Source organism: Protomyctophum parallelum (assembly GCF_964188405.1).
Source record: "Protomyctophum parallelum genome assembly, chromosome: 5".
Lineage (NCBI taxonomy): Eukaryota > Metazoa > Chordata > Actinopteri > Myctophiformes > Myctophidae > Protomyctophum > Protomyctophum parallelum.
Genome location: NC_139702.1, coordinates 20934765 through 21223122, shown reverse-complemented (window position 1 = coordinate 21223122; position 288358 = coordinate 20934765). Strand labels below are relative to the sequence as shown.

The 288358-nt window shown below is 43.1% G+C and overlaps 3 protein-coding genes across 7 annotated transcripts; 2 read left to right on the top strand and 1 right to left on the bottom strand.

Moving 5' to 3' along the window:
• Positions 1-14071: 14071 nt before the first annotated feature.
• Positions 14072-92275, top strand: LOC310859269 (endonuclease V-like). 3 transcript variants are annotated; one of them, XM_083765686.1, is made up of 9 exons: positions 14072-14230; positions 16669-16840; positions 18996-19130; positions 19966-20005; positions 20451-20563; positions 26745-26813; positions 26911-27039; positions 36690-36773; positions 92143-92275. In XM_083765686.1, exons 1-8 carry the CDS (start codon positions 14184-14186, stop codon positions 36744-36746), a joined length of 762 nt encoding a protein of 253 aa, XP_083621812.1. In that variant the 5' UTR covers positions 14072-14183; the 3' UTR covers positions 36747-36773; positions 92143-92275. The 3 variants fall into 3 exon arrangements, with proteins under 3 accessions (XP_083621812.1, XP_083621813.1, XP_083621811.1); XM_083765687.1 differs by lacking the exon at positions 92143-92275 and adding an exon at positions 75831-75920; XM_083765685.1 differs by lacking the exon at positions 92143-92275 and adding an exon at positions 73862-73988.
• Positions 92276-92452: 177 nt separating this feature from the next.
• Positions 92453-96285, bottom strand: LOC310859268 (neuronal pentraxin-1-like; the record flags this gene model as incomplete). Its single annotated transcript, XM_083765684.1, has 5 exons — positions 92453-92854; positions 93692-93871; positions 94065-94309; positions 95263-95470; positions 95857-96285. The coding sequence occupies 5 exons, from the start codon at positions 96283-96285 to the stop codon at positions 92633-92635; spliced, it is 1284 nt and encodes a 427-aa protein (XP_083621810.1). The 3' UTR covers positions 92453-92632.
• A 23421-nt stretch (positions 96286-119706) lies between these two features.
• rptor (regulatory associated protein of MTOR, complex 1) lies at positions 119707-286892 on the top strand. Of its 3 annotated transcripts, XM_083765715.1 has the most exons (36): positions 119707-120151; positions 125228-125402; positions 150497-150599; positions 152588-152670; positions 187487-187645; positions 189156-189302; positions 195277-195452; positions 205248-205307; positions 210731-210831; positions 211997-212141; positions 216658-216733; positions 220097-220198; positions 227078-227161; positions 228059-228169; positions 228822-228896; positions 229314-229379; positions 232346-232542; positions 234863-234998; positions 235469-235589; positions 236101-236247; positions 239086-239241; positions 248445-248563; positions 254544-254647; positions 256185-256362; positions 257157-257267; positions 262728-262833; positions 264968-265082; positions 265359-265483; positions 265907-266032; positions 269651-269698; positions 277054-277160; positions 279149-279276; positions 281303-281389; positions 281808-281924; positions 282297-282426; positions 283670-286892. In XM_083765715.1, exons 2-36 carry the CDS (start codon positions 125235-125237, stop codon positions 283736-283738), a joined length of 4083 nt encoding a protein of 1360 aa, XP_083621841.1. In that variant the 5' UTR covers positions 119707-120151; positions 125228-125234; the 3' UTR covers positions 283739-286892. The 3 variants fall into 3 exon arrangements, with proteins under 3 accessions (XP_083621841.1, XP_083621843.1, XP_083621842.1); XM_083765717.1 differs by lacking the exon at positions 269651-269698 and having other exon boundaries at positions 265907-266008; XM_083765716.1 differs by lacking the exon at positions 269651-269698.
• Positions 286893-288358: the final 1466 nt, after the last annotated feature.

The following is a 288358-nucleotide window of genomic DNA, read 5'->3' as shown; positions in this document are numbered from 1 at the left end:
TTGTGGATAATGGGTCTTTGCCAGGTTTAGGGATTGCAACCACTTTGGCCTTTTCCTGAACAGAAGGGATGGTTTTCTGTGCTATGCATGTGTTCAGCATCCCCACAAGCCAGGTCTTTGCGTTGGGTCCCAGGTGCTGTAACATTTCTGCCAGTAGGTCATCAATCCCTGCTGCTTTTCCGGGTTTCAACTTTCCCATTGCAGTTTCAAGTTCTTCTAGGTCGAAGGGTTTGGTTTGAGGGCTGGCTGATTGTGGTTGGTCTGATACCACTGTGCGATGGTATTCTCCTGTGGGTCGGTGGCGGTGTTGGTCACAACTGGTGGCCAACAGTTGTAACCAACACTGCCACCGACCCACATAGAATACCATCGCACAGTGGTATCAGACCAACCACAATCAGCCAGCCCTCAAACCAAACCCTTCGACTTAGAAGAACGTGAAACTGCAATGGGAAAGTTGAAACCCGGAAAAGCAGCAGGGATTGATGGCATACTGGCAGAAATGATACAGCACCTGGGACCTATCGCAAGGACCTGGCTTGTGGGGATGCTGAACACATGCATAGCACAGAAAACCATCCCTTCTGTTTGGAAAAAGGCTGGAGTAGTTGCAATCCCTAAACCTGGCAAAGACCCATTATCCCCGAAGAGCTACCGACCCATTTCCCTCCTCTGCATCACCTACAAGCTCTATGAGAGGCACTACAATTTCTGAACAGACTATATTTACATCAATATGTCTGGGTCCCCACCTACTCACTCAGGGTTGACGTGTCACACCTGCAGTGATGGGAGGGGCACCAAAATGTGGTATTTTGATTGTTTAATGGGGGCACTCCCTTAGTATAAAAGTGTATGTTTTGTGTACACATGACCTGATGAAGATCAAATGGATCGAAACGCTGTCAGTATTTCAACAAAGAACGTCTTTCTTATACCTGTGGTGTGCGGGCTCCATCCAATACCTACACCAGTTGTGATGCAACAGAGTTTGCTGTGACCGTTGTGAATTATGGGTGGTGTGGTTTTTGCCAAGACGGTGGATTGTGGCCCATGCCTTCCTGCTGTTATTTGACATGTTGGTGTTCTCTATATCTTTTCGTCCTGGGCATGACGTTAAACTGTTCCGTTCGAGAGGACCAGCGACCCTCGAATGTAAACGGCCACGAAAGGAAATTATGTGTGTGTGAGGTGTTCTCTATAGGTTGGGTTTCAGGTGGTTGTATTGTAGTAGCTTGACATTTCTTGGAGGGCACTTTCAAGGACAGACTCAATCTTCTGGAAGTCTGCTTGTTGGGTCGTAATGCAGAGGTTGTCGGCGTAGATGAAACGCTGGCATTAGGCATTGGGTAGTGGCTGGTCGTTTGTGTAGATATTGAAAAGGAGGGGGGCGAGCACGCTACCTTGTTGGAGGCCGTTCTTTTGGGCTTTCCATTTACTCCTCTGGTCATTTAACTGGACATAGAAGCGCCTGTTGTTGAGGAGGCTTTTCCTGACCATTGTGCGGTGTTGGACAGTGTCGTAGGCAGCAGAGAGATCTCTGAATGCTGCTCCAGTTATTTGTTTCCCCTCAAACCCATCCTCAATGTGTTGGGTGAGGTTGAGCTCTGTCCAGCACAGGAGCGGCTGGGACGGAAACCAGCTTGGTCTTTAGTCAGCTTGGTATCTATGAGTGGCAACAAGGCGTTGGTGTAGCAGCTTCTCATATAGCCTTGTAGGTGATGCAGAGGGAAATGGGTCGGTAGCTCTTTGTGGATAATGGGTCTTTGCCAGGTTTAGGGATTGCAACCACTTTGGCCTTTTCCCAGACAGAAGGGATGGTTTTCTGTGCTATGCATGTGTTCAGCATCCCCACAAGCCAGGTCTTTGCGTTGGGTCCCAGGTGCTGTAACATTTCTGCCAGTAGGTCATCAATCCCTGCTGCTTTTCCGGGTTTCAACTTTCCCATTGCAGTTTCAAGTTCTTCTAGGTCGAAGGGTTTGGTTTGAGGGCTGGCTGATTGTGGTTGGTCTGATACCACTGTGCGATGGTATTCTCCTGTGGGTCGGTGGCGGTCTTGGTCACAACTAGTTGTAACCAACACCGCCACCGACCCACATAGAATAGCCGATGCCCCTAGAGATCCATCCCAAAGCTTCCCTCAGGGAGCACAGCAAGCCAGCTAGCCAGCAAGCCTGCCCAGTCAGCCAACGCAGCCAGTCAGCTCCGCCAGTCAGCCAGTGTAGAAAGTCAGGCTGCCAAGCCAGAGCATATCAGCCCTTGCAGTCAGCCATTGCAGCCATACCAGCCTTGTTCAGTCAGCTCAGCCAGGCCTCTCTTGAGGCCTGGCTCTCTGTCTGCCTGGCCCGGTCTGCCCTGCCCTGCCTTGCAGCAACAGAACCAGCCTTTCTGGAAAGCCAGCCAGCTCAGAATGCGAGCTGAGCAAGCCAGTGCAGCAGCAAGCCCAGACTAGGTTACCGCAGCCTTACTGTGCAGCCACAGCCACTCAGTCTAGACCAGCAGGAGCTGGCCAGGCTCCAACCCTTGCAGGCCGGACAGTCCCCCTGCCTGCACTTTGTTGCCTTCCTGGCCTGTCTGCCTGCCTAGGCGCCTCGGTCTTCCTGTCTGTCTGCCTTGGCCTGCCAGTCTGAAACTGGTTTAGACTAACTGCGTGCTTGCCAGCTGCGCTGGCTTGCTGAGCTCGTATTCTGAGCTCGTATTCTGAGCTGGCTGGCTTGCCAGCAAGGCTGGTTCTGTTGCTGCAAGGCAGGGCGGGGCAGACCGGGCCAGGCAGACAGAGAGCCAGGCCTCGAGAGAGGCCTGGCTGAGCTGACTGAGCAAGGCTGGTATGGCTACAATGGTTGACTGCAAGGGCTGATGTGCGCTGGCTTGGCAGCCTGACTTTCTACACTGGCTGACTGGCGGAGCTGGCTGGCTGCGTTGGCTGACTGGGCGGGCTTGCTGGCTAGCTGGCTTGCTGGACTCCCTGAGGGAAGCTTTGGGATGGATCTCTAGGGGCATCGGCTTGTGTTGAGCCTTCCAACGGCGTCTACCTTGATCTTCGTCCTAAGAAAGAAAGACAGAAAAAGAAACACACACACAAACTCAACTATGCAGCTTCCACATGAGGAAGGCAGGCAGGCACGCAGGCAGGCACAAGCTGCCTGCGTGCTTGCTTCGCCCTCCAGTTGCTGCTCCAGTTATTTGTTTTCCCTCAAACCCATCCTCAATGTGTTGGGTGAGGTTGAGCTCTGTCCAGCACAGGACGGGACGGAAACCAGCTTGGTCTTTAGTCAGCTTGGTGTCTATGAGTGGTATGAGGCGTTGGAGTAGCAGCCTCTCTTGTATGTGATGCAGAGGAGGGAAATGGGTCAGTAGCTCTTTGAGGATGATGGGTCTTTGCCAGGTTTGGGGATTGCAACCACTTTGGCTTTTCTCCAGACAGAAGGGATGGTTTTCTGTGCCATGCATGTGTTCAGCATCCCCACGAGCCAGGTCTTTGCGTTAGGTTCCAGGTGCTGTATAATTTCTGCCAGTATGTCATCAATCCCTGCTGCTTTTCCGGGTTTCAACTTTCCCATTGCAGTTTTGAGTTCTTCTAGGTCGAAGGGTTTGGTTTGAGGGCTGGCTGATTGTGGTTGGTCTGATACCACTGTGCGATGGTATTCTCCTGTGGGTCGTGGCGGTGTTGGTTACGACTGTTGGCCACCAGTTGTGATGCAACAGAGTTCGCTGTGACCGTTGTGAATTATGGGTGGCTCCCTGAGGTCCTTGATCGCCATTGGGTCCAACAGTGGTCATTGAAGCGTGCACACACATGCACACATGCACCTACACACACAGGGGCACATGCGTATGCACACCTGGACCTTTAAATGAACAACAACACAAAAACTAAGGCACTGGTGTCGGACTTCTGGTTTACCGGAACGGGGTTCAACTCCCTGCAGTGCCCTGCTCAATGTGTTGTATTTCATTCATTGGTCCATGGTCTCAGGTCATTGAGCGGCGCGCTATAGTGTGCGATTCTTCATCATTGTTGAGGATTTTTTAAAGGTGAAAATCAAGGAAAAGCAAAAGGCTATAGTCCATGGTCACGGACCGCATACTGGTCAAGGTCATTTATACTGGTGAAGATCATTTACTAGTCTTCTAAAGGTCATTTATACTGGTGAAGATCATTTACTAGTCTTCTAAAGGTCATTTATACTGGTCAAGGTCAATTACTAGTCTCATGAAGGTAATTTATACTGGTCACAGTCATATACTGGTCACGGTCATTTCTACTGGTGAAGGTCATTTATACTGGTCAAGGTCATTTGTACTTGTCAAGGTCATTTATACTGGTCAAGGTCATTTACTAGTCTTATTGAAGGTAATTTATACTGCTCAAGGTCATTGATATTGGTCAAGGTCATTAAGTGGCACGCTATAGTGCGCGATTCTTCATCATTGTTGAGGATTTGAAAAAAGGTTAAATTGCAGAAAAGCGAAAGGCTAAAGTCCATGGTCACGGAGGGCATACTATAGTATGTTGTTTTTCTTTTTTTTGGTGGTGTGCGGGCTCCATCCAATAACTACACCAGTTGTGATGCAATAGAGTTTGCTGTGACCGTTGTGAATTATGGGTGGTGTGGTCTTTGCCAAGACGGTGGATTGTGGCCCATGCCTTCCTGCTGTTATTTGTCATGTTGGTGTTCTCTATATCTTTTCGTCCTGGGCATGACGTTAAACTGTTCCGTTCGAGAGGACCGGCGACCCTCGAATGTAAACAGGTGTTGGGACAGGGTCAGGTGTTGTCTTGATGCATCCTATGATGATGCCACAGGTGTCATTTAGGGCTGTGTCGACCAATTTGGTGTGACGGGATAGGCTTGTAGGTGATGCAGAGGAGGGAAATGGGTCGGTAGCTCTTTGGGGATAATGGGTCTTTGCCAGGTTTAGGGATTGCAACCACTTTGGCCTTTTTCCAGACAGAAGGGATGGTTTTCTGTGCTATGCATGTGTTCAGCATCCCCACAAGCCAGGTCTTTCCGTTAGGTCCCAGGTGCTGTATCATTTCTGCTAGTAGGTCATCAATCCCTGCTGCTTTTCCGGGTTTCAACTTTCCCATTGCAGTTTCACGTTCTTCTAGGTCGAAGGGTTTGGTTTGAAGGCTGGCTGATTGTGGTTGGTCTGATACCACTGTGCGATGGTATTCTCCTGTGGGTTGGTGGCGGTCTTGGTCACAACTGGTGGCCAACAGTTGTAACCAACACCGCCACCGACCCACATAGAATACCATCGCACAGTGGTATCAGACCAACCATAATCAGCCATCACTCAAACCAAACCCTTCGACCTAGAAGAACTTGAAACTGCAATGGGAAAGTTGAAACCCGGAAAAGCAGCAGGGATTGATGACCTACTGGCAGAAATGATACAGCACCTGGGACCTAACTCAAGGCCCTGGCTTGTGGGGATGCTGAACACATGCACAGCACAGAAAACCACCCCTTCTGTCTGGAAAAAGGCCAAAGTGGTTGCAATCCCTAAACCTGGCAAAGACCCATTATCCCCGAAGAGCTACCGACCCATTTCCCTCCTCTGCATCACGTCTTTCTTATACCTGTGGTGTGCGGGCTCCATCCAATACCTACACTAGTTGTGATGCAACAGAATTTGCTGTGGCCGTTGTGAATTATGGGTGGTGTGGTCTTTGCCAAGACGGTGGATTGTGGCCCATGCCTTCCTGCTGTTATTTGTCATTTGTCATTATGGTGTTCTCTATATCTTTTCGTCCTGGGCATGACGTTAAACTGTTCCGTTTGAGAGGACCGGTGACCCTCGAATGTAAACAGCCACGAAAGGAAACTGTGTGTGTGAGGTGTTCTCTATCATTTCATTCCAGACTTCACTGTCTATCTCCTGTGTTTTCCATTCATCTTGAGCGTTACACAGTCATCTGATGTGCGGGGGGAGGTGCCGGCTAGCGCATAAAGGCACGGACGGGACAGGTGTTTTCTTGACCCATCCCGTGATGATGCGACAGGTGTCATTTAGGGCTGTGTCGACCAATTTGGTGTGACGTGATCGGCTCCAGCTTGAGCAGGAATACTCTGCTGTAGAGAAAGACAGGGCCATGGCAGTTGCACGGATTGTTTGTGGGTCTGTGCCCCACTTGGGAGTTCACTAGTTTTCACAGGATGTTATTGTGGGTGTTGACCGTGGCTTTTGTGTTCTCCAGGTGTTTTTTTGAAGAAGAGTGTCCTGTCCAGTGTAACTCCAAGATACATGGGGTGGGTATGGTTGGAGAGTTTGTGACCATCCCAAGTGACGCTCAGTTCTTTTCTCGCGTCTCGGTTCCTCAGGTGGAAGCTGCATAGTTGGGTTTGTGTGTCTTTCTTTTTCTGTCTTTCTTTCTTAGGACGGAGATCAAGGTAGACGCCATAGGAAGGCTCAACACTAGCCGATGCCCCTAGAGATCCATCCCAAAGCTTCCCTCAGGGAGCACAGCAAGCCAGCTAGCCAGCAAGCCTGCCCAGTCAGCCAACGCAGCCAGTCAGCTCCGCCAGTCAGCCAGTGTAGAAAGTCAGGCTGCCAAGCCAGAGCATATCAGCCCTTGCAGTCAGCCATTGCAGCCATACCAGCCTTGCTCAGTCAGCTCAGCCAGGCCTCTCTTGAGGCCTGGCTCTCTGTCTGCCTGGCCCGGTCTGCCCTGCCCTGCCTTGCAGCAACAGAACCAGCCTTTCTGGAAAGCCAGCCAGCTCAGAATGCGAGCTGAGCAAGCCAGTGCAGCAGCAAGCCCAGACTAGGTTACCGCAGCCTTACTGTGCAGCCACAGCCACTCAGTCTAGACCAGCAGGAGCTGGCCAGGCTCCAACCCTTGCAGCGCAGCCTTAGGCCGGACAGTCCCCCTGCCTGCACTTTGTTGCCTTCCTGGCCTGTCTGCCTGCCTAGGCGCCTCGGTCTTCCTGTCTGTCTGCCTTGGCCTGCCAGTCTGAAACTGGTTTAGACTAACTGCGTGCTTGCCAGCTGCGCTGGCTTGCTGAGCTCGTATTCTGAGCTGGCTGGCTTGCCAGCAAGGCTGGTTCTGTTGCTGCAAGGCAGGGCGGGGCAGACCGGGCCAGGCAGACAGAGAGCCAGGCCTCGAGAGAGGCCTGGCTGAGCTGACTGAGCAAGGCTGGTATGGCTACAATGGTTGACTGCAAGGGCTGATGTGCGCTGGCTTGGCAGCCTGACTTTCTACACTGGCTGACTGGCGGAGCTGGCTGGCTGCGTTGGCTGACTGGGCGGGCTTGCTGGCTAGCTGGCTTGCTGGACTCCCTGAGGGAAGCTTTGGGATGGATCTCTAGGGGCATCGGCTTGTGTTGAGCCTTCCAACGGCTTCTACCTTGATCTTCGTCCTAAGAAAGAAAGACAGAAAAAGAAACACACACACAAACTCAACTATGCAGCTTCCACATGAGGAAGGCAGGCAGGCACGCAGGCAGGCACAAGCTGCCTGCGTGCTTGCTTCGCCCTCCAGTTGCTGCTCCAGTTATTTGTTTTCCCTCAAACCCATCCTCAATGTGTTGGGTGAGGTTGAGCTCTGTCCAGCACAGGACGGGACGGAAACCAGCTTGGTCTTTAGTCAGCTTGGTGTCTATGAGTGGTATGAGGCGTTGGAGTAGCAGCCTCTCTTGTAGGTGATGCAGAGGAGGGAAATGGGTCGGTAGCTCTTTGAGGATGATGGGTCTTTGCCAGGTTTGGGGATTGCAACCACTTTGGCTTTTCTCCAGACAGAAGGGATGGTTTTCTGTGCCATGCATGTGTTCAGCATCCCCACGAGCCAGGTCTTTGCGTTAGGTTCCAGGTGCTGTATAATTTCTGCCAGTATGTCATCAATCCCTGCTGCTTTTCCGGGTTTCAACTTTCCCATTGCAGTTTTGAGTTCTTCTAGGTCGAAGGGTTTGGTTTGAGGGCTGGCTGATTGTGGTTGGTCTGATACCACTGTGCGATGGTATTCTCCTGTGGGTCGTGGCGGTGTTGGTTACGACTGTTGGCCACCAGTTGTGATGCAACAGAGTTCGCTGTGACCGTTGTGAATTATGGGTGGCTCCCTGAGGTCCTTGATCGCCATTGGGTCCAACAGTGGTCATTGAAGCGTGCACACACATGCACACATGCACCTACACACACAGGGGCACATGCGTATGCACACCTGGACCTTTAAATGAACAACAACACAAAAACTAAGGCACTGGTGTCGGACTTCTGGTTTACCGGAACGGGGTTCAACTCCCTGCAGTGCCCTGCTCAATGTGTTGTATTTCATTCATTGGTCCATGGTCTCAGGTCATTGAGCGGCACGCTATAGTGTGCGATTCTTCATCATTGTTGAGGATCTTTTAAAGGTGAAAATCAAGGAAAAGCAAAAGGCTATAGTCCATGGTCACGGACCGCATACTGGTCAAGGTCATTTATACTGGTGAAGATCATTTACTAGTCTTCTAAAGGTCATTTATACTGGTGAAGATCATTTACTAGTCTTCTAAAGGTCATTTATACTGGTCAAGGTCATTTACTAGTCTCATGAAGGTAATTTATACTGGTCAGTCATATACTGGTCACGGTCATTTATACTGGTCAAGGTCATTTGTACTTGTCAAGGTCATTTATACTGGTCAAGGTCATTTACTAGTCTTATTGAAGGTAATTTATACTGCTCAAGGTTATTGATCAATATCAATGACCTTGATGACCCCAAGGTCATTAAGTGGCATGCTATAGTGCGCGATTCTTCATCATTGTTCACGATTTGAAAAAAGGTTAAATCGCGGAAAAGCGAAAGGCTATAGTCCATAGTCTCGGAGGGCATACAAAAATGTGTGGTGCTATACAGGCCGTTCTGGAAAATTTGGGACAGAGGTTCATCGTTGGCATCCAGGGAGTGTGTGTGCAAAATTTGGCATCGACCGGGTTAATGGTGCTGGAGATTAGCTGTTAACAAACTGACGGACACACACACACACACACACACACTCACTCAGAGTGCAAAACATACTCTATCCCCATGGCTTTGGCCTGGTGCCATACCGTTATTAATTATTGCCTACAATGTCAATTGTGAAATTACTTTACCGTTGCAATGCAAAATTTACATTTCAACGAATGGACCTCGTAAAACAAAACAAAAACCAAGGCACTGGTTGTGGTACTTCTGGTTTACCGGAATGGGGTTCAACTCCCTGCAGTGCTCTGCTCAATTTGTTGTATTTACATGGTTCATTTTTATTTTCTGCTCATTGTGTTGCCTTTTCATAGATGATAACCCCCAGGTTCTTTAATGTGTTTGCACTCCCTACAGTTAGGTTACCAAGTCTATTTATTTATTATTTCTGTTCACTAGAACTAGAACCAATTACCAAAGTAGGCTTTCTAATGACACAACTCGCCTTTGTTTTTATGTGTAGCAAAAACGTTCTTTTTATTTACGCCAAAGAGTAGAGGCTGGTCTGCATTCATGCGAGCGGGGAAGTTTAGAGTAACATAGCTCTAAATGAAACGCATTAGAGCTATGGACCAGAGCTAGTAGTCATAGCACTTCATGGTATATGCATAGTTTATATAGTTTCATTATAGATATATTAAACAGAGAGGACTGGAGTCAATTGGGTTATATTATGTTTAACACTAATTTGAAGCTGTCAAAATCTGACAGACTTCTGGCGGCCATGGCCACGCCCACCTTTTGGTAACGCCCACTTTCGGCCAAGCCCACAAAAAGGACCCCCCATGTCATTTGCCAGGCAGGCTCCACTCTCAGACAGATATTTGGCTCCGTCTTATGAGCTAATTTAGAACTTCCTGTCTGAGAGCTAGCTAATTTAAGACATCCGGTTGCCTTCAGAATAAAATAAGGTTATTTAATTCGTTAATTAAATAATTGTCAATGCCCCAAGGCACAGCACTTTTTTGAGCGTTGACCTCAGTAGAAGGTCTGCTGCCGTGAATTTTACACCTCTCCCACTTAGCGGAGAGTGGGGTGTGGTACAGGACATCTCCCCGAACGCGTGGGTATACTGCATCTACAAGTAGTACAAGATAAATTGAAACCATTGACACCTACTTCGATGGTTCAGTTGTCATCTATGCCGGGGAATTTAGCAGCTCTCATTCAAGCGTTTTTTCAAAATCCAGGTCACACATTTGATTGCAAAACAATCTGTGGTCTCACTCAACAACTAGTGAATAGCATCTTACTTGGCCTTAGGAATGCACAATGACCCATTAGATTTTATACACAAACTAGTAGTTTGGTTGAGTATGTGTGGTGTCCACACAGTTGTTCAAGCAAAACATACAGACATCTGTACATTCTGTGCCTGGACAGTTGAAAGCAATTAACAGAACAATAACAGAGGACAATTTGGAAGAAGATGATGATGATGTGGTTTTATGCAATGAAAGTCTAAATGACAATATGTGTGAAGCTATTCCATTACCAATTCTAACATTTCTACAACAGACATCTGCTATCAAAAAATGTCACACACGGCTTGAAGAAGCAGCAGCGCAGGACTCAACATTTAGACGGAAACTTGAGAAATTCAATCTAGCCAACACATCAGTGTCATTAGTGTCTCAGAAATGTTCTAGGACAGAAGTATGCACCATATTAAATAGATTTGTAGAATACACACTTCGGTCTCCTTTCCTTGGAGATGACCTGCTTTGCCTGAAAAGTCTTAGTCTGTATAGTTGTACTCAATGTGGTGACAAGGCCTTACCATCTACAAAGAACATGTCACAATTCATAGTGCAGCCACTTGACGTGTCACAAAAAGGCATCTTAGACACTATTGCACAAATATTACCTGCTCAATCTGAACAATGTGAAACATGTCAGCAGGAAAAGAGCTTATCAACATATGAAGTAATTAACAGCCCACAGACCTTACTTCTCCTGTTAAGAGCTGGCACAAAAATTCCAAAAACGTTCAATTTATCCTGTCTGTACCACCAAAATGAGTATGCTTTGACCAGTATGTGTGTATTTTTCGACAGGCCACCATATGCGTCATTGTACATCCTTAAAGATCATAAATGGCATATCTGGACAAATGAATCGAATGACACAGCAGGCTATACCTTTGAGCTGATGCAAAGAACATCCGCTCGACAGCACACAAAGACAGTAGTCACAAGTAGTTTCTATGTCGTGTCATACGAGAAAATAAACAGTCGAGAAATAATCAAGTTTCGTCAGGACAAACAAATGCATAAATGCACAGACAGATGCAATCAACGCACACAAGTGACACCCATTCCAAAGCTAGAGGTAACTCCTTGACCTGACTTAGCTTGCGTAGAGAAAGTGATTTCATGTCAATGCCCCAAGGCACAGCACTTTTTTGAGCGTTGACCCCAGTAGAAGGTCTGCTGCTGTGAATTTTACACCTCTCTCTCTTAGCGGAGAGTGGGGTGTGGTAGAGGACATCTCCCCGAACACGTGGGTATGTCCAGATAGTTGCCTCGCGGAGGCCTCTTTGTCCAGTGTCCATTCTGGGTCCGGAAACGGTACTTTTTGTCAGCATTGACCCCAGTAGAAGGTCTGCTGCTGTGAATTTTACACCTCTCCCGCTTAGCGGAGAGAGTGGTGTGGTAGAGGACATCTCCCCGAACGCGTGGGTATGTCCAGATAGTTGCCTCGCGGAGGCCTCTTTGTCCAGTGTCCATTCTGGGTCCGGAAACGGTACTTTTTTCAGCGTTGACCACAGTAGAAGGTCTGCTGCTGTGAATTTTACACCTCTCCCGCTTAGCGGAGAGTGGGGTGTGGTACAGGACATCTCCCCGAACGCGTGGGTATGTCCAGATAGTTGCCTCGCGGAGCCGTCTTTTGTCCAGTGTCCATTCTGGGTCCGGAAACGGTACTTTTTGTCAGCCTTGACCCCAGTAGAAGGTCTGCTGCTGTGAATTTTACACCTCTCCCGCTTAGCGGAGAGTGTGGTGTGGTAGAGGACATCTCCCCGAACGTGTGGGTATGTCCAGATAGTTGCCTCGCGGAGGCCTCTTTGTCCAGTGTCCATTCTGGGTCCGGAAACGGTACTTTTTGTCAGCATTGACCCCAGTAGAAGGTCTGCTGCTGTGAATTTTACACCTCTCCCGCTTAGCGGAGAGTGGGGTGTGGTACAGGACATCTCCCCGAACGCGTGGGTATGTCCAGATAGTTGCCTCGCGGAGCCGTCTTTTGTCCAGTGTCCATTCTGGGTCCGGAAACGGTACTTTTTGTCAGCCTTGACCCCAGTAGAAGGTCTGCTGCTGTGAATTTTACACCTCTCCCGCTTAGCGGAGAGTGTGGTGTGGTAGAGGACATCTCCCCGAACGTGTGGGTATGTCCAGATAGTTGCCTCGCGGAGGCCTCTTTGTCCAGTGTCCATTCTGGGTCCGGAAACGGTACTTTTTGTCAGCATTGACCCCAGTAGAAGGTCTGCTGCTGTGAATTTTACACCTCTCCCGCTTAGCGGAGAGAGTGGTGTGGTAGAGGACATCTCCCCGAACGCGTGGGTATGTCCAGATAGTTGCCTCGCGGAGGCCTCTTTGTCCAGTGTCCATTCTGGGTCCGGAAACGGTACTTTTTTCAGCGTTGACCACAGTAGAAGGTCTGCTGCTGTGAATTTTACACCTCTCCCGCTTAGCGGAGAGTGGGGTGTGGTACAGGACATCTCCCCGAACGCGTGGGTATGTCCAGATAGTTGCCTCGCGGAGCCGTCTTTTGTCCAGTGTCCATTCTGGGTCCGGAAACGGTACTTTTTGTCAGCCTTGACCCCAGTAGAAGGTCTGCTGCTGTGAATTTTACACCTCTCCCGCTTAGCGGAGAGTGTGGTGTGGTAGAGGACATCTCCCCGAACGTGTGGGTATGTCCAGATAGTTGCCTCGCGGAGGCCTCTTTGTCCAGTGTCCATTCTGGGTCCGGAAACGGTACTTTTTGTCAGCATTGACCCCAGTAGAAGGTCTGCTGCTGTGAATTTTACACCTCTCCCGCTTAGCGGAGAGTGGGGTGTGGTACAGGACATCTCCCCGAACGCGTGGGTATGTCCAGATAGTTGCCTCGCGGAGCCGTCTTTTGTCCAGTGTCCATTCTGGGTCCGGAAACGGTACTTTTTGTCAGCCTTGACCCCAGTAGAAGGTCTGCTGCTGTGAATTTTACACCTCTCCCGCTTAGCGGAGAGTGTGGTGTGGTAGAGGACATCTCCCCGAACGTGTGGGTATGTCCAGATAGTTGCCTCGCGGAGGCCTCTTTGTCCAGTGTCCATTCTGGGTCCGGAAACGGTACTTTTTGTCAGCATTGACCCCAGTAGAAGGTCTGCTGCTGTGAATTTTACACCTCTCCCGCTTAGCGGAGAGTGTGGTGTGGTAGAGGACATCTCCCCGAACGTGTGGGTATGTCCAGATAGTTGCCTCGCGGAGGCCTCTTTGTCCAGTGTCCATTCTGGGTCCGGAAACGGTACTTTTTTCAGCGTTGACCACAGTAGAAGGTCTGCTGCTGTGGATTTTACACCTCTCCCGCTTAGCGGAGAGTGGGGTGTGGTACAGGACATCTCCCCGAACGCGTGGGTATGTCCAGATAGTTGCCTCGCGGAGCCGTCTTTTGTCCAGTGTCCATTCTGGGTCCGGAAACGGTACTTTTTGTCAGCCTTGACCCCAGTAGAAGGTCTGCTACTGTGAATTTTACACCTCTCCCGCTTAGCGGAGAGTGGGGTGTGGTATAGGACATCTCCCCGAACGCGTGGGTATGTCCAGATAGTTGCCTTGCGGAGCCGTCTTTTGTCCAGTGTCCACTTTATAAAGTCCATGCACTCCAGTGAATAGCATTTATCCATTTAGATAACTTTATTATTATTATTATAAGGATTTAATTACTTATTCTTACACAGAAACATAATGTGTGTCTTATAGCATCATATAGCATCATTTAAATGCTTAATTTGTAGTTTTAATGTGCAAATTAAACTTTTTTTCAATACTCTAGAGGGTACTCTTATTTTGAAGAGATCGTCCACCGGAAGTCTTAAATTAGCTCACTAGATTAGCTCACTAGACGCTGCGCAGGAAGGCTACATTAGTAAACACGGAAGCTGGTGAGACGTGAGATTTAGTATTTCGTTCCCTTAACTGGCTGTATTCATCATTTCATCTTCAAATCAGCAGTATCTTCTCTACTGCGCTGACACATTTATCACATGTCTGTTCTTTCAGCCGACGAAGAGTTGGTCAAGCAATGGGAAAGGTCAGAAGACAGTTGTTTTTGTGTAGGCATTATGTCTACTTGTACACAACTACACATACACCACGACCACGTCCACCCCACCGCACATTGCAACTTCTTCCTGCCTGCTTCCAAGACACCTTGCGCCTGCGGTCTGGTCTGATTTAATGAGGTCACGGTGTTTCTTAGCCGCAATTTTCAACTCCAGATTTTTATACTGCCTGGGATGAATCTTCCATTGACTCGATCCCCACTCATCCAATTTGCTTTTACGATCTGCTCGACGTTAAACTCACCAACATTTCAACTCTAGGCCAAGCTAGCCCCGCTTGGAACCCTAAGTAAAGTTTCTGAGCGGGGCTATAGGTCAAGCTGTCAAGCTTTTGTTTCATAAAAATCCACCGTAGACATGTTATGAGCTACTTTCTGTCAAGAAATGCTGTGCAGTAGCCATGATTCATGTGACGCAACTTCACCCTGGTTTTTGCGAACGCTACATTTACAAAGAATTAAAATATATAAACATTCGCATTTCAAATATAAAGTACTCACAAAGTGTCCCACGGGTGTTAGTTAGTAGCAGCGCCAGCGATTATAATTTCTGCATCCCGCGTTGTTTAATAAAAAGCATTTTTATCCGAGGTGTTATTTTGCCATTGGCTTTCAACTACGCGCCCCTAACGGTCGGGAGGAGGGTGGCACTCGGTGTGTTCGATATAGGTAGGCTGACCGCCCTGCCAATACAGACTAATAGGCGAGTGCGCTCCCGGTGTGCAACTGTGGATTTCCCAAAAGAACCCCGTTTGAAAAAAGTAGCCGGGGAGCTCGGACAAAAATGCTTTTTATTAAACAACGCGGGACGCAGCAATTCTAATCGCTGGCGCTGCTACTAACTAACACCCGTGGGACACTTTGTGAGTACTTTATATTTGAAATCTGAATGTTTATATATACGGAAATCTTGTAAATGCAGCGAGCGCAAAAAACAGGGCAAAGTTACTGCATGACTGTCATGATAATCATCATGGCAGTCATGTTCCAGGGCTAGCTGTGCAGGTGATTATTTTTCTAAGTGTTGGAGTTTGGAAGCACTCGTCGAAGTCACTGAACGGCTCTATTTCGAAATTTCCAAACTCACTTGGAAAAAGAATCACCTGCACTGAAAGTTTAAACAAAAGCTTGGCATATTGAAAGAGGATAATTCAAGCTTGGCCTAGATCGCAAAAGCAAATTGGATGAGTGGGGAGGAGGGTATTGCAACTTGCGGCTGTAGTGAAAGTTGTCGCCTCTTTTCAGACTCCATCATGGCCCATAGCACTTACCCTAACCCCTTAGATAGCATTTCTGTTGGCTTAGATAGCATTTGACACAGACTTATAGCATGTTATGTAGACAGCACTATAATTGTATTGTATATAGTCATAGCACGCCATAGTACATATGTATAGCATAGTAGTAAATATGTATAGTTTATATGTATAGTGTATGTATAGTTTCATTATATAGATATTCCACTGTTACTTTCTTAGCGTACGCATGTTTCATGATAAATGCTTTTATGTGATGTATTCCCATGCTTTTGTTCTTGCTTAAATGTAAGTCGCTCTGGATTAAGAGCGTCTGCTAAATGCCTAAATTGTAAATTGTAGCACTTTGAATAGACAACTGTCAAAGGCAGTGATGTCCTGAATAAGCAGAGTTAAGTGCCAGCAGGCTCACCCTGACAGATATGATTCCATAGTTATTTAATGTAAACATTCACCGTGCCAACTTTCAGACTGTACTTCAGAAGCAGAAGAAACAGAAATCAATTAAATAAATTATAGTTATATGAGTAACCGGAACAGTGGAACCCTGAGAATTAACCACTGTTTAAGATAAATATTAATTTTATATTTGATTTTATTATTTATTTATTTTACAAATGAGGACATCATATAATATATTATGATGATAATATTTTGTAATTACATTTAACGCCCAATATTTCTACAAATAGGTACAAAACCTGCTATTGTGTTTTGTGCCCATTTCCCTAGTGCCTCACTCTGTTTTGGTGCCCACGTAGTGCCCACTCTTCCAAGGTGCCTAGTTTTCCCCAGAATGTTTGGCCAGAATGTTTTGGTACCCACCCTTCCTGTTACTGTGATGAATAGACCGATAGACATTTTGGGCATAAACGAGAACAAATTGATAGGTACATTTACGTCTAGTAATGATGCACAGTGCTAAAATCATGTATACTTTATACTTTACATTATTTCAGACCATTTTCCGAAGCATACATACATATTCTTTACGTTTTTTACGTTTAGGATAAAACAGCCCACTGGACCAGTATGCGTACCAAGTCGATTAAGACCGATTCTACATGTCTAACATTCACAGTTTTCTGAAAAACGTATGTTGCTATATTAGTGGTGCTCAAACTTATGTCGACACTCCTGTTGTATGTGCAGTGAGCAGGCCACGTTGAGGAAGCAGCTAGTGGAAGAGGACACCGAAGATTGGCAGAGGAGTCCAGAGTTCTCTGGTCTACAAAGAATTGGTGGGGTGGACCTGTCCTTCATCAAAGGGGACGATGTCAATGCCTGTGCCCAGCTTGTGGTGCTGAGCTACCCTGACCTGGAGGTGAGTGAGACTCATTCACTACTAAAGCCTCACTGCTAATTAATATCATGTCAACCAATTGTGTGTCGAGTTCAAACCTGTGACACGCTGTCAGGCTGCATTGCAGCCTACAGTGTAGGTACCCGCCTGCCCGGACCACTACGCTAGCCGCCCCCGGGCCTACCTACCTTTATTGACCCTGTGTGAGAAATTCAGGTGTGTGAGAGAGGGAGATACTTGATTGAATATCATAATATGAATATAATTATCGTTTGTTCTATCAGAACTGTTCTAGCTGTTATTTTACTTTACCCAGTCATTAGTTATATATACATACTGTATATATAATAGGCATCACTGATGATTATGTATGCCAATACATGTGTGCCAATATTTTGTGAAATCACCAATAGGCATATTGTCACAATAAAAATAGCAATATTTAGATATTTGGTAAGAACTATATTTGATCCATAATCCATATAACACCAACCCTAATCTCAGTTCTAGCCTAAGTATCTAAATAAACATACGTAACGTGAAGCCCTAAAGCTCTAAATTAGCTCTAAGTAAATTCCTGTTCAATCTTGAGTAAAAGTAATCCTGAGTGTCAATTTGTGAGGGGCACTAGCCCCGCCAATGCATGGCTTTCCGAAATTACACCATAGGCCATCCAAGTCTGTTTGTCGAGAGCCTAATTATAGATTTCCTGTAAATGTTATGGTTAAGCCTTAACCATAGACTTGGCTGGCATAAATTACATTTTATTTTCCCCTTAACCGTTAAGGGGAAAATAAAATGAAATTTATGCCAGCCAAGTCTATGGTCTTTAATGTTTGTTTAGGATAAATTATGATGTAATTTGTGTCCGCCAAGTCTATGGACTTTAATGTTTGTTTAGGGTAATGATTGACAATGCAAGACGTCATCTCGTAAATACATTGTGTAATACATTTATTTAATTTTTCACGGACATGAGAACAAACCAAAAGTCTGGGCGCCACTCACTTCACACGAGTGTGATTTTTATTAAACGTTCTTGTAATGCAGGCAGCCTTACAGATCCATTTCCCCTGCCTTCCCTCTACGTGTACCTTATCATGGGTTGCTGCTGGGCTCTGCAGTCCTTCATAATTAATGAGTTTTGTCAGCATATTTTGTTGGTACGTGATTCATTTCCATGGTAATATACTGTACAACAAAGTTTAATGAAATGTACTTTGGAATAGGATTTCCAAATATGTGATTTGTTCTTAGGTCCTACTCTACCTCTGACAGTGAGGTCCATTTGCATCACATTTACTAATGGTACAGTAAAGGATAGTCTATTATTTAGCAATGCTGTTGAATTCAAAACCTAGATATCAGCACAATGTTCGGTCCATATTTAGTTTTCCACATTATTCTATTGGCTTGCTCTCCAGTTTTTCATGAAAAGTAAGATTTTAATAGGGCATTATTCTTTAAAACTTATACACGTGCAGTGATCCGGGGTTAAATGCGGTTAAACGTATTTAAACAAATTAACAGTGTCAGCGCATGTCAGGAGCCTTGGACACACCAACGGTATCAATCACACTGTACTGTATGTAGCCTATTTGAACGAAGCGATGCCAGAAGTCTCATTAGACAGAGATGACAAGGTGAACAGTGACCAAATAAAGTCATCTTGTCTTTCTGGAAATGTTTTCTACTGCTGTGTGTTATACTAGAAGTCTCTTAATCAGCGACTGTTTCGGAGCAACAACCAAAGCATTCCCTTACCTTAGTTTTAAGTTGACCCTTTTAGTTTAGCCAAGCTGGGTCCCACAAAATTGATTGTTGCATACCGGTATGCTGTTTTTACTTTTTATTCTTATTTCTTGCCATGCTTTTAACCCTGGCTGTAAGCACTCAGAGATTCGTGAGAAGTCCTTTATAAATAAAATGCATTATTATTAATATTATTATTATTATTATTATTATTATTATTATTATTATATTATTATGTAGTCTACTGTAGAATAAAAGGCCATCGTTACCCAGCTAATAGCAGCGTATGTTGGTCCATCAAATCTACTCCACTTTGTGTCTTGTGGCCACAGAGCGCTTCCAATTTTCATGGTCAATATCTAAACTGTGCATATAAAAAATTACCCACTGTTTCTAATCTGCGCCCCCACCCCCCGCTTCCCAGGTGCTGTATGAGGACACTAAGATGGTTACACTCACTGCGCCGTACATCGCTGGCTTCTTGGCTTTCAGAGAGACCCCATACCTCCTAGAGGCCCTGCAACGTCTAGAGAAGAGCCAGCCCGCTCTTCTGCCTCAGGTCTGCTAACTACGTGAATACCAGGGCCCTTCAGTACAGCTCAATTGGATTTAAAGTCATTTTAACATGTAGACTAGAATTATTTATTTTTTGCATAATCGTAAAAAAAAAAAAAAAAAAAGCACAGATAGCAGATCAACAAGCTTACACTTTGTGATGCGTTGTAACTTGTAAGCTTAGATCAGCTACTGTATTTCCAGTATACAGTATTAATGTATAAAATTATTATTAGTCGGACTGTAATGTCTTTGTAATATCTGCCCTGTGCAATTTATTATTACGAAGCCTTAAAGGCAATCAGAAATGTAATTTGTATTCATATTGTCCAATGTTCAACGTCAAAAACACAATTAAATTGTTAATTGCAATTATTTGTGTGACAATTAATCGTCAACTTCAATTGGAATCGTGACAGCGCTAGTAGAGTGGACAGCTTCTGTCTTGCATTTTTGTCATTCTTCTATGCTAGTTTTAGACAGGGTATCTCTTTTGTCAACACATTGTAAAATGGGCATAAAAATAGGCAGCGCTAGAGCGCTATAGTTCAGCATCCAGATCCAGACCATGGATACCTCCCTTGCTCCCTTACTTCATCCCATAGAATGAAAATAAATGTATAGAATGAATATGTCCATTCATAGCAACACTGTGCTTCCATGTCAGACACAGAGTCTGAAGTAATCTATCTGTGTTGGCTTTACATTTTCCACAGCAATACAGTAAGTGTCATCAGGGTTCCTAGCAAAGTCAGTGGCTGTGACAAAAGAAGTACAGAAATTGCGCTAATGACCTATTTATACTATTTGTTCTACATCTACACACTTAATTTCCACAGGTGGTCTTAGTAGATGGAAATGGTCTCTTCCACTACAGAGGTGAGTGTGGCTGTTAATATTTTTTTCACTGAGTGTACAGTAGGTTTACATTCCTGATATGATATCCTCCTTTTGATTTAAGCCTGGCTTTCATATAATGTGTGCTGTAATATGATGTTATATATCATATGACTGTTGGTGGGCACCCTTGTTTGTAGTACCCTGCTGTCTTTCAGTGACGTTTCCTTTGCTCTGTATGTTGGTCAGGTCAGGTTTTTATCCATGTTTCATCAGCCCTAGCGCTGATACAGATGATATACCTATGATTCCCCTCTGCCATGGAAAATATAGGCTCAAATAAAGGCTTAATTGCAAATTATTTCAGTTCTTCTGTCTTGGAAAAGGTTTTGACTTACTTTGATGTTGGGGCCTTGATGAGGGCTGGACTGAAGTGGTCTTAACTACATGTTTTGGAACTAAACAATGCTGTTGTATAACCTTCCAGAGTTTGGCCTTGCTTGTCATCTTGGAGTCCTGACAGAACTGCCCTGTGTAGGCGTGGCCAAGAACCTACTGCAGGTGCATGGTGTGACCAAGAGTGAGGAGCACCAGTCACAGGTGAGAGCATCAGTACTCCAGTAGACCATTTTTTGTACCGCTTTGGGCATGTAGCTGAAGATTGAAGATGGTTAGGGCCGGTGCCAATAAGCTGTAATCCTGGGTGCTACTCTCAACCTGGGGAGAGCCCTGGACTGAACTCATGCTTCCTTCAATGCATAAGGAGTTAGCAGGCCGCTTCTTATCACCTGACACGGGGGAGTTTCCCCAGTAGGACAGCGTGTGGAAAGGAACTGGTTGTTCCTTTCCCTCGGATCAGGCGCCCCTGCTGACCAGGGGGAGGCAGTATAGAGAGTAGAGACTAGGATTACTGCATGAAGTTTGTGAGGGTACCTACCTTAGGGGACGCAGGGAGAACATGCAAACTCCACACAGAAAGGCCCTTTTGCCAACCCCACCTAGGGTATGGGCGCTGATGACGTGGAGGAGAGAACACCCCCAGCTCCCACAGCGTCACTAGCGGGATTCTAGCTGTGAGGTGACAGATCCCCCATAGGGTCGCCACAAATGTGAAAAGTTGAACCGTATGTCGTCAACACTATTTCATCCCCACAGCTTCCTATGGCCCATGGGACAGCTGCAATCCACAACATACACTACACAGCCCTGGGTACTTGGGTAGGCAATCACCCATCCTGTCATACACAAACAAAGGACTGAAGTGGGTGAGGGTCTTATACTGTACGTTAATAACACATGGTGTAACCCGGGCCATGTGACTGTTAAAGAGATCATATGCTCCCCTGATATAGAGCTGTTAGCTGTTAGCTTAAAGGAGAATTCCATACTAAAAGGCTTTCTTACCTTTCTTTGTAGTTGTTATTGTTACGTCCCCACCAAAGAGGTCCAGGTGTTATTTTGTGCAAAAGCTCCTTATTGGCTATTTCCCCTACCATAAGCCCTAAATGAATTGCATTGAATTGAATGGGGCTATGGGGTGTTGTGCTAATTCGCTTATTTCCATCGCTCAAAATTATAATTTCTTTGTATATATCCTCTCTTCATAATGTAAATAATATCCCAAAGAGCACACTTTACTACTTCTTTCGATGGAAATAAGCGAACTAGCATAACACCCCATAGCCCCATTCAATTCCCATTCAATGCAATGCAATTCATTAGGGAGGGAAAATAGCCAATAAGGAGTTTCTTTACAAAAAACACCTGGACCTCTTTGGTGGGGACGTAACGACTACAAAGAAAGGTAAGAAAGATAAAAAGCATTCTAGCATGGAATTCTCCTTTAACAGTTTGACTGCGGAAAACGATTTATCGGACTTTTAATCAACCCCCCTTCACTGCCGAGATTGTTGTATTACCTTTAGAGCATACGCTGAATTATTTGGGCTTTTAATCCGCGAAAATCCAGCGAAAAAAGGTCCCTCGGTTTGTTGTGATCCAATCGTACCATCCACCATCTTGGTGCACCCGGAAGACGCACACAAGACTCGTCTCCATGAGGCGTTGTACCCCATTCATTTGCATTGGCCTCAATTTCCCAGAAGCCCTAGCAGCCCACAGCATGTGACGATTTCCGTTTTTTTTTATCACAACAGATGCGCCTACTCTCTTTCTCCGCGGCGAAGAAGAATTTTCTTTTTTTTGTTTACATTACGGCGGATTAAACACATAAAACAAAACTCGCGTATGTCCGATATGGCAGCGACATTAACCTGGAGTAATCCATTCAAAGCACGGAAACTGTTAAGACCCTACTACGGTATGTCCCAAGAGAAATATCACACGTCATTGCGTTATTATGTTATGTAGACAGCACTATAATTGTATTGTATTTAGTCATAGCACGCCATAGTACATATGTATAGCATAGTAGTAAATATGCATAGTTTATATGTATATATAGTATTATATGTATAGTGTATGTATAGTTTCATTATATAGATATTCCACTGTTACTTTCTTAGCTTACGCATGTTTCATGATAAATGCTTTTATGTGATGTATTCCCATGCTTTTGTTCTTGCTTAAATGTAAGTCGCTCTGGATTAAGAGCGTCTGCTAAATGCCTAAATTGTAAATTGTAATTGCTATCTGTGTTTACATTCACCCGAGAGCTGACGCAGGGGCGGCGTGTGAGACGCTACACTCAACCGTAGCTAGGCTACAGACACAGCACCCAGATTCTTTTATAGCCATATCGGGAGATTTTAACCACGTCCATGTCCATTTTGGGGAGGGGAAAGCGGCTGGCCCCCGACAAGACGTGTCCAAGGTTACTGAAGGTCTGCAACCTCACCCTTTAGGGCGTCTTACTGGTATACTGTAGAGTATGTAGAAAATCTTCACCGCCAACTTGGCGCCAAGTAAAAACACCAAACACAGTTGGCTAGTTTGCAAATTGCTGCTTTCACATGGTTTTCCTTGTGGCAGAGAGAGAGAGAGGTCACATTGACAGGAAAAAGGAAAGAAAGTTCAGAGCTCAGAGGAGAATTTGTAATATCTGTGAGTAAAAACTCTGAGTGTTAAGTTGAACTCTTGAGTGTCTTAACAACTAACATTCATACTGCGAGTGTGTGTGTGTGTGTGTGTGTGTGTGTGTGTGTGTGTGTGTGTGTGTGTGTGTGTGTGTGTGTGTGTGTGTGTGTGTGTGTGTGTGTGTGACTGTGTGTGACTGTGTGTGTGTGTGTGTTCATTCATGTGTTACTGTTTGATGGTGTTAGTTTTGTTACAAGCCAAGTTTTGAATACAAATCAACTTGGAACAAATGCCTGTTAGTCAAAGCATACCTGTGGGAAAGCAAATTTGGGTTTCATTAATATGCAAATGTTCATTTCGTTGCAGTCTGGAGCCTCAATGACCTGTCAGGGAAAGGAAGAAAAACAAGTAGAAGTTAATTGTGTGTTATGAACAGATGTCTGGCTGCTGTACATACGACAGCAGGCTCAGCAAATTAACTTCGGCCCATTCTTGTTTCGCACATAGTGTCCAGCAGAGTAGCGCATACTGGACACTCTCTGTGATGTTCTGACTCTGAGGTTGCAGGATAGGGGAGGAGCACACACCAGTGATAGAGAGGTGCTGCTGACCATTATGATGAAAGTACAAGTGTGAACTGTGAAGGAAGGCAGTCGCACACTTGTAGCCTTGATGCAAGAATAATTCAATGTAAGGCTACCAACGTTTTGACATAAGTCGTCTTCGGGGTATTGAGAGACACAACATCTCAACAGCCATTAATAGCAACATTCAGTGATGCTTAGGGCACAACTTAGCCTTGTTGAAACCTAGGGGAAAAAATATGTTGACTAGTGGGAATCGATGTGCGTGCAAAGATTCCCAGCAATCGGCGGATTTGGCGCTGCACCCCCACACATTTTGGAAGCCAATCATAAAATGTGACAGATACGTCTTGATCACATGACTACAAAGATAATATATACCGATTTGCGTGAGATTTGGACAAAATCGGTAGGTGAAGTAGCAGAAACTGTGTTTTTAAAGAAAATAGCAGGGAACTAGAAAAAGTGCCCTTCTGGGCACAGGTCTCCACCAGGATAGGAATGTAGGACATTGCAGCTTGCCTTCATCTGGTGGTTGGATAAAAGGGCAACAAAAGTAAATTATCCACAGATCCGTGCAGTTAGAGGAAAAACACTTTTCGGCCAGTTATAGCGCCACCTTGAGGCTGAGTTGAAATTGTTCATGTGGCATTTCGTCCTCGGCCTAGTGGGAATGTGCGTGCACAATTTCACGGAAATCACGCGATGTGTTCATGATTTGCAGCATTTTGTTTGAAACTGAGCACTCCTGTGAACTTTGGAAGCCAATCTTAACCAATCAGGATGGAGTCTGAGAAATATGAAAGACCGGTTTCGTTGAATGGCTCTAGAGAGACTGTGTACCAATTTGCGCGATGTTTGGACAAAATCTGTAGGTGTACTGTGCAAAAACTTGTTTTGCACAAAGCGGCCTCCTGGTGGCGCTATAACAGGCCGTTCTGGAAAGTTTGGGGCAGAGGTTCATCGTTGGCATCCAGGGAGTGTGTGTGCAAAATTTGGCATCGACCGGGTTAACGGTGGCCGAGATTAGCTGCTCACGGACACACACACGGACACACGGACGGACACACTGACGGACGGACGGAGTGCAAAACATACTCTCCTCCCATGCCTTCGGCCTGGTGGAGACAATAATATTAGCTAGTTCTTAATAGCTTTATACACACACAATGTAGCTAGTAACAATCTGTGAAGCTTCTACAACACCCTATTGAAATGTGGACTGTGGAATAGAAAACCCTCTAATCCTTCTGGGACCACTCCAAGCAGCATCACCATGGTATCCTCTGAAATATTTTGACCAAAAACAAGTAGAAAGTCTCTTATACAGTAGCTGCAGATATCTGAAAAAGTTAAAGTGTCTTTGAGGAAGACCCTGAAGTCCCAACTGCACATCACAGAAATTGAAAGGTGTTGCAATTAAGTCCCAAGAACAGTTGCCATATGGAGACACCTGTGCTCTCTCATATTGTGCCCTCCGATTTAATTGTTGCCATGATATTACTCATGGCTTAAAGTTCTCAGTCCTGGGGATTGATTTCAGTCCTGAGGATTTAATAGGGGTCATTTTATGAGATGCAAAAAAACATTTTCAGTCATGGGATTTTCTTTGCTTTAAGCCCTGTATTACTGCTGTCTTTCCTCTTGCATACATGGTTCTAAGACCCACACATCCTCTTCTTACTGAGTAGAAGAGTGTTCCTCCAGCCTCTCTGACCATTTCAACACTCTCTCTGTCTCTCTCTGTCTCTTCTCTCTGGCTGTCTCTCTATCGCTTTCTCTCAGCACCTGTGTCTCTGTTTTTCATCTCTTCCCTGTGTTAATGCACAGGCTAACAAGGCTGCAGCCCAGGAGTCAAAAGCTCCAGGAGGCCTGGCGCATGCACATTTCTTTATATTTGTTTGCACTGCAAACTGAAAAGGTATTTGCGACGTGTTCTTATTTTTGGGTGTGTGGACAATGGACATAGAAGGTTTCTGCCCGACAGTGATAATGTGCACATCAGCCATGGCCCCAGGTCCTCTGTGGCTGCTTCTGGCACTGCCTGCTGTCTCCCTAGTGACTCGTCCTGTGTTGTAATCAGTCATAGAAGTGCAGACATCGCATCCATCATGGAGGCTAAGCTGCCTTCATCTTTTTGGCCCATAATGCACAGCACACCTGTGAATACCAGTCTGGTGTGGTGCAATTGGCATTGCAATGTGCCTTTGACTGTGGAAAAGACAAGCTTTAGTTTCTACTGAAAAAAAAAGACTCTTCTCATGTCATGTCCAAAACAAACATTAAAGTCCCTAGACTTGGCTGGCAAACGATTTACATCATAAGTGCTCTAAACAAACTCTCATAGACTTGGCCCATACCCATAGATGTAATCTTCAAAAGCCATGTATTGGAGTGTCTAGCTTAATTAAAAAGAAGTTCATGATATCTCGGAGTTAGACGACTGAGGTCAATGAAACGCATAAGTAGTCCTCTACATTATATAGCCTTTTTATTTATGTTTTTAAATATTTGCCCTCTGGCAAGTGCAAGTGATTTTAAGACTTTAAGGACAGATGTACAGTATGTGGCATGTTTAATCCTATGACTACGAGTACGAACCCAGGGTATTGGCCTTACTGCTAAGTACCATTTTCCGAAATAATACTGAGGGTTGATTGATTTCCAAGGAAGCCGCTTGGTTCCATTCATTTCAGAACAATATGATGATCTTACAGAGATTGGAAACTTGCTTGAGATACTGTAGTTAATCTAACATAGTAATATCATTGTGAAGGTAACCCAGTGGCCTTTCCTCTAGTTCCCCTTTAGGACAAAATGTCCACTTGCACACATGATATCTCAAAAACTAATGGAGAGATTAGCATGAAGATTGTCATTTATGTACAACATATGGCCCGAAGCTATGAATATAATAATGACATGCTGGTATGGTCCTTTAAACTGCAATTTAGAACTTGTTTTTCATGGAATAAATGTATATTTTATTAGTCTACATGGTATTGTATGGTATTTTAGTACAATATAACTCCCCTCTTTTTTGAGCAGTAGATGTTTGGTTTCCCATGCGGGAGACCTGGGTTCGACTGCCGAGTGTTTATAGTGGATGTCCGGTTTGTTATGCCAGCGCACCATTACGCTTGTTTTCTTCTCCTCCACAGATAGCTGCACTGCAGAAAGGAGGAGACTGCTTCCCACTCACAGCAGCCTCAGGAAAAATACTGGGCAAGGTGTGTAAGCTGACAGACACAAACAATAATAAAATGAAATTAAAACTCTAATGGAGTTGTTGCTGACCCCCCCCCCCCCCCCCCCCTCTCTCTCTAGGCCCTGCGTAGCTCAGACAGCAGTACTAAACCCGTCTATGTGTCTGTCGGCCACAAGATCAGTCTGGACACAGCAGTACGCCTCACATACTCGTGCTGTCGCTATCGAGTTCCTGAGCCCATCAGACAGGTACGCACACACACACACACACACACACACACACACACACACACACACACACACACACACACACATTTTCTTTGTGCGTGTTCAGTCTTCTATCACTCACTGTGAGACACTGAGATAGTCACATTATATTTTCCTGTGACATTAGCAAATCTGACAGGTAAAAGGAGCTCTGCAGACTACATGCTTCCTTGCATTGGTGCATGTGTTCTTATGTGAAGTCCACTTTATGAAGAGTTGTTTGTTGCTTGACGAGTTTCACAACAATACGTCTTGAGTGTATTCAGCTTTTAACTTTCTGTACAGCACTTTGTAAACCTTGCGTTGTGAAATGTGCCATATAAATAAAGTTGATTGGATTGGATTGGATTGGAGACACTACTCTTTCCAACATTCACACAGCTGTTCTGGATCACACAGCTGTCCTGACATCTGTTGCCTTCTGTTACTTTGTATTCATCATCTAAGATGTTGTACTTCATGAAAAAATAAATAAAGTAAGTGTAAGTTATAGGTAGATATCTCTTCCTTCCGTCTCTGATGGGTGATTGTCCTCCAGCCACTAGGCGGTGCTGTTCTCCCACAGTTTAAACCATTTTGTGCGGGAACCCCTTTTGGTTTTAGCATTATGTTATGCTTTAGCTATTGAAAAATAGCTTGGTGGCGCGCTATGAGCTTGTAGATCTGCTATTTTTGAAAAATCGAAGAACCACTGACATAGAAACATAGCTTTTTCAGAAAACTGTCAGGATGTAGAAGACATTTTTAGAATCTGATCTCAGGTCAAAATGGGTTAAGGGCTCGTTTTCTCTAGTCTGCTTTTCCAAACAAGCTGCACTGAGGACATTCATAGCCATGCAATCCATCACTTTGATCTCACACGCAGACACACAATTGCAAAAAAAAAGAAAAAAGACTAAACAAGCTAAAACACAAATCGATGCATGCATGCTTGTGCCTGACTGAACGCACACGCGTGCACACACACACACACACACACACACACACACACACACACACACACACACACACACACACACACCACTGACGGTTTTAGCCAGGGGTAGTGTCCACTGTGTGTTCATTTCATCAAGCCGATGTGTTTAGATGGCGAGAGGTTATACCAGCAGTAGGAACACCATGGAGGAGCACACAGTACAAATCCCACTCGCAGTATGAATGTTAGTTGTTAAGACACTCAAGAGTTCAACTTAACACTTTTTACTCAAAGATATTACATATTCCCCCCTTACATATGCAACCTCGCCTAAAGGGTGAGGTTGCATGCCTGGTTGCGCAGGCCTTCAGTAACCTTGGACACGTCTTGTCGGGGCCAGCCGCTTTCCCCTCCCCATAATGGACATGGACGTGGTTAAAATCTCCCAATATGGCTATAAAATAATCTGGGTTCTGTGTCTGTAGCCTAGCTACGGTTGAGTGTAGCGTCTCACACGCCGCCCCTGCGTCAGCTCTCGGGTGAATGTAAACACAGATAGCAATGACGTGTGATATTTCTCTTGGGACATAGTAGGGTCTTAAGCTAACAGCTAACCGCTCTATATCAGGGGAGCAGATGATCTCTTTAACAGTCACATGGCCCGGGTTACACCATCTGTTATTAACATACAGTATAAGACCCCCAGCTTTCGTCTACCGACACACTTTGTTGTCTCTTTTCGCCCTCATGAGACCGAATCCTTGTAGCTCCACTGCGGTGTCCGGCTTGTGGCTAGTTAGCCACAGTATAATATACTAATTATACTGTATACTATACATAGTACAGTAACTATACAGTAAGTAAGCCATGAGGCCCATAGGGCAGGAGTCTATCTCCTGTTTCTGTAGAGTGAGGCAGCTTGATGTGCAAGTACACCCCTGAACATCATGTACAAGTACACCACCTGGAAATGACGTTTGTACTGTATGTCGCAGGGACTTACTCCCAATATGGCTTTGGGTTGACAACAGAGTACAGCTTCTTGCAATGGCCCATGTACCTGTCTAAATACTAACTTAATGTCAACGAAGTCCACAGTCCACACCCACAACACCAGAGGGAGTTCAACAAACCATGTGCAACCCAGATTCGGCACAAACAAGGGACTAAATTATTCTGTTCTAAATTAAACAGTTATTTCGTTGGTTGATGATGTCTACTTTTTGTGGCCGATAAAGTATAGTTTTTGACCGCAACGGGCGCGTGGCATCTCAAGCGTACTTGAGCCACAAGAGGCACCACTGAGCAAGTTGCCGTGCCGAACGTTGTGAAGTTTGCTTCAGCCGACTCAATTTTGCATTTCTACAACATACATGCATTTGTGGCATCCCCATGAACCCCTATATTCTTCGAGGTGTGCTCTATAGATGTACATGTTATTCTAATTTGCGGTTGACTAGTATATATAGCTTTTTTGTAAGAAATAGGTCCCACAGTCCCACACACACATTTTTGAAGGCAGCAGGTATCAAAATACTTGTTTGACGGTAATTGTCACTCCATTTGAGTGAAATCACGTGAAATCACGTTTGGCTATATGTTATTTATAAGCACCTTAATCTGTGATTCAAATTTGGGGTCGATCGGACAGTTATTTTAAATACAATATTTTGGAAGGAAATTGTAAGTTGAATGATACATTTGTGATACATTTGTCACATGACACCAGAGATAATGTGTACTGTTTTGCATGCAAACATCACATAACAACAACCAGGAACCATATGCAGAAGGAAGGCAGGAAGAAGCATGCAGTCTAGTGAGTGTAAATACCCTGCCCAATTGGTGAGCTGACTGCCACATCAGCGAATGACATGTGGGCCTTGCACACACTGAATACACCCACATAGTAATGCGGTATATGTATGCGCCCTTGAGCACAGCATGAAGCCGCTCAGGTATATCTGACTGAACTAACTCCCCAAGCTACGTATCATTAGTAGGCCTGTTATAGCGCAGCCATGGTGTGGCGGTTCTACCTCTGCCAGGGACAAAAACATCTCCAACTGTCCAAATTTGACATGCTTTTCATTATCCGTGCTAGTGTACTCGACTCTCGACAGGCCACTCGGATGCCAACTAGCGTTTAATCATGCACATAGGCACACACTCACACCCACTAACTTGTGAACAAGCACACATATTTGTAGTGTGCATACACACAAGGTGCATGCACAAATAAACTGAGAAGCACGCATGCATACACATTATGGAATACGCACGCACACACCTGTCAGCATGAATGGTTACCCTGTTCTTGGCAGCCGAACAGTATGTTGCGGTTTGCCTGTGTCTAATTGAGGTTCACCACTGGGAACAGTGGCTGTAACTTGCCAGGGCAGAATGCCGTTAATGTTTATGCATTCAGTAGACTGAACACACTGTGTTTATGATAGTGCCATCTACAGCACTAGGGCACTGGAGTAGGGGGCCAGTGTTACATAATGTCTCCCAATGCTGCCTGAAATACAAACTGTTACTTGCAATCAAAGCTGTAGCATTAAGCATTTTCCAATGTCAAGAGAATTGTGTAAAAATGTCAGAAATCAAGTCGAATTCATGGTTTTTCATACATTTAAGGGTGTTGGAAAGGAAAAGCATTATTGTGTTGAAAAACAAATGTGCTGAATTAATGAGTCTGTATTGGGTAAACTGGACCGTTGAGAAAGTAATGCTGCATCCGTAGATGGAGGTGCATGCATTATGTTGTCATGAGGTTGTGATCGTGTGTAGCTCAAAGGATAGAGCACAGAATTAACGACTTCATTTTTTTATATTCAGCTATTGGTGTCGATTTTGAAATGAAATCTGGTTGTCTTCTCTTGCCTCTCATCACTGTGGAAAAACACCCCTTCACAGCCTGAGAGAAGGAGGGAGAGCGAGATGAAAGGGAAAGATGACATCATTGGTGAATTCTGCAGGGAAGGGTTGATGGTGTGAATGCACTGCAGCAGAATATCTCGCACCCACCACAGTGGAAGAGCTGCCTACAACACATGTGAAGACACGCGCAGAGTAGCTAGCTGTGATCTCCGTCTCTCTCGCTCTCTCTCGCTCTCTCGCTCTCTGTCTCTCTCCCACTCCCACTCTCTCCCTCCCCCTTCTCTCTCTCTCTCTCTCTCTCTCTCCCTCTCCCTCTCCCTCTCCCTCTCCCTCTCCCTCTCTCTCTCTCTCTCTCTCCCCCTCTCTCTCTCTCTCTCTCTCTCTCTCTCTCTCTCTCTCTCTCTCGCTTGCTCCATTAAATTCTCACACTCCACTGATAGCCCACACTTCAGTTTGTGTGTGTGTGTGTGTGTATATATGTATATATATATATATATATATATATTGTACTGTATTCCCCTTACATTTAGTAGGCAATACGTGTTTACCCCTATTTGCTCCCAGTTTAGGAGTTATGCCAATTAGTCTTTCCAACACTTTTCTGTATTTTGCCACTTGCTGTCATACCGTGCTAATTAACGCACCTGCATGTGAGGTGCCCCCAAGCAGGAGAACGTAGCTACCATCTCCATCCTATGCTCCTGCCGTTTCAACACCGCCTGCCCCAGCCGTTGGAGTCGCTGGCGGGGGAGCAAACAAAGATTGCCCTCCCTGTTTAGCAAATTGTGTTGGCGTAGACATGCTCGGCAAGCCAGATGCACCACGGTCCACGGTGGATTCCAACGCATTGATTCTTCTGTGCTGGTGTATAGGCACGTTACCCCTGTGCCAGTGTAATTCCCTATTTACATCTCATTTCTGATATTGAGCCATGCAGTGCTGTCGCTTCATATACTCGCAATACGCACTGCGTATAGGGCAACACGCCGAGGGGGGCAACAAAAAGTGCCAAGCTGAACCCCATAGTAACAATTGAATCTGCGGCTTCGCCGCGTAATAACGAGTGGCTGTGTATGCATCCTCCTCTGCATGAGGAAACACAGTGCTCTCGTCGGGAGGGGGGGGCAGTACAAATATCCTATGAGTAGGGCAACCAAATGGTCAGCGACGTCCCTGGAACCATGAAATTCGGCCTCCACACTCCAGTGTGTTACAGAACGATGAAGAGAGAGGAGAATGGCAAGGTTTACTTTATCATACTGTATACTGTATGCAGGTATCCTGTTGAGACTGAGTTTGTGTTTTCAGAAAGACAGTTCAGATGCAACAAAGCGTAGCCTGCCACACGGGGAACCCAACACAGTTGTTGTTGTTTGTGTGCATGGGCAGGTGCCCTCTATGCCGCCCTCTCTCTGTCTTATCCATCCATCTATGTTTCTGTTCTTTCTACATGCCTTTCTGTCTTACTCATCCATCTATCACTAACCCCCTACCGGCTCTCCTTTCTACTCTTTGAATAATTCAGAGTTACTGTACGACACCTCTGCATTAACGCAATACTCACATGCTGTATAGCAACACGCACATACGTACATGCACTTACAAGCATAATGCAGTATGGGAACAAATGTGGCTGCAGGTGTTCTAGTGACATGGTTTTCATGTTATCATTCTGCACTACAGATGCAACAATTCTTCATTTTCCTTTTGACCTTTTTGTGACTTTAGTTATTTACGCACAGCTAATCGGCTATTATTTTGGAAGTCAAAACTTTGGCAAGACATATAAGATATAGGCTAGCTAGACAGACAGGTCAGGTATATTTGTATAACAGATTTCACACTAAATTAGGCATAACAAGAAATGTAATTATCTAAACATGAAAGGCATCCAAGCGTATAAAAGCATAAAATGGATTGAATTAGTGTGGTAAGTACTGTAGCTCTTCTTTATTTAACTTTCATTTATCCACTTCTTGAGCTCAAGAGCATTTTCTCTTCAAGACGCTTGCACCTCGTTTACTTCAGAGACAGAACAATACTGAAAGTGGTTCGTAGCCAGTAATCTGAGAGGAAATCTGAGAGGAAAAGGAGAGAGATGAGGATGAGGTGTCAGAAATCACGAAATGTCTGGAAAGACTAACGATCTGAATGTAACACCCTAGCTGTCGTATACTTGTAAATGTTAAATGGCCTGCATTTCTATAGTGGTAATCATGCAAGGCGACATCATGACTTGCTTAAGAACACTTTGGCACAAAGCCAGGGGGAGCAGCTGGTGTACCGCCTGAGCCAATACTGCCTATGTGAATGTTTTCAGCGTGTGACAGAAAGGCCATTGTTTTAACAACATGAACCCTAGCATCCCTATTCTGGCCATATACAAATAAGATGACTGTAAGACATTTGGTGGTAAATGGTGCATTTATATAGCGCCTTTATCCAAGGCGCTTTACAGAGATTGTGCATTACATTCACCCATTCACACACACATTCATACACCGATGGTAGAGGAAACCATGCAAGGCACCAACTAGCACATCGGGAGCAATTAGGGGTTCAGTGTCTTGCTCAAGGACACTTCGACAGTAACTCTGGGGGAGCCCGGGTTCGAACTGGCAACCTTACGGTTACCATCCAGGCACTCTACCCCTGAGCCACCGCCGCCCCTGAATGTCGGTAAACATTTGGCAAAAATAGGCGAACATTCAGCAAATATTTGGTGAAACTAGCAGATCTACAAGCTTGTATATGTAATGTAGATTGATTGCGAGCGTGTAGATTGGCATTTTTCACTCTTTGACATGCAAGAAAGTACTATATATTCGTTCAGAGTGTTTCGAGCTGTAGTGGTCCACTTGCCCCTCGAGGCTCTTTAAATGTTAATATATTACTGCCTGACATTCTGCTGTTGTACTACTCTCCCAGGACCTCTACAGTCAGACTGGGAAATACTGAGAGACTGGACAGAGATGGAGGTTTGGGGAGATACGTGAGCTGTGGGAGCAAATACTGAGGTGAAGTGGTAATGTAGAGAGAGAGAGAGAGAGGTTGAGACTTGACATGAGCAGTTGAAATCGGGGAGGGAGGGAGGAAACAACATGTCGAACAAAGGTAAAAGTTTAATGGCCAGAATGAAATAGAAGTAGGCAGAAAAAGAAAATGATGGAGCATTGCAAAGAGACAGCTCGGGGAAAAAAATAGAACTTTAATAAAGGTTAGGACAGGAGCAGACAGATTTTGCTGCAGGGGTTCGGGGCTCAGGGGGGAAAGAGGCAAAGTCCTGCCCCAGGCTATAGGAATCAAGCCTAAGACAAGTGTGCGTGTGTGTGCGTGCGTGTGTGGCTGCGTGCGTGCGTGCACACACACTGCTGCACACACGTATATCCGCATGCATGTGCCAAAGGTGCCTAATGCACACCGGTGGCTTGCACCTGTCCTCTTGAGGATTTACAAGTTGCCAGGGAATGCACTCAGGAAGAAGAGAAAGGAAATCCTGTTTGGAACCGATGGGCAGAATTTCAATCAGGTCCTTTAGCCAAATGAACCCCCAGTGCAGATGTCTTACTTTTTCCAAGTTTCTTTTCTTCTTTTTTTCTAATTTATTATTTTACTTCCCTGTCCCTTTCATTCTCTTTCATTCTCTATTCTTATTTCACACTCTCAAGAGTTAAATTATTGTTAATCAATAATCATCTGCATTACTTAAATTACAAGATATCTACACAATTAGAGAATGTAGAAGAATTGTTATTTTGAACATCAATAGCTGCCAATCTACATCATGATATCACTACAGCCCAATTTGTTCTTCGGCATTCAGTCAGATATACACGAGGGGTTTCATGCTGTGCTCAAGGGCGCATACATATACAATACTCAAGGGGTTCATATACCGCATTACTATGTGGGTGTATTCAGTGTGTGCAAGGCCCACATGTCATTCGCTGATGTGGCAGTCAGCTGACCAATTGGGCAGGGTATTTACGCTCACTAGACTGCATGCTTCTTCCTGCCTTCCATCTGCATATATGGTTCCTGGTTGTTATGTGATGTTTGCTCCCACCACCACCCCAGCACCACCGGTGGGCTCTGTTACTTCTGTTCCCCATCGGGGGGTTGTTATTGTATATCTATTTCCCTGCTCTTAATGTTTAATGATGGTGTTTAATTGTGCCGAGCAGGGAGAAAAATGTAGCAAAATATTATATGCACACATTCTCATTCTATAATAAATATTGGTTAAATCTATTCGTGAGTTATCTGACTGAACGAGTGAGTATTAATGAGGCTTTAATTTATGAGAACTGTAGGTGCAATTCAGAAACATGAATGTGCGTGGTGCACATTCAAGGCAAGCACAAGTGGAATGCAACACTTGTGTGTGTGTTTGTGTGTGTGTGTGTGTGTGTGTGCGTGTGTGTGCGTGCACACACGCACACGAGAGTACACAGTATATGAGCATCTGTCACACATTGTGTGTGTGCATCAAGGGACATTTGGGGTGATATGCAAATGAATGTTCTCACACCTGCTGTTCGGCTCTGTTCTGTTTTGGGCAAGACACAGATATTTTTTACTCACTGGCTGAAGCAGGAAGGAACTGTGTGACTGTACGGAACTGTGAGCATCACCAAGGTGTTGGTGTCAGAGGACAATGCAATAAAGTACATACTGGATTTAAAGGTTGAACTTCAGCGTATGCCTTATGTTGTACATTTAACCATAAGTGGCATTACTTTACTGTTTAGTAGCCATAAACGTCAAGACGTCTAATTGCCAATTAAGTACTGGATGCCACGGGCGTCAAGACGTCTTCCCTTGGGAATTCAAAATATTCCATATTTTGAAAATTCCTCTAATCTGGTGTACAGGTGATGACTTGCACATTACATGCATAATAGAATTACAAATTCTTTCTTTCTTTATAATGGGAGAATCAAAGCCTAAACTGGTGACCACCAGGTGGCGCTGAAAGAGTTAATGATGTATTTGAGAAAGTCCAGGGGGTTTGGGGGCGCAGTTGCCCCCCATGGCGCTCTTCCCCCCCGTGGGGAAGGAGGGAAGGGGGGAGGCCCTCTGGTCCATGTCCAGGGCGTTGGTTCCAGAGGACAACTTTCCCCCAAGAATAGCAGCCAGGATTCCCCCAGCGCCGAATATCCGCCCGCGGTGGGCGCGGGAAATGTGGCGTATAGGAGACGGCCGTCGCCCGGGTGTCAATCGGGGGCCTGAGTCCTTCTGATAGAGGCTCAGCCTGTGGACGGCATGAGGCCGGTAGTGGCCCCCGGGGCACGTCTCCTCGGAGTGTTTGAGCACGCATTTGTGTGCGCGTTCACGTGTGTGCATGCTGTGTGCATGTGGGTGTGCACCTGTGTGGCGTGGGGGGTTAACTTCGTACACTATAGAGCGTCGTAATCCCTGGGCTTCAGTGGCTCACATAGAGTTGATCGATTCGTGTGTAGAGAAACCCCTGTAAAATGGCATCAGAATATCTGACGCGGTGGCTTTGCTTAAACACACATTCAAAAGGACTTCCTCTAAAGCAACTTGATGGGTGGATGGTGGCCACTGTTGAGGATCTTTCCTGGGGATCTTTTTTTTGTGTGCTTTTGTGCTTGTATTCATTTTCATGCATCACAGCTCAGGGTTTCAGTTTGCATTGTGGAACTCCTATTATGTGGTCATGAGGGTGCAGATCCTTGAGGAAAAAGCAGTCACGACAAATTGTCAAACAAAGCTTTTGTGACAACTTATTAAATACACCTCCCTCTCTCTTGCTCTCTACACTCTTTGTCTCGTTGTCTCTTTCCCTTTCCTCTATTGTGCTGTGCAGGCTGACATTCGCTCCCGAGAATACCTTCGAGTACACTTTCCATCTGAAGATGTGTGAGAGGACGGAAGACGTCTGTGCTTTACAGTAAGTACAGATGTACAAAAACACTATAGGAAACAGTGGTGGGAAATGTACTCACATTTTTCACAAGTAAAAGTCCAGTAATCAAAATGTACTTGAGTAAAAGGTATTGGCATCTAAATCTATTTAAAGTACCAAAAGTAAAAGTGCTCATTATGCAGAAGGTCCCATTTCACAAGTTTTCAAATGTATAAAAAATCTTTTGAAAATAGCAGAGCTATAAGCACACAAAATGTGTCGCATTGTGAGCTTGTAGATCGGCTATTTTCAAATTACCAAAATGTGTACCGTAGACTGTGGTTAATATATGTTTTGTAATTATAATCAAAATGTACAAAGTAACTAGTAACTAAAGTGTTCAAATGAAATAATTGTTGTGGAGTAAAAGTACAATATTTGCCTATGTAGTGGAGTAGAAGTTTTACTTATGTACAGTACTTAGTTACTTTCCACCACGGAGTATACTGTAGGAAACTGCACCAGATGCTGTACCTGTTACAGTGAGGCAATTCTCAGAAAGTCTGTCTGTGAGATCAGTATTCCCCAGTCCATCTGCTTTTGAAATGCAGTGAAACTGCTAGTGTCTTTGGAGAACAAAATGATAGACCAACCAAAAGTTTTTCTAAAATATCAGATCTACAAGCTCACAACACGTCACGGTGCAACACACTGTGAGCTTGTACTATTTTCAGTGCATGACACGTGGCCAGTATCAGTCAGGCATTAGGTGAGGCAGAGGCACCTGAGGTTGAAGGCAGAGAGACGGAAGAAGGGATGAAACAAAGCAAGTGGCAAAGGGCAGAAAAAAGAACAGGTTTGATCTTGCCACCTTCCTCTGAAATAACAGGCAGCACCGCCCAACTCGGCACCCAGCCACCTTCCTCATTATTCATCAAAGCAGCTGCAGAGCATAAAGTATGCACGTAGAAACACGCACACACACACACACACACACATTCTGCAAATCTCATTTTCACAAATACACTTCAGTATATAACCAATCTGACTGCACACAAACTTCTGAGTTTTTTGCAGACACATGCAAACTGATTTGATCATTCTTCAAATTATGATTCTCTCTCTCACACACACACGCAAGCGCACACGCACATGCACATGCAAACGTGCACACACGTTATTACTTTTTCATCCCCATATCCTATTGTGAAGCATAATGGCATGTCTGTATATCCCTTCAGAGTCTCTAACGTGCAGAATCCTGTGAACGGTCTCCTCTGCTTTGATCAACCTCTCTACAGAGACTTGCACAGAGTAGAGAGGCTTTATGCTGAGTAGGCAGGGCTGCACCACATTTCTCTAGGCCGTAACCGAACTTTACCCTTTCCGTTTCACCCCTGGGCTTCTGCGAAAGGCTTGTCCACTTTAGAATCTCCATATATGGATTTTTGTATAATGTGGCCTGTTGATTGAAGTTATAGCAGAAATGTAACTTGTGTCTCCGCATCAGTGTCAACTAAATAAGCTTGTGGTACAGGAATTTACACTCTGTAGTCAGATCGTGTGCTGCTAACATCAGCTTTAAGCAAGATTATTTATTTGAGGTGAGGAGGTCTTTGGAGACAGTCACGACTCAGTACCAGCACAAGAAACAAAAATTAGTTTGTTGTCGTCAAGCAATGTAATGCAATGTCGTCGTGTTCAGTCTTTCACAAAAAGCCAAGACCACACAGTAAAATAGTGAGTACTCTGACTGAGGGTGGTTTAATGTGAGCCTTCTCTGGAGCATCGCTCACTGCCACTGTCACTGTCACAGCAAAACCTCTTGGGGGCAGCAGTCAGGTCTTTGCTTGCAGCTGGAGGGAGGATCACACATCATCACAGTGTCCTTTTCCCTTTCCCAGCCAGTAAATAATGAATCACATACAAATTATTAGTGTTAGCGCTTAGTGTCAGTTTTAAAGATGGAGTGCCACAATTTTTGTATTTTTCCATTTTTTCATGCGTCTATGAGGTACTTCATTAGACACCCTGGATTCGTTTTTTGTGCAATGATGTATTCCCTTTGCATTTAGGGTTTCTTCCTGGAGGCTGAACCCTTGACAGTCAAACGTGCCAATGAAAAAAACAGTAATATAGTGACATCCATCTTTAAAGAACTATGGCTGAGTCATAGTGGTCGTTACGTGGCCATCAGACCTACGTTGCATTATACCAATATGTATGACTCTGAGTCAGTGTCGGGAGCTTTGTCAGAGTACCCTTTGTACTCGTATGTCTGTGTCACTTTACTGCCCATATAGATCTCTGTATCTGTCTGTCTATCTGTCAGTCCTTGTCCCTTTTATGCCCATAAGGAGATCCCTTATGTCATCAGTATATGCCCATATTAGAATGTCCATATTGGCAGTTCTGGACAACTGAATATCCAAAATACTCGACAGCGAGCTTTGAAGTCGGTCAGTCCCATTCCCAATATATGTACATTGCACATGACAATATGTTGGCATAGCGGTCGGATCTGTGGCTCTGGACAACCGGATTTCTATTTGCCAGTTAAATTGTTTATAGGGTCAATATAAGTAAATTAATATGATAACCCTTCCACAGGAGTAGCTTTTTCATATTTATTACACATTTTGCCACATTAAGTGAAGGTGGGAGCCGCATGTGGCCTCCGGGCCGCCAGTTGCTCCTGTATGGGTAGAGCATGGGTTCCCAAACCTTTCAGCCCCCAACCCCAAAATAATGCTGCCATTGGTCGGGACCCCAACCTATCCTCGGAAGTCCTTTTTTGCACATAAACGTTCACATTTGGTGCGCATTTGTATGCACATGTAATGTATCAAGCCTAGGGCTATAGGGGTTTTGTAACAAGCATGGTTAAAATGTATTTGGAATCATTTTTACATTGTATTTCACTCATTCTGTTGAATTCTATTCAGGTGTGTAAAATATTTTTGATGACCCAAAATAAGTCTGCGACAGTGTCCTGCAACCCCACATGTGGGGTCCTGACCCCAACTTTGGGAACCCCTGGGCACTCTGTTGTGACATTACAGATCACAACAGAGTGGCTTTTACAATAAATACCAGCATTCACACAACGTGGAGTTGCTGAGTCACGGAAAGTCATTCTCATAAATATATTCTCACATAGCAAACGGCCTTCCCGTCGGCAGTCCCTCCAACCTCATCTTGTGCGGAAGGTGGAGTTGTCAACAAATCGTGGCAAATGATGACACACCCCGCCTTACCGCAGCTCTCCTCCCGCACCAGCACACGGCGAGTCCCCAAAAGACCACGCACGTGTGAGCGCACAACACGTGACCTAGCAAGAGCTGTAAGCGAGATTGTCGATGCATGTCCGGCTCATGCTATGTCGTGGGCCTTCACTTCTGAGTTTCTGTGTCATGTGCCGCATGTGCCTCCCAGTAGCATGTGTTTGTGTGAGCATGTCTGTTCTTGGATGATTGTAGTCCCTATCTATCAATGTCAGGATGTCAGTGTGTCACTGGGTTTTTAAAGATAGGCCATAACAGATGGAAACTATAACTAAACAACTTAGTATTCTACTCCCCTACTGTTTTAGTGAATATGCCATGCATGAGTGGCCAATCCGTATATGCCTGTGCCCTTAGGTAACAAATCCCCCATTTCATTTTGTGAAAAGTGAAGACGGGATAGGTTGATTGATCTCAGCTCCAGAATCCCCGCAGGCTCCATCTCATCTGCCTCACTTACTCTCTTCACACCTGTTCTCTTTTCATTATCTTTCATTCATCGTCCCTTCTGAACTCTCCTTATTTCTACTCCCGCTTGCTGCTGTCAATGCGTCTTACAGTAAAGTATGATAAACTTGCTTTCTGCTTTGTGAGCTTCTTCATCTCAGTACAGAATGTCTGACATGTGGTTAAAGGCAAAATATTACCCTTACTTCAAAATATTACCCTCATTAAAAAAAAAAAGTGTGTACAGTATGTATGTTACAAGGACTGTGGTCCGTAACAATGTATATATATATGAAAGTGCGCATATTGACCAAAAAACTCAGTAGAGAGATAGAGAGACAAAGAATAACTAACTACATTTGCTGACGCTGATGGCTGAAGAAAAACTGTGTGTGACTGTGTCTGTCTGTTATGTCTGTCTGTCTGACTATCAAAAAGCGACTGGCCACTCCCAGCCCAGACGCAAACCAATCAGTAACTACTTTGAATGAGGGACGTTAAGGTTGGTGCAGAGTATAGACAGAGTTGCGACATTGAGGGGGCAGAAAACAGCCCGGTCACGTGGTTCATGTACTCGCACGAGCCCATAGACTCAAACCTCTGTCCGGTGTCCCTATTAGCCAATAGAAGTCTATGTAGAAGAGCCGTCATTGGACTGTCTCTCTGTCTTACTCTATGGCTCTGGGTTGGTGATGCTGTTTTTTTAACGAGCGAGTTCCTCCATATTGTCCCAGTGCCAGTGGTGAGAACAGTACACTCGTGCAATTCCAACTATTAGTTGTCTACAGTTTGAGAAGAAGGCATTTGGTTAAAAGCGAAATCCTTATTTTGTGGTGACAAAGTCATCAATATTTTCGGAACTACACTACGTATACGGATTGCTGGCAATCTCATTCACTTGTATTAAGGTTTTCTAAGAAATAAAAGAAGCCATCTGTGATGTGGTCCCTCCATTCCTCTCCACTCATCTCCACCCCACCCCACCTGCCAGAGCCACAGTTGGGGAAGAGTAGCACACAGTGTGCCTCGGGCAGCTCAGAGCATCTGGGTCTGTTCAGGGAACGAGAAGAGGCCTGGCACAGAACCCAGTGCCTGTCTTCCCCATTCCCTCTGACTGCACACACTGGGAATATAGAAGTGTGTGTGTGTGTGTGTGTGTGTGTGTGTGTGTGTGTGTGTGTGTGTGTGTGTGTGTGTGTGTGTGTGTGTGTGTGTGTGTGTGTGTGTGTGTGTGTGTGTGTGTGTGTGTGTGTGTGTGTGTGTGTGTGTGTGTGTGTGTGTGTGTGTGTGTGTGTGTGTGTGTGTGTGTGTGTGTGTGTGTGTGGGGGGGGGGCTTTTCGGGGTTGGGTGAAGAAGCGCATAGGGAAAAGTGAAGAATAAAAAGCTGGTGGGTAATGTTGGTTACGGATGACAGAGAGAGAGATGACATACAGGCAGCCAACAGAGTTCTGAAGGAGTTCCTCTCCACCACCCTCTATTGTCATTCTGTCTTCTGTCACCAGTGCCACCCCAACAGATCTAGAAGAGCAGGCGAGGGTGGGGGGCTGCGTGTTTGCAGAGCAGCCCCTTAAATGGGGTGATCTGGGATGTTAGGATAGAGGGAGGGGAGGGTTGATAGGGAGGGAAGCACTCAGGGGAGAAAGGCGCTCCGTGATGCGAAGCAAAAGCGCGCAGAGGAAAGACCCTCTGACTCCGCCTCCTCCCCATATACCCTCTCTCTTGCTCTCGTCCGCTTCATCTCTATCTCTGGCTTTATCCATCTTCTGTCGTGCTGCAGAGAAAAGCCACAGCCGTTTCATCACGCCTGGCTACCGCCGCAGAAAACCCCCCGACGTTCAGTGCGCGCCTCGCCTCGTCTCCCTCTGCAAGAATGCCGCCAAGTGTCGTTGAAGTGTTGATAAATTGCTGCCACCTGCCCCATTTTTCACGATCGCCGCCTCATATTCACACGCACACGCACACGCGCACACGCACACGCACAGAGACAACACTTTTGCTCCTGTGCACTCCTCAGCAATAACAAGAGCCCTCACCCTCACTGAACCCCAAGAATTGAGAGATGAGAAGACAGACAAGGAAGGGTGGTGGTGGTGGTGTTGAAACAAAGGGATGAACCTTTGCTAATGGAAGCTGTGTCCAGGGCTGTGACACTTAATTGGAGACAGAAACAACACTGCTCACTCCATGCCAACTGACCTGAAGTCACTGCCATCGAGCGCAGAACATCCCTGCAGCACTTTAAGGGGGGATGTGCAAATTGCACTTGCACAGGGGGAATGAAACAGGCTAAAACTCTTGAAATCTCTGCATTACAAATATTCTCTGCAAGTACAAATATTAGCAGTTTACTATAAGTCGTCCTCGGCTACTCATTTTCAGGATGATTCCTGTGAGAAGTGGTACAGAAACAGATTTGTTAAGATCATGATGGATGGTAGACCAATAAATTAATTATCAATGTTTGAATCAAACCATATTGTGTGCTACTACAGTTTCAGAAACAGCTATACAGCTTACAGCACTTGTCTCAGGGCTTTAACAAGCTCCATACAGCGGGTAATCAATATGATCTGTAGGAGTCTCTTTCTCCAGGTTCCCATCATGCTTTGACCTTTTCATCTGCCTCTTTCTCTCTCTCCTTTTCTTTGCTGGGGTGCTGAAAGAGATGTACCCAGTCCCATGGGCTGTGTGCTGTGAACGTGCTTGTGTGCATGTTTCTGTGTTCAAGAAGGCTTGGGGTGTTGTTGTCTGTGGGTTGAACTGTTGTGAATTAAGTTATCTTTTGTTGAAGTCCTAAGAGTTTTCCCTTTATTAATTGCGGTGAGTGATGATGCAGTATTACTTCTCTGTGAGCAAGCAGCGAGCTCGGAGAACAAGATCACAACAGGCAGTAAAACATGGCAAGTTCTTCTGATGTTTATTAAACACTTGGAGAATATTTAGTACAGGTCACATTATGTGATCAGAAGATATGCGAGTCATAATAGATAAAGGAGTATGATATGAATCTATATTAACAAGTGAGAACTTGTACCCAACACATGGCAAGAAACCCAAAGCCACAACAGCTACGTCACTATTGCAACACCCACAACACCATCTTACACACTACACACACACTCACACGGCAGTGACGTCACACACTTACCTTCGCAGTGTTCGGGACCTATCTCCTCCTATCGCGCCGAACGCCAAAACTCAAAACCACCCACCAAACACTGGCACTGGCACTGCCACCAAAAATGCCTCCCTTCCACACTCACGCCGCCAATGCATTTGTTTACTACAAACATTATCGCCCGAAGCACCCACACCCCCGGAACACTGTTGCCCTTTCACCACGCTAAATTCGCCAGGTCTATGCAAGTGAGCACAAATTACATGTGAGAAAATTCATTCACAAGCCCACAAATGCCATTCAAATGCCATTCAACACACACTACGACTCGCTTACAATTCGCAAACCTGGCAACACTGCCCTGTCTTCTAATAGGCCCACACTAGCTCTCAGAATCTCATTCTGATCTCCCGCAGGAGAAGAGAAACGAGGAAGGAGAGGAATTTTCGCCTCATGATTTTGCTTATTCCTTCTAAATCTCTGTATATAAAATATCGCTCTCTCAGCAAATCTCTTAGTTACATCAACATTGTACTTTGTCAGTTTTTGGTTTGTGCCAAACTATTACAATTACACCGTTCGAATTCGCCATTACGCCTGCCAGCCATACTGCCGAGTAGGGCTGCACAATATATCGTTATCGTATCGGTATCGAGGTATGAACATGCACAATATCAGTATCGAAAAAAGGCAACGGTATCGAGATATAGATATATCGTCGACATATCGATATATCGATATATCGTCCACTTCTAAAGCCAGCCCTCTGTTTTAGCCTGTGCCGCTCGGAAAATAAACCATCACTCCGTTTGTCCCTCTGTCCTGTTGTAGCCTGGCTCCAGCCCTGAATCACTAGCCACGCCCATTAAGAAAATATGTTGCTGCACGATATATCGTATCGTATCGATATCGAGATATCTGCCATATATATCGTGATATATATTATATCGTATCGTATCGATATCGAGATATCTGCCATATATATCGTGATATGAATTTTTGTCCATATCGTGCAGCCCTACTGCCGAGTACATTTGATTGCGCACACACACACGCACACGCACGCCTGGAAGCCACGATCTCTCTCTCTCTCGCCACGCACGCACACACACACACACAGGAATAGCCGTGCAGCCTATACACGGCGGCAGCGAGACAGGACGTTATAATCTTGAGTTTCATTAAATAACTGTCTTTCTCCGCACACGCACGTGCGCACACAACATTATTCAAGTGAAATGCGTAACGCCAATATTGGGCTAATATAGGCTACCAATATGTGGGTAGCCTACAGGGATTTACCCACGGAATGAATATATATATATATTCATCTATACCAGGGCTGCCCACACCTTTTTTGAGTGGTGCAAACCACTCCTACAACCAGCTTGCAATGTCCTTGTACTTGTTTGTTTGTTTGTTTGTGTGTCTGTCTGTCTGTCTGTGTGAGCATGAGTATGTGACTTAATAATAGCAGTAGGGGGCGCCAGAAACAGTGAGAGGGGTAGTGACTCTAATGAGAGAGAGTGAGAGAGAGAGAGAGAGAGAGAGAGAGAGAGAGAGGGGGGGGGGGGGGGGGAATTGCACCACTCAGTTCACACGTGTGTGATTTTTGAGTGGTGCAAACCACTCCTACAACCAGCTTGCAATGTCCTCGTACCTGTTTGTTTGTGTGTGTGTCTGTGTGTTTGTTTGTTTGTGTGTGTGTCTGTCTGTCTGTGTGAGCATGAGTATGTGACTTAATAATAGCAGTAGGGGGCGCCAGAAACAGTGAGAGGGGTAGTGACTCTAATGAGAGAGAGTGAGAGAGAGAGAGAGAGAGAGAGAGAGAGAGAGAGAGAGAGAGAGAGAGAGAGAGAGAGGGGGGGGGGGGGAATTGCACCACTCAGTTCACACGTGTGTGATTTTTTACTTCAGAGCTACTTTCAAAACGACCAGTCATATATACCCACCAAATAAAACTATCATCCCATTGCAGAAAATAGTTACAAAATGTAATTGAGGCTACATACAGTTGTGTCCCCTCCGTCTGTAGCAGGCTGACTTCTATAGGTTTTGAAAGGTACCTTTCTTTTTTTCTTTTCTTTTTTTTCTTTTTTATTTACCCAGGGAAGTAGCTGAGCACAGGTGCTCATTTTCAGCAACGCCCTGCACATCGAAACACACACACACACACACACACACACACACACACACACACACACACACACACACACACACACAAAATGTCATGTCAAAGGTACCTCTGGAAGCCACACCTCTGATGGGTCGGGTTTAGTCTTAAGGGGTGTGTTTTTTTCACCCACTGTGTAATACAATGAATGGACGGTAGGTGGCAGTAGTACAGAGGCCAGAGAAAATATAAGACAAACGCACATGGAATGGGAAATAGAGGGGGGGAAATGGAAATGGTAGGGTTTTTATTTTTGGTATTTGACTTTGCTACTGATGATTGTACGCAACAACAACTATTGCATTGTGTGTTTGAGCTGACAGGCCCTTTTTTATGTCAATCAATCAAGTCATCTCAGGTCATCTCAAGCGGCAGATGCAAAAATATTTTTTTATATTAAAATTATATATATTTTTAGGGCCATGTCATGTGCTCTACCTGCAAAGCCTTTGTGATCTATACCTTTTGGGCACCGCTTAACGTCAGATCAGGGGTTTTCTCGGCCAGCGCCAAAAATGCTCCCCCACAGCATAATCGGAGCAAATACCGGGCAGTGTGTATGAGCCATAATGTGTTGACTACACTACACTAATAAGGACACATAATAATAACTAATAACCCATCCGTTACTACATGTGGAGTCAACTCCCACAATTTCCTTCTTCCCATAGTGCGCGGCAACGTAACTCTGGGATGAGCGGCCTCGAAGCGGCCGCGAAATTCTAGTAAGTAAACAATACAACATGATGTTCCACAATGTAGACGAGCTTCAACAGTTGCATCCTGTATACTGTAATTGCCCCGATAAAGCAGTGACCATATGGCGTCCCAAACTGTCTGTATTCTCACACATGAGAATGCATCAGTACTGATACGAAGTTAATCAAACACAGGCCCAACCTATAATAAGAACTAAAGGAGATCTACGGCCCTATCTTCCGCCAGCACTGAACAGATTTCAGCGCCAGCGCTATTGTAACTTCCCCATGCGTTGCTACTTTGCGGCCCACATTGATTTTGTGCGTGGGATTATGTTGGTCTTAAAATGAGGAGGTTGGAACTGACGTTTTATTCATTATTAGACCTTCATCAAGGCTAACAAAGTTCCAGACAGTGTGCCGGACCTCTTTCTTAGAGTTTATTATCAGAGGTCCCCATGATCCGTCTTTATTATGACAATGACAATTAATTGATGTTGATGAGCTGAGATCCAACTGGTACTACGTTATTTTTGTTATAGGAACTCATACTCACAGACCCTGGTGCATTCTGTCACTCTAAAACTGACCAAGTAGTTTTCCCAATTTCTGCCACTGGCAGAAGCCTCTCATTGGGTCGTGTAGCCACCACAACGTTTGACTGATAAATGACTGGGGCCAACACGGGCTGACACTTGAATTATAGTGCCATGACAGGTGAGCTGCCACAAAGGCCAGACAAATAGCCCTGTATATCTCACTCTGATCACACACACACACACACACACACACACACACACACACACACACACACACACACACACAGCATGCATTCCGTACAGATTCACACACAGCATTTTCCCTGGTCCTGCCTCCACTCTGAGCTCAAACCCCTCGCATACACTCACTGTAAACTGGAAAATCAATGCCCCCCCCCCCAAGCTTCTAAAGGCAAATCAATGGAGGCCGATCTATCGTAATGAGAACGTGTCGGCCTTGGACAAGGCAGAAGAGATGCCGCAAAGATTGGTTATTAGATTTGTTTTTAGTTTTTTTCAGTCAGACCACGGCTTTTGTTTCCATTGAGTGGCTGTTGTGTAAGGTCCTCTGGTAAGTCCACCAGGGCACTGTGTCTCAGCTAATATGCTGCTGTCCTGTGCTTTCAGGACACTTCAGTCAGAACAGCAGCAATGCCAAGCTTATAGATAAGAGTGCTTGCATACAGCTTGATTTCTTTCTACGTCCGAGCATAGACATGGTAACGCCCGCCTGCCTCTGATTAGCCTACCGACACTTTAATTTTTGTAGAAGAGGCAAAGCAATATTATTTGTACCATTTGCTTTGATTGAATAATTGAGTTAACAACTGATTTGGCTGTGTTCTAAGTTTTAGTGTTGATTATCGTGTATTAATCTAATTATAGTAAACGGGGAAAGGAAAAGAGACCTTTTTACAGTACAATAATGTTTAAAGTTTACACATGTATAGAAATGAACAGGCCAGGCCCAGGCCGTAGCGTAACGGTCTGGGCACCGGACTGGTAATCCAGTCGCAGTGTGCCGCGGGTTCGACTCCCGGACCCGACACGGCCTTTACTGCATGTCATCCCCCCATCTCTCTCCCGTTTCCTGTCAGCCTACTGTCTGTCCCTTCAAAAATCAATAAAAGGCGTAAGCCGCAAAAAATATCTTAAAAAAAAAAAAAAAAAATGAACAGGCCAACGGCATAAACAATATTAGTTTGCCTCTTCTACAAAAATAAAAGTTACTGTTGCGCGTGCCAAGCTGTCATTCTCTTGTATTATATCTTTATCTTATATTTATTTCCCACCACGCACTACTTATCTGTAAAAAGAAAACCTTGCGTGTGTCGCGGCAGACTATCCAGCATGTAACCTCGCCTCACCAGGCTTTTCACCACCTCGGAGGAAAGCCTGGTCTCCGTTTCAAAAGTCTGTATGATCCGGTTGGGAGCTCTTCTACAAAGATTTGTGTCGGTAGGCCAATCAGAGGCAGGCGGGGCGTTACCATGTCTATGCTCGGACGTAGAAAGAAATCACGCTTTAGTACAGCTCAATAACTTCTTTCCCCCCACGACTAACAGTTACATGGATAGATGAATAAGATCCCTATCTTCTTCCTTTTGAAAGTCATTTTTGTGTGGCATTGTTTTAGTTTTTTTTTTAGATTTGTTTTCTGGCTTTTCTGCTGTTATTGATAGTGAAGTGGAGATTGACAGGAAAGACCGGGAGAGACATGCAGCAAAGGTCGTCATGAACAAGACTCGAACACGCGACGTGCTGTCAGGCCAAAGCCTATATCTGGCATGCGCCTGGACCACTTGGCCAGCGGGCGCCCCTGTGTGGCATTGTTATGCTTTATTTCAGATGTAACTGGCTGAACCACCAGGCTCAGGCTGATTTTTGCATTTGGCAGTAAATCTTTTGCCAATCATCTATCATTCTGTGATCATAAATGATTAACTAATTGCAGTACAAGTAATTTACTAATACTTAATAATTCCATATGTAGAGGTTTCTGCTTTCAGTCTTGTGAACTACATTTTGTAATAATGATGGATTAAGTCACTGTGGATTTTACAAATTAGCTGTGTGCGTGCACGTGGGTGTGCATACACACAGACACGCACGCACACACACACACACACACACACACACACACACACACTACACACACTTCTTATTCCCCCATACCATTTTTTTCTATCATCCTATTGTGGTCTGAACCAGGCTTTTTAAAGATATTGTAATGTACAGTATGTATGTTTTTTTTTTTTTTTATAAGATATTTTTTTTGCGGCTTACGCCTTTTATTGATTTTTGAAGGGACAGACAGTAGGCTGACAGGAAACGGGAGAGAGATGGGGGGATGACATGCAGTAAAGGCCGTGTCGGGTCCGGGAGTCGAACCCGCGGCACACTGCGACTGGATTACCAGTCCGGTGCCCAGACCGTTACGCTACGGCCTGGGCTACAGTATGTATGTTGTCTGGAATGTATTCAGTTCTTTGCCTAAACTAAACTTCAGGGTTTAGTCCCGTTAATGTCAACGGTGCACAACAACAATTTGAAAGATTTAATGTGCATATTTTGTGTAAATCAAGGGAGAGCGTCAGATAGTCATCTGCCTGTGGCACTTTGTGGTCTCATTACAATGAACTTGCGGAGGCATCACTCACTCAGGTAGATGCTCTGTCTGCTTCTCCGTCCGTCCGTCAGATTAAATATTAAACATAGCAATGAAGTAATTTATGCACAATATCTCTTTTTCTCAACTTAACTCTCTCTCACTCACTCACTCAAACGCACACGCGGTCGCACGTGCATACAAATTAACTTGTGCCAGCAAACACTCATCCTATTCCCCGTGGAAATATCGAATGCAGTGCACACACACACACACACTCAAGTCTTGGAGTAATCACATGCTGATCTGCAACATCAGCCTCTTGTCTCAGCCTCGGTGTAGTGTCATGTATTCCTGGTTCAGTTACACCATGTTGTTCCCTAATCCCTATAGACAGTATAGACCTATATAGACATAGACAATGTAGCATGGCATGCAGCTTTGTGGGAGATGCATACTGTATATGTATAGGTGTGTGTGTGTGTGTGTGTGTGTGTGTGTTTCATATGATTTGTTTTACCGTCACGGTTTCTCAAGATTCTTAAGAGCACCCAACCCACACACCCTCACCCACACTCTGTCCTACTCTCATGCTCGCACAAACACATACGCACACACTCACTCATTACTCACCATAGGCAAGCAGTGGCTATGGTGCAATTCCATCGCAGCCCACCATAATGCCTTCTCCCAAGCCATTCATGAGCTGTAGTGGGTGTGGTGGAGTAGATCCGTGTGAGTTGTGACTGCACTGCTCGCATCACCATTGAGTTTCTGAAAATGGCAAATCCAATTCCATGCATCATCCCTGCTACAGTGTAGCTGATTTGCATTGATGTATAAGATTGTCTTCTTACCCTGGGTGATCTGAAACCATGATTTGTTGGGTCCCTAAATTGGTCCAGACAGAAGTGGAAATCCCTGTTGATCATATGTAATTTCAAATTGATGGATGTCCCTTCATGTGTTTTCCCTTCAGATAGTGCTACTGTACATAAAATATGTACATGCATATTGCATACATACGGTATGTAAAGTGCGCATGATATTCACCACATATTGTGTACAGTGTATATTCGCTGTGAATATTGACTCTTGACATATCCCCATGTGCCATTTGATATGCGTGTCTGTCGAGATTGGACCAGACTGTACATCTCCTGATGTGACAGATCAAAGGGAATCAAGGGATACTTCATATTCTCTCTTTCCATACTGGCTCCCCTTCCCCACCTCCTGGTCTCTGATGGCCCGAATGTCAAAGGCTGCTTTTCCAAGCCCAGTTGTTTGATGTCAGACAGGCTTCCTCTAACATCCTGCATTCTGCATTGCCCTCTTCTCACTTTTCCTGTCCCCTCTTGTGCAATGTCTCTCTCACTTCCTTTTTTCACTCTCTCTCCTTCCTTTCTCACTCTCACTCTCATTATTTTCTCTCTTTCTCATTCCTTTCTCACTCTCTCATTCATTTCTCTTTCTCTTCCCCTCCCTTCCTTTCCCCTCTCTCCATTTTGTATCTCACTAGTTCACTTCCTTTCTCTATCTCTATTGTACATTTTTTAGCCCCATTTATTTTTCTCCTTATGGAACTCAATCCTCTGTTATTCATTACCTTCCACTCCTGTTCCTCCATCTATTTCTAGCTAGCCTCCCTTTCCCCCCGCACATCAAGTTCTGCTGATGAGTCTCTACACCTTTTGTTTATGCATTTCTATCCTCTTTCTTTCTGTAGTCTCCCTCTCTATCTCTCTGTCCCTCTCCTCTCCATCACTGCCATTTTATTCCGGTGCATGACTGTCAGACTCGGCAACTATTCAGATTGCTTCCCTAACCCAATCGGAATTCAATATGAGGCAGGCATCTTCAAAGCATCAGTCGTGCTGTGCTAACGGGCTAGCAGTAAGCTGCTGATTCAGAACAGAACCATGGGAGCCAGAGCCAAGTGAGGCAACAGGGGATCAACTTATCATTGTTCAGGGTTAACGTTAACCTCTCCACAGAATCCCTGATTGCCCACGCAGGGTATTAGAGGAACAATCATTTATATGGAGCCTGTAGTAATATCTAAAGGCAGCCATTTATTTATTTTTTTGTTATTTTTTTCTATTTTACTCCCAATTCCCACTCAAACAATGAACTAAACTTGATCCTTGGTACATCTAACCCCCATGGTATGGGAGGCTTTAGACAACCACAACTCTTCACATAGTGTATACATGGACTCGCCAACCATTTCCCCCTGACAGAGTTTCATAGCGAGTGCATAGCCACATCCTTTTTTCCCTGTACCTCCTCCCTCTGGGTTTGATTTTTAAAAAGCATGGCATTACCTACGACTTCTATGCAACTTACAATATGTATTCAAAAATTACAAGAATGTTTTGCTGCTATATACTGTACATAGCAACAATAACCCAAAAACCTGTTCCCGTCTTAAAGGGTAAAACCTCCAAAAAGGGTTGCTGTCCTAAATGGGTTAAGCTTGACAAACAGATTTACTCTGTTGTTAAATCCAACTTTTATCAGCTGAGGCCTTTAACCAAAATCAAGTCTGCTGTAACCTTTCCTGATTTTGAACGTCTTATCCATGCCTTTATCATCTCAACCCGACTTGACTACTGTAATGCACTTTATGTATGCATTACCCAAGCCTGCCTATCACGACTACAGTTAGTCCAAAACGTGGCCACTAGTCTCTTAACATGGGCACGGAATTAAGTATGATCACTCGTATCTCCCTGATGCTCGGCTCCCTTCACTGGCTCCCTGTGCGTTACAGGATCCAGTTTAAGATTTTAGTTAGTTTAGTTTGTTGTTAAGTCTTCAAATGGTACATTGTACATATCGGAGCTTCTACCTCTCAAAGAATCTACAACGGTCCTGAGGTCTACTGACCAGTCAATTCTTACGATACCAAACACAAAGCTGTGGGGAGTTAGATAATTGTCCGTTGTTGTACCCACGCTGTGGAACGATCTTCCACCTCATGTTTCAAACCTTTGTTTGAAATCTCACTTGTGCTCCTTGGCTTTCGAACATTCAGACTAAGAGTTGCTGTTTCCACTAGGAATTATGTCTTTATGTCGCCCTGTTTATTATGTATTGTTGTTTTGCTCTTGGTATTTTTGTATTTTTTGTGTGTACAGCACTTTGGTTCAACAGTGTTGTTGTTGTTTTAAATGTGCTCTATAAATAAAGTGGATTGGATTGGACCAAGCCCTTAAGGATATCCAATGTTGAAGCTGCCACTACCTACTGGCCAAATGTGGAATTGCAGCACTTTCATGGAGGTGGACGGACATTTGAGGTCCGGGGCTAGGCTAGGCTAAACTTCCGCTCGCTCGAGCCATTGAGTTATAATTATACTTCCGGCAGTCTTCCGGGTGCTTCAAAACGCCACTGAGCAACTTCTATTGAACTGAATATTGGGGGGGCAGGGCTAACGCTCCGGTTCGGTCTCTATCCTTTTATTACTCTATGGATTGGACAGCAAGTGTAGAGGAACATGCTAGTCACAAGTTCCTGCGTGTGTGCCTTGCCTTTGCTGGTAAGAAGGACTTATGTGAGCCATCAAGTCACTGTTTTCCCCTCCGTGTTTTGGTTCCTCTGTGCACAGATAAACTTGAGCGTTTCCTCAGCCGTGAATTCTACCAAACAACCCACAGCAACTTTGTCATGATGAGTTGCTTAAATTAATCTTGCGGATTGAAGCTCTAGGTTAAGCAGAGGTTACTTGAGATGTCAGTTCTGCCTGCCTTTGTCACGATCAGAGTCAGAGGTGTGTAGGACCCAAGCGCAGGACAATGGCAGAGGATGAGGCAGACACAAGGCAGGTCGAGTGCACGGTGGTTTATTAACCAAAAACCAGGTACAGGAACAAAACACAGGAAACACGAGGAAACTAGGGATAACTAGGAGCAAGGAAAAACACTGGGACTAGGAAATATACAAGGAACCACGAGGAGCTAGAATACACTGACAACAATTTACGAACCAACAAAGAACTGAAAACACAAGGGTATACTTATAGACATGGGATAACTAGACACAGGTGAACAAAACTCAAAATCAAGACAGGGATTGGCTGGGGGACTAAGAGGACACAGGTGGAAAACAAAGACTGATCACAGCACAGGTTAGACAAGGCAGGTACAGAACTACAGGTGAAGACAGGGTGGCACAAAACAATACTACAAAATAAAAGGTACACAAGAAAACATAACATGTCACGGACCGTGACAGCCTTGACACTTAAGCAGTGCTGATTGGTTGTTCTGCTATCTAACCCCTCTGGATTATACTGTATATGGCATGCTCACCAGTCAGCACAAGAGTATTACCCTCTTGGTCCCCTTATAACATTTTATTTCAAAAACAGATTTGTGAAAACATTTATCTTTGTAATTCCGGTATATATTTTTCTTGGCCTGGGCCGGCTTAGCGGTCCAGGCACCTATGCCAGCCTGACAGCGCCACAGGTTCGAGAACCGATCCCAACGACCTACTATCTATAAACTATCTATGAATCTATAAATAAAGGCAAAAAGCCCCCAAAATATATAAAATATATAAAAAAAAAATCTTACTTACAGTAAGGGACATACAGAAGACAATTAAGTTACAGTATGACTTGCACCTCACTTGCGTTACAGACTTACAGTACAACTTACAGTAAGCTCAATTTGTTCGAACAATGTCAGTTTCCTCCAGTCTTTATGCTTTCAATTCTATCAATAGCTATTTCTCTCAGTCGTGACCAGTTTGAATTGCTACCCCTCCCCTATCCTTCCTCTTTCTCTCCCACACAAATACATTTCCACCAATAGTGGCAGAAATGAGAGAATATTATAATTATAGAGGACGTCTAACCAGAATATGTATTAATGAACATAATATAAATGCAAAAACAGTTTGGGTTTCTCAGAAGCATGCGTTGAAAACACATTTCATTTTCGGTTTGAAAGTGAAAATAATTCTCCTCAGTCGGTTGACAAAGGATTAAATGAAACAGAAAGAGTTTGAGCAAGTCAACAGGGTATGGATTTGTATTTTAAATTAAAGGACTTTGGGGCCATGACTGAGTATATGCATACATATTTAAAATTCTTCATTGAAAGACCAATGAGATCTCTGTGATCTCATTTACATATTGTACTGAATACACCAACACTGAAACACAAAGAGAAATGCTCTCTCTCACACACTCGCACACACATGCACACGCGCGCGCGCGCACACATGCACACGCGCACACACACACACACACACACACACACACACACACACACACACACACACACACACACACACACACACACACACACACACACACACACACACACACACACACACAGTAGTCTCCAGTGTCCTTCTACTTAGATCTTTTTCACAATAGGAACCAATCTAAGCCTAATAAAGAAAACAATAGTCAATAGTGCGATCAGACTTTTGAATTTCTCTTTGAGGAATACATTGAAAGCCATTTCGATGGAAGTGCGTGTTCAGAATAAGCTTAATAACAGGTTGAGGAGGCCTACATTATCAACAAGGGAACTAGGTTAATATCACAGCAGTATAATAGGCTTGAAAAACCTTGAAATAAAACGGCATACAAGCAAGTGCACCACATTTCAGCAACCTTCTAAGCAGTGCTGTGTGGTTGAATAATCTTTGTTAGTAAGTCTACATTTTTCATTTCACAACCACTAGTCATATCAGTTTACCTTGCATTGAAAGCTATATTATAAAATTCAATTCAATTACATTATAGTCCCAAATTACAAGTTGTCTTAAGACAATGCACGGCCACCCGCCAACCCCCCAAGGAAGTATTTGGTGACTGGGGCAATGGAAGACCTTCCCTTTAACAGGTAGAAACCTCAAGCAAAACCAAGCTTTAAGGCCAACCTCTATACCTCAACTGTGTTGAGATGAGAGGGAGAGGTGGACAGCAACAGCTATAATAAATAACAATACATTTTCAACTACAATGAATGAAAAATGGTTTATTTGTTACTTGCTCTTACAGGTGCATTAACAAAAAACTGGTACACGCCTACATGGTATATCAGTACACTTGTACATTTGTTTAAAGTAACCATGTGAGGTCAAAACACTGTTGACACACACAGAGATTAATGCCATTTACAGTTTAAAAACTATTATTATCTTTTATTTTGTCTTGTAGTGTGTGTGAAGTGTGTTCAGTAATAATAATAATATAACAGCCTGCAGCCTTGCCTATATGTCAAGGATAGGCTCCATGCAGCAGTCATTTTGTAGACATCTGTCTGTATAGTTCATTTGTCGACTATGATGTTGGCTCATGAACTGGGCTTCACACTGATTAACATTTCTCATAGGCTTTTGTAATTTCCTCCCAAGATAATTTCACATCATCTCCCCTTCGGCAGTCTGTGGATGTAGTGGTGTGGATTAGCTTTTTGATGACTCTGCACCTCCCGCACAAGGACATCACTTTTCCATGGCTTTTCTTTCATTGCACCATGGAAGGATCAACACTTGTTGTTTACACTTTATATTGTAAAAAACAGCAAAGGTTTTAAGGTCAATTAAATATAGTACCAAGATTTATTTTGCTACAAACGTCCTTTTGGCTAGAAGACTAGAAGAAAGGCCATGGGGTCACCAAAAGCAGTAGGGTTTTTTTTCCTCTGGGGCGCATGAGTTTGCTTCAAACACGTTTCATGGCAATCCTCCCAGTAGATTTGGGGATCTCTTTTAGTTTTGCCTTATGGTGGCGTTACAGTAGATGAAGGGCCATGCTGTCACCAATATCAGTAGGGGGGCATCCTCAGGGGAGCAGGGAGGTGCAGAGAAAATGTTACACTCGAGACAGAGACACATACGCAGGTTGTTGACCCTGTGCTTCACGTCGGGCCCAACAACGACGTTGTAGCTGTGAGTATAATCACAATATATCACGGCCTGTCGTGAGTTATTGATTTAGTATTATAAGTCCACAGGTTTTTATCAGCAGTCCTGCAGCCATAATCAGCTGACATTACACTCCGTGAACAGGAACTGTGTCCTTTTCTCCCCATGATTCTAAACACACACACACACACACACACTCTCTCTCTCACACGGGTCATAAAAACCCAGGCCTCATAAGGTGCATTAGAGGCGCTATCATATATGCACAGCAAGGCCGTCCACCATGATTCATCTCCATGGCAGTGTGAAGTGTGAAGGAGATTATTATCAGTGAAGGGCCCGGCACCAAGAAGACATACTGCTCTCCAGCTTGGTCTGCAGAGAAAATGGGAAAATTGTCCTATAATGTTTACAGCCCTGTGTACTCTGTGTGTGTGTGTGTGTGTGTGTGTGTGTGTGTGTGTGTGTGTGTGTGTGTGTGTGTGTGTGTGTGTGTGTGTGTGTGTGTGTGTGTGTGTGTGTGTGTGTGTGTGTGTGTGTGTGTGTGTGTGTGTGTGTGTGTGTGTGTGTGTGTGTGTGTGTGTGTGTGTGTGTGTGTGTGTGTGTGTGTGTGTGTGTTATGAAGCCTGGCCAGCATGGTTAAGCAGCTCGGCAGCTGGTTTTCTATCAGGAAATGTGCTGAGATCAGGGGTTTTGACTGTGTGTGTATGTGGGACTGTATGGGCATCACATGTGATTTTATTTGAGGACATCAACAACTCGGCTCAATGCACTTTTATTACGTTGGATATTAAAACAGCTCATTACTGAGATATGGCCAACCTATTCTTTCTTTTTTCCCCCCAGATGACTTTCACCATGAGCATTTGACAGTGTTGTCAGAAAAAAAGCATGTGGACGCTTCATATTATGCTAAATTGAATTCACACATTGTTGCCCTATAAAATGCTTCACCTGAAATTGCTAATGCTAATTTGACCTGCCTTGCAGATGGTTTCTATATGTATGAAGCTGTCTCCTTTGACTTGTGCTCTATTCTGCTCTGTCTTTCACAATACAGCAACAAACCTTATCTGTTTATTACCTCCACAACACAGTGGCATAGGAACACATGTTAGTTACAGTAGCAGTGTACAACTGTTTGCATATGCATACTTGCATTAAGTAGCATGCTTTAGGCCCAATTCTTCCTGCAAGCGGGACAAGCCGTGGATTCAGCCCGTTTTGAGTTTTTGTTTCATTTATCATCAACAATTTAATTAAAACTCATGTGTTCAAAGACAGTACATTTGACAAAGTAGTTGTTATAATCTTCCTCTCAGCAGCAAACTGACACTGGTTGACAATATGTTGTTTCTGACAGCTGGCGGCTGTTGCTGTACTGTAGGTATAAGCTATCTACAGTACGGGTGTCTGTCTGTCTGTCTGTCTGTCTGTGTCCCTACAATGCCCATATGACTCCCAGACTCTCCCAAGTTGATGCTTCATACATGTCTGAATGACGCAATACTGACAACATGTACTGCACTAGCTGGGTAAATACTTTAATAGAGCTCTTAAATTCTTTGATAGTGGTATGAGTGCTATTACCAGGATATATTGGCAGTCGTTAAAATTCTCCTCAGTCATTCAAAATGTGCTGCTTCGGTGTGTTGTGGGTTATAGAGACTTAAAAAGATATTTCACTTTCAAATGTGTTTGGCGTCATTTTAACACCTACTCAGGCTTTTTTGAGCACTCATGGAAAACACCAGTCCTTGGTTATTATAAAAACATGGCCCCCTCACATACTGTATTATGAGGGCAGGATGAGTCACCAGAACCAATGATGGGTGTTTTCAATTAATCTATCATGGTTCAAATGGAGTTTGAAGTTACACTGGGTTTATATTGGATGGAAGCGGTAGTATGATCAAATCAATATCAAATATCAAAATACTGAATCAAGCTACTTAAAAACTGCTCACAAAAGCCTGAGTAGATGTCGAAATGACCCCAAACAACTTCTGAAAAAGAAATACCCTTTGAGTGAAAATCTATACTACCTTTATAGAGCGTCGCAGTCCCGCCCCCTTTCATGACGACGCCAGGCCCAGGAAATAGTTCCCAATGCATTTTTCCCATAGACATTTCAAAACGTATTTATTTAAAGACCTTATAAGCGTCGTACAAAGCCAATTCTCGTCGTGACAAATCATGAAAAAAAACACAATATTTTGGACCAAACAAATAATTACAAAAATGTGTTGTAACCTGCCGTTTTCTTCTTTCTAATTATTTGTTCAGCCCAAAAAATTGTGTTTGTTGTCATGATTTGTCACGACAAGAGTTGGCTTTGTCCGCGGCGTAAACGTCTTTAAATAAATACTTTCTGAAAAGTCTATGAGGAAAATGAACGGGGATTTCTTTTCCGGGTCTCTCGAGGGGGCGGGACTGCGACGCTCTATATACCCATCTACATAATGTCCGACCTACAGTATACTGTACTGTATATGTCCAAGGACCCACAGTAGCACTGCACTCTCAGATCTGACACTGCTTTAGCATGAGGGATGATGAGTCCTCACCCTTCTGTTTCAAGAGTTCACAATGTGCAGAATGTTTTTTAATTCATGTATTCATTATTTTTTGATTTACAACATACAAAACATTAGGGTTGCTGGGCTCACCATGACCTGTATGGGTGTGTGCGTGCTACAGTACTGTAAGCTCATGTCACAATGACCTGTGTACTGTATGCAGCACTGTATTGAGCCCAGTGGACCTAATTACGATGGCCATCCTTGTGTTTGTTCCCAGATAACAGGTGGGTGGGATAGGTGTGTGTGCATGTGTGTGAGCGAGCGCACGTTTGTGCGTGCGTGCTTGCGTGCGTGCGAGCGAGAGGAATTATCCCATCTATTGCACAGTTTAGATTTCAGACTCGGTGTCTTTTTGACTTTAGCATTGAAGTATTTCATCACAAAAACCCTGTATCCCTTCGGGGGTTGGATCCATAAATATTTGAGTACTCTTGATGTTTTGACTCCACACTTAAATTTCTTTGGAAAGATACAGAGACGACAGTCAGGGCTTTTATGGCATGTTCATATAAAGCTATATGCCATGGCATCTGTTGTTTACTGTGGCTATTTATTTATAGGCAGGGGATTTAGTCCAACACAATACATGATGTATGTTTTGTCAAAGGGACTAATTAAATGGAGAGTTTTACTTTCACATCAGCAAGTATTTCCCATGTTTCTACTTTAGTGCCCACGTGATTTAAATAATGTGATGGTTGTTTGTTGAACTTGTGGGCTGAGAGAGGAGGAATGGTGTGCAGCACAGGTCTCCAGACAGACTCAAACTTGGAATGTGGCGATTATGGTCATTCACAATAATATTGTATATATATATATATATTATATATATATATATATATATATATATATATGGTATACTAAAACACCTCAATCACATATTATGTGATTGAGGTGTTTTAGTATACCTCATTGTGTCATTGGTGATATATCCATTAGTAAAACTTGATTGCGATCTGCTAGCTAGACAGCATATGAAGTGGTATGAAGTTGAGGGGTGTGTGTGTGTGTGTGTGTGTGTGTGTGTGTGTGTGTGTGTGTGTGTGTGTGTGGGTGTGTGGGTGTGTGTGTGTGTGTGTGTGTAATATGAACGTACATCCATATTTTTTGTTGTTTTATATACTGTATGCAGCTGCGTTTCAGGTCGTTGATTTCCAGTATTACAAAGAGACTCATTGAAAGCGTATGAAGAATTGTCTTTGGACAATATTAGTGTCATTTAGACTAAAACCTGGTTATAACTGGTCTAAAAGTGAAAGTTGTTTTTGAAGCGTCTAGATAATGAAATGACATTTGAAAAAGGCCAGTTATTACCTGGTTTTAGGCTAGCCATTTAGACGTAGCCTATTGTAGACGTCTAATAGCTCAGTGGGAAGTACAGCTGTTTCAGGCAGCTGGCAGAGCCATCATCAGTTCAACAGGAAACATATCAAAGTGAATCATCTCTTCCGTGGCTCAGGTAGTTGGTGCCATTATGCTCTTTGTAGGCACAAGGATCCAAGTTTGAATCTGACTTGCTTGCATCTTGTCTCGCGTGTCTTATCTGTTTTCCTGTTACTGTCCTATCTGAAATAAAGTATAAATGCTAAAATGATGAAAACAACAACAAAAACCCATTAATCTCTTTAGTGTGGCAACCTACTGATCATTCCCACCAAGTTTCATGAGAATGTATTTTGTCCACAGACAGGAGGCGATGTATTTATTTTAGGTGCCCTTTTTACTTTACTTTGTAAAGTAAACATCTAAAATCTAAAATGTCCTTACTTTAAAATACCAAAAATCTCTAATGTGGTTTGACGGAGGTCTTTGATTGGAATAGTCTTCCGCTATCTCTTAGATCTACTTAATCCTTTGGTTGCCTTAGGATCTACATTCACATCTTGACTCACCTTGTTGCATCTCAAGGGGCTATCTCTTTAATTAAATCTGATATCTGATTACTGTATAATACTGCCAGTCTGCCACACATTCGTTCAAGCAGGGTAATTTTGAGTTTCTGGCATTTGTACCTGCATAGGCAGGTTCTAAGTGTCTCCATGATGTCATGAGATGCCACGACTCGAGGCACGATACCATAGGGATATGGAGACATCCGTTAGTACTAACGGATGGGAGATGCAGGTTTTCATAGTAAACGCGGCCTTCGGTCGCAACAAAGAAACATGTCCAATTACAAATTTCAAAATGATACCATTTACAGTCAAACTTCTAAGACACAAGTATCATCCACAGCACTGTAAATCGGGATCAGAAACACTTTATTTGTAATGCTCATCATGTCACATCCCATAGTCACGAGTTCATGTGGTTTTTCAATGTCAGATTGACATTGAGAAAAATCAAGCGGAATAAAACACATTTTCTGTGTCATTCTCATTTCTGCTATTCTTATCTCACCTTCCCAATTCTATCGGGACAGAATGACATCTGCTTTTGTCAAGTGATGTAGGCTAATGGGTGAGATCACACTGCCATAACAACTGTCAGTCCTGTCTCTACTCTAAAACTCAATTTTACCAATTGCATTATACCGTACAAAGAAATACGTTAGGAAATAAGATATAAGGTAAGCTAATTTCCTATATCATTCTTTAGATTGGAGCAGAAAGATCTGCACACACCATTAAAGCCCCTTAAACTCTATATACTTTTGTTGTACACAAAATATAGCAAATATAGCTCATCTATAAGCTTGTGAGTTTGTAGATCTGCTATTACTGCAGAATGTTTGCCTGTTTTTGCTGAATGATCATCACTGAATTCATGTGCTTACGGGGATTCAATGCAATGACATGACGCTTCAAGTAACAAAGTCTTACTCATACCTCCAGGCCAGGGTATGGGTCCTGGTTTTCACCTTCCTCCTCATCTACCCCTCTGCAACCAGCTTGTTCAGTTTGTAGAACACATACTGTAGACCACAAAAGAAAAGCTCTAACAGAATAATAAAACACAATGCTTAATTGCCAACATAGGTGCAGTACCATTTAACTGTAAGTATGATATAATACAAAGGGAGAAAAGTGCTATAAAATAAACGAAACATAACATTTAACATAACATACTATATCTTCACACTTTAGCCAGAACTAGAAAAAGTGCCCTTCTGGGCACAGGTCTCCACCAGGATTTCTTCCTCAGCCTAGTGGGAATATGCGTGCACAGTTTCATCGCAATCGGACGCTGCGTTGAGGAGTTGTGGCGATTTGTACAAAGCGGGCTACTCCTGAAAACTGTAGGAGCCAATCGTGGCCAATCAGGATGGAATATGAGAAATCAAACAAACCTGTCTTGATCACATGACTATGGAGATCATGTGTACCGATTTGCGTGAAATTTGGATAAAATCTGAAGGAGTAATAATAGAAAATGTGTTTTACATATGTCGGCCTCCTGGTGGCGCTATAAAGAGCAGATGTGAAAAATTCCAGGCAAAGGTTTTTCCTTGGCCTCTAGGGAGTTGGCATACAAAGTTATCCACAGATCCGTGCAGTTAGAGGTAAAAACACTTTTCGGCCAGTTATAGCGCCACCTTGAGGCTGAGTTGAAATTGTTCATGTGGCATTTCGTCCTCGGCCTAGTGGGAATGTGGGTGCACAATTTCACGGAAATCCCGCGATGTGTTCATGATTTGCAGCATTTTGTTTGAAACTGAGCACTCCTGTGAACTTTGGAAGCCAATCTTAACCAATCAGGATGGAGTCTGAGAAATCTGAAAGACCGGTTTCGTTGAATGGCTCTATAGAGACTGTGTACCAATTTGCGTGATGTTAGGAAAAATCTGTAGGTGTACTGTGCAAAAACTTGTTTTGCACAAAGCGGCCTCCTGGTGGCGCTATAACAGGCCGTTCTGGAAAGTTTGGGGCAGAGGTTCATCGTTGGCATCCAGGGAGTGTGTGTGCAAAATTTGGCATCGACCAGGTTAACGTGGCCGAGATTAGCTGCTCACGGACACACACACGGACGGACACACACACGGACGGACACACGGACGGACGGAGTGCAAAACATACTCTACCCCCATGCCTTCGGCCTGGTGGAGACAATAAAGATGTATAGTGCTGAAGACTCACACTGGTGACTCCATTACAATAGGTCATAACCTCACGTGCTAATGTCCTGCGAGGGGAAACTCTAGGGAACTGTTCATTTTATAATGGACACTCACTAGCAGCCAGAAATGAGAGCATTTCTGATGGGTTAGCTATAAAAGGGTAATCTGTGGTTTTAGAGGTAAATAGACACACACACACACGCACGCACGCACGCACGCACACACACACACACACACACACACACACACACACACACACACACACACACACACACACACACACACACACACACACACACACACACACACACACAGAAGGTCACACTGTAGCAGAGCTAAGCCAATGACACTTCCCCCTAATAACAGGTATGGTATATAATGATGATATGATGTGTCCACATCGAGCAGCTAATCTACCGTGCAGTACATTAACCCCTTAAGACCTGAGGCCGATTCTACAAATGTCTTCTAAATCCTACCCGTTTTCTGGGAAACCTATGTTGCTATATCGGTGGTTCTCAAACTTGTTAATGTCAAGGACCCTCAAAATTATATGTTTGGCCGCGCACCCCCATCTCAAAAAAAATAAATATATATATATATATTCCAAATTTGTAGGAACCCTGAGAGTTACAAATGATCACTTATAAATATTATATTCAAAGATTTTCTCAAACTTTTCAAGATAAGTGGTACGCTATATGAGCTACTATATCTGTTGTTTTTTAAGTGGTTACACAGATTCATTCCCGGTTTGAATGGGTTATAGTATACCATCAAATCCATCGATATATGAGACGTGGAGGCGATCTCCTCATCATTGGTCTTGGGCCTGATCCCAGGTCAGCCCTGTGTGATTTCTAGCTCTCTGGCCATTCCAAGACTATTATGTTGCCCTTTATTGCCTCCTCGGCACCTCCATCGGCGCGGTGGTTTCCTATAATGAGATAACACTTCTCTCATCTCATTTTCTCTCTGTCTGGCAGTCTTCCTGACCCCAGTCTACTGTCTCACCATCACACTCATTGTCGCTCTCTCCCACCCAGTGTACTTGTATTGTCGCTCTCTCCCACCCAGTGTACTTGTATTCCCGCTCTCTCCCACCCAGTGTACTTGTACTTGCCAGTGTTGATTTTGTGGACTAAAACTATGACTGTCACGTTCCGTGACATGTTTTGTACTTTCTTGTGTTTCTTGGTTTTTAGTGTTTTACTTTATTGTTTTCCTGTGATTTTGTAGTCTTGTGTACCATGTTTCTTATTTCCAGTTAGAGTTGATCTTGCACTGTGTACCTTTTATTTTGTAGTATGGTTTTGTGCTTTCTTGTCTGCCCCTGTATTCTGTACCTTCCTTGTCTCAGCAGTACTGTGATTAGCCTATGTTTTGCACTTGTGTCCTTTTAGTCTTAGCCTATCCCTGTGTTGATTGTCAGTTAGTTTCACCTCTGTCCTGTTACTCCCTGTGTCTATTTATACTCACCTGTTTGTGCAGTTCCTGGTCGGATTATTAGTTATTGTCACAGTTTTCTTGTTGCTCCTGTCTTCCTAGTGTTCCTTGCTCCTAGTGTTTGTTATTTTCCCTATGCTCCTCATGTTCCTTGTTTTTTGGTGTTAATAAACTCTTTGAACGTTTCCTGACTGTCGTCCTGCATTTGGGTCCTACCCTCTCTGGTCTCGAACCGTGACAATGACGACAAATGTTCGTCGACTACCTTCTTTCACTGACCAAAACTAAATAAAAACGTAATCAATACTATAGCTATGACGACTAAAACTACGACTAAATATACTGACAATTTTGTCAACAAATAAAAACTAGACAAAAAATGTTAAGGAGGGACTAGTGGAGAAGAGAGATCCAGTAGAACTAAAAGACAAGTCATTTCATGTTTGGTTGTGCTCAGGTGATGCACTCTGAAAATAGCCGATCTACTGGCTCACAACACGTCGCTGCGTGAAGTTCTGCTATTTTCAGAGTGCAACCAAGTGTAAAATTAGGCATTACGACATTATCAAGCCCTGCCAAAACACATTTTAGTCGACAAAATCAACTGTAGTTCTAATATACACTTTTGGTGCAACTTAGGCCTCTTTTACACGGCGACCATCTCCAGATAAAACGTCAAAGTCCCGTTGCGTTCTCGTTTTTTATTGAGTCTTTACACGAGAACGCACACTTTATGAAAACGCTATAACATCGCTAGGTGGCGGTAACGGGCTGCCAAATAGACCAGTCACCCACGTACAAGAAGAAGAACCCCTTCACGCAACCGAGAGCATTGCAGCCAGAGCGTGCCACGGGATGGTTATATATTTTATAATACATTAGGCTACATAAACGCTGCTGCCGCGGCTGCCGCCTATCACAAGGCTTTTTATTTACATCATGGTTTTACATTCACCATCGCTGATGAGCAGCGCTTTGTAGGCGAGGAGGGAGGCTTATTCAGGAACTCCATTATATCATATATATATCTATGTATGGTTCTGCATTAATGTAATAAACATATGCGCTGTGAGCCAACGTGAGCCATGATGTCATAAGTTTTGCGGATTCACCGTTTTGCCTGTTTACACAGAGAAGGGAGGTGGTTTCACTTCGTTGCGTTTTCACCTCCTGAAAACACCGTTCTCGTCTAAATGGACCACAGCAAACGATTTTCTATGAACACCATTCTCGTGTAAAGACCACCTTAGACACATCATCAGTGATGTATCCTGTGGTCTTTGGGTCTTTCATCAGACCAACATCAGACACCCTCGCCTAGGCGACCCAGCCGCGACTGATCAGGTCCCGGCTTGTAAGTAGCTTGTGTTGTACACAGATCTCCTTGCTTGATCCACAGCCATTGCGCCTTTTCTGACGCGTCTGTGATGTTTTTGATGGCTCTTCTACTGTGCAGTCCTTTCAACATCTTGATTAGTAGATTTTGTCTCTAAAATCTTATGATATTTAGTTGACTAAAACTAGACTGACTGTAAAACATTTCAGTTGACTAAAACTAAATACAATTTAACTCAAAAGACTATATCATAAAACTACATCAAAATATGTTGTCAAAATCAAGTATTTTGTCCAAATATAGATATAGATATATCTTGTGTGGCTAAACAAAGCACATAGCTTAGTTAGTTGGTGTGAGCTCAGTTAAGTCAAGACAGAGGCCTCTGGAACTTGATGTCAGATACTTCTCAGAACAGGCTCAGTCATTATATTATTATTAGCTCCAGGCTGTTATACTTGTGTAATTGGGTTGATGTTTTGGAGTCGTACTACTGTAAACTCACTCTTTCTGAAGTCTAAATATTTCTACCTGTAAAATGTGTGTTTTGAAGCAGATCCCTTTCAAGTTTTTGTCGGTGGGGAGATGAGGCTTCGTAGTACTACCTCAGGCATACTGGTGTAAAGCACTTTTCGAAATGAATCAATCCTGCAAGCTTTGCAAGGCAATCTTATCCAATCGGGATGGAATATGGGAAATATGACAGATCCGTGTTGATAGTGTATAGATAGTGTATAAAATCGGCCTCATGGAGGCGCTATAACAGATCGTTCTGCAGATCTGTTATCGGCCAGGCCAATGGTGCCAGAGATTAACTGTACGGACGGACGGAGGCCGTCGGCCTGGTGGAGACTAATGATTTGCTGGCCCAAGATATCTGTTCCTCTCTATAAAAAGGGCAGCAAGTTGGACCCTGGGAACTACCGCCCTGTGTCCATCCTTTGTTCCATCTCAAAGGTCATAGAGAGACTAGTGTATGAACAGATAAATTCATATCTGCTTCCAGTCAGGCTTCAGAAGATCTCACTCCACTGACACATGTCTGTTATACTTGACAGATAACATCAGACGTGAGGTGGACTCAGGCAAGTACTGCGGCATGGTCATGCTGGACCTTCAAAAGGCATTTGACACTGTGAACCACTCCATACTGCTAAACAAGCTGAAGGCAATCGGTTTTGATGGCCCATCGTTAAACTGGGTGAGATCTTACCTTGAGGGAAGATTGTGGGGTCCCCCAAGGGAGCATCCTAGGGCCTCTACTGTTTCTAATTTATGTAAACGACATGAACTCGGCATGTAAATGCAATCTGTTCTTGTTCGCAGACGACTCAGCTCTCCTGGTCTCGGACAAAGATAAGTCGCAGGTCGAGAGAGTACTCAGCACAGAGCTCGGTAGCATCTGTCTTTGGCTCTCCGACAACAAATTGTCACTGCACCTTGGGAAAACTGAGTCTATTCTGTTTGGCTTCACAGTTAGAGTGGGTGACAGTGTGGTCACAAATAGGGAAGAGGTCACTTACTTGGGTTTTATACTAGATAACAAACTCACAGGTGAAAAAATGGCAATGAAAGTGATCTCAAAGGTCAACCAGAGAACTATGAGGACCTTGGCCGGTGCCCTCATCCAGTGCCACTTTGACTATGCGTGTACTTCATGGTACAGAGGTATCTCCAAGCTTTTGAAAACAAAGCTGCAGACCTCCCAAAACAAGTTTGTGAGGTTACTACTAAAATTGAACCCCAGGTCTCATCTTACCTCTGCCCACTTTAGTAGCCTGGGATGGCTAAGGGTGGAGGAGAGAGTATCTCAGCTCTCATTGTGTCTGGTCTTCAAGATCCTAGGTGCCTCTGTTCCAGAGTACCTGCTGGGCTACCTGCCCAGAGTGAGGGATGCTCACAGGTACTCAACCAGAGGAAGTCCTTATGATCTAGTTCCCCCCAGTTTCAGGATACTCATGGGAAAAAATGCTTTTTTCTACGCAGCCACTACTCTGTGGAATACACTCCCTCCAGCCCTGAAATCCCTAAATTCTATTGCAATATTTAGGAAAGACCTGAAATCATGGCTCCATCTATACACTCACTGGTCATAGTTAGCTTCCGACCCTGGATAGCCCATCTCCCATGCTCAGGACTATTCTCTCAGGGTACCTCTTGTCCTATGTATATAGCTCCCATTCTTATATACAGTATAAGGATTATTTATTATATGTTCCAGGGTTGTTTTGTCTGTACAGTATGTATGTGTATAGTTTCATGTTACAAAGTGGACCACAATGGAAACAAGCGAAGGCTTTTTTTGTGTCTAAGTCCATTTGGCGTTTTTTTTAAATGATGTAATTTTCTGTAATTTTCTTAAACTGCCAAAAAAGTATTCTATCTATCTGTACTAGATCTCTGCATGAGTGAACATAATGTACTGTCTATCAATACATAAATGTTTAATGTACTGTGAATATCAATCTATTGTATTGTATCTAATCTATTATTAATATATAGTCATCTCTTGCTGTCTTTATGGGTCAGGCTGGCTCGTTGTATAAAACACTGATATGCCAAATACAGCTCACCGCACACCGCTACAGTAAGCTCACATTATAACATTATAACAATGGTTCTTTGTTCACAAGCTGCACACCCAGTAACTTTCTATCCATAGCATGGGAAAGCTACACCTTTATTAATAATAATAATAATAAAACTTTATTTGTATAGCACCTTTCATGACATGAAATGCAGCTCAAAGTGCTTTACAGAATAATGGAGAATAAAAGAAAAGCAAGGCAATGACATTAAAAAACAAGCAGTAATGCAGTACAGTGAGGACATGAAAAATAAAAAATATAAGATCAATTAAAGGCAATGTTGTAGAAGTGGGTCTTGAGCTGAGCTTTAAAAATGTCTACAGAGGCTGCCTGACGAAGGTACAGTGGGATTAGATTCAACTGCTTCTAGTGACATTCTCAGCTGTGCCTTTCACAGAGGATGTCTTCCCCGCCAGCCACTTTGGTTTGAAATAAACCACAATTCATGAGCACTATTCATTCTCTCAGGGTTAAATAGATTAACAGAGAGGATTTTACAGTGTACAGTGTCGTGAAAGTGTTTTTTCTTTATGTACTGACCAAGGGGGCAGAGGACACATTGGGTCTACCATACGGTGTGTGTTATTTTCTATCCATGATTGTTGTGAAATGAGTAAGACTTGGCATTGGGCAACCATCGTGCCACGCTGGTCCCACAGAGCTCAGTGTTCAGGAAGGACAGGCCGGAAGGGGACTGACTCTGCAGGAATGGTGGCCAGGAATAGAAGCAGTCGTGTTTGCCAATATTGATCAGCAGGAGAGGGAGGTCAAGGGAGTAGCCTATATGGATGGACATTTATAGGGACGTGGGTCAGAGAGATACTGACGGCATGGGACAAGACATCCAGGTAGAGTTCAGTGGAAAGTCTGTTTTGTTTCTGGAAAGTGACAGGGATTTCTTTGAGGATAAGGATAAGACCATCTGCCATGGCCATGCAAATCGACCAGGATCCCTGCCCGCTTGAAATGTCTATGAAACCTTGAAAAAGATGAATCCGCACAAGGCACTTGGGCCAGACAGCATCCCTAGCTGAGTCCTTAAGGCATGTCCGGATCAATTGGCAGACATTTTTACAGTAATTTTCAAACTTTACCAGTTCCAGTGCGTATTCCCTGCATGTTTCAAAAGGAAACTTCTACTGTCTGACAAACGACACTGGGGGATCAGGTCGTGATCTTGCAGGCTCAGGACAGTGACACTGTTTATCGAAGAACTGTTGTATACAGTATATCAGGAGTTCTCGGGTGCAAACGATTAGCTGTTCACAGATAGACACACAGACCGAAAGGGGTGAAATGTAATCTCAGGCCTTCGGCCAGCCAGCCTGGCGGAGATATATATTACAGGTGATGTCTTCTTTGTCAGCCACTTTGGTTTGAAATGAACCACAATTGCTGAGCTCTATTATCATTCTCTCACTCAGAGTTAAATTAATTAACACTGAGGATTTTTTTAATTATTATTATGTTGGATTTGAATTGACATTTTTGAGGGGCGTTTTGTTTACCGTCCAGCGTCCGCAAACTTTGTCTTAAACAAATGAAATACGATAAGAGCGCCCCTCATTCACACAGGTGATTATTATATAATTCTTATATTGGCTTAAATTAAATTATTCCCGTGTCGTTCTTGTCTGTCTTTCCAACATTTGCTGAGTGTTCCCACAATTTGTGAGGATGTTTTTCCCGTCTCTTTATTATCTCTAGCAGGCTGGAACGGCCAGGGGAAAGAGTTTCGCCCCTATCCACCCATCAGCCCATAATGACATACTGTATGTACATGCATACGTACGTGCAGGCATAACTCAGCACCGTCTGACCGATAGACTTCAAGCTTGGGCGTCACCGATGGTTTGTGCCAAGTAGAATTTTGGTCCAAGTTTTGGTGGTTGTCCAGAACCCGTCATCCACGGATGTCTGTTGGCCTATATGTCTGTCTGTGGAGGACCCACAGATAGACATTGAGTATACAATTCTGCAAATCATAACACTACAGCAAATATTAACATTCATTTGGAGAGGGGAAAATCCAAGGATAGTAGCAGCTATCTGTTCCGTGTGCTCTGCCATTCTTCTAACTGATCTCCCCTCATCAGCAGGATTTGTGGTCGACACTCCTCCTCTCTCTCCAGTCTCCAGTCAGAGTTTGAAGCCTCTGAAACATTGCATTGATCGTTAGGTCCTTCACTGCCTGTTTGGACTCCATTTTCTTCCTTTTCTTTATAGCTTCCTCTGAACTGTCTCGCCGTTTCTTTCTTGTTAGCAGCAGCTCTGCTGGTTTCTTCCCAGAAGCACTCACTTGCCTGACAGTCTTGACAGAGCAGCGATCTAATTAATTTTGGCCACAAAGACAGCTCCCGCCCACCCCCACTTTGTTCTGTATTTTTAGTCCAGCTAAGGATTGCAAAGGCTAGTCCATTGGTCCGCCCAACACTTCAGTTCCAAACAAGATATTGAAAACTACTAACTACTGGCTTGCCATATAATTTGCTGTGCAACTTCATTCTTGCCAGGAGGATGAACCCCACTTAACCCACACGAGATTCAACGAGACCAAAAAGGTTTGGGGACCGTTGGTCTAGAACAAAATTTCTGGGTTTAAGGCGCAGATCTCTAGGGGCTGATAGCAGGGCCTTTAGACTCTGATCTCTTTTCTCATGTTCTTTTCATGACTTTAAATAGAAGGAAAGAAATCTCGCTTTACTTTCGCCGGCAACTCTGATCTGCATCACATCTTGCCTTCTCTCCCATGTTCCGTGACCCGTATTGCTGTATTGAGAAGCGGTCTTCACTTTGTTTTGTATTGTCAGGTCTGCATCAGGGCAAATAGTTAAACAGTATTGTAAGATAGAAGCCAAAGGCACATGTTCTGGATCAATAGGGGACTGAGCAGCAATCAGTCCAGGGCGCCGGGTCAGAACACTGTTGATGCTCAGGTGAGTTTGTGAAGCAGGGTAATGCAGTCCAGTAATTCGGTCTAGACTGTTGCTATTATCCGTAGCACAGCTGTGTGAGGAGGTCAGGGGCCGCTGTGAGGCTTATCTTCAGCAGCGAGGGTAAGCCTATAAGACTGTGGTATTCGGGTAACTAGACAAGGTTTTGATATTGACGAGTTATGAGTGATGAATGATGCATACTGTACTTTAAAAGCTCTGAGGGAGGTTCTGTGCTGAAATGCATAAGCATCTTTTATGTGAGCCAAATAAATGAATGATGCAACGATCAATGTCATTGTGCTTTGATACGATGCTGTAGTGATTGGGCAAGGAGGAGGAAACAAACATAAGGAACAAAGGACAAGTGTTTTGATCATTCACACACTTCATTCTAATTATGCATTGATTCTGGCATTCACTCTGCCAGAGATTAATGAATTTGCATTTTTCAAGCTACTAAGTAATAAAGTAGCAGTGTCGTTATCAGATAGCACAATGATCAGTATGTCACTGAGTATGTCACAACCAGATATTAAACGACAGCAATTCAATTGAACATGTATTATATATAATTTATATAACATCATCGTCAGTACTTCAACAAAAAAAAAAAACAATCAACCAATCAATCACTGAACACAACTTTGTGCAGTACAGTGCTAAAGAAGGCTGTCTGCAAACCACAGGGTTAGTTAGAGTATAGACTAGAGACAGGAGCAGATTGTGGACTGAGTGGCCATGAGGAGAAGCAACTAGTACAGTACTGTTTTAAGACTAGTAACTGTTTGTGGGAAGAGATGAAGTGTCACTCTCAAATGATCATCGCTGACAGGAAACGTGTGATGGGACATGGACATTAGTGAAACTGCCGTATGCTCTTCCGATAGCAAGAGGAAATGAATAAAAATGGGTAGCATCTGTGGCGAGAGAGTCTGACACATGTAATGGTATGCAGGATAACACAAAGCGAGAGAGTCTGACACATGTAATGGTATGCAGAATAACGCAAGGCAGATGCTTTGGACAGAGATCCTATATGGTGCTAGCATCAGCTGCCTCGGTACAGTGTACAGTAGGCTATACTCTCTTTGTTTTTGGTTGTTTGTCCCTGTTATAATTAGTGTACCTGTTGGCCAATAAAACCGGACAGATTTTCATGGAGAAGGATGGACCTTCTCAGCAGAAATTACCTGCAGTGTAAGACGATGTTTCAACTAAGCGATACACAGTAAAATCCTCAGTGTTAATGGAACTCTAAGATAGTACGTAATATAATGTAGTTAGTACATAATACTAAGTAATGTAACCAAATGGAGGCGTATTGTTACATTTACACTCGGAGTTACAAATGGACAAATGACCATTTCACTCTGCATAATTCAGGCTGAGTGGCAACATTGAGAACCATGTTGTCATAAGGCGATGAGGCAAAAGCTTAATTTTACTTCATCACGCGATGGTGGGTGCTTGCTAAAACTCAGTTCTTGTCGCCAAGCTTAACCACATGATCCCCCTACCTGGCCTAACATCCCTATTCTGAGGTGAACATTCAGCGAAATTGGCCGATCTACAAGCTATTGGCTCCACGATTTTTGGTGTAGAGGGAAAAAGATCTGACCTTGTATACAGCCCTGGAGGACCCTATGGTCAACTATGTATATGGTTTAAGTATAGATAAAGTGCAAAAACGCGACCATGTAGTTTCTATTTGATTTTAGTTTTAGTTTTTTTGCAGATAAAAGGCTAAAATTGCAGTGCAGTGCCTGAGGATAAAGCTAGCTGATTTAGTGTCATTCTCTGAAAACCAACTTTTATTACAATGCCTTTTCGTACCTTTCATTATCTCTTATCTATGCTTATTTCCTTGTACAGTATACCTTTTCATGTTTGTCTTCATTTGTTTCAACAGGTGTTAATTGATGCTATTTGTTTTATTATTATTATTTTCATTTTCAGCTTTCTTTAGATTTTAGCTATTTTTGACAGGGCAGTCGAACAAGTGGTTGTTTTTTTTTACTCAGATTTCTTTATTCTACTAGACCCCAGGAAATTACATCTGGCCACAGTAGTTGCTTTCCGTTTGTCTGACTACTGGGGGGCTGCCATACTGTGTGTCGTAGGCTCAATATGTCAGTTTGTCACCTCCCCCTTCACATTCAATAGTTTCTGTGATCTTTGTGGCCAGATGTAATTTCGTGGGGTCTAGTAGGACTATAGTAAATAAATAAATCGCCGTAAAATGTTGTAAAAAAAAGAAAAGAAGCTAAAATCGTTAAAACAAAAGGAAGCAGAAAATGAAAACAATTTAACAATCATTTTTTACTTTCTCTAATAACAACCTAAAACCTTGGTCGAAAAAAACCAACGTTGTCCTTTAATTATTATCATTACTAATAGTTGTTTTCCCCCTCTCTTTCAAATTGTCAGAACAAGAGAGGAGTGCCTCTACTTCAATGGAAATAAGCTCTCAAGCTTTATTGTGTTTTATCCCTTTGACAGATAATTTATGTACAAAATGTTCATTATTATGCATTTTTATCAATAAAAACATCAATAAATCCATCAATGAACTTGTTCAGCTATTTCTGTAAGCAAACAACAAACAAAGTCGTTACATTCATCGATGTGTTGTTTGCGCTTCATCTCACTTGCCTGAAAGCTCTCCATAATGTTTCACAAAATATTTCCTGCTCTAAATGCACTCGAGCAGACCCCACGGTTGTTTCCAATCAATATTTCAAAACCAACCTTGACTGTTTTCTTTGGAGAAATAGGAAGGCGGAGAAAAAAATCTTACAGTGAAATTAAATTACCTGAGGAAACATGTCAGATGCTGCACATGCCACTGGGTGAGCCATGGATCCTTAAACTGGTTCACTGAACTGTGATTGTGTGTGTGTGTGTGTGTGTGTGTGTGTGTGTGTGTGTGTGTGTGTGTGTGTGTGTGTGTCAACATTAATTTGTACTGTTGTACCACCACAGTGTATTTTCTGTTCTGCCATCCTCTTAACTATAGGAATGTCCCGATCACGTTTTTTGGCTCCCGATCCGATTCTGATCATTTGATTTTAAGCATCTGCCGATACCGATTTTTCCCGATCCGATATTTTATTATTTTTTATAGAGGGACAGACAGTAGGCTGAATGAGGGAGAGACATGCAGTGATGGCCGTCGGGATCGGGAGTCGAACCCGCGGCACACTGCCAGACTCGGGCTACCGGCCAAGGTGCCTGGACCGCTGAGCCACGGCCCAGGCCAATATAGAACACGTTTATGCCATATCACAATCGTACAATATCTTTTTTTTTTCAATAATATTTTTATTGATTTTTAAATAAATGATATGCATATACATACATACATACATATACATAACAATAATATCCATAACTTTATCAATCAAGGTTAGTGGCATCGCTTCTGTCCAGGAACCCTATGGTCAAGGTGGTAGCTAACTGAGGCCCAACAAATCTCAAATATGGGTCCCATATTTTATAGTATCACAGACAATATCCAGATATGGATATAATGTATATACTAGGGATGTCCCGATCACATCTTTTGACTACCGATCCGATTCCGGTCATGTGAAAATGACATGATCGGCCCCGATTTTCAATCACCCGATCCAATCGGGACAATCCTACTCTTAAACATCACCACCTTATATTTTTGTGTCAATGGAATTTCCTGTCTTGCAAATAGATCAAGTTTAAGTCTAGAAATTGTGCAGCGATCTGGAACTTCTAAGTCTAAGACATTCTTTGATCTGTCTCACTGAGGCTGATGTACCAGAAATTGCTCTGGAACGGAACTCTTGTTCGTGAGTTTGAAGGTCAGTTATAGGCCTAGTTAGCTGGAGGAGCGAGGCAGAACTCAGGAGACCCCCAAGGGAAGACATCAGAGCTTGAAGGCAAGGAGAACCCCCCGACAGGCCTGACACCCACACACTCACACACCCACACACACATGCATGCACACATGCACACGCACAGCCGCACACACACACACACACACACCTAAGCCCAAAGGAAGGATATTTAATGAATCTGTGAGCTATACCTGGGTAGAGAGAGGCATGGGATTTGTGGACTCTGCAAGGGGCTTAAGATTTCTTTCCTGGGGGCCACTGTGGAGTAATTGGTAAGGGTGTTTAGGAGACAACGGCTCAAAGGATCACATTGCCCTCGACCCATGTGGAGTCATCGACTGGCCATTAGGTCATATGTCCTGGGTGTGCAGTCTGACACCTGTCCTCTCATTAGACAGCCATTGTGTCTTTCTATGTTACACCTGCACGCACATCTTAGAATTGACACCTGAGGTCGGACGCAATATGTAGAGGGGAAGACAAGAATGTCTTATGTCTTTTCTCCCCGTCTTCCTTCCTTTTAGATATCCGGAGTGTGCCTTGGCCCGTTGGATTTGGTCCGCCCTCGTCTTGGTTGTATAAGCTCTGAGGTCCTGCAGTTTCTGTCTGGCTTCAGGTGCATAATCATGCTATTGACTCACTCACTCACTCCAAAAGTAACTTGTTACTATTTTCACATGCCTTGGTGGTACTGTGTGCTTGAGTGTTTAGAGTGCGTTGGGATCGAGTTGCTTTGCAGGTAGCCTCGGAAACCCAGACGTTTTTATTTCCAGGGAGAAAAACAAAAGTCTGGGAACGAGTCCACTTCGGCATATGAGTAGCGCAAACGTCGATCACTCTCTGCTGATTTCTGATCGTCTGCACCTTTGTTAAATTGACGCACACACATTGAAACATACACACACACTCTCTCTCTCTCTGTCGCTCTAATTAATTAGTCTCATGTCGCGCAGCTGCGTCTAGATTCTCCCGGCGGATCCTGCCGGGAGCTGCCTATGCCATAGAACGCATAGGTGGACCCCAGGCTACTTTGCAGCAAGGTTATAATAGTTTTTTTACCAGCTGCAAGCTGGTCAATATTAGCTTGTGAAAGTCCCGACTGGAGATCATTTTCTGCTGAGCCTGCTCTGTCACCGGTTGGCAACACTGTGCATATTTCCAGCCTAACGTGGATTCATTCACAGTTGCTTGCCTGGTTTTAGAGCGGGTTTGCTAGTTTTTATTTTGGTGAAAATGCTTAATTTTAGTTTAGTTTAGTTATAGTTTTTTTTCGTACTTTGGATTATTTGTCAGGTATAGGATAAAAAAATATCAGAGTAAGTATTGTGTAATAAAACCTCCAAATAGGCCCAGGCCGTAGCGTAACGGTCTGGGCACCGGACTGGTAATCCAGTCGCAGTGTGCCGCGGGTTCGACTCCCGGACCCGACACGGCCTTTACTGCATGTCATCCCCCCATCTCTCTCCCGTTTCCTGTCAGCCTACTGTCTGTCCCTTCAAAAATCAATAAAAGGCGTAAGCCGCAAAAAAAATATCTTAAAAAAAAAAAAAAAAAAAACCTCCAAATATATACAATTTAAAAATATAAACTCGGCAACAAAAACTTTTGCCATTTTTCCAAGTAACATGCAGTTGAAAACTGCCGTAAAACTTGCTGGAGAAATGAGGAAATGAATCGAATGAATTTAAAAGGTTTATATTATAACAAGTAAGACGCGCAAACGTGGGAAGCGAACGCAGTTCGTAAATTGCAATAACAACAATTAGTTTAGTTTTCTACTGTGTGTGTGTGTGTGTGTGTGTGTGTGTGTGCTACAGCTGCGCCCTCTGGTGGCGGGCGGGTGGTGTCACAGCGGGACACACAGACACACAGACACACAGACATGATCTGCAGGGTCTCATAGTTAGTGCTCATTGCGTTCGCAAATATCCGAAAGGCATATAAATATTGATAAAAACTAAGGGTATTTTGTCTATAATTTCAGTTAGTTTTGTGAACACACAATTCAGTTTCAGTTTAATTATCTTTTTTTTTTTTTTTGTTTCAGTTAACTGAAATGTTTTTTTTAATTCTAGTTTTCGTTTTTTACTTAGTTTTAGTTAACTATTAACCTTGCTTTGCAGGCTGCTCGGCAGGGAGTAATATGCAAAGTAATTACTTCTCTTTTTAAAGTAACTATAGTAATAGGTAATATCGTATGTTTTTTTGTAACTTTTCCAACACTGCTGACCTGTTTTTGTACCTGTTGAAGCATGCATGGCAATCACTCCCACAGCCAGTGCTGTGCCAGTATCCCATACCCTGTTCTTGTTACCTGACAAACTCAAAGTCAACATTGAAACCTATGCATCTCCATTATTGCGTAGCCAGCCTTGTGCACACATCCCTGGGGTGCTGCAGTGTTGAGGTCAGGGTCAGTGAGATGTGATGCTGCCCATTCTCGCCACCTGATGTCAGTTTGACAGGAAATCTAGTATCCAATCTCACATGTGTGGTTGTAGCTCTAGGTCTCACAGCTTTGTGTCAAACTTTGCTGGGATAATGGTGTTGAAGCATGAGTTAAAAAAAGAGAGAAAAACAAAAACAGTAGGTGTCAATCTCTGATCATGTGGCTACGCGAGATTGGGTGGACCTTGGAAACAAATGACCAAACATATCTGTCTACACCCTACAGGCCAACAGTGCTGGCAGGAACAGCTCTGAATAAATTGGGGGAAATTTAGAAAGAGAAAATTGTAAATAACTGGACAGAAAGTTGCCAAACTTTTATAACAGACAAAACAAAGACATGGCTCTGGAATGTACTCATTTTGTCCAATTTTGTGATTTGTTTTCCCAGTGGTGCCAGTAAAATGTGTAATTAGTCTTCTTTTTGTACCCTGGTCCCTCTATAAATCTATTATTCAACTAACGGCTCACTCTCCCTCTCTCTCTCGCTCTGCATTTTACAACAAGCGTAAATTCAGCTGTCAAGCCAAGTCACGCAGGAAAGTCTTTCATTAGTTCATAGTTGGCAATGGCAAGATGAACGCTTACAACTCAAAATTTAATTGATTCATTTCCGAACTAATGTCTCAACTTCTGGTGTCAGGCCACAGGAAGAACAGAGACTAGACCACAAATATGAACTAATGTCTCAACTTCTGGTGTCAGGCCACAGGAAGAACAGAGACTAGACCACAAATATGAACTAATGTCTCAACTTCTGGTGTCAGGCCACAGGAAGAACAGAGACTATAGACCACAATACGAGGGAAGTGGGCCGCTTGTGTCTCAGTCCCCAGCCACTGATATAAGAAATAGCTAACTGAATCAATATTATGCTACTTTCCTTTTTTTGTGTGTTGCAGCATTGAAAACAATATCCCTGCCAATACGTTACAATAGAAATGAATCACATTGAACAGTTGTCATACTTAATGAGTGCCAACGCGTTTGTCAGCATCTTGAGTGTATTTGTTAAAAACTCATTGGTATGCTATGTATTTCTTCAGGCTTTCACTATGTTGATTTAGATTTATAGCATGTGGGCACTCAATTTCAGCAACGCTCATTTAGCCACTAATCATGCTGAAAGTGAGTTTGCCTGTCAGTTCTACCTGACTGTTGCAATAGAACAGATGTGTATCTTAATGTTACATGCACCAGCAAATAATATTGGCTAATATTACCAAAGCACACTATCATATTATATGATTGTGTGCCATCATCACCTTCGGTTTTGTCTGTGTGCCTTCCTTAACTGATTTTACATTCGATTAGTGCTAGTGCTAGTTCTGGGCTTGTACACGCGTGTGCACACACACACACACACACACACACACACACACACACACACACACACACACACACACGCACGCACGCATGCACACACACATGCAGGCGCACACAAACATGACTATCTGTATGTAAGCTCTCACATAAATGATTAAAAGTACTGTAGGTAGGTACATTAAGTGATGGTCAGCTTTTAATTTAGTTCACATGTGCATTATATGATCAAAATGTGTCACCATGACCTGTATGGGTGTGTGCGTGCCACTGCTACAGTACTGTAAGCTCATGTCACAATGACCTGTGTAGGCAGCACTGTAGTGAGCCCAGTGGACCTAATTACGGTGGCCATCCTAATGTTTGTTCCCAGATGGCACATACAGTACAGGTGGGTGGGATAGGTGTGCTTGCGTGCGTGCGTGCGTGCGTGTGAAAGAAGCACTGGTTTAATATGTCCCATGTCTCCTCCCACCAGAGAGGGCCCAGCCACACTGAATGGCAGATTTGGGTCAATTAAGCCAGAACTAGAACATGTATAAATACTGTACACACACACACACACACACACACACACACACACACACACACACACACACACACACACACACACACACACACACACACACACACACACACACACACACACACACACACACACACACACACACACACACACACACACACACACACTCACGATCGAGCCATTTAGCACAGCTCTTATCCAGAGTAATTTCCAAGTGTGAAATCAGACCAAGCTGGCATGGACCGTAGTCAACAGATGACAGTCACGTACGAAGAGTACAAACTGCAAAGAAAGCAATTTAGTGCATGGAGAATTTATTAATAAGTATTTATTAACAGATTGGAGAATTACAGTACATTTCAAGCACAGTCTGATTCTATGAATTCTACGAATTGTACTGTAGATTGGCTATTGCCGTCTTTATCTCTCCCTTTATTCATCCATCTGTCTGTCTATCTTTCTGTCTCACACAGACACATTGCAGTACATTTCTAACTTTATTTCTTCCACATTATGATTGTGTCTGCCGCGAGTTGTTTTGTGTGGGTTTATTTTAGTTTTAGTTTTTTCCAAAGTCTTCTCCACTGGGATATTCTAATAATAAGCAGGCATACTCCAGTGGAATGCATCTGCAAGTACTTTCCCTCTCTCTCTCTTTCTCTCTCCACAGAGATATCAAGATATACGTTGAATCCCAAATGGCATCTACAGTATATGGCCCTATATATGCACTATACTGTATGTATGTACATAGATTAGTCCAAAACAGTGTATTAACACTAAACAGATTGTAATATTTGACCAGCCTGTTAGAATAGAATTGCAAGATCGTGTGTGTGTGTGTGTGTGTGTGTGTGTGTGTGTGTTTGTGTGTGTGTGTGTGTGTGTGTGTGTGTGTGTGTGTGTGTGTGTGTGTGTGTGTGTGTGTGTGTGTGTGTGTGTGTGTGTGTGTGTGTGTGTGTGTGTGTGTGTGTGTGTGTGTGTGTGTGTGTGTGTGTGTGTGTGTGTGTGTGTGTCTTTGCATGCCCTTGTTTTTCAGTCATGGGTGGGGAAAAAAGCAGTTGCTGACGCACTGGCAGACCCCCGCAACAAGAAATTCTCAATCCTGACTTGGGCTTGTTCAATTATTCATACTGCTATTGCGGCGCTCTGTTAGAGAGAGAGAGGGGGAGAGAGAAGTGGGAAGTTAAAGAGAGGGAGGGAGTATAGGGACTAGGGAGTACTGTAGGCCGGGAGTTGGAGAGCAAATGATAGGAAAGATAGAGCAAAGAAGAAAGCGAGCAAGAGGGATGGAGAGTGGTATATAGGCAGAGATGTAGAGAGGGAGAGAGAGAGTGGTATAGAGGCAGAGAGACAGAGGGAGGGAGAGAGAGAGTGGTATAGAGGTAGAGAGGGAGAGAGAGAGAGTGGTATAGAGGCAGAGAGAGGGAGAGAGAGAGTGGTATAGAGGCAGAGAGACAGAGGGAGGGAGAGAGAGAGTGGTATAGAGGCAGAGAGAGAGTGGTATAGAGGCAGAGAGGGAGAGAGAGAGTGGTATAGAGGGAGAGAGAGAGTGGTATAGAGGCAGAGAGACAGAGGGAGGGAGAGAGAGAGGTATAGAGGCAGAGAGAGAGTGGTATAGAGGAAGAGAGATGTAGGGATGGAGAGAGAGAGTGGTATAGAGGCAGAGAGATGTAGGGATGGAGAGAGAGAGTGGTATAGAGGCAGAGAGATGTAGAGAGGGAGAGAGAGAGGTATAGAGGCAGAGAGAGAGTGGTATAGAGGAAGAGAGATGTAGGGATGGAGAGAGAGAGTGGTATAGAGGCAGAGATATGTAGAGAGGGAGAGAGAGTGGTATAGAGGAAGAGAGATGTAGGGATGGAGAGAGAGAGTGGTATAGAGGCAGAGAGATGTAGAGAGGGAGAGAGAGAGTGGTATAGAGGAAGAGAGATGTAGGGATGGAGAGAGAGAGTGGTATAGAGGCAGAGAGATGTAGAGAGGGAGAGAGAGAGTGGTATAGAGGCAGAGAGATGTAGGGATGGAGAGAGAGAGTGGTATAGAGGCACAGAGATGTAGAGAGGGAGAGAGAGAGTGGTATAGAGGCAGAGAGGTGTAGAGAGGGAGAGAGAGGGAGGTATAGAGGCAGAGAGATGTAGAGAGGGAGAGAGAGTGGTATAGAGACAGAGGGAGGGAGGGTGCAGAAACATCGGTATTCCCTGAGAAAGGCAGCTTTGTGAGTTGGAGATGGAATATGTATGTGTACCCACCGGCTGCATTTTCTTCATTCTGCTCCACTGTGATGTGCTTATCCCGCTGGGCTTAGCTGTGCACACCTTTTTAGTCTTCTCTCTCTCTCTCTCTCTCTCTCACGCACACACGCGCACACACGCACACACACTCTCACACTTTACTTCACTCACTGGTATCACCCTGCATCTCATCCTCCCTCCATCCCTTCTTCTCTGTATCTCCTTTTCTTGGTTCTTTTCCACCCTTGCTGTCTTCTGGGACACACCCTGCCATTAGAACTATATGTCTGTCTTCTGGGACACTCCCTGCCATTAGAACTATTATGTCTGTCTTCTGGGACACTCCCTGCCATTAGAACTATATGTCTGTCTTCTGGGACACTCCCTGCCATTAGAACTATATGTCTGTCTTCTGGGACACTCCCTGCCATTAGAACTATATGTCTGTCTTCTGGGACACTCCCTTCCATTAGAACTATTATGTTTGTCTTCTGGGACACTCCCTGTCATTAGAACTATATGTCTGTCTTCTGGGACACTCCCTGCCATTAGAACTATATGACAACTCAGAGGGAAGTGTTACTGTGCACTCACCTATTGTTCGGTTTTCGGTGAGATTTGCCGGGATCCGAATTCCCCCAGAATACAACAGATTTAGCAAGGTTTAATACGCACATTGGTTTGTTTAATGCTTCAATAATTTCCTTATTTTACTAATCGAACATGCTTTTTATAGGGTTTTTATTAGTTCATTATTAAACATAAACATAAAACACATATATTGACATTCGTTCAAACTTCCCCACACAGACTGATAATAGTACCTTGGATTTGTGCTTTAGCACGCCCTTAAAGTCTATTACCTAACCCTGCTCTCATTTGGAGAAGTGTAGTTATATTGGAACATAATCATGGTATTCCACTTTGTGTGGTTCCATTAAGTAAGTGTGCATAATTATGGTATTCCACTTGTTTGTGGTTCCACTATGCTCACTTTGTAATGTGTGTGTGGTTCCACGTTTGTGTGGTGTTCCACCCACTAACCAGGTATGTGTGTGCCACTTGTAACTATGTGTGGTTTTAAATCTACCATTCAAGATTATTGATTTGGAGAAAAGAAACACAATAGCACTTGGTTACAATCTAATTATCATATTACACATTAATACATAGTTATGAAATAATGCACATATCATATCATTATAATTACCGCTGGCCTTTCTGCTGCTTCTGTCATCATGATGGTATAGGATGAATCTGAATTCAACACTTTGCCAACAGTACACTTAAAGCAAGGGATTGCCTTTGCAACCAATCAGATCGACAGGGACAGTATTTCTGCCCCTGTATTTAGCCAACGAGAAGCCACTTGGCCATCATCAGTCTTACTAGTGCAGGAGTGTTATGCCTGCCCTGTTGGTTAACTTAATTGCTAACTTTCTAGATCACTGTTGGATCATTACATATTCATTATCTAGGCTTTACTAACCCAGTATAATATTGGTTACTTTAGAACACATTTATCAATGAAAGGAATTAAAGAAGTACTTTCCTCCTACCTACATGGACATGTCCTGTAATCAGTAACTTGAGTTTCTGCCTGCTGTGGAAGTCGTAAACCTCCTTCTCACATCAAGATCAGATAAGCAACCCCCTACCTAGAGTGGCTGCATCCTTGGAATGTGCCAAAGAGACCCTCAGAGTTCTCCTTCGGTCTTGAACATAGATGATCATCATTTGACCTCATATATTTTACATCAATTCTGAATACCTTCTTGCACATCCATATATAGTTCGACACCTATAAGGTCTGGGACCAGTGACCTTGACTTTGTGATCATTCATTTCCCTCCTACAGACCCCTCAGGTTAAGTTATGACATGTAGATGGCCTACACATTACAAAACAGCTCCCTTAGTGGTCACTGTGAAATGACCTGTACACTGTGCAATCTGAGAACCCATGCATGCTGTAAAATATCCTTTATACTGTACATATCAGTATATCCTTTTCTTTTTGAGGGGCGCTTCCCTCCAATGCATGGCTTTTGAAGATCACAGTATGTCATGGCAGCCAAGTCTATGGAATTTGTTTAGAGCACTTATGACGTAAATACTTTGCCAGCCAAGTCTATGGACTTTAATGTTAGTTTAGCGCACTAAATACTGACATAAGACATCATGTGGCCAATATAAATACAGTGGGCGCCCCTCACTTCACACAAGTGTGATTTATTTTTGAGGGGCGCTAGCCCTTCCTATAGACAGCTTTTGTCCCCACAAAATGTCCACAACACAAACATTAAATGCCATTGACAATGAATGGAAAATTGGCATAATATTGTCTCCACACTCTCTTTTAATATATTTTTTTTATCCCACGATTTTGTAACCCATTTTTCACCCCTGTGTCAATCATCTAATGTGATCCTGGGCTCTACACACCCTCCGCCAACCTGGGGAGAGCAACGGACTTAACTCATGCTTCCTTCATGATTGAGTGTCCAAGTTGCTCCTTTCCACCTGACAGGGGGGAGTTTCCCTGGTTGGACGTAGCGCGTGGAAGGAACACGTTATTCCAACCAGTTCCTTTCCCCTCCATCAGGCGCCCCAGCTGGCCAGGGGGAGGCAGTTTAGAGACCAGGATTACTGCATGTTTTTGTGAGGGTACCTACCCTAGGGGACACGGGGAGAACATGCAAACTCCACACAGAAAGGCCCTTTCGCCAACCCCGCCTTCGGGCATGGGCACTGATGACGCGGAGGAGGAAACACGCCGCCAGCACCCAAGGCGCCCCAAGCGGGAATCGAACCCAGGACCTTCTAGCTGTGAGGCGACAGCACTACCAACTGTGCCACCGTGCCCCTCACACCTCCCCACACTCTCATATTTGCTATCGACAATGGAAGGACAAATTAGGTCAAATGTCCGCCAAATATGACAAGCATTCTGCTTGGCCAGTATGAGATGATGCATGATGATGTACGATGATAAGAGCGCCCCTCACTTCACACAGGTGTGATATCTTTTTAATATAATCTGTCTTGTAGATCACTTTTCTTGTCCTGTTTTAACTTATATGCATACATCCTATTTCCTCTCCCCTTCTCTCCTCTCCTTGTCTACTTTCCTCCTCCTTGTCTCCTCTCATCTCTTCTTGTCCCTGCACTCCTCTCCTGTGTAGTTTAATACAGCAGACCAGTGTCATCCTTTTTTAATTTTGATTTCCATATGGAAATCCTCGACTGCTTCTGGTGAGAGAAAGTAGAAGAGAAAGCGGAGAGAGAAAGAAAGCCTGAGCCATGGAAAACAGTATGAAGACAATTCTTGCGTAGTTTGGCCAAGTGTGCATGGTGAAAACCATCATGAGCCTAAAAAGAGAGTACAAGAGGGGAAGAAGATGAATCCATAGCCGTATGTTAGTATGGATTCAGGGAAGCATATTTTCTTTTATTTTTTTCTCAAAAGATTTTATCCCACGATTTTCAGGATTTTGTAACCCATTTTTCACCCGGTGCCAAATGCCTAAACTGCATCTTTGGCGCTCTCCCTCTGCCAGCCCCCCAGGTTGGCAGAGGAAGTGTAGCGCCCAGGATTACATTAGATAATTGGCACTGGGTGAAAAGAAAACTGGGTTACAAAATCGTGGGATAAATTAAAAAAAGAATAAAAATAAATAAAGGCTCTTTCACCAACCCCACCTAGGGTATGGGCACTGATGACGCGGAGAAAACACGCCCCGCAGTTCCTGCAGCGTCCCAGGCGGGAATCGAACCGGTACCTTCTAGCTGTGAGAAGATGGCACTACCGACTGCGCCTGCACCCTGGGAAGCATTATCTTTTGAGCATGCATGCTTGTTATTCAACATTCAACTTTATGAAACTTTCACTTCCACTGTCAATCATAAACACACACCTGGGAGGGGAGTTTGCTCTTTCTCTCTCTCTGAGGGCCTCTGCACCACTCCACCGGAGTTCTGATGGTTTTGCATAAAGCCACTTTGATTGTTTTTGAGGTAGAGAATGGTGTTTTTCATTCACAGCAACCGCCGCACTCGCCTTTAGGCTACAGCTGCACAATCTAGTCTACACTCTGGGGCTGCTGAGTCGGATCACAATCCATAGCGATGTCTGGCACAGACACCCTTATCAACTGGGTCACGACCCATGAGGATGCAGCCTCTCTCAACTTCACTTTCTCCAGTGCGTCCTTCTTCCTATACCTGAACCTGACATCCTGTTATCATGCGACAGTCATGCATATTTTATGGATGATTGAGTTTGATCACCCAAGGTGGTGGCAGGTTAAGGCTATAAGGCTCATTAATAAATCAAACCGGATAAGAAGTGGCATCATGGGATTTCATATGGCATTGGACCGGAGAATCTGCAGCTTCCCAGCCTCATTTTATTTTAACATACGTGTTATTTTGTGTTTGTACCTTTGTTTAAAATTAATTGATTATCTACATTTAGTATATAAACTGTGCTGCAGACTCTTGACCTTCTACATTGTATACATTCAACAGAAAGATATCAGCATCATATTCTGCATTCATAAAGGTTATTTTTTCAAAGATAGTGTTTGGATGACATCACCTATTGACACTTCAGGTGCAGTCATCAGGCACACAGCATGATCTGACGTGCCTATTCAGTGTTGAGTGGAGACAGCTGGCAGGAGCTGATCAGAACCACCCAAGTGGACCAGGACAGAAATGAGAGCTCTTTATATACGAAAGAAACCACATCTAGACTGTGGCTTCAAAACTCGGCAGGGATTCAGATCAAACACACACACTTCAAAGGCTTACAGTAGAAGGGTTTGAATTGTCAAAATTGCCAACGCAAATTGCGGTGCTACAACATGTTTAGAAGCACATGAATATTAAAGAAGGGGTTCTATTGTGGGGAAAACTACCCCACAGAATTGGGTCAATGCAACTGGTGTCGACCAACACCTGAGCTGATTTTAGGGGAGAGGTCATGCCTTTTACACGAGGACCTTGGCAGGCTCTTGTTTAGTTCTGTCTGAAGACACCAGCATTGCGGTCAGTGTCTTACTGTGCCATGCAGTAGGGCTGGACTGTCAGAGGAGCCTCCTGCTGTGGGCCTCCTCCTCCACCTGGCTCTCACACTTTGCAAGCAGCCTCATTATCCAACCCCTCCATCCTGGAAGGCTCTGCTGCTTGTTAAATACCACAGGGTTCACATCAATGCCCCTGGGAACACACACCCAGGGAGAATGGGGAGGGGGAAGAGGCCAGGAGGAAGAGTGAGCGTGTGTGAAGTCTGAGGTGATGTTTGCACACACGGCAAACTCCTGAGTGTTAATTTAACTGATAGTGTAAGAATGGGGTACATTTTTACACAATCATAGTTGTCCAAGTTTTTTACTCAGTAGTACGACGACAGTACTTGCTGAAAATAACTGCTGTTGAATCAGTTATTTTCGGCAAGCAACACCATCGTGCAATGCTGTAAAAATTAAGCATAACACTCAGGGTTTTTCTGTGCAACACTGTCATACATCAACTGTGCACCAACCATCTAGGTGCTTGGCGTCTTTACGAAAATACGCTGTTGTAGAGGCAGGAATTACATGAAAAGACCTTGCATTGTCTATGAGGTTGAGGGGTGGAAACAAATCTTTCAGAGGGGAGTTTCCTCACATTTTATGGGTTTGACAGAGTACCCCCCCAAGCTCTCTCATTATGTTGCATACTGCATAGTGTAACCATAGCATTGTGTACCCCAGTGTCAACAAGAGGCATGGCTGCTCCTCTGAAATCACCCGAATTATTCCTCTCTAAAAAGTGCCACCGGGGACAGTTTATGAATTAATGAGACGGAAGAGATGTCATCTCTTTATCCACTCAATCTCTCTCTCTCTCACACGCACACACACACACACACACACACACACACACACACACACACACACACACACACACACACACACACGACACATGACACACACACGCGCGCACACACACACACACACACACACACACACACACACACACACACACACACACACACACACACATTTCAAGTGGCCTCCCTCTGGGGGTGTCATTTTACAGCGATGTTGCATGTTCAAATCTTTGGTAATAACCAGAGTTCAATTTGCTGGGGTGGGGGGGGAAGAATATTATTATCTTGAAAGTCGCCAAATCCACCCTCTCACTCAATCTGGCTCAACGATGTGATCTTAAGCTTAGAAAAAATCAAATTCTCTCTCAGAGGAACCTCCGAAGGCTTCACTAAGGCATGGAGACCCTTTATAGAATACTTCAATATTCGTACCTCCCTGGATTAGACTGCTTGGTGTGACCCAAATATAGCGGACTGTGGATTTCAGAATTTACAGACAGTGCCTCTGCCTCAGTGACCTTTACTTTTACTTTTTTTAATTTATTTTGCACATATGTTTTTGTCAGATGTGCTGCTTAACTGTCCCCATTAAAAAACTATATAAATAAATAAAAATAGCCAATCTACATGATGATCAGTGATCACAATGCACTGCAGCGTGGCCCATTGTGATCTTGTAGCCTTTTTTAAATTTTTTACTAATCGAATCATTGATGATAATTGCTTCATCCTTTGGTATCTCGCAGAACAATTATTGAGTAAATTAATGCCACCTGATTCTTGGCATCAAGGCATTTTCTTTTCTTAAATCGATTTGAATAATAGAGACATACAATTGCTGTACTGTCTATGAAGCGATGGTTGTTGAGCGTTTGTATATATTTATAAGTTCATTATGTTTAAAATCACGGGTGTACAGTATGTGCTTATGCATAGAAGAACAACCAATCAATCAAACAAACAATCAATGACTCAATGTGCCCAGAAAGAAGCTCTTGTGTCCCAAGGTCAGTGCATAATGTTTCTAAGACTGAAGTATCTCTTAACCAATACTAAAGCTTGCATTCAATATATTTAAATAAATCACCAGAATCTTATATAATCAAACTTTAAATACTAAATGCACAAAGCTGTCAAATAATGACATGAATATTGGTCCTTGGCTTTGACAGATACTGGCAGGATTCTTGAATAATTATGAAAACTGTTTGAAAAGCACTTTCTTATGTACAGTAAAAGGTTTGTCTTTTTAAAGTGAAGTAGGGCACCTTCTCATTATCTTGCCAGGTGAGATGTCCTAGAAAATGCTGCTTTGCCAGCAAAATATTATGCAATCATCTGTACCTTAGAATATAATTACAAAATATGTTACCAACTGTGCTGTTTAGAACTTAGAGTAAATCATTATGACTATTCTTCAGTGATGATGGGGTGGGGGTGACTATAAAGTAAAAGGCTTAAGTAATGTAATGGATTTTAATGATACAAATTGGATCCATAAGAGATGGGTTAACCACCTTATTAAGAATTTACTCTATGCTGTAGTGTTCGGTTTGGACTAAGTGAGGAATTACATGACCACTCTCGGTCTACGGTTCACTCCCCAGTGCACAGGTGTCTGCCATCACCACACCACCAACGACACCAATGACAGTCCTGGTGTGTCTCTATATAATCAGTCCCTCAGTCCACAGACAGCCTGGGCACACTTGAACTTCCATGCGCGGACAAAGGAAGCTGTCTTTTGCGTCATTTCCGTTTTTTTAGACAGCTGGTGGATGGAAATGAAGCTCCACCCACGCGGCAGAATGCCGCTGGAGCAAGTTTTCGGGAATCTGGCCGACGTGGCAATCTGCCGCATGGGTGGAGCTTCTTTTCCATCCACCAGCTGTCTAAAAACCCGGAAATTACGCAAAAGACAGCTTCTTCTGTACGCGCATGGAATCTTAGGTGTGCCCAGACCCAGACAGCTCCAACCAGGCAGCCATACATATTTGACTAATGTATGCATTGTGTTCTGTATTGACCTGACTGGATTGTAATTGTGCTTGTTTGCTACAGTATACTGTATGCTGATTACTCTGCAATAGTATAATTGATATGAATGTTCTAGTTATCATCTAAATGCCATATATTGAGTTGTTCCATTTCCGTGTTGTTTATCAGAAACCATGGTGAATGGGAAATAAATGCTCAAACCTGTGAAATATACTTTGGTGTCACAAACCTCTTTTTGATCTGAGAAACTTTGGTGGTCAGCTCATATCCAAATAAACACAACAATGATATTTAATACACTTCATATCGTTGCTGTTGGGTGGAAACCTTTTATGTCCTAACTTATCACCCAAACAAGGAAACAATGTTATTCACAAGCTCTTGTTAATAACTTTCAACCTGATGTTCCTATGTTGTGCATGTCATTACTCATTATAGGCTAAAATGTTCAAAAGTAGCAAAAATAGACTTATAGAACTGCTGCATATTGATAAGATAATGCAACTGTCTAAGACAAAAAAAAATATTTGTTTTATTATTATTATATTATTTTTAATATTATATAATTATTCTCTTACTCAATATATTTCATTTAGAATGTTGCACAGTTTGGGGTGTAACAATTCCAAAAAACATTTAGCTGCTTGTACTTATTATACAATTATATATATATTTAAAAGAATGGAGATACAACATATACAATACATTACGAAAGCCCTAGGATCGTCCCTTGCATGGGTGAGATCTCTTGGAAGACTGCACAAAACAATGTCTGGAACATTAATGCATCTGCTCAAATCCCAGCAACACTTTCTAAATGTATATGACGCCTACGGCGGCATTATGCCTGGCTTGCTGGCAAGGTATCAGCATTGTAGTAAGGCCATGATTGCTCCCCATTCATGGCTGTTGTGTGTGGTGATGAGAGGCTGTTTTAATCTGACAATGGATCATCTGCCAGCTGTAGTCTGAGGCAATATTTGTCAAGTACCTGCAGAACACTTCTCTTGTTGTTGTTGTAGTCACTTTTTGATATAATCATGATTGTTAAACAATCATGTTGTTATCAGGTTTTATTTCAAGACAACTATGCTTTTGACTGTGTTTGTTCGGATGACATGGTTGAATGCTGCCTATGGTGTGGAAGAATCACAATTAGCTGTTTTCAGCTGGTAAAGAGACATACCTTATATGTGGAGTCAAGTAGGTTATGTGCCACCGTTAACCTAAAGGTCCGTACATCTTTCTGTCGCTAAGTAAGAAGTACTGTGTATATTGTAATTTGCTAGCATGGGGTCTGGGTCAGTGGTAATGCATGCAGGTCCCCATCACCTAGCCTGGGGTCTGGGTCAGTGGTAATGCATGCATCACCCATCACCTAAGAAAGTGTGTTTCAAAGTGTGCTTCAAAGTCAACAACGACCATCAGTGCCAGATTTATAGGAGTTGAGGTCCCTTGGCTAGAGTAATTCTTTAGACATGTGAAAAGGTTGTTGATTTACAGTAACTCTCAAAGTCAAATTAACATTCAGTATTTTACTAATGTCACTGTAGCCAATATCATGTGAACCATCGGTACATGCAAATATGTACGCTATTGACCATAGTCACATGGTGGCCATTTTGGTCCACGTTGCAGAAATCCCCACTCTTATTGGGATGATTAAAACTCAAATGATTAGGAAAGAGGTGTTAGCTGAGTTGAGGGTGCCTTTCCTTGAACATAATGACTCAAATGGGAGACATGACTAGGCCTTTTCCTTAAACATCCACCCTTCCATGAACACAGGCAGTGCATTTCACACCAGCACCTACAGTATGACACATCACCAAGTGAGTTATGCAGTCAGCAAGAAAGATCTTCATTCTCTCCTCTTGCTTTATCACAGCCTTTGACACATCACCAAAGTCAGGAATGCTCAACTATAACATTTAGTATCACAATTTTATTACAAAAATTAAACTTTTCAACTTTCCTTTTTGCCATGCTTGTAGCATATAACAATACAGTAAAAAACCCAGACCCAAAGAAGATCATAAAGCAGACTTCAACAATGCTTTCACAGCACTCTGTCATTCATGCTGTTACTATACAGATACTGTAACATTCCTAATACATAGTACAAACGCCTGCCAAAACACATCATGTCAGATAACAAACCAAACAAATTAGTAACATTTACCAGAAGAACGGGAAACTCAGTTCCACCCGCCCAGAAAACATGAACCAATACATTTAAATTTGCAACTTAAGAACGTGAATGAATGTGCAGAATATTTGTACCAGCCCAAGGCACCCAGGCTTTGTAGCATGTTGGCAAGTAACGACATTCTTACAGAAACACTTGAAGCAAACAATTACAAACTGACTTGTACCACAGTCTGACTTTGCAGTGTCCTTCAACATAGCCTCCTCTTCTGGCTTTCTCTTTGTCAGTCACAGTGCAAGATCCGGAAGGGTGGGGGAGAGAGGGAAAGGTCTGGAAGCTGTACCGCGTCAAACATCACTTTACGGCGCCAAACACTGACAAGAATTGGATGGACAGCCTAATCTCTCACTCTCAAAAGGGGAAGAGAGAGTGGTCATGTAATTCCTCACTTAGGTTGTGAATTGTCCAACACAAGGAACACATTTCCCAGCTGCCAGTCCAAGACAAAATAAGCTATAAGAAAAGCTCAGGTGTGCTTTCAACGAAACCTCCAAGAAAGAAAGAAAGAGAAATAGATAACACTTTGCCACTGAGGTTTCCAAGACGAATGTGATTTTTTTTCCTCAAAATGAAAACATTTATGCTGCCCACAAATATCTAAGTAGGTGTGAATAGAAATCCCGGATTTAAGCTTATCAACAAACAAAGATCAAATTGTCTCTAACAAATGTCAAATGAAGATAGGAATGACAAAAGCTCGGAAATAGGTTGAGGCCTTCAGTTGAGGGGACGACAAGGCTCAAATGTCCATTTGGTTGCTCCTCCAAATACTTCGACGTTGGCCTCTGTCCAAGAGAACACGTTGCCAGCTTGCGCCTTGCTGTTGCAGGTTGCCAAGTTGTAGATCTCCCCTATTGAAAGCTTCCTATCCCATATATTCAAGTTTGCCAACTCACCGACAAATGCTTGTGTGGCATCAAAACCCCCTCCAATCGTGTCCTGTAAAATAAGACAGATGCAATTCTTCAGTTATTTTAATTTGGTCTAGGCACAGTATACAACAAAGGCTTGGGGTGGGGATGGGGGGGGGGGCTGATGAGCTGCTGACCGTCTATAAATAAAATCAGTAAGGTTTTACTTTCTATAATGTAACGGGACCATTATTCCATCACTTGAATGGTTTAACGCTTATTCCTGTAACCCCATGAGTGTTGTTTTTTTAAATGCCTTTCTCTTTGAAATATCTGGGAAAGTGTCTCTACCAAAATATTAGTTATTTTTATTTAATTGTATTTATTTACTTATTTTTGTATAAGATTCCGGTGGGATTTCTATTGGAGGTCCGATATACTGTAACTGGCACTAATTATATATTAACTATCAATGTTAGTGAATAGTCCCATTGCATGAATATTCCTGCCTTGATCTTTCCAGCAATGACACTAAAAATCACTAAATTGTTCAGCCCTGTTTCTCAGTTTGTGTGAAATTAAACTCAGTGACACACAGAGGAGGATTACAATAAAAAAATAAATGTTTCAACTGCTTCCTTCATATACCTGCCAATACCCCTGAATTTATCAGGGGACTCCTTCGCTTCTGAATTGTAATATCTCCTGAAAATATCCATAATTTTGGACTCAGACTCTTTAAAAGTGAGCATGCCCATGGGTGTTACATGTTAATGATATGCAGGACCAGTAAAGTCAGTTTACTGAGACAGTGAATACTGAGTGAATACTAAGACAGTAAATACAAAGTAAATACAAAGTAAATATTAAGTCAGCCCCCCCCCCCCCCACCAGAAAATGTTAAAAGTATGGCTTCCTTCCCTACCTGCTCTTGTCCTAAAACCAGCACTCCCTGTGGTTTAATTGGGTGGTACGGTGCCAAGTTCTCGCCGTTGCCCCGCATTACTCCATCCTGGAAGGCCTCCCACATCCCGTCACGTGTGGTCCAGGTGATACAAATATGATGCCATTTGCCATCATTGATAAGGAATGGCAATTTTGCAACCTGCAACATTGGCAAATTACAGTTAATCTGAAACCCATTGACATTAATGTATTCATCAATAAAATAAATTATGGGCAATGTATCTTGGCAATTATGCATGAACTCGATGAAACTCGTTACTAAAATGATCAAACTGCAGCATCATTAAATGTAATAAAAATTACAATATTCAGTATAGCAAGACTGCCATTACTTTGTCGTTGATGAGAATTTCCATGGGATTGTTCCCCCATTCGATCAGCACGAGTTCGTTGGACTGGCCTGGGACAGCGTAGGAGAAGGGCGTCCCCACCCCGGGTGAGGCGTTGGACTTGATCCACAGACACACGGTGAAGGAGTACATCTCCGGCAGGGTCCTCTTGGCCTTGGCATACATATAGTTGGTTCTCAGGGGGAAGGTCAGCTGGAACTTGTCCATTGGTCTGTTGGTGTCTTTGCCTGCAGATAAAGATCATGTTCGAGTCGATCTCCAGTAAAACAGCTCTGAAGGTTTTCTTTTTTTTTACCCGGGTTATGGGAAATAGTATTTATTATGTCTACTTGTCGCATGTGTATGTGTGCACTTAAATGCGCATGCACACACGCACACACACACACACACACACACACACACACACACACACACACACACACACACACACACACACACACACACACACACACACACACACATTCATGTGCATGCATGCACATGAATGGGTCCTCATTTCCCACGATGCTGGAGTGAAGCATATATGTCACAGTCATGTTGCACACACACACACACACACACACACACACACACACACACACACACACACACACACACACACACACACACACACACACACACACACACTCACTCACTCCATTGTTTCTTCGTAGATCTTCAGGGAGCTGAACAAGCCTGCAACCTTGATCAATGTTCTAAAACGCACCTCTCTCTGTGTCAATTAGTGGACACGGCGCGCAATGTTACAACAAGCACCTAAAGTTTCACAGCCCTGCACGTAAATTATGCTTCCCATTTTATGGCGGGACATAATTTAGCCTAATTTTGCTACAGCCAAATTAAAATGTCACCCGCACAAGTGATAATCGGGATTTCGTTGAGTTATGCAAAGCACTGCAGCTCTCTCTCGCGCTCTCTCTCTCTCTCTCTCTCTCTCTCTCTCGTCTCTCTCTCTCTCAATAGTGTGCGCAGCGCGAAGGCTGCGGCATTGTGAACATGTGCAGCTATAAGTACTAAATAATGCCAGGCGAGAGTCAAGACATCTCGCCTAAAGAAGCCCCCGTTTCTTTATGCGGCCACTTAAAAGCCTATAGGCATATGGTTCCTGTTATGTTGTGGAGTTTAAAGTCCATTCTTTCTCATGTCTTCATTTTTATATAATGAATAATTCTGAACGCACCTTTCTCGAGGTCCGTTATGCGATGATGCAGAGAAGTCAGCGTGGATTCCACTCTGTTCCGCTGGTCCGTGTCGTTCCTCTGGACCGGTTTAGTGTCCTCTATAGTGTTGACTCGGGACAAGACCTGCTTCTCCATATCGTCTATTTTGTTTTGTAGGAGATCTTTTAGACTAGTTGCTTGCACAGTATTGTTACCTCGGCTGTATTGCTGAAGGGACAGAGGGAATTCGGTTAAAGGAGGGCGGAAAATGGGTTGTATTCGATTGTATGGTTTTAATTCAACTGTTTTCTTGTGTTTGTTATAGGGTTTTTTTCTTTTCTTTTTTTCCTTCAGTTGGTCTGCCTATAATGTTGAGTTGTGTTCGGCGTCACATATAGTTTATTTAGCTTTCTAAACCTAAAGACAATGCATTTGACCTCAGTGGCATGCCATGCACATGAGATGACAAAGTATATACTGCACATGGGCAGACTATTTGTGTAGAATATAAATGCTATAATAAGGACCTAATTCGTCCAACTTTATACAAAAAGTAGCCTATATATGAAACGCACTTGCGTTCGCCCTGATGATCAAACCCCTTGCTCTCCTACCTCGAGATTCTCCAGCCTCTGCTTGAGGGTTTTTAAAGTCTGCCCCAGTTGGGCCAGAGTGTCCGACGGACCGCGAGAAACATCCCCCATAGTGTTCTTGGAACCCGGCCGCCTGCCGCCCGGTCCCGCCTCGGGCAGGCTCTGGCTCTCACAACGGCTCAACTTGGACGTTAGTTCCCTGATTGTTTCCTTTTGGTTCATAATGGTCTCCTTTTGCTGTAGCACGGTTTCCCTCAGCTGCATGACTGTGGTTTTCAGGTCCTCCGCCGGACCGCTGTTCTGCATCGTCGCGGAGCACAGGTCCATATCCTTGGGTACCGACGTGCAAATAAACTGGGTCTGTCCGAAATCTTGAGCGGACCCTTCCACGACCAGGCAGGAAAGTAGAAAAAGTTTCCACGACATTCTTCTGTCCATGGCTCCGGTCATGTTTTGACGACGTGAGTGGAGTTTTGTGGCTTGCTGTGAGCGCGCGCGGGCGAATTCGGCACCACTGAAACTGTGAATTCAGCGCGACGGAGCTGTCCACTGACGCGTCGTGACTTCAGCACCCACGGAGCTGTCCACTGATGCTGTGAAGAGTCAGCACCACGGAACTAGCTGCGCCATGCACGGAGCTGTCCACTGATAGGGTACTGACTGTGAGACTTTCCCGTCGCTCATAGTTTTTATAGCAGAGACAGCCCAGCGCGCGTTCACTGCATCACAGTGGGGGAGGCAGTGGGTTTTGGTGTTTTGCTCAAGTGTCCAGCCCCTATTTAAGGTGGGCCATGAATTGTCAGATGGCTAACATGTACACGCCTCGTGACACCACACCACCATAGTGACGCTCCATTTATGGCCATCTCCATATATGGTCGACGCTCCATGGCTGTCTCCATATGGCTGTCTCCATATATGAAGATCACAACACTGACCTCATCAAACCCTGGATAGCCATACATGGAGAAGACTGCATGGATCTTCACCTTCATATGGAGCCGGCCAGCAACAATATCTCCATATGGAGCTGACCTGTTCTGACATTCCATATGTTTATCCTTCCCCATCCTCCCCCATCCCCCCCTCCGACTGATACTTGTCCATTCAAACTCTAGACGGGCCCGCCACAAAGTTATTATAGTGCAGCTGCGCCGGCAGCCGGTGAAAACTAGAGTTCTCAACAGGCCCAAAAATAAGGCCCGGCCCTACCTGCAGGCCCTCGTCAAACCCTGTACACTCGACAGGGCTGCCACCCTTAGATCTCCATATGGAGCTGACCTGTTCTAAAATGTTGATCTGACCTCATCACGCTCCATATGGCCAGACCTCATCAAACCCCATGTACACTCAAGACACTGCCCCCGCTACCACCCTTAGATCTCCATATATGGAGCTGACCTGTTCTGACATTCCATACAGTATGTTGATCTGACCTCATCAAACCCTGTTCACGCTCCATATGGCCAGTACAGAATTCATTCCATATGTTGATCTGACCCACCATGCCAAAGCGCCAGCGCTCGCCCAGCAGTCTGCCATCACCCAGGCAGATGCCCTCTGCCTATCTAAACCTATCTTAGATAGTATATGACTCCAATAGTATAACTCCAACCATGCCTCTTTATATGAAAATGTCAATGTTCTTTCATATATAAACATGGAAAATATTAAGTTTCACCTTTTGTACACTTTAAAATGCTTTTACATTGTAAATATGCAAGTGTAAGTATAAGTTAAGTATAAGCCATAATATACAATTATAGGCTGAAGTGAACTTACAAGGCATACCTTAAAAGGAAGCCACTCCTCATAATGCTGGGGCTGGTGGTATGTCCCACAGTCTCTCTCTCTCTCTCTCTCTCTCTCTCTCTCTCTCTCTCTCTGTCTGTCTGTCTGTCTGTCTGTCTGTCTGTCTGTCTGTCTGTCTGTCTGTCTGTCTGTCTGTCTGTCTGTCTGTCTGTCTGTCTGTCTGTCTGTCTGTCTGACTGACTGACTGACTGACTGACTGACTGACTGACTGACTGACTGACTGACTGACTGACTGACTGACTGACTGACTCACTGACTCACTCACTGACTCACTGACTCACTGTGAGTCAGTGAGTGAAATGTGAATTGGCAATGTTGGACTTTCGGCTACTACTACTACTGTCCATGTGATGGACTGTCCATGTAATAACAAGTTTTCACATTTCTTTATTAGCCTACACCATTATGCATGCATGTCCCATATGGATAGAATTTAAAATGTATTTTGTTTTCTTACATTTCTAACGTTTTGTCTTTAAAAGTTTAATGATTTAACTCCTCTGCATGTACAGTATTTCAATGTAGGCCTACAGTTTTCTTTTTGTGGAATACATTTGAAACTGACTTAATGAGAGCGACCACATATTAAACCCTCTGGGTTTAGCTTTTGTCTCGTCTGATGCATCTCCGCAGCTTGGGGAACAAAAATGGTTGTGTAGACTGTCATTATGCTGAACCCCACCATATGCTAAAGGAATGTGTAATGTTTTGAAATAATTGAACAGGCTGTTATGTAACTATTCCCCAGGCTGTTACATTAATATTTACAAGATATACAGCCAGAGAAGCACGGCAGCAACAGTTAGTATATGGATGATGTTGGAAATATTATATCACCTTATTCGTATAGCAGTATGTCAGTAGCCTATAGGCTATATTACTGTAGGCTAATGTAATTTCAGCAACGATAAATTACAGTTGCTGTTTCTGTTTAGCCTGCTCTCAGCTCTGCTGTAAAGTTCCATAGTAGGCCTATACAGCATTGTGTGTAAATCTGCATTACAGCACGTGATATTGGAAACAAGTCTGCAATCTAAGCGCTTTCGCCAACCCCGTATTTTTCCCCCTCTCGCATTTCAAGACGTTTATTAGACTCGTGCAGGAATTGGTGGAGGCCGCTGGCTAAAATAAGAAAAGAATTGACCCATCAGTCTATTTTAATTTGTTTAATTATCGATTGCACTCGTTGTAAATTTTGTAATCAGCTAGATGCCAAGCTGAAGCTGAGGAACACATGAGGTAACAAATAGTTAATGGCAAAGTCTAATTGCTGGCCTGAGACAGACATGTAACAAATTATGCCTCTATGTCAGCATGCACAGATCATCAAGTAATGGTTCATTATCTTCCCCCCATTTAATACATATATGATGTTTGTTTAACATAGGAAAGCAAACAATCTCTGTTTCAGTTATAGCCTACTGTATAGCTACAGTATTTAAATGGTCAATACCCATAGCCCACCACGTCTCTAGCTACAATTTCAGCAGTAGACAGCTTGCCATAATATCTTAGCTTGCCATATTATATATCTTATCAATATTCATCTCCTAGCTACTGCATAAAAATGCCAGCAGCACCATATGTTCAGCCATGCTTTCTTATCTTTTACACCAAGTGTTTCTCATTATACTTCAGTTGAGAGAAACTGCACTAAATGCCAGTCGATATAGTTGCCATTATTAGTAAGCATGCTGCATAATGTTTCCAGGTAACATGGATCTGTTCTCAGGTCTGTTTTAAAGACATGTCACAGATGCAGACAGACCTGCCTTTAAAAAGCCTGAACTGATTCATTCTGAACATTCTTTTTTTTTTTTTATCCCCCGATTTTGTAACCCAGTTTTCTTTTCACCCAGTGCCAATTATCTAATGTAATCCTGGGTGCTACACTTCCTCTGCCAACCTGGGGGGGCAGCGGACTGACCTCATGCCTCCTTCTATGCATGAGGAGTCCAAGCTGCTTCTTTTCACCTGACAGAGGGGAATTTCCCCGGCCGGACGTAGCGCGTGGAAGGGACACGTTATTCCGACCAGTTCATTCTGAACATTCTTGAACAGCACAGTTTTCAAAGTCAGAAAAATCTGAAACCTAGAGTCATGTTAAATGTGCCCTTAGACCATTCTAGACCAATCATAGGCCCCTTTTCCACCAAAATAACTTTGGTTCTATAGAACTGGTTCCGTTCTAGATTCTTGGAACCTTGGTGCTTTCATGGAACCAGCAGATTTGTTTTTGGTCCAGTTCTGAACCAACTTTTAGGGTTGTGATGTGAACCAATTAATTTTCAGTGGAAACACTCTGAACTGGTTCAATATTATAGGCTTGAAAAAATAACTGAACCGGTTCAACCTCGGTGGCCTGTAGTGAACTACACAACTCAGCTATTAGCATAACATTTAATGTTCCCAGCAAGGAGAAAAGGGTGAAAAAACAATTACAGACAAAAGTGTCTATAGGGCAGGACATCCGTATATACTTTATTTTCCCCACGACCAATCACAAAACAGTTGATTTGCATGGGAATGTAAACCGATCTGCTCAGCATTAAGTTCTATCTTCCTTGTTTTAGCACGGTACTCCCAACTCAACTGCAGTGACTTGCTATAGCTACAGATTGCACTGGGAAGCCTGCTGTTACTTGTTATTAGACACTGTCTTATTTTATTTACACTAACACATACACAGCACCTTGGATGATGCTGTGCACACCACTGCTCATAGCACAAGGTCGGGGCAGTATCACTGCAACGTGCTTCAGCCAACATTCATTCTAGCCGAGCTGGACTCCCGGGGGTCTGTGTGGGAAAAGGGCTGCGATCCATAATGATCAGTCTCTCAGGCTCACTGAATAATGCAAGGCTTTATAATAGAACCCTGCACTCTCTGATGGCAGAGATAGATAAAGACCATTTCACACACTGGCAGAGCTCTATACTTGCTTATTTATCCAGCATCCGCAGTAGCAGGATGGGGAGGAGGGCGGGGGCTATGAAACTCAGACTACAAGCGCAAACACAGCAAGAAAACAACAGGGATGATATTGAGGGCAGCAGCTGAATGTAGATTATATTTGGGGTGAGCTAAATAAAATACTGTAGAGCTACTACAATAGGCCTATACACTAATATCAGTATCACAGAAAGTCAAGAACAGACTACAGAGTGTTATTTATGATTTGTCCTTGGGGTTTCAGTCTCCTATGTGGGTTCACTATAGGATGGTACCCTTAGGATCCTTGTAGGATGGTACCCTTTCTGTCTATAGTTGCTCAAGATATCCATCTTGAGCAAGTATAGACAGACTGTCAGACATACCTCATGGTGATAGAAATGGTAGGCTTCCTGTAGTGGCCATTAGCACTGGTATATGGAGATATAATTATGGTCGAAAAAAGTGCCCCTTTAAAATGTTTTATTTAGTAACCATTGGGCATGTTAAGTATTTATATTGTATTTATATATTTTTGTAAGCACACCTACAATATTAACATAGCATTGATTGCACCACGATACGTTGTGAAATTGTTGTAGACCTGCTATAGTTTAATTAATTTAGATTAAGTGGTTAATATGCACACATTGTTTGGCCTGCTCTAATATACAGTACACACTGTATCTGTGCACTTCTCATTGCATTGCATTAGTCTGCCTGGCAGTTAAGTGAAGCTGTCTATCAGAACATTGTGATGATTTCAGGTTGTACCTTCCCCTGTCCCTCCTGCATTGTTATCTTCCTTCCCATCATGCCACAGGGTGGGATATAAAGAGCCAGGCAAGAACTGTCCCACAGGGTATCAGTGTCTTATCTGACGGAGTGGTAGCCTATACTTTGTGTGTGTAAACCCATGGGAGATGGCTTGGAACAATGGACTTCAGTGTCAATACAGGACATGTCATTGTCTGTTCATAGCCTCAGCCATATCGGATATTATAGACCTTTTCCCCGTTAATGGCTCTATTTTCGCATTTGTTCACTTTGTCCAAAGTTATTGGAATTCTAATGAACTTTAATTTAACAATTAATTAAACATTGGCCAAATGTAATTAGACTGACAATAATATTGGATGATTAGATTTAGTATGTAAATCAATATTTCCTCCAGGGACTATTTCCACCTAGACTTTAAGTCATTCTCTAAATTAAAATAAAATGCAAAGATGACATGACGTTTAAATTGTTTCTCCATTATGGGAAAGTATGACCTTGTAAATGAATCTTTCCTTCTGGAAGTACATGCACAGTATATAGATGGGAATATGTGGGTGATTGATTCAAACTTCAACTCTATAATCAATTGCTCACAATATATCACACACACAACAGGCCTTTGTTTTACTGATGTGACAGACAACACAAGAGATTCACTCTGTAACTTATTCCCTGGTCATTAAAATACCAAATAACACTAACAAATACTAGTGGCATTGTGTGGTATATAAGCACGAAGCTAACCTCATCATAATTCTCCTGAGTTTGCATATTAGCGTTTTTGTTATGACAGTGCAGTTCATCAGCTTGCTTGTGCTAGTCTTGTTGGACTCCATCCAAAAACCGCTTCTGGTAGCACTTTACAATAATGACCCGTTATAAAGCATTTATAAACGTTTATAAGCAGTTTGTAGACTATTAACAAATCATTATTAACCTGTTTGTTGACATTCGTAAATGATTATTAAAACCGTTATAACTATGTTTACAAATCATTTATAAGGTATTAGTAAGTAGTAAACTATTCATTAATAAGCCATTTATATACATCTGTAAATGATTATTAAATCATTTGTAATGACCCCATGATAAAGCATTTATAAACGTTTATAAGCAGTTTGTAGACTATTAACAAATCATTAACAACCTGCTTGTTTACATTTGTAAATGATTACTAAAACCTTTATAACAAATTTACAAATAATTTATAAAGTATTAGTAAGTAGTAAAACTATTCATGAATAAGCCATGTATAATACATCTGTAAATGATTATTAAATCATTTGTAACTGATGTTATATAATATATACAAGCTATTTGTATATTTGGGAAATGTGTTTGTTCATGTTTAACATATACTTTGTAAAACATTCCTAAAATATCTATAAATCCTTAGTACATGTTATTAAGTGTAGGAGGACAGTCATACTCGGATACGAGTGACCGCCGATGATGATGAAAGTGACGACAGTTCATCATTTACAACTGTCTGTTAATGTCTGTTCATGTTTAACATATGCTTTGTAAAACATTCCTAAAACATATATAAATCCTTAGTACATGTTATTAAGGTCCCTATAGTAAAGTGACGACAGTTCATAATTTACAACTGTCTGTTAATGTTTGTTCATGTTTAACATATGCTTTGTAAAACATTCCTAAAACATATATAAATCCTTAGTACATGTTATTAAGGTCCCTATAGTAAAGTGACGACAGTTCATAATTTACAACTGTCTGTTAATGTTTGTTCATGTTTAACATATGCTTTGTAAAACATTCCTAAAATATCTATAAATCCTTAGTACATGTTATTAAGGTCCCTATAGTAAAGTGACGACAGTTCATAATTTACAACTGTCTGTTAATGTGTTTGTTCATGTTTAACCCTACATCATTTTATGTTGAAGATGTTGTGTTGCATTGTGGGTAATCCTCAGTACAGAGGAACTCCATACTGAGGGTAAGATGGTCTCCTGTTTGCTCAGGCACAAACAAATTAATTACAAACATCTAAGCTTCATATAAGTGGCCAGATATGCACTCATGTTTACATAGTGTTATTCAGTAACATTCGTTTTTGTATGACATGGTATCATATGACATTGTTTATTTAATTGTTTGGAAAACGGTTAGCATGTTAGCTAGCTGTTAGCTGTGCTGTGTAGCCTGTGTTACATGATAATTCACTGACACTCCATGTAAGTGAATTCTCAAAAACGAATGTTACTGAATAACACTATGTAAACATGAGTGCATATCTGGCCACTTATATGAAGCATAGATGTTTGTAATTAATTTGTTTGTGCCTGAGCAAACAGGAGACCATCTTACCCTCAGTATGGAGTTCCTCTGTACTGAGGATTACCCACAATGCAACACAACATCTTCAACATAAAATTATGTAGGGTTAAACATGAACAAACATTAACAGACAGTTGTAAATTATGAACCCTACATAATTTTATGTTGAAGATGTTGTGTTGCATTGTGGGTAATCCTCAGTACAGAGGAACTCCATACTGAGGGTAAGATGGTCTCCTGTTTGCTCAGGCACAAACAAATTAATTACAAACATCTATGCTTCATATAAGTGGCCAGATATGCACTCATGTTTACATAGTGTTATTCAGTAACATTCGTTTTTGAAAATTCACTTACATGGAGTGTCAGTGAATTATCATGTAACACAGGCTACACAGCACAGCTAACAGCTGTGCTAACAGCTAGCTAACATGCTAACCGTTTTTCAAACAATTGAATAAACAATGTCATATGATACCATGTCATACAAAAACAAATGTTACTGAATAACACTATGTAAACATGAGTGCATATCTGGCCACTTATATGAAGCTTAGATGTTTGTAATTAATTTGTTTGTGCCTGAGCAAACAGGAGACCATCTTACCCTCAGTATGGAGTTCCTCTGTACTGAGGATTACCCACAAAGCAACACAACATCTTCAACATAAAATGATGTAGGGTTAAACATGAACAAACATTAACAGACAGTTGTAAATGATGAACTGTCATCACTTTACTATAGGGACCTTAATAACATGTACTAAGGATTTATATACGTTTTAGGAATGTTTTACAAAGCATATGTTAAACATGAACAAACATTAACAGACAGTTGTAAATTATGAACTGTCGTCACTTTACTATAGGGACCTTAATAACATGTACTAAGGATTTATAGATATTTTAGGAATGTTTTACAAAGCATATGTTAAACATGAACAAACATTAACAGACAGTTGTAAATTATGAACTGTCGTCACTTTACTATAGGGACCTTAATAACATGTACTAAGGATTTATATATGTTTTAGGAATGTTTTACAAAGCATATGTTAAACATGAACAAACATTAACAGACAGTTGTAAATTATGAACTGTCGTCACTTTACTATAGGGACCTTAATAACATGTACTAAGGATTTATATATGTTTTAGGAATGTTTTACAAAGCATATGTTAAACATGAACAAACATTAACAGACAGTTGTAAATTATGAACTGTCGTCACTTTACTATAGGGACCTTAATAACATGTACTAAGGATTTATATATGTTTTAGGAATGTTTTACAAAGCATATGTTAAACATGAACAAACATTAACAGACAGTTGTAAATTATGAACTGTCGTCACTTTACTATAGGGACCTTAATAACATGTACTAAGGATTTATATATGTTTTAGGAATGTTTTACAAAGCATATGTTAAACATGAACAAACATTAACAGACAGTTGTAAATGATGAACTGTCGTCACTTTCATCATCATCGGCGGTCACTCGTATCCGAGTATGACTGTCCTCCTCCACTTAATAACATGTACTAAGGATTTATAGATATTTTAGGAATGTTTTACAAAGTATATGTTAAACATGAACAAACACATTTCCCAAATATACAAATAGCTTGTATATATTATATAACATCAGTTACAAATGATTTAATAATCATTTACAGATGTATTATACATGGCTTATTCATGAATAGTTTTACTACTTACTAATACTTTATAAATTATTTGTAAATTTGTTATAAAGGTTTTAGTAATCATTTACAAATGTAAACAAGCAGGTTGTTAATGATTTGTTAATAGTCTACAAACTGCTTATAAACGTTTATAAATGCTTTATCATGGGGTCATTACAAATGATTTAATAATCATTTACAGATGTATATAAATGGCTTATTAATGAATAGTTTACTACTTACTAATACCTTATAAATGATTTGTAACCATAGTTATAACGGTTTTAATAATCATTTACGAATGTCAACAAACAGGTTAATAATGATTTGTTAATAGTCTACAAACTGCTTATAAACGTTTATAAATGCTTTATAACGGGTCATTATTGTAAAGTGCTACCCAGCTTCTCCATTAGGCCTCACCTAAACAACAAGTGTACTGCCAATATGTGTCCAAAGTGGAAGCAGGTATTTCAGGCTAAAGTTCTCCTCAGAATAGGGATGTTATGGATTCAAAATGGTTAATGTAAAAGATTTGGCATAAAGATTTGAAGTCACCTGTCATAGGCTGTTTACCTTGAGATAACTGAAGAATCTTGGACGTAACAGATGATGGTTTTATGGAGGTGTTCACTGAGAAGATATACAAAACGAATCCCTTTACAATTTTGTAGTATTTCTTTATGAATGTCTGTGTGGTTGTTTCTTTGCGGGTAGAACTAAAAGTCGTCTTACAGATAGATTGGGAGAGAATAAAACTGCCATCCGAACAAATAACCCAAAATATGTCCGTTTGTTTAATGAAAAAGGAACTTGGGAGCCCCTCCTCTCTTAAAGCTGAAGTCATCCCTGCAGCCTGTAGGTGTTAAGCGGAGGCAGAATGATGAACCCAAAATGCAGAGTCACAGGAAACAGTGTCGAATTCAAAGTATTTAATAAATCAAAAATCTTACAAATGAAGATGAAACTCAGGAATCCAGGCATAAATCTCACAACAGTATTGCAGATTGCAGGAAACAGGACAAAAACTCACACTAGAGCAGCACGTAGAAATCAAATCAGAAAATGTCCAAACAGTCAAAAACCATTTCGTGTGAATGGTGTGTTGTAACTGGTCGTTCGTAAATAAGGCACATTGAACGCACTCTGTGACGTCACCGCCCACCACACTCAACAAACTGACCACATTCCCGGTGCGCATAGCCGAACGCGCCCATGGTCTGTGGAGTGACAGATCATGACAGTAGGGAGGCCTTCTGGATTGTCACTCTAAGCTACTATACATTTCCAACAGTGTTGATTTTCACAGCAAATTTTGATTTATTTTTACTCATAGTCTTTTGAATAGAATTCCATTTAATTTGTTATATTTTAGTAATCTCAAAAGTTGTAGTTTTAGTCGACTAAATATACACCAAAGCACAACCAAATATAAATACAATTGTCATAGTTTTAGTCGACGAAATCATCACTGATTTCCAAGCAGAAATGATTAATTTGACTTTTTGCCATTCTTAGATTCTCTGATATTATGATGATTGGCCATTTTTGTCTCCCCAGAGTTAATATTGGTTGGTTGGTTTGATCACTTATTGTATTATGTATTTATTGATTAGCATACGATGATGTCTGATGTGTGATGTAGGCTATTCATTGGTCGAAATCAATTGAATGCCACCACAGCCTTACTATAAGTCAATAAGTGTGACTAATCACCCTGATTGTCAGACCCTGTTGAAGACCCAAGTGTCGAAACGTGTTGCCTTGGTAAATCTATATATTATTTTCCTCAGTACCTGTTCCCCTACAGGCAGCCTCATCCCCAAGCAGAGTGATATTGGTCACTTCGATGATATTATTTGGACAGAGCATATGAAAATACTGTGGTGTGTAATCTTACAATTTGCTTAAGGACAGAGAGTACATGTCTTGCATGGCTTTTATGATCACAAAATCTACAGCAACAAATAAATATATGAATATGTAATCAACTACGTTTCTTAATATATATAAAAAAATCCATAGCCTACAAGAGACTGCGCATACAGGCTGCTTCTAGCAGCTTTACATTTTTATTAAGTATTAAGTAAAGATATTTTAAGAAAGTTCCTATTATATTCCTATTATAATAATAATAATAATAATAATAATAATAATGAATTTTATTTATATTGCACTTTTCATTCACAAGGAATCTCAGAGTGCTACAAGGTTAAAAACATATGGTCTATCATAAAGGTTATACTCACAGTTAACCTTCTTACAGCTCATTGTATTATGCATTTGAATGTACCAAATGATATTTCAAAAACGTCACTACCGTGATTTGGCTATGGAACTGTTCACATATTCACACCCTGCTACAGACCACAGTATCGCCCATGTAGAAAATTGGGCTATGCGCTCCAGATGTTTAGTATAACGGTGTGCAACAGTTCCCATAGAGGTGCTCTTACAGACAAACTGTGGCACTTATATTTAGGAGCGGCACAAGGCATGTGGAAGCAGATGTGTTTAATTGGTGGTAATGATATGGAGATAATGTAGAATCTGTAAACCAGAGTGGCCAGAATGTCAGTAACGCAGAGAGAGAAAGCAGACTGGACTTTCTCTATACATATTGACCAAAGATTTGGGCAAGAGTCGTGTCTCCTTTACCTGGGGAATGATTCATGAACATACCGTACGTGTTCCATTTCATTGCTGGAGAAAACGCCTCAGTAACTTCAGCAGCACATTGTTTGGCACCTGTTTGGATATGAATTGCATTACCAAAGGCGTGCTCTATTCCAGGTAGCCTCCTGGCCAGGAAGACAGACCCCATGATGCAGCTCACCAGATGGCTGGGCCTGTGGCAGGTGTTGAGGTGACCCTGTTTCTTCTTTTGTGACTTTTTGAGACGTGAGTTGGATTCTGTCTCTCAGAGAATTGGCTCACTTTAAGGTGTCTTCCAAAGGGGAACCAGTATGCTTTGCTTATGTAATGTGAGAAGACAAATTTGCCAAGCAGAAAACATGCTGTCATCTTACTTTTTTGCCACAGTGACCAACTCGTATACAGTATTTCCTACTATAGTGATGCTTAACAGTTTGACTGTTTTTTACGATTAACCCGCATTTTAATCAACCCCCCTTCACTGCCGAGATTGTTGTATTACCTTTAGAGCATACGCTGAATTATTTGGGCTTTTAATCCGCGAAAATCCATCAAAAAAAGCTCCCGTGGTTTGTTATGATCTGTGTGTAGCATCCACCATCTTGGTGCACGCGGAAGACGCACACAAGATTGGTTTCAATGAGGCGTTGCACCCAATGCATTTCCATTGGCCTCAATTTCCCAGAAGCCCTAGCAGCCCACAGCATGTGACGATTTCCGGTTTCGACATCACAGCGAAGGCATCCAGTCTCATACTCCGCGACGAAGACGGATTTTCTTTTGATTCATTACATTACGGCGGATTAAACACATAAAACAAAAGGCGGGTATGTCCGATACGGCAGCGACATTAACCTGGAGTAATCCATTCAAGGCACGGAAACTGTTAAAAGGTTAGTACGTAACACGTATAAAGGTTTTCCTTTTCTGTATCAAAGTTAAACTGCTATTATAGTAGCCTACATTTGTACAGTTTACAACATCTGAAAGATATTAACAAATATGTTTTGCATAATATATATAATATGTCCAGACAGCAAAGAGACCAATGTTCAGCACAATGTACACAGCAAGAAACAACACAGACTTATATACAAAACAAATAATATTGTATATATTATCATGTTTGCTCCCTGAATCCCATAAATATATCTTTAGACGCTGCAGCGACACGTATAATTCACCTTTAGCTAAGCCCCGCCCTCTCCCACTTAGACACTTTTCAGCCAGGCTCATTCATTCCAATGTATAAATATCATGGACTTTACACATTAAATACTGGTTCATTTTTGGAACCAGACCTTCCAAATCCGTCAACAAGGCCTGCCGTATGCACTGGGAAAATATGTGCGTGACATTTCTTTTTTTAAACAATGTTTTATCATATAGGAAAACTATTGGTTTGTCAACTCACGTTATGCTTAGCTGTGATTGGACCATAGCAGTTTGGGGAGGGGCTTAGCTATAGGTCAATTAAGAATAATCACCCATATTTATATATATTGGTTACATGTATAATGCACACTGTAATACATATGCCGATACAGCTGTTACCCTTTGTCAGATCTCTGTTGTCTGTATAGTGTCATTTGATAGATTCAATGTCTCATTTGATACAAAGCAACAAGGTGCTTCTCTTGATGTGCACATGTTTTACTGCACTGTATGTGCAAGCATTAAAGACCCTGAATGATAAGAGGGTTAGTGTTTGAATATCAAAAGCTCTTTTATATCTGTTTGACTCTCTGACTTTATTATGTCCCTTTGATGTGATATGAAAGGCCACTTGACATTCTCCCATCTTCTACAAGGAACCCTGTCACAAACTCACCATGAAGAGCTTCCTCGTAACACTCCACTGCTCTCATTATTCTTGATTGATATCATACAAAGCACTCACTTCATCACACTCCTAATTCTGTCAACCAACACACTTTCCCGTAGAAATACATATATAATGGTTTTACCTGGTGCCTTTATCCTGCCTTTAATGTTAACCATGTTATCGAACATTCCTAATTCCTAGAAGCAATGTGTCTATTAAAAGTGTAAGAAGCATATTGGTCAAAGAATAGATCAGTTATTTTAATCAAATGGATCTTTGCGTTTGAAATTTCTATTTATTCAGAGGCAAAGTCAGCTGTAATGTGCAGGCTTAAGAGTGAGCTATGAATTTTTAGCTTAAAAGGAAAAATAAATCTCAAGCTCTCAAAACCAGGCACTCTACATCCCCTACATCTGTGTTGTGTTCTAATTGTGAATACATCAGCATAATCAAACTGTAACATGGTTTAAAGTGATAAACTGTGACATGGTTTCATACTTCACCATTGTCACCCAAGTTCAACAGCTATGTAAGTGACTTTATCCATTTCTCCTTTTGTGACGGTCACATTTAAGCCCATTGAATATCCTTTCATCGGGGGCACGGTGGCACAGTTGGTAGTGCTTTCCCCTCACAGCTAGAAGGTCCTGGGTTCGATTCCCGCTCGGGGCGCTGTGGGTGCTGGCGGCGTGTTTCCTCCTCCGCGTCATCAGTGCCCATACCCAAGGTGGGTTTGGCGAAAGGGCCTTTCTGTGTGGAGTTTGCATGTTCTCCCCGTGTCCCCTAGGGTAGGTTCCCTCACAAAAACATGCAGTAATCCTGGTTTCTAAACTGCCTCCCCCTGGCCAGCCAGGGCACCTGATGGAGGGGAAAGGAACTGGTTGGAATAACGTGTTCATTCCATGCGCTATGTCCAACCAGGGAAACTCCCCCCCTGTCAGGTGTAAAGGAGCAACTTGGACACTCAGGCATGAAGGAAGCATGAGTTCAAGTCCGTTGCTCTCGGAGGGTGTGTAGAGCCCTGCAGGATCACATTAGATAATTGACACAGGGGTGAAAAAATGGGTTACAAAATCGTGGGATCAAAAAAATAGGATATAAAAAAATCCTTTCATTAGCTGTCATTTATCTGCTTTCTCTTTGTCCTCTTCTCCTCATTTCTTGTTCTACTTTATCTTGTCTGTCCTCTTTTGAACAGCAAATCAACTTTATTGGAATTAATAATAATAATAATAATAATAATAATAATTTAACTTAACATAATAAATAAATAAAAACAAATAGATGGCAAGTAACAAATTAAAATAAATAATCTGCCTGAATATTATTTGTTATTTTTTATTATTATGCCCAGGGAGCCTTGGATCCTCAGGCACAGTGTTCCAAAACTTTACTCCCCAGGCCGCAAAAGTCTGACTTTTAGTTTAGAAACAACCCTGGCTATCTCCCAGAACTCAGACTAGTACGGGACCAGCATATCTAAAATGTGACTAGGAATCTTCTGAAACCTGGTCACCAGACCTTCAGTAAACCAGTAAAGAGAAGCCAGGTTTGGTGTAATACAATATACACTGTACTGTATGATTCTTAAACTTGTTAGATTTGATATCAAGGACTATCCTACTTCATTCTAGTTTGTGATCTATCTATTATTACATTTTTTTACATTGTTGGGGTTGGTTGGGGATGGGTTTGGGGTTGGTTAATATTTCTACATACACTTAGCATAGCATAAGGTGCGAAAGTGGTAGATCCACATAGCAATAAGTAGGCCTACTGTATGTGCATGATGTAAACGTGAGGTGCAAAAAGCCTGGTGATATAGGCGGTGATCAAGCTTTGTTCAGCAGTCAGACGGTAGACGGGTGGAAGCTGTTCAGAAGTCTGATGATCTTGTCCTTGACGGTATAGGCCCCCTTGCCTGGCCGTGGTCATAGTGTGTGAATAGTTTGTGTCTGGGGAGGTACATAGTCTATCCTTGATGATATGGTGGGCTTGACACACCGCTTCTCGTACAGCTCCTGGAGGAAGTGTTGATCAAGTGTAAATGGATACATGGACATGTGACGCATGATGCCTGTAGCCTACCTTATGGCCCTGAAAGACATGTCTAAATGGCTATTGATTATCTTGTCTGTTGAGGCCACTAGTGATTATAGAGAAATTACACAAACACAAGGGCTATCTACGTGTATCTCTCAAAGCTAATTAGTGGAAGGGCTATTTGTTTTAATAGATGCAAAATGCATTTATGTTTAGAACCTAAGACCTGGGGGTGTGGTCAATGCTCTTTGGCCACTCAGAATAGCCAAATGGCATTGATCAGGCTTCCAGGTCTTAAGTTAAGTAATAAGACCTGGTACTTAAGACACGCAAAATACAGCGCACAGACGAGTAGAAAACAATGGTGGTGTTTTATCATGAACATTAGTGAGGACCAATTATATGAAGAGATGTTGAAAAGTGGTGAAGTGGTCCTTTAAGTAAATGATGCTGCAATCACCTATTCAAACATTTGGAGGCGCAGACATAATTTATGACCAAATCAACCTAGGATGAGAGTTATGAGGACAGAAGCATTCACTGAAGATGTTGTTGGGAAAATACTGATCATATACTGCGGAAGAATCCCAACCATTAATCACTGCACCAATGTTTTTATTGATAGACCGTAAACTTGGCTTGAAAACAGCAATGACATGCATAATTAAAACAGGACGATGGGGAGCCTGCATGGCCTTATGACGAAGACAGGAGAAAATATAACATTTTATCATTCTCCAGACTTCTCCAGACTTCCTCAAAGCAGTTTGAAATGCTCAGAGCTAAACATTCTAAATCATGTAATGTATAAGTAATGCTTAGCCAGAAAGCTATTGTATGTCTGATCTGTGTATGTATATCTTTATGTGACTGGCCTAGAGCAGAGAAGAGGCGTAATGCTCCATTACAATTCATGCGTCTCCAGTTTCCTTCTCGAGAGGAGTCACATGACTGACACAACCATGTCATTCTCTCTCTTCCATCTTGGTGCCCTTGTTGTAAATAATTAGTCTTCTGAGAGTTTCTTGCTCTCTCTTGCTCTTGTTTGATTTGGCTTTGGGAACGGGTCCAACTTCCGGGGTCCAGCCCAGTTGATCATGTCACCCTGCTCCCAATCTGAAGGAGGGGGAGATGGGAAAAAAGTAGACTAATCTCCTCTTCCACCTCCCCCCTGCCAGATATCCCAGGGTCCCAACCTCTATCACACTATGAGATTAGATTGTTTTCCCCACTGCAGCGGAAACTGGGGGACTGGGGTGGGGGCAGCAGATCTGACACGACATATCTATGGGTTTCACCAGATTGCGACTGTGCTGTTACTAGCACGGCAAACCAAAAGGCCACAGCAATGAATACTGTGCTGGTGAATGCAATGAGGGACATCCGTTTGGTGTAGCATTTTCATGTTTTCTGATGAGATGACTGCAGGGAGAAAAAACATATTTGAGATTTCAGTGCTGCATTGTTCTAACCAAGAAAGACTGTTGAGGGCTGATTGAAGCCACGACACCGTAGAAGACGTTTTGTGAACAAATTTGTGTTCTATTTTATTTACATCATGGCTTACGGTATAATATAGCAACTTTTTAATTTGTACTGTACGTTTCTTTTCCCCCTGGATCAGCGCAAGCTGAGCTTTTGCTGTATTTCTCTCAGTGTACACATAGTTATGCTCTCACTGTTTGAGAAATGAGGGTGAAGTGTGACAAAGGATTCAAGGGGAAAGGTGTAGTGGAGGAGCATAGAGATATTTCGCGCTAATGCGTCTAAAAGCGCCACATTTTGCACAGATATAGCCCAGGGCATGTACTAATGATTTAGCTAGGGCGCCTGAGCCGGCGACCTTCAGGGTCACCACAGCGGCGAAATACATGGCCACCATTAACATCCTATATAAGATAAAAATGTATCATTTGACGTGTCAAACTCAAACTAGGGAGTTTTCATGTTTCTGAATCCAATGCAAGCATTATTTGCACGAAAAACACTCCTTGGGCTGAAAACGGCCATAGTCATCACAAATGTGATGAGGCCATCACATTTGGCCAATGGTGGCCAATGTGAGCAGGTCATCACATTTCATGGGCACAATTAGGCAAGTTGCTATGGCTGTTTTTAGCCCAATGACTGTTTTTTGTGCACAATTGGAATGGATTCAGAATCATGAAAACCCCCTTTCACACGTCACATGCTACTTAAAGCATAATGAAATTTAGACATTTTTGCCTATGGGATGTTAATGGTGGCCATATGGATTTGGCCACTGTGGCGAGTGGCGACCCCGAAGGTTGCTGGCTCGGGCACGGGCAACCTAACTAAATCATTAGAGCTTGCCCTGCTATATCTGTGCAATATTTTGGGCTTTTAGACAAATTAGCTAAATTACCCTTATCTGTCCCTAAGCTCCTCCACTATCTGTTCATTAACAACATGGTGAAAACATCATATTCCTAAAAAACTAAAGGCAAGGATGTCATGAATATCACATTGTCTCTAACCTCATAGTGAAACTGTTATCCACCACCATGTGTATTTTCTAATGCTTTTTATTTTTTATTTTAGTATCCTTAGTTTTATTAAAAGTATGACAACATAATTATGAATTATTGAATTATTTATTTCCATTTTGGTATTCATGAAGTAAGAAATATGTGGATTAAAGGACCCAATGCCAGAGTGTAATTGGTTTTCGATGGTGACGTAATGACGATATTTTTTAGTGTTGGGAGGATTAAAGGTACTGCTCCTGTGTATACATGTATGTAATCTGGCACCACTGCCGTATCAGGCACAATTTGCTGGGACGGTGCATACGCATCAAAAGTGGCGGGTTGGCTGGGACGTGCGTACGGCGCAAAGTAACCACAGTATACCGCTAATCAACTTACAAATTACATACATATATACATAGTATATATGTATAGCTCTCAATGATGACGTAAGAAATATGTGGATTAAAGTACCCAATGCCAGAGTGTAATTGGTTTTCGATGGTGACGTAATGACGATATGTTTTAGTCTTGGGAGGCACTGATTGACATATACGTCACCATCCAAAGTCGTCACTTACGTATTCATTACAACATTATGTTTCTGAAGTGTATAAAAACAATTACCATTGTTTCATTCTGGCACCACTGCCATATCAGGCACAAGTAGTCATTACTGAGATTTGACAGTTTGTAGCGGTCGAAAGTACTTGCGCACTCTGCTTGCACACTAGTAGGCCATTTATGGCAACAAGCAAGTATGCACTCGACAGAGTGCAGTTCTAGTTTGTTTTGTTGTTATAATCTTCCCTACTATGGAGTGTGCTGACCATATAAGGAGTTCCTCCCTGTCCCCATGCAGTTAACCCCTGGGGGTCAAACAACCATAGGTTAAGTTTTTGGCTTGGTGGCCAAGCCTTCATCCAATCAGGATAGAGAGGGGACTTCAGCCAATCATGATCGAGTGGGGGCGGGCCTTGGTGTGCGTGTTGTTGGCCTGTTCCGTGTCCCCCCCACTGTAGAGCGTGCATGTGCACATCTTGTTACCGGGGCGGACCGGGGGTTTTCTACATCACCCAAATCACTGAATGCTCCTTTAAATCGTCATTTATTTTCAAGTTGATTCATTGCTCTATATGGTTTCATTCTACCAATGAAAAAAAAGATCCCCTGAATTTTGTGCGATTGAAAAATATGAAAACTGCTTTTCATTCATGAGTTATAAATATCAGAGTGTGTAGCCTTTAGGTTACCTTTAAATTGCAAGCAATCTATTGTCCCAGGGTGTGCCATTGGGCAAGGAAGGACTCCCATCATCATCATCATCATCATCATCATCATTTATTTAACTCACGACCATGATCACATGGTTTGGAGCACAGATTCATAAAAGTATACAATCAAAAGTATACAATACATTACACGATATACATAGACATATCGGAAGGCTTTCCCTATTTGTACAGTGGAAGAATTTTTTTCAGAAATGCACCCAATTTATAGATTACTTTTTGTTTTTCAGATTTTAGTAATGCAACTAATTTAAACATAGAAGGGTGGATAAAAAAATTCTTACATTCCAACAAAACATGGTAGGCCTACTCATCTCCAATTCTGGCTTCATTACATATAGGTTACAAATCCTCTGACGTCTTTCCAGTCCTTTATATCTACCGATGACCTTTGGAATTCTTGTGTTGTTTAGCTTGCCTTAAAGTTTCAAATAGCCTGTCTGTACTTACGGTTTTCACATAGAAGGTATGTTTCTAATTTGAACTCTTGTTTGTATTCAACATAGATGTCACATTTCTTCACTTTTTCACTTTTGCAAAAACTGGTCTTTCAACCTTTGTTCGACAGTTCGCTTCAACCAGTCAATGTTATTACATTTCTGGGCCAACCGAATGTAAGACATACCACAGTCATCCAGGGATTTCCTGAGGCAGTGTGTGTGTGTGTGTGTGTGTGTGTGTGTGTGTGTGTGTGTGTGTGTGTGTGTGTGTGTGTGTGTGTGTGTGTGTGTGTGCGTGCGTGCGTGTGTGTGTGTGTGTGTGTGTGTGCGTGTGTGTGCGCGTATACGTATGTGTACACGTGTGTATATATATATGTGTATATGTATGTATATGTGTGTATGTATGTATGTGTGTGTGTGTGTGTGTGTGTGTGTGTGTGTGTGTGTGTGTGTGTGTGTGTGTGCAGTGTGTACGTACACACTGTAAATTCGGATGATGTATGAGACACTGGTCAAGGCAAAAAAAGTTAAAGGTAAGATTTATTTTTCTGTATGGCTCACACAGTAGGCCTAGAGGAGACCATTATGTGGGCCACTTCATATAGCTTAAGACAAATCTGGGCCACTCAAACTTAACCACAAGGGGCCCATGTGGTGTGTTGTCCCATAAACAGCAGTGCCATCATTGCTAGACCACCTGGCCCACATAGTGCACTTGCTGATGCCATAATAGTGCCAGACCAGCCGGCATGAGGCCAGATCTGGGCCACACAGGTCTGCTATGTGGGGGAGTATAGTGTCTACAAGCTGACAGGTGAAAGCATGGCAACAAAGGTGATGAAAAAAGAAAATCAAAGAAAAAGATTCATGGGCAGAATTTCCTCTTTTGTCAACAAAAGTGCTCTCAAGACTCTTGTGGGTGCTCTAATTCAGCCCTCCTTTGACTATGCTTCCACCTCTTGGTTCTCCAGCATCCCAATGTCACTTAAGACTTAAGCTTCAGACCTCCCAAAACAAACTAATTCGACTACTTCTCGCCGGCCTTGGGCCCATGATCCACCTCTTTCCAACCCATGATGCTAGTCTAAACTGGCTCTGGGTAGAAGACAGAGTTAAGCAATTGAAAATGGGATTGACATTCAAAATGTAAATGCAGCCTTGCCCTCAATGACGTCAGTGCCCGCATACCTGACTAACTACCTAAAAAAAGTAAGCGACACCCACAGCCACAACACTAGACGGAGCCCATATTTGTTTTAAAACAAATATGGGCAAATTCTCCTAATATAGCACTGCCACGCAAGCGTGGAATGCCCTGACCCCGTGGAATGCCCTGACCCCAAGTGTGGATGTATTCCACCCAAGCGTGGAATGCATCTTTTAAAACAGGCCTGAAATTTTATTGCAAAGGGCCTACATGGAAACCGACCGCAAGGTCCCTTTTGGACTAAGTTTGACTGTACTCTGTTGCTATTTTTACATTTCTGTCTAATAAACTATTCACAAAATCAATCAATACTTTGAATGGGGTTGAGGACTTTGTCCACGACTGGATATAATATAAAAATATAAAAGTAACCTGCACATTTACCCTTCCAGGGATGTACATGATGTAAATAGGTTTTCAATGTAATGGGTCTGGGGACCCAGGGGTGGTCTTTTATAATTTAGATGGATCACAGGACCATTTTATGAGTATACTCAGTACAGTACTGAGTACAGTTTGCCTATATAATCGAGAACTCGAGATATGAAAATATATTTAAATTACAAGTCTCTCTCACTTTAGGGACCACTTCACCACTTTTCAACCTTTATATAATTGGTCCTCAGTCCTCACTATAGTAAAAGTATTCATGTTCATGATAAAATACAATATTTAGTTTCTAGCCTACTCAGTTTGCAGGCAGTTCAGAAACCCGTCTTCCAGTGACTCAACATTGATTATGGGAAATCCAAGCTAATAGAAACTGCAAGCTTTCGATTCATGAAAAGTTGCAATGCGATAATGGAAGCCATTGTTCTCACTTCTCATGACAATACAAATCTAAATATATTTTTATCTGCCTAACAATGTCACTGGAAGTCAGTGGAAGACGGGTTTCTGAATTGCCCACAGCCCTCCTGACACAGACTGAGTAAAAACTAGAAAAAGTGCCCTTCTGGGCACAGGTCTCCACCAGGATTTCTTCCTCAGCCTAGTGGGAATATGCGTGCAGTTTCATCGCAATCGGACGCTGCGTTGAGGAGTTGTGGCGATTTGTACAAAACGGGCTACTCCTGAGAACTGTAGGAGCCAATCGTGGCCAATCAGGATGGAATATGAGAAATCAAACAAACCTGTCTTGATCACATGACTATGGAGATCATGTGTACCGATTTGCGTGAAATTTGGATAAAATCTGAAGGAGTAATAATAGAAAATGTGTTTTACATAATATGTCGGCCTCCTGGTGGCGCTATAAAGAGCAGATGTGAAAAATTCCAGGCAAAGGTTTTTCCTTGGCCTCTAGGGAGTTGGCATACAAAGTTATCCACAGATCCGTGCAGTTAGAGGTAAAAACACTTTTGGGCCAGTTATAGCGCCACCTTGAGGCTGAGTTGAAATTGTTCATGTGGCATTTCGTCCTCGGCCTAGTGGGAATGTGGGTGCACAATTTCACGGAAATCACGCGATGTGTTTGCAGCATTTTGTTTGAAACTGAGCACTCCTGTGAACTTTGGAAGCCAATCTTAGCCAATCAGGATGGAGTCTGAGAAATCTGAAAGACCGGTTTCGTTGAATGGCTCTAGAGAGACTGTGTACCAATTTGCGTGATGTTTGGACAAAATCTCTAGGTGTACTGTGCAAAAACTTGTTTTGCACAAAGCGGCCTCCTGGTGGCGCTATAACGGGCCGTTCTGGAAAGTTTGGGGCAGAGGTTGATCGTTGGCATCCAGGGAGTGTGTGTGCAAAATTTGGCATCGACCGGGTTAACGGTGGCCGAGATTAGCTCCTCACGGACGGACACACACACGGACGGACGGACACACGGACGGACGGAGTGCAAAACATACTCTCCCCCCATGCCTTCGGCCTGGTGGAGACAATAATTGGTGGTATTTTATCATGATAAAGGGTAGTGGGTCGCGTACACACCATGAAAGACTGCAGGTTCGAATATAGTATTTAGAACTGCAGTCTTGGTGTGTGCGACAGTGCGACCCACTACCCTTTCATTTGATGTTTTGAACGGGTGGCGCATCTATAGTCAGAGCGCGGTGGTCATATGAAGATTGGTATTTTATCATGAACATTAGTGCACCAATTTAAGATGAAAGATGAAAAGTGGTGAAGAAATGGTCCTTTAGATGTCTTAATTATAAATCAAGTATGATGTAGATCTATGTCAAGTCAAGTGAGCTTCAGTAAATTTACAACATCTTCATTCGTCTATTTAAAATTTCACTACAACGAATGTTGACATTTTGTGTATTGCTTGCTCAGCTACATGTGTTTGTATTTTGATCAGTCGGGAGGAGTCAGGACAACCCATGGATGTGTGACGTTTCATGACACAATCTCCACCCACAGAGGGGTACGGTGGTGCATTCTGGGTCTATCCCAAGATGGCTGCGCCCTTGCCGAAGTGCTGAAGAAGTGCCTCTCCTCAGAAATTGTTGGAATTTTCAGTGATTCGGACTTTAAAACACAAAGCACGGAATCCGCTGCAACGACGCACCGCTGTGCACGAGGACCCCGCTGTGAACGGAGTAAAGGACGGCTCGAGTCGGTGGTGTGTTTTGAGTGGCTGTTGTGGCAGAGTGTCCGTGTGAAGATGGGCCTCGTCTCCAGCCCCTTCCCATAGCGAAGAGCCGTGGGGAGAGAAGCCGCAAATTCCCCTGCAAGCACATACCCGTGGAACTTGGACTTGACGGGTTTGACATTCTAAGCAGGTTGTGGGCGCTACCGTACAATTTCCTCACACGAATTGTCTGCGCGACCGTGTCTGTCATAGTCCGGAGACGGAGAGGAACCCAAGCCCGGATTGAGGAAAACCATACAGCGCCAACCAGGTCTGCAGCCTTCCCTCTGCACGCTTCACTTCCACGAGCAGCGCCATTTCTGCACATCTAATCTTATCTGTGTGTGTGTGTGTGTGTGTAACTGTCCGGTATATCTAGTATATTGGAGTGTTTTCACAAGCTGCAGTGCTAACTGGAAATGTTTTCAATAGTAAAAGACAGTCGACACTCGACAGGAAACTGAATAGGCAGCTTCCAGGCTGCAGACAGAACTGTAAAATTAGCCGCCGGCTGGCAACAACTCGCCACCGGCAGGACTGCTAGCTTAGCTAACAGGTTAGCTAATGTCAACGTTGGCTTATTTATCTGCTACCTGTACCTGTCGTGTCTGGCCAGCTGTTCATGTAGTGCCCATTACATACAGCTCACAAAGGAGGCTGTCGTGGGCGCGTAGACTGGTAGACCTAACAGCACACATGGCCGAACGCAACACATCAGTACCAGTAGTAGCAGTAGGTATACTCTTTTAGTGTCTGGAGCTGTGTTCACGTGGCCAGCCAGCTAGTACAGTAGGAGCATTGAACTCTGCTCTGCTGATTCTGCTCAGTGGAACATGATCAGTATGCTGGATGGCGTTTAGATATGTGTAAAATAAAATAGTGGAAACGTTTAAACGAATACAGTGTGTAGTCAGACAGGTGAGTCTCTAGTTGGTTTGCAAAAAAAGACTGCACTGCAAGTTTTCTTTTTGTCATTCATACTTGCTTGATGTCCTAGACAGAGTGAAACTGGCTGTGGCTGGCAATAGACCCAGCTAATATGTCCAGCTCTTAACACCAGACCAGAGCAATATGGATAAATATCTACACACAATTAGATCATTAGTTTAAACTAAAAGATCAATCAAGCCAGGAAAAGTTAAAAAAGTTCAGGAAATGCTAATAACCCCGTCCCGACTGCCAGTCTGAGGCAGCATGTGGGTTAAAAATGGGCAATGCCCATTGGGAATGCATGCCCCCCCGGTTATGCAATACCCGTGCACCATTGGCAAACAAAAGTAAGTTTTTGTCTGACAAATTCAGTGAACTAGCTCGACACGCCTGTGGCGGGTCTGTGTCTCAGTGCGATCCAAGTGCGTGCGTGCGTGCGTGCGTGCGTGCACACACACACACACACACACACACACACACACACACACACACACACACACAGAGAGAACATAGTCTCACATTGCTGTGGGACCGTATGCAGAAGTACAGAGAGCTGAGTGATTTGTTTCTGCTTGATGCCATCATAAGACATTGAGGTTAACACTCTCCATAGGCTGAGTCATGTGACCTGACTCATTCCAGTATGTTCTGCCCAAGAGAGAGAAATATTGCTGACTTGACTTTTTTTTTTTTGGCTTTTTGCCTTTATTGATAGATTTTTACAGTATTATGGCAGGAAAGGGAGAGCGAGATGGGAGGAAGAGCAAAGAGCAAAGGTCCTCGGGATCGGGACTCGAGTCGAACCCGTGATACGCTTGTCAGGCTAGGTGCCTGGACCACTCCACCGCCTTGACCTTTTTTCTGCCTTTAATTATTATGGGCAGGGGAAAAATGCCCTTATGTCATCACACATGGAGGGAGGTAGCAAAGGGAGAGGGGACCATAGATATTTAAAAAAAATAAATCTGTGTGGGTGTGCCCGGAACATAAGCTAAATTCCAATACCGCAACTTTCACACTCGCTCACTCTCCTCGCGTCCTCCACTCGCTCCTCGGCTCCGCCCCCAGCGAGGAGGAGAGGAGGAGGAGAGGATTCGATGCGAGGACAGAGTGGTGGTCGAATTTTCCTCTAGAATCGGAATGTACTACGCTGTCATTTCAAAGCGACGGCACATTCCGCGATCACTAATGACGTGTATCAATTCAATTCAATTCAAAGGGCTTTATTGGCATGGGAAAACATACGTTAACATTGCCAAAGCAAAAGTGGTGGAACAATACAGTGTCACACAGCTGGATCACTGGAACTCCGAACAGAGCCATACAGTCTACAGAATAGACAATTCATCATTTTGTACATGTAACCGAGGGTCCGAGGCCAATGTGTATGTATTGGTAACATGTGCAAGGCAAGGATATTTATTCCTGAAATAGTGAATAAGCGCCAGGATGCGCACACGTATAAATCACCCCCCCCCCCTCCTCCTCCGACAGTCAGTCCTCCTCCGCGGTCTTTGCAAATAACGGACATTATAACAGGAAGTAGGTATAGTCTCTCTGACTTACATATTCAGTTCAGTCCACATATAAATAAATACATTTTTGTCACCGTCATTCATAGCAGTCTGTGCATTCAGGCATGCACAGAGATAAATTAACTATAGCTTTTGAGGTAAGCACAATATAGCCGGCCTAATTTATATATCCTACTTTTATTATGCTTATATCACACAACGCAATAAAGCCAGTGGCTTGTTGTGGTCCTTTCACTTTCACATATGTAGGCTAGATAGGCTACTTTATCATTCTGAAGCTCTATTCATTCAGCGAAAATGTGTCTCTTCAACAAACAGTTGATCAGTGCGTGCATGTGTGTGTTGGCCGTTGGGTCAGCGACTTCAGCCAGTCAGCCGGCAGGCAGCTAGTGGATGGGGGGGGGGTGCATAGTATCGGGTTTCAAGCAGTGTTTTTGTGCCACATGTGGAGGAGGCGGACTTATGTCACTGGAGAAGGAAAAAAACAAATACACGTGATGCGGAAATCCTCTGCGAGGAGACAAAATACCCCACAGAGCCTGCACCTGATGTACACTCGCTCTATGCGGTCTCGGAGAGCCCACTCGGCTCCTCCACTCGACTCCAAATGGAACGTTAACCATTTCCGGGTCACGCTGGAATGACCCCGAGTGACCGAGTGGGAGTGAGCGAGTGGCCGAGATTTTGGGTATTGGAATTTAGCTATAGAGAACCCCAGGAACGCACCCAGGGGACTGGGCCGGTTCCGGCGAGCCGCCCCGTGTCCGAAATGGCTAAGAAATGACAATTACCGTGTGGGGGTCTCCAGTACAGTCTCTCTACTGTCACTGTACTGTACTGTAACACCCCAAATCATCATATATATATATATATATACAGTTAATGTGTGTGTGTGTGTGTGTGTGTTAACCTGCGCAACAGTGACACGTTGTTGTGAAAAAATCAACCAAACGCTATTTTCGTGCTCGGACAGACCCAGCCACTAGCCAGCCAGCCAGCCAGCCAGCCACCCACCCAGCCACGGACAAACAAAGCTACTTAATGAAGTGGTTGCACACTTAAAAATAGATGCCTGATTGGCCGCTGCGGTTCGTTAAAGCGATGTGTGTGTGTAAGAGGGGCGGAAGTGCGCAGGAATTGCTGAAGGCACGCTGCCCAAAGCCAAATTCCAATACCCCAAATCTTTGCCACTCGCTCACTCACACTCGGTCACTCCAGCATGGCAAATTATGGTGAAATATGTGACCATCTTGTGGACTTCACACAACTTGCATGGAAGTCTTTAAATACGTGGCCTAAATACCACTAGGTTGAACTCTGCTAATGAACAAACTGCAATGATTTATGTTCGGACACTGACATTATGTGATGTGAACACGATTGTGACATATTTCAGCAGGTCACCAATTTCACCATAACACCACCATGCTGGAGTGACCGAGTGTGAGTGAGCGAGTGGCAGATATTTGGGGTATTGGAATTTGGCTCTTCATACAACTCCTCCATGTCTCTGGCTGCCACTCAAGTGACTACTGGCCAATTACATTGTGTATTTTCCGGGACTTCTGTTACGCACGTGGAAGCTTGGCAAGCTTCCACGCATTCTTCCACTATGCTTCGCAAGGAAGCTCAGGAGAATTTTGCCCCCTCTAGAGAACACACGCCACAGAGACGGCAGACTACCTCCTATGTTTGACTATGGGGGATTTCGTATCTCGCTGGAAAAAACAAATGGCAATTCAACCTTTAAGACATGATATGTACGCCCGATTTAAGGATGTTATGCTTATGATTACACAAATAGTTCCTATGTAGTTATGGATAATGTATTGGGGACTTTGAAATTTGAGCTTCTACTAGAAGTAGATGGCACAACGCAGGTAGGCTAATCATTATGCAAATGTATTAATCTGCATGCACGCTATGCCTAGTGAAAATGTCAACTACAACTACTTTTTACACTATCCAGCAGTTTCTGGGTAGTGTAATGTTGCAGATGGCTGCATCCCAGAGTGTGTGTGTGTGTGTGTGTGTGCTTGCTTGCATGCATGTGCGACTGCGCGTGCACTGCACAGTGCACGCTATGCCTCGTGAAAAGGTCGGGATTATATTAGCTGAAATGGACCCGAGGATAGCCTGTTGCTGAAATAAGGCGACGTTAAATAAAATCATGTGCTGTAATTCACAAATTACTGTGACTTTGCACACATGCACGGACACAGGCGCACACGCAACACATCAAGGTGAAGGTGAGGAAATAAGGCGCAGAACAGCAACAGAAATAGTTGCTGTTGCTGGTGCCGCTGCAGTGGCTTGAGCGTGAAGACTGTTTTTTGTTTTTGTGTGGTCCCATCGCTGCTGTGACCACGGTGAGGCCTGAAGTATGTCCGTGATGTTATGCATTACAGCATACACTGCGTTTGATTTTTGTCTGTTTGGTTGCTGTGATCTGTCTCCACGCATGCGCTATGTAAGGTAAATCACGTCGTGGAAAAGGACTGGGAATCTTGTAGATGGGAATGATGACGTATATCTGACGTCTCATCATTTGTGAAAGTAACTAGAGAAAGTATTGAGGAATTAGGCAGTGTCATGCGAACTGTACATGGTGGAAATATAGTAAGGGTGCAGAAAGCACCTATTATTATAATGGCCATAACCACACTTATACTGAGGGATATTTGTGGATAATGAGGAATTATTTGGAGCATGTGTGCTCAAAGAGCTCCTCCGAACTCCATAGTGGCTTGTGTCAATTAGTAGGCATTTTGGATGGTGTTTATTTTCAAATCCTGCATGGATGGATGGACCACTGTACTGTATAACCAGTAACCACTCATCAGACTTAACTCATGATCTGTGTTGTGGCTATCGCTTTGTAGGGCCCAAATGAAAATGGACTCGGACATGCTGCTTTCACCGGCTGTAGGCCTTGCTGAGGAAGAGGAACCGGACATGAGTGACTGGAAGCTTCCACTGGCCTTCATGAAGAAACGTCACTCGGAGAAGATTGAGGGCTCCAAAGCCCTGGCACAGAGCTGGAGAATGAAAGACAGAGTAAGTGTTGTTAAAAATTGTTGTCATTCAACAGGTTAATCCATCAATATTGCTCTGCTTTTCCTCATACATTATGATTCAGATTTATTTTGATCTGTTAATGGCGCATTGTCTCCTTTGTTGCTGTATTGTTGTTCTATACTGGTGGTGATCCAGGAAGATTTTTTAAATGCATAAAAAATAGATTGTCAGCTAAATTAAATCAGGGGTTGACGCTAAGCTCTCAGGGGCACTTCTCATTGGGCAAGAACTTTCCCAAAGGTCATCCCCACTTACCCGAAAAGTGAATCGTCCATTGTAAAAGTTGAATTACTGTTCAATTTAACACATTTTGTTTTTTTACTTTCTTAGGCTGTGCAATAGAACATGTCATACCTAAGTTTTTATGCCAAATAACTACATAGCTATGAATATTACTATGGGTATTATATATTTTCATGTGTAGCAACAGTGAAAACCGCACATTATAGGTAAACAGTGCTCTTATTTTACAGTCCACAGTCGTGTTCTGTTGTTTATAGATGGTTGTGTCCCCTCTCACACTCCACCTGCCTGAAAGGTTTATTCACCAGCCAGGGGCAGGTGGGCAACCTTTAGCGTGTAAAGGCCTAAAATGCAAATCATATCCTGATTCTGAGGTGGCAGTTTGGGGCTAGAGGAATGTCTTGTCAAAGACAGAGAGACGTTGCTGCAGATTATGTTAATGTGGCTGTGTTTGCTACATTTGTTTATTTAGACAGCATTGCATTGCATATTAATGGACATTATATATGAATGCAGCATAAATACAATACATCGGTTTTAGCAAAGATGCTAGTTTACATCCGCAGTACCCACTCCCCACACACAACCTAAAAACAAAAGCAGACAGACAGTGTAATACGTTACATTCGGAAACAAAGCATATAAACATGCATACAAAAACAATGTACAAAGATATAATGTGCAATTGTGCATCTACAGCTTTTTTATAGGGCACATGGTTGTCTCAGCATGCATCATTTGTGGAATAATATTGTCTGTCTAGTAAAATAATTATGTTGTTTGGTGGCACATTTCCTGATCAGTGAGTAATGAGATGTTAGTAGGCCCCCACGCAGGCTGGTCACCGCAGGACCACGACTGCACCCCCACCCCCCACGCACGTAGCTGTCGGTGAAATCAGCCCAAATTGTGTTTTGGTTTATAAACAGCGGGGCACTGTACAGTAGTTGTGAACGTACCAGCTGCGATTGTGAACAGCTGCAGCTCAGTGCAGTCGGGGGAGCCCACGGGTCACCCTCGCCTCTTCTAACTTCCTTCACGTTATTAGCCTACACTCCACCAGAGCTGTGTGTTAGCAGCAGCCACCGGGTTATCTGACAAACTTTGGTCAATCAACTGTCATTGCATCTCCGTATGTATTTATAATTTCATTTTACTGACAGCACTGGTGGGCGCCCGGCCGTGGGCCCCCAAATGCCTCTGGGCCCCTACACAATTGCGTTGTCTGCATCACTGTAGTTACGTGCCTGTTCCTGTCTGTATTATAAAATCATATGCAAAATTATACATAATGCATAATAATGCGTGTATAAGTCATTATTACACTTGTTATAAATGTTTGTAAGAGATGCCACGATCCGATCTTCTGATCGGATATCGGGACGATATCGGCAACAGCAGCAAAATTCCTCCTCCATGCACGTGTAGAGAACGAGAGGCTGTTTAGCGTCGATCAGCGTCAACAGGGCTGTGCAGAGAGCACTGAGAAAAGGGCACCCGTGTGCACATGCACAGCTCGTGACGATTTTTTGTGGGGTCCGTCCCTTGTGCCATTTCATGTCATTGGACGGTAAAATAAGCAATACATTCTCATTAGTCTGTTCATAAGAAGTGTGAGGAAAAGGGCACTTGGAAGCAAAAGGCGCTCAAGCCCCCCCCCCCCCCTTCCCCTGCATGTGGGATCAGGGGTTCTTCAGGGAGTTCCAAGGTGTCCCCAGCTAAATGATAGTTAGGAACCAAATGGACCTGTAACTCAGTGTACAAAGGGAGCCAAATCGACCCTAACCGGTCCATTTGGTTCCATTTGTACACTCTCAGAGTTAAATTGACATTGATTTTACAATGTAAATAAAAAATCATACCTGTGTGAAGTGAGGGGCACTCTTATCATACATCATCTCATTCCGGTTCACAATTTGCGCCCTCACCTTCGTCTTCAATGTTTGTGTTTCTGTTTACACAAACATAGGACATAGGAGGGGCTAGCGCCCCTCAATAAAAATAATAACTTGATTGTCCCAGAGATAGAAATGGCTTAAAATGGGGGTCAGTAGCCTAATGCATGTCAAACTTGAAATTAAAATGATGAGAATCACTCCTAGAGAGCTATTGGGGCAAATTAGTTCAAAACTAAATATTCAGAATCAATGTGTATAGCCTACCTATGCTATTGAGACAAAATACCTGATCCATGTGCATTATCCACATTTGAAATGAGTATAGGCTCAAGTTGGTAAAAATACCATCTTTTGGCCATGCCAACAAAAAAGAGGATTTCTAGATTGAAAGTGTATAATGTTTTCCAATATAAAGTTTTGATCTGACAAAATATATCTGACTTCAAGCTGCTTTGTGCAGGACAGGGCACTGTCCTGCACAAAGCAGCTTGAAGTCAAATATATTTTGTCTCAAGAGAAGCGTTGAACACATCTCATCCTCACATAGAGGACATCACTCCTCACAGAGCCATGTTCTAGCAGTAAACTAATGGTTTCGCCTTGCCTGTATTATTATTACTCAATTTTGTGTCAATTAATCTAATTCTGCTTTAAGCGATATACGCTTGGCTGTGACGGGGGAATCTCAAAGCTTTACTGTTGGTACCGGGGTTCTTGGGTGTTCGCCTCCCATAAAGCCAGAGTTTGATCCACTGCAGTCCTGCCGACCTGATTATTTCCACGTCTCCCGGGCATGGAGAGCTATAGTTTCAATAATGCCAAATGACACATAGTCATACATAACCTAGGCATGCTCCGCACACCCTTTGTAGATGTTCCCTCAAATGAAAATGTAACACCCCTCTGCTGTTAAGAAATCTGCTAGAATTACACTGAGGTGCTTGGCGAACCATGATACTTCAGGGGAAAGTTGAACAAGAATGTGTCCGAAAATTACAAGTCTGATATTGATTTCGAGGTGATAGGGGCTGCCTGAAATCTTCCAATTTGTCATCACACACTCCTAATAGACACTTACAAAATTGACTGTGTTAAATGTATGATCTTCACACATGCCTGTGCTGAGAGTTTTCAGAGTACATTGCTGCCCTTATGCACTTGAAAAAACACTTTACTCATGTCTTCAAAGAGAAACGGAACCATAGAGAGATACCGCTTGACTGTAAATGGGTAGAATCTGACTTGATTCAGACTATGGTTCAGAGTTAGCTGTCTAGGTCGCTACTTCTGGATGTGGAAAGCTTCAAATCTCTTCTTTGTCTGTTAACACTACAAAGATTAGACTTGAAGTCTCTTAAAGGACAGAATTCTCATATATGACAAAGAAGGATAATGTCTTCCCTGACCACAGTGACATGAATTGTACAGCAGAACAGCTGCAAAGAAAATTGTTTCCTTTTTGGTGAGTGTCATTCTGATTTGCAAACTTCTGTCCCCCCCATTTCATACACTCACTGTTGAACAGTTAATGCTCCCCGGTGATTGAAGCTGATTGATAATAATGACAGAAGCGAGATTGTCTCTCTCGTGGTATATGAACAGTTAAGACTGTTGGGAGCTAGTGTCCAGTATCAGCACTATTGAGTGGGCTGTAAATGATGTGCTGCATGGTGCACCGTGGGAAATCACACAAGCAGGCGCACACACACACACACACACACACACACACACACACACACACACACACACACACACACACACACACACACACACACACACGTTATAAGTAACGGGAGAACAGAATGGCAGATGGTTGCTCAATTACGAGGCCCATTGGTCAAGATGGTGGTTTACTCTGTGGGGATGTTTTCTGTGATTGAGTTCTAACCATACACATGTGTATATGCACACGTGCAGGTGATAACAGTGTTCACGTACAAGAATGCGGTTATCAGTAATCTTCAAGCACATGGCAGCTTTAGATTGCGTCAATTGATTATTTGATTAGGAAGCTATCAAGATTACAGAGTTGCATACATCGTCAACTCACCATGTAGAACTTACTGGTTAGTGTGCTCACCCTGAGAGTGGTAGGTTGGGGTTCAATCATACCAAATACTATAAAAATATCACTAAATGCTTGGCACTCAGCATCAAGGTTTAGATTGGGGGGGAAGTCCCTGTGACTGGCATCATGTCCAGGGGTTGTACAACTGTTGAAAAATTAGAAGCCATCTGCCTTAATGTTTTAATTTTCATAGATGATAATAGCGTCTGTTGTCGGTTTATGATTCTGCCTAAGATACTTTTGCTAAAAGCGGTGTGGGCGCTTACACTTAATTATATATTTTCTTTAATCTGAATTCCGAACAATGCTCGCCCACAACCTACCTGACCTACCTTTGTTTATTTTATACTATGTTGTACGATGGTGTTATTGTCAAGTAGCAACACCATCCTGTGGTCGAGTATAAATTAAGCTTAAGGCTGTATGATATATCAAGACCACAGCAAAAACATACAATGCAGTTTTTGTTTTGAATACTGTGGTTGGGATATTAATTGATCACATAATAATAATACGCACGCGCACACACTCACGCGCACACACAGGTTACAGCACACACACACACACACACACACACACACACACACACACACACACACACACACACACACACACACACACACACAGGTTACGGTCTCCCCTTATGGTCTCGTTTTTCATTACTTACAAGAGGTGTTTATTTGGTTAGATTCAAAACATGTGCACAGCTTGTATATTAGGCCAGGGATTCTGCATAGTATCAGAAATTCAGAATGTTAATTAGAGCATTATTCGAAATATCTCCCCTCAGAAAATATGACAGCCTCTTGAGACACAGATATTGCCACAGCCAAATTTATGTATGTATTTATGTATGTGGATGCTTATTTTTAAACATCGCTTTTGGAGTTGGCAGACTGCTGAATAGACCTGCATGTGTTCTCTGGTGGGGATAAAGATTGTCTTGTAGAGACTAATTTGAGACTACTGTTGTGATCTTTTCTATAGAGCTTTAATTTGTATTTAGCCAAGTAATGCCACTGATATTATGTTTAGGCCCATGGTGGATTGTCTGTTGGTCCGTTGTTCAAACAGAAATACTCTCAAAGTAAATCAAATAAATTACAGGCTGGAGAGTCATGGCATTTTTTTGTTCACCTTCATTCTCCCAGTCCTTTCCTCTAACCCCACACGTTGCCGTTTTCATTATTGTGGTATTTTATTGATTTATTTATTGCAATTTATTGAAAGATTTCTGGCACAGGATAGGGTGACCACCTCCAAACAGGCCCATTGCAGGACAGGTGAACTTGTTTTGCGGGACACATGGGGTTGTCTATACTAATAATTTATTTTGTGGATTACTAGACTGTTTCTCAAATACTAATAAATGTTTAAGAAATCTCACTAGTATAAAGCCCCTTTTTTCAGAGGACATAAACGCTAATAACAAATATAATATAAATTCTACTTTAATCATTGCATATTCTTGTCATCGACATCTGGACTGTACTAACCAACTGTAGTGTAGTTATTAATAACAACTTGAACAAAATGTCTATAAGCCAGGGAGGGTCGCTGTCACTCCCAGCCCTCCTCAACAGGTCTTCAAATTAGCTTTAATAGTTATCTACATTCCAGACGGAGCTCCATCACAAGGTTGTGATATGCACCCAAGCAACCTCCTTTCTGCCTAAAACATAGTCAAAGCGAGTGAAGTTCCACTACTCTTGTTAGACGTGACCAAGGCAATATAGGAAAATGTTCAAAATGCAAGGACGATTGCCGATCTGGTGGTTTCTAAATTATGTGAGCAATATTATTACAGAAACGAGATGCTCACTGCATGATCCCTTTTGTTATTATTTTTTCAGCAGATAAAGCACTCTATGCAGCGTTTTTTCTTCATAACAGGCGGACACTGAAGCCCGATAGGGATAGATTACTGGTATAATTTCACAGATGCCATTCTGTCACCATTGTTATAATCCTCAGCAAAGCTAAGTCACTGGTTTTATTTTCCCCAGTACATACAACTCTTAACGTGAAAATCGTGGACGGCATATTGCCACTTGCCAGTGAGACTCTTTGTTTAACTTAGAAATCAAGATTCATCATTGGTAATACAGCTCTTTCCCTCGCAGTGGGTCTGCATATTCTGTTGACTTGCAAGAGTTTCCATAGATTTATAAGATGCAATAATTTCCAGAGACAGGGGGAGTTAATACATTTAAATGGAGAGAGAGTTGTTAGGGCTTGATTTGTTTTTGGTGTAAAGTGAAAGCCCTTTTCCTGTTGTCAGGATTGTTATGTGTATCAGATGTCCAGTCAGCCAGCCATGAATTTCCAGACAGCTGTTCGTACATAGACCTCACACTTCTGAGGGCTCAGCATATCGGCATTCAAATTTCAGCATGTCATCATGACTCTCCAGTGTCAGATTAACACACACAAACACGCTAGAGGCACTCTGCAGAATGATTTGATCGGATGGCCTGATACTGGCATTATTTGACTGATTAAATCTTTTTTATCGGTATAAACAATTATGCAGCTGATATGTAGTAAAAACTAAATTGGAATCTTTCAAAGTCACTTCACATCACAGCGCTGTGAGCTGAATTTCAGAACGTTCTTGAATGGGGCTTAAGTGGTTAAATAAAATTACGTTGAGTTCATGTGTATTTGACACATTTTCTTTTATTATATCAGTTATATACCAGTAAGACGCCTGAGGGCGAGAAGTGACCTTGCCCTTCAGCAAGCAGGTGGCAGCGGGGGCAGTGTCTTGAGTGTACAGGGTTTGATGAGGGCCCAGGTAGGGCCGGGACTTAATTTTTGGGCCTATTGAGAAACTTGAGAAGTTTTCGCCGGCTGCCGGGCGCGGCTGCACAAATAACTTTGGGGCAGGCCCGTCTAGAGATTAAATGGACAGGTATCAGTCAAAAGGGAGACATTGAAGAGGAAGGATGGATGGGGAAGGATTAACATGTGGAATGTCAGAACAGGTTCTGACATCAGGGATCTCCATATATGGGCTTAATTGTGACAGCAGATTGCATTTACTATGATCCCTGATTTACTATCATCCCTGATGATGTCATACCTGGGCAGTGGGCACAATATATGGGGGCTTCCCCATGTATGGGGATCTTGAGTGACTGATGGACAAAATACGCCCATAGTTAACTGTGACCTTCGGTCGTAATTAAAAAACACTCTGTTAAAAGGTTATACAATTTGTATGTATTTGGTTGATTATAAGTTAAATCATCTCAAATATAATTAATTCATTTCATTTCATTTCATTTTTATTTCGCACATGGAGTATCACAATACAGTACAAATCATAATAGATAACAATTCATTTGTCTTACATACTTCATTTGTTTTTCATACTTATCTGATACACCCATGACGAAAAGGAGCAGGAAGAAGAATAAATTCTTATAAATGCCTGCCCCCTTTTCACTCAAGTTAGTTTTTACTTTAATGATTGGCTCATACACATCCAAACAAAACAAACAAACAAAATAAAACAACAAAAAACAAAAGAGTAAGACAAAACAATCAATTAATTTAATCAAATCTAAGTTTTTCCAAATTGATTATGTTGCACTCAGACTTTTTTGTTATTCAGCGTGTAGGACTCTGAACCTGGGGCCCATAATCTTGCATTGGTTGGGCCATTTGACCATCCCTAAAGCAGTGCAATAAGTAAGTAATTAATTAATCTACACATTATCAATAGCCAAACCACTTGTAATGATGAGGAAACGAGTGTGCAGCTATTCTGTGGTACTTTACACTGTGCATCATTAGTTGAATTGAATCAATGTACACAGCCCATTAGCTAGAATAGATTTAAAGTCAAGGATGGATAAAACTATAATGGATTTGCATAGCACATATAAATACGTGGAGTCTAGTGTTTCTTATACGAGAATCACTCATTTGTCATGAAGTCATATTTCTCATCGTATGCGCTGGGCAGATGCTCTTTTCATTTTCATACACCCGCGGGCATTGGGGATTTGGAAGACTATAGAAGGCAGGGAGCTTTATCAAGTCCACTAATTGCTTATATCTGGGTTTCAGCCTGCTGCTTTCATCTAAACAATCACTCCATCTTAGTTCAAATTTACCATTCCATGTTTTATTGTCATAGCAACCAAAGAAAGGTTAATGGTGAAGGCTTCAGATAGACTGAGGAGGACTGCTTGTTGGTATGAAAAATAGGTTATTGTAGTCTTTAGAAGAGATAGCTCTTTGTTGAGGGGAGTGGTATAAACTGCAAAGATCTGACCAGCTAGGCTATAGGCATTCCATACACATTTAAAAGGTCAGGATGAAACGGCCTCCCTGTGGTCAACAGTAATCGGGAGCTGTACTGTAGAGTTTTAGAGTTTTATTAGTACACGGCCGACAGGTTCCCAAGTGTGAATGTGTTTACTACTGGGCGAGTATGGAGCAAATTGGTGCTTGGTCAAAAGTATAATCAGACATCCTCCTTGGATAAATATAAAAACTATGATGTCTTCCCTTTGTATTTAGGGTTTCTTCCTGGAGGCTGAAACCTCAAACGTACCAATGAAAAAAACAATGATATGACATTACACTATCATCCCTCCCCTAACCCCTCTCCCTTTACCATCATACAACAACAGCTGTGCGGCTTCAGTTCAGGTGGATCACCACCAATCACCACCCACCAGCCGGCTAGCCAGGCATACTTAATGAACTGGTGGGCATGTCCACATAAAACATTTGAATACTGTACACTTAAAAAAAAAAAAAATCTTCCTTCTATAATAATATCTGATGATCATGTTTTAGGGTGGAAAAAAATCATGGCACTCATGAGGTATGAGATTTATACCTCTTTGCATGACCGTGCCACTTGCTGAAAATAAGATTGTCACGCTAACGATGCGACCTGTCGCGATGCGTCCCATTGTTACTGTAGCTTGATAAATTAAGTTTGACTGTCTTCCAGATTTGCAGCAAAGTTCTCCAATGGCTGACCTGTTGCCGCAAGCTTGCTATACTGTAGCACGCCTGAAGGAGATCAATGCTCTGCATTGTTTTAATAGCCTTCATTTATTGCAGGCCTAACAAATGGAATAATCAGGGGCCATTGATCCACAATATGGTGAGTCTGGTGAGAGGTGCTTGGGGCTGCATTGCAGTGTAAAGGACTCCCCTGGAGTACCATGCGTGATTATTAATGAGAGCAGCACAGCCACCAATTACACACATGAGCTTACACTGGAAGTCAACACATGCACGCAATGCACATGTATGTTCTGTTCTGTCTTTCACGTGCTCTCTGCATCTCTCTCTCTCAGCCAGAGAGCAGAGCATGCTTAAAGCCTGTGGTCATTCTCGGATCAGATGTTCCGTCATATCCCCCCACCCCCCCTCTCGCACTCACTCACTCACTCACTCACACTCTATCTCTCTCACTCAAACTCTCCTTTCTTCTCACACACAGGCAGGATTTATGGGATTATCGGAAATCCATGAGGTTCAGTAGGCCTGTATTAAAATGTAATTTTGTTTAGGCTTTCCCCTCAGATTAATGATAACAATCAAATTAACAGTCCTGCTCCACCCACTTGATAAAGAGCCACTTGTTATAGAGGAACAGAGCCCTATCCCAGTTTTTCCCTGCTCAGCTTTTCTTCTTATTCCTTGTCCATTTTCCTCTTTTTGAGGGCTTTAATGTTTGTTTTTAGTTCAATGTTTGTTTTAAAAATGCCATTGACAATGAAGGGAAAATGTACGTCATCTTGTCCCTAACACAAACATTAAATACCATAACAATAAGATAATTTGTTTTACATCATTACATCACCTAATCATAGCATGTTAGCATGAGGTGGCGGCGGTGGCTCGGGAGTAGATTTGCTGGATGGTAACCGCAAGGTTGCTAGTTCGAACCCGGGCTCCCCCAGAGTTGGTGTCGAAGTGTCCTTGAGCAAGACACTGAACCCCTTATTGCTCCTGATGTGCTAGTTGGTGCCTTGCTAGGGTTGGGTGACGATACGAATACATCGTCAATCGCGAATATACGAATCCAATCGCCGAATATTTTTATTAGGCGATTTCTCGGGACGATTTAGCCCAATTAACCTGTAAAGTGTGAGCAACATGTGAATCAATTTGGAAATCACCTCCTCCGTTATAATGTATGCTCCCACATTCCCCGCACTCAGCAGCATCGGGCACCGGGGCACGGCACTTACGGCAGCCGCCAGCCAAAGTAAAGGCTGGGAGCCTGGGAGCTGAGGAAGGCTGTAGCCTACATGTTGTTTAAGCTCCGGAGTCCAGACCCATGCAGTTTAATAATATACAGTCACAACAGAATGCACACTGCTGTCTCGTGTCTCATCACAATCCCAATGCCTCACCCGTGAAGTCGGGGGGGAAAATAAAAAACAGTCTACTAGTGTTAGTGTATAGGCTCGGGGATCATAATAGCGCTTAGCTTAGCATTAGCTTAGCGTGTAGCCCCTACTGGTGCTGCAACCCACTGATTGAACTTCATATCCGCCTGTAATCTAAGTTATTTTTATTGACAACGTGAACGAACACCGACACCAGCACTGCAAAAATAGACAGATCTACAAGCTCTCAACGCGTAGCGAACGGCACTGCAAAAACAGGCAGGACGCGATGCCTTGAGAGCTTGTAGATCAGCAGCAGCCAGGCCGCAGCAGCTTGTGGGCTCCGCTCCGAGCCTCCGACTGACCGGTGCGGGGAGGCAAGGGAGCAAGTTACCCTGGCTGCGCAGCTGTGCTGCAGAAACAGACTGATCTACAAGCTCTCAACGCCTAGCGAACGGAGCTGCAAAAACAGGCAGGACGCGGCGCCTTGAGAGCTTGTAGATCTGGCTTTTTTGCGACCTGCAGTGAGCTGTTCTCACTTTACTTTTATGACACGAATACATCGTTAATCGGCGAATATTTGTCAGACGATGGGCTGTTGAGAAAAATTGGCATATCGCCCAACCTTATGCCTTGCATGGTTTCCGCCGCCCTCATTGTATGAATGTTTGTGTGAATGGGTGAATGTAATGCACAACCAATGGCGCTATATAAATGCACCATTTACCATTTATAAGAGCAGCCCTCACTTCACACGGGTGTGATTTTTTTGATCTTATCACACTCCTGCTAGTTTGCCTTTGGTGTGTATTTTTCATAAAGGTTTTTATAAGCAGTGGCACATTAAGTTATTTAGAAATATTCCACTTTTTTGAGGGGCGCTAGCCCCTCCTATATACAGGTTTAATGTTTTAAAAACGCCATTGACAATGAAGGGAAAATTTACGTCATATTGTCTCTTCCTTGTTAATGGCATTTAATGTTTGTGTTGGCACCGTTTGTTTTACATCACCATTACATCACCTAATCAACATGAGTTAGACTTTAATATATTGGCGCCCCTCACTTCACACGGGTGTGATTTATTAACATTTAGGACAACCAATGGAACGTGTGCATTGCAAGTAATATGTTAGTACGATGTTCATTAGTATAGTATATTTTCAATACACGTTTATAGTATGCTAACTATTACCCCCCCACAATTAATAATTATATCATATATTTAAGTGCTGTCAGGCGATTAAAAATTGCGATTAATCGCATGATTTGTGTAGTTAATCGCGCGATTAATCGCAATTAAACGCAAAGACCTTTTTGCTTTAAATTCAATGTTGAACTGAAAGAAAACGGTGTATTGTAGAGATGCTCCGATCTGGTTTTTTGGGACCGATCACTGGAAGCAGTAACTGCCGATACCGATCACAGCGTCGTGAAATCACACACCTTGCAAACTGTGAGTTTGGTGTCCTTTTCTGACACAGTAAACCAGGGATACTCAAATAGCTGAACATGTGGGCCACATTATGAAAATGGCAAAATGACGTAAGTGCAATGTGCATTATTTTATGGCTTGCCCATTTTCTCTCTTTTGAATAATTCTGTGCAATTGGCAAATTCAACACAAACAACTGTTTCCATAAATCAAACTAACATGGGCATCTTCTCTATAAGCAGAATCATGAATAGGCCTATTTAATTTATACAAAAGGAGAAGAGAGAGAGCAATGTGTTTGTGGCTCAAACTTTGTCTAATTTGTCTGTTTTAGAGCAGTGGTTCTCAAACATTTTCATGCCAAGGACCCCCAATATTTTTTCAATCTACAAAAATAATCCCAAAATCAGAAACGACCAGTGTTGCTTCTTTTTGGCTTATTTTGTATAGACCTAGGTTGCTTGTTTCTGCCATAGAGTTATACTGGCAACACCTCTAGCTTCTAGCAGCTACTGCTAGCTGGTCTGTGCTGCTCTCGACTCGTCTCTCTGTGTGTCAGTCCCAGCTCCGTGACTGGGAGATGGGACTGTCCGACTGTGGATACTTGTCTGGATAAAACTTTCTGTTACAGTTAAATCCATTTAAAAGTACCACACAACTGAAAAGTATCACGACTGTGACCGCAAGTTAGAAACGTGTGTGGCACAGCTGTTTACAATGCGATGCAACATTAACAGCGGGGTTTTTGCTTTTGCTCTGGAATGGATGAATTGCACAGGTTTCTTTTTGGACTGGAGCGTACGACACGAGCAAAACCTTTGTGAAATGTAAATGGAAGGCTGCCTGTTACTCCACTTAAAAACATCCTAACAGGCTAACAAGGAAGGGAGTGCATTGCAGTAACCAATATTCCTCAACATCCCGCCTGCCAATCGCTGTGATTTGTTTTTTTGCGTTAATGCGATAAAAAATTAGTGCCGTTAATAAGGTGTTGCGTTAATGCATTAATAACGCGTTAACTTTGACAGCATTAATATTTATACAATAATAATTAAGTAGAGAGCTAACCCTGTTCAACTTAATATTAGTTTGCTAAGTGTAAAGGATTTAAAGTGATATTTCACTTTCGTTTTTCTGTAAATAAAAAACCACGGCCCCTTCACGTATTAGGACAATATCAGTCACCAGAAAAAAGGACTGATATTTTCGATGAATCTATCATGATTCATGGTTAAAATGAAGTTGTCTTAAGTGCCTCTCTCGAAGAGAGTCATATGGGTCCGAGACACTTGGTGGCGCTGGAGCACAGAACAAAACATAAACTCACGAGCTAATTTATTGGTTCGTGGAGCTGTCACTCAGGGCGGTGCCCCTGGTCCCAACCCTCAGGTATAAAACCGGAGAGTCCGAGAACGCAGAGTCATTCCTAAATGTTTCTGCGCTTGGATGCACACAGCACAGAGAGTACACCAAAGTCTCACAACCGGCTGTTGAAGTTATTTTCCCAAAAGACGGACGAGTCTAGAACTGACTTGCACCGCGGGGATTCGCAGCCGCAAGACGGTGTTCTTTCTACGAGCTACTCTTCTGAAGAGAAGTTAATAAGACTAATAACACGAGTGAGCCCGCCCGGCGGCTCGTTGTTCTGTCTTCCCTCTACTTTCCCGCACCTCACGTTACCCTCTAGCTAGCTTTGTTAGCTCGTAGCTAGCGTTGTTAGCTTGTCAGCGTTGCTGCCGCTTTTCTTCTCCACTGCTAGCCTCTCGTTAGTCACTGACTAACCTCCTCCTAGCCGTAGCCCGCAGCCTTGCTTCTACACCCCTCGGTAACAGCGGGCCGACGTCACCGATCTCCCGTCGCCTCGTTATCTACATCTACCGCAGGCTAGACGGGCCGCATTCTCAACCCTTCCCCACTCTCTCTCAACCCTTCCCCGCATTGTGGACAAGAAACAGGCCTCCCTCCATTACACGGTAGGCCAACACAACACGTGGGGCAGCCTTTAGCCGTCGACTGTAAGCTGACCGTGTGTTCCACTTCACATTTACCCTCTATAGTAGGGGAGTTAAGTGGATTTTTCTTTTTTTGTAAAATAAATAAATAATATTTTGTATATCTTAAAATAAGATAAAAAATATATAAAAAGGGGTTTGAGAATAAGACAAGGAACAAGCCATCTCCACCATGTCTACAAGAGATGACCACGATGATGGACCCCTTCCAAGGCTCTGTTTCAACAGGGTTTGTAACAACCTCTTGACTCCAGATGATGGCCACTCCATGTGTATGTACTGTCTGGGTTTAACACATTCGAGGAATGCTTTTGAGGTTGTGGGCCTCTGCCCATGTTGCCTTGGGCTAACAGACAGAGAGAAGGGGCGCAGGCTGTCTAGAGTCAGGGCCCGTCTGGAGGGGACTTCTGCACCCTCACAGGCCCGCCCCCCCCCCCCCCCCCCCACCCAGTCTGGAAGACAGCTCCTAGGTCCCTGTGATGCATCTACAGGCACCAGGCCTCATGCACCAGCGGCTACACAGCGGCACATGGACGATCCTGCATACCCCTCCCCTGTCAGAAAGGCCCCCAGGACCAACGCAAGCTACACCGCGACCTCTTACGAAGCAGCAGCACTAGACGGCCCACGCCGCCAACCCGCTGCTTCCTTCTCTTTCTCGTCCTTTAGGACAGAGAGTAGCTTCGGCTCCCACCTTCGCTCCAGAGACGACCTGGAACGATACCGTGACGACTTTGACGACACTCAAACCTACCGGCCTCCCAGGCCAGACTACGAACCCCTCCCTCACCCCTACCTGCTGCCAGCTGGTGAGAGATGGGGAGATTTCATGGAACGGCAGTATCCTCTGGACGAACCGTGCTCCACCCAGGAACCTCCTGGAGAGTACAGGGTCATAGACCAGGTGGGTTATGAGGACGACAGACCTGGATGCCGACGCACCAGCTCCCGATGATGACGATGACGACGACTCATCTCACCGTGGCCATGTCCTGAGAGGAGGCCCCTCCCCAGGACAATGGGGGCCCCAGCGGCTCCACGCCCACCCGTCGAGGAATGGGACCTCACTGAACTCCTACACCAGGCCGCCATCAGATGCGACCGCGATTGGCCGGAATTGGCTCCACCCCCAAACCCAGAGGACCACTGGCCTGGAACGGAGACCAAGGCCCCCGCGCGGAGGACTATCCTCCCGTTGGCCCAAGGTTTCCACTCCACCTTCACGTCCAATTGGAAGGAACCCAGCCAGACCCCCCCCCCCCCACACTTCGCCACACCAGGGTGCCACTGGACACGATTGATATGCCGTCGGTAGGTCTTGGGGCGATGCCAACCGTCGGCTCGACAGTAGGAGCCTACCTGCTGGACCCCACCGCCCCAAGCATCAGACCTTTGGCCAAGGAACCCACCCTGCCCACCAAGAGGGACAAGGACGCCAGCAGTGCTAGCGGTAAGCTCTTCTCCCTCATCGCCGCATCCGGCAAGCACCACAATACTATTGCGCTGCTGCAGGGCTCCCTCTCGGTCATACTCAACGGTCTGGATGAGATCCCCACCCCCGACGAGCTTGCCAAAATTAAGAGACTCCATCAGGAGATGATAAAGTTCGTCTGCAGCTCCACAGCACTGGTCGGCAGGATGGGAACTGCAGTAATCATGTCCGAACGGATCAGATGGCTCGACGTCAGCCCCAAGCTCGACGCCGCGGCCCCATCGAACCGGGCGGCCTTTTCAAGGGGGCCCTAGAAAGAATGGCGCTTGCAATAGAGCAACAGAGGCCTGGCTGCGAGGCACTCACTGCTCTCGCTCCTCGCCCAGTCCTCCTGCAACAGCGTGGGCAGCCCCCACGCACGGACCACCGCCAACGACAGTGGCCCCAGTGACGACTAGACTACCGCGATGCAGGTCGCCAGGCCCTGCAACGCGCTCGCCAACCCAGGGCAGATCCACCGGCACTTCCACCGGGTGACCAGCCAACTGAAGGTACGGGCAGACGACAGCAGGGCAACCGTGACCAACGTCGCCGACCCCCCGCCGACTCGACCAGGCCCAAGAGAGGAGTCCCCAGGGCCGGCGGATCCCAGCAGCGGAAGTGACCCCTCGACCCCGTCTCCAGGGGAAACGAGCATGGACGCTTCCCCACCCCCCCACAGCCTTGGGCCTCGGCCAGAGTGTAGCAGCCCCGGGCTGCACACCGGGACCGCCCCCAAAAAGGCTGAAGCTCGTGGCACAGATCCCCACCACGGGTGGGTCTGTCGCCGAGCCGCACAATGTTTGCACAAATGCACAGTGTCGTGTTTTTTCTGTATTAAAGGCTTTGCCCAAAAGAACAAAAAAACAACAAAAATCACACTGTCGGGGGACCATGAACCCTCTGTTAGGGACAGCCGAAGTGCTGCCCCAAGCAGAGCGGTGGGATATGAGGCCTGTGGCGGGCTTAAACGCCACCAGGGAGACGGTCATGGCGAATTTTTCTCTGGTCATCCAGTGGACACCACCTCCAGACAAGGTCTGGAGGGGATAAGTCCCTTGACCGAGCACGTAGCCCAATGGGAACGCTACAATGCGTCCCCTGGGTCCTACGCACCTTAGCAAAGGGCTCAAGAAGTTTGCGTTCAAAATGCTGACGGCCAAGTCTCTAGTACGTACCATACGCCCAGGCGACTGGTTCACGTCCATAGACTTAAAAGACGCATACTTCCACATCCCCATCTACCCACCACACAGGAAGTTCCTGAGGTTCGGGTTCCAGGAGAAAGTGTACGAGTACACGGTCCTCCCCTTCGGGATGTCCCTAAGCCCCAGGGTGTTTGTGCGCTGCACAGAAACCACCCTCGCTCCCCTGCGTCAACAGGGCATTCGGGTGGCGAGCTATATCGACGACTGGCTCCTGATGGCCAGCTCGGGGGAAGAGGTTACGAGGGCGACAACCAGAGTGTTGACCCACGTGGCCTCCCTAGGGTTCGTTGTGAACTACACCAAGAGCATGCTGATGCCCACGCAGTCAACAGACTTCATAGGCATCAGACTGGATTCAGTTGCGTATATGGCGAGGCTGTCGGCAGACAGGCTCAACGACCTACTGAAGTGTGTGTCACTGTTCACACCGGGACGCACTCTCCAGTTACGCACATGCCTACGGATGGCAGGCATTATGGCGTCGGCCATCTCATTGGTACGTCTGAGGAGACTGCACATGAGACCCTTCCAGCGATGGCTCGGGTCCCTGCACATTCCCACCAAGTGTGTGAACCGCCGTGTGACAGTATCTCCGGCTTGCACACTAGCGCTGAGGTGATGGTCAGACAGACACAGACTGATGGAAGGGGTGCCCTTGGGCCTTCCCCTATCCAGGAAGGTCGTCACCACGGACGCCAGCCTCTCGGGATGGGGTGCCACACACGAGGGCAGGTCAGTCAGGGGTCTGTGGGACACATACCTGAGAAGGACCGCCCGCATCAATTACTTGGAATTAATGGCGGTCTTCCTCGCTCTGAGGGAGTTCGAACCATTTCTTCAGGGACACTACGTCCTGGTCCGTACGGACAACACGACGACGATGTCCTACATCAACAGACAGGGAGGTCTCACCTCCAGACGTCTGTGCACACTGGCACACAGGCTGCTGGTGTGGTGCGACAGTCGTCTCCTCTCCCTCACAGCATGTCACGTACCGGGCCTGCTGAACTCAGCGGCGGACCTCCTCTCGAGGGGTCCCCTCCGCTACGGCGACTGGTCTCTCCACCCTCAGGTGGAGAGACCTCAGTTGGACCTGAAGTTCCTCTCTCTAAAGACCGTTTTGCTGGTCGCGTTGACGACAGCTAAGAGGTCGAGTGACATTCACGCGCTCTCGGTTAACGTGAGCTGCATGAGATTCAGTGGCGATGACACTAGAGTTACGGTCAGGCCGAACCTGTCGTTCCTTCCGAAGAATTTTCCTTCTGGCTGTGAGCCAGTGGAATTGGTGGCTTTCCATCCACCACCCTTTGCCTCGGAGGAGGATGGGCGGTTACATCGCCTGTGTCCAGTCAGGGCACTGAAACTGTACAAGGCCAGGACAGCCCCCTTCAGGAAGGGGGATCAGCTTTTCGTTGCGTGGGCCCCTCAGGCACAGCGGAAGGGGAAACCCGTCACGAAAGTACGGCTCTCACAATGGATTGTGGAGGCCATACAACTGGCTTACGCTACCAGTGGAGTGGATCTCCCCGAGGGACTGCGTGCTCACTCCACAAGGGGCATGTCAGCATCCTGGGCCTTAGCGAAGGGCGTTCCTATACAGGATGTGTGTGTGGCGGCGAGTTGGTTGACTGTCGACTTTCGCCACATATTACAATCTCGATGTGGCTCCCGTGAACCTGGCCCATGCAGTCCTGGGAGCTGCCGCACGTTAGTCTGGTAAGACATGAGCCCTGCAGACGGCTGGGAGCACCAAGCTCCTCTTGGGCAGAGCCTGGTGGGGGTTCCTGGGATCCCGCCCTCTTGGAGGGGTTGCGTCTGTGGGCTGGGGAAACTTCCTGGATAGCAGGGGACAGTGGTACTGTTGGCTTCCCAGGGTGTTTTCCCTCACCTCTCTATCAGTGTTTTTTTTTAAACATTTTACCTGTTAGAGGGACTCTGGGCCACCGGGTATATGACCCGGCGGCCGAGAAGGGGCCTTCTCTTGGTGCCAGGTCTGTGACCTGGCTAACCTTCTCAGTCTCCCTTGCGGGAGGGACGCACATTGACGTGATGGTGACGTCTCTCTGGAAAAAAGGGGGACTGTGGAGCGGTCCTGTCAGCCGGGGTGATCATACGGGAGTTTTATGATGACCTATATGACTCTCTTCGAGAGAGGCACTTAAGACAACTTCGGGTTACGTCCGTAACCTCAGTTGTATAAGTGACTCGAAGAAGAGAGTCATTGAACTGCCCGTCTGCTTTGGCAGGCGGCAGAAAAATGGTTGATAGGAATGACTAGGCGTTCACGCCCACCGGTTTTATACCTGAGGGTTGGGACCGGGGGCACCGCCCTGGGTGACAGCTCCACGAACCAATAAATTAGCTTGTGAGTTTATGTTTTGTAACCCAAAGTTACAATGGGCTGGTATATGGGCGGGGCAGCTAAAATGAATATCAGATATCTAGTCAATACTGAATCGAGCAACTTAAAGGCGCAGTGAAACGGAAATGGTGAACAACATGAAAATGGTGTTTCAACATGAAACACCGGTCTGAAGTTTCTGAACCAATCAGAGCGTCGCATCCCTTCAGGCGATGGGATGGTAGCTAGGGACGTTAGCTATGCTATACGCAACAGCGTGGTGTGTGTTTGTTAATAAATCAGATGGTCGGCCAGCTACACCAGTTTACTGTTATGTGGCTTATTTCTACCCTATAATGTTTTCGGATACATATTTTAGCGTGATGATTAAGTTGAAACCGAGTAATACACTGTCTGGATGTTATCTGGAATGGAGTATTCTGTAATCAGTAGCAGCTGTGATGGACGGACGCGCAAATATGGGGAATTAAACGGGTGAGCTTCATTTTTATTGGCTTTTATCGATGTGTATCTCTACACGTCATCACGCAGCATGTTTTCGTTTTAATAAATAAATAATGCAATCGTTTTTATGGACCTTTGATATAAAAACACACAGAAATGAGAATTTTCAAAAAAAATTGGCATCCATTGTTAGGTATGCCTATATGATGACCACGGATATGGTCTAAAAGTGTGAAAAACGTCTTTTTCATTTCACTGAGCCTTTAAAAACTGTCTGCTCGGGGCGCTGTGGGTGCTGGCGGCGTGTTTCCTCCTCCGCGTCATCTGTTCCCATATCCGAGGCGGGGTTGGCGAAAGGGTCCTTCTGTGTGGAGTTTGCATGTTCTCCCCGTGTCCCCTAGGGTAGGTAGTAGGTACCCTCACAAAAAACATGCAGTAATCCTGGTCTCTAAACTGCCTCCCCCTGGTATAAATGAAGTTTAAGGCTGCACGATATATCAAGACCACAGCAAAAACATACAATGCAGTTTTTGTTTTGAATAGTGTGGTAGGGATATTAATTGTGATCACATAACACACACACTCACACTCACACAGGTTACAGTCTCCCCTTATGGTCTCATTTTTCATTACTTACAAGAGGTGCTTTTTTTGGTTAGACTCAAAACATGTGCACAGCTTGTATATTAAGCCAGGGATTCTGCATAGTATCAGAAATTCAGAATGTTATTTAGAGCATTATTCAAAATATCTCCCCTCAGAAAATATGACAGCCTCTTGAGACACAGATATTGCCACAGCCAAACTTCTGTATGTATGTATTTAATGTGGATGCTTATTTTTAAACATCACTTTTGGAGTTGGCAGACTGCTGAATAGACCTGCATGTGTTCTCTGGTGGGGATAAAGATTGTCTTGTAGAGACTAATTTGAGACTACCGGTACTGTTGTGATCTTTTCTATAGAGCTTTAATTTGCAATTTGCAATTTGCATGTTCTCCCCGTGTCCCCTAGGGTAGGTACCCTCACAAAAAACATGCAGTAATCCTGGTCTCTAAACTGCCTCCCCCTGGCCAGCCGGGGCGCCTGATGGAGGGGAAAGGAACTGGTTGGAATAACGTGTTCCTTCCACACGCTACATCCAACCAGTGAAACTCCCCCCTGTCGGGTGTAAAGGAGCAACTTGGACACTCGGGCATGAAGGAAGCATGAGTTCAAGTCCGTTGCTCTCCACATGTCCCCCATATATGGGGACTAGGTTGGCGGAGGGTGTGTAGAGCCCAGGATCACATTAGATAATTGACACAGGTGTGAATTTTTTTTTTTACATCCATGAGGTTAAAACTGGCTAACCAATGCAATTATAGAATTATAGAACTTGTGTTAATTTGCCACCGTGGTGACTCCATTGAAATAAATGGTGGTTGTGTGTATGGGAAAGTGAATGAATAGGGAATAAATGAGCTGACAAATTAAAAAAATGTGATGGGAATCGCATCTGGCCACCGTCACACCTAAATGCCATCCTGCAATGTAATGATGAGACGAAACTGAAAAACACGATCTCCCATTCATCTCTATTATTGTTATGTAAATGAGTATCAAACGTAATATTAATTGCATGTATTCGAAGCTGGCTGGGGTGGGAAACAAACAATTTCATTAAGGCTGTTTATATTATGATGTTAATCATCTGGGCATCGAGTTCAAATCTGCTGTATGTTTATAAAGATTGTCGGAAGGATTAACTCCCGGAACGAAACTAGAAATTAGTATATCCACTAAACTCTCCTATTCAAATATTCTGTTGCAAATGGGTCTATGCTGTCCACTGTGCAAACATTGACTAAATTCACCTTGGATCATAATGTAGACTAGTTCATTATTAAAGTGATTAAAATCTACTTGCAGACAGTTCGATACTTGCTCAGCTGTTTCTGTCTAGCTGAAAATAGTCTGGAAGACAAAGGGGTGCCTTTATTGATATTCCCATTGTGTTATCGGTGAGATAGAAAAAACACAAAAGGCTGTTTTACTACTTGTTCTTCAACATATTTCCCTGACATTTCGCCAAACATGGACCGTTGCCTTAATATCTCCTAGAGGCCAGTTGTCAATTCAGTTGTGTTATTTGAAAGGTCAAACCCCAGCCTGCCTGCCTATCCTCAATGGGGTCAATGTGTTTGGCTTGTGTTCTAGCCATAACGTTTTTATTGTCCGGAATCGGTAGACAATAACAGAACAATACTGATAATCATTTTCATGGGTGGATAATTGAATCGCCAGATAGATCTAATGAATGTAGAATTATGTACAGGATGTAATTTGCATACACAGATGTGAGGGGATTTAATTTAATTTACACTTTTGGACACCATTTAAAAACAAATCCTCATTCCCCTGTTATGTCCGTGTGCCAGTGATCGTGTGCCAATTTTGGCACACGTGCCTAAGGTTGCCTACCCCTGTACTAGTGGGTAGGCAAAGAATGTGGTTGAGCATGAGCTGTTGTAATCACTATACTTAATTATTCCTGTGAGACGTCATCTTACAATAGATTTTCAGCCGTTGTCAGAGATTTGTGGTTGACCAACTTGACCTTATGGCTAATTGGAGCCAAGAGGCCACAAAGGTTCATCTTTCTAAAGGTTGAGGTTTTCTGTTAAGCATATTGTCTAGGTCTGTCCCACCATGGCTACTACTGACATCGCTCACAGGCTCTTAAAACACTAGCATGACTGGAGAAAAAAAGTAGCAAGTGCTTAAATTCATATTTAGAAAATGTTTCAGATGTCAAAAATGTCTGAGATGATAGACTGGTACTTCCATGACCATGATGATGGTCATGGAAGGGGAACCTTCTGAAAGCTTCATTGGCAAAGATAATCAACTTCAAAATCTCAAACGGTCAAATTGACACCTCCACATGCTAGTGTTAATTAATTAACAAGGAAGACAAACACTGATGAACCTGTGACTCTGCACAGCCCCACCTGAGCACGTCCATCAACAATTACCTTTCCCTATCGATCCCTGCCATTGACGCAGTAGACAAGCAGTCAGAGAACACCAGTGATTCAACACTTTTAATGCTGCAGCCTGCAGCCTACATAACCCCAAGACAATTTTGTGATAAAACATAATGGCAGATATAACTATCCTATCCCAAATGGAGGAAACATACTGTCTGTCTGCATCATTGGCTGATTTGTCAATTGCCCCTAATTTAAGCTGTTAGCATTAATTTATTATTATTTATTCATAATTATGCAGTGATATTAGCAGATTGTATAATGCATGATAGACATGGGATGCATAGTGTTAATGGAATGGTAACATTGCAATGCATGGTACTAAAATACATTATTTTGTCATTTGTGTTCATTTGCTGCTTTAAACGATTATAGCGACTATAATAATATTATTACTATATATTATATAGTATATACTGCTTCAGAATCTGTTTGATTATTGTTATAAAGCATTGTGAGCATTAATGTGTTCTTATAACAAAAAATTTACAGCGTTATAAGCAGATTGTAATACATTAAGTAATGTTCATAATGCATCATAGACATGGGTTAGTTAATAGACATAGTTAATTTAAACTTGGCTGTTGGCTTTGTCCGAGGCTTAACGGTCTTTATGAATACTTTTTGGAACATCTATGGGAAAATGTTATGGGAAATTCTCTTCTCGTGCCCTCGTCGTTCTGAAAGGGGCGGGACTGCGACGCTCTATATGCTGTTTATATCCAAACAGTTAGCCCGTGTTGTTCTAGGTTTAGGCAAATGTATCTATATTCAGATCATGCTGCTGGTTTTGAAGGAGAACTGTTGTTTTTTAACTTGTGACCAATTTTTCGATCATTTGAGCAACATATGGAGGGTGGGTGTGTAAATTGTTTGAATTTGTCCATTTAGCTTCTGAGCATTTAATCATTGGTAATTCCAACTATGCCTAATACCTTTTTATTTTCCAAATATAAGTTTATATGCTTTTATTAGTCTGAAAACATTATATTCCACTTGTATCTGTGTTGAAGCTGAAGAGTTCTTAGTACTAATTCCAGATTCAAGTCAGAATATTCACCTGATCTTGAGCATATTTAAAATAATTCCAAACTTCATTATGTTCACATGCTCAGAAACCAGGATACAGAGTGTTGTAAACTCTAAGTACTGGACCCTCGTCTGGTTTGACAGACGGGTAGTGTGTGCCGGCTGGGCGGTGTGTGACAATCACTCAGCTGGCACATACTACCTGTCTGTCAAACCAGACGAGGCATGAAAGGCATGAAATTAGGAAACTAGTTAACATGACCAGTAGTCGGAAGTCCCGTACCTTCTCTAAATACCCCCGACCTTTTTGACTACTGTCAAAATGCAAACATATTAGTTATGGAGTCTAAGGAAATATTAAATAAACCTTTCTAACACTTACTGTCAATTCTCCAATTGTTATATAATTATGTATTAAATTAAACTAGTAATAATTGGGACAATGGAATTTGGCCTTACTGGTCCATAAATGTGTCTAAGATGGTGTGCTACTTCATTATAATATTTAGTCTTTCAAAACATGTATTTACTTACTTCAAAGTCACTTTTTCCCACTTTAGAAGGCATTTTTATAATCTGTCCCAGTCCTAAATGGGTTCAAATTGATTTAGAAGTTACATCTATGTTTAGAATATTAAGATATGCTTCTAAATATTCAATCAAGCAACTTGGCGACTTAACTGTCTGTGGTGTTTAAAAGTGAAATACCCCTAAAAGTTGTTTAAGAAAACAGCCTTGTCAGTATCAGTGTACAATCCCTATAGAATAGACCATCACGCCAGAAATCCTTAACGGTCTCAGAAATCCCATATCGGCCAGGCTCCATCGTCATCACCATGTCATCGTCAATCAGCACAACCCTACTGTGCACAACAGCACAACGCTAGACCTGTCAGACCTCGTCAGAGGAAGGAGCATGATTCTCTTTTGCTTCATATTCCAGCCGTCACAAACATTCATATCTAGGAGCTGTTCAGTACATCTTTCTCACGGTTGCTCCACAGTGAAGCAGTCGGAGTTGAACAGTTTAACAGTTTGTCGTCAGCACAATTCCTGGGCCATGGTTTGACAGCATTGTCATGCTGCAGCAAGTAGGCAGACACTTGATTTACACCGTTCATTAAAGTCATTTTTATAATGGGCAATTTACTTTTTGGGCAAGTGGGCATTACCTTTGGGCAAGTGGAACATGACCTGTACTTGCCCCCGATGGGCAAGTGCCTCTGAGACCTTAGTGTCAAGTTCAACCCCTGCACTGGGGTTGCACCAAAGGGCAAGGTCTATGTATGTTTTAGTGCATGCACACCAGACACTTTTATAGTTGTATTTGTTTCATGTGTGCCTTTAACCAATGCAATATTTCTGTAGTAGTCCTTCACAATAGTGTTAATTCTGTGTGTTCTGACAGCACTCAGCCTTTCGGTAATACAATACCAGTTGAAGACGGAAGTACGGTGCTTATACTTTTAGATCTGTTGACTGTTATTCCCCCTGTTTTCTCAGATGAAGACGGTGAGCGTAGCCCTGGTCTTGTGTCTCAACGTGGGAGTAGACCCTCCTGATGTGGTCAAGACATCCCCCTGTGCCCGGCTGGAGTGCTGGATAGGTGAGTGAATATGTTACATGCATATGCCGCTATCCGTGGCACCGAAATGGTTCAGTGTCGACAGTTATCAGCATGTAGAGTGAGACTTCTATTGATGCTGACTGATCACTATGCAAACTTCCAACAGAGGATCTAAAATATAACCATCAACTGGAGCATTGGACTAGTTTAAAGCTTCTGGGGAAGTTGTCATCTTTGACATCTGCTGATCATTCCTTTTCCCACTTTACGATATGTTCAGCAGTGCTGCAATCGGAGGTGACATTTTACGATATGTTCAGCAGTGCTGCAATCGGAGGTGACATTTTGTCCATTTCACTGTCTGAAAGCACGCTTGCAGGTCCTTCTGATTAATGCTGCGTAACAATTTGGTAACCAGCCGGTCATGAGCTGCCCTGTTTAACCCATTTTGACCTGAGATCAGATTCTAAACATGTCTTCTACATCCTGACAGTTTTCTGAAAAAGCTATGTTTCTATGTCAGTCGTTCTTTGATTTTTCAAAAATAGCAGACCTACCAGCTCGTAGTGCGCCACTCGGTGGCGCGCTATGAGCTTGTAGATCTGCTATTTTTCAATAGCTAAACCATAACATAATAACAAAAAACATCGCATGGATGCACCTGGGACGTATCCTCAGTGATGTATCCTGAGGTCAACGGGGTTTCGGGTCTCGCAACATCATACCCCTCACTCAGGCGACCCAGCCGGGAGTGATCAAGTCCCGACTTACGTCCCAGTAGCTACCCTCAATCAGTCCCACTAGGGAAAAACCAGGGGCACACAATCCGTTGGAACTACTCCAGAACTACTCTGCCAGGGCTGGGAGGTACACTTCTGGCAAATGGAGGGACTACGCTCTGTGGGTTGTCTCCTGTCCGGGCTCCTCCTACGTCTCACCAGGTCCACTCCTGCTCTCACCAGGAGTAGAGCGAGGACCTGTGCGTTGCACCAGAGTCCCAGCACCAGACAGTTCATTCAGGAGTGGTGGGCAATGGTTCCGCAGGGTCATAGTGCTGCGGTTCCGCTTGCTGCTTGCATGGCCCTCCCAAAGGCCTCACCGAGGGTTGTTGGGCTTCCTCCTCACGGAGGACACAGGCTGGGGCGCTAACCCATACTGCTCACCCGGGTGCCGTCTACATTCCGGCTGTCACCCGTCTCTCCGGTGGTCACCAGACTATACCAGACCCAGACCGTGTGAAACAGAAGTAGAGACAATGACCAGTTAGAAACTATTCATGTGACCACAGTTGTTGTCCTGTTTAACACATCCGTCTCTAGTTTTTCCCTCTTTACTTGCAGGCTCATAGTTCAGATAATTCAGATAGCTTTGTAGCCACAGATTGTTTTAAATTAGAATGACATAACCACACTAATATGTTAACTGGCTTAATTCCAAAATGCTACTAATTCATATGCACATTGAGTATCGTATTGAAGCCTTGCAAATGGACTCATCATGCTGATTTACACTTTCTTGTTGAAGCTTCATTCATCATCACTATAATAACAATGCTTTAATTGTCCCTGCAAAAAGTATATCAATATCTCCTGCAATTTTGTCAATATGTTATTCTCTGCCTGCCTGCTGGGCATAATTTGATATCCCCTCAATCTATATCCTGCAGCTTTTTATGCCATATTGACAAACTCATCATTATTTCAACCTGTGGTGCAGTTTTCACTTCCGTTCCAAACACCTTGTCTGATTTGATGAGAAAATGGCAGATTCATAAAGAAATGCCTGGTCATGCTGACAGCTGTTTTTATTCACACTGCTATCAAGTTGGTTCTGTATTTATGGGGCTTGATTAGTTTTTCTTTCATGTTGAGTCATCATGAGGTATAAATGATATTGTTTGAGGAATTCGTATTTGCCTTATTTTTATTTTTAGGTTACTGTGTTGAATAAAGTGTTTGTGGCATGGTGTGACACCTGGATATACTGTAAGTGTGCTCACACACTGCCTCTGTGTGTTTGCTTGCCAGACCCTCTGTCAATGAGCCCGCAGAAAGCCCTGGAGACCATTGGGGCCAATCTGCAGAAGCAATATGAGAACTGGCAACCCAGGGTGAGTGAGTTCCCATGTAACAGTCTCTTTCTGCCCCTTACACACACATGCACGCACGCACGCACGCAAGACACACACACACAAATGCTTTGTATACCAGATGCGCAGAGTTTTTGTTGCAGGAGATATTTTCAGATAAGCTGTCATACCTGTGATTGTCACCTTCACCTACCTAACCACACACCATTCAAGTGTGTTCTGAAAATAAATGCAAATGTGTTCCGCTGTGTGATTGCACAAAGTGTCAGAGTGCATTGCATCACATAAAAGTAAAATCACCCAGCCCCTCAACTGGCGTTTGCGTTCCGCTCTGTTCCAGAAGCTCAGATCCCAGAGCAGCGGGAGATGTTGCTTCTAATCAGACTTTCTAGTCTGAGAAGAGTTACCAGTTTGACTGTGACTGTGTTTAAGTGTATATTTGAGGGTTTGTTTCATATGTTTATGTGCACAATGGTGGAATACTTGTGCAACCCACAAGAATATATGAATCAAGCATATGATCTAGGATGTGTAATGTGTATGTGTGTTGTGAACTGATTGATTGATTGAAAATGTATTAACAGTATGCAGAATGGGTACATTTCAAACGAAAGCAGTAGCACAGGGCAATACAAAACTTACTGTGGACGACACCATCATGAAGCATTACGCTGCTGGGGGGGGGAGGTCATATTTTGACAGTATGTACATGTATTAGGATGTTGATATTCATTCATTCATCAGCCAACACTCTCCACTGACAGGTAGTACCCCCCCCCCCCTCTGGGTTGTATATCGTTTGTTGAACTCCCTCTAGTGTTATGGGTGTGGACTTTGTTGACATTAAGGAAGTATTTTGACAGGTACATGATGGGTATCTTAGTGGAGTAGCGAATCTTCTGGACCATTCATTGCAAGATGGTGCACTCTGTCGTCAACCCTAAGCCATTCCATCCTGTCAAAATGGGCAGGGTTGAGGTGGGGTCGGGGAGTGAGGCTAAGCAAATGAGGAGAAATGGTCAAAGGAGAAAAAGATGTTTCTTCATTGAGGAGAGGATTTGTGTACTGATGGATTTGCTGCATGGAGATGCAGTTGTGAAGAAAACACTTGTCACGCCCAAGCTCACATACACACACAGAGATGGCAGAGCATGAGAGGGTTTGACAGAGTTAACCCAATGATCATACTCGCATAATAATGTTGCTTTAAGTCGCACAATAACTTACTGCAAGGAAACATTTTGAACACAGACTGTACTTTGTCACCTGTGTCTGAAGGCCACCTCCTCCCACCTTCCAAAAAACAACTTTTGCCATCAGCTGTAAAATACTAAACTAGGAGTGGGAAATGTATTTCGTGGAGATGGAGCACATCTCCAGAGAAAGTGAGTTGGGGGTGCGGGGGAGGGGGAGAGAGAGAGAGAGAGCGTGAGTGTGGGCTTACTGTAGGATCACACGTGGGGTTGATTGTGTTGGTGGTGTGTGGGAGGGTGAGAACGCTGCTCTTGCGTCTAGCCCTAGGACTCTGTGCACTACAGGACCCGTGCACTAACAGAGCAGTGCTTCAAGTTCTCACTATACTACACCTCCTAGACAGTAGACACAACTCAAATGTTCTTAATGTGATTACATGAAGCCTACTTAATGCTCGGTTTCTTTCACAAAATTTAGTACCAGTATAACTTGAGTCAGCAGAGGCTAGTCACTTTAAAATGTGTTCATTTTATAGAAATTGTCATTTTGTACACTCAAGGATTTAACTTAACTCGGGATTATACACAGTAGACCAAAAGTAGCACTCCCTGTTCATGTCATATACTCGGCGAGTGACTCAATCCCTCTGTTTGCCTTGTCGACTCACATTGACCCTTGTAGTCGGTCAGTAACACAGAGTAAACACTGTCATGTCTGCTGCCCGCAACACTCAGGTTCTTTCTTTACCCTACCTCCTCTTTTAATACCACTTACTTAAACATTCATCTGCGTTGGTTTTACCGCCTTTTGTGTTGTCTATCCTCAATTTGCTCTTTTTCACAGTTAGTCTCGTTTGCTATAAATGCTTTTTTACTTTTGCTAGATTCATGAATGATGATGTAATGGCCTCTATCACCGCTTTTTCCTGGCTTTGAGTCGACTGCTTTCACTGTGAATGCAAATTACCCCACGTACTGTCCAACTGTGCGTTTCCTATTTTGGGCCTTGGAAGTGCCCCTGGGGTGCAGCTTGTAATAGCTTGCTTCCTGTGCCAGATTTAGCTCGCTAGTGGTGTCCAACCAGGTGCAATGAAAACATACTTTTCATTGCTGAGTGGTTGACCTTTTGGGTGAAACAATATCACTGCATCATGGCATGGCCATGATGTGTCACATACGGTCTGAAACAGCATTTTAATAGATTGTGTCCTAGGGTTAACATTATATCATAAGTATGCAATATGGCTTTTACAAGTTCTGCATTCTTTTTCTTTGGGCTGGGATTGTGTGCGGTCTCTCTGAGGTAGTGCTATGAAAGCTTTCTAGCAGCCAGTCACTCATTTGCTGTTTCAGTCAATGAGGAGCATATTTTGAATTATACATTTCTAATCACTGGGGCAATTATTTTTGATTTCTTTTCCACATTTGGAGTTACATCATGGCAAGGTAACTACACAACCGAAACCTCTAAAAAAGTGGTCTTACCCTTTAAATCAATACTTAAATAAACTAGCAACGACTGAAGTTAAAATGAGTACCTAATATGTTCTCTTCTCTTTGTTTTAGTTCCGTAGCAGTGCACTCTACAAACAATGTTCTATTAAAGTTTAAACAATCCTGTTTCATGGCTTAATTCTGATACCATCGCAGACATTCAATTAGAAGTTAGAACCTAACCTCAAGGTGCCATGCCCATCTCTATTCAGTAGAGCTTTGTAATTGTTACGTGAAGAGACTCTTCCGTTTGTTGTTTGTCCATGGCTGTTTGGCCTCATCGTCTCCAGAGGCATAAACATATAATAAAAGCATGCGGGCAGATTGTTTTACATTTTTGTTTCAGAACCCTGGGATCATAGAAATACATGAAATGACTTATATTAGAATGTCTCGCTACTTAACCTTCAGACTGTCTTCATTTCTTGGTCTGCGTGCCCTGCTTTTTAATTCTCTTCCATGCTCATTTTTCTTTCGATCAGTCTCTCTCTCTTGTTCATGCCTGTTGAGTGTTCTGTCACTATCTGAAGCTTCCATGCCAGGAATTCTCTCCATTGCAAGATATCATTTGATTATTCTTAGCTTACTTATGATCCTTGATGACCATTTCTACCTTGTGTTCTTGCTTACTGTAAACCGCTCTGGATTAAGAGTGTCTGTTAAATGCCTAAATTGTAATTACTAGGTCCCGTTCTAATATATGAACACCAAATTAGGTACAGTGTGGGTAATGCGATGTATATATCAGGGGTTCCCAAACTTTTTTGGCCCAGGTACCCCAATTGGGGGGAAGAACTTTTTCCAGGTATCCCCTCATCCTCGCAACACCGATAAGCATGTTTGCAACCTTACATTTAGATGCTATTGGAACTATTTGTATTAAAACTTTTCAATCAACACACATTTTCATAAAATGTATTTAAGATGCTATCTTAGAATACATGTAGACCTATTTGACAGTGCAGAAACATAATTGCCTTCCTTGATGTATCAATTGAGCGTCAGCGACCATCAGTTGGTCATACAGGTCACAGACACTCAGCCTCTGCAGCACTCCACTGCATGGAGACTGTTTCATTTCTATCCAAAGGCCCTTGAATGATGGAATATTACTGTGATTATGGTAAGCTCACATATCACACAGAATTCACTGAAAATTGTGCAGAGAATTCCATGGTGGGCGTCTGTGTATTCCTGGGACTCACAAAACAGTAAATACGTCTGTGTGGCTGAGGCACGCACGCACGGCACATTCGGCACGGCGAATTGGATTTGACATGGCAGCAGCGCCCTGGACGGCGTGTGCACAGTACAGACAACACTGGCAGGCGTGTGCGGGTATTTACACAGGCCTATAGGGATTTGGAATGATGCGACAGTTAATCGAGGCGATGTTTGTGTTTTGTATGAATTGTGTTTTATGACTTGCGGTGCAGTAGGCGAGCCGCTATTGTAACATTGTCCTTGGCTTTGACGCGCGAGGGACTACAGGAGTCACAGGACATGGCTATCATATCAAGTTGTCGCTATGATATCGGGAGGAAGCGAGAGTGAATGTGACGCTGTGGTGGAGTATATTCTCGATATATGATGATCCAACAGATCTAAAAAAAAGTACCGGTACACAGTAATTTGACGTTGGGAGTGTAACCAACATGAGCAACATATGGGGAGTCCGCGCCTCCGCAGAGAACAGCAGATTAACTAGAAAAAGTGCCCTTCTGGGCACAGGTCTCCACCAGGATAGGAATGTAGGACATTGCAGCTTGCCTTCATCTGGTGGTTGGATAAAAGGGCAACAAAAGTAAATCAGGATGGAGTCTGAGAAATCTGAAAGACCGGTTTCGTTGAATGGCTCTAGAGAGACTGTGTACCAATTTGCGTGATGTTTGGACAAAATCTGTAGGTGTACTGTGCAAAAACTTGTTTTGCACAAAGCGGCCTCCTGGTGGCGCTATAACAGGCCGTTCTGGAAAGTTTGGGGCAGAGGTTCATCGTTGGCATCCAGGGAGTGTGTGTGCAAAATTTGGCATCGACCGGTCCGGCAGTCTCTGTGGTGGGGCAGGTGCGGAATTGTATAGGCCACTGTTTGTTGTGTTGCGGCGGTAGCAGAGGAAGCATGACAGTGGGGTAACACCGAGAACAGTGGCCTGTGATGCAGGTGGCGGAGGTGTGAGGTTGCACAGTTTCCCATGTAAGTAGATGGGGAATTTTGTATTCACTAATGAAGTAATTATTAATTTATAAGTTGTTAAATGGGAAAAAGGGCTTCGTTAAGACCTCCATAATATTATGTTCAATGCCTGTGTGAAAAGTGAGGGCAATTGGTGCAGGCAGTGAGGAGCAGCGGCAGTGTTTCATTCATTCAGAGTTTCAGACATAGGCATTGAGTGAATTATAGTATGATGATGATATAGTGAAAGTTGCCACTTAGTAAAGTTCCTGCTGAATGAATAACATCAAAGAATTACCACAGACATGTCTCGGATAGTGTTTCTGTGTGCAAAACACAGCAATACCTCTCACCCCACCCTGTCCCACCACCACCACCACCTCTCTCTCTCTGCTGTTTGCCCCTTCAGCCTTGATGTAGCCATTGAATCCCTGCTGTCCACTGTATACTAACTGCATTATTTATCAGTGCACTGCAGCTCAAATACTTAACCTCTGATTGGCTACAAGGCTCTGCTCTTATCACTGCAGCAGTTCCCAAAATGTAAATGCAAGAGACAGAAAGGCAAGGCAGAAATGAAAGACTAATGTACCTGTTCAGTTGGGGCTTTTCTGTTTCTCTAACAAACAGAATAAGGCCTTGTCACAGTAAAGGCAGTATAACATTTTGGACGTCAATCATTTGCCATCAATGACTGGAGCAGGCGGTGATCGTGCTGTCAGTCAATTCTATAAATGTCCAGTGTACAGTACAACACATAACGTGATTTATACAAAGACATCATGAGCACTTTCTCCTCAGTTTTTGAAGAAAATCAATTTCCTGGATTCATTCAAAAGAATTGTCCCAAAATGTGGTAAATATAATGTGGAAACGTTCTCTGTGATCTAGTTCTGTGTTTGGTCCACAGGGAGCTCTAGGGAGGAAAAAAAAACATTAGCACACCGGAAGACTTATGGACAACCCACTGTGAAATCCATAAACAATGTGCTTAGCCGGAAAGATACAGGTCAAGGCGATGGGATCCCTATGGGAAGGAGAGAGCGAGAGAAGAGAGAGAGTGAGAAAAGAGTGAGAGAGAGAGATAGAAGAGAGTGAAAGCAAAGGAGCAAAGGAGCAGCAGAAAAATAGAGGAAACCCAGAGAGAGAGACATGGTAGAGCGGCTATTGATCCGTTTTTGCAGCGCCTGCTGATTACCTCATAAATATCCCACTAGAAGACACTTTGGAGACAGCAGGCCATCCAGCGTTAATCTGTCTGGTTAGGGAGGATTACCACTAGATTATAGTGATGTACAGGTTACTGCAGTGCGGTCATGGTTTATACCCAGCCCTGTTTATTACCAGTTAGAAGAATATATTGCTTCTGCTGCTGTTGGGATGTTTTTCCTTTCAGCCTAGGTGTTGGGTGATAATAGTAGTGCTGTGTCTCTGTAATCATTCCAGGCCCTAAACCTAGCAGGCAATTTTCTGTTCTTTATACATTTGAAGTTGTTGTTTTTTGTGTCAAAGAGAAAGATCACTTTATGCTTGCTTGTTGAGAGACTTTGCAGGAACCTGTCTGTGTGCGCGCATGCATGAGAGAGAGAGGTTGAAACGAAGAGGTGAGATATTTGGTATGTGGCTGTCTGTCTCAGCAGGCTGTGCAGTAGAAGTGTTTTATGACAGTCCATCGCCACACTGCACATATATTTGTAAGCATTTGATCAGAAGCATGATCGGCACAACAAAAATGGGAAAGAGAGCAGGAGAACCGGATTAATTTCTAAAACGAGAGAGAGAAAAATTACATCTGTGTGTGTGTGATGGGTGGGCTCTGAAATTGCTCATTAAATGTCATAAAAGTGATGAAGCGAGTGTGCAGTGCGACAGAATGCATTGCAATTATCACAGTTAGGAAACGGTACAGAAGTATTGAAGATTGATATGGTCTTTGTTCTATTGCTGAACAAGCCTTTTACTCATCTGGGGTATGTTACCAATTATTTTAATCATCTTCTATTTTATTTTCTAGTTATCTAGTTATTTTTTGTGCTGTGGTTATTGTATCATTGTCTACGAGACCATAACATTTATTTGTTTTAGATAAATATACTGACCGGTGACAAATTTATGTAAAACTCTGAATTACTGAGAGACATAGTAAATGGGTGTATGAACTGTGGCATGTTTAAAAACACTACTCACTTGCAGCTCACTCACTCGCTGAGTGTTTCAATAAGAACAGTGCCTACAGTCATATCTACATTTTGAGCTATGGGAAAGGCAGTAAATAAGTTTGGAAGGTGCAGTTGAAAATGCTCATTCAATTACTGGAATGCTCATATTATTGCAATATCTGTCTATCTGTCTATCAAGTGTCTGTCTGTGTGTAATCCACGTAACTCGAGAACCCTTCGCCCCACGGACTTCAAATTCGACACACGCGTTACACACCACCACAGGGGGTGCAGTGGCCGGTGTCGAGTCAGTCGGACCCACGGTTGTCCAGAACCGCCCCAAAAAGGTCTCTGCCAGAGTGCCCGGGCTCTGGACAGGGCCCCTGCCCAGGTTCCATATATCAAATCAATATTATTTGTATAGCACATTTAATAACGACTCTATATATGGAGCTGGCCTGTTCTGACATCATTCTGACGTCTGCATATACTCAATATTTGGGCATGCCTGACAAAGAACTCCATATATGGGCATAAAAGGGACACAGACATAATATCTGGGTGGGACATGCATTTTCAACTTGCATCGTTCCAAGTAGGCCAGTTCCCAACGGGCACCTCTCTAGTAAAGACAAACTGACAAAATTCTGAGAATGTCAATGCAGCACACGAACAGAGACCAGTACACCAAACTACATAGAGAGGGATATTACAGTATAGGGTCGCACTGCAAAACCCCATATTACAGTGACCAATGCACATTCGAGAATTTACTGGTGCAAAAACCATGAGATGTGAAAAAAAAATTATATGGTTAGAATGACTCATCTTTGACCATAGTCCATAGAGACCATAGAGAATAGGGCCAGAGCGTAGGGAGGAGTTTCGCTCAGAACGGGTTATTCTGGTTGCCAATGTCCTGCCTACCAGTAGGCTAGTAGGCTGCTAGGCTACATTTTCCAGCCTCACTGTGGAGAGTAGATGTATACCATTGTAGATATAAAATAATTAAATAAACACTGTATGGTTTGGGTGTCAGATGACAAAATAACAAACTTGATACCCTAACTTGTCCGTTCCACCAGCCTCGCAGTGCGTTGACTGTCGGAGATATCAAATAATTAAATACACACTGTATGGTTTCTTTGATTTGGGTGTCAGCTGACAAAATAACAACAACAAATAGCAACATTCCCAAACACATGTATGCTCTGCTCTCTACCTGTCCTCAAACGAGCATGACGGTGTAATCAAAATAATAATGGTCAGATCAGACAGATTATTTATTTACTTTGACTGATCACTCGTCACTCTCGTGGTGTTTTTCCCCCTCTCCCTGGTTCCATAAGGATATGTCCACATGTCTTCTCGCCAAGTAAGATGTAAACATTGAGAACTGTTTTGACGTGAGGGGAGGGGAGGCGGCTATCAGATCAGTACTTAGTTTAGACAGTATTTGGTTTAGACTACCGGTAGTCATTGGTTAGACCAGTCATTATTCCTACAACTACAATCTATCTCAAAACCTCACCCTAACCCTAACCTCACACAGGGCAGCACAACTAAACCTAACCTTAACCCATGTCTAACCAATGACTAGTCTAAACTAAGTATGCACCCCCATTTTCTAAGGGTGAATAATAATAATACCACCGTCGATCCAGAGCCATAGAGTAGAAGAGTTGTGACAAGTCTAAGATAGGAGAGATGGAAGATGGTGTACTGCAGTGACGGTGTACACACCAGCGTCACTGACAAGCACATTTACGAACTACAGACTGGCAGCCAAGTAGCCTAGCATCCTACTAGCCTACATGTAGGCAGGAAGATGGCTCCCAAATAAGCCAAAATCATCCCGAACGCGTCGCTACGCCATCCCCCTATAGTACATTTTATCCCACGATTTTTGTAACCCATTTTTCTTTACCCAATTATCTAATGCAAATCTGGCCGCTACACTCCCTCTGCCAACCTGGGGAGAGCAATGGAATGCTTTCTTCAATGCATGAGGAGTCCAAGCCGCTTTCTCCTGCCGAGGGGAGTTTTTCCGGTTGGATGTAGTGCGTGCAAGGAACATGTTATTCCAACCAGTTCCTTTTCCCCTCCATCAGGTGCCCCGGCTGGCCAGGTGGAGGCAGTTTTGAGACCAGGATTAAGAACAGTACAGGTCTGACTCTGAATGCTTGACCAATACTGTGATGCTGTCTGGTCTGGTAGTTCTGTTACGCTGTGGTAGGCATTTTCCTGGCATAGTTTTCGTCTACTTTTCTCCTTAGAGGGAAGCACCAAGAATGGCTCTTTTTAGAACAAAAGGAACCTTTAGGGAAAACAGTTAATGCTCCTTTAAGGTCCGTTGAACTCTGTATTCAGCAGGGTTGTAATGATTTCCTCCTGTGTCCTGGACTCCTGGCTCCTCTCCACTAAATGAGTCACCTCTCAGCTGCTGGGCCACTTTGTGTGTCAATGTCCGCAGTGCTTGGGGACAAATCACTAGTTGTGTGACTATTATTACTACACCCTAGCTGCGTGTGCGTGTGTGTGTGTGTGTGTGCGCACTCGTGCTGCCAGCAAGGTTTCCTGGGGGCAGACTGTGTAGAGGATGTAAAGCAGAAGGGGACAGGGTATGACTCAATATGGTACCAGATAATAAATCTATACTTCCTGCACAACATTGGAGTTTTCTATTCTATGATCATCATGCTGATTTACACTTGCATTACAATACAATCCAACAACTTTCCTTCTTTTGAATAAAGATATTGGTAAAAACTTTTTGCAGTGTGAAAACTGCTGTGAACCCATCAGCCCAATGGGGGCCCTGGCTGAATCTAGGTTTACAACCTAGGTGTAAATCAGACAGCCTGCAATTTTTCTCTTTTTTTATTGCTTAATTTATGCTTCATCATATGGCGGTGTCATACACGGAAAATGACAGATCTACAAGCTTATAAATTCCCTATTTTTGGGTCATAACATTGGACATTGGATTCTGAGGGTCTGGGGGTCCTCCCCCATAATGGTTTTGTTCTCCGTTTGCAGAAAGTGGAAATTATTTCAGTCAAACAATGATGTACAGTTTGTACACCAGCCACATGTCATGCATTATACAGTGTTGAGACTTTTGCTATGCTGTGGGTTGTAACCCACAGCATAGCAAAAGTCTCAAGACTGTATATTTGAGGAATGTATTCCTCATATCTTGTTTCAGCGCAATCGCTTAAAACGGCTTCATACAAAGATAGTAGAAAATATTTTAGTGGCTAAAATATATCTATAATGTATATAGTGGATGATGAATTAGTCAGTCAGCATACAGGCTTGTCTGGCAGTATCTGTACAAGCAAATGACACTTTGCAAATGCAAAAGTATTGCCATTGAACATAGACATTTTATACACTTACCTTTACCCACCGTGTTTGGAGTTGGCTGTCAAGTCTTATCCTTGTTCCCCAGACAAGTACACTTAAGTCGGCACATATGCACGCACGCACGCACGCACGCACACACACAATTTTGCTGAATCTTGGGAAATCAGTGGAGCTCCCTCTGGTGTTGTGTCCATGGGTGTGACTCACTTTTTTGAAGTAGTTTGACACGTACATGGGCACTGGTCCGTTTAGTACCTTGAAAACCAGGCCCATTGCAAGTTGCTGAACCTTGTCCTCTGATCCATTCCAGCCTACTGGAATGGATCAGCATAATGAGCAGCAGTTAGGTGAGTCGTAGCCTGGGCAGCATTCCTTTTTGGGTTTATGATCCGGTCGGGAGTGGATGATATCACTACGTCATGTTGTATTGTATTATTTTGTAGTCTACAATCATCCGGAACTAACTTTTCCCTCAAACAGATTTTTCTCAATAAAAGCTGCAGGCTACGAGAGCTTTTATTTTTATTCTTTCGGTTTGAGGGAAAAGGACGTTCCGGATGATTCTTCCTGCCTGATGACTACAAAACAATACTACAACATGACATAGCAATATCATCCGCTCCAGACCGGTTCACACGGCACTTTTGTAACACAGACCAGGCTTACCTCCGAGGTGGAAAGCCTGGCGACGTGAGGTTAGGTGAGACCTATGTGTCTCTCTAGGTCGTCCTCAGACGAGCCCTCCATCGTCGTTTCCAGTCATCCCGGTTCTCCATACATCTGGCCAGTTCATTGGTACTTTGCGCTCCTGCATCGCTCTCGAGTACATCCACGTATGTTAGCGTGGGACATCCTCGTGATCGATGCCCGTGTGTTCCCAGAGCACCAGTTTGCTGGCTGGCAGTTCTTGGTGCCTTTGGCAGTGTCCCGCTATTTTCATTCTCCTGGCTGCTATTTTATGTGTGAGGTCAAGTAGTCTGACTAGTTTGTTTTGAGAGGTCTGTCGTAACCATAATTCACCCACACACTTTACTTATGTTTAGTTTTTAGTATGGTCAGACATCAGAGTGTGAAGTGAACGTAAACGAGGCTCTAGGAAGACAATTTTCATGACAGTTCGGCATTAATATCTTGTAAAGATTTTCTTTTCAGCCCAGGTAAGCACGTGGGGCTTGGATGGTGTTGTTGGCCGTTCAGTCAGGTCAAACAACAATATGCAGACTCTTGTTGCCTACAGGTTTAGCCCCATTAGTGAGACCATTATGACTCGTATAGCATGGCAATGGCTTCACTGCCACTTATATTCGGTAGGATGCAAGTGGCCACACAGCCGATAGCAGGCCTTTTTAGATTCTTAATTTTGTTATTCTTCTGTATAGTACACTTGATATATTATTTATATTGGTATGGCACTGTCAATATTGATCTAACTGTACAGATAGGAAATGACTACACGCTTACACAGTCTATGCTACTCCTTAATGTTTCCAGTTGAACAGTAAGTTATTAAAGTAATATAATCGTGCCATTGCTCTGATTTGTCTAACCAAAGTGCAGATCGGTTTTATATGCCAGGACACCATACAGCTCAATTAGTCAGTCACTCAGTCACGCCACAACCGCTCCCACTGTCACTCTGACCACTTTGTTCCCCATTTTAGATCTGATTGCTGTAGAAAGCAGGGACCTCCACCCATGAGTCATGACTCCCTGCCAATTAGCAGGACTGCTGTTCTTATAAATCATTAGTGATGTTCTCCACCCCCCTCCTCGCCTCTCTTCCTCCAATTCCCTGCATCCTCCATCTATCCCGGGCTCTAATGGTCTGCTGATCCCTGGTGTTTTCTCCTCATGACTGAAGGCACCGCCTGATCTCTGTATCAGCCACTTGTAGGGTTGCCACAATTATTACAGAATTGTCTAATCACAATTATTTGAGACAATCGCAATTGCAATTGTGATTATCGTCATAATCGCCATAATCGTTTCCATGTTGAAAGATGTGCATACATAAGTAAAAGCAGAAATAGCTGATCTACAAGCTTGTAAACTTGTAGATCAGATATTTTTAAGTTTGTAGATCAGATATTTCGTGTGTGTGTGTTTGTGTGTGTATGTCATTTATTTTACCTTTTTTAAAGTATAACATTTATAAAAATGGCAGTAATTTCTTGCTATATATCAGTTATATTGTCATATCTGCCCTGTGCACCTTTTCATTACGAAGCCTGAAAAAAAATGTCATTTCTATTCATGTTACAATTTCAAATGCCAAAAACACGAAATGAAATTGTTAATCGCAATTATTTGTGTGACAATTAATCCTCAACATAAATGTGTAATCGTAACTAGCTACTTGTTCACACTGCTTCACCCTCCTCGGGTGTTGAAATGTAAATTATTTTGATTTGTACTTTGTAATTTCTCCATTGTACTATTGGATGACACCAAACTGTATCTGTCTGAAGTTAAGGATTTGGCATCTATCACCGTGATTCACAACCTGTTGTCTGTAAAACATGTCTCACAAAATTGTAATTTGAGATGATGATATACCGTACTTTATTAATCCCCAAAGGGAAATTGAGGTGTTATAGCTGCATAATGTGATAAAATAAATGATCTACCAGACAAATAACATCACACAAGACCAGGGCAGACACAGAACCATAACCATAACTCACCTTTCAGACAATTTCTGAAGAAAGTTACAAAGTGTTACTGTTACCTAAATCAATTTGCAAAGATGCCTGACAGGGTGTTCCATACTGCAAGTTCCCGACAGATTCACGTACATTAGATACTGCCTTTTTATGTGCCTATTTTGTTAAATACCTGGGCTGCTTCTATTTTTAAAGTGACTCTCCCTCCGCAGTTGCCTCCATAGGAGAGCTCAAGACCATGTTCTTCCCAAGAAGATGCTGTTTTATGGTGACTAACCGTGGTATGAATTGCACCGAATTAAATAGAAACACCCACGGGCAAAACAATGATCGTAGGACTTATGTTCAAGATACCAAGCATTTGGGTTTCATAACCATCCTAAAGTGATAGAATCTCCTCTGAATCCTTAGAGCACATTCAAGCGTAGTGTGACATTTGTTCTCTCCCGCTCTGTCCCATCATCATTAAGAGGAGGGGAAAGCCTTTTCACGATCGGAGGGCTTGCAGACCGCCGCAGGCTGAGTACACGTGATCCATGCATCTCTCCTCACTGCTCTCTTCTCTATTATTTTTCTCCTTGCTGCCTTGCTCTTTCTCTTTCCACAGCTTGCTGCATCAGGCTTTAATTAAATTAGCGTGACAAGAAACCTGCACTACTTAAACATCACAGTGGGTTATTGGTGTGTGATGTCGAAAGAGGAGGAGGAAATTAATGTGGTTTGGTTGGCTGTTAATGTCCTTCCCAGGACTGATAAGTGGTAACTCTGACTGGTTCATAAGAGTATAATGACTGCATATCGAATAATAATCACAGCTGTGCAAATGCTGGACATCAAACAGTGCAAGCAAACTTATTTGTTTTAAATTGCACGGACCACATGGACTTAGGACCTTACATTAGAGATGAAGCTTTCAATTTCTAACTCAGCCAGGTGGGAGCAATGTTGAATATGGCTAGAAAACCATGGTGATATTTTTATTGTGGTGTCACTGATAGCATTGTAGCATTATAGCATATCGTGCTGTTTTAGTTTGAATAGGTAATTTATGGTTGTGGATATATCCCTGTCAGATACATTATTTTTACTATTTAGAATAACTTTAAGAAGCCCCCCATGTGTAGTCCTTGTCAACCCCTACAGCTGGTCATGTGGGAGGGGTTAGACATGGACAGCCACTTGTCCAGCCTATTCTTTTCACCAGATAGCAAGGAATTTCACATATAGAGGATCACGCTATATACTCTCAGCTGAACAGGCTCACTGACCAATCTTTGGGATATCGCTAATGCAGCGACGGAGATTGCCAGCGAGTTGTGTTCTTTGGAGCGTCTGGTAAAGCCGGATGTACGGCAGAGGATTTGAAGTTGAACCTGTATTCTCCGTGGTGGGCAGGAACTTCACCTGGACGCCCTGGTACTTTACAGTCACTTTAAGATTAATTCTGTCTGCATGCTTCATGTCCCAACATGGAGCTGTTGAAGGCAGCGTTACCATAGCAGGCTAGAGGCCCCAGGTCCCTGTCACACTAAGCTTCGCTGGACAGCCAAAACACAACTGTACTGGATGGGTTTAGTTTTTAACTTGTGTGTGTGTGTGTGTGTGGCCTGTCAAAGCTCCTGTGTGGTCGCTGCCCCCTGACAGGGTCATGGGCCATGGAAGAGCTGGCCCTGGCTGGTACGTACTGTACGTGTCGCTAAACAGGCAGACAGGGGTGAAGAGTGTTGAGACTGGCAAGCCAAGGAGAGACCAAGATGGTGCAGGGCATATATATATATATATATTATACACGCACACAGTATATAATTATATAGTATATATTTACTGTATATAAAGTATATATACACAGTACACACACATTTTTTTTTTTGCTTGATTGATTTTGACCAGTTTCTTTTCATTTCTTTCATTGTAAATGAAGCAAAACTAATTGGGAATACAGCACAATTTCCCATGGTGTTCACACACAATTTGTGGGATTTTTGGACAGAATCTGGACACACACACACACACACACACACACACACACACAGACAGACAGACAGACAGACAGACAGACAGACAGACAGACAGACAGACAGACACACATCCCTGGCGCCCTCTCCATGAAGCCTGAATTAGTCAAAAGGTCCCCACTCATCGTCTCTTTAAGTAGATAAAGCGCAAATACAGGCTCCCCTTAGAGGCCGATAGACATCAAGGTAATGGGATGGAGTGCACAGGAGGGAATGAGGGAATAGCGAGACAGCACAAGATACCGTGAGATGAACCGAGGAGGATTAGATGTGAAAGAAGGAGGAGGAGGAAGGGGGGGAAAGAATAAGAGCCGACCGAGTACAGAGGAAGCCATTCATCAAAGCCACTCCACGATTGTAGACAGCTTTAATGAAGATGGATGGGGAGCCCTGGCTGGTGACACGGAGGGCTTATCTCTATATTAAGCAGTCCCACACTGTTAGGAACATGCCAACCACATGCTTTGGCCTTGTTCTGGAGCTTTTTAGTAACTGGGTTGAATACTCCAATTAGATAGTAGTTTGACATTTTTGCCTTCCTTTCTGTTTGATTGTCCACAACATGACCTCAGTTTCTAGCAGCTATATTATCGTCTCTTCTCAGAGCAGCACTGATGTAACATGGCAGTTCAACATCTAATAAGATGTTTGAATTAGGGGGAACCAGGCTTGTGTTTGAGAGACCATCCTTCAGCTCTAATGCTCTAGGTTCAGTCCCCATGGCTTAAAGTATTCATCATCTTCAAGGATCCTTTCAGTTCTTAAGAGCACTGATGTTCTCTGATCCTGTACTTTGACCTCTCTTTAGAGAGTGGTAGACAAAGTTCCTGATGAGTTAAATTATGTTGTGAGGGGGGAAAAAATGTGTTTTTGGGCGAATCAATTTACTGACATAAAAATTAAGTGACATAACATATCATTGCATATTACTGATACATCATTGCCTCCCTCATCTCCCAGTCTCCCCTGTCTCCCTCCCCTTGCTGCCTCCTACTTTTAAATTCATCACTCCCTCCCAGCAGGAGCTCTGCTTTACCCTAGAGGATGCCTTACAGAGGCGATGATTATTGCCCTCTTTCAATCCCACACCTTCTGCGTTCTCGCCCCTCTAACTCCCCCTCACTTCTCTCTTCTCCCTCTTCATCTGTCTTTACCTCTTACCTCACAACCCTGACTGACATCCCTTGCTTCCTTTGCCCCCATTTTAACCTGCTTTATTGAAACAAAGTATGACATTTAGACATTAGTATGACACACACACATACACGTGCACGTGTGCGTGCGTGCGTGCACTCACACACACACACACACACACACACACACACACACACACACACACACACACACACACACACACAGACCTGCCGATCTTCATGTAGAGTAAATAATTTTACAGTGCAGAGCTCTGAACTCTTGCAGTGCTGTGGAGGTGAGGCACAGAGACAGATGGAGAGATGGAAGTGTTTTTACAGGTATTGTATACACTAAATCCGGAGTCTAAATTTTAACGTGTACAAATTTAGCTGTACTATTGTACAGCTGCAGATGGTTCATGAATGTTAGTGTTACCTTTTCAGTGTTTCCCATAGCCAGAAGCTGATTGTGTGAGGGGGAGCTTTCACACATGCACACTTGCGCTGCTGTTTTGCGGTTATTTGCCATTTGTTTTTGGCATATTCGCGGCTGCCTTCTAAAAATCATACTGTGGTGGCTGGTCATGATTGTGTGGTGGCCCACCACACTGCTTTTGACTTGTTTGTCTTAGGCTTGTGCCGATTTATAAATATCCAAACCAGTCCGATTGTCATTTTCCAACAAGACAGAAGTTTGAACAGGGTTTGAACACTTTGTTTCAATAAATGTAAAGATACTTTTTTCATGAAAAACAAATATCGTGGTTATAACGGGATTGAATGGAGGGATTCTTTTTTATCACCCACCATTACGGAATGAAATAGTCTCCTATATGGTACGGAAATAACATCAAATAAATAAATAAACTAGATAAACCTCCTGGTGGTGCTATAATAGGCCAATGTGAAAAGGGTGGCATTTCTTCTTACTCCTTGGATGGCAATTGGAGGATTTGAGACATTTTGTTCCAAAAATGTGTTTGGAAAAATGTTGGTGGCGCTATAACAGGCCAATGTGAAAAGGGTGGGATATATTCTTCAGCCTAGTAGGAGGTCCGTGAAAGATTTGACAGAAATTGCACGCTGCGTTCATGATTTGAGGCCTTTTGTTCTAAACAGGCCAATCCTGCAAACTTTGCCAATGTTAGCCAATTAGGATGGAATATGAAATATCGAACAGATCCATCTTGAACACATGACTATAGAGATACTGTGTGTAACGATTTGTGGGATTTTTGGACAGAATCTGGAGGAGTAATATAAAAAATAATGTAGGCCTCCTGGTGGCGCTATAACAGGCCATTCTGGAAGATTTGGGGAAGAGGTTCATCGTTGGCATCTAGGGAGTGTGTGTGCACAATTTGGCATCGACCGGGTTAACGGTGCCGGAGATTAGCTGGTAACAGACGGACGGACACACACACGGACGGAGTGCAAAACATACTCTCTCCCCATGCATTCGGCCTGGTGGAGACAATAAATAAATAAACACATTGACAGTCATCAGAGAAAAGAAAATTGCTGCAAATCACTTGACTTGAAGACACCTACTGTATTCCTAATGAGGCTGCTTGCTTCAAGTGCTTCATTGATGTTTTGGTCTAATGACCTGGCTTCCCTGGCACTTTCATTTGGACCCAAATGTCAACAAAGTAGCCTCATTAAAGGTGTCTTCTGATGCAAGCACTGTTACATCGTGTCCTTTCTCTTGTGGTGGCTTAGCCCTAGGGCACTTTGAACGACTTTCTTTTAACCATGATCAGTGTTATACAATACATGAATGTGAAATTGAATTTGCTATCTTATTCCTTTCTTTCTTTATTGTATTTTTTACACCAAAGAAAAATAAATTAATTCAGCACATAATCTCCAACATGGTAGCTGGTAGAGTTTTCTGTGTAGTGAATGTAATTCATGTAATTTTAATTGAAGATCGTTGAAATTGTGTAGAATTGAATAGAGTGGCTCCAAGCCATGCTGAGGGATACTGCTGGTAACATTGTAGTTATACATTTCGGTAATACACTTGGATTTCAACTAAAGCCTTAACCCATTTTGGACTGATTCTAAAAAGCCCTCTAAATCCTGACCTAAGCTTTCTGAAAAACTTATTTATATAGCAGCATCATTTTTTTTGGAATACTGTACATACAGTACAGATACAGAACCCCAACCCACCAACCCCGGGGGATGCGCGATGCGAGCAGTGACTCTTTGGTTTAAACAACGATAGCGGAGAGAAAGGCATGCTTGGATTGGTATCATTTATTTTAAACGATGATAAGCCTTTAGGGCTGACCAATGAACTAGGCTTAAAATAAAACAGCGATATAGCTGCAGAAGATAGAGAGGAGCGCATATTGGATTGGTCTTTTATTTAACAATTAAACAGCGCCTGAAACAGGCATTACCTCTCCATCAAATAAAAATATTATATATATAATCCAAACTCCTCTGTCAATTGTAAACGAACGGTAACATGAATGAACTCTTCAAGCCTGACACTTGTCAGAAATAAAATCAACCACGGTTGATTTGATTGATCATAAAGTTAATGTGACTGTGAGTGTGCGTATGGGAAAAATATATATAAACTTCACAGATTATAGATCACTTGGAATTATAACAATCTACCTTGAAAGTAAACCATAATAAGTAAACTTTAAGAAGAGATCTGCAGTCATTGTGCTGCAGACAGTGCAGAGTGCATGAGAGCAGCTCCGCTTGCTAATTGAGTTGACATTTGCGCAACTTCACTGCATGGCATTACAGTAATTAGTTATTTGCCAGCACCTGCTCCAATATAGGCCTAAATCAAACTTTATTTATATAGCACATTTAAAACAATAAAAGCTGACCAAAGTGCTGTAGGCCTACAGGCTGAAACAAGTGGAGCATCACCATCGGCGCACAAAAAAAACATAATTAAAAGAAAAAACACAGGCAAATAGGCTACATAATTACAATAATACGATCAGGTGCAATTAAATGCCAAAGAGAAAAGGTGTTTTGGTCTGCAGGGTCTGTAGGAGCTGCTCTGCTGCATGGGAGTTCACAGTGATGGAACAGGTCAGTCTTCAGACAAGAAAAAAAAAAGATATCGCTGGCAACGGCAAAATCTATTCTCCGCATCGCCAAAATAAATCTATAGGCCTAGTTTCATTCGTGCCATTATACTCAGCCAATATGCACAACGCAGCGCATGAGATTGCAGATCTTTTAATTTTCGGCGCACTCACCATGTGAATCCAAGCAGGTCCTCACAAGTATAATGTACACCGCCAGGCTCCACAAGGTTCTCAATGCAATGGCGCATCGATAAAAGTTGAGATTTTATAGTGGCATTATTCAGGCAATACTCAACAGATTGTTATAATTCCAAGTGATCTATAATCTGTGAAGTTTATATTTTCATTTGGGTGTAAGTAATGTTTTTATATGACTTATCAAACATGGTAGCCTATATTTAATGTCCACTGAGCTGTGGTGCGCTTGCCTATACTCAATTAGGGATTAGGGAAGAGAGGTTTTAAACGATAAGCAACAACTGTTGCAGCCTTCATGAAAGCAGTGACGCACAAATAATTAATAAAACATCCGACCGTAACAAGTCAACTGCCTGACACAGGCATTACCTCTCAAATAAAAAATATATAGCCTAGAATCCAGAAAATGTAGGGATTTAGCTTCTCTTCCGATTGAAACTCAGATGTGAAAACACCAAAAAAAGCACCACCCGACCGTAACATGAATGCAACTCTTAAATCAATCAAACCCTTCAGACCAGGCTCTGTCTTGGTGTCGAAAAGCGCGGTTTTCAGTTTCACCAGCCCCTGGAAGTCCTGGAGCTCCAGGCGCGCTAATTTGCGCCGCGGTCTACGCCGCTCTCAGACCCTTCCGACGAGGCTCTTTCTTGGGGTAGAAATTAGCGCGCCTGGAGGTCCCTCGGAGCCGAGGAGGTCGGGGGCCTTTTCCCCCGTCCCATGCGTGAAAATTTTCACCCCACTTGGGCCATCCCGTATGTGATACGCCAATTTCTTGTCACATAGTTGACACACCACTTGTTCTTTGTTCTCCTTGCATATTCTAAAATGCAACCACACTTTAGATTTATTTTGTGGCGGCATGCGTATTCCCGTGATTCCCGTGCGTATCGATTGAACGTCGATTAATCGATTGTTTTGGGTCAGCCCTACTTTTAGTAGAGGGCGTCAGTCCCCAGGTTCATGTATTTTTTTAGTTGCATTGAAATCGCCATAGGAGGATTTTTAGATATAAGAACTGTTTGAAAAATATGTCATCCTGGCCGCTTCACTCATATGGATATGAAGAATCAACTGACTGAGAGAAAATGTTACTGCTACTGAATTAGTTACATTTTCGCTAGAAGCAGACTGTATCATATATGAGTGACTGACTGTTGCAAACGATACAGAGACACCTCCCTGACAATAACGCCGAGACAGCTTGTTTATTTTTGGACCACAACGCTTATAGTAGACGATATTAAGATCACCCCATGTTATTCTCCATAATAATGAATTGCATTTTTATAGCGCTTTTCCAAGTGCTCAAAGCACTTTACAACGGTTCATTCATTCATACATTGGGAGGTGAAGCGGCGAACAGTCGACGCCAGCGTCCTCACTTCCCACATTCACACACCAATGGTGGCGAGCTCACACCGACCGACTCATTGGAGGCAATGTAGGGTTCAGTGTCTTGCCCAAGGACACTTCGACATGTGGACAGGAGGAGCCGGGATTCGAACCGCCGACCCAGGGATCATTGGACGACCTGCTCTACCTCCTGAGCCACAGCCGCCCGACCGCCCGCCCGTCCATAGAGAAATTACTTCCGCGAACCAGGGGAATCGAAGGGATGAGCGAGTTACGTCAGGACTTCGGTGCTCTATGGTTTGTCAAATTGCAACTCTTTGACTTCCCCGGCACGTTTACCCTTCCGGCATATAAACACTCATTATAACGTTACCATCCCTTCAGAATGCTTTTTGACATTCTTGTCTTTATGATTTCCGGAAGGAGCCGCATCAATCTAATAAGCCCCCCTCCAGCATGCTGGTCAATCTGATTATATTTAATGTGATATGAATGTAGCCTCTTAGGCTGGCATTATTCTTCTCAATGGAGAGGGGTATCTTTTACTCCTCACTCCCGTCCCAACGCAATTTATGGGACCTATTTTTAAATCACACGTGTACGTCAGTTTTCCAGGAATGAAGCAGCAAAATACAGTACAGGGAAATGCACTAAATTCACCTCTCCAGTGCTGCAAGCCCTGGGGGAGCAGTAGGTGGAGGTGTGTGTGTATTACGTTTACAGTAATGAACACACACATACAATATGCGCACACACAAACACACATATATTGCATATATTGGAAGAAGGTCATTTTCATGCATTCGTGGTCTCCACAGGCACTAATACCCTGAGGCACGGAAACATAATCATAGAAACAGTCACACACACACACACACACACACACACACACACACACACACACACACACACACACACACATTAATCATGGGACCCACCTGACATACACTTAGATGTGCATATATATATATCTTACTCATTTGTGTAGTTCTGTCTCAAACAACACACGCACCATACACACATTAATCACTAAACATGCCACAATTAAAGGGGTTTTTTGTGGGTCTTTTTCTTTTTTTCTCTTCACTGACCCTAGTGTCCGTGTCGTTTGTCCTGGCTGGCAGCTATACTACACATACATTTTTGTTTATGAATACACACATTAAGATGTTGATTCAAGTCTGTACATTTGTTCCTGCACTCTAAACTGTGTCATGTGACACATTTTCATACTACTATGGGTACGTCAGCACAATGTGTAAACATTATTTTCAGTTTAAAATACCTTAATTTTGTGGAGCCGAGCGACATGCTACAGGACACTTTGTCACAGAAACATAAATCAGGCTTAAGTGTAATAAATCCAGTGTCTACAAATGGTAATTAAATTGTGTAGATGTACTTTGTGTGTGACTGATTGTCCAATTAGTTATTGGAACTGAAATAGAGATGTATGTGAAAGGATTTTGGCTTACTGTATGTCCCAATTCGCCATCCTTGGATTTTAATGTCAGTTAAACTGTCTGTGAGCACTAGACGCACGCACGCATGCACACACATACGCGTAGGTAGGTAAAATTGACACATTGGCACGGGTGACAAAGAAACATGAAAATAGACATCAAAACACGCTGTACATAAAAGCCCACATTGGGGCAAGTCATAAACCTGTTCTGGGAGTATTTTAGTGCAAATGGAAAATGCCCCCACACACCCACACGCATTAAGTAATACTTTCGGCTATTGAGATATGTGGGTCAGATACGGCCTCATCGATACAGCTATAAATATGTCTCTGGGACCCCTTTAGGGGTCTCACTAAGTTATTATTAGTGACAGAACCGGCAATCAATGCAGATGAGGAAATGAGGGCCGGGTTACCTTCTGCTGTGTGTGTGCGTGTGTGCGTGTGTGTGTGTGTGTGTGTGTGTCCGCCCGCCCGCCCGCATGCACATACTGTGCTTGTGAGTTTGTGTATCAGGTTGTTTGGCCAGGAAACCTTATGCCTCCAGATATCTCCTGGGGCTGAAGGAGCATGTCTCTTATTGTATCTTAGACTTGTAGATGGAAGCTCAAACACAAACATCCGCCGTGTGCATCACTGTGTGTGTATATTATGTCCGGTGGGCCAGTGGCGCCCTCGTTCTGTCACTGTGTACTGAATTACATGCTATTTCTGAATGAAAGGATTCATTACTGCACACACACACACACACACACACACACACACACACACACACACACACACACACACACACACACACACACAGTGTCCCATTCATCTGTGTTTTCCTGTGAGGGTCCCGATTTTCCTCAATTGCCCTACTGGTCCACTTTCTAAAATTAACACTGAAACACGGCTTCTACTCTCTCATTCTCTTTTACTCTCCCCTCCACTGACTTCTCCGCTCTTTCTTTTCTCTCTCTCTGTTGCAAAAAACTCTTTAATTTCTGAGTTAAAGCTCTTTACATTATTGTGTTCACTGCCTAAGAGTCCTCACACACACACACACACACACACACACACACACACACACACACACACACACACACACACACACACACACACACACTCACACTCACACACACCTCAGTCAAACAGAGCATTAGTTCCCTAGACATCTCTCCCAGAGTAATGGTCTGTGTTGCCCGTGCCCATTTCAATCCCTCCTCCATCACCACCCGCTGTAAGTCTATTAGCGGGGGAATCGGGGACGGCGGTCGATTAGAGCTGTAATAGGCAGGTGGCAGCTCAGGAAAGAATGGCCACTTGAACGAGCCCGTTTGAACTCAGTTTGTTGTGGCTAGCTATCTGTCTGATGGCACAGCAGCAGCTGCTTCCCCAAAGCAAGGCAGGGACTGCGTGGGAATGGGTCCCTGCCTTGCTATATCAGTTTAGATGTGGGAGGTGTCAACCAAATGTGTCCCTTTTACAACGGTGCCATAGGAAATGGAATGAAACAAATACTTATTGCCTAGTAACTTGCAGTGTCTTTTTTTAATTAATATGAACCCATTTAGACCTGAGGAATTCTACAAATTCCTTCTAAATCCTGACAGTTTTCTGAAATACCCACCTGTATGTTTCTATATCAGTGGTGCTCAATATTTAATACGACCCCAAAAACTATATGTAATTGGCCGCCAACCCCCATTTGAAAATATGTTGTTCCAGGGACCTCTCAGAAGCAAAGATTTGAGTTAAAAGCATTCGATCTGAAAGAATATTCAAAGATTTGCATAGCACGGCACTCTGTGCCGCTCTATGAGCTTGTAGATCTGCTATTTTTCAATAGCTAAACTATAACACAGTTATTAAAACACCAAAAGGGGTTCCCGCCCTGAATGGGTTAAAAAGTGAAGTGAGGGGCGCTAATATATTAAAGTCTAACTCATGTTGATTAGGTGATGTAATGGTGATGTAAAACAAACAGTGACAAAACAAACATTAAATTCTCTTTATTGTTAATGGCATTTAATGTTTGTTTTAGGGACAAGATGACGTACATTTTCCCTTCATTGTCAATGGCGTTTTTAAAACATTGAACTACAGACAAACATTAAACCCTCTTTATTGACAATGGTGTTTTTAAAACAATATAAACTAGAAAAAGTGCCCTTCCGGGCACAGGTCTCCACCAGGTTATCCACAGATCTGTGCAGTTAGAGGTAAAAACACTTTTCGGCCAGTTATAGCGCCACCTTGAGGCTGAGTTGAAATTGTTCATGTGGCATTTCGTCCTCGGCCTAGTGGGAATGTGGGTGCACAATTTCACGGAAATCACGCGATGTGTTCATGATTTGCAGCATTTTGTTTGAAACTGAGCACTCCTGTGAACTTTGGAAGCCAATCTTAACCAATCAGGATGGAGTCTGATAAATGTGAAAGACCCGTTTCGTTGAATGGCTCTAGAGAGACTGTGTACCAATTTGCGTGATGTTTGGACAAAATCTGTAGGTGTACTGTGCAAAAACTTGTTTTGCACAAAGCGGCCTCCTGGTGGCGCTATAACAGGCCGTTCTGGAAAGTTTGGGGCAGAGGTTCATGGTTGGCATCCAGGGAGTGTGTGTGCAAAATATGGCATCGAAAAACTTGTTTTGCACAAAGCGGCCTCCTGGTGGCGCTATAACAGGCCGTTCTGGAAAGTTTGGGGCAGAGGTTCATGGTTGGCATCCAGGGAGTGTGTGTGCAAAATATGGCATCGACCGGGTTAACGGTGGCCGAGATTAGCTGTTCACGGACACACACACGGACACACACACACGCGGACGGACGGAGTGCAAAACATACTCTCCCCACATGCCTTCGGCCTGGTGGAGACAATAATATAGGAGAGGCTAGTGCCCCACATGTGTTACTTGGTAGGCTGGTTAGTTTGCTGCCCTATTCCTAACGCCAATGCTGTTGCATATATTTTCACACGAGAACCAGGTACAGAGGATGCCCAGCATATGCTTTTTGAGCGGTGGGCACACCGTCTCCATCATGTAGCTTTGTGTGTCCCTATGTCTATTTAGAACTTTAGATTACCAACAGGTGAGACAATGGCGCTGTTGAGCTTCACACTGTGCACAGGTGCATGGTGGGAAGCTGAGTTTTTAGTAACACCAATCTTTTTCAGCGTGTCTGTCTGTACAGGAGTTCAGTACAGTATAACAATTACAGCATAATTTCACTGCTCACTTCACACAGGTGTGATTTTCTCCTCTGAAAAGACAAACCAACCCTCAATCACACACATGCACGCACACACATGCGTACACACACTTATGTCACACCCCCTTCTCTCCATAGAAATCCCTTACTGGAAATGCGATGGAACAAGACAATAATAGCTGTGTGTGGATGCATAAACAACAAGCTAAGCTATCAATGAAAGCAGGAAGGGGGAAGAGAGGCATGTATTACTATGCTAAATATTCCTAAGGAGGACGGCTGGTAATGGAGTCAGGAAGTGAGGTTGGTTAAGGTCATAGAAGTAGACGTCTCATTGATTTATCTGCTCTTCTCAGTGGGCCGGCTCATATTCCTTACAAACTAGCAGGTTCAGATTACCATACAGAGGGAAGATTTTCCGATTTATTTTTCCTTTTTTAGGTTTTGTGGGTGTGTGTTTCAAGCTGAGTCACCACATTGTCCTTTTCATCTTCAGAGGCACAAGTCCATACTGTTGAGACCTTCTGCCAGTTACATCGCCCCTTCACACTGAGTCAGAGGAGAGGCAGCACAGCATCCTGACTCCTGCTGCTCTCCTCAAGCCTCAGCTTCTCATGGAGCACGGAGATAATAAATCAACATAGGCAATGAACAGGCAGAATAAATTATGTTTTGTTTTTGTTGTCACTGTTTAAAAGTAATAGAATTTTATATCTGTTCATCTTTTTTTTAGCCAGGAAGGTCCTATTGAGATGTACTATCTCTATACTGTGTGACATTGGGGGCAAGCTGGCAAGATCTAGAACTTTAACATCAAAATACATGGTCATATCAATCACAGCACGTTTCTGAGCCTAATTATTCAGAAAATCCTAGACCGCAGAAAATCCACCGCAGCAAATCCAAAATCCACAAGTGTCTCTGTCTCTCTCTGTCTCTCTGTCTCTCTCTCTCTCTCTCTCTCTCTCTCTTATTTATATATATATATATAATCTTTTAAATAACAGAATTTACTTCACCATACTTTTCTCACTCCTGAGGAGTGAGAAAGTGTGGCCACACTTCATCTTAAGACCAAGGATTCATAGATGGGCTCAAACTAAGTACATATTTACACAACATGGGCATTGACAACTGCATCATTTGAAAACTAGCAATTACACGTTTTGCACCAGGTGCAAGATAGGGCCCCTTCATCCTTTTTGGAGCTACTGTCACAATTTAGCAGAACACCAATACGTTTCAGAAAGCCAAACACTGTCCAGATGCATCTCCAGGATCGTGCCTCTGAACCAAAAGTGCTGTGTGAGACAGAACGGTGCGTGGGAAACGTCCAAACAGGTGGTGGCAGGAGGGAGGTGACGTGTCCATGTACCCTCCTGTTTTCATCCTGCCTGCTACCGTGTGACTCAGCCTGAACACACTGGCCCCAATGGGAGTGTTGTGACTACTGCTGTGCCATGCCACAGCACATTTCACTGCTATCCAGACAGTAGTTTTCAAGATCAGGGGGGGATGGTCATGTCATTACTAGTTTGGTCAGTCTGCTTGGGTTTCACCAGATAGTGAGTTAAATGACTGTGTTCATAATCTTCAAACTTCAAATGAACCCGATTGAACCCTGACAAAGAGATGGGCGCCAAATACTACAGATGGTACATCGTGGTGAAAAGTCCACTAAATCCTTTGCGTGACGAGTTGTTATCTCCGTAACGGTGCACGGACAAATCCTCAGCAGACACAGAACTACTCAGCTGAAAGTGTAATATTTCAGTCCATCAACGCACACACAATTGCTCTGAGGGTTTGAGTAATCCACTGGCAGCTTCCAGTGTTTTGATCCTCTTGAGTAAACATTTGTTCGCGGAAGCACTAATTGTAATCGATGGTGGGATGTGGAAGAGGTAGGCTATTAAACCTCAGCTCACTCAACCAGATATCGGTAATGGTGTCCTGGCTGCTGTAGCTCCGTAAGTAATTAGACGATGAAAGCTTTGTGGCTACGTGCATATGTGTTATTTGTGCATATGTGTGTCATACAGTATATCCATGTAAAGACATTGGGAGATGGCTTACTCGACTACTTCAATTTCAACTTTATTTGTCACGTCACAATTTGTCCAAGCTTCTCAGGAAGTGCCAGTTACATACTGTACACAATGAGAAAACTAGTGTACTAAGTGTACTCAAAAAGTGGACTCTGTAGTAGTCTAAAGGCTCATTCATAGTCTGGATTTTTGGTGGTGAGGTGACCACCGCTCCGGTGGTGAGGTGACCACCGGAGCTGAAATAACGTTTTATCGGTGGTGAGTAAGGACTGGGGCGGTGGTTTGCTCTTCACCGCGGCTCGTGACGTCATGTTGTAGTTCGGTGGTCACCTCACCACCGAAAATCCAGACTATGAATAACGCTTACGAGTAGACTCTTTTTTGTACAATACATCAGATAGCAGCAGATCCAATGTGCTGGGCTGTCCGTAGCACCCTCTGTAGGGCGCCGCAGTTCAACCACTGTTGATGCAGCTCCTCAGGATTCTCTCAATAGTCCTGATGTACATTATCTTGATTATGTGGGGGCCAGTGTTGGGCAAATTACCTTTCAAAATGTACTTCCATTTTTAGGTAATACTGTAAGTCAGTTACAGTTTACAATATTTACTCTGTGTAGAGTAATTGTATTGCAGCTCATTATATTGATTCTGTATTCTACTTGTATGTACATTTAGTAAGCAATGTAAGCACAATAGAAAATGTAACTAACTACAGCAATTTGTCGTTCTTTTTAAAACTTCATACTGTACAACCAGCCTAGTTTAACCCTTTGTTCTGAGCATTTAATTAAGCAATATTACACGAGAGGTTGTGGTTTAACGTGATTATTGCCACGACAGTGATGCGGTAAGGAACGAGACGAAGTCGAGTTCCGCAGATTGCTTCTTTGAAACGACCTGTTGTATAATTGGATACAGTGGCCACTGTCTTCCCTCAGGGTTTAACACATTAGCTTTGTTTCCACAATATTGAAATCCTACTCGCAGGAAGCTCACAGGAACACAACTAGAAATGGAACAGAAATAATTGTGTCCTACTGTACCTGAGCTGACAAAGTGTGGTGCTTATATGTCAAAGTTGATATAAACTTCTTGAGGTCATCGTTGATATATCCAGGTTTGTGCCACTTTGAATGTACTCTTCCTAGTTTCACAAGTTATACAACTTAGGGCAGAGGCTGCCACTCACGTGGGGATTCCTCCGTGGAGGATAAACACTGAGGACGTTGTGCAGTGTGCCGTGCACTGAGGTACAGACAGATGGACGCTTTGAGATTGCGTGACTGCTTCACCTTTAAATTCTTTATATCAAAGTTCAGAGTAGTTTGCAAACCTTTTGCTGACACGCATAACACGAACACGACCGTTCCTCAGCCAGCAGCTAGGCACAATGGATGCAAACATCGTTTTTGTGGAAGCGGAGCCTTCTGATAGCTCTGTATGCAACTGTAATTTACTTAACATTCTCAAAATCATCCTGGTTGACCACTCCTTGCTGTAAGTAAGACGCAAGTAGCAATACTTTGATAGAATGGTTAAAACTAAAGTATTTGGACGCTCACAACCCCATTGACTTATAAAATTAAAGTTTTATATTTCAGAAAATATAAATATAATATAAAGCGTATGTAGAACATACCTAATTTGTCAAACCACTGATCGATCCATCGTTTTATGAAATTAGCTCCAGACACGAACGCACGCACGCACGCACGCACACACACACACACACACACACACGCGCGCGCACACGCGCACGCACACGCACACGCACACGCACAGACACTGTCATAGACAGCCAGCTTCTTGCAGAGCCACACTGTATTTCAGGTAGTGTTTACACTACCAGACAGTCCAGTTTTCTTTTAACACTAAGTAAGTTGCTGCCATTGAATCACACATTGTGGTGTGACAAACATTGTAAACAACATGCCATGTTGGTTTTGCGTGTTTTCCACTATGTTGACGGAAACGATACATCTCATTTAATGTATTGGCTGAACAGGCTGGTTTTAATTAGTGGATAAGATCAACCTTGATGAATAAAAAAGCAGCCGCTGGGCTCAGATATCTCAGAGTCTGTAAATAACACACCATAGTGTTATCTTATCTCATTGTCTCCACCAGGCCGAAGGCATGGGGGGAGAGTATGTTTTGCACTCCGTCCGTCCGTCCGTGTGTCCGTCCGTGTGTCCGTGAGCAGCTAATCTCCGGCACCGTTAACCCGGTCGATGCCAAATTTTGCACACACACTCCCTGGATGCCAACGATGAACCTCTGCCCCAAACTATCCAGAATGGCCTGTTATAGCACCACCAGGAGGCCGCTTTGTGCAAAACAAGTTTTTGCACAGTACACCTACAGATTTTGTCCAAACATCGCGCAAATTGGTACACAGTCTCTCTAGAGCCATTCAACGAAACCGGTCTTTCAGATTTCTCAGACTCCATCCTGATTGGTTAAGATTGGCTTCCAAAGTTCACAGGAGTGCTCAGTTTCAAACAAAATGCTGCAAATCATGAACACATCGCGTGATTTCCGTGAAATTGTGCACGCACATTCCCACTAGGCCGGGGACGAAATGCCACATGAACAATTTCAACTCAGCCTCAAGGTGGCGCTATAACTGGCCGAAAAGTGTTTTTACCTCTAACTGCACGGATCTGTGGATAATTTACTTTTGTTGCCCTTTTATCCAACCACCAGATGAAGGCAAGCTGCAATGTCCTTCATTCCTATCCTGGTGGAGACCTGTGCCCAGAAGGGCACTTTTTCTAGTTCTCCTTGTGACTGCTCAGCTTGATCCTTCTTTTTACATCGTTTTCCCGTGTTTGATGTGTACAAATATAGAAGCCACAAGCTTCTTTCATAAACTACTGTCCTGGATGCACGATTCATCATTTACTTATATTGGTCAAATCAATAATATAGGTTTTATGTATAAGAGAGTAAAATTTAAAGGGCTTACGGTGTGTGTGTGTGTGTGTGTGTGTGTGTGTGTGTGTGTGTGTGTGTGTGTGTGTGTGTGTGTGTGTGTGTGTGTGTGTGTGTGTGTGTGTGTGTGTGTGTGTGTGTGTGTGTGTGTGTGTGTGTGTGTGTGTGTGTGTGTGTGTGTGTGTGTGTGTGTGTGTGTGTGTGTGTGTGTGTGTGTGTGTGTGTGTGTGTGTGTTGCGCGGTATACGGCAAAGTTTCTCACGTACAATTACACAGCCTATTGAGTCTGAAGTGAGAGGTGACCCAATGTCAAGGAATCTTGATAGCACTGCAGCCCTCACATGTCCCTTGTGTATGAAAAACCTTCGTGAGTGTGTTAGCGAGAGAGGCAGTTAGTCACTGAACTGAACAGGAAATGACCGAGCGATCTGTAGGGTCAGTACAGTTTCCTGGGTCTGTTGACAAGCATTGTAATCCCAGAACATAGAAAGTAGCACAGAGCCCAGAGATAACAGCACGTCTCCGCCCGGACACCTGTTATTCTGGCGACATGTACCTAATGACAGCGATGACCGCTGTGGATCACTAACTGGTCTCCACAAGAAGCCTTGTGCAACAGGGCGAACGCAGCACATACTCATTTTATAGGAGAAGTGCCATAAGAAACTTCAAGGGATGACCCTAAGCCAAATTAAGTGTGCAAAGATCTGTGAGCGTGTTTGTGCACTTGGTCTTTGTAATGGCATACAGTAATTTTCTCAACACTGTATTGATCTGAAAAGCAGCAAGAAGACGGAGAGCCTAGGCTGCCTAGGACTGACTGTCTCTCTGGTGTCTTTTTTTGCGCTTTGTGTTTCCCTCTTCTTCCCGTCTTTCATCTTTCTTTGACTTCCTGGGTGCATGTTCTATCGGTGTGCTTCTCATCTGCATTACATAATCCGCTGAAATGTGAAATGCTGATTCAGAGGACTTGGGTCAGACTCGGCATCATTTGTTTCCTGTCTTTGAAGCCAAGCGGGTGCAGCCATCACTGTTGTACGACTACAAACTAACGTGTCGTTGAGTTTTTTCTGTGTATCAACTTGAACAAGGCTGTGTCTTTCACAAGTAAGGATGAAATATGTGCTGCTTTGCTGAAAATTCAACCCTTTTTTACATTTGAATTTGGTGGGGTATCTCCTTTTCCTTTTAGGACACTGCTTTTTAGCACTAGTCTCTATGTAGCACGAGTCTCTGTGGATACAGTAGCCACATATGTCGAGTAGTTAACACCACTTTGCTCCTATTGGTTGTAAAGAATAGCAGCCTCTAGGCCCTAGAGATAAAAAAGCGTGCTGCCTGTTAGTAGCCCCTATACAATAGGGCCTATATAGTCTAAGGGAGATGGGACACTTAAAAAAAAAAAAAACTCCCTTTCCCTGTTTTCAGCATCATGGAAATGGATAAAAGGGGGAAGCACCTGTTCTGAACTTCATTCAGACAGGTGTCAGGTCAGCTCCATATATGAAGATCTAAGAGTTTGACGGATGGACGGATGGGAGATGCAGGTTTTCATAGTAAATGCGACCTACGGTTGTATAGTGGCTATAGTTGAGGCGCGCTCTTATCATCATACATCATCATCCCATTCCAGCCAATCACAATTTACGTCCTCACTTTTCCGTCTTCACTTTTCTGTCCTCTCGTTTTATCCTCAATATATACTTTGCTCAGCCAATCAAATCATCGTTATGGGGTGATCAGCCAATCAAATCATTGCTATGATTCACACAAACACACAAAGCTGGGCATAGGAGGGGCCCCTCAAAAAGATCGAAGTGTGTATTATCTACAGTCAATAAAATACTGTAGAAGTATTTTGTATGAATAACACATGGGTTACACTTGGACCGGTTGCTGAAATAGTAGCTCTGGAAACAATTTTTCATATTAACTGAAAGCGAAGTATTTTCCTAGACCTAAAGGGTCTAGGCCGAGTGCACTCTTTATTTGTGCGTGCAGCCGTGCAGTGTTAAAAGTTGGCGTTCGAACTTTACAAATAATAATATTGAATAATATTCAACGTGTCGGGGACGCTATCATGCTGCGTTCACTCTGATGCTCTCATTGCTCTGTGTGCTGCCTGCGAGGGGAACAACAGACACACAGCACATGAGCACAGAGTGCTAAAAGGGGGAGGGCCGAGGGCGGTGCGGTGGAAGCAAGGGGAACAGATCTTCAAGCTGAAATGCATCGAGCCTCTACACGTTGTTAGCTTGTAGATCTGCTCTTTTTTTGCGAACGACATTCTGCTGTGTATTGCTGCAGACACTTCGGGATCGACTTGAAAGGTTCCCGCGAGCTACTGGTAGCTCGCGAGCCCCTGGTTGGTTACCCCTGGTCTAGGGTCTTTCCTAAAGGGCTGTTAAAGTCTGTGATCTGCATAGCACATTTAAAAACAATAGCAGTTAAAGCTAACCGTATTGCTCCAAGAAGCACGACTAGAATGTGCTGCCCATTATTCCCTCTCCTGCTGCTGGGAACATTATTCAGTCAGGTTGCCTACTCAAACATTGAGCTTATGACAGCCTAAAGAGGCTACGTTCCCTTGTTCCTACCATGCTCTCTTTAATTGTCTTAAATGCTTATGCTATTTTGAAAAGGTCACCTGTTCAGGGGATTTGACAATGATGAATGGTGACTGGCCAGGTAGAGAACACACTGTTAAAAAGGGTTGTTTCCTCTGGCCTTGATGGATATGCAGGGGAAGATATATTTACTGTCAGACATGTACGTCAGCTGGGTGGAGGAAGGGAGGAAGAATGGAGCACTTGCCTAGGGTCTCCATTGGGTACTAGAGCTCCTCCTTCAGGAGACAAGATGGTAATGAGGAAAGTTTCTCAATGTCTCTCCAACTCGTGTGTACTACCACACACACACACACACACACACACACACACACACACACACACACACACACACACACACACACACACCTTCCTGAAAAGATGGATCATACTGTATGAAAACTTTCTCTCGTTCTCTCTCTGCCCTACATCCTTCTCTTCTCAATTATTTCTCCTCAATTAACTCACGCTTACATCACTGTTCTAAAATATTCTGACAACATTACTCTGCCCTACCGCTGGTATCGGCTCTGATGTGCAACATTACATTTGACTAACACTGCTGCAATTCCCACAGTAACACCATTATCCGATTCCACTTAATATCATCAAGACTTGCACTGAGCCCTCTGGTATTCCTCTCTGATTACAACTAAATTGAATCAGCCCGTCAGCTCTGCTATCAAGACCTGTTCCGATAAGGAAAATTGCCCGGCGCCAAGGTGCAAAGTCTGTTTTCTCCCCGTTTCCTTTTTTTTGTTTGTCCTTTGACCATAATACTTAGCGCATCACAGATGTCCACTTCAAGTTTTTAACAAATTAACTGCTCGTGACAGAACGTTCCGCCAATTAGAATCCATCCATTTATTATTGATCAAACCGGATCGCTGATTTATATTTTATTTTATGTTTTGGCTTGACCTTTCCTCTTTCAGTGATTGTAGACGGGTTCGCGCATCCGCAGTGCCGTTCACTTCTTGTATACAGCCGGACTAAAACTCTATGTGTTATAACTCTAGGTGACACGTTTTGTCATTGAATACTTGTTATTAACACACAGTAGAGTACAGTAGTACAGTAGTACAATTATGTAATGGAGCTAAAAAGATAACACAAAAAGCCCTGAGGGTTTATTTCCATTGTGGTTCTGTGTATTCAATTCATAAATGCATGAGTATACTTTTCACTACCTGTCTCCCCGGATTTGCATAAGGAACAAAACAAGGATTTGAGCATTTGACTTACATCATACAGTGCTGGCTTTGAACTAGATCAGTATCCATTTTCTCTCATTGGTCATGGTGTATTTTTCATGAACTTGCAAACAAGGCCCGTTTACTTGGCTTGTTGGTCCTGATATCTGATCTAAATGGCACACAGACAACCTTAGCAAGCTGAACCTGATAACTTCCATTTTTGTTTGTTCTGGCAAACCACAACTTTAAATGTTTGTCTAGAACACGGTTTGTCCTTATATCTGTATGCATGCGTGTTTACAGTATATTGTAATCCGGTATGTCATGAAATCCTGAAGGTGAAGAGTGGTGAAGTATATAAAAGACTGTTCAAGTTGGATTGTACTGTAACAACTTTAACTTGAAACTCCAATCTGTCAAATGTAAAGACTGGGCATGGAGGCCATGCCATTATTGGACTACTATGTCTTAAAACATGGATATTATGTAGGCCTCAATATGGTCAAAGGTGGTGAAATGTAACAATCTTGCATAACATGCTCTGTTCCTTTTGTCCTTTTTCTTTTCCTTGTCCAGGCGCGTTACAAACAGAGTCTGGACCCCACGGTGGACGAGGTGAAGAAGCTGTGCACATCACTAAGACGCAATGCCAAGGAAGAGCGCGTCCTCTTCCACTACAACGGCCATGGGGTGCCCCGGCCCACTGTCAACGGGGAGATCTGGGTATTCAATAAGGTAATGTAGTGTGGTCCATTGGTTCTCAAAGTCGGGTCCTTGGGGAGGGTCCAGCAAGAGTATTTAATACAGAGACACAGGCATTTTAACCAGATTATCGGGGGGGTCGGGGGTTCAGAGTAAAAGCGTCCATGTCTTTCCGGCACCACAGAGCTTCTATTTTGAAGGATCAAGGCTCTGGACAGGGCCCAAATTAGTTGGTGTTAAAGAACACCTATGGAGTATCACGTTTTCTACATTGTCAACGCTGCAACACAATATTCTACTCCACACCTATGTATGCATTGCTTGGAAATTACACACAGAGGTGTTACACAAATCTATAAAAGCTGATTGCCAAACCGTAGGTTAGAATAATATATTGTAATTTATTTAATAATGTTTTTGTGTATAAGGCCCAAACCACACCAGCTGCAACTCCTTGCAACAAAACAAACCACACCAATGCAACTCCTTGCAACTGCCATTGAGAATAATGTTTGCAAGTAGTTGCAAGGAGTTGAATGGTGCATGGTGACCCTCTGGTGTGGTTAGGGCTTTAGACCTGTTTTAGTCCTTGCTACACCAGTTGAGCACCACTTCATTACAGTCTCCATGAAATTCATAACCAAACATAAAAACCTTGTTTGAAGTCAGCTCACAGTTCATACCAGTGAGTCTTGGCACATCAACTAAGCAGCACAGTACTATATGCTGTAGAGACTGTTTTACTATTATCATCAAACAAGCTAACAAGAACACATATATACCCAGCCTGACTAAATGTGGTTTGAAGTATCTGACACTGCCTGCCATCCTTACAACTCGATGCTCTAACTATGGGGACTAATAGTAGTAAAAGGACAACGCGTAATTATTGTTAGACACAGAATTTGGGAGTGCATAGCATACTGTACAGAACATTGTCTCATTCCTTGAGGAAGGTGCTAGAGGAAAAGCCATGGCGTCAATACTAAGGTCATCAGTATCGTTTGATCTACATCTACACTACAGGGAGCCAGAGGGTGCACAGGAAATTTCATGGCAATCCAGTCCTTATTATTTAAGAAGATATCTGGTTTGGGACCAAAGTGGTGGATGGACAGGCATGCTGCACTTGATTATGCCATCATGACAGACGACAGATGAGAGTAACATCCTAAAAAGTGCCCAACTAGACCATACCATAAGTAAACGCATCCTCATCAGTGATACACTGCTGCTGTCTGGACCTGACTGTTGCCTCTGGTCTGCCTTGTTTTGTTTGTGTCTTTACTTGTTTTCGTCCTCTTGATTTCCTAAAATAATGAAACCTATAAAAGCAACCCCTTCCTCATGGGTGTAGCTGAGCATGACTGACCGGGAGATCAATGAAGCCTTGGCATTGATACTACAGCGAGTGCATCGGTGTGGAATGATCCATAGTGGGAAGTTCTGGGAACAACTGTGGTTCATTCATGGGTCTTTTCTAACTCCCCTGTACCCACTTTAACTTTCTCTGTCTTTCTTCTCTTGTTCCCTCGATTTCCAGAACTACACGCAGTACATCCCTCTGTCCATCTATGACCTGCAGACATGGATGGGCAGCCCTTCCATCTTTGTGTACGACTGCTCGAATGCGGGCATCATCGTCAAGTCCTTCAAACAGTTTGCCCTGCAAAGAGAGCAAGAGCTGGAGGTGGGTGCTTGGCAAAACACAACGCACGCACGCACGCACACACACAAAAAGTTTTTCTTTATTTTATATTTTTCATGGAGGGACAGACAGCAGGCTGACAGGAAATAGGGAGAGAGATGGGGGCATGACATGCAGTAAAGGCCGTCGGGATCGGGAATCAAACCCACGGCACACTGCCAGACTGGATTACCAGCCAAGGTGCCTGGACCGCTGAGCCATGGCCCAGGCCATGCTGAGTTGCTCTTGAGTGTAGTAAACACTGAATTTGTCATGAAGGTTCAGCATGGCTTGGCATTCTGCCTGTCTGCCCTCCCATGTTTGAGTCAGCTGGGGGTCATGGTGCAAGGGAGAGGCAGAGGAGAACAGTAATGGAAGCCCTGCGGCCCATCAGTCACATTTCAAAACTGTCAACAAGCAGATGGAAGGAAAGAATAGGGGCATCTGGAGGAGAGAAACGGGGAGTGGGTGAAAATATTGCATAGGAGTTCAATTCACTTTCAACAAAAGGACATAAACAAGTAGAGAAATAGAGGAATGGAAGAGCTGCAGGGATCTGTTAGTGGCTCTTAGATGGGTGCTCTTTGGTGATACAGGTAAAACCATATAGACAAAAGGTATCCTTCCTGCCCCCTCAATGTCGCAACTCTGTCTTACTTTATGGCTCTGGGAGGCAGGCAATCATACTACACTCCCATTGGCTTAGGCAGTGTGTGTGGCAGCCAATCAGGCTAGGTCGTCAGTATGACTAGATAATTTCTACATTTCAGGTTTCACCTGACAAAAACTGAAAATTCTAGGAGGCAAGAAGCCCTGGGGGTTTATAAGACCTCTACCTATATAAGATACAGTAAAGACATTAGAATAAGATATAAAGAATTTCCAAAAGACATGATTGCAGTATAAAAAATATTAAATCTACAACATTATTCAAAATTCTTGATAATCAAAGACATGATTAGAGACGGGAAGAAAATAGAAAACATGAACATTTGGTGATTTAATTTCTTCTTTAGGTTCAGAGAGGAAAATTGTCTCAAAGTGTAGTACCTCTACATACTATTTAATAGAAAACTAACCATGACTAGTATGATAAAAGGGGGGTGGAGATTGTCTAGTGTTGTATTTGTGTACTTGAGAATTTTTTTGAAAGTAATTACTAAAAGGCTTGGGGATGGAGTTGGGGGTATATTTTAGCTTGTAGTGTTTATCTGGAAAACAGTAAGTTTAGTTGAAAAGTGGAGCAGAGTGATTAATATGATGTTCTTTTTTTCTTTTTTTTTCCTTTTTTCCCCCTCAGCTCTAGTTTAGTTTTTTTGCCAGGGCTCAACGCTCTTCATTCCTCCTTGTTGGCATTCACAGGGTGTAATTGGCCCCCAGGGGTTCACCCATGGCCTCTTGTTGAAGACAAGTGTATTAATCTGCTTTAATTGCAGAATAGCCCAGCTATAAAGCTAACATTGATAAAACGGCCAGTGTACGATCAGAAACGGACAGAAACAAAGACATTGTGCAAAAGCTGCTCTGCTGCTGTGGTCATCTTACTAGCCAAAACAAGAATGAGCCAGTATTAGATCAAAGCAGCTTCAAGTGCAGTTACACCCACCTAAAAAAAAAGCAGTTTAGAAGATTAAACAGTGTTAGTTAGATTCTTCTTGAACACTGACGTACTAAAATCATCTTTACTTTACTACCTTAACCTGATCTCTATACTAGATTGTTTTTTAAATGTGCTATTTTGTTATGCACAGACATGTGTGCTACTAAAACATTGTAAGGGGCCGATTAGAGAATGGCTTGCTGTTTAGTTGGTATTCCTGATCCGCAGGGCATTCCCTGATGTACTGTAAATACAGGCCAAGTTGCATCACATGTATGAGCAGAAATCTTTGTTTCTCACTCACCGACTTGCACAGGAAGTCAGCAATAGAGGAGGTGTAAGAGACAAACACAGGACTGGAGGGTGAGAAAGTAACTTCAAACGTATTAAACATGCAGGAGCAATGCCAAGAGAGGAGTTCCCCACCTCCGGTATCTCTCCCTCTCTTTTTCTCACGCGCCTCTCTCTCTCTGCCCCTGTTAGGCAACCTAAGCACAAAATGTGCACACACACACACACACACACACACACACACACACACACACACACACACACACACACACACTACATGCAACAGGGTCAGCAGGGACCATAATACTAGGAACAGAGGTGGAGTGCAGACAGAATGCTTGCTCCACCACCACCACCACAGCAGCAGCAGCCATGTATCCATGTGTAATTGTGTATCCTCTATTCAGGCATTCAGCCACTCAGTCATGTGGACGTTGCCGTCTGAGTGCTCTGTTATGAGGCCACCTGCTTCCTTTTAAATATCTCATCACTTCCCTCACGCAGTCAGCAAAGATGCTCCTCGCATTAGGCTGCAGAGTGGAAAGAGGTATGGCTGGGTCTGTTCGTGTGTGTCTGTGTGTGTGTGTGTGTGTGTGTGTGTGCACGTCTGTGTGCACACACAGCATGGGCTTCGTGCAGAGGTAGGCAAAGTTAAAAATCATACTAGCACTTAAGGCTAGGATCTACTGCTGTGTGTGTGTGTGTGTGTGTGTGTGCGTGCGTTCATGTGCACACACTTGTAATTTATGAGGACCAAAAGTCCTCATAATGGAATATCCTGGAAAGCGTGGCCATTTTTGCAGGTCATCACTTTTCAAGAGGCTGTTTCAGGGTTAGTACTTTGGTTTAGTTTTAGGCTTAGGCACTTAAACCCTTTATACTTAATTGACTGGGTTCTCCCCAGGCAGGGGTGCATACTTCATCCATACTCCTCCTTTTTCCCCTTTACACCAAATCTGTTGTCCGAATATAGCCTATCAGCGTAACTTGTGGGCTCTGATTAAGGTCAGGTTTAAAAGTGAATGTAGTCGGCGGTGATCAGTCAAAGGTCCCAAAGGTGTGTGTAAACCCTCAAGGCCCTTGGAGACGGAGTCTCCCATAAGCGCTCATTAAAGCTGCTACCTTTCACTAATGAATAATTCAAATGTGGCAACAGAATATCTGTCGTGCAGAAACCTTGTATCTCCACTTTTCATCTCTTTTTTTCCCATAATTGTATGACTGTCACATAAAAGTAGAACATGTTAATACATGAGAAAAGAGAAACATTAACGTGTTACAGATAATGACATGCATAACAAGTCATTATAACATAACATAGGGATGCAAGGTTAAAATTGGCTGTAAGGGCTTCAACCAATGAAAAGTATTACATAATGACTACATGTAGAATTACATAATGACTACATGTACAATTTGCAACACAGGTTATTTTTCCCGTTACGTAAATTTGGACATACAAGTGACAATATATACTGTAGGCCCCAGTCACTTGTATGTCAATATATAGTAATATACAATATATCGTTTTTTTGTTTAGTGGTAGAATGATGCAATTTAACATAATTCTCTCTGAAAAGTGAATACGTATTGAATGAGTGTTGCACTTGCACACATACTAGAATTCAGGTAAAGCATATCGTATTGTCACTGTCAGGTGGAAACATCATGTCCAAAAAACATTACTTGTCAGGAAATGCATGGGCTTTTCTGTGTTATTGTCGTATTATTAGAAATGGCATATAAACACCATGCTTAGCTACTAACTAAACCAGACATGAAATAATGTTAGAAACTACCAAGCAGAGTAGTGAAAAACCAGGCATCAGTGTTCAATCAATAAATAAAATATGTATCAAATATAGTTACTTTATCATAATACTTTTCATTGGATCAATATTTATAAAGACCACAGACGCACTTAACCACTTTAACTTTTAGAGAAATATGCAAAGATGGCAGATCTACAAGTAGCTATTTTTGCTACTTTATTGTGATGCTGTATAGTAGGGCATTAATTTATATCGAAATATGGAGACATACATTTTCTGCCCGACAGGCATGGTATGTTCAAAGGCGTATGCATGACTGTGCGTATTACTATGACCATAAGTATGTGCAGTGCACAATGCACCTGTAAGGACCAAAATTGTCAGTCAAAAACAGCATTTCTGTCCAATTAATTTGTTGCCTGAATATGTGTGTGGGAGGTAAAGAAAGCAGTCATGGTGAGTCTCATGGTAATGTGTGAGATTACACTATGCTAATGTGATAATTACAGATGCTATATGGCATTCATCAGCCTCTTTTTGGCAATGTTTTTGTATTTACTGCGAGGATTACCACACCGTAGAGCCATTTTTTTTCCCTTTGAAGAAACAATATTGTATACTATAGTGTAGTCTGAGGAGAGTGGGCTCAGATGTGTTGCTTTCTTTGTTACTGTGTGAGTGTTTTCTTCATTATAGAGAGTGAGGAGAGGATGTTTTGTAGGATATATTATTGCCACTGATCCCATCAACACATTATTGACACTTCACTTGAGGACACATACAGACGCAAACATTATTTTTCAATAAATGAGATATGTGTACACACACTCTTGCACATTCAGGCATAACCCACCATTAATTTAGTCCATTAAGACCTGTTTTCTGAAAAACCTATGTTGCTACATGTATATTAGTGGTAGTCAAACCAAACATTTTCATTTCAAGGACCCCCACAATTTTATATATTTGGCCGCACCGAACTGCATCTCAAAATATTGTGTTCCAGGGACCCCCAGAAAGACTTGAATTAAAAATGTTCACTTTAAAGTAACATGTACTCAAAGATTTGCACAAATTGCCACGATTTTTATAAAATAGCATATACAAGCTCATGGCAGGAAGTGATGCGCTATGTATGTATATCTGCTATTTTTTGAATAGTCAAAGTATAAAATAATGCTTATAAGCGGAAATCTAAAATGACACAGATGCTTTCCCGGTTTTGATGGCTTAGGCTATACTTTGAGGCGCTGTAAAATTAATAACATGAATTATTCATGTGTGTGTGTAACTCCTCACAGTACAGTACATACTTAATGTTTCACACTGAGATCTGAGCTTCAGTTGGTTCTCTTCTATCTGTGGAGAACCCTGGCTGCTCATTATAGAACCAACTAATGATATATTGAAATACCAGAGAGCGGTATGGGGTATACAGTAGCTACAGGAATACGGTGGTATTATGTAAACCTTTACTTCTTCTTTATAAGCTTTGTGCTAATTAGTTGTTGTTTTGTCTTCCTCCTTTTTTCTTTCCAAAACTTAAGCAGGATATAATGCATTGAAGAATGTTTGAGATTGATTATACCCCTTTACTGTCAAAGACATGTTAAACTAAGCTTGTGTAGAGATGAAAGCTACCAGGTAAAGCTGGACCATCACCTTGTTTGTTTCATATTTAGGGAATTTGGTTGGAGCCTGCTTTCTAATGTAGCCCAATTTCTATACTGAATTTCGGCCTATTTTAGCCCCTCTAACTACCAGTGTAAGGTTCTTAGTGGTAATGGTGGTCCCAGTGTAAAGCTCTTTTTGATCCCTTGCCTAATTTAACAATCAATGCTGTTGTTACTGTAGTTTTTCAGCTGGTAAAGCAGTATGACAGTTTGTTGAAAAATGAATTTTCTTTCCAAGTCGTCATTTTACCGGACTTAAAGACCCTATTCCCTGACTGTGTGTCAACCTTTGGTCAGATGTCGGTGTGCTCATTAGTTGATGTCAAAGTTCCTCCATTTATTACTTGGCTCGGTTGCACACATTTACCCAAAGTAATTTGCCTAAACATTTTTAGTGGCCCCATCAGCCTTTCTCCTGTTAATTCATCCAATTCAGGATGAAGACAATTTGTGTAAATGAAACCAGTAAACATTCTTGAAAGGTGAATGCCAGTTGTATTGTGGCAGCGAGCGACTCTAATCACTGACGTGTTAATGTCTTGGAAGTCAGCATTTTTACCTCCTCCGTGAGGCCCTCGCACACACTTTGTGGCCATGAAGTTAATCGGATGCTTAATGTGATGTCTGCTGTGTCCGTTTAGGTGGCGGCCATCAACCCCAGCCACCCGCTCGCCCAGATGCCCCTGCCCCCCTCCATGAAGAACTGTATCCAGCTGGCTGCCTGTGAAGCCAGCGAGCTGCTACCCATGAACCCTGACCTCCCAGCTGACCTCTTCACCTCCTGTCTCACTACACCCATCAAAATCGCCCTGCGATGGTAAAGCTCTCCTCCTTTCTCCCCTCTTTCGCTTCCTTTTCAAGCCTGTTTCGTGACAGCAGAGTATTTTGTGTGGGCGCTTTCATACAGCGTTAGTAGCACTATTTTTGGAATTCTTAGTAATGCATTTCACACGTGGATAGTCGTTGACATTCAGTTCAGCTCTCTCGATCAAGCAAACCAAAACAGAATATTTTTTCTGTTTTTTAGCCAAGGACAGGTTATGTTTTGAACTCTGGACTATTCATCCCTTTTGAATTTTCTTGATTAAAAATATACCCAAGGTTGGCACTTGGCAGATGCAGTGTAGCGGCGTAGCGCCCAGGATTATATTAGACAATTGACACTGGTTGAAAAAAATGGGTTTAGAAAATTGTGGGATAAAATTAGACCCCTGCATTAGAAATGTTCTAATGCAGGGGTTGACTGACACTAACGATTGCCCGGGGCAAGTAAAACAAATGGTTGGGAAGGTGAAGGGTGTCTCACCATCTCTTTATCAATCTCTCTCGTCTCTCCCAACACACACACACACACACACACACACACACACACACACAGAGCGTCAAGTGGCTGCGACATGTGCTCTGCGAAAACAGCTGATCTGCGAGCTCATCACCAGGTTGCAAAATGAGCCATGAGTTTTCTCAAGCCCCCAAAACATGGTATTTGTGAGCACCTGTACGACTATTTTTTGTCGTATGACCAAAAATGCTTCACAATGTCTCTGTGAGCTTGCTGGCAGGTAGCTAAAAGACCACAGTGTAGCTTGCTTGTTAGCTGTCACTCGTTAATTAATTTGTTCCACCTGTGTGCTCTCAGAAGCGCATTGAAGTGGGTATAGACCGTGGCGGTTTCATGGTCGCAGCCTACGTATTTCCTGTAGGCGGACTCGACGTAGCTGCGGGGATAAAACCCTCACCAGGCTCACCTCTTCCACTACAGTGAACGGCAGAGTGACTGATGTTAGTTTGCCTCAAACTTTACTCCTTTACCTGCTTTTTTACTAACACTAACATTACAAAGATGCCCAGAACATCGAGATGAACCTGTGTAGTTTATGGCTGCTCCAACAGTAGTGGCAACATAAAAAATAAAATAAAACGGAATGTCTAATATCCACCGCGGTGGCTGAGACCAGAGCCATTGAGTAATGGTTGAGACGAAGCAGGGAAAGATACATAGGCCTATCGCCAGTCTTACCCAATACCAAATCTTTCTGTTTTATGAACACAAGGCTGCTGTATTTTATACCTCATACTAAGCATTTAAACTTTAAAGTATGAGGTATAAAGTACACTGGTGTTATGTATCTTTCACTGCTTCGTCTCAACCATTACTCAATGGCTCTGGTCTCAGCCACCGCGGTGGATATTAGACATTCCGTTTTATTTTATTTTTTATGTTGCCACTACTGGTGGAGCAGCCATACACTACACAGGTTCATCTCGATGTTCTGGGCATCTTTGTAATGTTAGTGTTAGTAAAAAAACAGGTAAAGGAGTAAAGTTTGAGGCAAACTAACATCAGTCACTCTGCCGTTCACTGTAGTGGAAGAGGTGCGCCTGGTGAGGGTTTTATCCCCGCAGCTACGTCGAGTCCGCCTACAGGAAATACGTAGGCTGCGACCATGAGACCAGCTACGGAATCGGTCTATAGGGAAAAAGCAGAACCTCCGTGACCGTTTTGCTTAATGATCAGAGTTCAGTGCTGTTTGACTTTTGCTAGAGCATGCCAATATATTATGGCTGCTAAGAATGGTTCCCCCTATCAGCTATCATGCTGTTGTAATTGTGCGCATACTGTCCTACACTGTGTGTGTGTGTGTGTGTGTGTGTGTGTGTGTGTGTGTGTGTGTGTGTGTGTGTGTGTGTGTGTGTGTGTGTGTGTGTGTGTGTGTGTGTGTGTGTGTGTGTGTGTGTGTGTGTGTGTGTGTACACAGACAGTGCAGGACAGTGGTTCTCAAAGTGGGAGTTCCAGCCTCTCCATCTAAATTACAGATAGTTAGGAAGTAAACCAGGTGGACCTTTTATAAGGGTCTTTAACAGAATGGAATACAAATGGAACCAAATGGACTCTCAGAGTTAAATTGACATTGATTTTTACAAGTGTGTGGGGAATGTGTAAATGTTGGGGTCCTGGCCATGACAAGTTTCCCTACCATGCATTTGTAAGGCTACTTTCATGTTATAGTGTGGTTTTATTCATAAAAAAAAGGAATGGTGCGCCTACATTTTTAAACAAGTAAAAAAAGTTAATTTTGAGCCCTGATTTACATGATGACTTGATTGTTTACTGTATTCCTGTGACTTAAACAAAACAGTTTTCAAATTGGAAAGGAAACGTTTCAAGCAAGCATTGGAAAGTAAAAAATACGTTAAAATAAACTTTAATTAAATTTCTGCAATATTTTCGGTGGGCAAGTGGCCATGACCTGAGTGCCCGACAGGTGCCTCTGAGACCTTAGTGTCAACCCCTGCACATAAATCATTGCATTTTAGACCTTTAGTGGAATCATACTGTATTACTGTACCTGTATATATTTGTCACACCATTTCGGCCCAGGTTATATAGTTCTGCCTAGGCTCTCACAAAACATAATGTACAGCAGGGGTTGACACTAAGGTCTCAGAGGCACTTGCCCGTCGGGCAAATAAAGGTCATATTCTACTTTTATATTATACTTTTAATGATTCATTTTGTATATATTTTTAATGAATAAAAACAACACTAGAACATGAAAGTATAGCCTTACAAATGCAAATGCATGGTAGGAAAACTTTTTCATGGCAAGGACCCCAAAATGTACACTTATTAACCTACAAGACCCCCTGTTTGACATGCACCACAAATTATGGACAGCCACACTGGTGCTCCCAAATATATGTTGCATCCCCACTCATAATGTGCACTTGCACTTGCCGGGCTGGCTGGTAGCAAATTTCACCTGCCCTACCATTTTATTTACCTCCCCCTTGCAGGTGGGCAGGTGTTAGTGTCAACCCCTGATGTACAGTATCACTTGTAGAGATTAATTACTGTACAATTACTGTATTACAGTAGAAGTAATGTCTTCAGATCCAAGGAAAAATCTAAAAACAGCCACACCTCTGATACAGTAATATTATGTAAAGATATGCAGGAGAAATTTGAGAAACATATAGGCTTATACTGTAGTCTAATCTATCCATCATTGAGAGGACTGTTACGATGTAGCTGAGCTTTACGGAGAGAAGAGATGTTTTTGCGTCAGCCAATGAATTGTGCATTACACGCTGAGCAGCTAGGGCTTGCGCACGGTGCAAGGTGATTGCATCATCTCCATTCTCTAACATAACACGCATGCACACATGTCTTCACGCACGCCCGCACGCACAGATAAGGGTCAGTCTTTGTGTTTATGGAAGCGAATTTAACCAATATGACAGGAAATGGCTTTTAATAGTTGAAAATATATGTACAGTATGTATGTATCTCAGTATCCACGGAATTGCATGGCTCCAATGTGGGTGTTGGGTCATTTATGACTCATGTTTGACATAATGACTTCAAATTGTGGCAAGGTTTCAGCCTGATCAGGGCCCCTTTGACTTCCAATATAAAAGAAAAGTTAAATATTTAAAACACTATAAAACGTACACAGATAAATTAGTGGTGGTACTTCTGTGGCCTACTGAACAAGAAATGTGTTCACAGTCACACCGCCAAAAGTACAGAGCTGAAGTTTGTCAAAGTAGAGTGAGCTTAGAACATTCTCAAAGGTAACGAACCAACCAGGTTGTTGACACCAGTCTCATGCTTCCACTGTCGCCGCTGCCTGTTCCCTTCATCTCTTTCCCAAGTTTCCCCCATTGAAGAAGGAGCATGTCAGCAAGAGAATCCTCGTTTGGTCGATGCACATGTCTGCCAGTGACTGCCTCATCGTACATGCACCACACAACTCGCTCACTATGCATCATCAGCATTTTCTAAGCTCTACGTGGTGCCCCCTGGCTCATTACCTACTGTGCATTCTAACATTTTGTGAATTCCCTGTGCACTGATTCATGGCCATAGCAATGTTTTCATCAAGTCTTCAGCTCAACTTCAATCAATTGTTCATGCTCACAGAATGGTGAGCCTCCCAATCTGTGAGAGTGAAGGACATTATGCCTCTAGGCCATACCTTCAAAGCCAGTAGGAATGTCACCCCTGCCTTAAACGATTTCCATTTTTTTCCTCATCTCAAACTCCAGCTCTATTTATGACCTTCGGTTTAATGAGGCTGTTGTATTAGGTATGCTATTAATATTGTATATGGATATGAGTATGATGTCACAAATATGCCCTTTGGAGACCTGTTATCATTAATTTTCTAACAATCACAAACATACTGCCAAAAACCAGTGGAGTAACAATGATTACATTTTCCAGTTTCCACTAAGTGAATATAGAGGATATAGTGTAGAATACAGATGCACACAGGCCTCCTGGGTGTGATGCTACTGTTGTTACTTTTATCATTTGCAATAAATAAATACATTTAGAGCTGTTTCATAATTAACAATCACACATTTACTGCTAAATACCTGGATTGTTGCTAGCTAACAACATAGTTTTAGTCTACAAAATTAACATGGACATTATAACCCATACAGAGAATAGAGAGCACTTTATCTACTGTCACAATATCTACTGTCACAAACATAAACAAATCACGTTCAAATGTAACACAGTAGCAGTGTTATTTGGATCAGTAATATGAAATATTGTCCTAATGTAATGAATCCTGTGAAAAACTTTACATAATAGTAAGACGCATACAAGTTGAAGTTCGCCCTCCCATTCTGTGTGTAATCTTGAGATATGACTATCTCTGGTATTCTATTCCCCTCTCGCCCTGTCCTGTGGGATAGAACCAGAAAGCAGAGATACAGATAAAGGAGTTGTATACCACTGGGAGGTGGTAATAACACGCCATACTGCAGAAAACTTTCCGTACCTGCCAAACTTTGCCTTGTGCCTAAATCAGTCTAGTGATAACAGTTGATATCTGTATTCAATTTTTGCTTGATTTTATCATACAAATACCTCACTACATGTTGTCTTGTCACAACGCTGAGGAACGGCCCACTATGTCGAAACGCTGTCTGTCCGTCAGAGGTAAATAAATCATGTATTGAGTGCTGGCACTTTCTTCTTTCTATCTAAATCAGTCTAGCCTGAGAGCCCTGTGCTTTTCTGGTCATGGAGGGGCGGTTCAAACTAGCGCTGGAAACCAACGCCGACTTCCTATTGGTTCACCAACCTATTTGCCTGCCCGCTCCCCGCGGTAATGTTTTGAAGCTCCGCCACACAGCGGAGAACACTGACGTCTCCACATTTGGAGGGACGCCCCTCTGCACCTTTATTGGTTAGCGAAATACAAGGTTCACTCCCACTCCTATTATTTCCCTTTGAAAACAAAACACCTATGGTCCCTATCAGTCCAGCTTCAAGCTGACCTTGCACCATTGCATCCTTCAACCTGTGATGCCTCTATCCATCTCTCATGTTCCACTTTCCTTCCGTCTCTGGTCCTGTTACATTATGTATCTACCAATCTTTATACCTCCTTGTGCTGAATAAGGAATGTCTTATTCTGAACAGAACATGCAGTCCCAAAAGTGAGATATGCAGAGAAAGCTGGACATAGTCAGGTCAACGGGGTCTTTCTGACATGTGATGGCTTTTTAAATCTGAGGACGGCTGTTGCTGAAACCCGTAAGCGTTACAAAATAGAAATTGCATCTGAGCTACTCTTGCATTTATTATTTTGGTGTGCCGCTTTTTCCACTGCGTTAACGAAGGGCAGTATCCAGAGGAAATGCCTGCTTTTCTTTCTTTACATGTGATGGCTTTCCTTGGCCTTGAAACCTTAAATGAAATCCAATGCAGGAGGTTTACATAAGGGAGGGAGGGGGTAAAGATTGTGGCGGGCAAAAGAAGGTGCATGCACGGTTTCTGTGGTTCAGCCGAGCAGAAAATCATTACTGATGGAGCACCCGCTTCAGGGGATTTCCCCAACGCTGTGCTAGACAGGGGATGCTTAGGGGTGTGTGTGGAAATGGAGGTGATGGGGAATGTATACAGAGAGAGAAAGAAATGAAGGATAAAGAAATCAAAGCCCAGAATGCTTATTAGATTGCCAAATGGGGCCTTTGGTGAAGAATGGAATAATGGAGGAGGAGAACATATCATCACCATTAGTGGAGATTTGTGCATATACTGTACCCTCCTCCTCTATTTCCTTCTGGGAACTGGCAGACGGCTGTGTCTTGGTTCTGGGCAGGGCTAAGACTTGGCAAGTGGTTGCTTCTGTCAATCATTATTGAACCACTACTGTCCGCTCTTCCGATGCCCATCCTGCTGTTTAGGTACTTCACAGTACATTATGTACAGCACGCGTGACAGTGCATGTGCGTATACTGTATGTGAGGACTCTGTATGGTTTGTTCTGCACTGTGTATGTGTGCACAGTCCTCATTCTTGCCATTTTAATTGTGTAGGAGAGTGACCTTAAACTTCCCTATTTAACTAGACAGCTGACAAGTAGCATCGCCTTGAAAAGGTGGTACTGTACTTGTGTAATCGTACAGTACAGACACATTCATAATGAACTAGGTGTCCGTGAGAGCCCACAAAATAAAATCATATTATCCTTGGACCTTTTTGTATTTTGTGCCCCTGCATACACAGTACACGGACACGAATTGAATGCACCTCATTAAATTCAAGAACAAGCACAGCTCATCCTCTACCCTCATGTCTTGTACCTGCACTTGGTTGAAAGAAGATAATCAACACATTGTTCCCTTGTTCCAGAGTATCTACTTAATGAATGAAACGCAAATTAATCCTGCCATACAGTACCTGTCGTACTCGTACCTCACTTTTCCTATCGGGTCATGTGGGGTGAACTACAGAGGGAGGGCATTACGCAACATCTCTCCCACGTTAGCTGACTAGTTTAGTGTCTTGAGTTGACTATTAGGTAAGGAAAAAAGAAGGGTTTACCTCAGGATACTTATGTTGAATGGGCTAATGATATACAGTGTTTTGATTAAAGGTGACCTTTAAAGTAGAATGTCTCTCGGTTTAATAGTTAATGTGTAACAGTATTCTTATTTTCTTCAGCTTAGTTTTTTATTTTATACTTACTCATACAGTGTGACAGTGTCATATGCCGCGATGTGGCGTTGTGATCTTGTATTTCCGAAAGATTTTGGAAAATCTTTTTGGGAGAACATTTTTGCTCACCTCTAATGACATTCCCAAAATAGGGAGAAGTCTGTGTGTTTCACTCTTGAGAGTTTTATAAAAATGTAACCAATGCAAAGTAGTAACAAGAGCTTATGATGAAATAATGTTGCAAGATGTTCTGCAAGTCTTTTTTTAACACTTTCTTTGCCATGGAAAATAAATACATTTGAAGAATAAAAAGGGAGACTAAAGAGCTCTGAGACTGAATAGTTAAGGATAATGTTTAGGTGAGCGTCAGATCAACAGCCAATGTCCATTTAGGAGGAAGATATTATAGTTGAAATGTTGAAGAGTGCACCCCAGTGGTAGCGATGCCTGGGGGCATTTACTGTGTTGAGGATGTCCCAACACTTCTGAATGCAGAGATTTTCTAATATAATATGTGTACCGTTACCGTATATGTATTATTCCCCCTCTGTTCACAAACCGAAAGGTGTCTCAATCTGGGCCGGGGCACATTTCAGTTTACTCTACATACAATAACTTAATCCTCCTATTATTACCCTTCTCTGACCTTGCCTTTCCCTTTCTGGAATCCACATCAAAAGTTTGTACATCTTGTGAGCTCTTAAAAACAATCATCACTCTCCCTGTTTCAATAACTATGTCTTTCTCCCCTCTGTATATCTATCGCTTCTGTCCTCACCTATGCCGTATTTCTCCAGTTCCCCATCTCATTCTCTACCTTGCTCCATGGAATCGATCTGTCCCTGCGTAGGGGTCGAGTGGGAACTCACTCTAGCTGAGGCAGTCTCCTCCCGCACTACTCTTTGTTCTGTCTGTCACTTAAGTCTAAACTTTATAATAAATATAGTTTATGTTTATGTCTGGGGCTGTGTCTTGCAGAACCCACTGATAGAAATGGAAGAAAACAAGTTTTGTTGTTACAGTATTTGCTAACGGGTTGCACGTGACTATAACCTTCCAATTCCTCGATTCCAGGTCGTCCCTGAAACCAGAGTTTTCAAAAAATATTGATGAAATTAAATCATAAACATTTACCTTTTAACCTAATTGATAATGGAAATCATAGATAGGAAATTAGTTGCAACTGGGTTGAGGGAGATGTTCCCAATGTGCATCACATGGTGTTTTATGAGGTGTGACACTATCACTATAGTGATTGTGTAGATGTTCAGAACGACCTGTGCACATAGTGAACGCTCTGTGTCCCTGTCTCTGTCTGATAATGTACTGTTCCTCAATAGAACATTATGTTATTTTGGGTGCCATATGCAATGTCAATACTCGATACAAACAGGCAGGGACTTTCTATACTTACCTTGTAATGCCATATGGTAGTGCTGAAGTTGTTTTATATCCATTAACCAGTGTCCATATGTCTGTTATAGCAGACATCTGGACCAGACAAATTACTGACCACTGGTAACATTTACCAGCATGTGGCTGGTAGTTAGTGTTAATTTAATAATTTCCCACCGTGCCCATTTCTGGGCTTACTGAAGGCCTTTTGGCTTATCTCAAAGGGCAGGTGGACTGAATTTATGAATGTTTGGAGTTTGGAAGGTAATTCTTTGTTCACCTCACCAGTGCTTATACAGTATATACATTATTATACTTTTATTGTATATTATAGACAAATTCTGATGTCATGTTGTACAATGGACCACTTTGCTTTCTGTAGTGTGAGGTTTGACAGACCGGAACACACAAACAGAAACCTGCTTACAAGACCATACACCACATATATGGCATGCTTATTATCTCACACACGTTTATCTTTTGTTTTCTTTTTTTCGTCCTGGTGTCTACTGCCTACCAAACCCAGAGCAGTGCCGTAGCATGTCTTTCTCCAGTGTATTGTTCTTAAGTACTGTTTTGAGATAGTTTCACTTTACTGGAGGTATTTTCAAATTTCGATACTTCTCAGGGTAATATTGTACCTAATATGTTTACTCCACTACAATGTCACTTTGTAAAACATACATTAACCACTTCCTATATATTCTTTGGCTATTTGAAAATTGCCGATCTACAAGCTCACAATGCGTGTTGTGAGCTTGTAGATCTGCTATTTTCTAAAGGTTTATACATCTGAAAACCTGTGAAATGGGACATTGTGCGAAATGTGTACTTTAGCTTTTAGTACTTAAGTATATTTTGATGCCAATACTTTTGTACTTTTACCCAAATACATTTTGAATACCGGACCTTTACTGTAAGAAATATGACGACTGATTCTTTATGACCCGGCCCTCTTTGCTTCCCATTCATTGGCAGTCTAAATGCATTCGTCCTCAGTTCAGGCTTGGAATAGTTCCGAGCCTGAACTGAAGACGAATGCATTAAGACTGCCAATGAATGGTAGATATGTATGAGTTAGAAGAACCTAAGTAGTCCAAGGACATGTTGCTTAGCTTCCTAGACTTTCAAACGTCTTTTTCCAGTTCATTTTGTGTTCCCCCTTCACAAATGGTTTTATTATAGGCACTGGGCAGTGCGTTTGTAATGCTTTTATTAATGCCTGTGTCTCTCTCTCTCTCCCCCCTCTAGGTTTTGTATGCAGAAGAGTGCCAAACTGGTACCAGGTGTGACACTAGACCTCATTGAAAAGTAAGCTCTTCACCATAGTGCTCTGTACTTGTTTATCTCTGTTTCCCCATTTCTCTCTTGTTGGAGTGCCCTCTCGGATAGTAATTACTCTCTCTCAATCTCTCTCTCTCTCTCTCTCTCTCTCTCTCTCTCTCTGTCTCACACCCAGTTCACCCTCTGTTGTTTTCAGTCCTCGGGGCATAATGCTCCCTCCCTTTTGTCTCTCCCCTCACACAGCCTGTGTAGCAGTAGAATGTGGCAGATTTAACGCCATACTTTTCTTCAATAAAGCTCTTATTTCTTCTCGGCTGTGCCGAACGCCAACAGAACATCTCTTGCTCTTAGGCACACATAGTCACAGATTGATATTTGTACTCGATATCGATGTCATAAAGTAAGGTTTTAGCACTTTATCAGAACATTTGGAGGCGGCTTTTCCCGCTCTTGTATTGTCTGAAAAGGATTCACATTAAACACGACTGTTCACACTCGGTATTGCAACTAACATCAGTTGGCATCTGTCATTTTATGTTTCAGCAAGGCTTTTTTAATTTACTTTTATGTCTATGCCCATTATTTTATATTTTTTTGCCCATTATTAACAGTCTGACTAAAGCTGCACTCCCCCGCGTCTCACAGGGAGGCACTTTTGGCATTGGCATCATGACAGGTTGTGTGTGCGCATGCATGTCACACGCACATGCACAGACACACACACACACACACACACACACACACCATTTTATATTTGAAAATACAGCAGTGTCCTCCTCAAGAGGATAATTAGTGTTTGGCCGAAGGCTTGTGCCACTCTGAATGGGACCAGTGACGCAAGCAGATCCACATTTCATGTGTTCTCTCTTTGGTCTGCAGCCTCTCTTATCTCTTGCTACTGTACATTTGCAAGTTCTAGGATTCTGTCCAGAATGTACTTACTGAGTGTGCCCTACTTTGCCTCTATGCACCTTTCTTCAAACAGTTCACTTATTATCTCTACTTATTTTATAAGTAAATAAACATACCGGTATACCCAATATAACGCATTGATTAATGGGTGACTGACAGATCTCAAGGATCCCAGAGTGTGTTGTGCCGAATTTGCACCAGCAATGAAAGGCCCTTTAATGCCCATTTACTGTAAGGAGTTCTGTCTGTGTCCTTTTATGTCCACGTGTAGTAATCACTGATGTCATCAATATGTCATCATAGTATTGAGTTGACGTCATAGACTTGCCTCAAAGTACTATTATAATGGAGCAGCACATGATGTCCTTGTCCGTGCTGCTCCAGTCTCTTCTCCTTATGCAACTCATGATGTCCTTGCACCTGTGAAGCACCGGATCAGCCGTTTCAGGCTTGAGGCGCGTTGGTAGACTCCCTTTGTTACTAATACAATGGGTACTATACTAAATACTCGGTATTGCATAACTGTATGGGCATGCGTCACCAACATTCATTTTTTCTCAGCTCAAATGCAGTCTGACAGTGTTCCTGATCATAGTCTGAAAGTTACCGTGTCGGTTGAAGAGATGGGGCACAGATACATTTGAACTAAAGAAAACATATTTGACAGTTCTCAGACTTCGGTTTGCGAAGATAGTGTGTACTGCTAAAGTCCCCCTGCCCAAGGAACCATATCAGAAAATCCAGCCCAAGCCTTTTAACCTCCCTTCCTTTCTCTTGCCATCTCAGAGGAGAAAAGATAAAATACAGAACAAAAATGAAATGAACTCTTCTTGGTCAATGCTGTTGACCCAGAAAACCTTGGGATTGAGTCGGTCTGTATGGGGGGGGGACATGACAGCCAGGCTTTTTCTCCATCCGCCTCTAGGCACACAGATTCTGCTACCTCTGATAAAATGGTGTCCTCGCCTACCACTGTCGTGCCAGGCTGTCCACCTCAAACACACATTGGAGGCCGGCGTACTGATAAGACTGGATTTAGGAGAAGCAGTGAGTGTGGGTTGGGATAGAGATCTCAGTGCTGGAGTATTGAACACTCTATCCATAAATTGGATTTTCCGTAATGTTCCTTCAAATATTTGTGATATTGAAAAGCACAGATAACATCTGAAGTAGGCCTACTATATGTACTACTATAAATGTACATAAAAGGTTAGTTTCAGCTGTCCCTCTTTCTCTCTCTCTCTAAAAAACAATGTCTCTAAACTCATTTACCTGCTCACTCCTGTCTCTGATGCCACACTCGCCATCTAACATGGCGCTACACACCACCACCACAACATTTTTGAATTTGGACTTCTTCAGGATGGCTGTATGGTATCTACCAGTCTGTCTAAAGATATATTTGAGAGAGTCGTGCAACCTTGTTGAATGCCCACGGCTGTCTTATGCAATGCTGTAAACTCAAGTGTCATTATTTTAGTGCTTGTTTTGTTTGTGTAGGTGGGTACTGTGAGAGTGTACACACTGCACATGCATACTGTATGCGAGTGAGCGCTGGTGTTTATATGGGGTACATGCTTGTGAGAAATGGTAGTAGTACTACACTAACGGTATAGGGATTTCATATTTGCTGAACACTAGCAGTGAGTGTTTTCATGGTTCATGAACAATCAAAAAAGTTAAGTTTACACACACACACGCACGCGCACGCGCGCACACAATCGTTGCTGTCAAGCAGAGACCTGCATATATTTCTCCATATTTCTATATTTTCATGCTTTTGAGTGTCGCACAAAGGTAGTAGTAGTATCTCACAACATGAGCTTGTAGATCGGCTTTTTTCACTATTTTAAATCATTTAAACGGTTTTGCACATACATGGTTTCCATCTGACAGTGACTATAATATATATATATATACTAGAATTTTGCCACCCTTTGGGCGGCTCATCCTAGTTACGTTGCAGCGCAATGGGAAGAAGGAAATTGCGGGATTTGACAGCCTCCACTTCATGTTTCAGCTGTGTTTTTAAACCCAGTATTGTGCCCTTCACATGTAGTAACGGATGGGTAATTATTATTACTAGTCCTTACCCGTTGTGAGATATTTGCCCCCCCCCCCCCTTGTGGCCGTGAAGGGTACTGCGCCCGGGTGCGTTTGTAATTGACTAATTAATTAATTAATAATCATTAATGTGTCAAATCGAAAAAAGGGCTTCGTTACGCCCTCCATATTCATATGGTCAATGCCTGTGTGAAAAGTGGGAGTGATTGGTGCGGCAGTAAGGAGTTACGGCACTGTTTCTGACAGACACGGACACACACTGACACACACACACTCAGACATTCGGTTAATTATAGTATGATTTGTTGATTTTTATTATTTTGATTAGTGATTTTATTGGAGCAATGACAGTGTCTAAAATTCTGATTCTGTAACATGCATTGGGTGGAAAAAATTCCCATGGTGAAAATCCGATTTCTCCCATGGTGTGCAACTGGGCATGGGAGTAAAACATGCTGAAATCAAACTACACACACACACACAGACACACAGACAATATAACAAGTCAAAACATACCTTCACATTCCACCCACACAGTTCAGTATGTCCATGACATCCCCCCTACAGTTGGCGCGGTGAGAGGAACATGCTATCCCAGACATTCCTTTCTCTGTTTGTTATAAAATCTATTGCATAACACAGAATGCAGGGAATTAGACAGGCTGTGTCCAAAAATAAACTGTCTTTGTCGTCTGTCCCACAATTCCCACCCCTGTCTCTCCTGTCCACGCGAAACCACCACAAATCTTGACACAATGCCAGTGCGAGACAATCACGACTACCCCTCATGTCTGAATATAGCCACATACTTTTCTCAGAATTCGTTTTCAGAATCACATACCTCTATAGAAGAGTACTTCCCTTAGTGTTGAAATGCCTAGCCACATTCAGAATGATTCCAGTTGCATAATAGAGTAGCTACAGTACCAAGTTCTACAGATCTGTCTGTCCATCCATCCACCCATGCTATATGTTTGTCCATCCATCTGTATACCCATCCATCCATCCATCTCTACATATATCTGTCATCCATCCTTCCAGCCATCAAGTGTCGTTTTCACTTCTAGACAGAATGTTGAGCAGATGAAAGGCCTAGAAGAGCCCAGTCTTCCCTAAGTGTCTTTGGCAGACACACAATGTACTGAGCAGCTAGCATCGCAGCGTAATCGGCAGTACTCTTGATTATTTTTTGAGTGGTGCAACCACTCCTACAACCAGCAATGTCCGTGTTCACCTCTGTGTTGTGTTGGTTAATGAGCACAAGTATGACTATTAGAACCAGTAGGGGCACTGTTGTGCCAGAAACGGGGAGATAGAGAGAGTGCTACACTGTTGCCTGCTAATGAGAGAGAGGGGGGGGGGGGGGGGGAGTTGCACCACTCGGTTCACACGGGTGTGATTTTTACTTTTACAAGTAAAAGTCCCGGTTAATAAAATAAAAGGTGTTATGACGTAACAATGTAGTTCAGGGGTGCCGTGGATGAAAAGGTTATTTTCAGTGGTGACCTGGGAACCACTGACTTGACTTACACCACCAAAATGCTCACTTTTTTCATACTAAGAATCTACAAGCTCACAAGCTGAGCTGAGTCGAATTGAAATAGTATAAAATAAGTGGTTGATGTATAATGCATAATAATCTAAATCTATAAAGTTAATTGTAACTAACTGTTTCAAATACTTGTAGTGGAGTAAAAAGCACAATGTACCTGAGATGTAGTGGGGTAGAAGTTTATATAGTATAGAAAAACATTATTTGCATACTCAAGTAAAGTACAATTAAAGTACCTCAAAGCTGTCCTTACTGCAAGTACAGTACTTGAGTAAATTTACTTTCCACCACTGGTAATAGGCATTCACCTGCCAAGAATGGGACTCAACAGCTGCAGCAGAGATTGTTATGTTGCTTTGAGTTACTGTAGAATAGATAATGGTGGCTGCAGGACTCTGAATGTACTACTACAGTACTACTGGCCAAAGCTGGTACTGCAGGCAGGCAAAACCACATGCACGTGCAAAAGCGTGCACAGCTATGTTTTAACACAGAACGCTCGTCCATGAATTCAGGCACTTTCATGGAGGTTAGCACTTTCACAAAAATGTGAAAATCTAGAAAAGAAAATGTGGAAGTAGAGCGTTCTTCCGGTCGCTTCAAACACCACTGAGCAACTTCCATTGAAATCAATAGCTGGGGGTGGGGCTGTCCGCTCTCTAGTTTATATAGAACTCTATGGGTTCCACACACCGTGGTGAGAACGCTTTCAACTAATAATCGTCTGTCAGTTACACCTCCAACCGGTCTTCTCTCTCACGTGGCTTTACTTGAACATCACCCTGGATCAGACACCTCTCAAGATGTGTTGATTAAATCACATTAGAGCGACAGATGTCTCCCGAAGTGCTCCAACTGCACAGCTTTTAATGGAGCCAGTATTGCTGACCCAGTGCCATCTGTCTTGTTTGTTGTGCAACAGAATCCCTGGCAGACTGAACGACAGACGCACTCCTCTGGGAGAGCTCAACTGGATCTTCACGGCCATCACAGACACCATTGCCTGGAACGTTCTGCCCCGAGGTGAAGCCGCGCGCACACACACACACACACACACACACACACACACACACACACACACACACACACACACACACACACACTTTTGCATGCAATGCACCCACACACACTTAAAGACTTCCCTCAGGAATGCCATATCACAGTGACAATAGCACTGTGCTAACACTAACAAGTGTGTAAGCTGTCTAGAGGGGCCTCCCCCTCCCCTGAGCTTTGCTGTTGATGAAACAGACCACATCACAGGCAATCCTCATAATGATGGCATGTTGCAACTAATCCAAATCGCACGCACACAAACAAATGCTAAATCATATTCATATAACTGGTACATTGACTATCAGACGCTTTAGACACAAAGTAGCACTGGATTTCACATACTATGTGACAATCACAGACAGTTCGCACGCACACACGAGCGAACACACACACACACACGCACACACGCACACACACACACACACACACACACTCGAATTATTCTCATATCATATGGATTGGCCTCGGACGCCATTAAAATGAATTACCTGTAGTGAATGCACTGAGCAATGTCATCATTTGCTTTTACTGTACATCCCCAAAGGCTGCTTCCCTTTTCTGCCTATTCTACTCCTGCTCTAGCTTTTAAGAGCATGTCACTGTGATTCCTCCATTTACCTTTCATCATCTGTCGGGTGCTAATTGGGCATAATTACAATATATATTTTTAATGTGTTCACTCGCATCCAGTGTCGATTTTGGCAGCAAATTTAGATTTTAGTTTAGTCATAGTCTTTAGAATTAAAATATAGTCTCATATTTTAGTCATCTGAACTGTTTTAGTGTTAGTCTAGTTTTAGTCGACTAAATCTACAATTGTTTTTTGTCGACAAAAATGCATTTTTTTGCAGGCCTCGATAGCAATGTTATGGCAGATTTTATACTTGGTTGCATGCTGAAAACTGCCGATCTACAAGCTCACAATGCGTTGCAGTGCGACCTTTTTGTCTAGTTTTAATCTGTAGATGAGATTGTCAGTATATTTAGACATAGTTTTAGTCATCATGGCTTAATCTTTATTTAATTTTTATGCCGTGTTTATCGGTGAAAAAAGTGTCACTCTCTCTCTCTCTCTCTCTCTCTCTCTCTCTCTCTCTCTCTCGCAATCTCATACACAATTCTCCCCCTCTAGATCTGTTTCAGAAGTTGTTCCGTCAGGACCTGCTTGTGGCCAGCTTGTTTCGCAATTTCCTATTGGCCGAGAGGATTATGAGGTCTTACAATTGCACGCCGGTCAGCAGTCCGCGCCTGCCTCCTACATACATGCATGCCATGTGGTAAGACCACTACACACACACACACACACACACACACACACGCCCATACTGCACAGGCAAAACAGGGTCACACACAAGTGACGCAAGACATTTAGAATATTAACAGTACTATTCTGTACGCCCAGGATTTGTTTTTCTTGCGACTCAGTCGCAATGCTTCTCATTACCTGAGAACTCGTTTGTCTCTCCCACACAGTCTCATTACTGGTAATATATAAACACACGCGATAGAGTGAAGAAAACACCACATTGTCCAGTGACTTCACATAATCCTCCACAGTGTGACAAACACACCATTATCCATCTCCCTTTAGGTACACTAACAGTTCACCCACTATCTCTTGTACTTTAACAAATACCTCCCTCCCTCCCACTCATTAGCTGGCTTGTGTTGAAAGATGCTCTCTCTCTCTCCCCCTCCTGCCTGTGGAGCTACGTATTTTTGTATAACTTCCCTGGCATCAGTAAATAAAACAAAAGTGATTCTCGCGGCAGGTGTCTATAAGCCGGCAAGAGTCTCACTTTTCTCCTACAGGCACATTATTTTAGAGTGTAGGGGAATTGGATTGTTTGCCATCAAATGTGCAAAAGTGCCTTTTGATGCACGCACGCTCGCACACGCACTGGGGTTAGGAGAAAGGGGGAGCACTTCTGGAGACCTAGAAAGATGGAGATGGATGAACACAGACAGAGTGGACATGAAAAATGTGATGTGGCAGCAAAAGGAGGCCACATTGGATAGATGGATAAAGTTAGAAAAATCTAAAGTGTTAGAGCAGGGGAGGCCACCTGGTACAAACAAGGGATTGATGTTTGTTCCCGTACAGAAACTGGCATTGATATTCAAATGGTTTGGAATAGGCAAGAGTTGTGCGTATGCCATTCCCAGGCCAGTCATCAAGCCAGTTGTTTTGGGGAGCTCTTGTTTTGGTTCACTCCTCATGCGTATAAGCAAGGTTTTACAACGCGTGCACTTTTTAAATCACTTGAAAATAAGGCAGGCGCTCCGACAGTGAGGCATTGCGGTTCATGAGGCATGCCCGAGGGAGCCGCAGGGAGAGCATCTACAAGTGCACCATTCCAGTTAGAAAGACGTGGTGAACCGTATACAGTAGGTCAGTGGTTCCCAAACTTTTTCACGTCAAGGACCCCCAAAATGACACTAATTAGCCCCGTGGACCCCCCCATTTGAAAAGATATGCCAAGGACCCCCACAAGAGAAGATTTTAACGTCTAATGGTTAATGACATTTGCCCCTGGGGGTCCCCGGACTCCACTTATAGGGAACCACTGCAGTAGGTTATCCAATGAACCGAAACGAGCACTCTGCGTGCATCACAGCCAATCACAGCAATTGGGGCGGGGTTTTGAGGACTACTAAATCAGGCTACGGTGCTTTTAGTCATTTTGGTCCCACTCTGTGGAATTCTCTACCGATTGATCTAAGGTTTGCAACCACATTGTCTTTGTTTAAAAGCAAACAAAAAAACCTACCTATTTTTTGTATATACAATACATATGTATATATGTATTGTATATACAAAAAATCTATAAATATACAAGTCCTCACTCACTGAAATGTGCTGTATAAATTGACTTGACTTGACTGACATGGCATGTTGTAGTAGTGTACTGTACCACACTGCTCACATCAGGGGGGGGGACGGGGGGACGACACACACAACGACGACTCTTTTAGCCATCAATGCGGTCCCCTCGTACACCACCCTGTTCAGATGTCACACACCATGCTTATGCGCCTACACCCCCCACATACAGACAATAAACACACGCACACACACACACACACACACACACACACACACACACACACACAATTAAAGCCTATACAAACACAAGCTTCGTGACAAGCAACTCATTTTTGTTGGCAGTCAGTCACCATCAGGCTAATGCTGTCAACTCACAGTGCACCACTGCACCAGGCTCCTCTCTGTGAGCGTGTCAGTTCTCATTAGCAGCCTCTCTCTCTCTCCTACCATTCATGTACAGATGGAGCTGGGCATCCTCTGAAGATCTTCCAAACCAATAATGGTGGATTTGTTACTTATGTCCAAAGCAACACACCCACACTACACTAAATAACCAGAACATGGAAGAATCGGAATCAACTTTGTCACTTCATACAATTATAGGGTGTAATTCTGTATTGTACATTGGTGGAGGAGGTCAGAGAGATACAGTTTTTTGTGGCTTTTTCTGCCTTTATTGATAGGATGAAAGTAGTCTGACAGGAAATGGGGAGAGAGATGGGGGGGGGGGAAGACATGCGGCAAAGGCCGTCGGGGTCGGGAGTTGAACCCGCGGCACGCCGTCCGTCCGGCTCAGTAGCCTAGGTGCCCAGACTGTTGAGCTAACCCTCCGGGTCATTGTGAGCAGTATTTTGAAATCTATTGTGTATTTTAGTCAGTGAAGGTCATGGAGGACTGGTGTCGTGGGGTTTCTTTCTGTGGTGGGTTCTGGTGATTGGGCTGGCAGTGGAATGTTTTATATATATCTCTGTAGTTTGTTGAGGACTTTGGTAGTGTGTTACCACTTTAACCTTCTTGTGACCACCTCACTGACTCATGGTGTGTTACCACTTTAACCTTGTTGTGACCACCTCACTGACTCATGGTGTGTTACCACTTTAACCTTCTTGTGACAACCTCACTGACTCATGGTGTGTTACCACTTTAACCTTGTTGTGACAACCTCACTGACTCATGGTGTGTTACCACTTTATTTAACCTTGTTGTGACCACCTCACTGACTCATGGTGTGTTACCACTTTAACCTTGTTGTGACCACCTCACTGACTCATGGTGTGTTACCACTTTATTTAACCTTGTTGTGACCACCTCACTGTGACTGACTCATGGTGTGTTACCACTTTAACCTTGTTGTGACAACCTCACTGACTCATGGTTTGTTACCACTTTAACCTTGTTGTGACCACCTCACTGACTCATGGTGTGTTACCACTTTAACCTTGTTGTGACCACCTCACTGACTCATGGTGTGTTACCACTTTAACCTTCTTGTGACAACCTCACTGACTCATGGTGTGTTACCACTTTAACCTTGTTGTGACCACCTCACTGACTCATGGTGTGTTACCACTTTAACCTTGTTGTGACCACCTCACTGACTCATGGTGTGTTACCACTTTATTTAACCTTGTTGTGACCACCTCACTGTGACTGACTCATGGTGTGTTACCACTTTAAAACATCATAGAATAGGAAGTGTCGCACACACCAATAATGGCCCCTACACTGTAGGAGTTTTAAAGTTTAAAGTCATCAGATCGTTCACAGTACAGGAGTCTTTTTTTAAATCGACTGTCATTATATCTGTGTGGCTTAAAGGCTTTCACACTAAACGAGGCAGGACGTTAAATCTTGATTTTCATAAAATAATTCTCTGTCTCTCTCCGTATGTGTGCGCGCATGCACCCCCCACACACACACACACACACACACACAGAGCGCACGAGGTCCAAAGGTTTGCAGCGTTGAACGATGCGGTTTATCAACATTATTCAAGTGTGTAACAGCTAATATAGCTACCAATATATTATAATCTGGTCATCTATACAGACAGACAGAGGCTGTGAGCAGTGGGCACTGTCTTGTGAAGTTGTGCTCTCATTGGCTGTAATACAGGATTTCTCGGGACGCGGTCGCAACCCAGTTCATACTGTATGATGTCCAGTCGGCGAGTGAGCCAAATATTAAACCTGCTAGATATTCAGAACCGGTCGGCACTGGATCTTCTCGCAGCTCCTTTCACACGCAATCAAAGTCCGATCTTGCGTCAGATCGGGAGTTTTGTCGGCGAGCGCCAAAAATGATCCCTGACAGCAAATTTCGTGCAGTGTGTACGATCCATAACTAATTTTCAACAGATTTATCTTCTACATATCAGGACAGACGTTTTGGCTATCCAGCCTTCATCAGGGGAATCTGTGAATGTCTAAAACCATCTGAGATGTGCCATGTGTCTGTCATGATGTCATACATTACATGAGAGTAGATAAGCTAGATCCCACAATTCCACTCTAACCTACAGTATATGTGGGGAAGCCTCTTGCGCTCATGAAAGGGATGAGCCTAACGTCAACGCATCACTTTACATTACATTGGGTAGCGTGCCGTGCAGCACGTAGACCATAACCCTAAAGCTAAGTGAGTGGAAGAAACCCCCTTGAGCCCCAGAACCCTGCAGTATCCTGCCAGAGAGGAGAGCAGCAGAATGTACCATGCTTGATGTGTGTTATGTAACCCTATGAATTAGATATGATGACCATGAGAGAATGCTGAGGTTTAAGAAAGGATCAAAGACTCACTACTGCCCTCAGTGCCCTCCCTAAGACCCTGGGGGGGCGTGTGCGTGCGTGTGTGTATTATTTCTTTGCAGGTATTTTGACATTCCTCTTTGTTTCTGTGCGAGAGAGGTTAATTTATTCTGTATGTTGTATCTCATAATGCTATTTGTGTGTCTTATCTCTGTCCAGGCAAGCGTGGGACCTGGCAGTGGACATCTGCCTCTCACAACTCCCTACCATCATTGAAGAGGGCACTGCCTTCAGAGTAAGAGTGTGTGTGTGTGTGTGTGTGTGTGTGTGTGTGTGTGTGTGTGTGTGTGTGTGTGTGTGTGTGTGTGTGTGTGTGTGTGTGTGTGTGTGTGTGTGTGTGTGTGTGTGTGTGTGTGTGTGTGTGTGTGTGTGTGTGTGTGTGTGTGTGTGTGTGTGTGTGTGTGTGTGTGTGTCATCCCAAAAAACAAGACATCCTTATCCCCCCCACACATTGCGTCACTCCAGCAGTAAGATAAAGCACCCTTCTTCAAGCGTGTGCATTCGTGCAGGAACATGAATGTGTGTGTGTGAGAGAGATTGTTTGGTGGGGGGAGGCTGGGGTTGGGGGGTCCCGTGATAAATCGCTGTTCGTCTCACCTCACCTCTTTCATCTTTTCATTACCCAGGCCCAGAGTGCCTGCCCTATCACTTCCTGTCAGCACTGCGTGTTTTCCAACATTTACCCTGATTCATCATGCACACACATACACATACACTCCATCGCTGTCTGACCCGTTTAGATGCCACGTCAAAATGTCAACTGTAACGTTTGACGCATCACTTGGTCAGCAGGGTTGATAAAGTGGTCTTTGGTGGTCACTGGGCTGTTGACCCGAGTTTGGGCACAGCGTATTAGAAGCAAGCTTAGATAGATGGATCTGTCGGTGAAAGATATGTGACCAGTGCCAGTGATTTCAACCACAAGTCGGCAATAGTATAACTTCACTATAGAACAAAATACATTCTTTCTTTTTTTTTGGTGGTTTTCGTTTTTAGCCACATTAACACAGTTGGAATGTTAAAGAATGTTTTTATTCCATCAGAACATCGTTTTAGTGTCATTAAGTCGTTGTATTTACATTGCAAAAATGTCTCTATAATTACAGATTATTTGCCGTATTTTGGGGGTGTGAACATTCCTGCATGTATTTACATAGTCGTTTCGATTGGCCGTAGCTATCTTTGTTCTCCAGTTACAGTAGCCGTGTGTTTCTGTGACAATTGTAAATAAATAGCCTACAACATCAGCATTTTTGTTAACTTGATATGATGCTGTTGGATGTTGTAAATTAAAAGTATAAATTAACTGATTTACACATCGTCCACTGAAGAAAAAGTTGCTGTTTGTTTGTGGTCTCCACACGGACCACACGCATTCTGACGATTGTCTTAGTTGTAAATCCATTCTTCTGCCCTTTATTTCAGTGCACACATGTGCATGTTTAGCACTGTGTTTTAATCTCTGTAACTTTATTACCGTTGGATGCAGCTGCCTGATGATCAATACATGAATGAATAACATTGCGCGTCGCGGTAAAATCCGTCTTTTATATAATTTGATCAATCCATGACATCCATGCGTGATCGCGCGTCGCGGTGAAATCCGTCTTTAATATAATTTGATCAATCCATGACATTGTTGTTCAAATATTGAATGAGAAGACATAGTGTAGTACTTCAAAGTGGAAGGATCATAACACACGTCTAAGGTATTTTTTCACCTGACTTTCTGTTGGTAAGGTTTTGACTCTTTCACATCAGTGCTATTGAAAAATAGCAGATCTACAAGCTCATAGCGCGCCACCGAGTCGTGTGCTACGAGCTTGTAGGTCTGCTATTTTTGAAAAAAATGAAAATGTGGCGCAAATCCTGACAGAAAACTGTCAGGATTTAGAAGACATTTTATAAATTTCGACGTCAGGCCTAAATGGGTTAAAGAAGAAAGCGAGAGCAAGCAGTCAGTTGAATAATTCCACATAATGGTGTAACGGGTGCACGGTTTTAGGATTCTTGTTTTATTTTTCGTTTTCCCCCAGCAGGCAACAAACAGACAGATGGACGTTAAAGCCATGTGGCCTTCTTCAACTCTAAATCAAAGAGCTACAATGTGCTTTAGAGCAGTGTTCAGTAATACTAATGGGGGGGGGGGGGGGGGCTGGAAAGCCTACTATCTCTGTGTCCAAATGGTAGAAAACGACTTGTCGCTTTTGATTGGTCTGTGGACAGTGTTGTCCAATGTAAAACTCGAGGCACTTACTGACTTGCCTACGTAATGGAAATAGAGTCAAATAGGACCCAGCTGGCCAGACTGGTGGACATCCTCGCCATGACTCCTCCTGCGAGAGCACTTTCCTCTCTTGTGCCATTCAGACTGAAAACACTCTCTCAGGACCACTAAGAGAGATTGCTCTTCACTGCCTCTCTTCAACGGTCTTTCTTTCCACTCTTTGTTTGATTCCAACCATATCCTTATCTCATTCAGTTTATCTGGAAATAATCATTCTGTAGAGCAGTTATATTCTTTTGTTTGTGACTTAATTTCCCATTATCTCATTCTCTCTGTCTTTGTCGAACTCCCTGTTTCACTCATTAAAGGGCCAGTAAGTGATGTTGTTTTGTTAAATAGCTCAGTATTGTGAAGGTAATCATTGCTATAGACTAGTGTTCATTCAGTAACAGGGTTCAGTCTCTCCTGCACTTTAGCCTGGTCAGGAATGGATACAAATCCAGTCAGGAGAGAGAACTGATACAGGAACAACTAGATAAAGTGCTCCTCGTGGCACAGGTCTCCACCAGGGTAGGTCAGGTTGTGGCCTCCTTGTGGCGCTATAATAGGCCAATGTGAAAAGGGTGTTTTGTTCTAAAAATGTGTTTTGCAAAAATCCACAATTGGACTGGAACACTATTAAATTGAAGCTAATAAAAAAATATGAAAGTATATTGGATGAAATTGGCAACCTACATGGAAATGTATTTTCTGTTCATTAAAGAGGTGGGGAGATGGGGATACCGTCATTAGGTGTGGTGTCCACTAGGGACACCAATTACACTATTTTTTTTAATCATAAACTGAAGCTGTGTAGTTGTGTTAATCAATTTGCATTACATGCAAATTGATTTAGCCAATCAACTGCCAAGCAGGTTGATACTTTCCTAGTGCACATCCATCAACTGGCTATTTAGCCGTGCTGCCATTGCCACTCGTAACTCGTAACTCCATTAGTGTCTCCAGTCATCTCCATCCTTCATACATCTTGCTAGTACTTATCGGTCTGCATCTGTCTTTAGCATGTCCACATATCAAGGTATTGATTGGCTGTGTTGATTGGCTCACATGGCACAGGTTTGTGGCAGTGATGCCTGGCTGCTACAGCTTCATGAATGCAATTGTTGTGTGACTTATAGAATATTTCAAAATTGTGTGTGTGTGTGTGTGTGTGTGTGTGTGTGTGTGTGTGTGTGTGTGTGTGTGTGTGTGTGTGTGTGTGTGTGTGTGTGTGTGTGTGTGTGTGTGTGTGTGTGTGTGTGTGTGTGTGTGTGTGTGTGTGTGTGTGTGTGTGTGTGTGTGTGTGTGTGTGTGTGTGTGTGTGTGTCACAGCACAGCCCTTTCTTTGCAGAACAGCTGACAGCCTTTCAGGTGTGGCTGACCATGGGGGTAGAGAACAGGAATCCACCCGAGCAGCTCCCCATTGTCCTACAGGTACAGAGACACTTAAAAATGCCAAATACAGTATTCGCACGGTCAGACTATAGACATAGCCAAGGACTTATATGTGCTGCTTAGGGCTGACACTTCACACAGTCAGCATTCCAAGACACTTTCTTGGGCATGTTTCCGTCTCTCTGATTTACTGTACATCGGTGGTATGGATTTTGGAAGTAAATCAGGTGTTGTCTTTTTACTGGAGTTTTTCAAACCGTAAAACCGTAAAAGTAACATGTGCGACAGATTCTACATGAAGATTAAGAAACATACATGTTCAACCTGCCCTGCTTAACTTTTTGTTATGTCTTCAATTACCGTTATAATTGCAGTCACAATTAAGCGGTCACACGATAAGACCCAGCAACATAGTGGTAGCTGCCAAATGCAGGGACGACTGCTGGCAAAACATCAGACTCTGTGAATGTCTAAATGAAGAGGCTTATTATATCCCTGTCCAATCATTAGCGCAAAAGTAGATCTGACTATAATTGCATTTGTGTATTCCATGAAATTATTGTCTTGCTTACTGTCAATGTGGCCTTTTTTCTGCTGCAAACCCATCAGTGTAAGTAGAGTTGGGAGCAAATAAAACAAATATATAAAGTCATAAATCAAAGCAGTAAGGAGGAGACTTACTTTCATATTTTATAAGTAAACAAATACAAGGTTTCAGTGCTTAAATACGTCTGTAGTATTTATTGTGTTGTGTGTATGTATACACAACACAATAAATGGCTTCATACTGTATATATGAAATGGATTTCATTGGCTTCAAGCATATTGCTGGCAGCCTATGAAAGCCATGACTCAAGCAGCTGACACAGATAACTCACTCTCTCCAACAAGAATCTATCTCTCTCATATAAAAAAGTGTCATGGTAAGTCAAAGGGTTTTGCCAGTTTATGAACACTTTCCCTCCTAGGATACTTAGTTTTGTCTTTGACTGATGTATCGAAAACCCACTGGTTTAGATTAGCAGATTAGATTTTGTCTTCCACTTCAGTCGTGCAGATCATTGAGGAAACACAGTCACAGTCTTTCCCCCTGCAGAGAAAGAAAATAAGAGCAATTGGGGGATGTTATTTTCCTTGTGATGACCTCCATGTGTTTGGAGCAGCTTAATTGGGCCAAAGTCTTGTCTTTTCCAAGCCCTGCGAGTGTACATTATGTCAACTCTGAAGATATAGCGTTGGGAGTTGTTCCTCTGTTGCTGCCCCACAGTGCTGTACACTAGGTTATATTATATCACGGTGTAGTGTTGAATGGTAATTTCCGGCTGAGTCAGCAGAGCTTCCATCCAGCAGCTCTGCCGGGACCCGTAAAAGGCAAATAAAAAGCAGCAGTGGAAGACGTTGAGGGGGTCGCTCGCTGTGTGTGTGTGTGTGTGTGTGTGTGTGTGTGTGTGTGTGTGTGTGTGTGTGTGTGTGTGTGTGTGTGTGTGTGTGTGTGTGTGTGTGTGTGTGTGTGTGTGTGTGTGTGTGTGTGTGTGTGTGTGTGTGTGTGTGTGTGTGTGTGTGTGTGTGTGTGCGCGCGCAGGTCACTCGTACAAATATGGAAAAGTGTATGCAAAGAACATGATTTTGCAAGATATATGCATCCCTGCTTGTTTTTCTAAAGTGCTCTTGATGTTTACACAAGATTCTGACCTCACACTGTAGGAGTAAAGAAAATCAAAGGCTGATACGCATCCACTAATATATTGTACATGGACATACTGTACTGTACAAGTGTAGATAATCACATAAGCACACAGTTGCATAATAAGTGACATAAGAGTTCTGCAAATCTGCACATTTAAACAAGTTTCTTGTTGTCCTATCTGAACTCGACAGTCAGAAGAGATTAATTACCCCCCAAAAAGGAGAGCGCAAATATAATCCACCAGTAGCTTTAGTAAGAATGAACGAGAAGAGGAAAGATTCACCAATGTGTTACCTTGATAACGACTATTCCACCCATAAAAGATAAACCGTATTGTATGATGGGAGATCACCTCTTGAGATGTTATATTAAAGAGTATTTATTAGCAATGCACATTATTATTCTATTTGTCCAAGGCAAATGTATGCACTCACCAGGTACATACAGCTCCATCTCAATGAATTAGAATATTGTGTAAAAGTTATAGTCATATATTCTCAATTCATTGTGCATAAAGTGAAGTATTTAAAACCTTTTTTTGTTTTAATCTTGATGATTATTGCGTACAGGTCATGAAAATCACAAAATCCTATCTCAGCAAATTAGAATATTTTACGAGACCACTAAGAAAAAGATTTCATAAACGAGAAATGTCGACCATCTGAAAAGTATATTACCTAATGTATGCAGTTAATACTTGGTCTGGGCTACTTTTGAACATATTATTTCATCAATGAGGTGTGCATGGAGGTGATCAGCCTTTGTCACTATTGAGGTGTTATGGAAGCCCAGGTTTGCTTTGATAACGGCCATAAATGCATTTGTATTGTTGAGTCTCATGTCTCACACCCTCCTCTTGACAATACAACCTAGAATCTCTGTGGGGTTCAGGTCAAGCCAGTTCGCTGGTCAGTTAAGCACAATAATACCATGGCCAGTAGTTACTAGTACAGTACTGTAGTTTTGGCACTGTGAGCAGGTGCCAAATCGTGCTGGAAAGGAAAATTAGCATCTCCATGAAGCTTGTCAACATACTGAAGCAATGTACTCTCTCTCTCTGTGTAAGTAGCAGGCAACAGTGCAACACTATCTCTCTCTCTCTCTCTGTTTCTGGCACAACGGCGCCACTTTTGCCCCTACTGGTACTCTGGTACTGGTGACATAGTCCCATAGGGACATTGCTGTTCCTTGGAGTGATTGCACCACTCAAAAAGATGGCTGTGTTGAAACCATTGTTATGTTTTCACTGTCAGTGGATCAACACCAGCAGATAACATGGCCAAAATCATCACTGTGTTTTGTCAACTCCAGAGTCTCAACACAAACATCTATTATGATATTATACAGCACTGTGTGCCTCTGTACATTGACAAGCTTTATGTTATTGCTGATCTTCCTTTTCAGGCAGTACTTGGCACCTGCCCACAGAGCCAAAACTACTACTAGTTTCCAGCCTGTTTTCTCAACTCACTGTTTTCTGCAAGACATTACTCTATAAGGCATATCTCTAAAACTGGTGGGTCAAACGGAACAACCAATATGTCAATTTGAAGCTATGATTCCCTGCTTTAATGTTCCAATGGCAGTACCTCAGTCAAATTTGGCCGCAATTGATGTGCTGACCATGGTACAGTATTACTGTGCTTAAAGGGTAAGACCATTTATTTAGAGGTTTGGGTTGTTTTCTTACCTTTATTATGGGCAAACTAGTCCATTCCATGAATTATTTCGCTCCGTTGTGGTGTTTATTAGCAATTTAAGAAATTAAAATAAAATAAAAATAGGGTCTCATTGACTTCCATTGTAATGGGAAAACATCTCTCAAAGTCACTGTTTTGGCACATAAACGAACGCAACAAAAGCTGATTCTGACAATTCAGGAAAACTCATGCAGTTTTATTTTTTTGTCTTGTTTTGACTAATTTGTGTAGAAAAAAGATCCGGTAGGTATGCCTACGCCGACCAACATCACATGTTGAGTAAAAAACTTTCTGATTGGTCCAAATCTGTACACCCACTCCTGAAGCGTATTGGAATGCCGTTGAGCCACTACGGTGATGTAAACAAACAGAGATTTGATGTTTGATGTCTAAAAACATGCACAATGGACGTGTTTGAGGGAGACACTTTAGAAGACAGAAGTGTCTGTGTCTGGGACTGCTCGTATGCGAGGCTGCAGCTGGGTGCATCTCAAACAGCGTGGCGACTTATTACACGAAACCTCGCAAGATGTCCCTGCGAGAGTTGGGAACGCCGCAGTACTGCTTCAGTATTTTTCCAACCAAAATAGTAACTTTATAAATCTATCTTAAAAGACGAAAATAAACCTGCATGAGTTTTCCTGATGTCATAAACTGTCAGAATCAGCTTTTGTCGTGTTCGTTTATGTGCTAAAATAGTGAATTTGAGAGCTGTTTCCCCATTACAATGGAAGTCAATGAGACCCTATTTTTTATTTCTTAAATTGCTAATAAATAACATGTATGTGTAAATATAATTAAGTCTCCCAGCGATTTTCTTACCGTAAATCGCTCTGAATTAAGACCGTCTGCTAAATGCTTAAAGGCGTAGTGAAATGAAAAAGACGTTTTTCACACTTTTAGACCATATCCGTGGTCATCATATGGGCATACCTAACAATGGATGCCAAAAAAATTGTCAAATTCTCATTTCTGTGTGTTTTTATATCAAAAGTCCATAAAAGATTGTTTTATTTATTTATTAAAACGTGCTGCGTGATGACGTGTAGAGATACACATCGATAAAAGCCAATAAAAATGAAGCTCACCCGTTTAATTCCCCATATCGGCGCATCCGTGCAGCACAGCTGCTACTGATTACAGAAATCCTCCGTTTTTATTACCATTCAAGATAACATCCAGATTCCAGACAGTGTATTACTCGGTTTCAACTTAATCATCACACTAAAATATGTATCTGAAAACATAGGGTAGAAATAAGCCACATAACAGTAAACTGGTACAGCTGGCTAACCATCTGATTTGTAAACAAACACACACCACGCTGCTGCGTATAGCATAGCTACCGTCCCTAGCTACCGTCCCATCGCCTGAAGGGATGCGACGCTCTGATTGGTTCAGAAACTTCAGACCGGTGTTTCATGTTGAACTTGAAACCGTCGGAAATGGTGATCAATTTATTTAGACGTTTCAGTTTCCCTACACCTCTAAATTGATAAATTGTTACAGCAGTTATTTTAAGTTTGTGGTATTAACTGTTGCTTTTTGAGTGGTGCAACCACTCCTACAACCAGCATGCAATGTCCGTGTACCTGTACCTATGTGGCCATGAGCACGAGTATATGACTTATTAGTACCAGTAGGGGGCACCAGAAACAGAGAGAGGGATAGTGGCTGCTCTGTTGCCTGCTAATGAGAGACAGAGAGAGGTGGGGGGGGGGGGGGAGGAATTGCACCACTCAGTTCACACGGGTGTGATTTTTTTTTTTTTACCATTGGACTCTTCATAGCAGTTATGACTTTACTCGTGAATGGCTCAGTAATCATCTTAGAACTCTCTCACACAGACACTCATACACACACATGTACAGTACATACAGTACACACATTCCCACGTTCTTCCCTAGGGGGGCGGAGATAACCCTGGCATTGGATTTTCCCCGGTTTCTAACTGAGCATGGGGCGATGCTCGCTTGGTTTTGGTCACAGAATGTGCTAATAACATTACTGTTGATGAAAATAGCTAAGAGTTGTGTGGGTGTGAAAGAGTATATTAATCCCGGTGTTTGCGTAGGCGGGCATTGAGGAATCCACCGCTCCCCTCCATATGGTTGTTCCGCACAAAACACAGTGTGGGACTGTCCACATGGGGATACACCAATGTCCGGCTGGCACATGGTTACTGTAGCATCTGCCTATACTATTCATATTAGTTTTAAATCAACAAACGGTAGCATAGCATCCAAGATGAGCAAGCCACCCACACACACACACACACACACGCACTATGGAGTAAACAAGTGCATCCTTACTGGTGCCAATATCTTTCAGGAGTGGTGGGAGAGCCACCTGTCTCATGCTACCTCTCCTTCCTCTTGTCCCTCCGCACCTCTTCTCCCTCCGCCTGAACTCACTCAGCTTGAATATAGCCAAATTCTTTGAGACGCTCATTTTGGCCCACATTAAATGAACATCCCTGCCTTTGGACCAGCACCAGCTTGCCTAGCGGGTAACCAGATCAGCAGAGGATGCCATCAGCCTTGCCGTCATCACTGACTGCCCTGGATCACCTGGGCAGTCAGTGATGGAAATACCAGACACGTTCAGCTATGCACTCACACTTATGTCGCACCGCCCGATCCGACCAATATGCCCATATATGGAGATCTGTATACATACTGTATGACAACCTGGTGTTCTACCAACCATCTCATTCTTACCAAATAAGAAGACCAAAAGGTTTGTGGTGGACTTTAAGGAGAACAAATCCTGACACATTGTTCATAGACGGTGAGTCTCTCTGGCTCATACTTTATGGGGGTGCACCTCCACTGTCATCAAGAAGGCACAACAAATTATTTTAAATAAATGCATATGTTTTGTTAAATTCAGGGAGTGCCATTGCAATTTCATGTTGTTGTTACAGTATCTTACACAGCAGTTCAATGACTATAAAGATACTTCTTTGTCCCACAGTTCTCCCCCACTCCTCCCACCCCCACATGTGTCCTGTCCATGTGTTAACATCCCGATCGCCCCGGGGTTATTTAATCCATTAAATCATAGCACCCTGCGATTTATAGTAGCGGAGCAACTTTACTGACCAGATGTTCTCCTAGATGTAGCCAAAACACTCTAGAGGCGATCGACAACAACGCAATGTATGATTAAATCTACCGCGACTAGCGACGGGACCACAGTGGGCCGTCTAATACATGACCTTTTTTTTTAATTAGACGTTATGATTTAGATCAGGAGTTATTAACGTTTTAAGATTTTTGGTCTCGTCGGCTAAACGGGGGGAACATTTTCGATGACGTCCCGCTGTTGCGCAACATTGAGTGTTGCACAACAGGCGCTCCCAGGCTATGGAGCGATGCGATCGGTTTTGATATCAATAACCTCCGTCTTTTTGATCAATCTTCGTCCTGGGAGCTGGGTGTTACTGATTGAAAGGACGGTGAACTTCGTCCTGGGTGATCAGGGTGTTAATTTGGGCTCCATTGACACCTCTCCCATGCTCTCTTTCAGGTCCTCCTCAGTCAGGTGCATCGGCTGCGGGCTCTGGATCTATTGGGTCGGTTCCTGGACCTGGGGCCCTGGGCTGTCAGTCTGGTTAGTTCACACACAGTACACGTACAGTACATTAGAAAGGGCTTAGTACACATTGTACATCTAGCCATATTTAGGAAAAATTAGTAGTTAGCCTATTGTTCAAAAACAGATGATAATTCTGAATGTTCTGTTTTTGTAGGTGAACATCTCAACTCAAGATAGTTAGTTATGACAATATCGTTTAGTGGAATCTCTTATTGTTTTATGCCAACATTGTAGTAGCACTGTTTTATTTTTGGTGTTACATTTGACCTCTTGCTGGTATTCAATCTTGATTTACTACATATACAGTACATGCATGCAAATTTGGAAACGTACTTGTACTTACCTGTATAGTTTTGATGATCAAAGGATAAACAAACAAACAGTTGAAAGATCTAATTGAAATACCTATGTTACGTTCACGTTCATTTACATTCATGGATCTGAAAAGATTGCCACTCTGTGGGTTGTTTGTCTGGTCGGTACAGACTCTGAAGGACTAGTAACTTTAGAGAGAGAAAAAAGCTAAAAATTCATGATAAAAAAACTTGTGTGTTGTCCACTTTTGTACTTAATTCTAGTAAATAATATAAGTTGCAGCAAATGTGTTTCAATCTAATATTTAACACAGAGTTCTATGGTGACAAATGTTTTGTGGCATATACGAAAGCCACAGAAATTAATTCATACCACCCAGTAAACTGGAAAAGAGGCATATGCGCAACTCAAAGCTCAAAAGTCGGCAATGGTCATTTTCAATCTCCCTCCCAGCTTGTGCTCCTAAATTGCTTTTGTGGGCTCATACATTTTTCATTCCTTTGGCAGGGGGTTCCAGCCACTAGGTCTGGAACCTGATAGTTCTGTGGACAGCTAGTGGTTAATGAATACTCTTGTTGTGTGTGTATTCCTGTGCAGGCCCTGTCCGTTGGGATCTTCCCTTATGTGTTAAAGCTGCTCCAGAGCTCAGCCAGAGAACTACGGCCGCTATTGGTCTTTATCTGGGCTAAGATCCTGGCTGTCGACAGTGTAAGTTCTACATTATGCTCATGCATGTGCAAGCTCATACTCGTACATTGAAACAAGTGATCAGCAATTCAGTTTGAAAGTTACTTCGTATGAAGTCATGTTAGTATTGTTGGGGTTCATGCGATGCATATATTGAGCACTTTGCAATTTGACACGCCAGTATTATTGATTGACCAAAAAGGTGTGTGTGTGTGTGTGTGTGTGTGTGTGTGTGTGTGTGTGTGTGTGTGTGTGTGTGTGTGTGTGTGTGTGTGTGTGTGTGTGTGTGTGTGTGTGTGTGTGTGTGTGTGTGTGTGTGTGTGTGTGTGTCCGTCCGCACAGGCATGTTCTTCTGTGCACACATAAGTATGCGACTGTGTGTGCATGTGTGTCCGGTTGTGCATGTATACTGTACGTGCGGTACATTTCAGCATTCTTCAACTACTGAGGCTGAAACTTTCTCATTGGAAAAAGTCAGAGTTGTCTCATCAGTATTCAGTATTCATCCAGTGTTTTGGTAGAGCAGCCATGGAGGAATATAGAAATACTCCCAGTGGAAGGAATGACAGGGATGCTGTGTGAATGCATGACGAGTGACCTTGAGCTATTCACCAAGACATCCGTGTAGAAAGTGAGCTCTCCCATCTCTTATTTCATCTCTCCCTGTCTACAGTCATGCCAAGCTGACTTGGTGAAAGACAATGGCCACAAGTACTTCCTCTCTGTGTTGGCTGACAACTACATGCCAGTGAGTATATGCAATTTGTTGTATATTAATACATGTATCCCTTCACTAATGTCACATTTGTGACATTAAAAAACTGTTCACAAGTAAGAGAATGTAATCCCTGAAAGAAAAAAATAAGAAAAAACCCCCCCTCAGGATCCAGGCCACCACCTCTTCAGGTGATCATTCACAGAGACCCAATTCTACGTCTCTAATTAATGACTCCTTCGCACCATGTGCTGTTGATAGCTCCAAGCTTAACCGCAACGCTCACCTCCTCGCCCACACTAACGGATGAAAACAAATTATTTACGAAACAGTGTGTTTCTACTGTTGTGAGAATTCCATTTTAGGGGTATGTGCCACCATTTTATATTTGGAATTCATACAGTACAGCACATTAATTCTGGATTCCCAATGTGTATTTTTCTATTTTAGGCTGAACATCGCACTATGGCTGTCTTCATATTGGCTGTTATTGTCAACAGTTACAACACTGGACAGGTACAGTAGATGTGGACTGTTTGTTTTTGTGTGTCTGTCTGTTTTTGATTCAGCCTGTGATTCGGAGAGGTTTCCCTTGGATATAGTTTTCATATTTACTGTGTGTGTGTGTGTGTGTGTGTGTGTGTGTGTGTGCAAAACTGAATGCTTTTAGTGGGTTTATGCACAGATGCAAGGTTGCCAGTTAACTTGCAAGAGATGGGATGTTCCAATTAATTAATTTACCGCTGTAACCACGGCCAGTTAATATGAGGCGAACAGTCACTTTGAGAGGCACGAGCATTTCTTGCTCGTGCCTCTCGTCTGTTGCTTGTAACGGAGAGTGGTTATGTGACAGCTCTGCCACTGACAGGATAGTGTATAATCTCAGCATTCCCCACTTTCTCTATGGTGACATTTGATCACTATCGACAGCCACACTACCGGTTCTTGGCCCTTGTTTTTAATCCCAGAAGCCGTTGTGCCTGAAACTGTTAATGAAATCTGTTGGAGAGCACTCATAACACAATTGAATAACATAATGAGACAGACACAATTCAGACTTTCTGAAGTATCAGAATTGTATTCTATTTTAAGTATTTGAATACCTGGAGCCAGTGTCAAGCATTACAAGGGAACACTCATACTACTGACTCAACACAAATCAGTCAGACTTTAGCTTAAATAATTTCACCCACTCCGTCAGGGAGAGTAGGTGGGTCTTATCACAGTGTCAACAGTGGAAAGACCCTTTTCTCAGTCCATTTCTGAACCACAGGTCAAATGTCAACAAAGATAGACAGCACAGATAAACACAAAACAGGATTGGCACGGGAGACAAGAATTCACATGAGTTCTTCCTTAAATGAATAACGGCTTAGTGTATTCCAAATTGCCTCATCAACACCAATTGACTGTCCAAGAGACCAGTGTAAAGATGATGTAGCTGCTTGTTTAGTGGAATTCTGGCACACATAACACACACCTCATTAAAGCTGGCATAATTCACATTCGCGCTCTAAAGTATTTACCGGTCTCTAAAATGTAACTTGGGGCCAGCCCTCGCACGGCTTTAAATCTTAAAATCAATTCTAAAATGTACTGGCAACCAATAAAGGGAGGCCAGTACTGGAGTAATGTGTTCACACCTCCTAGTGTTGGTCAAGAGTCTTGCTGCAGAATTTTGAACATGTTGCAGGCAGGCAATGGCTTTTTTTGTCCAGAATACAGGGTGTTACAGTAGTCTAGGTGTGAAGAAAAAAAAGCATGACTGTACAACCTTTGTTATTTGGGCATCAAAAGAGAGGTTAGAATCGAACCACACACCCAGATTTCGGGCTGTGGTTTTTACATTGTTTGTTAGGCTGCCTAGCTGTGTCTGGATGAGGGTGGTGGAGTTTGGGGGGCCGAATAGGAGGACTCAGCCTTTAATATCTGAGAGACATGCATGAATACTGAGCATTTGCAATGGTGTGTGTGTGTGTGTGTGTGTGTGTGTGTGTGTGTGTGTGTGTGTGTGTGTGTGTGTGTGTGTGTGTGTGTGTGTGTGTGTGTGTGTGTGTGTGTGTGTGTGTGTGTGTGTGTGTGTGTGTGTGCACCTTGCCTGTCAGCACCGTTACATTATGTCAAATGAGCTACAGTATGCGGCTATGCGCGCACACAGAAACCAACATTCTTCCTCTGCCACGTCCCTGTGTTTACTTAATGTTTGTGCTGTACCTCTCATTGGCCCATGAATTATAGATGTTCCACGGAGAGACGCGCTCCCCCTCCTCTTCTCGTTTCCATTATACACGCCTCGTGCCTTAAGACGACGAAGCTCATTACTGTGGTATCACTAGCTTCGGCTTGTTCAGAATATGTCACAAAGCACCAGCATCTTAATATGCCAACTCTGAGGGTTCAGGACGAAGGAGATGGGTGGGGGGGTGGGGGGGTTGGGATCTTACAATGTGGAAGAAAGGAGAGAGAGTGCGGGGGGGCGAGAGTCAGCAGTCGTACACAAAGGGCGCATGGTGCTTTGTCGATACTGATCAAAGATGTGTTGTTGAGAGCCTCAATTCAATGGGAGGCCTTGGGGGGGGGGTTTCAGCATACAAAATTCCATTGTTTTGCTGTTCATATGTGAGGTGTTATGTAAGAGATTTTCATGTCTGCTAATGAGAGGAATGGAAGAGAACTTCTTCAGAGACGATGCATTAAATTGACCTCAGTGACCTGAGGAACACATTATACAGTTATATGCAGAAATAAGCTTTTCTAGCACTTCCAGGGTTAGTACGCTGTTGTAAGTCTGGTTGCCAGGTCCGTTGGGGCCCAAGGAATCCCAGGGGGCCCGTCAGCAGGCAACACAGTTGCTCCAATTTGGCAAAGGAAAAATAATGAATTGAAAATTGTCATTCATTCATTCATTCATGCACCAAACCTGGCACACACTCTTTATGGGTCTGCCATGACAATAGTCACACAAGGCACCACATGTGCCCACAGGCGTCACAGGCACACTGTTGCTCCAATTTGCACAAAACATGCCACAAACACTGTTCAGGGGTCTGCTCTGACAACAGACACACCAGGGGTTGTACAACCCAGCTTACTGTGTAAGTGGCCACATTGTGCAATCCAGCTTACTGCTATCTGAGGCCCCCAGGGGCCACATGTTGCACAACAAACTTGGCAGAAACACTGTTCAGGGGTCTGGCATAATAACAGTGTTATTGCAGTGTTTAACATTCAAATGGCCACAACGTGATGAACATTGCTCTTATCAGCGCAATACATGACTGGATTGGAAGATTTGAATATGCACATTTTCTGCTGAATACTGCTGCCCACATCAGTAACGCGACATCCTCAATACTGCATCTCTTAAACTCTCCTCTTATCGACTAACCTAACCACTGGTCTCTGTCTCTTAACCTGCACAAACTACTCCATTTTTGTCTTCACCCTTTGATTTCTCTATTGTCCCCACCCCCCCAACTCAGGAGGCATGCCTGCAGGGCAACTTGATAGCCAACTGTCTGGAGCAGTTGTCAGATCCTCACCCCCTGCTCCGCCAGTGGGTGGCCATCTGCCTGGGACGCATTTGGCAGAACTTTGACTCTGCCCGCTGGTGTGGAGTCCGGGACAGTGCCCACGAGAAGCTCTACATCCTGCTCTCTGACCCCATTCCTGAGGTGAGGTGGTCACTGAATATTCACCCGTCAAGTGTGTTCCCAGGCAAGCGGAAAGTCCTCTCCTACACTTCAACATCTATCCAAAATCGTGCCGCACACATGCATATGGAGCAGATCCCACAAAGCCTTTGAACCACATAACATCACAATGATCGCCGTCTGATTTGTGTTGGGCAAGGACCAGAGGGACAGTGAGACAGAGTTCGCCCCGACGTTCACCCAGATGCTTGGTGCCACAAACAAGCAACAGCGTTGGTTTGGCAAGAGTGAACCTTGGCTCGACACACACATACACAGTCACACCACAGTCTCTCACACACACACACACACACACACACACACACACACTCACACACACACACACACACACTGTGTTTCCCTACCCAGTTGTTTTACATAAAGTAGTAGCACTATGCTGTAGGTTTTTGTTAACCGTTTTCCCAACGCTGAAAAAAAAACACCATCTTGGTTGCGCGTGTGTGCACGCGCACATACTCTTTCAGACGCTTTAGTCCCCAAATCCCCCTCTCAGGCGGCATTTCTGGTCAAAACAATGCTTATTGCACGGAGCCTGGCGGTCGCAGTAATGGCGTCGGCCTGTACTTCTCATGCTCAAGGCAGAGAATAACAACCGGTCGAGAGTCAACACACTAGCCTGGTTAATAAACCAGACCGAATCAGCCGTTGGCAAAAATAAATTGCCTGCCGGCGGATTACGGTCTGGAGAGGCTCAATTGTACGCCCATTTCCTACACCAGAGAAATGGGGCGGCCAATCGGGACACGGTATGCAATATGGGCGGGCTTTGGTACAGTGACTTTCAATGCTTGAGACCTTTGACTGACAGTAGCTCTGACCAATTGCGTCAAAGAGAAAATGTTTCAACCCGCTCCCCTGGAAATGAAATCCAAGCTGAGCCTCCCCAGACTAATATCCCGCGGTCCGTGCGATATTAGTCTGGTTTATTAACCAGGCTATCAACACACACCATTAAGCTGACACAACATCCGGTCGCTGTGTTTTGGATCTTCAAAATAAGGGTTGAACGGGGCGATATCCTGGCATATAGTAATCATTCTTTAATTAATCGCCGCAGGGACTGTGTTGCATTGTAGCCCGATGGCACAGTCTGATCTAAATTCCGTCCACAAATGCATCTCCCCAAAACAAAAATGTTTGGAACAGTGCAGGTATTTCCTGTCTCTGGCATTAGCAGCAGCAGCAGCAATGTAAACACAGAACAATTGCAATATATAAACTAGGATGCTCTACATTTATTCTTCACATTGTAATCTCCAAGCATAGTGTTGTACAAAACAGGATAATGGAACCATAGAAATAATGAGGGTATTGAACTGAATTTCCTGAATTTCCATTCATAACAACAATGTGCTTCCACATCAAACCTGGAAGAGAAAGTAATCATTCGATGGAGACCTCTGTGACACATTTATTTGGTATGAAGTTGCATTGGTTATGTGGTTCGCATAGCAATAAGCATCAACAAGGTATGTGGTTGTGAAAACCTGTCTACACTTGCACTGTAGCTGCAAAAAAGGCCAAATGTGTGAACTCACGGGTCACAAGTTGTGACCTGTGTATGGGGAGAACGCAACAAATGTTTGTGTAGGTTTAGTGCTAGTGTAACTTGCCCAGCATTCAGCATTTTAAGACTGGTCCACTTGTTAGTTTTAAAATACAAAATTACTATTGCTTTTTGGTGAGGTCTGGTATGGTAGACTTATCATCTCGTTCGGTCACTTCATGCATTGGCATCTGCTCATACTGTACGTCTGCACCTCTAAGGCTTCAGGTGTCTCTGTGTGTTTCTGTTCCTAGATGAAGGAAGAATAAAGATAGAAGATGCATGGGGGACGAGGAATAGAGAGATCAAGGTTACATAGAGTAAGCGGAGAGGCTGTAATTAAGTTTGAGCGGAACCATGCCAGGTTCTACCCCAAGAGGACAATGTTATTTTCTCATCGTGTACAACTTGCTAAACCAATAATAAACACGCACATGTACACTGTGCTTTTTTAATTTTGCCCTATAAACGTATTATTTTGTGCTGATATATTCTGTTGAGATTTATTGTTGTGGTGAATTAGATGTTCTCCACAATGTTGTATGTACTGCTGTACATTTCCAATTAGATGTACCTGTAGTGGGTGATGTTGGTCCTTGAGCACCACTGATATAGCAAATGTTCAGAAAACGGGTAGGATTTAGAAGACATTTGTAGAATCGGCCTCAGGTCTTAATGGGTTAAAACGTGAATGAATGGTCATCTTGGTTGTAATGAAGTTCTGTTCTACTCTAGGTGAGGTGTGCAGCGGTCTTTGCTCTGGGCACATTTGTGGGTAATTCTGCAGAGAGAACGGACCACTCCACCACCATCGACCACAACGTAGCCATGATGCTCGCCCAACTTATCAACGATGGTAGTCCGGTTGTTCGTAAGGTACCGTAGCTGAAAGGCACACACACACACAAACTATGAACTGTAGTTAATCTTTGTCAGTCCATTAACACGTTTTAAATAGTTCATAATATCGTTGTTGTGCTGTTGTGTTTCTTGGGGGGAGGGGGAGGATTTCTATGTTAAAAAAAAAAAAGGGGCGACATAATATGCAATGACCTTTGCCATATGCTATTTAATTGTCTCCAATTAAAATAATATGTCTAAGTTAAATATAAGTTTAATTGTGCAGGACAATTAGAAAATGATGCAGTGTAAGTGAATTTAGCCGGGGAGCCAGTCACCCCACAGGTTAATCTCTATTCCTTGAGCTTTTAGGCCTGTGGCTCCCCGGCTAATTCAAGGGTCAACTGTACAGACAGACGTGTGTTTATGGGTGATTGGTCATAATCGAAATAGCTGCTACTTATTTTGTTCCTAATGTTATGCAATTGTGTGTGTGTGCTGTCTAGGAGCTGGTGGTGGCCCTCAGTCACCTCGTGGTCCAGTATGAGAGCAACTTCTGTACAGTGGCACTGCAGTTCATAGAGGAGGAGAAGAACTACACAGTGCCGTCTCCAGCCAACACTGCAGGTTCAAAGAGCATGAAAAACACAATGAACACAAACACAAAGTTGGGTTTGCGATCGTAGTGGAGATGAATGTGTGACCACTTAAAAGGTAAGCCAGCAAAGGCTGGCACTGGGTGATGCATTTAGGTAGAGAAATATTTATCTTAAAATTAATAAACATGTCTTTAAAATCTGGCAGTGAATGAGTTAAATACTAAAAATTCCTGTTGATTCTCATTCATTTGTACTGCAGACTTACAAACTCAAAACTACAAATGCACGAAACCTGTGTAGGAATATAGTAGGCTATGTAGTGTACTGTAGTGTATACAAAATAATGTAATGCTGGGAAATGTATTATTTGTCAGAAGTTATTGACAATTTTCAATTCATATTTTCTCAATTCATGCAGCTTCCCGTTGGCAGCTTGAATTGAGCAAAGCATTATTATTTTATATATTGAGCAAGCTTTTTTCTCACCTCGACCTAGATGTGATCATTCACATAGATGCTGTGCTCTTTTTGTTTTTAAGAGCCTGGTAACTTGACTCCCGTGAGGGACAGAGACAGCCCCGCCATCCCACGCCTGCGCTCAGTTAATTCCTACACCAACATCCGAGCCGCCACCACCGCCCGCAACCTCAACAAGAGCCTGCAGAACCTCAACCTCAATGAGGAAGGTAGGTGACGGATGGAGGGAGTGACTGGGCGCAGCCATCACGCAGATGCAATGCATGACAATAATTTGTGAGGACGTGGAGAATTAAATACATATCTGAGACCAATGTGACAAAGTTGCAAGGCCCCAAGATTACTTCTTTACTAATACTAATTTTAATAAGACTTCAGGTATCGCCAGCTAGGATAACGATCGATTGGTTACCGAGCCAAACGACCCTCTTACTGTACAGGTGGGATATGGGTTTCTACCACACTATGCAGTGTAAAACAGTGTAAGGAAGTGTAGATAATTCTTTTTTTAGTAAGACTGGTAACATAACAGGACATATCTATTCATTCTTAGAAATACCTGTATAGGATGATGACCTCGTCTCACCGTCACAGAGCAATTTACTAGGAAGCTTCAGTTTGATGAATTAAATTAATGAATGCAGACAAAAAAATGGGAGAGTTGTGCTCCTGGGTATATTTCTTTAGCTTGATCAATTGTAAACCGAGTATTAAAAAAGGCATTTTCTCCATCCTCATACCACCTCCCATAAATTTCAAATGCACAAATGACTGGAAAATGCTTGAGGGTCTGGCTTCACCTAGCTCGAAAGAGCCCTATGCTTTTCTGGGCATAGAGGGGCAGAACAAACTAGAGCTGGAAACAGACTTTCTATTGGTTCACCAACCTACTAGCATCAAATGTTGGATGAATGGCCCAGGCCGTAGCGTAACGGTCTGGGCACCGGACTGGTAATCCAGTCGCAGTGTGCCGCGGGTTCGACTCCCGGACCCGACACGGCCTTTACTGCATGTCATCCCCCCATCTCTCTCCCGTTTCCTGTCAGCCTACTGTCTGTCCCTTCAAAAAATCAATAAAAGGCGTAAGCCGCAAAAAAAATATCTTAAAAAAAAAAAAAAATGTTGGATGAATGAGAACTTTCTCAAGCTAAATGAGGATAAGACAGAAGTTCTTATAATCAGTTCTAGTGAACAGAAATAATCAATATTAAGCAGACTTGGCAACCGGACTGTAGAAAGTAACAGTACAGTAAAGAACCTGGGGGTTATTATTGATTCTGAATTTAATTTTAATTCACACATTAATCATGTTACCAAGATTGCCTTTTTTCACCTTAGAAATATTGCACGAATCAGAGCCTATGTGTCCTTGGACGATGCAAAAACGCTAATCCACGCCTTTGTTTTTTCTCAACTTGATTACTGCAATGCACTTTTTTCAGGACTGCCTAAGAAAACAACTGACAGATTACAACTTGTCCAAAATGCAGCAGCCAGAGTTTTAACTAGAACTAAGATGAGAGAACATATTACTCCAGTTTTGGCATCACTGCACTGGTTTCCGGTTGTTTTTATGATTGATTTTAAAATTATTTTACTTGTCTATAAAGCTCTCAATGGTCTCGCACCTTCCTACCTACATGACTGCCTGCCTAAATATGTCCCAAACCGCCCCCTAAGGTCTTCCACTGCTGGCCTGCTCGCTTTGCCTAAAAAAATGGCAACTAAAAAATACGGGGAAGCAGCTTTTTGCTTCTACGGGCCGTCTGCATGGAACAAGCTCCCACTGTACCTTCGTCAGGCAGCCTCTGTAGACATTTTTAAAGCTCAGCTCTGCTTTTAATTGATCTTTTTTTCTTTTCTTTTTTTTTGTTTTGTTTTGTTATTCATGTCCTCACTGTATTGCATTACTGCTTGTTTTTTGTCGTTGCCTTGCTTTTCTTTTATTCTCCATTATTCTGTAAAGCACTTTGAGCTGCATTTCATGTCATGAAAGGTGCTATACAAATAAAGTTTTATTATTATTATTATTACTAGCCCACCTCCCCTGCGGTTTTCGAGGCTAAGCTTCACCTTAATGTATGTTGTCAACAAACACACACTCATAAATACAAACATTCAGGGAGAGACTGGGCCAGATGGTTAAATTGACTGTGCCAACCAGGGGTTGTCAAAACTCATTCTAGGTCACAGACAGGATTGGTCAAAATGCAGACTGGCGCAGGCTGGGTTACCTTTTGTCTCTGCAGCGCGAATGCTGTAATACTGTATAGGGTATTCAGTCACAAGTTCACAACATACAAAATATGATAGGTACCATGATCTACCATCAACTGATTTGAGGTTTGTGACTGAACAAGAATATGTTAACTACACTATAGTATTATGTTTAATTTGCAGTTCATACTTTTTCAGGTGTGTACAGGAGCTTTCTACTTGTCTGTAGTGATGGTTTTTAGCCCCATGCAGTATGGATGTAGCAGTTAATCACTGTATCCATCAGTGAAACCTGGGCGACGTTTGATCCAAATGAAATCCACCATTTTGAAGGATTTCTTCAGTCAATGGCGGCCGTGACAGTGCTGGGGGAATGGCATGTGTAATTGTGTACTAGTGCACCTAGTTTCATTTGAAAGTTGCAGTAGGCTAAGTAAGTAGCCTAATATGGATGAGCAGAGCTTGTTGTGCCCTCTAGTCTAGCAGTGAATTCCGTCCCAGTTCAAGCACTGTAACACTGTAACTTTGTCCTCCATGAATACTACAATTTCCGGGCATAATCTAATTGAAAGAAACGTTTGAGCACGGCCTCTCTGCTCAACTTCAGGTTTTTGCTTCATAATGCCTCAAAACCAGCACACCTAACACACTCCTCTGTGACAGTTAAAGAACAACTGGACGTCAATATCTTTGACACCCGTAGACCTTGTGAACAATTTCTTAATTGTATGGCTTCTGTCCTCTACATTAAAATGAACATGCTTACATGGCTTATGTCGTGTGTGTGTGTGTGTGTGTGTGTGTGTCTCCCCGTGTCCGTGTCCATGCAGGTGGTCCAGCAGCCTTCTCCCCTGGTAACCTTAGCACCAGCAGCAGTGCCAGCAGTACTCTTGGAAGTCCCGACAATGACGAGTACATCCTCTCCTTCGAGACCATCGACAAGATGAGGCGGGTCTCCTCCTACTCCTCACTCAACTCCCTCATAGGTAACATCTCCTACCCCAGTGGTATTCAAACTGGGGGTCTGTGAAGGCTTTTCTGTTTTACAGGTGTGTGTGGAGGGGGCTTCCATAATCTTTCACACAACTGTACCATACGGTTAGGTTTATAACTTCTAAACATGGAAAACATGGAATGTTATTTGACTATTATGGAGATCACAATAATATAAAGCTCCTCTGTTCCATCTAAATTTATCAGTACTCCGTTGGTAGGTTTACCCCCCGCAACCACTGTACCCCCCCCCCCCCCCCCCCCCCCAACTACTGTACTCCCTGTACACCCACTACTGAGGTATCAGGAACTGTTGCCAGGGAAGAAAATGGAGGGTGGCGGGGTCGGGCAAAGGTTATTCTCTTCCCCAAGCACTTTTCCCCAGAGCAGGGAAACAATAGAGCGCATAAGGTGATCGGACCATAGACTAAAGGGCAAGAAGGATCTCGGCCTCAGACAAGAATAACAAGACAGTAGATCCGGATAGAGACTTAACATGGAAAGACCCAAAGCCACCGCCACTGAAGCCTAATAAAAGACAGCAGCGGGAACAAGAGGTGCAAAGAGCAGCACACAGTGGAATGGGGGGGACAGCATTTTATATCACTGTGAGGTGAACCGAGTGCTTTTCTTGTACACACAGACCTTAGGTCAGTCCCATGCTCTTTCCTCCTTCACAGGAGTGATTGGCATGCTACACCATGCGCCCAGACAACCAGTTTGTGTGCGAGAATGGAAACGATTAACTCGCTACAGAACTCACAGGGGAGGTGGAGGCAAGGAAGGAAACTGGGGATTCCCCTTTTTCTCTTTGTGTTACTCAGTTGAAAAGCACAATGGGAATTTAATCTTGCTCATAGATAGTAAATTATAATTTGACTTGACATGAAAACAAGTTCAGATACCATAATGAAAAGTGTTTCCTTCATTTTGTTCCTTAATGAATGTTGCCATGCTTTTAGGCACACGCAATACATAATAAGAGCTTAGTTCACACCAAGGCATCAGCTGTCTGCAGGAGAAATTGATTTAAATATGTCTTAATATTCCATAGCGCTTCACACCCCACTATAATGTATTGCCAAACTCTATTAGCATTTGCCCGTGAAAGCTTTGAGACCATGCCCAATTTCTTCTGCTTTGAAATTCAGCTTTTACACAATTGACTTTCCTTACATAACCACACAAGCTCTTTCAAAATGTACAAAGTCCCCAGAAAGTTACCCAGTAGAGAAACACAGAGGTTTTCATGCAGTTGCACTCTAGTGAGATGCGCTGTGTCATGCTGTAATTTAGGATTTATGAATTAATCTAGTATTAAATCAAAGACATAGAGGATTGCCCAGTCTCAGTTCCACAGTTAGACACAACCGTGCCAGAAGGTATCTTTCCCCACAACACTGGTTCCATGCGACACCAATTTTTTAAAATTAAAGTCTATAGGAGAAAAGCCTCCCAGTGCATTATTTTATCCACCAAATTTTGCATTCAATTTGGTTAAATGTTACGAGCTGCCCATGGGCCCAGCACACACAGGTTAAAATAATTATTGCCAAATGCCCCTTAATGGCTGAAACAAGTCCCAACTTCCCTGTTCACTTGTTTATAACTAAGGGCAGAACTGTGGAATGAAATTTTCTATTCTTCTATAAATGTCTTTTTTTTTTTTTTTTTTTTTTTTTTGTGTTGATTGTTATGCATGTCTTCAACAGCATGTTGGAGCAAGTTGAGATAAGGATAGGCACTTATAAGCTTTAAGCTTCTGCCTATGCCTTTTTGATCACAAAAGAAAAAGTAAACTGTTTTTGTGTAATGTCTCCCTCTGTAAGATCGAAATAAACTATTCATTCATTCAAATGGAAAGCTTGGTGGGCATTATACTGGAGCATATCCATACGGTTGAAGCTTTTAAAAAGTACTCAAACTTACTGTATAAAAATCATCTATGATTGCTAAACCTGTGATACTGGAAATTCTGCACTATAACTATTGATTTATTTTCATGTACAAAACAAAGAGTACGGTAATTGGAATCAGTCGGCTGTTATTTCAGTAGTCTTCTTACTGTTACAAGCAAGCACCTAATGATTTCTTTCTACTGGAAAAGTGTCTTAGCCAGCAGATCCCAAACCCATAGCACCTTGTCTAACTCAGGCATTGTGAATATCCTCTTTGACATTTGTGTTTTGCCACAGTAAGGACTTGGCTCCACTTCCACCTGTGTCAGTGGATTTGAGATGCTCGATCCCATTTTGAGGGTGGCAAATATGTGATGTACGGTCGGTTGCTTACAGTGCTCCATACGAAATGTATTTAAAATGTGCTATAAGGAGGGCTGATACTATTCTTTTACCATTTCAAGTGTTGCAGATATTAATAAATCACCACCAAAACATATTAGTCATCCTTCTAATAATTCACCAAATCTCAGACCCAAGCGTGAATCAGAAAGCATCTGACCTAACGGTCTGAAATCTGGCGTCTGTGTCTCATAACCCCAAGGTTTGTCCCATCAAATGGTAAAAAGGCTTCTGAGAAAGAATCACACTTAAGTGAAGTGACGTGACGTGACGTCATGTGGCACCCACTTTGGCACCCACTATCAACTACATGACGTCACAGTAAATGTAACTATTTTGCCATTAACTTGGCCAAAAAACGCTTAACATTTGTGCTACATACTGTAGCCAATATAAATTACATTGTGCAAGGTAACTAAATAAAGTGGACAAAAACCATAATATGGAAAGAGGAGAAGGAAGTCATCTTTATCAAATTAAATTGGCGAGAACATATGGTGCAGTATGGGAAGTAGGAGAGGGGATCGTCATCATAACATGTATGATGACCATGTATTCCCGACTTGCATCATTCACGATACCTCTCTCCGACATGGACCTGAGTAGGGCGCCCGTCTATTCATTACCTCTCTCCGACATGGACCTGAGTAGGGCGCCCGTCTATTCATTCACACCGGCTATAAAACGGCAATGAATTCTGCCAATTATTCACATCTGCACAACTCCAGCTGCAACCATTTTGCTTTACAGAAATCATCAAATTATGCATGCCATGATCGTGGCATTCAGCCGGTGAATTGTACTCCTTAACTCCTCATGTGGACTGTGCAGAGGCAGCGCAATGATTTGTCCGTGCTTCATGATATACAGTAGCATGGTGTTTAAATGGGAGAGGAAGCCATATTTCACTTCACCAACTGGCTGTTTACTGCCACAGCTAGCGGGGTAGCTAGCTGCCATCTCCAACTGTCATCCCCATAACCCACACTCTACAAAGCCTGTTCTTTTTTTTGTTTTTGAGTCGTACGTGCAGATTTGCGTAATTCATAGTAAAGATCATGTTTGTTGTCTCAGTGTCTCCGCTGTACTGGTCCTCTGGCTACAGCCTAATAATCACCTCTTCAGCACTCTCCCTCTTGCTCTGCTTGCTTTTTCTCACACATGCACGCGCATGCACGTTTCCTTCATCTTTCCCTTTTGCCCTTCTCGTCCTCTCTGTTGGCCCTGCCGCTCCACTGTCTTTCATGCAGTGCCTGTTTTATTTGTGGCTGTTTCTTTGTTGTATTGCTCTTAATCCCTTAGTACTCAAATTTGGCCTCAGATCTCACTTCTTTAGCACACAAGCTACTGCTTTGAGTCAATAGATTAGGAGCCTGGGGTCCACCTATGCTATCTATGGCATAGGCAGCTCCCGGCAGGATCCACCGGGATAATCTAGACGCAGCTGCGCGACATGAGACTAATTAATTAGAGCGACAGAGCGACTGTGTGTGTGTGTGTGTGTGTGTGTGTGTGTGTGTGTGTGTGTGTGTGTGTGTGTGTGTGTGTGTGTGTGTGTGTGTGTGTGTGTGTGTGTGTGTGTGTGTGTGTGTGTGTGTGTGTGTGTGTGTGTGTGTGTGTGTGTGTGTGTGTGTGTGTGTGTGTGTGTGTGTGTGTGTGTGTGTGTGTGTGTGTGTGTGTGTGTGTGTGTGTGCGAGCGTGTGCGTCAATTTAACAAAGATGCAGACGATCAGAAATCAGCAGAGTGATCGACGTTTGCGCTACTCTATGCCGAATTGAAGTGGACTTTTGGTTTTCTCCCTGGAAATAAAAACGTATGGGTTTCCGACGCTAATAGATTGGGAGTACATTGTCTCTGCAGTCCCTATGGCCTCTAGTTAGAGGGCAGCCTTTTTAGTACTGTGCGTAGAGAAACATAATGCTAAAAACACAACAAAAAAATGTCCTGGAGACATTGTGCATTGTCCATTGTGGTCCTATATATTAAATTCAACAACATAGCATATGAATATTTACACATTAATACATGTCATCAACAAATACAAATAGCTATATTTACAGATGAGATAAAGGGAAAACATTTAATATATTTAATTTCTCCACATTTTCAGGCCAGTTTTTAAAGAATCTTTTAATGGATGTCAGGGCATTCTGCATTATGCCACAACACTGATTGAACACTAATGCCAGGTGGCTGGGTGGTGGTGATGCACTGCCAGATAGACCTGTCACGTACGCATCTACTCCTATAACATGGCTGTTTGTTTGCATTCACCAATGCAGCGTGGTTTTGTGGCTTGTTAAATTTCTAATCCTAGGATGAGTGGGGCGAGGGAGCGCTTGGCCATCCTAGAAACTAGATTACTAGAATAATACCTATGGCTATGTCTTCACCAATGTAATAAGCATACGCGATCACATGTTTTGCGCCAGGCAGAGCGTTTCCAAAGATTTCCACAGGGGGAAGGGGGTTTCACTTTGTTGCGGTTTCAACCCCTGAAAATGCTGTTACCCGTCTAAACGGAAGGCACATCTGATATTTTATTTAGCAGTTTTCTCTGGAGACCGTCGCCCTGTATACGTGGTCTCACTTAGAGGGCAGCCTCTATGACCTCTAATTTGAGGGTGGACTCAGTACTTACTCACCGTATTATGGTCACTTTAAAGCAGGGGTGGGCAACTTTGACGATGGAGAGAGCCAATATATTTCCACACTCACGTCAGAGGGCCACAGTGCATAGTACTGTCGTAGCAAAAATAGCAGATCTACAAGCTCAAAACGCGCTGTGACACGTTTTGAGCTTGTAGATCAGCTATTTTTGCTATATTTGAATTGAAATACTGAATTATTTTTTGCTATTTATTAATTGAAATCCTGAAAAGTAACCTTTTTATTGAATGTTATGTTAATTTTATGAACTGCTAATATAACTACATTGGACACAAAAAGACAATAACATTTTAATACTAGACATTAAGTACTAGTCATGAAGTAATTAAAGCGGGTTTGGAATTGTAACAGCTGAAATCAATACTATATCAGTATTCTGATTAACATTAACATGAGGACCGCATTAAGTGAAGGTGGGGGCCGCCAGTTGCCCACCCCTGCTTTAAAGGGTGGCCTTCAGTTTGAGGACATGCAATAGAAGGATTGACCAGAGGGAGGCAGTATAGAGACCAGGATTACTGCATGTTTTTGTGAGGGTACGTACCCTAGGCCTATGGGACATGAAGAGTACACGCAAAGTAAACTCACCATAGAAAAGCACTTTCGCCAACCCCACCTACGGTATGGGCGTTGATATTAAAATGATTTGTTGGGAATAACCGCTTGAGTTGAATCATCTCGTTTTCACGGGGTCCACCGATTACAAAATGCATACATTTTTCATACATTTAGACACTAATTTCGGAGCAACTCAAAGCAAACTCGGAGCAAGCACTGTGTTGTATTCTTCACCTCGCCTTCCCCTTCTTTGATGAGTGCTGGTTACTAACGTTACTGGACCCCTCTAGAGAGGGGCCCAGAGTGATTCACTGCCAAAGGGTGTTACTCTTGTGCACTCCCATCAAGAAAATGGGAGGTCCAGGGGGCAAAGAGCCTCCCTTCACCCCCACCGCCGTGGTGGTACGAACAGAAAGACAAATGGAGAAAGAGACAGAGAATGAAGAGTAGATGGAGGTTTGGGGGGGCTGGGGGGTATAATGTGAGACAATAACAGCTGGATGCCGAGCATCTCCACAACCGAGACTGAAAAAAAACAAGACGGATTAAAGCTGACAGGAGAGAAAGAGAGCAAGTTAGACAGACGCAGCATATGGAGAACTGAAGGGGGGGGGGGGGGGGGGTAGAGGAGGGGGTGTCTAATTCCAAAAAACTATCATGACTGGCAGGTTGAGACCTGAAGTAAACAATGTTTACACATTGAGAATTGTTCACCGAGTCTATAGGCCTTAGCTATCGTCTCTCTCTCTCTCTCTCTCTCTCTCTCTGTAAATGTCTGTGCAGCATTGGTAAATTTGGAATCCTGCTGAGTGACAGCTCAATGGGTCATAACACCAACCCCAATTGGAAAGTGTGTTTAAAATGACAAAATAAACAAGTAAAGTAAACAAGTTGCTGTTAATATGAATCACTTTGAAAGAGCTGTATGCAGAGTGAGATGGGGGGGGGGGGGAGACTAATCATCAATACACCTGTCAATTTTAACATTAAAAAAAGAAAAACACTACTGCTATAGGCCACATTTACATGGCAACGGTCTCTAAAGAAAACATCAGTGTTAAAAGACTTAAGATTTTGATATTTAGTCGACTAAGACTACAATTTCAGATTAAATTAAATTGGACTAAAACTGAATGATGTTATTAAGACTAAATCAGAATTTGCTGTCAAAATTAACACTGCGTGCCATTGCGTTCTCACTTTTTATTCTGCATTTATTCTGCATCTGAAAGACGTCAATGTGTGAAAACGGCAAATACCCAGTCTGAGTTTTTAACCATTTCAAAAGGTGTCCCACAAGGATCAATACTGGGCCCAGTCCTTTTTAGTATTTATATACATAATATCACCTCATCTTTAAATTACTGTAGCTGTAATCTCTATGCAGATGACAGTCATTTATTGTACAGCAGAAACTTCTTTGCTTTTTTTTTACTATTTTGAAAAACATTTTTGAATAGTTCAACTAGCCAATCTACATTGACACTTTGTGAGCTTGTAGACTGGCCATTTTAACAATTCAAAAATGTTTTGCAAAATAGTAAAAAAAAAGAAAAGGCAAAGACGTTTAGGGATAAGGGGTTTAGCGGTGACGAAAATGGAGCCCATAATCTATAGACATGCAGCAGCCAATGTATCCACTCTTAAATCCCTAGACTCTGTTTATCACTCATCGATTCGATTTATTACGGATGATCGCTATGGTACTCACCATTGTATCTTATATAACAAGGTTGGATGGACCTCCCTGACAGAGAGATGAGAACTGCATTGGCAGTTCTTGTATAAAGCCATGCCATGCATCTCATCTTTTCTGAAATGGGACTCTAAACCCTACCACACCCGGTCAAGTATTTTCCCCAAATTCAAGGTACTGTACCAAAAGTTAACTCTGAACTTGGTAGATCTACTTTTAGCTTCTGTGGCCCTAATATATGGAATGACCTGCAAACGACATTAAAATTGACCACATTGGTACCCTTGAGTCGTTTTAAACCTTGGTGAGCATACAGACCCCCACAATATGTAACTGTTTTTAGATCGTTTTGAAATTTGTCTTAGCTTTTTTTTTGTAAACCTATGTTATTCACATGTATACCTTTTTGTTTTTTTCTTTTCCGGTTCTTCTGATGTATTGTGATGTTTTTCTTTATGATATTGTATTACTCGACGACACTGAAAATTAGTTTAATTTCCGGTACTCAGTGTAATTTCGAGAATAAATAAAACTTGAATGATTGAAGGAATTTAGACGGAGGCGCAACAGTGATGTAAAACACTGTAGTGTGCATGCCTGGCTAGGTGGCGGTGACACACTGCCAGATAGACCAGTCACGCATGCGTGGAACCACTTCCGTTCTACTTCCTATCACATGGCTGTTGGTTTACATTCACCAATGCAGCGTGGTTCTATGGCTCTGCCGACGCGAGCCATGACATCATGTGTTTTGCGGATTCTCCATATTGCATGTTTACATGGAGACTGGACGTGGAAACGATTTCAAAGATTTCCACCCTGGAATGTGGTTTCACTTTGTTGCGGTACGCCCCGAATATGCCGTTCCCGTCTAAACGGAAGGCACATTCTACACACATTTTATTTTGCTGTTTTCTCTAGGGAAAGTTGTCGTTTAAACGTGGTCCTCGAAGGAACCTGTAGAAATGGCCTCAGGTCTTAATGGGTTAAAACACAAAGAAGACCTGACAACAAACTAGATTCTGGCCATTTGTATTCATGGTGATAATGACGATCGACAGGTGTACAGCAGCAGTGGACAAACGGGGCCACTGGTGGGAACAGCTGCTTCATGTCTTGTGCGTGTTTGATTAATGGAGTGCATTACCTGGTGCTGGAGGTCATTTCCCTCCCCACACACACTCCACCAATCCGTGTACACACGCCCCAGAGCTAGAAGAGGCTTAACACCAATAAGACCAAAGAAATCATTGTAGACTTTAGGAAGTCCAAAGGTATCCACACCCCCATTTCCATCAAAGGGTCATCTGTCGACATAGTTGATAACTTTACATTCCTGGGCATACACATCACAGACACATTCACATGGTCACTCAACGAGTACATCCTCAAGAAGGCGCAGCAGCGACTGTACTTTCTGAGGCGCCTTAAAAAATTACAAAAGGACTAGTGAACTTTTATCGCTGTATAATTGAAAGTGTCTTAACTGGCTGTATCACAGTGTGGTACGGTAACACGATCGCTCAGGATTGCAATAGGCTGCAGAGGACCATTAAAACAGCAGCTAAAATCATCGGCACTACAGAATTACCCAGTCTCCATAACATCTACACGCTGTATGAAAAAAGCCCATAACATCATGGAAGACACCAGCCACCCCGCAAATACCCTGTTCAAACTACTCCCTTCCAAAAAACGCTAATCTTTTGTGTTTCACCCCAGGCAGTTTGTTAAGTTGCTTGATTCTGTAGATATTTTGACATTCATTTTTATCAGACGCCCCCTTCCTATACAAACCAATAACTTCAAACTCCATTTTAATTTAAAATGTTAACATTTTTAACCATGTTAGAGATTCATGGACAACAGTCGTTCTTGATTCTGGTGACTGCAACAGGTTTGAATTAAAGTCTTGTCATGCTCCTTGTGTGCAGCGATGCTTACACTGTGGTCTGTTGGTTGTCGTTTCAGGCGTGTCCTTCAACAGCGTCTACACACAGATCTGGAGAGTCCTGCTCCACCTGGCAGCAGACCCCTTCCCTGAGGTATCTGACCTGGCTATGAAGGTCCTCAACAGCATTGCATATAAGGTACAGTACTGCACACTCCTCTGTCTGCCTGTCTGATTTTTACTGAGTAGTGCTTTTCATGCGTGACACTGGTCTGCAACCAACTACCTCTTAGTACTGTTAGTTTGGCTTGCAAACTCCAATGAGGAATAGGAGTTTAGGAATTTAATTTTAGGTGGTCGCATCAATCATCTGGATAAGATGGCCTTTAAAAAGAACCAAACTTTTATTTGCACAGAAAACAATCTTGAAGTTGCCCTCACATCACAAATGTGGACTCACTGACATTTTCCTCCACCAAAGACCATTACTTTGTGCAAATGCAATTAAGAGGCAACGACTCCCCCTAGGCAGGGCACTGCAGAGAGGCTAGGCTGCTGGAACTTAAGGTGCTTTAATAACCACTATTGTGGTCCTCCCCCCCCCCCCCCCCCCCCCCAACCAACCCACCAGTGTATTATTGTACCTTTTTGCCACTGCCATCAACCACCCCCTTATGTAGTTACCCTCAGAGAGTTCATCCACACATTAGCACCACAAGTTGAACAGCACTAAAGAATAACAGGACCTGATGTACAGCTTAATGCAATAGACCAGCGAACTGTAACAGTGAGGCAACAATTTGCGTTGTCCGCTTGTAGATCGACTATTTCTGCATACCCAAAGATTATAATAATAAATAATAAAAAATAAAACGGGGCTTAAATGTTTACTTTAAACTAATCCTCATTTTGCTGTGGACCCTGTGGAAGCCCCTCAAAGACCCCTGGGGGTCCCCCCACCAATGGATAACAGCGAAACCTCATGTATTGTAGCCTCCAGCATGTCCACGCATGTCTCCTTAGGCGGTGGGAGTATTTGCTGCTTTAGTCCCATTTCACCCTATAGATCTATATTTATAAAACATGAAACATTTCTCAAATGTGTGAAACAAATGTGAAAAGAAAATGTATTTGTGATTGACTCAATAAAGTAAATCTACATAATCTATATTTATGTACCTGGACTCAACTGTGTCAGAAAGCGATTGTGCTGAAACACCTCTCATTGGCCTTTAGCGTTGCGTCCCTGCCACTCACTGTAGATGATTGATTGGGTTATTGCTGAAGTGTCAGAAAATTCTGCCGGGATCTGTAATAGAGGCACAGTTGAGCTTTTTCAGCTTTTCAAGCATTTTTTGCACTTTTCATCATCATCACACACACACACACACACACACACACACACACACACACACACACACACACACACACAGAGTTTTCAGCTGTGCCCTACACAGGAGTATCTCTTTGCCCTTGGCTTATATGCAGTGCTCTCACACTTGAGGAGAACTTAAAAGGATAGGCGCTGAAGAGTTAAACAGGTTCATGCGTCTTTGCATACAGTTAGACGTGAGAGACGAGGCAATGGCTGATTTCACTTTAAATGAGTTGTAAATCCAGTTATTGGCTCATTTCACTGTACTGTACAACATTTAATGTGATATTGACTGCAGTTAGTAAGAGCTACTGGAGATGTAATCTGCGTCTATATCACAAGCAGCCTCTTCAAAGACTGTACTCTGAGTTAAGTGCTAATGTTAACCTGACTCACTTTTAATTGGGGTTTTATATATCGAGTGTTAATGATTGAAAGAAATTAGACAAGGTCAGCAGCTAATTAAATCTTGCTTGCTTCCCTATCGATTGCAGAATAGTCTGTTTTAATAATATTAACCTTGCGGCGTGGCCCTGCCCTGTCTTTATGATACAGAGTACACATGATATGGACTATGATTGTCAAAAGAAGAAATGCATGATGGGAAGTTCAAAGGCTTAATGTCTTATTGTACTACTTATTTGCAATGTCAATCACGCAGAACAAAGCTCACAAGCTCAGCAGATCTACAAGCAGATCTTCAAGCTCACTACGTGCCACGGGGAGCTTGTAGATTGGCTATTGTAATGTGTGATCTGCACTGCACGCAACTAAGTGTATCTCAGGCTTTACTGTTCTCTATTCTCCTCCCTCGTGCCATCTTGTCACTGCTTGTTTTATCACACTGGTAGGATGGATACGAGGTTATGACGTGCTTTTTGTTCATGCTCAGCAACGCAACAGCAACAAATGCTGTCTTTGTCTCCTTCAGTCCACTCTGCCCCGGGCCAATCCTCTCTCAACCTCAGCACTTAGCCCCTGGGCTACAATTAACGGAAAAAAACGGAATATTTCTAAAAATACAAACCTCCCGTTCACGGAATTAACGGAATGTCAATCAATGTCAGTTATCTAGGGTTCAACGGAGCAAAAATTTATATTTTTTCGCTAATATCACTAATGTTGGATGTAATTTACCAAAAAAACGGCCTAAATCCGCGTGATTGTGCGCTATCGTGCACGCGCGCCGTCTCTATGTGCGTCGCTGTAAAAAATGTGATATTTTGCGATGTTTTGGGGTTGATTTGAGGTTAATTTGACTTAGTTATGAAAAATATAGCATTAGCTTAGCAATCCGGACCAGCCAAGCTAGTGACTAGGTTCAAAATAATACCGGATGTTGTCGATCGTTGAACCGGAAGTGACTTAGGAAGATTCGTCTATTTTGGCCAAAATCAGCATAATGGTGCGTTCCCGCCATCTGGTGGCAATTCGAGAGAATACACTAGCAATGAAAAAAAAAAAAAAAAAACATCTGTTCAAACCACCAGATCTTTCTATTAATGTGAAAACGATGAATAAAAAATATGCCAATTTGTTACCCAAACAAAAAAATTGGGATTGGTAGTCCAAGGGTTAAGAAGCCACCATCGATCATCGGGGAGGTGTTTGGCTCTTTCACTACCAGCAGAACATTCAAGATGCACCTTCAATAATTAAAGAGGCACAACTAGTGGGAGAAAGAGCCACGGTTTCTCTGGGCAGTCATCAGCTTTCACGTCCATGGCCTGCTGGGGCCCTCACTAATGGCATGGTTTATATACATTCACTCATTTGCTTGCTTATTTGGCTCGCTTTTCCCATCCAATTAATAAGTAACGGGAGTGAGCATAAGTGGGCTGAAACAGAATGTTCTCGAGCTCAGAGTGAGGCGTTGATGTTGAACCGATGATCTCCAGTTTCTGCTGTAGTTTAACATTTTGTGTATAAGCTATTCTGGCAGCTTGTCAGAGAGGAAAGGTTTGAGGGCCTCCTTAGTTGGTATAATGTAGGTTTACTGCAAGTACAGAACACGATGGGCAAACGTTGATAAATAATCAATGAAGCTGTTGCATAATCCAAGAAATGTATTCCATCTGATGACCTTCCAGCAGCAGATTTACGGATTATGGACAAAAGAAAAGATGGTCTTATCTTCACCTCAATAGTATACTGTAGTTTTGTGTTTTTCTGCAAGAAACCCCAAAACTAATTTAAGGCATGCAGTAGACCATATTCACATGGTGCTGAATTTGCTGTTACTTCATGCCTGGTGCCGTGTGAATATGGTCTACTATTAGCCTCAAATGAGTCTTAAATGTGACAAATAGAATTAATGCTGCAGTGATGAGCTCATTATTTCCCAATAGATATCTACAGTAATCACTTTGGGATCCGTGGTGCATTACAGCCTTTCCAGACTGAAGCACTTAACCCATTAACTTCTTTAACCAGAGACACCCAGGGGTCTATACTTGAATTTTATTTTCTCCCTCAACACCAAATCTCTTTGACGAAAATACACAATCTACAAGCTCAGAAAGAACACGTTCTGAGCATCTTGACAGATGTTGGGAAGAGCGATGCTGCGGGAACAGTGAGGTTCTGCGCTAGTGGCTTAGGTGAAGACTTCCGTCTTCCGTCATCCTTTGCTTGGCAAGAAGACGGACAAAGCAAAACATTGTGCAACAATCTAACCAATATAACCAACAAGAGAAGCCACTTAGAACATAGCCACCCAGTTGTTTAAACACAACCGCCAAAAGGACTCTTTTGGAGCCCCACCCCAAACAGGGTCCGGACTGCTGACCTTGAGGTCAGCAGTCCGTGTTGACAGCGTGTTGCAGGTTCGAATCCCGCTTCCGACGACCTTTGCTTCGTGACACTCCCCGTCTCTCTCTCCCCCCATTTCCTGTAAATCTACTATACTATAAATAAAGGCAGAAGAAGCCAAAAAACTAATATCTAAAAATAATCACCTGCACAGAATTTGTTGACAGAAAGTAGCTCATAACATGTCTATGGTGGATTTTTATGAAACAAAAACTTTGCAGATAGAGGATAATTCAAGCTTTCCGTACAGTGAGTTTAACATTGTTTAATGCAATCAGATAGGATTTTTATGTTTGAATGTATGGGCTGTCAAGGCCAGAAAGCTGTTTTTTTTGCCTCTCAGTAGACGTTCCCGCATAGATTCTGGGTACGAGGATGTTTTACTCTCATTCTCCTGATTGCAATCTTCTCTGATAAACTTAGGTTTGTTGGTCATGTGTTCGTCCTGTTTCAGTACCACATATAGCATTCTGGTGTAGTACCCATCCAGGGACTTTACAGCTATAAAGGAGAACGGACTCCACAGAGTCTGTGAAATTTAATCTTGTTGTGTCAGGGGAGGTTGGATTTCCACACACTGTTCAAGCCATGAAGTGCTCTAGCAGTTTTGACCCATGCACCCAAGATTTAAGAGTTATTGAACTCCAGTGCAGTGCCTACTATTGTTAGTGTGGATGTTCTTACGACATGTTATAGATTGGCCGGATGGGAACCGCAAGGTTGCCAGTTCGAACCCGGGATCTCGAAGTGTCCTTAAGCAAGACATTGAACCCCTAATCGCTCCCGATGTACAGGTTGGTGCCTTGCATGGTTTCCTCTGTCATCGGTGTATGAATGTGTGTGTGAATGTAATGAACATCTATGTAAAGCACCTTGGATAAAGGCACTATATAAATGCACCATTTACTATGGCAGTGGTTTTCAACCTTTTCACTTTGAACTGGAGACCCCACCCTCCACCCTGACAAGCAATCGGAAGCTATGCCACTTCACAACTTGTTAAAAGTGTGCCTATCGGTATATTTGTTTGGTTGCTTTTGTGTTGGATGGCAACAATGACTTTGTGTTGGATGGCAATGATGTGTGCCCCATCTAATTGATCTTGCTGGGCTCTGTTTAGTGGCAAACTAATTTCATAATTGTCATTCCTCCTGCTTCATTCCAATTTCTATGCACTTCTTAATGGAGGAATGAAGCACTTGCCATCTTTAACACAAGTAACTAATGCCTCCATAGGCTTGCAAATGCTGTTTAGAATATTATACTTGCCCATAAACCTCCACACATAAGATAGCAACAAACTCTGAGATTACTAAACCACACACACACACACACACACACACACATATTATACATACACACACCCACACACACACACACACACACACTGGTAGACATTCGCTGCAATTGTGTAATTACCATAGAAATCAAATCAAAGGCAATTCCAGGTCGTAAAATGCGTTTGCCGGTGTTAACTGGATTTTAGCTGCACACACAAAGTTTTCTCTCTGCCTTGCTTTGGTAAACAACTCTGCTATTCATCAGTGATGCTTTGCCTCTGTTGTCCTTATTAAGTTTACCCCTCCCTTGTGAATAGCCATTAGATTTCTCACATTGGAGAGGCTTATTGCCTCAGCCTGCTCTTATCGATAGAAGAAAGTTGCTGGAAATTAAGGTTAACTTTGTAGGGGGTTTGCACTTTAGAGTGAGAAGATGCTTCCAGACTATGGGGTATTGCTTCTGCATTACTTTTTTTTCATTCCTCACACTACACTCTGTCTGTGTATAATATTTGAAGTCCCTTGCATTCTTTTCACACCTGCGCCTATTCCCTCTCCTACACTCTTTAGTTGTGCGCCAGTGTCACACACTGCAAATAGCCAATCTGCAAGCTTACCAATTTAATACAAGGGTTTCTTTTTTCAGTTGAAAGCATATCATTCTCACTTTTACGCCAAAGCATGAAGGTTCTAGCCTCTTCTTTTCTCCTCAGGCAACTATGAATGCACGTCCTCAGAGGATCCTGGACTCTGGATCTCTCACACAGTCCGCCCCAGCCAGTCCCACCAGCAAAGGCACCCACATCCACCAAGCCAGGTGAGGGACTCTCTCTCTCGCTCTCTCTCTCTCTCTCTCTCTCTCTCTCTCTCGCTCTCGCTCTCGCTCTCGCTCTCTCTCTCTCTCTCTCTCTCCCCCACCCCCCCCCCCCCCCCCTCTCTCTCTCTCTCTCTCTCTCTCTCTCTCTCTCTCTCTCTCTCTCTCTCTCTCTCTCTCTCTGTCTCTCTCTCTCTCTCTCTCTCTCTCTCTCTCTCTCTCTCTTTTTCATAGTCTATACACAATACTAGAGATGTCCCGATAGTGTATCGGTATCGGCCCTTATTTCGGTATCGGTGAATATGCCAGTCTAACCACCGCTCCGACACAGGGGTAAGGGGTTGACACTATGGCAGGTAAATGACTTTGCAGGTAAACACAACACAAGATATCTGTCTCTAAACAAACACCTCCACTCTGCTCAGAGTTGGCTTCGTCTCCCCTTCTCTCGCCCTCTCTCCACATACTGTATAACACAGCACATATACACACACACACACACCAGGCGCGGAGCCAGGAATACTTTATGAGTAAGGCATAGCCAACACGAGGTAGACAGGCCAGGCAGGATGGCAGGGGGTCGACGCAGATTGACAGACAGAAGTTACCGAAAGTCAGAAATACAATGTATTTATGTTGTAGCTGTAGCTTACTAGCTTATATTACAATAGTTAGGCGAAAAAAGCGTCATATAATAATAGCGTCATAATGTAAGTTATGTGAAATTTTTTGCCAAGATACAGCAGCTGCTTGTTATGCGTGTAATTTGCAAATTGATTTCAGTAGCTAGGAATTTTGTTAGCTGTGTTGTTGGTACCTCCTCGATATAGCTGAGGGAAACCAGATTGTCTCTGTAGAGACCGACAGTCCAACGGATGCAAAAGCAGCAACGCTCACAGCGCGTCCTCTCGTCTAAAATAAGTTTGCCCTGGACAAACGTTTTCTTTCTCCGGTGCTATTGCTGTGTCTCTGCTCGGCTTTCTCAACAATCAAATGAAGAATGAGGTTGGGACGTGTGTGTGGTGTTTTTACATCGTTACTGTGAATGGGGGGGGTCATTAACTCTACTACGATATATATATAAAAGAAAACACCCGCAGACTTTTGTCGCATGTTCCACGTGACGTGGTTTCCTACTAGTCCAACGTGTGAAGAATGCAACGCACCTGAACGGTCAAAGCTTTTCATAGTATAAGTGTCAAGTTAGACGAATGTCAACCCTTGACTTCTGGTCGGTGGAATTCAAAATAAGAACGTTATTCCCGGTCGGTGGACTTAACAATAATAATAATAATAATAATAATAAAATAAGATATATTTTTACAACATATATATTATTATAAATATTATTCTCTGGTATCGGTTCATCAATCATTTTGAATAGAGAATCGTTTTTGAATCGAATCGTGACCCCAAGAATCGGAATCAAATCGAATCGTGGGACACCCAAAGATTCACAGCCCTAGTGGGAACCCTGTATTTAGCACATGGAAGAACATGCACGTCCCGTCCTGACCTTCTAACCTGTGTTTTGTTCCAGTGGCTCTCCTCCCATGCCCAGTGCTAGCAGCTCTAGCCTGACCAACGAGGTTCCCAAGCCCCCTGCCAGAGACCAGCCCCCAGCAAGACCCCCCTACACCCCAACGTTGGGCGGCCAGGCGCCCCACTCCCACCAATTCCCCCGCACGCGGAAGATGTTTGACAAGGGACCCGAGCAGGTACACAAAAATGCGTCGGCTAAACTGTATATCGGTCCACGCAGTAAGCTGCGTCTGTGGGCTGAAAACCAACGATTGTAATATTTCACTGAAGCCTCCAGTAAGTGCCTCAGTAACACTTGCATATTGCACTTTTGTTGTCTTTTGCTACTCTGGCTACCCTGTGGCTTAACCCATTCAATCAGGGAAAGCATTTGTGTCATTTTAGATTGTAGCGTTGGCTATTCAAACATTTTTGAAAAATCTTGAAAGTGTGATTTTTGAGTAGTGCCAACGCTCCTGTGACTGGCCGCGTGTGTCCCCATGTGTCTGTGCCCCTATGTCCCCATCTCTGCATGTCTGTTTGGAGTACCAACAGGGGAGAAAGTGGCGCTGTTGAGCTAAGTTTTTATTTTTTTACTCCATTGCGTAGCTATGTGTGTCGATATACGTGTCCCTGTGTCCGTCTGTCCAAGCACGAAAAGCTGAAACACCTCTCTTAATACCACTGGATGGCAGGACAGTACAGTAAAGTTTTCTCAGATCTGCAAGCTCACAACGTGTTGCAGTGCAAGTACAGTACTACGAAGAACAGTTCAGTACAGTACAGTTCTACGAAGAACTCTTCTGTGGTTCCTTGGCACAAAACCCCTTTCAGAAGGGAGGTCTGCTGCCAAATACATATCAAATTGTGTGTGTGTGTGTGTGTGTGTGTGTGTGTGTGTGTGTGTGTGTGTGTGTGTGTGTGTGTGTGTGTGTGTGTGTGTGTGTGTGTGTGTGTGTGCGTGTGCGTGTGCGTGTGCGTGTTCGTTCAGCCGGGTGATGATGGGGATGATCCAGGGTGTCACAGGAACTACATCATCGCATCGCTGCAGACAGGCCTGTGTGACTGGAGCGCCAAGTACTTTGCCCAGCCAGTTATGAAGGTAACGTACACCTCTACCTCTCTGCTTATTTATAGCTTTCACCATCCCTCACTCCCTGCCCACAACGTGTTCCACTGCTGTATTACATTAGTAATTTCTGTGCCTCTGTTCGAAATGTATTCACCATGCACTGTGTAGTCTTGTGTGTAACAGTGTGCCAATATGCTTGCTGTGCTGTACTGTTTGCGGTGTGTAATTAATAGTGCCTGTGCCACACATTTTACCTCCTCCATAGCAACCCTCAGGACAACCCACATTAATATTCAAATGTCATTCGTCCATTACCCATCATTTTAAAGTCATGCTGTGGAACCTTTTCAGTTCCTCGCTGTCAGTTACATTAGAGCCTTAATTAATGTGTTTTTTAACAAGCTCTATACACTTCACTCTAAAGTTGACATTTTCATTTTTAAATTATTTGATTCAGAAATTCAGTTATCTAAACAGATGTGGGCTTACTGGCTTAGTAGTTTCAGTACCTGTATTGCTTAGCTACAGATTAATCAGTTAGTCTTTTATTTTGTATTTTATTGAAACATGTATTTCAGGGAAATCCATTGAGACGTTGAGCACAGAAAGTAACAGAAAACTTAAAAACCCTCTCAACATTAGATGTATTTGGGTGCCGACCCCTATCTCAAAATATAGCAGATCTACAAGTTCCTAGCGTGGTTATCTTTTTTTGGCTTTTCTGCCTTTATTGATAGTTTCAAGTGAAGATTGACAGGAAAGATGGAGAGAGAAGGGGAGGGACATGCAGCAAAGGTTGTCATGAACGGGACTCGAACACGCAACACGCTCAGGCCAGGGCCTATATGTGGCATGCGCCTGGACCACCAGCCACCGGGCACTCCATATCTGCACATTTCTTATAGCCAAAGAAACCTCAAATGTCACTTTGCTTTTGGCTCTTTGGGATGGGGGTCAGATCAACATATGGAAGGAATTCTGTACTGGCCATATGGAGCGTGTCTTGAATGTAGTCGGTGTACAGGGTTTGATGAGGTCAGATCAACATATGGAATGTCAGAACAGGTCAGTTCCATATATGGAGATCTAAGGGTGGCAGTGGGGGCAGTGTCTTGAGTGTACAGGGTTTAATGAGGGCCCAGGTAGGGGCCTTAATCTTCGGGCCTGTTGAGAACTCTACTAATAACTTTGGGGCCGTCTAGAGTTTGAATGGACAGGTATCAGTCAAAAAGGAGACATCGAAGAGGAAGGACGGGTGGGAAGGGATCAACATAATGGAATGTCAGAACAGGTCTTGTTTGGGAACCACTTGGCTAGAGAACAGGGGAAAAGAGGAAGGGGTCCGGCTGGTGCAGTGCTAATGTACCTTCCCACCACTGTAGAGAGAGACTATGGTTGAATTCTTAAGCGGAGCCTCCGGCTTAGCCTGGCGCTCAGTAGCAATGAACACAGCTTGGGTGGAAAAGCTTGTGTTCTGGTCACAGGGACTGCCACTGGTTAGTATTTCCAGGGAGGAAAAATAAGTCTGGGACCGAGTCCACTTCAATTCGGCATAGAGTAGCGCAAATGTCGATCACTCTCTGCTGATTTCTGATCGTCTGCACCTTTGTTAAATTTGCGCACACTCTTGTCGCTATTATTCTCATGTCGCGTAGCTGCGTCTAGATTCTCCCAGCGGATCCTGCCGGGAGCTGCCTATGCCATAGAAAGCATAGGTGGACCCCAGTCACCCCAGGCAACTGGTTAGTTGGAGCACCTGGTTAGCTGGGATTGGAGCTTGGAGAGATGGACGTGTTGCCGTGTTCTCCACACGTGTTGCAATCTCTGGTGAAACTCCTCAAGCAGCTGGTATATGCTTTTCTTATTGCATTGTTACAAGGGGAATTTGCAGAACGACTAAATTGGATTAATAGAACATGGTTAAAGTACATTGATTTTATGTGCTCTACTCCGTTCAGTTTTGAGTGATCTTTTCTTCTTTCGCAAGACTAAATTGGATTGTTGGAAATTGTTGAAGGAAAAAAATAAACGAGAACAGAAAATCTACCCATTTGGACCTGAGGTCGATTCTAAAAATGCCGCCTTCTAAATCAGTAGTTCTCAAACTTTTTTCATGCACACTGCTTCACCCCCAAAATTCCCCCCCCACAATTCAAATATATTTCAAAAGATGTCAAACACTTCCAAGAAAGCACTCCTCCCCCCTTAAGGGAAAAAGGAACGGCTCCAAGCCAAAGATCACACTGAGGGCCAAATGCAGGTTGAAGGGGAGACCTGAGAGAATAAAGTGTTCAGTGAAAAGCAGAAGAGAGATTGGATCATGTAGGTTGGAGAGAGAGATGGAGGTGGTGGAAAAGGGCATGATAAGAGGAGAGAGATGGAGGTGGTGGAAAAGGGCATGATAAGAGGAGAGAGATGGAGGTGGTGGAAAAGGGCATGATAAGAGGAGAGAGATGGAGGTAGTGGAAAAGGGCATAATAAGAGGAGAGAGATGGAGGTAGTGGAAAATGGCATGATAAGAGGAGAGGTATCATGTAGAGCAGGTTGCAGAGAGGGATGGATAAGAGGAGAGGTTTTTGTCCACAACATTTTGAGTGTTCCCATAAAACCCTGCACTCCATTACAATTACAAAGCCGGGCGTGCATCTGCCTCGAAGTCTGTGGTTATCATATCACTGTGTCAGCAGCATGAGGGGGGAGGGGGTGTGTGTGTCTGTGTCTGTGTCTGTGTGTGTGTGCGGTAGCGAGAATTGGCAATAAGTGATTCTGCAGAAATATGTATTAAGTGTGTCTCTGTCTGTCCTTGTCTGAAAGAAACAAGATGGTTACATGACCCTCAACTTAAAAAAACCAATTATCAGTTAATTACCAGTGGCTGTAATGTATACCGCTGGCACTGACACGTAATGACGCTTTAAAAAGAAAAGAAAAAAGTTTTTTTATTGATCTAATCCGGTGTGCACGTGATGACGTGCACATGCCGTGCACAACGGATTTTAATTGGCTTGTATTTGTCACAATGGAATGGCCAAAGATGGCATTGGTACAACCTCTATACTGTGGTGTCAACCAGGTGGCACTGAATGAGTTAAAGGAAATGTCCCTGCTTCCCACCCTTTAACAAATGGAACCAAAGGACCCTTTTATAACGATAAACTCTAATGGAAAATTGGAAATACAAATGGACTGGTCCATTTGGTTGTATTTGTGCACTCTCAGGTAGCACATTCTCCAAGCCATTATATGCCGCATCTCGCGCACAGCTGCCGGTTGTAGTGTTGACATTGGCTTGGCAGGTACAAAGAACATCTCTCATATGTGTCAAAATTGTGGGGGTCCGTGGGTAGGTGGGTCCAACATGGGTCCCCGCGGAGTCACGGAGGTCGGCACGGGAGACCGCGGTAGTCTAAGCTGGGGTCCGAATGTGGTACTGTTAAATCAGCGGGTGTGCTCCGGTGTGCTCTGCTTTGCTGCGCTGAGGCACCGCTCGCGCGACCGTTTCAACTAGCATTAAAAGTGTCTGGTTGCGTCCCCCCCTCTATGGGTTGCATATAAAGGCAGCCAATCAAGAACTACAGAACTATGCGTCAGTATGACGCATAGTTGTGTGTTGTGTCAGTTGTGTGTTGTTATCGGTGTACACAGCTCTTTCAATCACAGGGTCTGCTTTAGAAATGTGCTTGATAACCATCGTCCTTGCACAGTACAGTACACATACAAACAGTACACAGCACGCTCGCGCGCGCGCGCGTGTGCACAGACACACACACACACCACCAACAATTACAACTCTATTACATTCCATTATAGTCATTCACACTCAGGTGAATAGCTCTATTAGGACAGCCAAAATAATGGTAGCCATGTGAGCATGAACATACCTTCTCAATGCTTTCATGCCTTTCAGTCATGTTCATACCTTTCTCTAAATGCATGCTACAATAGAGAGTATGCACGTGACATCATCATCAAACCCGGAAGTTATGCAGGAATGCCTACTGAGTGGCAAAAAACTACTTTCTGGCCTTGACAGCCCATACATCCAAACAGAAAAGTCCTATCTGATTGCATTAAACAACATTAAACAATTAAACACACTTTGCCTGTTGCTTTGCCACTCAATTTGCCACTCGATGTGCCATTCAACACAATCAGTGCCGGGAGTGCTTCAAAATAGGAGCTCTGGGGTGCCGGAGTTTTCTGAGCGCTTTTACTCTGAAAGCCATGACCCGGAAACAATTTCCTAAAAAATGCTGCAGAGGTGTGTAGTACTGTACTGTTGATTTTTCTCACATTGCTGAGCTGAAAATCTGTAGACTATTGTTCCGTCAGTAAACACCCATTGTAAACACACACACACACACACACACACCATCTCTTTATTGTGTGGTTCACCAGAGGCCCCTATAGAGCGTCGCAGTCCATCCCCCTTTCAGAACAACGAGTGGCCCAGGAAATGAATCTCAATGCATTCTGCCCATAGGCATTTCTTAAAGTATTTCTTTAAAGACTGTTATGCCGTGGACAAAGCCAACTCGGATCGTGACAAATCATGACAATGAACACAATGTTTTGGGCCGATCAAATAATTCTTAAGACGAAAAACAAAACAAATAGTGTTGTCTCCTGACTTTCTTTTCTTCTTTCTAATGATTTGATCGGCCCAAAACATTGTGTTCATTGTCATGATTTGTCACGATCCGAGTTGGCTTTGTCCGCGGCTTAACCGTCTTTAAATAAATACTTTAAGAAATGCCTATGGGCAGAATGCATTGAGATTCATTTCCTGGGCCACTCGTTGTTCTGAAAGGGGGGGGGACTGCGACGCTCTATTGATGAACACTAATTAGCCTGAACTGGTTTTCTCTCCCTTTGAGAGAAGCCGGAAGCAGAGAGGGACAAAAGAGATTTGAAAGAAGAGGGAAAATTATAGAGAAGAGGAGATTCAATTGTGTGGTGTGGCAGCCGTCTTTACGGTGAGAACAGTAAATTGAGTGCAGAATATTTGCACCACCTTGCCTTTCCATGCAATTCCGTGACGAATTGAATCCACATGACTTACTTCAGTCAAAAGAAAAGAAGTGCTGAATGAAAAGGAGCAGTATATGCCAAATTTATATAGTACTTTGTCGTACAAGGGTGTCACTCGTCGAAATAGAGTTTCAGTGTGTGACATGTAGACTTGAATTAATTAAATTATTAATTATTACTTTAATTAATTAAGTAAATTAGGCTTTATGAAGTCTTGCGTTACTTTAGACATGGATTGTGAAAATGGACGTTCCTGATAAATGTTTCAAACCATTGCCTGCCTGATCAACACACATCATAAACTAAATTGGTAAAACGACAAATAGTGAAGGGAATGGTTGATAAAACACCCCATTCCTCCGGGAGGGAAGGGGGGGTTCATATAAGAGCAGTGATGTTTGTGAGTCTTTCATTTATCAGTACCTTTCACCCTCTCTCCACACACACACACTCCTGCAGATCCCAGAGGAGCATGACTTGGAGAGCCAGGTGCGGATGGAGAGACAATGGAGGTTTCTGAGGAACACCCGTGTCAGGAGGCAGAGTCAACGCATCACACAAAGAGGTCAGACACTCACTCTATCTCACACACACACACACACACACGCACACGCACGCACGTGTGTGTGTGTGTGTGTGTGTGTGTGTGTGTGTGTGTGTGTGTGTGTGTGTGTGTGTGTGTGTGTGTGTGTGTGTGTGTGTGTGATGTCAATAGTGTCAATTGAAAACAGCCCACTGTTGTGAGCCACAAATAATAATAATATATACGATTTATATAGCGCTTTTCTGGGTACCCAAAGTCCCTTACAGAAAGAAGTTCAGGCATATTTATTAGAAAACTATTAAAACTATTTAAAAAGGTTTAAAAGGTTAAAAACTAGAAATCAAAATCAAAAGAGGGACAAACAAGAAGGGGGTGTGTGTGTGTGTGTGGGGGGGGGGGGGTTATGTAGGGAAAGCCAGTTTGAAAAGGTGGGTTTTGAGTGTGCTTTTGAACATTTCAAGTTTGGGGGCAGCTCTGATGTGAGTTGGGAGTGAGTTCCAGAGAGAAGGGGCAGCCACTGCGAAGGCCCTGTCTCCCCATGTCCGTTTGTTGGATTTGTGGGGTTCCAGTAGGTTGGCAGTGCTTGACCTGAGGGAGTGGGAGGGGACATGGCGGTTGATGAGTTCAGAGAGGTAGAGGGGGGCCTGGTTGTTGAGGGTTTTGTAGGTGATAGTGAGTATTTTGAAGTCAATTCTGGACTTGACTGGGAGCCAGTGGAGTTCACGGAGGATGGGTGTGATGTGGTCCCTGGATCTGGTTCTGGTGAGCAGGCGGGCGGCGGAATTTTGAACATACTGTAGTTTTTTTGAGGACCTTGGTGGTGACGCCATACAGGAGGCTATTGCAGTAGTACACAAACAGCTCCCTTTGTGCCTCCTTCTGAGCACATGCGTACAAAACATTAAAGAGCCTGGGGTGCACATGCACACAGGCTGCCCAACTCCACATCTGAAGTCAGAGCTCACTCAAACAGAATGGCTAACACTCGCGCGTCATCACTAGCAGCCCCCACTGCAACCTCCACACACACACACAGTCACACAGCAGTTGGTTTCAGAAGTTTACTCACGCACATTGCTTCATCTCTGTCTCTCCCACACTCTTAATCAGTGCATTCATTCTTTCTAGTGCTCAGAAGTTTTGTAAGGGCAAAAGTAATAGTTGGCTTGCCCTCATTCAATTCACTCCCTGCAGGGAGATGGAGCGAGAGGAAGGGTGAGGCAAGATGGATAGGGCAGGAACAAAGGGCGAGGTTGAAAATGATTGTTACAACGTGTGCTGGCAGTAGCCATAGAGGCATTGTGATCAGCCTCTTCTTCTTTGTTGCTAGTTCTTTACTGAATGCACTGCAAGACAACACTGCCAAAATTGATCAGTAATGCATATTGAATATTCAGCGATTTTGTAAGCCCAAGGTCTCAAATGCTTTTTTTATCCCCCCCTCCCCCGTACACTATTTTATTAATTTTTCACAGGGTGCTTCTATGTAATGTTATTCAGGAGTATTTTTCCACATTCTTCTGTGTTTTATTGAGGGACTGTGCACTCCAGCCTGCCAAGGACAAGACAGGCAGCTCTAGGCATGTCGTTGTCATGACAATGTATCAAGAAGCATCAAACTTGTAAGTTGTGTGCTTATCTGCCGGGGCTGTGCACGGCTCACACTGGAAATAGCCAGATGGTGCATCACTTCTGTGCAATTGTGATTTTCATAAATGTAGCTAGCTATTGCATCGACGCGCCACGTTTTCATCACATTATGTGAATACATAGTAGTCTTAAAGGTAATCGCTTGCACTCATATCCATGTGCAGCAACTGAAAAAGACTAGATCAAAGAAGAGTCAAGGGTCCCACGAAATATCTTTTTCCATTTTTTATGAAAGATTGCCTGGTACAAAATGTCAAAAATGCAATGCACCATGATGTTGAGCTTTTTTTCTATTAACCATTCTAAAGCAGTGCAATGCTGTCAACAGTGTTGCGTGAAGTTACTGAAAACATCAGTGATCAGTCGGAGCTGTCAGTCACCACAGTAGACAAGTTGTATGAAATCTTGGAAATCGGTCAAGATTTGCTGCATGGAACCTGTGACCACCCGATTCCAGTGCAATCAATTGCAATGGCCTATCCCCCCCCCCCCCCCCCCATTATAGGAGTGACCCGTCTGGATGACCAGATCTTCATCAACCGCAACCCGGGTGTTCCATCTGTGGTGAAGTTCCATCCTTTCAACGCCTGCATTGCTGTGGCTGACAAGGACAGCATATGGTGAGTTCAGCTTAATTCCTTCTCAGGCAAACAGTAATTTAAGTCATTTGATTGTGGTTTCATAGATTCCTCTTCAATGTGTTTTTGCTTGATCGAAAAACATTGGCAGGGAACATGAGTTAAAGATTAATTAATAACGTGTTAACATGTGATGCCACATGACGTTCTCTGGTCAAATCATATTTTGAATGTACATGACATGAATGTATGCCTCTTCTGCTGTTCTGTTATCATATCACATCAAATGTCATTCATTCTAAAGCTGTCTGTCCATAGTTTTTGGGACTGGGAGAAAGGAGAGAGGTTGGACTACTTCTATAATGGTAATCCTCGCTACACTCGGATTACAGCCATGGAGTATCTGAATGGACATGACTGCTCATTGCTCCTTACTGCAACAGGTTGGTCTCACTCACTCACTGTCTCTCTCTCACACACACAGTGAATAAAGGGATGTGTGTGCTGTGTATCTCTTTCATTCTTCCGACATGCAAATAATTTATCTGCTCAAGGTACACATATGCAAGTGCACAGACTGCACACCTGGAATCAAATTGATTATGTGCTGGGTTGCTTTCACTGTATTGCACATTGTACATTGCCTTGCTTTTTCGTGTTGATACAATTCTTAGATTCACCCTGGATATGTCTTTGATCTTTCTGATCTTTCTCTCTCTGTATCTATCTCCACCCTTCTCTTTTCCATATGTTCCTCTCACTGTCCCCTCTCTCTCTCTCTCTCTTTCACTTCATATACCCTCTTCTCTGCATTTCATCCATATACCCACTCAACTCTCTTCTTCTTCTTCCTCCTCTCCCGCCAGATGATGGAGCATTGCGTATCTGGAAGAACTTTGCGGACCAGAGGAACCCTGAGATGGTGACAGCATGGCAGGGCCTGTCAGACATGCTGCCCACCACCCGAGGTCAGCCCTCCGCCAGCGCACACAGTAAAGACCCACAATCTATTTTTTCCTCTACCCGAATGCCAAAGTACTTACTGTGGTATCAACTGTACAAGCCATTATTCTGTCTGTCCCTCCTGGTTTGCCCCCGTTTGTCCACATATTCATCTTTAGGACAAGGACCAGCTCTGTTTTGCCCTATAGATAGCCTCCACAGTAAGCCATGATAATCGTCTATTCGTCACACACATTAGCATGGAAAGAACTAGGAAGACTTCATCTGGATTCTCAGCAACTTTAGACCAACTACCTGGGTGTCCAGGTGTGACAGAACAAGTGACTGGACAACATCAATCATCATAATTAAAAAATAATACATATGCTAAACGTTTCCTTGAACTTGCACTGTCATTTCCCATCATGGAATCTGTGATCTGTCTAATCAGACCAAGACAATAAGTTATCTTAGATTGAGATTCTAGATTTTGTAAATAGTAGAAACTGTTCTCTTACTGCTCTATACTATCTTTAAGTGCTTACAAATTAGTAAGTATTTTTGTGTATTTAGTATAACATGACTATATCACAGACCCCAAGAGGACTTTCTGGCATCCATATGGCTAATGGGGATCCTAAATATACTGTACTAAATATGTATATGCACTCATCATATGATATATAACTTTAAATGCTCTGTGAAAGTTGTGGATTAAAGTGTGAAGGAAGGAGTGGCACAGTGATTATATCACCTCACAGCGAGATGCTCCTGGGTTCACACACGACACACCTTTCAATGTGTACACGTTCTCCTGCTGTTCGTGTGGGTTTCCTCCCACACCACAGGCATGCATGTTGGGGCACTATTTTCCCTAACCTTTTTACTATTTTGAAAAACATTTTAATATACCGGTACTTCTAATAGCCGATCTACAAGCTCACAACGTGACGATGTTTGAAGTATTGTAAAATGTTTTTCAAAATTGTTAAAAACATACGAAAAAATAGGGCCATAATTGTACTTGTGCCTCGGAATCAGTCATCAGAGGCTTTTAGCTGTCCACTGCTCCTAATGGTTAAGATGGGTCAAATCGATTAAGTATGACTTAACTTTAAAGCAACTACTTTACTAATTACTGGAGATGGAAATTTCAAAGAATTTCTAAATTCAGGGCAAGAATGTCTTTTAACTTAACACCTAGGGTCTAGCAGCAAAATTATTACATGGCATATTGTATCACCAAAAGGTTGCGATATATATATATATATATATATATATATTTTTTTTTTTTGCGTAAGGGTCACAAAAAAAGAAAAAAACATTGTACCAAAGTCGAACAGTGGCCATTGAATTAATCAAAATTGTACTTTATCTTCACAAAGAAACTTGTGAATCTTAAATCACTGAAATGGTTCAACCCCACTGTACATGTCCATACTTAAATTATCACATATACTGTATATGTGTAGTAGACTAGTAGTCACACACAAATATTCATCCGCCCATTCCTCTTTTTTTCCTACTGTAGGTTACAACCTACTGTATAGGTATAGGGCCATCCACACCAAGCATGCTAAATATATCGGTAATGATTTAGGGAGCTGCCACACTGAACACTATTCCTGGACCAGAGACGTTTATGGGCATTGTGACATGTTGCTAATCCATGGATGAATACCTTGCTCATTTGTTTGTTTTTTATCAAAGTTATTTTCTGTTACAGAATGCACAGTGGTCACATCAACATACATGACAATTCCCTAAAACCTCTCTAGACCAGGGGTCCCCAGAGTTACTACAGGGGGTGTATTTGTTTGATGTGGAACATTAGCCGAACAGTGTATCTACAGCTCGCTTAGCATCGGTACGTGGGTCAATGGCAAAGTGCGTAGATAGATTAGACGACCTTCGGACAAGGTTGTAGACGCGACCTCATATACTGTAGTGTAGGTATCGTGTATGGATAGCCGTCTCCGACAGTTGTGTGGACCACCCACTGTGTGTGTGTGTGTGTGTGTGTGTGTGTGTACATGGACTGCTATGGACTAGATGCCGCAATTAATTAGCGTCACTGAAATAGCTGTCTGACACACACTCACTGTACACGCACACGTGCGCACACACACAATTCTGTAGATTCCACATTGATTGCAGTATTGACAGTACAGTAGAGCATTTGTTCAGCAACGAGTAAAGCATAGAAATACATGTATACCAGTAGATGCAGATTTCCATTGATATCAATGTCATGCTTACATAAAGTAACTCATCGTGGGTGTACTTGTTCCATATTATGAAGATGCGTTGGTTATGGTATTTCATAGCAAATTAGTAGCAATGAGTGACACCGAGTCCATCGGTGAGCCAAGTGAGCAGCCGTCTGTAGACGTGGAGGTTTTGACCTAATGATACTTACTTTATATCTCTGTAAATATAGTCTCGTGGTCGGTTCAATTTACCTTGGATAAATGAAAGTCTGGCTCCTGTGCGCACAAGCATGCACACGTACTGTATTATATACTGTATGTGACACACACACACACACACACACACACACACACACACACACACACACACACACACACACACACATTGCATAGTATTATTGTACTATCAAATAGAAATCCCTCATTTCGTATTCAAATCACATGCAACTAATCCCACTATGACATTGTACAGTCCAATGACATGTTTCACCTTACTGTCGTCATGCAGTCGAAGCGCTGCCTCCGGGCCTGCATTGAGACTTCCCTCATTAGGCAAGGCCTTATGACTCTTCTGGGAGAAACCTTAGCTGACACACACACACACACACACACACACACACACACACACACACACGCATGCACACACACACACACACACAAGTATGCACACACAGTCACTCGCATGCACACACACACACACACACACTCCAGTTGTCTCTTAAAATGCCCTAACTGTTCCATCCATGTCGTCTGGTAACGTACTTCTGTCAGATGAGACGTATTCCTCATCTGGCTTTCTCAAAGCCCTGGTGTCTGTATGTCTGTCCGGCTTTGTTACTTTGCTGGTTCTTTGACTTTGTTTTGTTGTTGTGTTGTTCTCCGTCTGGGTGAGAGAGAGAGGACAAGGCAGTTTCTCCTCCATAGCACCAGATGCAAAGTCACTTCAAAACAGCCTAACACTACAATGAAACGCAATAGTTTTATTGTAGTTTACTATGGATAGTAAACTATGTATATGCACACGTAATGGCAGGTACCGCTCCATTATCTGTTCCACCCCTTAGACTTTTGCTGAAGCTATTTGGATTTTTCTTCCCTGAAGTGTTGTCTTGGGGTGTTATCCCAAATGGGACACTGAATATGTTTCTAATGCAGAACCAGTAGCCTTCAGAAACACGTCACCTAGTTTTTCATTCCACTCTTTCAGTGTTATTCACTCGGGAGATGCCACACTGGGGAACCACAGCCTTGTTCTGTGCTCTGTGCGTGGCTGTGTGTGCATGCGCGTGCTTGTATACAGTACAAGTATAATACACACTTGCACTGTGTGTGTGTGTGTGTGTGTGTGTGTGTGTGCGCCTGCATGCAGGGATCCTTACGTCGCTAACATGTGACATGCTTGGGCTGATGTGCTTTTGACTTGCCCTACTCCCCCTCCATCTGCTACTACTCTCACAGGTCTTGCCAGAAGGGTCTCCATCTATCTTGACAGGAGTAAACAGGGAGGTAAGTGCTGGCTTCTCTCCCTCTCCCCTGGATTCTCAATGTGCCGTACAAAAAAACAACCCCAAAACCCAACCGCATACCTCCTTTTGTTTGTTCTTATTATGTTTCTTTTTCCTTCATCCATCTGTTTGTTTCCTCTCTCATCACTCTCTGAAGGGAAAGGCTGCGGTAGTGTGCAAACTACAGGATCAGGTTTCTTGACTTTATTATACACACAATGGACGGATACACAATCTGTACTGCCATGCCCCTCTGCCAAGCCCTCACAGCCGCCCTCTAGGTTTCAGCTGTTCAATGTTCTTCAGAGTACCAGCTTACCTCTGTAGTTCTATCTACACATTCATTCAGTGACATCGTAGAAAATGTTTAACAAATAAGTGCATGATGGCGGAGAAGTTCAAAATATTAAGCTACTCTTGAAACGATATTTGGCTAAAAGTGTTGCAATTGAATGTTATGCTGGTTTAGAGCGACAGCCGTGCTGTGACTGGCTAGTTGGTTGAATGTTATGCTGGTTTGGACAACTTTGGAGGGACAGCCGTGCTGTGACTGGCTAGTTCGTTGAATGTTATGCTGGTTTGGAGGGACAGCCGTGCAGTGACTGGCTAGTTGGTTGAATGTTATGCTGGTTTGGAGGGACAGCCGTGCTGTGACTGGCTAGTTGGTTGAATGTTATGCTGGTTTGGAGGGACAGCCGTGCTGTGACTGGCTAGTTGGTTGAATGTTATGCTGGTTTGGAGGGACAGCCGTGCTGTGACTGGCTAGTTGGTTGAATGTTATGCTGGTTTGGAGGGACAGCCGTGCTGTGACTGGCTAGTTGGTTGAATGTTATGCTGGTTTGGAGGGACAGCCGTGCTGTGACTGGCTAGTTGGTTGTCAAATGTTGGCTTTTGGTTTATTTTATAGGTGATGATGGATGAGAGTAAACTATACACTGTGCTCGCATTCACTTTAAAGGGGGTGTCTGGGAGGGGGCTTGAAACAGCAGCAGTCAGATGGATTCCAAGAATGTTCCAATGACTACTGTGCCCTTGTGTGGCCTAATTATTAAATACTATTTTTGGTTCTTCCAGGTCAGTGTTTAATTGGGAGCCTGGTGGTGCCAGCGATGTTATTAATAGTGAATCCCCCAGGCTGCCTTGAGTTAAACTCTAAGAGGAAACTGACATTGCAGGGACCACAACTAGGAGACAAGCGGCAACCTGTGCAGCAATTGGCATGTGGAAGTGTGTCAAGCTTGGAGAGCAAGGGAACGGAGAAGAGATTTGGGCAGAAGGAAAAGAAGATAAAAAAATAAGAGCTAGAGTCAAGAGGATGGAAGAGTGGAGTGAAAGAAAATGTGCTGACGAATGGATGGGCGGCTGGATTGGTAGAGAGATGGATACGAGGCATGAACGGAATGAAAAATGAAAGACAATGGCAAGAAATACAATAAGTCAGCAACAGAGTTATCATGGAGTGTTGGGCATAGTACTGTTTATATTCAGTCTGGTACTCCTTCAGATTTTGTCCAAATTTCACACAATTAGGTACACATAATCTTTAGAGTCATGCGATCAAGACTGATATGATTTCACTTCACCTTCAATGTTTTATTTTGTATATTATGTATATAATGAATAATTGGTTATAAATACAGATACATTGTTTTTCATAATCCATCCTGATTGGCTGTGATTGGCATCTAAAGTTTACTTAACGCAACGCCCCAAAACTTTGCGCACACCTTCCCACTATGTTGAGAAACCAATGCCACCTTTTTCTCATTGCCCTGTTATAGTGTCACCAGGAGGCTGAATTTAGCAAAACACACTTTCTTCCTATTGCTCCTACAGATATTTCCAAACATCACACAAGTCCGTACACATTATCTCTATGGTCATGTGATCAAGATGGATCTGTCAGATTTTTGAGTGGTGCAACCACTCCAAGGAACAGCAATGTCCGCTTTCCCGTGTTGGTCATGCACCTATGTGACGTTAATGAGCACCATTATGTACCAGTAGGGGCCAGTAGGGGCGCTGTAGTACTGCACTGTTGCCTGCTAATGAGAGAGAGAGATGGGGGGGGGGGGGAACTGGTCGGATTCCTTCCGCGCGCTACGTCCGGCCGGGGAAACTCCCCCCTGTCAGGTGAAAAGAAGCAGCTTGGACTCAGTTCGCTGCCCACCCAGGTTGGCAGAGTGTAGCGCCCAGGATTACATTAGATAATTGACACTGGTTTGCAAAATCGTGGGATGAAAAATATTTAAAACAAAAATAATAATAAAAAGTTTGAGAGTAGAGACTGCTGAAGTTGTGAAAGTAGGGCGTCCCAGGCCTGTTTGGCTACAGGGACAGAGCTTCTGTGTCCTGCTCCACATTTTAGTCCACTTGCCAGAATGTGAACCCAGAGTTTAAAAAGTAGACTGGTGCTTCAGAGATCAGTGGGACTGGAATACTGAAGAAAAGGCGGCGATCCAAGCACTCAAAATCCATGAGTCTTACCCGACTCCTTTGTGAGTCAAAACATGTTGGCTTTTCAAACTTGGTACCTTGAGTTTTATCCACCCTCTCCTCATTTTTATACCTTTTAGAGTGCTTGGATCGCATCCTTTTCTTCAGGGAATACGATAATAACCTTCCAAAGACCGGATTTTGGCTCATTTTGAGCAGAAAAAGGAGTAATACGCGTGCACGTCTGATCCATATGTAGGCCGAATATGTGAGTAAAAGCATAAATAATAATAATAATATATTTTTTTAATTGCTGGATTAAATGAAATCGTCTTGGCACATGCGGGTCGTGTAGAGAAAAAGGAGGTCCCGTGTTCTTGGCTTACTTTGTGTTAATTCAGCAGTAAACAGGGTTCAAAGGTAGAAGAGGAAGGTTTAACATTCTGTCAAAGTTTCATTCCTAGCCTAGATTGTTTTTCACTGTTCATTTCTGTGAAGTACCAGAGAAGAACCACTCAGAAGTTATGAGCAGTCTGTCGAGGTGTTGTGAGCAGCTTATCAACAGCAGTCCTACTAGAATATACTTATGCCATGGGGTAGATGCATACTTTCTGTCTTTTCAGAAACACCTACTGTCATCCTGGCTGGACAGGGTGTTTTATTACCTACAGTGGCGTGCACAGATAGACCTGCCCTTTTCCCTCTGGTGCCCCTTGGGAGAAAAAAAAAAGAACTGCACAGTGTACACTGTACAGTATGTGGACCATGGTGACATTGATCAATTCTTGATCTAATATAATATTTAGGCCCCAAAATCTATAAATCTTACACTATTAAAGCAACTAGCCGGTTCCATGCGCTGCACAAGGTGCCCTTTTTTCACTTTAGCACCTGCCCCTCTAAATGTCTGTGCACGCCACTGATTACCTATCACCAGTGCCAGAAGGTACGGCCTGGCCTGCATGCGGACAATCATAGCAGCCCTCAAATATCATCTTCTATTAGGTGCTCAAGGTTCCTGGTAATCCTGGAGAACTCTATTACCTGAGTCCTGAAGGGCTCTTTGAAAGCAAACAGGATGGAGGGAGGAGAGGGAGTGAAGGAAGATGGCTGACCTGCTATAGTTTAATGAACTGCGGTATGTGGGAGAGCTTTTCCATCACCAGAGATAATGGAGCAGAATGAACAAGCAGACAAAGCCTTCTTCTCTAGAGTGAGAAGAGATTATTTATAGAGGGATATGTAGGGAGGGGGGGGGGGCATCACAGATTAGGGTGTATAGAACAAGGAACAAGGCGCTGTACGACAAACTCCAGAGGCTCTTAGCAATGGAAACATGAGCTTATTAAGCTTGTGTTGCACTATTTTTTGCACCACGGGGAAAAGCTGTCTTGTTTCATGTTAACAAAATCATTAGTGCCTTTGTACTATATCTGTTATTGGGGAGAGAACCATATCCACTCAAAACAGACATGATCTGAGCCATGGTTGGTCTGAAAACCCAGGCTTCACTTGCAGGTTTACATTCTCACACCTTTTTTTGTAACTTTTATTTTTATTATTACTTTTTTATTGTGAGTTGTGTTGCAGTACTATATATATAGCAGCATACAGTATTCATGAACAATAGTTACATTGCATTAGCCATTCAAATATTTTGAAACCAAAACGAATTAATTGCAACACAAACCGTAACATATAACCGCAACAAAGCAAGACAAAAAAGAGAGACATTCAACAACCAAATAATCACACAAATAAGAATTAATAGTACAAATTAAACATTGCAGAAGGAAGTAACTGTGTAACAAAACAAAATAAAAAGGAAGGGTCATTTTTACACAGAGATAAATTAAGTAATTAACACAAGGAATGTAGCGTGTAACCTCCTTTGAATATCACTCCATCCATGCTTTGTCTTTCCTACTCGAACTGGGAGTCTGTGGGAGAAAGGGCTGAATACTTGATACATTTTTCATCGGTGATGTGTCTTGTGATTGGCTGTAAGCTGATGGCAATAATGAATCAAGTCTTGCACCACTATGCAACTATTAGCCACCAGATTGCCCCTGACATGCAATACCCTTACTGTGTGCAACCTGTATTAATAATTGAGAGCTAAAAGACATTACTGCCATAATACATACGCCCAGTGGTGCAGTGAGAATTCATGGCCAGGCCCAGGCATGCTAACTCTTCCTAACTTTCACTCCTCTCCCATACATCTCCATACGTTATGTGTGTATTGATTTCTGTGTGGGTTAATAAGACCTGCAGCTCTGCAAGGGATGCAGCCCTGAAGAAGGGATTATACACTGATGCATTCAATGTGGGTTTTTCTTCTTTTTTTTCTTTTTCTTTACTCTTGTGGTTTGATCCGCTTATTGCATTGAACACAGAACCCTAATGTTCTGGTGTGTTGCTTTATGTTGCTCCTCTCCTTGCTGTCATTGTCCTGTCACTTTCACAGTGACATTTCAGTGAAGCTGAAAGATATAATATGGATAGAAATTCGTGTTGCTTAGTGTTATTTATTTCTAATAAAATATACTTGGGGGGGGGGGGGGGTATGATGGAACAAAATACTGTAAGGATTACATACGGGAGAGATGGTTCTGTAAGTTAAAAATGAATGTATATTATAGACGAATCCACAGAGGGGTGCCCAGGGCGCAGCCATAGCTTAGGTGTCACATTAAGCACAGCTTGACACCTCAGCATTGATTGCCTACACCTGGCCTACAGGGCACTGCTCTGCAATCTGGGACTTATTTTAATGAATAAAACATTATTTGAATCAATTTGTGTGGCAGAGTATGTTAATAATATATAATGATCACATCTGGTCTCCCTACTTGTCTATTGAGAAATGTGGGCCCTTGTGTTGGGGATGACTGGGTAGGACCCCTACTAGCTGACAGTTAATTGAAGCAGACACCACACATTTTAACAAATTTCTTGATTGTTTTTCTAAATGTAATTCCTCTACCATGTACCCAGTTGATTGAGGTTGACTACTTGCACATGTGCGCGTGCACACACACACACACCTCTGCCTAGTGTCTATATGCTCATGAGTTTTCAGTTTAGGAATTTGCCAGCCTCTCCTCCCAACCTCCCAGAATCGTGACGGCATAGCTGCCAACTTCAAAGGGAATGCCTCAACTTCCCGTGGGGGTGTTGGGGTGTGGGTGTGGGCATGCACACCACAGCTGACTGAGCATTTGCCTGTGAAGTGATGTTCCCTGTGTGTCTCTGCGTGTGTGCTTCAATCTCTGTCCAGCTTCTGTGTGACGCAGGAAACGACTGTATATTGCCATGATTTGAGCTTTGAAGCCAGTAAGAAGGTGAGGGAGGGAGGGAGGGAGAGAGAGAGCCTGGATTATGCCCAAATTTGGATTTGCCTCGTCTGATGTCACGACACTGGCATCATAGCTGACTGACATCATGCATCATCTGGCTAGCAAAACCTGAGCACGCTGATTGTCAGATAACGCCTTGCAAGCTGATAATTTGATCTGATTGCAGATTTTCTGCTTGTACTATATATGTATACTGTATAACATTCCATGTTATGGCAGGTGGATGGATTATTATAATATTTTTTATAACACACTTTAAAATTTTTCAAATCATCAAGAGCTGCACAGTTTTAAAAAAACAGATAAAAATAACAAAAGCAACATTCGGCAAGTAGTAAATGAGCAAAAGACCCAAGAAAAAATTCTAAGCAAAGGCTTTGTTAGAAAGCTATGTTTTGAGTTCATTTTTCAAGCATCAGCAGATTGTTGGGCTCTCAAATGGTCTGGGACGGCATTCCACAGGCTTGTGGCAGCTGAGCAGAATGTCCGTTCACCCATGGTGCAGAGTTTGGTCAAGCACGCTTTTGAATTACGCACGACTGAAATGCAAATCGGTGAAGTCGGGCGGTTCTCGAGATGCGTGAATAATAGTTATTTTTGTTATGGTTATACCAGTAGGAGACTGAAGGCCAGATGCTGGAGTAAGAAAAATGTTGGTGTAAGGTGGCCACAAAGTTGGGGTGACAAGGTAGGGTGTAGGTGAACGGTGGAAGCTTACAGTAGGTCTTCAGTTATCACCCCCCCTACACACACACACACACACACACTCAACTCTGGTGGTACTTAGTGACATTCAAGGTTAGACTGCACACAAGAGCTGCCAGGTGGCCTTGCATTAGCCCAGCAGGTATGGTGAAGAATCTGCTTTCAGGCTTATCTCTGATTTTCATTGGCAACATTACATGGAGATGTGTTTAGAATGTTCTCTCTCATTCCATCTATCGCTGACCCTCACTCTCATACGTGCTGTCTCATGCATGAAAGCAGCACTAGCCTTCAACGTGATGCTCAAAGCCTGAACTTTAAACCATGCCAGGGGCAGAAGATATAAGCAGGGTCCCTGAAACATCTGGAGAGAGAAATGTGGTTCCGCCTATTAGGAATATGTATTAAACAGTGAAGCGGCAAGCTGGGCCCCTACCTACTGTTTAGTGTTGCACTAATCATACATTTTTGGGAGACCAGGATTTGAATCCTGTTTGTTAGAGCACCCGTGTGTGCCTGCATGCGTATGTCTGTGCTGCTTTGGGGTCTATTCACTTTCAGATCACTCAGTTAAAAGTGCAAAGCACACAATTCATTCACCAACTTCATATTGCAAAAAAACTTGAGGTTCAATGTGCCAGATTGATTGATGTAGGACTTTTGTTTTGTAGAACCGTGTGTGTGTGTGTGTGTGTGTGTGTGTGTGTGTGTGTGTGTGTGTGTGTGTGTGTGTGTGTGTGTGTGTGTGTGTGTGTGTGTGTGTGTGTGTGTGTGTGTGTGTGTGTGTGTGTGTGTGTGTGTGTGTGTGTGTGCATTAACACACTAACCGTTGGTGTGATGTTCTGTGCTGTAGGTGCAGGCATGGTGGTGGACTGGGAACAGGAGACTGGTCTCCTCATGACCTCTGGAGACGTGAGAGTCATCAGGGTCTGGGATACAGAGAGGGAGATGAAGGTCCAGGTACTGTACATGCACTGTATATACATTATAACCTTGTATGTAGAGAGTCGTTACCTTTCAAGCAGTGTTGATTTTGTTGACTAATACCGAGACGAAAAATGTTCGTCGACTACCTTTTTTTCACTAACTTAATGGAAACTAAATGAAAACTAGAAAAAGTGCCCTTCCGGGCACAGGTCTCCACCAGGTTATCCACAGATCCGTGCAGTTAGAGGTAAAAACACTTTTCGGCCAGTTATAGCGCCACCTTGAGGCTGAGTTGAAATTGTTCATGTGGCATTTCGTCCTCGGCCTAGTGGGAATGTGGGTGCACAATTTCACGGAAATCACGCGATGTGTTCATGATTTGCAGCATTTTGTTTGAAACTGAGCACTCCTGTGAACTTTGGAAGCCAATCTTAACCAATCAGGATGGAGTCTGATAAATCTGAAAGACCCGTTTCGTTGAATGGCTCTAGAGAGACTGTGTACCAATTTGCGTGATGTTTGGACAAAATCTGTAGGTGTACTGTGCAAAAACGTGTTTTGCACAAAGCGGCCTCCTGGTGGCGCTATAACAGGCCGTTCTGGAAAGTTTGGGGCAGAGGTTCATGGTTGGCATCCAGGGAGTGTGTGTGCAAAATATGGCATTGAAAAACTTGTTTTGCACAAAGCGGCCTCCTGGTGGCGCTATAACAGGCCGTTCTGGAAAGTTTGGGGCAGAGGTTCATGGTTGGCATCCAGGGAGTGTGTGTGCAAAATATGGCATCGACCGGGTTAACGGTGGCCGAGATTAGCTGTTCACGGACACACACACACACGGACACACACGCGGACGGACGGAGTGCAAAACATACTCTCCCCACATGCCTTCGGCCTGGTGGAGACAATCAAGCTATGATGACTAAAACTAAGAATAAATAGGCTGACAATTTCATCAACAGATAAAAACTACACAAAAATTTTAAGAAGGGACTAGTGGACAAGAGATCCAGTTTAAGTAATGGACACAAGTCATTTTACACTTGGTTGCATGCTGAAAATACGAGACATGCAGCAACGGTCAACATCCAACGCGCTGTCAGGCCAGAGCCTATACATGCGCCTGGACCGCTAGGCCAGCGGGCAACCACTTTCAACAGGTTTCTAAGGTAGCCGAAGATAGCTGAGCTTTTTTAGATTGGCAATTTTCAATACTTTTGCGCAACACTTGTATGATGAAGTAGGGCATTGATTTATGAAAAAAATGAATAAGATGGAGATACAAGGTCGACAGTGACGATAAATGTATACATGTAGCAGAGTGGCTCACAACCTCAGCCTGTCCTAAAAGTCTAACATCTCCCCTGAATCACGGGGATATACCTTTGGCTTAGCTTTTCCACGCATATACAGTTACAGTAGCATGTCTGCTATTTTTGAAAAATCAAAGAACGACTGACATAGAAACATAGCTTTTTCAGAAAACTGTCAGGATTTAGAAGAGATTTATAGAATTGTTCCCAGGTCAAAAAGGGTTATGATTACCTCATTCAACATTACCATGTTCAAAACGGCAAAAGGTTATTTACAAGAGAAAATCACTGTATATTGTCACTGTATATTTTACGGGGGGATTGAACCCCAACCTCCCAGTCTCAGGGCGGACACTCTAACCACAAGGCCACTGAGCTGAGTAATGAGCTAATAAAAATAGGTGTCTTTCCATTACCATGTTTTTTTTTCTTCACCTCTAATGATCTTTAGTGTGTTAATCATTGTCTTGATTGATGTACTCCATATCAGTAAATGTCTCAGTCTGGCCTTTGGCTGTGTATTGACGTCGGGTCCAGTTTGGAATGAACAATCGGTCAAATGGGAGACGTGATGGATTCGCTTCTTCGTTAGTTTAATGTTTAATGTGCAATAGAACAACAATGCACTGGACCTTCTCAAGTCTTTTACAAGGGAATTTGTGTGCATGTTTGCCCCTAATAAGTGTGTGTGTGTGTGCTGTGTGCGTGATCCAGGACATTCCAACAGGAGCAGACAGCTGTGTGACCAGTCTGTCCTGCGACTCTCAGCGTTCTCTCATTGTTGCCGGTCTGGGAGATGGTTCTGTGCGTGTCTATGACAGAAGGATGGCCCCCAATGAATGGTATGCACGCACGCATTCGCACACACACGCACACACACACACACACACACACACACACACACACACACACACACACACACACACACACACACAGAGAATAATTGTCTTGACATTATTTGTCCTCAAAACAGAGATGTCCAAGGTTTTGTGTTTATTTTGGCATGCCCTCTTTGCACTGCCCCCAGCTCCCCACACACACCCCTCCCAATCACCCTGTTAGCTAAATATTATTTACTTAGCCCCAAAGGAAAAACCAGTGCAATTAAGCTGCAAAGCGTCACATAAATCTTTTAAATAAGGCTACATTTAGAGGAGTCGTCCCCCCTTAGGCAAAGAATTACACCTTTCCCCAACTGTGATGCTCTCTTAAAATGAGTCCAGAGATAGACATACCGTTTTTATTTCTCTTTGGGGAAATGGATTACTCTGTGTATTTTTTGTTTTGTTTAACCAGGACAAATCTCATTGAGATTTAAGATCTTGGTGCTCAGGTGGCACAGGGGTAAAATTCTTGCACAGCAGTGTGCAGACTAGGGGTTTGTCTAAAGTAGGAGGGGGGTGGAGCGGTTAGGGTGGAGCCTGTCAAATAATAAGGGAAAATTAGCTAAATGTGTGGCAAATCGGCAAAACAAATAATGCATACCACTACGTAGCTTTCTTCACAAATGTGTTCATGAAGGTGTCTACTATCACCTCTCAACTCCCTTGGGAAACTTTTTGACAGCTGCTGAAAGTTGGGCTGCCATTAACAACCTATGATGAGGCAAATTTTTCCAAATGTAATTATGCTTTATGTAGTATGTGACGTTTCAGACTAGATTCTGAATCCATTGCAAGCATTCGTTTTGCACGAAAAACACTCCTTCGGCTAAAAACGTCAGGCCCAGGTCAGCACATTTGGGCAAGTGGCTATGGCCGAATTTAGCCCAAGGAGTGTTTTCCGGGCAAAACGAATGCATGCAATGGATTCAGCATCATGAAAAGCCCCTAGTTTGATACGTCATATACTACATAAAGAATAAGGAAATTTGGAAAATGTTGCCTTATATTGGTTAATGGTATCCCAACTTTCAGCAGAATAGCAGGAATAGCACTGAGAATGGAACTGTGCAGACTCCTAACGCCATGCTACTTTTGCCAGTATGGCTCATTTTATCATTTTCACATGGCATGATTTCTCACTCGAGAGGTTGATTGCAATTGTCAACCTTGGATCAAGTCTCTTCCATCTATCAACAAATGGTACTCCTGAATAGCGAACGTACAAAACCAAGGAACAATATGTGTATGTGATTTGTATAAGTAGCCTTGCCGAGCCATGAGGCCCATAGGGCAGGAGCCTATCTCCTGTTTCTGTAGCGTGAGGCAGCTTGATGTACAAGTACACCCCCTGGACATGACGCTAGTATGTCACAGGGACTTACCCCCAATCCAACCCTTGATGCTGAGTGTCAAGCTGGGAGACATTGGGTCCCATTTTTAGAGTCTTTGGTATGACCCGGCTGGGGATTGAACCCCAACCTCCCAGTCTCAGGGCGGACACTCTAACCACAAGGCCACTGAGATGTGTTTTGTATGATTGAACATTAAAACCGAGGTTTTGCTTTCACCATGTCAGCCTCTCCAGGTGGCTGTTACTAGTACTACAACCATCTACTCTCACTGCTCAGCCTTAAGCTCAGGGCGCCATCCTGTGGTCACTCACGTGTACTACACTTCACCACACGTACATACTTTACATGCAATGCTGCATAGACATTTGCATACTCATTTTTACACAGACAATTTGACATCATCCATATTGGCCAATGGTGAGAATCACCATTGAGCCTTCAACTTTTGTGCATCTCCAATGCAATTTACACCCTGAGGTGCTGTTGAAGCTTATCTATATCTATTTACACCCTGAGGTGCTGTTGAAGCGTACCTATATCTATTTACACCCTGAGGTGCTGTTGAAGCTTATCAATATCTACCAACACTGGAATGGTTTTTAACTGATATTCTATCCGCTGTGTGTTTTCAGTCGGATAATGACTTACAGGGAACACGGAGCTTGGGTGGTCAAAGCCCACCTGCAGAAGGAGACAGGCGGACATATTATCAGCGTCAGGTACTAATACTTTTTTTCCCAATCTGACTGGTTTTCCAATATATATATATATACCCCCAGAAGAGATGAAATAAAATAACGTTTTCCAAACATTTTCGAGATTTTTCAAAAATGTTCAGCCCGGCACCAAGTAATGCATCGTGAGCTTGTGTATCTGCTATTTTTGAGAACCACTGTTCTAAACCAATGTTCTAAATCCTATGAGTTTTCTGAAACATGTATGATGCTAAAATCTAAAATGATACTTTCCCGCCTTTAATGGGTTAAAGTTTGGTCTGACTAATGCATTGAATACATGGATTCACAATGAAAACAAGTCCCCAGGACCTTTTTGGGTTATCCTTTTAGCCCAAGTGTTACTGCACTTCCGTGCTGTTTACATATTTGACTATTCAATCAATCAATCCTCCCCCCACAGTGTCAACGGGGATGTTCGTTTCTTTGAGCCACGGTCGCCGGACTCTGTGAATGTCCTGCAGACTGTGAAGGGACTGACGGCCCTCGACATTCACCCACAGGCCAACCTGTTCGCCTGGTGAGTCAAATGCCAAATGTTAGTTTGCTAAGTAATTTGTGTGTAGTAAACCGTACGGGTCCTGTCCTGTCCTGTCCTTGTGATCTGCTGCATGTCATGGCTGTCGCGTGGAAACCTTGAATGTTACTTAACTTACTTTTCCATTATTTAGTCACTTTAATAAGGGTCTGCCTCCTTCTCCTACGTCTACTGCCTTGTGGACATTATTGGATGTATAAATTGTGTTTGTCAACCTCCGAGGTCAGAGGTCTCTACAGATTTTTATTTATTTATAATCAGCAGATTTCTTTAAATGTGTGCGTTGAAAACCGTGTATCCTTGTGCACTCATACTGTCTCTTTGTGTCCTGCGTGTTCTCTCTCCATGATCCAGTGGCTCTATGAATCAATTCATAGCGGTGTACAACTCTACCGGGGACGTGATCAGCAACATCAAGTACTACGACGGCTTCATGGGCCAAAGGATCGGAGCCATCAGCTGTTTAGCCTTCCATCCGTACTGGGTAGGCCACCGTCCATAGTCCATACTCATCTCCGGATTCCTTTGATTCAATTAACAAGATGTCAATGTACCGTATTGTTAATTTATTAGAGCATTTTACAGTGGGTGAAAGGTTCATTTTGATCATCCAAATGTGGTTCTGGCACTTGTGGCTGAGTGTTCCGTGCAAATTTAGGTTTCAAGGTTTTATATTGTCACGTGCTCTCCTACAATACAGTGTTGCTGTGGTGACATTTCAGACGGAAATAGTGTGTACAAAATGGAAATCTGGCATAATAAAGCAAAAAAATATATATATACTGCAAACTGCAAACTAAAAAGAATATTAGTGTCAGGCATTAGCATAGTAATAGATATGTGAGGCGGTAATCCTCTACAGTCTGTTTATACTACTCTACATAGGCCTACTGTATACAGTGTGTACACTACAGTGTCAGTAACATTAAGTAAAGGAGGAGAGGACACTGGAGCAGCACAGACATTTCAGTCGTTCTTTCTTGTACTAGCACCTAATAAAAGGCTTGAAATGTCCGCGGTGCTCCGCGTATACAGTATCTTTTCTACGTCCGAGCATAGACATGGTAACGCCCCGCCTGCCTCTGATTGGCCTACCGACACTGCCGGCCTTACCAGAGTTTCCTCCGAGGTGGAAGATATATGCTGGATAGTCTGCCGCGAGGTTACTCCGTGGTGGGAAATAAATAGTACGATATAATACAAGAGAATGACAGCTTGGCACGTGCGACAGTAACTTTTATTTTTGTAGAAGAGGCAAACTAATATTGTTTATGCCGTTGGCCTGTTTATTTGTATACATGTGTAATTCTTGTAGTTGTACTGTAAAAGGGTCTCTTATAATATTAGTTTACTATAATTAGATTAATACACGAAAATCAACACTAACACTTTATTTAGAACACACCCAAATCAAATCATAGTACATAGGTGTTCAATCAATTATTCAAACAAAGAAAACAGCACAAACAATATTAGTTTGCCTAATACAAGTTACCCTCGCGTCTCGCATCTCGGAGGACAGGCAAGACGGGCAGTGTCGGTAAGCCAATCAGAGGCAGGCGGGGCATTACCATGTCTATGCTCGGACGTAGAATAGATATACGCTGGTGCTCCAGTGTCCTCTCCTGCTGTTCCTGTGATGCACTGGACCAGCCGTTCCAGGCTTGAGGCGCGTTGGTAGATTTCCTTTGTTCTAATGTATTGTTCCCGCTCTGTTTCCCTTCCAGCCCCACTTGGCGGTGGGCAGCAACGACTACTATATGTCCATCTACTCGGCAGAGAAGAGGCTCAGATAACACCTCACCACTGGAGGGAGCCCTTCCACGCCCTGTCCTTCTCTAATACCTGCGACTTGTGACTGCTGACCTTGAACTCCAGGGATCTGGGATGTAAATGACCTTCTGTTGTACATATGCAATTACCACCCTGAATGTTCTAGTGATGGCTGCTGACAAACTCATGTTGTGTCGTTGTTGTTGTTGTTGTTGTTGTTATTATTATTATTATTGTTTATTCATATTCTTATTATGAAGCTAATGATTGTAGACTTGGCTGTGCTGAGGAGCGTGTAAATTTAAAAGTGCATATAAAGAAGATGATAGGTTATATTTTAAGAAGAGGTACCTTCCTATCACCGGGGCACTTTCTGACCTCACACACAAGTGTCGCTACATGAATGAACTCTGACCCCTATGCACCCGGCATGGGGTGAGGTCACCCAAAGGAGAAAAACACACACTTAACCTGTACACCAGGGCAGGAAAATACTGACTTGCTCTACGCTGGACCTCATTATGTTGAAGGACGAGTGGCCAATGGACACAGATCGAGGAGTTTTGCTGCATTGCTGACCAGACGTTTTTAAGGACCCTTGTTTAGATGGTTGATTATGCTTATTTTTGCCTGGCTTGTTTACCAGGCAGTCAAATGAAATGTGTGCCGGCACGCGCTTGTGTGTGTGTGTGTGTGTGTGTGTGTGTGTGACTGTGTGTGTGTGTGACTGTGTGTGTGTGACTGTGCGTTAAATGGATTATAGCACAGATGTGCCCCAGAGTGGGCCTTCATAGCCTTGGACAGAACTAATGCCCCCCACGGCCTCCCACCTTTGTGCAAGTTACCTTCTTCCCACATCAATACCCTTCACTAATTCCAGTGTGCCAAACTGACTAACCTCTCCCATTAAAATCTTTCCACATGAGCTCCTAGATACCCTGACTCTGTTCATCCCCTACAGGCTGACGTATGCCTTCATAGCCAACACGCACAGTTGGGAGGAGAACTGAAGTGGTGACAAAGTCCACGATGGTCTCACCCCACTCTAAACCTGTTCACACCGCTTAAACTCACGGGGACTCCGTGCCACTTGTCTGCACCGCCTGCAAAGCAATAAAGAACAGCCAGCCTTCAGCCTCAAGCAATCATTTTCAAGAGACTCTAGGGAAGATCAAGCACTGTTTTTGCAATTCGACAGCATTAATGCCTGGCTTGTTTACCAGTTCAGCAAGCTTGAACTACAGTAGGTGCATTGCATGCTCAAGCTTTTCCTGTACGCCGAAGCCCCAGTCTGCAGCTCTCCGTGGCCCCAGTCTGCAGCTCTCCGTGGCCCCAGTCTGCAGCTCTCCGTGGCCCCAGTCTGCAGCTCTCCGTGGCGTGACAGCATAGCAATGCCAGCACACCCGTACCCATTCACAGCAGTGCAAACATGATTTGGGTTGTTGCCGTTCTGCGGTGTCCCCTCACTGATGTTACACGTTAGCAACTTCACCATACCAGAACTTGGTCATAATGTTTTGCCCAGTGCCCACTATTGTCTTAGCTTTCCTGTGATTGTGCGAACTCTCTGCCACTCTGTGTCTGGACTGTCACCCTCCCATTTGGCACCCAAGGATTAATATGATTTCACCCAAGTGTGCTATATATGTCGTCCCAAGACATTCACATTGTTCATTAACATTGCCCCGGTGCACCAGTCTAACGTCTGCTCCAATAAGACTCCTTATTGTCTCATATGGCACCTTGCGATCTGTATGTTTTCCACCTGGCTGTTGAGAAAATCATGTTCAAGTTGTATGGTGTAGCTTTGGTGAGGAGCAGCTTCTTTATCCACACTGTGAGACACCCTGTAGACCACAGCATTGTGGGTCTGTTGACTCACCACGCTAGGGATCGCCCCCAACCCTTTGGATATTTCTTCTCTTTTCTTTTCTGTTTTTTCTTTTTCTTTATCAAGTCTGCTGCAAGATTTGCTCTTTTGTCTTTACTTTCTTTGTTTTAATCTTGGTTTTTATTGCCGGAGTAGTTTTGGTTTGATAGCTCAGGTGCTGTGAGTATAATGCTAACAGCATGACGCATGTTGGGCGGAATGACATCAGACTTGTGACTTGGAACACTTTGTATGATACACAGAACACACACACAGAACCGTCCATCACAGCACACCTCTGGATTCTCATTGTATTTATGTCATCCACGGCACACTTCACTTCTTTGTGAACCTCTTTATGTGTCGGTCTCAGGTACCGTTCATGAGACGCCACAAACCACTGTTAAATAAAACTGCCAGCGTTGTGAGTGTCCGTCAGCATGATGGACAGTGTCATCACATTGTGCTCCAAAGTTTGGTCTGGTGTCACTCCTGGAACCACCAGAATCACAACTGCCGAATTCTGACGTGCAGCAGTTGTCGCCGTTGTGACGTTTTAAGAGGAATCTTTGTTTTGTTTTTCTTTTCTCAAATGTGCAGTGTTGCCATAGACGTGCCTCTTCCCTGAGATTGTGTTTTGCTTGTTTAACTTTTTTTTATATAATTTTCCTTTCCTTTTTCCTTTGTGATTTTATGTTTTTAATTGTGCTCTGTGTTAACTGGACTTAGTTCTGTTTGCCTTGGTCTTCATGAAGTGGTGAGAAGAGAGAGAGGATGACCTTCCCCTCACTGATACCTACACACTATCTCTCTCTCTCCCTCCTAATCATTTACCCCTCGATACGCTCCCACTTTCCTCCACCATAGTAACTGCTAAACCCTCTTCACATTTTTATCCCTTAATTGTGCCTCTAACGTCCCAAGCTTGGCTTTTCCCTGTAAAAAGAATGAACTTTAAATGCTTTGCCTGTGGACTTTAAAGGAGCTGGTAAATACATGCCTCATGCCATGCATTCTGTAAGCGACTGTAATTACAGTCACCCTGTCCCCACCACCACCCCATATCTAATCTCAGTAACATCTTCTAAGACTTACTGGGAGTCCCCAAACCCACCCTCTGTCTCACCAACTCAGAATCACACTCATCTCTTGGTATCAAGCGCTGAGTTTTAAGATTTTAGATCCAGAGAGAAAAAAAGAAACTTCACCAACATAATAATTGACAAGTAAAAACAATCAGGTGTTTCTCTGTGACTGTAGACTGCTTGCTGATCATGGTTTATAAGACGGGAGCTGAAATAAACCAAATACACACAACAAAGGGGGTTATTATTTTTATCACTTCTTTCAAATGTTTGTTCAGGATGTTTGATTGCTCAGTCTGATGCTACACAAGTTATGCCAGGGACAAAATATTTTGTATTTAAACATGATTTAATCGTATAATTTCTTTTGGAAGATTTAGAAAATTTAAGTCACAGAAATTGACATAGTATCACAAGTGTGGTAGCCAACTTTCCTTACTTAACAGCTTCCTTATCCATCCAGAATAAACTGACCAGTTTGGAGCCTGTAACAGTTTTTGTAACATGGCATGTAACGTGCCAGTGTTCTAATAACGGGGGCTAGTTCTGCTCGCACCCTACTATTAATGTGCAAAATGTGTCAACAGCGTATCTCAAGAACCGCCCGACCGATCGACTTCAAACTCGGTGTGCGTATCACTCCCCCGAGAACCCGACAGACTGATGCGCAGAGTGGGAAGCCAGTCGGGTCAGTGAATCTCCCAAAAATAATTAAGTCCATAAATCCCTGTATATGGAATACCCTGATGTCCTCAACATAATGCCTGACACAGGACTCCATATTCGTGGGCATCGGGGGCACAGACAGATCTGTACAGCGGGTACAGGCATGCATCGGTAATGTTTAAATCACTGTTTAAATTCAACACATTTGTGAGTGAGTGAGCGAACAAGTGTGTGTGGCACCAGCATCTCAAGAACTGCCCGACCAATTTAATTGAAAGTTGGCGTAGCCTACGTATCGTAGAGGACCTGCAGGAGTGATGAGCCTGGGAGGTGGCATATGACAGGTACTGTACTATGACAACAGGTACATAAGAATAAAGCCATGCATTTCCAACTTGAGTCATTCCTGAGTAGACCAGTGCCGTACGGGCCCAGCGGTATCGGCCGAGTCTTAGCTAGCCTCGGGGACAGCAGGCGCTTTGTTTTCAAAGGAGAAACAAAAAAGCCAGGGCGAGCTCAGCAGGAAAAGTGGCATAGGAGTGGGAGTGAGGCTTGTATTTTGCAAACCAATAAGTGTACAGAGGGGCGTCGCTCCAAATGTGGTGACATCAGACCTTCACAACATTACCAGGCGGGCACATAGGTTGGTTAACCAATAGGACGTTGGTGTCAGTTTCCAGCCCTAGTTTGTTCTGCCCCTCTATGCCCAGAAAAGCACAGGGCTCTTTCGGGCAAAGGCTTAGCTAATGGTGAATGACAATAAAAAAGTATTGAATTGAAATGACACAATCCTAAATAAGTGCAACTGCCCAGCACTGGGCAAGTTATGTTTTACCAGACATTTTTTGCAATGTTCCACCAACGCATGGCCTCTAAAAGCCACACTGAGATTTATGACAGTGGAAAGTGGTTTTGCTGTGGCTGAGAAAATCCTTACATCAGGAAATGGTCTTACTTTACTACAACACACCAAACAATGTTCTCCCTCTCCTTATGACTTCTCTCTACCTGACGATATGTCG

Excerpts from the sequence above, each read along its gene's own strand:
- LOC310859269 (XM_083765686.1), top strand. The coding sequence starts at position 14,184 with ATGTCTGTTCTTTCAGCCGACGAAGAGTTGGTCAAGCAATGGGAAAG. Across the intron at positions 19,131-19,965 it reads AGCCCGCTCTTCTGCCTCAG|GTGGTCTTAGTAGATGGAAA; the intron begins GTCTGCTAACTA and ends TAATTTCCACAG. Across the intron at positions 20,564-26,744 it reads GTGAGGAGCACCAGTCACAG|ATAGCTGCACTGCAGAAAGG; the intron begins GTGAGAGCATCA and ends TCTCCTCCACAG.
- rptor (XM_083765715.1), top strand. The coding sequence starts at position 125,235 with ATGAAAATGGACTCGGACATGCTGCTTTCACCGGCTGTAGGCCTTGCT. Across the intron at positions 254,648-256,184 it reads ACCCACATCCACCAAGCCAG|TGGCTCTCCTCCCATGCCCA; the intron begins GTGAGGGACTCT and ends GTTTTGTTCCAG. Across the intron at positions 262,834-264,967 it reads TCAACGCATCACACAAAGAG|GAGTGACCCGTCTGGATGAC; the intron begins GTCAGACACTCA and ends CCCCCATTATAG.